The following is a 211,580-nucleotide window of genomic DNA, read 5'->3' on the forward strand; positions in this document are numbered from 1 at the left end:
TCCTTAAACTGCAATTAATTAGTGCACAACTAATTGCTTTGTAAGATATCAACTTCATACTTCAGAAGGGAAGCATTACATTGTAAAATAAGAAGCCCTCAGCACAGTAAATATTTTAAGCACAAAACTAATGCCATTCCTTAGTCTTCATTAACAAACCTTAATGAAGGTTTAAGCTGTTGATGATGACTCATCATCATCATGATTATTATTAATACTTTGACTTCAGAACCCTGAGAAACCTTCTTGGAAGACTGGTAATCTACCATAGCGTGTTTTTACTGCTCCTTTGTTTGCAAGTTTATAATACTGAAAATATAAAGCTTACCTGTTGTTGCTGTTTCTAGGAATACTCCCCACCTCTTTATCCAACAGGAAATCAAGTGATGTTGGCAGACCTTGGATGCTCTATTATTTTGGACCTGGCAGCATGAATCTGTCTCTAGAGTTTCTGTCAATCTTAAAGGACTTAATCCTTCTTTTCACCTGCTTTCTTATAAACAGGATATGTGGTTCAGGCTTTTATAACCTCACTAGCAAACTGACGGTCTCCTTCAGTGTTTGCCTCCAAGAGAGGAATAAAATATTTATGTGTGCACTTGCATTTATAATCTACCTGTTTTGCCACAGAAGAGCATGCACAGGACTATTAGTTCCATTTTATGTAGTACAAACCTACTTTGTTAACATTCATGAGAGACCCATACTCTAAGTCTTCCATTTTGTGACATTATGTTGAATTCAACAGGAGTATTTAGATATCTCTTACACTAAATTACAGAATTATTTTACCTAGGAGTGCTATTAAATGCTCTATCTCTTGAGGCTTCTGAACCAAGTCTGAAAGACCATCGCTGAGAGAGCCTACAGTTTAGCTGAAACAGGATTCAGAGGCACGATACAAAAATGATACCGTTGCCAGCTCTGGAAGGTCAGGTTAGGATTTCATAATATGTTTCCTCCATTCTTTAAAGTTTATAAATCTGGGCCCACAATCCAGAATGGTTGTGGAAAGAGAGGATAAATCAGCATGTGGCTTACTGTGTGTATTTATCTTTAAAATTTAATGAAACACGCCTGTGTTTGGGTAGGGAAGCCATTTTACTCTCAGAATCAGAGTAGCTTCTTCCAGAGGAAGCTTGCACTCTGAGCACTGTCAAAGAAGCTTTCTGTTAACTTCTGAGGTTTTGGGTGATTTCTTCTTTGCAGAGCAAACGGTTTTATATCCAGTTATGCATAATGTAGAAGTGGGAAGGGTTTCTTAAGAGAAAAAGTTAATCACATGACTGTGTGTGTTTTTTCTGGAGTACTGACATTGAAAATACTCTCAGTGTAATCTAAGGAGCGATGTAAAACTTTGCTCTTCAAGAAAGTCTCTTATGTGAGAAAATGTTCTTTGCACTATATGTTTATTTGGGATTTTATTACTTTGGAATATTATTTTTATATTAACTGCCTCCGATCAATGTTTAGGAAATAATTTACTGGATTAGCATTTTATTCAAACAGGAAGGAGCATGTTAGTCTTTATTAATATAACATACCCTTCCATTTGAGTCCAAAGGGGATATAGACTCTTAACTACTCAGAGCTTTATCATAATAAAGTGAGTTGAGGAGAAGCAATTAATGTAAAAATATTGAAAATGGTGGGAATTCTTACACTTTATAGTGGTTTTGAGGTTGTAATTATCATGATGAAAAACTGCATTAAAAATGACACTATTTTAAAGTGGACATAGCTTCGGCATTTGCCAGCAACTGAATTTAGATAGCCCTCTCATATATTGGTAGAGTCAAAATTTCTCATTGTTAAACCAGAAAGCATGGATCCATCTCATTTCAAAGAAAACCAGGTTATAGAAGTAGAGTTCCTTTCAGTAAGTGATGCATCTTATGATCCGTACTCTAAACTGTGACTATAAGCAGGGAAGAGATCCAGTTTTGTGGAGACTGCAATTCACATGTTGGAAGTAAAGTCTGTGTCATGAGCCTAGGGAAGGAGAAGGACTTGACCAGTTATAATGACTGTATTTAGAAGATCCATGTTGTAGGATCAAGTGAACAGAAAACTCCTGGGACCATCTGATAATATTAGGCATCTCAAGAGGAGGCCTCTTGTTAAGAAAAAGAAGGATTCTGAACTGAGAGAAAAGCTGGAGAGAGTGGGAGATAAGCCTTGTAAAAACAGAGACAGTTGCTTAGTTTCTCAGCTAAGAGCACGAAGAGTAAATGTGAGATCTGCAGAGGATTCAGAATCAAGTTTATCAGTCTGAACAAGAAGCTCGCAAGGAATAAACTCCTTTGGAGATAACTAGGGGCATGAAGGAATGGTGAACACTGAGAATTCAGCAGGGGATTTCTGGGTTTGTAGTCCTGGTGGTGTGTTAATAAATCTACTCTCCAAGAGCAAATAATTGTTATATAGTATCAGCTTTGGCTGGCTGCAGAAGCAGTCTATTGGATTGGACATAAACTTGGTATGCTATTTTGGGCAGCCTGCAACAGACTGAAAGCTTCATTAGATAGCAAGATAGCTGCAGGCTGTAAAGTCTATCGTGAATATAACAGATTTCTTACTTTTCTTTCTTGTCCTTTATATCGGTGCTATGTCAAAAAACCTAGTGAGCCAGTAGTCGGCTTAAAGTGTTGTTATTCAGGATAATAAAGACAAGGACAAGACAATTCATACTTAATTTTAGAAAGACAGGACACAAGGTAATGCTACTCCATTCGCATTTATTGTGTATGAAGTCATTTTCTCTTTTGAAAGTCCTCATCTATAAGATGCTGTGTGCATATTCTGGGAAAGTTCTTTGACTGTTTAGATATTTATGTGCTCTTTGGTAAACATATGTTGCTGATGTATCCAAGAACATGTCCATCTATGTCAAATGGACATCTGACTTGGCTGGGAATAACTCTTCCTATTTAAGTTCTTGGGGTAAATGGAGTACTATTAAATATTTATGTGCACAGATGTACATGAAGGAGAAAGTGTGTGCTCAAATGGAGTGAAACAAACAGTACTCTGACAGAAGACTTGGATGATCTAGCAAAGATGACTGAGAGATCATCTGACAAAGTCAAAAAAGAGTTTACAATGTAGTATTTTGTTTGTTGTTTTAGGGAAAGACAAGCAGAAGCATCCTAAAGTAGGCATGAAAGACCACTCTATGTTGGGAAGGGAAGACATACTTAGAAAAGGAGAGGGTGGATCTTGAATTTCTTTGGCTTAGCTGAGTCTTCCTAAGCTTGATATTAGTGTAGGGGGCGAAGGGAAAGTAGTACATTATGGATGTAGGGCTTCTTTTTTGTCTTGAAAATATGTGGTGCTATCTACAGAACAGAATTGAAAATCTGGAAGTGCTTGTGTTAAGTACTCACGTTCTAGGAGACAGTAACTCATGAAGTTCCTTCAACTTGTATATTTATACATTAGTGATATATATGAAACTGGAAGTCTTACACTGATTTTTTTGAGGAAGAAAATATGTGGCAGCAGCCAAACATGTTAGATATCTATATCTAATTTCTGTGATGAGATAGCAGATGGTTGCCAAGGAGCATGGAACTAAGTCAGTGGCTGACCAAGGAAAGACTATAATATTGCTGAGACCCCAACAGAGGAGGTCGGCAAGTTTCCAGAAGCAAGACCTTTACTAGGATTTTTATATTTAGAGTGCTTTTCTGTTTCTGGATGAACTATGGCACAATGGAATATTTTACTGTGGTTTCTTGAAAAGGTAACAGTACCTTAGCAGTTCCCAGCAGTCTCCTCCAGGCCTGGAATTTGCTGTACATGACTGGATACCTCAAGGGAAAGGAATTTTCAGCCTTACTGACCTGAAAGTCATTTCAGAGTTTGTACCTTCCCTTTCCTCCACCCTCAGAAATTGAAAAGCCCTCTTGAATCTTTCCTCTTTATTTTCAAAGAAGTCTTTGCTATGCCACTAAAAGAAGACTTCTGGGGACTGCCATAACCATCTCTTAGAAAATGAGGATTAAAACTAAATATTACATTTTCCGAGTGTAATTGGAGAAAATGTAAATTTAACAGGCAGCTGACACAAGGTTCTAATACATTTGACTTGATAAATTTGCATCTCTTTACTTAAGAAGTCATTTAGTTCAGTACATTTTTGCAATGTATGAACGTTGCCAGCAAGTTGTACTTTTCTAAGACCACAGAATGCATGTTTATTCTAGGTTCCTGAAGGTGAAATAAGTTGCTTAGCTGACAACAGAATCAGGCTTCAAATTCCTACTTTCTCTATCAATACTGAAATTGCAACCTTTCTTTGAAAAATGATGTCATTTTCAATGCTAAGTGGTGTAGTGGAAACCCCCTGGCAAAGAATGAAAGAGACACTGTTTGTAGTAAAAGTCTTGAAAAGCGTAGGTATTCCTGCAAGGTGTAATGACATTTCTGTTTGAAGTGGGAATATATTTTTAATAATGAATCTCATGAGATTTGCTGGGAAAAATAACTACAGCAGAAATGCTTTGAGGGGAGTTTATGCTGAAGTGGAGTCTGCTGTGGTTCTAATCTCATGAACATATCAAAGTAGAACTGTTCTTTTAAGGTTAGCACGTGGCTCTTCGCTTAGGTTGCAGGTGCAGACCTGGTGCTCCCTGTGTACTGAACATAAACGAACAACAATGCTACAGAAGAGAGGTTGGTGTAAAATAGCTAGAGAAAGGCCTTTCAAGCCAGCTCCATATGCTGCAGAGAGCTCTTTTGATTCTTACAGTAAATTTTCTATTTAATGATAAAATGTAAGAAAAATCAGTGTCATTTGTGCATTGTAGACGAAGTCCTGAATTTCACTGCTTTACGTAAGCCAGTGTTAAGCATAATGCTATCTCATTAACTGCTCCTGAAATTATGGCTCCTATTGCAAGCAGTATCATGGGTTTCCTGTGGGGAAACCACAAGTTTTTTTTCAGAATGCTACAAAACCTTATTATCAAGGACTGTAAAGAGAAAACGCCTTATCTTGGTAATTCTGCACTGTCAAAATTTCCATTGAAAGCTAACACGGCACACTTGTGCTGTTCTGGGTGGGGGTTTTTGTGTTGCATGCTGTGAGATAGCTGAGCAGTCCCCACATGACTAGCAGAGAGAGAATAGAACAGATGCCACTTCATCCAAACCTGCAGAAGCAAGATGTGGCCTTTCGATTGACTTCAGTGGATTTTTATTTTTTGTTCAGACAGATGCTGTATCGTGAGAGAGATGTAATCTCTAGTGTTATTTCTTTCAATGGCCACAAGAAGAATGAATTTCCTATTAAAGTTGATATAATTTATATACCCTGTTTTAGGATTTTTGTAATTCCCCCTTGACACACTTACACAAAGAGTATGGGCAAATATTTTCCCCTGGGCAGCCAATGACCTGATCCTGCAGCTATTCCTCATGTTAGACACCCTAGTAAAACCAGCAGGCCCCACTCTGCTTTTTAGCAAGCTTGCACTTCTATCAATTTTGACCAAGGCGCAAGAAGTGAGCAAGATAGTGTCCCTAAAATACTGAACATGTGCTTGAGACTACCAAAAACCCCCACCACTTACTCAAACCCAGGACACGAGTCCATATGGCTCAGTTGAAGCTAGCATAGAAAACACAAACTCATGTGTATGTGGCCTGGAGCCTTGTGGAGAATCTCCCCAAACAAAGTCCCTTCCTACAGCGCTAAGGCTGAGCTAATAAACCTGACTCCTCACCTGTCCTCACTGCTACAGTGATTAAGCTGATTCCAGTTCTGCAGTGCATCCTTTCACTGGCTTAGTCTTTGCAGTGGACTTTCTCATCCTTTGCTTCTGGCTTAACTGTTTGCCTAAGAGAATGTCAGAAGATTGTCCTCTCTGTTGCAATAAGTTAAACTTGCTTGCTCTGAGTGAAGCTTTCCTAGGTAAAATTTTGAATTAAAATAACCCTTGCTTTGAGCAAAACAACACCTGGGCTCTAGTGAATGACTGGCATTGCAGCTAATCAATTGGCATAATTCAGGTTGCTGTCTCTGCATTTGAACTTTAAGCCCCTTCCACCACTTCTCAAAGCCTGTGCTATCACAGCATGGTTCCTGTTGGGTCTTAACTGGATTTTGGTCTATCCCTCTTCTGGACCCAACAGAAGTTCTGAGCTCTTTAAAAGCTGTTGGAGACCTAGCTAGGTTGTCTTGTTGGGGGTTCTTGTTAGAAGTCAGATGCTGCTGTACATGTGTCTGCTCCCACCTCCCTTTGCCATGAGAATGCAAATAAAAAGCATTTGAATTACATGGTTTTCTCCTCTAAAATCCTTCCTGCATTTTATCCCAGAGGGACACTGTTCCCCTAACATAACACAGATGCCAGAAGGCAGCAAGAGAACCGCAGTGCTGGGAATCAAGGGATGTGTTCAAGCCTGTGTCTGCAAAGTCAGAAACAATGACAAGGAAATGAATAAATAAAGTAAAATAAAACAAAACAAACAACAAAAAACGCATGAGTCTGCCTCAGTTTAGTCTGTGATTGCATATATTTACCAGTAAGTCAAGGTATCTCTGCAGTGCAGCTGAATGAGTGCTTAGATCTAATTAGTGTGCTTGTAGGTTAAGATGAAGATTCGAAATAATGTGAAGTTAACCCTTGAAAAGTGGTCAGTGATGCATTGGAATAGTGAATTTGTACTGAATCACTCAACAACTGAACCTTTCAGCTTAACAATGTTGTGGTTGCATCTCTATTTAAAGAATTATCTGGTAAGCAGATAAAAGTGCTTATCTTGCCACATTCATGGCTGTTAAAACATTGTTTTCTTAATACTTCCTGTTCAGCTGCGCATTTGGGCACAGCAAAGTGTCTGCTAGTTTCCTCGTAGTATAAACTGTCAGTGACTTGTTATCATTTGCAGAAAATAAGAGAACAGGTGCATGAAAAACGGCTGTCTTTTCCCACAAAGTGTTTTAAGGCTATAAAGTGATTGTTCTACATTGACATGCACATTCCAGCATTTCTCAGAGGCCAAAGTATTATATATGTTTAAGGTGTTTGGGCATGAGAGTCTTGGATTAAAGTTTCTGAGTGGAGAATGTCAGGACATGAACTGAACTTCTGTCTCCATGTGCTAGCTGAAAAATGTAATCGTGGACCATGCTAGGTCATGGGCAGCCTTACTGTGTCATGCACAAATGCTACATCCTCAGGGGGAGAAAGTTTTCCCAACAGAAGCATCATGACGTTTCACTAAGCATCCTGGCTAACAAGCCCATATATTCTTGGAAGAATGGCATTGCTGAAAAACTGAGCAGCTCTAAGCATGCTCTGTAGTTGCTACTTCAAATTTATAAACTAGTAGATAATCTCATTACTTTGATATTTGCTTTGTTTCTAACCTAGGCTACTACAGTCTTTCTATTCACATCCTGTGCTTAATAATTCCGAGTCTGACTACTTAAGAAAGGTATTTTTATCTTTTATGAAAATATATTACCTAGGAGTATTTTTTGTCTTATTTTTTGTGTATGTGCAGCTCCCACTTCCATAGTTGATGCTTAGGAAAGAGTTACTCTGTGTCCTATTATTGCTGCCAATAAATTCTTGCTGTGTTGCTTAGTACTTTATTTGTAGTACTGTCCAGGGATGCAGAAATATTTGCCTGAGTGGCTTTTTTCCTTTTACAATATAAAGATCAAAATTGCATACTACTTAAGGGTGATAGGCAATTGTGTAATCTGGTTGCTATTTAGAAATTTCTGTTCAGATACTGATTTAACTAACAAATAAAAAACACACATCCTTCTGCATTACCATTGATATACGTGCACACGTAGGTTCAGCTCTCTACATCAGATGTGACCAGGGGGAGCAAAGACGTGACTGGGATGGGAGTTGAACGACACCAAAATGGCCAGCAGTGCTACCCCTCTGTGTGAGCACTGCAGAAATAGATGACATTTCTGTCTTTAAAACTGGTTGCTGTTTTAGCAGAAAGCGTGACAAACTATGTAGCTTGTGGAACACTCCTTAGGCCACACTCTGCAGCTGCTGAAAAGAAAGGTTTTTCTAAATGGAGTTTAGAAACTTGATAGCATTCCCTTCAAGGGGAGGAGGCAGGTAGAGCAATCCATTTTCCAACCTTACCTACACATCCTTAATAAAGAATTGTCATATTATTAAGTAGCATAGGGGAGTAGAAAAGTATAGGGAGGTGGATTATATACTGTACCCACACCTCAATGTGGGGGAAAACAGTACCAGCACCCCTGAAGCTCAAAAATTGAGGCAAGCAAAGAAATTGTGTCAGTGTTACTATTTAATCTTTGTGCACTGACCTTTATTTTCTTCTCAGTACATGACTAAATGCATGCTTAAAACTGTTCATCTTTGCTGTGAGCCAAGCATCCTGGATAAAGCATCAGTTTTCTACATCCCTCTACCTTTCACTTGAAATGAAACTTTATTTCAGGAGTTATAGCACCGTGTTAAAATGGAGAGAAGTGTGTAAATTATTTTCTGTCTTTCTTAGAAATAATTCTCTGTTTTAGCTGAATAGTCACAAGCCGGGTATTGCAGCTATTTGGGGAGAAAAAAATTGTGGTAAAGGCTGACCATTCTGGTTTGTGGCTTTCTCCTACTGAATGTTTTTATTCAGTGTTTGAAACATACACATCATGACTTTACATCATGGGACAGTTCACAAAGGGTCATTTAACCACACATAGGTGGCTGGTTCCGATGTGTCTTGCACCAGTTTTCCTGGAGTTGTGCTACAATTCAGTAGCAGTAACAAAACTGTGGAGTGCAAAGAAAAGCTGGAATTTTCTCCATATGTATATAAGACTGCTTTTCTTTTAGCCATTATTAGCTTCCAGTATACATCAAAAGTTTGCACTGATAACAGTGTTGAAAAAATGTGCAGTGATGACATGCAAAACCCAGAGCTTCTTTCTCCATAGCTAGAGGTGAAGAAGATTCTTTTAAGGAAATTGTTGATAGCATTTTTTTTTTAATTGAAAGAAAAAAAAATCTGACTGAATCTACTTGTAGCTCACAAAGGTTTCTATTTCATTGGTTAAATATGTATAAATGGATGCATGATGCATGTGCTGATTTTTTTCCCCTGCTATCATATAATGGAATTCTGTATTTCAGTGTGCCCATCCGCTTAGCTCAGGCAATGTTGAAATGAGGAGACAAGCTATACAGAAACGAATCTGTGCTGAAGTGGTTTTTAAGGCTTGATATAAAAGACTTCTTACAGGACTGTCTATTCTTGAAACATATCAAAACACTTTATAAAGTGAAATCAATAAATGCCGTGCATTGTATACAGCATGATCATACACCCAGTGTTGAAGTGCAGTCAGTTCTGATATAGAATACACCTCTTATCCAGCAGCAGATCTGTGAGATTGTTTAAAGCCATGACGGATGGATGCCATCAAATGAGGAACAGAGGTTGGATTCTCCTGAGTAGAGGTAGCAACACGTGATTTCCTCCATACACTAGAGTTACTTTTTCTCTTTGTGCAAACAGATCTATGGTACATATGCAGAGTCTTGGCTCTGAATTTCCCCTGAGCATTACTATATTGGCAAGTTTGGACCTCCAATGACTTGCTGAGAGCACTAATTCACGTCTAATTTAATGGAGAAATCTGGAGATTTAATGCATTTAAAGCTAAATGTGTCCAGGTTTTGAAGGGCATTATACTAATAACTCTAAAATTCCCCGAGTGATGGAGTTGCTACCCTACCTAGCAGTCTTGTGATTTATATCATGACTTATGTATCAACTCAGTAATGGTTCCCTGGGGTTGTAGACAACCTGACAAAGTGCCTATGAAATACTACCTGTACTTCTCGCTTCGATGCCAGTTTGTTTAAAGATGGTGTATTGGTGATTTTTGTGGTTAAATTTTAAGTTTAGAGTAGCAAAAATGGGGAGCAGAGTACTATTATAAGGAATTTCACTAATGTATGGCTAGCAGTATTTACAGTATCATCCTTTTGTGCCTCTGCCTTTCCGATGTGACACCTGCTGCTTTGATCATCCCGGTCCTGAGGTGGATGAGGGACTCCTGCCCTGGGTTGCACAGTTAGTAGTTTGCTATGGGCAGGCTATATTTTGAGCACTGTCTTTCCTGACGTGACCTGCCTCCCTAGCGGCATCGCAGGGCTGGAGTGTATCTCCTACACCGACTCATGACTTAAGGCTCTAATGATGATGAAGCACATGATGGGAGACAACTGGGCAAGGTTGTCTTACCCCATATGAGAGACCTGACAGAACTAACAGGAGAAAGAACAGAGGCTTGCCTGTATGCATGAGCCTTTAGCAGCATGTCACTGATGTCTCCTATTAGTAGGCAGAGGGGAGGGCATGCAAATCTTTAAAACTTAGAAAATGCTGGCCAAGTAGTGAGATGTCACCTGTGCAATTAGCACTTCTTAGAGTGAACTAGCTTCTTCAATGGTCAGAGAGATCCTATATTACTGTACCGCAGGGTTATTTTGTACAGATGAGCCATATCCCTCCCTCCCCTCCCAGCACACTGAGTCTGTCAGTTAATTGGCAGCTGCCTTACTGTAGCTCAGAGATGAAGATGTTTGTTATCCTGGAGTGGGATCAATAACTGTGCTGCTTTACATCCAATGTCTGTGATTTCTGGCAAGCGTAAGGACTTTTCTGCTATCTCAACCCAAACTACAATTAGAGGATTTTAAAATGGTCAATGCATCCATCTGTCCTGTGCAAAGACTTTCTTATGATGATAAGATGAGCAGACTGAACTTCAGATCCTTCCAGAAGACACCTGTGCTAATTTGGAGAGCTTTTCAAGCTCCTTCCTTTCAGGCCAACTCTGTTCTGTTCTGTTCTCATCTTTCTGCCTTTTAGCACAGAACCAGTCCCGTGTCCTCAGCAGGAGCTAGAGCCTTTTCCCAGAGCCAGTGAATTATCTCATCCTCCTTTGTTTCCATTTCCTCCTCCCATCTCTGTTCAAAGGTAGGCTTATCTTGAGATAACTAAAAGAATCCAATATATGTGTACAGTAAACATCAGGTCAAGGTGCATAATTCAGTTTACCACAGCAGGATGGCGTTTCTGAGACCGGTATTTAAGGTACAGAAATGGATTTTCTGGGCTATCAGATACATGGCTTCTGTCAGGAGAAAAGTACTGTGTTTTTTGTTGCTTCATTAGACTGACAAACGAAAAAGCAGAGGGCACTGAGTGCTAAAGTTGTACTTGTCTTCATGCTATATTCAGCACTTTCTCAAGGTGGATGTTCTAGCTCAGAAAGAAATTGTGAAAATGCAGAACAAGGCAGTGAGTTCCTAAGTCTCTGTACATACTTTTCAGCAGTACATTTTGAAGCTGAATTCCTTTGCCCTCAGGAAACTCCTCAGGTTATGGATGCTCAAGTTTAATGATGAAACTCTAACATCTGAAGTTGAATGGGAGTATGGATCTTGCTGGAAAGGGCAACTGGGTAATACTTAAGGGAAAAGAGAGACAAGATTTAAGATGAGGAAGAGGTAAGGAATAAAGAAAGAGATGTGAGAGAAAGACACAGAGCAGAACTGGGTTCATTTCAATAAAGGACAGATGACAAAGGTTCCCAAGATGCAGGTCATGCTTCTGTAAAGTAGACAGAGGCATTGAGCCTTGGATGGTGGTGCTAACATGTCTTTCTTGAAATGCCTGGGAGGCCTGCTGCAAGAGCAAAACTGAGTCCTTACATAATGACTGTGCTGAGGTGGGAGCAGGAGGTTGGAAATGGGTAATGGACATATAAACCTTAACCATTTATGTAGAAAAATTTGTGGGAGTGTTGAATCTTGCCACCTGAGAAAGAGACTCATGTTCCAGATACTTGCTTCTCCCCCTCGCCTGCTCTGGGGAAATATTCCACCCCCTGCCAAAGGCACAGAGCAGGCTCTGTATGCAGGTAGAAAGGACTAACAACCAGCAAAAAAAGCAGAGAAGCTTGTCTAGATTTAAAAAGGGAGCAGTTGTGGAGGAGCTAATTCTTGAGGAAGTCTTAATTCTCCCCACACGGTTCGTTGTGGGTTACCTTCATTGCCAGACATTAAAAGATTCAGTCTCGGGCCTCTAAAGAGCAACACCCCAACCAGGTTTGCTATGGCATTAAAGCAGTAGTAAATGTAATGGACAGCTCCTTGGGTTTACTGGGGGGGATTTTTTTGCTTGTTTGTTTGTTTCCCTTTGGTGAGAAAGCTGATTGACAAGCAGTGCAGTCTATTGCTACCTCAGTGGTGTCAGTGCTACTCTTTGTGGTTTGTGGTCTTACCATTATTGTCATGGGCTAGATGTATTTTGTGATATAGCTTTATTCCTTTCTAATAAATCCAGGTCACTTCACACAACACATTGTCTTTAGAGCAACTTCTAGTGCCAGACTCAGTAGGAAGCCATGAAAAAATGAATGCCAGTTGTGGAAAACTATAGACTTAAATGGCATCTAGGAAAGGACAAAGACTCCTGCACAGTACTGCATCATTTATAGCACTTTTATGTAAGCGTGCCAGCTTCCTTGATTTATGTGCGTGTATATTTGGGGTTATTTTCCTCATATTATCCCAGAAATTGATTCTGTTTCGTCACGCCTCTGAGGCTATTTAAAGACTGCATGATATTCCATCACCTGCTTGAGTTACAGTGAGTACACTAGAATAAATGCCCAGATGCTCCATTTCCAGAGGACAAGGGCATTTGTGCCTGTCTGTGGAGATGAGGACAGCTGGTTTTGCTACTGGCTGGACCATGGATGCCTCTCTTCCAGGGATCAGAAAAGGGGCTGTTATTCATGTGGAATTCGCAGGATGTGTCCTCCCTCATTCTGCACTTGGAAATTTTATCTGAATGTGACGGTTTGTGGTGTTCAGGATTCTGGCAGCCTAATAGAAGTAAGTGGTGTTACAGAAGCATACAGGGAGGTTTTGATGAGTCTCTGATGTGTCAAATGTGTATGCTGGCTCTAAACACTGTGCACCCACAAGCACTGTGTTTGGGCTTTGTCAGATCTGGTGTCACTCTGCTGCTCAGCACACTCCTTCTAGGACAACCACTGACAGAAGCACTTACAAAGAAAGGATCACATTAGTATTTACTGAGTGGTAGCCTTCCAGAGAGGCATAGAAATCCTACATGTTCTCTGACTCCTTTGGTTATTTACCATCACAGATTAATTTAAAGTTCCCGGTTGAACCCATTGAGCACTAATATGATTATCGTCCAGACACTTCAGAGGGAAAAAGGTCTGGAAATTTAAGGAGATGAAGAGGCGTGTGTGGAAAAAGCACTTAGAGATTTCACCCCTGGGCATGAAAGTGCTGTTTCTTGGAAGTAACCTACATAGAATATAAAGAGCACCATCTACTGATGCAGAAGAGAATGAACTATTTGTATACAAAGCCTTTTTCTTTTCCTTCTCCTTAGTCAAAATGTTGGTTGCTTTCTGAATGCAGACTTTAATCTGGATTTTGGTTGTCAGTAGCAAGATGTTTTAACTATTGACTCCTCTTGCTATTGGTGCTGATAGAAAAGATGGTGTGTTTTATCCATACACGGTCTGTTCTGTCCCTCAGCAATCCCAGCAAAGGGGCCTCATTAGCACCCTTGATACTCATAGATATGCCTGTTGAGTATATCAGCTGCCTGCATAATGCCTACTGCCATGGCAGTTTGTTTCAGTACCAGCTTAGAAAAGCTCATCAAGCTTCCACAGACTGTCAGTCTCTTTCCAATGCCAGCTCCCCTCAGCCTCCTGGAAGAAAGCTGAGTGATTTCTGACAACCTCACCCAACAGCTTTATGTGCTTCATGCTGGAAACACTCCATAAATTTCAGGGACTTTATTCTGACGGAGTTTGTTGTGCGTGGGAGTGGGTCATGAGGGTCCTCTTGCTGTCAGCTCCTAGGCAGACCTCACCATGCTCGCCTTAGAAATATGGTATTGTCTGAAAATGAGGAAAGTGTTTCTAGGGTACTCATCGCCTCTCTGGATCTCAGTCAGCCTGACCTGCCCCCCTTCGCTATGGAGGACTATCCATATTTTCAATCTTGTGTCCTCATCGCTGACTGGTTCTCCATCACCCGGGTCTCTTGCTTAGTGCCAGAGTGGGCATGAAGTTGAATAATTCAGAATCCCTAAATTAGTTAATTTAAGTTTGTCTTAAGTGAGCCCTGACAGGAACAATGAGACCTCACAGATACCTGGGTCTCATATGTTGCAATCTCTCTATCCTGTTACTGCCTAATGATATATGAAGAAGGAGTGTGGCCTTACTTCCTATTTTAGAAGCATAAGGCTGCCTCTTTTGTTTTACACCAACACCACTTAGTGCTGAGATGTTCTAGAGGTCACTAATGGAAAAAATGTTTATACACAATAGTACTCAATTTCTAAGTGAACCCCAAGTTCATGAGGCTTTGTGTTATAGGTAAATTTGTGTGAGCATCTATTTCTTGTTCTCTTTTTGCTCTCTCTTCCCTCCCCACCCCCACTTTATAGAGCTTGCAGCATCTTTTCCTACTGAAGCAGTACATCTGTCAAGTACACAGCTTATACACTGAAATCTAGGGTACGACTCATTTCTTGCGCTATCCCCCACCAGCCATCAGCTATTCAATTCCGAAACTATAGATCCAGCAACTGTTGCAGTTACAAATTTAAAGATTTTGGATCTTCTCCATCTCTACGTTTCTGTGAGCTCTAATGGCTATGGATAGATTGAGTAAAGTCAGAACGTAAGGGAGAGACAATCTTAGACTGGTTATTCTGGTTGGGGCAAAAACCCAAAAGTGAACTTCTGGATAGTGAAGTGCTACCAGCTTGCATTTTTTTCCACTCCATTAATCAGCTGATTTAGTACAAAGGATTTTCTTCTTACAAACCTTGTTTTACAGAAACAGAACAATCTGCTGGGTTCAGTTTAGTGCAGATGAGAGGGGGATTGGGGTTCATTTGTTTGTTTGTTTTCCTGCTTATGTCTATTATCTCTAAACTGGAGAAAAAAATCAGATCTAGAGCCATAGTAAAATCAAGCACTTCCTCTCCTAGGAGGCAAAGGAACCAGTAAAGCTATTCTGAACATGTTCTTCCTGATGGTAAGGGAATGTAAGCCTTGAATGAAACTACTGCTGCCTTACTTTGCTCCAACGCATAAACAAACACAAGAAAAACAAAATACGTGAGACTTTTTTGCATCATAAGCTTATACCAACTGATATATCTGTCACCTTACGTATTTAACTATGACATTTTGAATACAAGCTCAAGATATTTCATAGCTAATGATTTCCTTAATGGTTGCAGATAGCATTTGGTGGTCACTTTTTGACTAAATGCAGACAATCTAAGGCTTTTTTTCAAACAGTAGTCCCTAAAGCAAGACTGGAAGTGTGTGTGCAAGCCACCAAACAGAGGTGTCCTACGTAACACTAGGGACTAGAAACTGTTGTTTGTGGCCCACCAGGTTCCAAATGTTTGGACAATGTCCAGAAGTTTTGATTACAATTTTCTGACTGCAAATAATCTTCATTTTCCTCTCCAAAACCCTCATTGGCCTGCTATCCATGTGTAGCAGAAAGCAGCAGAGTACAGAGGTGGCAGCTGCAGAAAGGCAGCAAGATCTTTGGGATCAGGGCATAGGGGAAATGGAGACTCATTTAAAGTGCAGAGCAGCCATGCATCACTGAGGGACTAGGGCCTAAATACCTTCAGCTAGTGTGAAAATCTATCAAGCTGATGGAAGCACTACTCTTTATATTTCAGTGTCATGAGAAGGATGTTAAAAAAATCCTTAATATGTTATTATGGAACTGCCCTTATGCTTATATAATTCTCTCTTTAGACTTGTTTTTGACTATCATCATACCCATTGGTTTTCATCCAAGAGTGAGGAAGTGTGCAGATACAACTGTGTAAAGTTTCTAAGTCTGTCACAGTTATCTGACAAATATCTACCAAAGCCTGACATACAGAGGCATCATTTGTTTGCTCTATGCTCTATTTAGACCATTCTCTTATTTCTCTGTAAGACTTCATTGCAACTTCCTGTTCACTTAACAAGAGAATTGAAAGAAGACTTTGCTGCTTCTTTTTTCTATACTAAATAATTTGGTTGTCGTAACTGTTTTTTCCAGTAAAGAAAATCAAATGAAGAATTGGTGAGAGATTCCATAGCCAGAAAATTTCAACGTTACACAACAAAATATATTTAGGACTAGAAACTGGTCTCTAGATTGGATTAGAAGTGTTTGTGATTTGTATTGGTTTTTGCAATGAGTAATGCAGCTATTGTGTTCTTGCATACTGACTAGCAGGAAATAATGATATAGTTTCATTTTGAAAACTGTTTCATTATCCTAAAAAGTGTGGGCAGGTAAAAAAAAAATATCATGTTTGTTTGGGGGATTTTGCTTTATGTTTGAACTTTGTATCTCTTTTGTCAGGTGTGAATCTCAGGCAGGTCTTGCAGCAGAGATTATGCTTTAGGCACAGCAATGTGAAATAGTCTACTTCATGACACTTTTCTGCTGGTAGCATTTGGGGGTTTGGTCTTGAACTGCAAGGAAAGATATCACCTGGAAGATACAACACTAACAAAGTAAAGCTAATCAGAAATACAGAAGTGTTCTAGCTGTGTATTTGTCATTTGTCTCATGCCAATGAGTCCACAAGACTTAAAATTTTGTCTTGAAACTTGAGTATTCTCTAGGAAGTACTTTTCTTGTATTATAATTCTAGGCCTGGGAAGTTTGGGGAACAAATCGGGTAATGATGCTTCATGTATTGTCTTGGTTTTGATGTTGCTTGTTTATTGAGTAGTAATTCCAATAATTTTATGGGTATTTTCATTTGTATCTAAGGCCAAAAAGGCCATCTAGGTAGAATGAGCTGTCTCAAAAAATTCCTGGTTGCTGCCACACATGAAGTTTGTGGAAGACTGTCTCTTTAGTTGGATCCCTGTGCTGCCTACACAGGCACAAAGGTGGGAGTGGGGGCGGCAGGGGCCCTGACAGGTGTAGCAGAGGCGAAATCTCTGCATCTGAACTCAGCAGCTGATCACAAGCAGCATGGGGGAGGAAGGTCCCCGGTGCCTGTCCATGTTTTGCATGAACACTGGTACCTTAGCTAGCCTGTGTAAGGCACTGGGCATTCAACAACTGCCAGCTCTTTCTGCACGGCTGTGGGGACACAGCCTTGATCTCTGCCTCATGCGTCCCCCGGGGCGACAGTCTGACCTTCCCGCAGGGGCCTGAACTCCTCCGACAGATGCAATCAGAGCCCTGTGGCCATGTCCAGGGCAGGCTGGCAGCGTGGGTGCTTCAGGGGACACAAAGGTGCTCTGCCTGGGACGAGTCACCAGTGCCCTGTAGCTGGTTCTTGCTCTCCAAGGGCCTCCACAGCCCTTGATGGAGCACAGAGGCAGCAACAGCTCCTTTCCTGACTGGCAGAGCCTTCGCGTCTCATGTTTAGCACTGATGACCTCTATAGATGTGTGTACCCATGATAATGCCATTGTTTTGTGATGTCAAGTTTTATATTTGCCAATCTAACATTTACGCAATGACTATATGAAAGGCAATATGCTCCTTTTTCTGTTTAACTTGCCTAGAAAGCTCACAATTAGAGTTGGTATCAACATTTACTGTAAGAGTTTTCCACAAAAAGGTCACTTCAAATAAGATCTAAATTATTCATTAAATTTTGAGGTTTCATTTTGGAAAAGCTTGACCAAGTATTCCTTGAACGTTCCCGTTTCAGCACCATTTCACCATATATTTCTTCCCTTAACAATTGTGGATAAATGCTACTTGCTTTTCAGTATCTCATTTTAAATGGTTGACTTTTTGTCCCCTTTGTGGTCAATGCTTTTTGAAAACTTGAACTTTTCCAAAGGACAAAGTGTATTATGACTGCAACTAGTCAGACTAATGTGCCTTTACAGTGCTTAGCACAATAGAAACCCTCATTTCAGTGGCACCCTCTGGCTGCTACTGCAACAATTGCATAATCCATTTTTAGCAAAAAGATTTGGGACAAAAGAAAGTTGAATGCTCTTCTGAGTTCACTATCAAAACAGGCATTTATTACTTGGAGTGGGTCTGCAGGGGAAAATGAGAACACTAAATGGAACAAGGACTGAAGAGATAGGGGACTCTGAAATGAAAATAATACATAAATGTAAGGGCAGTGGAAAAATATGTGGCAAGGAGCAGTAACTAGGGCAACAAAAGATACATAGCCAAACAATAAATAACACCAAAGTTACCTGGATGAAAGGAGACACTTCTATTAAAAAGAGGACCCAAAAATAATGGGAAATGAGGATTTGTATCACTGTTGAAATGAGATATGAAGAGACATGGGGAAAGAGAAGTATGGTGAATTGATTAGGAAAGGAAGGTGGGTGAAAGAAGAAAAGGGAAACCTTCTGTTGGTGCTTTAAACAGGTTTGGGCAAGCTCTCCAGTGGCTGGAACACTTCTGTTCCTTACCAGTAGCAAGTAGCTAGCATGTACTGTAGCTGGGTAGAACCTGTTGAGATGTTAAGTGACTTGCTGAAGACTTCAGTCAACTGGTGTCTGCTGCCTCCTCACTGTTCAAAATGCTGTCAGCCTCTGCATCGTAATATTTTGCAACAAGCCTGAGAGGACTCTAGTAGAAAAAGCATTTACTGGGGCATTAAGTAATGTTCCCAGCAGCCAGCTTCCAGAGAATGGCTTTGGGGCTCTCAGTGGGCAAGAACAATGTCTCAGAAATCACAAAGGGGTTTGTGAGGCCAGATTCTGTGCAACACATTGAACACAGCTAGGCAATATAGAGGACTTAGATAATGGTTAAGAAGATAAATGCCAAAGGTATGAGAAAAGGTCATTGACCTTTCATGATATGCAAATCCTTGTTAGCAGCTCTGCTGAATAGTGAATGATCTAGTTTCTTCATCTCAGTTGCCTGACTGGCTGATAAGCCCATTTAAACCTTTGCAAGTCAAGCTGTTACAATTCACCATACCCTCTTCAAATCTTAATGCAGTCCTCTACTCCCATTGCTTAATTCAGCTCTGTTACAAATAAGCGATGTTATAGCCTATATTTTAAGTTTCCTGAAAAAATTAAAGGCTAGCTAATCGTACTGTATGGATTCCTTGTAGCAGCAGCTGAGCAGTCCTTTTGATAGCAAAAGCAATGTGTGGCTGGAGATGTGGTGTCCTGGAAAATTAATATCCTCCTGAGAATCTTGGCAGCATGGTTCCTATGGGGACAGGCCCCACATTAATACCTCTCAGCCAGTATCTTGCACCCTAGTCTTTCTCCTTTTAATTCCTAAGTAATTTAGGTCAGGAAAGAGAGTGAGAAATCAACCTCCTTTTGAGGGTCAGGAAGAAAACAACTGTAAGAGCTCCAAGTAAAGTGAGCTCGAACTCATTAACCAGGAACTGCACAAAAGATTTAGAGAGTTGAATGGTGGATGCATAAACTAACTGCTGGAGGAGATACCATCAACATCCATACAGAGAAGGGTTACCATGGCAATTCTAGGCTAAAAAAGGGACCCAATTCAAAAGTCCTTCACTCCTGGAGGTTGAGAACAATATCCTGCTTCCTCCTTCACCCACACTTTCACGTCGAATGACAAATTGTAATGAAAAAGTAAACTGGCTTGTGGTGGACAGAGCAGGCTCCAGGAGGACTGGTGACAGGATTGCTTGAGCAGAGCATAGCAGGGCAAACGAATGTCCCCTTCAGTGAGCTGTTTTGAACACAGAAAAGGTGAGCTGTGATCCTTTGAAATATCATATATTATGGTAGGTATTATGATTTCAGTTGAACTCAGCCATTATGAGCTCTTGTCTTTTGGTCAGTGTTGGCAACCCAGGGCCTAAGTATTCCTAAAATAGTTCCTTATATTCTTGTAGCTACAGTTCCAGCTCTGCTCTCTTTGTCTCTAGCACTTGCTTCATTACTGTGCTACTATAAGAGGGAGGATGAAGAACAAACTTGCTTTTACCATCAAGTGATCTTGAAACAGAGTTGCATTTGGAGAATGCTTGGGTTTACTTCTAGAGTTTGTCTGAAGCCTAATCATACAAGGAAAAGGGGAGGGGGGGATGCATACAATTCACATGAATACTAAAATGTGGTGTTAAAATTACAGTACTAAGTAAATTCTGGGTATTGAGCAAATCCATTACCTAAGCATTGACAAATTTGCACATTCTCTGGCTGAAGGAAACAGCTAGTTTATCTAACCTGCTCCCTTTCTGTTATGCAAGAAATACCTGCCTTGTGACTGGAAAATTAAGTAGGTGACACAATCTTTTCTTCCTGTGTCTTCCTTTATTTCTTCTCATACAAGGCTGTCCAAAGGAGAATTGAAAACCTGGATGACTTCTCAGTATGTGCATATCCATATTTGTTTTTAATATCTAGCTTTCCTAAGGTACTTAAGCACAGAACTAGCTTACAAACAGAAATTAGCTTACAAGCCAGCCAGGTACTTATATGGGTCTGGGTTTGGCATTTCTTTTTTTCTTACTTCAGGCAAAACCACTGCAAATTGGAGACTGTCACTGTGCTGAAAATGACTGTGAGAAAGACTTAGGTTTTATAATCATCTACTTTCAAAATGTTTTATGAAAAGATCCTATTTTAATACTCTTGCCTACATTTTAAGCTTTGATGCGAAACAACTTTATTTCAAAGTTTTTGTTACCTTGGACGAAAAGTTATTAATGTTTTCAGGAAGCTTCCTTGGACTGAAAAAAACAACACAAATATTTTCCTCTTATTTGCTTAAATTGTGTCATCTTGAGTTTTCTGAAAGTCTTCCTATCCTAAATCATAGAATCAGAGAATCATCTGGGTTGGAAGGGACCTTTAAAGCTCAGCTAGTTCAACATCTCCCTGCAATGAGTAAGGACATCTTCAACTAGATCAGGTTGCTCAGAGCCCCGTCCAACCCAACCTTTAATGTTTCCAGGGATGGGGCATCTACCACCAATATGGGTGACCCGTGCCAGTGTTTTACCGTTCCAGAGTGTAGTAAAATGCAGTTCCATGCAGAGCTATCCTTTCTGTAGGTTGCTCATCCTCGCAACACAAGGTTGTACCTGTTAACTTCAAATCGTTACACATACAAGGGTACGCAACTCCCGTTTCATTGTAGGAATAGAAATTAAACAGATCCATAAGAATTGTCTGTCTCTTGGTTTATTAACTGTTTTCAGGCTAGATGATGTGCAGTGTGTCTGGGCTGTCGTGACTCCTGGTCAAATGAGTGAGAAACAGGCATTGCTCTGTGACATCCAAGAACAAACCTGCGTGGAAGATGACAGTATGGAGTACGGTCCATGGCATGGAATGTGCAGGGTAGTTCCATCGAGTCCAGGTGAGTATGCAAATTCCTGACTACTTTTACAAATGCTGGCTAATATGAATAACAGGAATTATAGGAGCTGGTAGTTCTTTCTGGTGCTAGTGAATAACGACACATTATTCTAATAGGAGGGGAAAGAAAAAGCAGTGATTTGCAGTGTTCAGCAACTATTGCATATTAATGGCTTGTCCTGTGAGGAGCTATGAGGTTGGTCTATAATCACTGAGTGTTTCTCTTGGGGTTTTTTTAGCACTGTCTAAGAGCAGTAATACCTTCATAGAAGTACTACATATTGTTTGAAATTAGATGGTAAATAACATAGTATCTAATCAAAAGTGTTAATGAATGGAGGCATACTGAAAGCAAACATCCAGCTAGTACTTGACCTGAATGGTAGGTCTGAAAAAATATGCTGCTGTGAGAAGTGCCCACTGGATCAGCTGGGTGGTCAGTGCAGGATGCAAACAATATTTTCACCCTTACTGCTTGAGGAGTTCAGCTTGGGATTTCATTATTTTGATTGAAAGAAAGAACTGTTGATGGCTTGTTAAGATAATTAATATTAGAGCACTTAAAAGGAAAGGCAACTTTTTTTGTTGAAGCCAAAGAACAAAAACCATCCTGAAATCTACAAAATACTTCCAAGGAGATCAACATTTGCAGTAAAATAACTAGTTTCTTTACATCTGTAATATGTAGGGATTGCCTTAATTCCAGGAAACTGAAGTACCCTGTTGGCTCTGAGCCTGGTTTGCAAGTTGCTATACCAAATTAAATTCTAAGGCTCCCAAGAAAAAACAAGGGAGGCTTATGCTACTTGCATGCAGTGCTAAATCAGTAGGTTTTTCAATATAAAATCCACTATGTCTGTAACTTTTCTGGCAAAGTACAGGAAGAATAGGAGGAGAAAATAATTATTTTTTTTAGTTCAAGGTCATTCATATTTCATTCTTGGTACTCAGCCTTCTAATATTCATGTCCACATGTATCAAAGAATATCCTGATGGTTGTGAATGTGATCTAGCCGGTGGTGATTTTCTTTGAGGCTGGAAAGAACATTAAGGAAACATTTAGTGCATTATTTTGTACTTGCAGTGGTAAAGGTACATCTTAAAAGATTTGGAGTTAGATTTTCTTGTAGGTAAATTATTACATCTAAAATCTGGGCAAGGATGTTAAAGTTCCTGGGATGCCAGAAAGAGGAGTGCTGTTTCGAAAACGAGATGCTGCACATAAGTGACCATCAGTATTACATTTCTTGCCAAACATTACCGCAAAACTGTGAAAATAGGAATAAAGGACAATATTTTTATATATTCTAAATATTGCACAGTCTACTCATGTGACTATTTTGTACTTGAAGTGTTCTGGACCAATGTACATTTGAATATATATATATGCATACATGTGTATGTATATACACACATGCACATATACAGACATATGCATTTCTTTACATTCCAGTTGTCAGTGTCAGGCTCCCAGAGTAACTCAGTTGTTTACATGCACAACTACTATAATACTTACATAAAAATCTCATCAATGTTACATTTTATTGCTTTTTCTGCCCAGTAATCTCCTTTCTCTGTGGGCAGAAAGCATCCTGGAGGAGGGATTATGTTTATCTGTGGCTTCAAAGTGTTACATACACAGTAGCTAGAACTAAAAATCAACTGATAATAGGTCAGTCTTTTGTGTGTTCTGTCCCCTTACTAAATAAATGTTTTGGGCTCATGGAGATCATAGACAATATCTATTAAGCTATTTTCAAGCAATCTTTTGGGGGGAAAACACTAATCTGAAGTATCTTTTAGTTTTTGCATTCTTCAGCAGCACATCTACCTAGCCTATAGATGGTACCTTCTTTTCCCCTCATGTTTAAACATTTCCTAAAGTTTGAGTATACAAATTTCCAAACCTGTTCATCTAAGCTGATGTTCCCTCTCTTCAGTACTTGGAATGCAAATGCTATGAAATGGTGTTGCATTATCAAGTGTTAATTAGCTCAAGAATAAACACTGAAATGAAGAGAGCCAGCCAGCAATTAAGCACCATGCAGCCGCTCACTCACTCCTTCTCCCTCACAGTAGGATGGGGAAAGGAATTGAAAAAAAGTAAAATTCATCAGTTGAGAGAAAAACAGTTTAATAACTAAACTAGGATAAAATATTATAATAATAATAACATTAGTAATGAAAAGGAATATAGCAAAAAGAGAGAGAAATAAACCTCAAAAAAAGACAAGTGATATACGGTGCAATTGCTCACCACCTGCTGACCGATGTCCAAGCAGCGATCTGTTCCTCCCAGCCAACTCCCTCCAGTTTATATACTGAGCATTACGTTCTATGGTATGGAATATCCCTTTGGCTAGTTCAGGTCAGCTGTCCTGGCCAGGCTCCCTCCCAGCTTCTTGTGCACCTCTTCACTGTCAGAGCATGGGAAACTGAAAAATCCTTAACTTAGGATCAGCACTACTTTAGCAACAACTAAAACATCAGTGTGCTACCAACATTATTCTCACAATAAAACCAAAACACAGCACTGCACCAGCTAGTAGGAAGAAAATTAACTCTATCTCAGCTCAAACCAGGACAGAGTGTAGGTAGGTTCTCTGTATCAGCCTACTAGAGTTTTCCTAATAACTTTCTCATTGATTTAGAAATAATCTTCTAGTCTCTCATGGCTATTGAAGGAGTCCTAAAATGGTTAAACAATACAAAAAGACTGAATGCTTTGCAGATCTCTAAATGGCCACTTGAAGTTATTTTAATCTTGTAGTTGCTTTTCTTAGATAATATCTTCTGATAATGAAACAACTCTAAGCATTTTGAAAGCTCATCTTTCTTCCTTTTGAATATAAAAGGAGATAAAAACATAGCATTTAATGTGAACACAGTAAAATCTTAAATTATGGAAAGTTCCTGCCTGCCATTAATAAACCAGAGATTGCATCAGACTTGGGGGGGAGCATGCTGAGTTTTGTTGTTGCCAATGAGACCCTCCCTGCTTCACTGATAGGAAAGAAAAGGGTGATTCAGAACCATTCTGAGTAGTCTCACATCAAAAGGGAATTTGTTCCCTGATTTTCTCCATCAGCAGTCAATAGGCAACATTCCGATTTGGATATTTTAGGATTTGAGATGGACTTGGAACTTTTCAACCGTTTTCCTAAAGTTGTGTTAAAATACTGTTTCATGTTTTGGTGGAACATTAGATTAACGGGGTTAACAAGAGAAAGTTGAGTCATAGAGAAGCTTGAGGCAACGTATCATTCAACACCTTAGGGTTGAGAGGTTTATAATGATAAACTGACTGAAATTTCTTCCAGTTTCTGTGTTTTCCAGATCAGAATAACACTGCAACAAAGTTTTGTCACTCTGAAGTTTTAAGACACACCTTTAATTACATAGCATACTTCCTTTGCATTTAGGCAACAAGGACAGCAAGAGAGAATGCAGCATGATGTCCAGCATGAATATTTCAGGGGTGTCACTTTGTTCAGATTATCAGGATTTTGGCAAAACAACACGACAGGAAATGTGACAATTTCAGAATAAAAGAAGGGACTGGTAGTAAAAACTAGAGCAATACAGAGTTTGAGTTAATTCATCAAAGCTGGCATTGCTCACAGCTGGTCACTTCCATATATTCAATCAAATTTTCCATAATTTACATCTGGAAGAGGTATGCAAGAGACATTTAAAAACATGTTTTAGACCAAAAAAAGCAGCTGCTACTTAGTAATATTTGACTTGTTTTCTTTAGCTCAACAAAGCGTTGTTCAGGTCTACCAAGAGGGTTCAGAAATACTTTGTTGAAGACTCTTTGCTATATCTCAACCTTCATTTTTCAGACTGTTTTGGGCCAAAGCAGGGAACGTGCATTTTGTCATGACTCAGAACAGCTGTTGCAGGTGCTGTGCCTCGGAATTTGTGGGATCTTACATTGGTTATGACACGAGAAAGGAATTGCTCAGGAAATTAAGCTACATATGTCCATATACAAAAAGCCTTTTGCTCAAATTTAATTGGGTAGGATTACAAGCCAAAAATGGCCTTCATTAGCATAATGCTATTTTCAGGATACTGTTAGGGATTAGGAGTTTCTCCAGAGAACATGCAGACCACATTCATCAACGGAAAGCAACAGCAATTCTCACTTCAAGAAAAACTTCTGATTTACATAACTAGCCTTGACTCATGATGCAGGTTTTATAAATTACTTTGTCAATCTAAAAGATGCTTGCTATTCAAATTATGAAGCCCCCGTGAGTACAGGCCCATTACTCTGAATAGAGAGGCCATAAAAACATCAGTACCTCTGACATAAAACTGATGTATTAAGCAATAATGTTTCACGTAAAACCTCAAGCTTCATTTATCAGCAGTGTCTGTAGCTGGGTTTTGTACAGGTTACGAGTGAAACCCTGAATGCTTCAGTCACATCACAGATGTTAATAAAAAGGCATAATAGAGAGGCTGAGCAAGATGGATTCAGGATGTAATGACGCTTTCAAGCCAAATGCTCCCAAAGATTAGTGGAGGAGGATGTATGAGAATCTCTACTTTAGAATGATGCTGAGCATCTTCCTACCAATAAAAAAAATTGAACTATCTGTTGTGGGAGCTGCTGAAGTAAATGGGAAGGCAGGTTTCTTACCTAACTGTCAGCTTGCATAATTTAGCTCATTCTAGCAGCTTTGACATTTCATTAGTTGCTGTTCTTGACCATTAAATTTCCCTACTTATAGATCAAAATTATAACTGGGAAAGCGAGAAGTTAAAATCCATCAGAATGCACATTTGGAAAGAAAAGTGAAACAGGGTAGAGAACAGGGTAGGAAAGAAAGGGTGAAAGAACCAGGATTCAGAAAATTCTAAGGGGAATAAATTTAAAGCTAAAATGCAAACCAACCCATATAACTGAAAGCTGCTCTTTTTATCTTACAATAATCCATGTGTGTATTGGCATATTCAGTGACTTGGAGAGTAAAGAGTTAAGCCTTTTCCACCACAACTTGGAGCTGGAACCCCTCTGACCAAGCACTTGGGGTTTAGTTTCACTTCTTTAAGAGCTCTTGGCGTGTGTCTGCAGTGTGGGAATAACGCTGCTTCCTGATAGCACCGACTTGTGTCATGTGTGAGTAGGTAAGTACAACAGTAAGAGACTGCTGCACGCAGTAGGTCAAGCCCATTTAGTTGTTAGCCAGAGTCAAAGCCATCTGAAGCCCGACCTCTTTCCTAAGGAGATGCACTCTGCTTTGTATCTGAAAGCAGTTGAGACAAAATTAAAGTAAGCAATGCCTCTTTTGGAGTGCAGCGCACCTGCCCTTGCATTTATGTCTCTTTAAATATTCCACTCCCTGTTCCTTTTTTCCTCTCCAAATGCTCTGCTCAGGGAAGGGATGAAGGCTCTCAGAGGTATCCATTACAGCAGTCTGTCCTTACCTAAAACTTATATCTGTTGTCATTAAGATTACATTCAGATATAGGAACATCAGCAAAGATGTAACAGGATTGTTAGGTAATTTATCTTAATTTCTCTACAAGTTTTTTGTAGATGGATCTATGGGATCCTGTGCTGGTATGCTTCTAATTAACTAAAAAGCAGTGGGGTTTCTTAATGCCTCAGTATTCCACTTGTTAGAAACTATTTATTCTTAAAATAAAGGGAAGAAGCTATATAAACCACAGAATTCTTACGAATGTTTCAGGATCCTTTTGGGTTGCTTCTGAGATACAATGATAAATCTTACCTGACATTTTTGCCACTCTTTCTAAGGAGAAAACTAGTTTTACTTTTGACAAGAATGTAGAAGAGCATACAGTTTCATTACCTCTCACATTGAAATATGAGATTATAGTTAATCCTGTCCTTTTCAGATTCATGCTTTTGATTCCCACAGGACCACAAATCTGCTCCTGAAAGCTTTTCTCTCCTGACTCTCTCATCTAGATCCCACATGCTGTTTTTCAAGGTGACATGCTGCTCTTCAAACATAGGAGGAGGTGGGAAGGAAGGGAGGGGAGAAATCATTCCATTATAAATCGGTGCAAAATGAAATAAGACTTTAAAATGTTACAAGGAAAACATTTAATCTCCCAAAGTATTACAGGAGCAGTGCATCCTCACCTTCTATATTCCCTTAATCCTATTAGATAACACCAATAGTAAGCAGCTGGTACAAATGTCAAATAAATGCTTTTGAACTGCTTGAAAGTATGAGCAAAAAAACTTGAGATGGATATACAGCACTGGGAGCGTGACCAGAAGCTGGGAGGATACGGTTTTTAGTCTTCATAATGGCTGTTACTCGAATGTGTCTAGTTTAGATTTGGGAAGATACTCCCAATGGTATTAAATCTTCTGGAGACTTTTTGATTTGGGTATCATCTTGAATAAGATTTTTTTATTAATTTCTGCTTTCTTTCAGAATTTTGATGAAGTTTCTTTCTCAGCTAAATGAAGACAAATATTTATCTGGGCTCTGCAATTTGAATATATATTCAAGCATTCAAGATCATCTGAGTGCATATCTCTGTTTTAAAATATGACCTGTCTGAACTGAAGAACCACATGCTTCCATCTGGCAAGCACCAGTTTTGTCCAGTCAAAACATCAAAACCCAAAATATTTCCATCACACTTTTTAATCACAAAGTGAGTAGTCCACATGTGCTTCTTGTCAGGGAGTCATAAATTAACTTTCCCAGTTAGGTAAATAATACTTGTTCCATTTACTCCAGTGACTTTAACTCTCTGCCACATGGGTTGCACACACAATTGCTTGGATCCTTTTGTGTCAGTATTGAACTTTGTGCTCCCGTATCTATTAGAAATTTCACCAGTTGACATCGAGGACCAACTAGAATTAGAATGTACTCTGCTTTAATGACGGGCCTACCCTCATATTGAGAGAAACCCAAAGGAGAAAAGGGGTCATCATTTCCCTCATCAGAGTCATTAGGATCACCCCAAATATCACCATCCCAGTCCTTTGGGGACAATATTAATTTCATAATTTGCATGAGGTTAGGCAGGTGTGCAGCCCATATCAGCATCATCTCAATCTTTTCTTCCAAATTTTTTGTCTTCTCCTTTTCTTTCTATAACTGCTTCTACAGCTGCTCAATTTTCAAAGACAGTATTAATTCAGCAGCCTTTCTGCCTTCTGTTTCTTCTTTTAGGTCCCGTTGCCTTTTATTGTTATTCTTCCTATCCTGATAAGCAGCTTCTAGGCAGGTGCCTAATGTCTTAAAAATAATTCCTTTTCCTTTTACATCCTTCATATGGCCCCTGGCCACAGTTAGCTGTTCTTCCACAGTTTTCCAATCATGCCAATTATTACAAGCCCATTCTTCTGAGAATTTGGGACTCAGACTTATTCCATGCTTCACAAAGTAATCAGTGATACTACATGCCATCCTGCTGAGGATATATAATAATAGAGCATAATAACATTTCTGCAGAACAGGTATAATTCAATTTACCTTTTTAACGTTCATAGCCAGAACAATCACCACATTCCTGTGCAAGAGGCATTGAAGAAGTAGGTAGAGAAAGATGGAATATTTCAGTTAACTCATGAGAACTGAGGTTTAAAGGTAGACTCTTGCTTTTGTAATCAAAACAGGTTTTCCTAAGAGGAAAACAAGATTTATTTCTTCTTGCCTTTTTAATCAGTACACTTCTCCAAAAGCTGGGCATAATAATTAATCTGAAAACTTTATAGAATAACAAATGTAAACTTTTACCATATAATCTTTAATTACAAATGTTATGCTTCCATTTTTTAATTGCTTTTTATTTTTAAGGTTCTGCAGATCAATGGTTTTTCAATTATTTTTCAATTAATTGATTTTGGTTTCCATGCTCCCTTATTATGTATGTCTGCAAATCACTTTGTGGATGAGTGAGGAGTGTTGCAGAAGGTTCTGCTTCCATTTCTTTTTCTGAAAAACAAGCTGGTGAAATGGAGTCAAGCATTCAGCATAAAGTAAATGCTCATAGACATGAAATTTGGAAAGTAGTTTGTAAATATAATTTTAGCTGTTGTGAAAGAACAGAATTGAATCCCTGGAAAAAATACACTTGGTGAGTACTTGAAGTTTATAGAAATTACCTTGCTGCCAGCAAATGGCTTGAAGTATAAGGGCTTCAGATCTAGCCCAAGAATCCCACCCAGCTCCTGGACTTTCATGGTTAATTCAGAATGTGTTTTATTCTCAGTATTAGGGAAAAAATCATTTTAAAAAACAAAACCAAAACAACAACCAAAAAAAAAAAAACAAAAAAACAAACAAACAAACAAAAACACAAAACAAAACCACAGTATAAATGAAATTCTTAAAATATCTGAGACAAAAAGTCAGAAAGAGGTAAATTACCTTCATTCATTTCAACTCTAAAATGGCTTCCCGGAAAAGGTATGGCCTGTCACAGCAGCAAGGATACAGTATGCAGTTATACAGTAGAAGTTGTTTGTGATGCTACATTACTTTTTGAACTGTTAAATTAAGTTTTTAATTGCTAAAGTGCTGTGTCTGAAGACAGCCAATATTTGATGTTCCAAGAACTGATAAACATTTCCTGTGACCCATAAAACTGTGGGTTTTCTCTGATGTTGCAACAGCTTGCAAAAAAAAGCCATTCGTTTTCCTAGATCATGAGAAGGAAACTGCATCCCATTGGTAATCTGTAAACCATTTACTTTGATTATTTCTGGTCTTTGGCTTCCTCCACTACACTGCATTAGTCCTACATGGAATAATGATGTTCTCCCGAACTAGAGAAGAGTAAATGGCAGGTGGGAAGAGGTAACTGCTCGACACTGTAAAATTTGTATGAAAATTATCAAAATTCTTGGAAGTCATTAAGGTTTTCTGAAATAGCTGGAGGTTCACTAAGCAGAACCACAAGCCACAAGCAGTGACCTGAAGGAGGCTGTCTTATGCACACATCAGTTTTAATAAGTATCTGTTCTACTTCAGAGGCAGACAGACCAAAAGGTAAGCTGATTATAATTAAATAGACTCCAAAGGCAACAAGAAGTCTTATTTTGGCATGTGAAACCATGGAGGGGTTTTCCTAAAAAACTGAATGTCTGGTCAAGAACATGATTTTTGCATAAAACTGGGACAATGCAGGTACCCATCAAGAATTCCAGAAGTTCAAATGTGCCTTATCCTCAGAACATAAAATGTATCAATATTGCAGTTTTTATAAAGAAATGTCAGTCTTTCTTATTATAAACAAAAACTTTTTTTTTATAAAACTTTTTATTTTTATCTCAGGTTTTGAAATGGATAAAGGACAGACTCCTAGCCATAGAACAGGGAAAATTTGAAGATTCCCTGAAGACTAAAATGCAGAATCTCAGACTAAGTTTGAGGTCATAAAAGGTGTTGTTGAAAACTAAGGTTTTTAAGAAACCAAGACTAATGCAGAGATTATTTCAAATTCAGATGAGATCAATTTGCTGTAATTTTGTATGCATGTTAAGTAGTAAGACAATTCAGGAGGAGGAGGAGGTAGGAGCAAGTGAAACATATTTGGTTGAAGATTAATACATCCCACGTTCCACTAAATCAAGGAGAAAAAGGAGCAAGCTGGTATGGACGCTGAGCATTGCCTGCCTACAGCAGATAAGCAAGCTGCTCAGGAGAAGTCTTGAGTGTTTGATGCTTCACATACAGTACTTTAATACAAACTGCTATGAAAGTATGACTTAATGACTAGAAATGGGGCCTGTCGCTAAAATCTGAAAGTGACGGAGTTGGTTCAGAGCCATGTCAGGAGCTGTTATTTGGACTGGATAGAAAGGACAGATTGCAGTCAGTGCATGAAGCACATTACCTCCCAAGTCCTACAGTTTTACACATACCAAGGACTATGTTTGGTCTGTTTTCATTGTAGTATCCAGGTCTTAAAGTGCATACATAGATAAGATGTTCTTATGATACAGAGAAGAGACAGCATCTCTGTTTTATAGATAGAAACCGAAATTCAGAATAGAGTTCTGCTCACTCCACCTCTAACAAATGCCTTTGAAGTTCAACCCTGCTATACCTCATACCTCAGATAGCAGCATCTCTGAGTGTGTGAGAAGGTGGGGGGCTGACTTTAGATTTTTCAGGAAATACAACAGAAATGTCAGATCTTAATAACGTCAGTGAGATATGAGGGTATGTTTTGAGGACCGCAGTCTTGAATTAGAGTATTAATTGAATGTAATTCTTGTGTTTAAAGGTATACATGACACACAGTATGTTCCCCTACTTCAGTCCCCTGAGGATGTAATAGGTGTGTCCTGGCAGTAGTCATTTCCATGGAGCATGATAGGTTCTATTAAATGTATCTAAAGCCTAGTTAACTAAAATGACAGAGAGATGCTTGTAATCATCATCTGTGTGACAGCATAGCAGCTAGTTCACAGAAGTGGGAGATTTGCAGCTGGAGGGACTGAAGCTGTCTTGCACTTTTGCAGGTTGTTGCACTACAGCCTTGGTGGTCTAGGCAATGTATGCTTCACCTTGCCTTCTGCATCTCGCCTGCCACATGTCGTGGTTTGAGCTCAGAGGGCAACTGAGCACCACTCAGCTGCTCACAGGTCCCTTCTCTCTCAACAAGGAGAACAGACAGATGAGCCAGGCTTGGTATTCAAGATAGGACTGGGAGGGGCAGATCACCCATTATGGTCATGGGCAAAAGGCAGACTCATTAGGGAAAGAAAAAAAAAAAGAACATATATTTATTACAGACACTAACAACAACACTTAACAGAGTAGGACAGCGAGAAGCATTGCCACATCTTGTGAACACCTTATCCCCACCCCTCCCTTCTTCCCAGGCTCAGGTCTGTTCCCAATATCTCTACCTCCTCCCCACAGCAGCACAGGGGCAGGGAATGGGGGGTGCAGTGAGTGCTGCCGCTTCTTCCATCTTCGGTGGGGGGAGCTTCTGGAACTTCTTCCCCCTGCTCCATTGTGGTCCCCCTCTCACAGGAGACAGTCCTCCACAAACTTTCTCCAACATGAGTCCCTCCCAAGGGCCGCAGTGTTTCCTTACACTGCTCCAGCATGGGACACCAACTTTTTCCAACTGGAGTCCCTCCCACGGGCTGCAGCCCTTCCCGAGCTGCTCCGGTGTGTGACACCCCTTCATGCTGCAATCCTTCCAGCACTGAACTACAACAGCAGGGGCTATCATTTCCCACAAGACCCCGGCCTTCTTCAGGCACAGACACCTTGATCGTCCATATGAAATGAAACACAGGCCATAAATCATTGTCTGCTCCACCATAGATCTTCATGGGTGGCTGGGGGGGGGGAGGGGGTGCGGGCCACCCTGCTGTCTCACCACAGGTTACAGGGGGGTCTCTGCTCTGGCACACCTCCCCCCTCCTTTCTTCCTCTGTTCCTCCACTGACCTTGGTGTTCATGCAGCTGCCACAACTCCTCCTCACAAGTCCAACAGCTCGTCACCACGTCCCTTAAATACGTTGTCACAGAGGTGCAGCTGATGGGCTCAGCCTTGGTGCGGAGGTGGAGCTGACTTGGAGCTGGGGGAGCTTCGAGAAGCTTCTCACAGGGGGCCACCCCTATAACCCCCTCCCCTGCTACCAAAAAACCCCACCACTCACTCAAACCCAGGACACACTTCATGCTGGCCTGCTGCTGGGCCAGAGAAATTCAGCATAGCTGCCTACACCAGTGATCAAGAATCTTCAATGAAAAGGCCAAATCCCGGAAAAGGATAAATCCTGGCAGACCCTGCTCTGCTGGGAAAAGAGCACTGCTTCTGCAGGCTGCAGTACTGTCCTCTGTAAGGGACCTTTTGGAGCTGCAGCCCTCAAAATAAGGTACAGCTGTGGTATGTATTGCAGAGATTTAGGGCAGATGTCTCTGGCTCCCTAAAGAACAAAGGTGTCTTTAATTGGAGACCTCTCAGGTTTGGCAAATTATACCCTGTGTGTCTTGGTTCTTCTTTAGCTTATTGCCCTCCTTTATAGATTTGCTAGAGTTAGGGGGGGTGGCTGTATGTGGTTTCGATCCCATCAGCAAGCTATTTGCTTAGTGTCATCTAATCTGACATTCACTCCTGCCCAGCAAAGCAAAGCAAATGGCCAGTAGGTCTTGTATCAGTACTGCTATCAGCACATGATTCCTCTAGTCTCTGTCTGCTTGGCTGACTGCTGCTTGAGCTAATGTTCGCATAGGATATCAAAAGGAAACACTACTGACTCCATTTGAGCAACTCCTAAATAAGCATGATTACTCCAGTCTTGGTAAGTATATTGGACACAAACTTCAGTGGTCAGCGCTGAAGGCCTTTTATGTGCTACAGCCTGTACTGGGCCATTCCATCAATATGGAGTAGGAAAGGGAAGTAAATACCTACCTATTTACTTCTCTCCATCCTCAGAGAGGAAAACTCTCTGTCTAAACTAGGTGATATTAAATCCTCTTTTCCACAGAGTAAATTTTTTTATTAGTGCGAAAGTTAACTAGTATGAATTTTTCAAGGTATCATCTTTTTGAATATCTGCTGGAAGCAGCAGAATTTTTCTAAAAGTTCATTTCCCTGTTAGCATGAACTTCTTGGCTGAAAGAAAACATGCTTGGAACCAAGCAGTGTGCACTCTGTTGCATCTCACTGCTTCATTACATCTTAATTCCTGTCTCTCCCCACCAACCCCAAGATACTTCAGACTGCTTCACCAAATAGCTATGGGGTTTTTTTCTCACCAGCAAACTGTTCTCCTGTTCAGGAAGGTATGAAAGTGAAAATTGGCAGCTGAGGTGACAAGTCATTGCAAAAGCAAGATAAATGAATTCACTGAAACCCTAATCATGCTTCAGTAAATGAGCAGAAGAAAGGTTTGAGAGTTCCTATGGTAAGTTAAGCTCATTTATCTGTTTGTTCTTTCTTGCCAAAATCTCTAGATCACCCTTAACTGAGGAGAAAAGGGCAAAGGGAAGAACAGGGGATGTAAGGTATGGGTGGATGGAAATGGTAAATGTTCCCTTTGCTAACGCCATCTTTTCCCAGCTTGTCTTGCTGAGAGACTGGAAGACCTTTAGAGCCTTTTCTCCAACATATGTGGTTTTCCACTTAGGACTCATGATGACCACCTCACTTGGCACAGGAACCTGTCTCTGTGGCAGCCCAATTTGAATGGAGCCAGACATCATTGTTAATGACACAATTCAGTCAAGCTACCTCTGGCTGGACGGAAATTCTAAAGACTGAGCTGTGCATGGGGTTTGGGGTATCTCTGCAAAAGCTGCAGGGATAGAGTCTGATTTCTCTCTCTTCTGATTGCATCTCTACTCTTTCCTGCCCAAAATTTTGCTCAGTCTCCTCTCACGCACCCCAACTGATGAGTTTCCTTTCTGCAGTCCTGAAAAAGCCCAGAAGAGAAAAGGAAAAGGTACCATGTAAGCAGTAGAGGCCCTCAGAGCATGTAAGGGATGGCGAAGGTACTGGAAAATTGAGGGACATCCTGGACCAAACAAGTTCCTATTTACTAGACTAACTGCAGAATTTCTGAAGACTGCTGTTACCCTACAGCTGAATACAAAAGTATATCCTGGCTCCCACTGAGACACGGAAAACCACAGGCAGGGTTTGTGCCAGTAGAAATGGCTCTGCAAATAGTTGCATGTGTGAAAACACTTCACACCACTGAGGTAATTGTAATTATGTTTTTTGCCTTCCAATCTGAGCCATAAAAAGTACTTAAGACCCATCCTAGACTGTAGCCATGGGAATTGATTTGCTATTTATTGAATCTCATGGATCCAGAGATTAGGCTGTTTGTAGGGAATGTGTTTGCTCCAGCTGTAGAGAAGGTGATGCATGAGCCTGGCCACATCAAGGTCTTGCTTTTATCCCCATGTCTTTCATATGACAGAAGCCTAAAATCCTTTTCTCTTTGGGTCACTGACCATTTCTGTCACTACAATACTAGCAGAATCTAGAGCAGGCTGAACAGATTCCTATCCGCTATAGCATTCTTCCCATTTTAAAATTGTAAGAAACAGAAGAACAAAGAGTACATATATTTTTGAATCAATAGGGAAGTGAATTCTTTCATAGTTCTATAACTGTATCAACCTGTAATAATGCTTTTATCAAACAAATATCTATAATTTGTTTTGTCAAGTAAAAGATTCGGGTTGGAAAGAACAGTATCCAGCTACATGTAAAAACGATTTTCTGTCTTGTATGCTTGTTCTAAAATGTAAAATCCCACTTTCTCTATGTATGTTCCCTCATGGTGAACCATGCAATATACAGTTGGAAATTTTAACTTGCTTACTTTCTTAGACTAAACTGTTATACTTTGCAGCCTGTAATGGCCTTAACAGTGATATTCCTATAAATATTAGTACAAGTATTAAGGACAATGGAAATAAGCCTTGTGTGATGTAATCCTGCAGGTTTTGTGCATTCTGATCATGATTCAGCAAAGCACTTAGTGGCATATATTTTGTCTTACCTGTATGTATAGAATTCAGCAGGGGTATTTGCATGTTTAAAGGTAAGGATGCATTTGAGCACTCTACTGAACTAGATTCAGAGTAATTCTCAGCTGTCAAGATCCTGTTTACTGTGAATAACATAGCAGATTTCGCAAGACAGAAACACTCATGTTGCACTGGAACTACTCTTCAGAAACCACCAAAGTAGCTACCTACATATAACCACAGTTCAGTTATGAGTGTTCCTCCCAGGCTATAAATATGTACTTAGACAGGGGAGTGTTTATGTACAGAACAGTGTAATGCAACTAACAACTTAAATTCTCAGTCTTGAATGTTGCTACAATAAAGATTAATTTCAAGAGAAAGACATCTACCTATTGAAATCCACCTAGTATTGAGAACACAGAGAATTATTCTAAATAAATGCTTGTCTATGATCAGTTTTGCATGAGTTTCTTGAAAGTGAGATTAACAGATTACTGTTACCTAAATGAAGATATGTCCACTACCACCGTTCCCCAGCTAAATCTTGATAGATTTTCTTCTGTTAGCATGTCACTACTAACCATTGAATTTCTCTTAAAAAGCTCATTCTGTCCTTTGTTTATGAATAAGTAAAGTTTGTTTCTTGCGGAGCCGCGGACGAACGACATGCCGAGACGGGTTCAGTGTGGGTGATAGAGCATCAATCTACGTGTCTTTATTGGTCCAGGGTACATATATTTATACAGACAATGATAATTATTATGCCTACTAGTCACTAGCTGATTGGCTTAAGCTCTAAAGGTCGTATTCGCACGGTCCACCTACTTGCAGTTAGCTTACAGCACAAGCTTCTCATAACACTAAGTTTCTCATGCTACTTGTTTTCAATACACGACAGTACCGTAACACAATGTTTCTCAGACCACCGTTATCATAACACTAGGTTTCTCAGACCACTATTCCTAATTCCCCTTAACCTGTTTTTGACACACCACGGTACACAGGGCTGAAGCGTCCTTGACATTCCTCCTGTATCAGCAGCTGCGAGCAGCTGCAGGCAAACCCTAGTGAGGCCCAGCATCAGCAGCTAGAGCAGGCTCTGATCATACAATTGCTCGGTGGGCTCAGGACCCTTGTCTCTGAGCCATTCTCCAACAATTCCCCCTTTTTCTTTTTGTATGAGCAGAGCCTGTGCTAATGTTCATTCCAAGATTTTCTTAATACATGACAAGGCACAACTTAAGCATGCAGGCTTACAATCTACTGGCTAAAGGCACAGGACCCTTGTCTCTGAGCCATTCTCCAACAGTTTCTAGATCTTTTATTCTTGACTTGCATGCAATTTACAGCAAAATATTTCTTTTGTTCTAAAATCATTCTCTTCCTCAAAAAAGTGAAAGGGTAAACAGTTTTCAGACAAACCATTAGGTGAGTCTTTTTAATCAACTAGTGTATCAGGCTTGATTTTGTTTTTAAATGTCATTTAGCTTTGATATTATTTTTATATGATAGATCCCATGAAAAATCAAGTCTTTTCAGTCAATTATTCTCAAAATTTAAATATACCATTGTCGTGGTTTAGGCCTGGTTGGCAGCCAACCACAATGCAGCAGCTCTTTCTCCCTTCCCCTCCAGCAATGAGAAGGGACAGAGAACCAGGCTTGGGGTTCGAGATAGGACTGGGATGGGAAAAAATTCCCCTTTATGATCACGAGCAAAAGGCAGACTCATTAGGGGAAGGAAAAAAAAAAAGAACATACATTTATTACAGACACTAACAACACATAACAGAGTAGGACAGTGAGAAGCATTGCCACGCCTTGAGAACACCTTCCCCCCACCCCTCCCTTCTTCCCAGGCTCAGCTCTGCTCCCAATATCTCTACCTCCTCCCCCAGTGGCACAGGGGCAGGGAATGGGGGGTGCAGTCAGCGTTGCCACTTTCTTCATCTTCAGTGAGGGGAGTGTCCGGAACTTGTTCCTTCTGCTCCATCGTGGTCCCCCTCTCACAGCAGACAGTCCTCCACAAACTTTCTCCAACATGAATTCCTCCCATGGGCCGCAGCATTCCCCACACTGCTCCGTCATGGGTCACTAACTTCCTCCAACTGGATTCCCTCCCACGGCTGCAGCCCTTCCCGAGCTGCTCCGGCGTGGGACACCCCCACATGCTGCAATCCTCCCAGTGCTGAATTACAGCAGCGGGGCTGCCTTTTCCCATGAGACCCCGGCCTTCTTCGGGCACAGAACCTTGATTATCCCAAGCAGAAGCCACAGGCCATAAATCATTGTCTGCTCCACTGTAGATCTTCATGGGTGGCAGGGGGGGGGCCACCCTGCCATCTTACCACAGGATACAGGGGGGTCTCTGCTCCGGCACACCTCCCCCCTCCTTTCTTCCTCCGTTCCTCCCCTGACCTTGGTGTTCACGCAGCTGCAGCAACTCCTCCTCACAAGTCCCACTGCTCGTCACCATGTCCCTTCTTAAATATGTTATCACAGAGGCGCAGCTGATTGGCTCAATTTCCCAAACAGAAGTGGAGCTGACATGGAGCTGGGGGAGCTTCAAGAAGCTTTGCACAGGGGGCCGCCCTGATAGCCCCCTCCCCTGCCACCAAAAAACTCCACCACTCACTCAACCCAGGACAACCATGTTGAACAGGAGCATTCAACTAGCATAATAACTCCTACTAATAAATAAAAAAATTTACAATATGAGAATTCTGAAAATCTCCCCTTTCACTCAAGAAAATGCCCAAATATTCTTAAAGAAGAAAAGCATGCAAGTTAAGTTTGACCCAACCATTAGTACTATAAAAAAGGCACCAGTAATACTTAGTTCTTGATTATAATCAACATAATAACGATCAAGTAAAAGTTCAGACAGTACCCCCAGCTAAAAAAAAACATGTTTGTAACAAACCTATAAGGACCATACTTTCACATTGAACATGTAAGGTCTTCCAACATGTTTTAATTACAAAAATGTAAACCAATGCAAAGACAGCATGAGAATACATTGCTTTACCATGGCTGCCAAGAGAAGCGAGTGGCACCTCCCATAAAAATACAAAGTGGAACTTAACTTTTTCCTCAACTTCATTGGTAATGCGGGAAGTACACAAGTTTTTCAGTCACTTATGTGAGGCTTCTCAGTGGCAAAAAAAACAGTGTTAACTGTAGAGGAAACATAAAGCTAGACCATTCTTACAGAGGCTGGTGGGGGGGGGCAGAGATGGGAGTACTGTAATGAACAACAGCAGAACAATGAAATAAATCCATGAGTATCATCAGTCTATAGGCATGTACCTGCTTGTCCTCTTTAGTACAAGCCCCAACATCGGTTTGCACTGTTTTTTGTAATATATTTTAACATGCTTTATTAAAAAGCAAGGATAAGGTGTGTAAAGATCTTAAGAACCCCTAACTATTGTGTGCTTGTACAAATGGTTTTCTGCCATATTGCTCTGCATTGCTCTATTTGAACTACAATTTCTTTCTGGGGTCAATGCTTGTCTGCAGTGGGCAGCCTGGTAGGCTACATGAAGAGTAAAGGATGCATATCAGACAGAAAGCACCAGTTCTTCCTTACTGATCTGGAAAACCTAATCATAGTCAGCCTATGAAGTCATTCTGGGCAACTGTGGAAAGGTTAGAACGCCATTGGAGAATATATTTTTGAAGTTGGCAGAACAGGATTGCTGGGAAATTGTCATGCTAAAACACTGATAAAAAGAAGGAATCTTTTGAAAGAGCTGACTTTGTGCTCAAGCGTGTCAGAGAAATTTCCACGAAGTAGCTGTGCTTGCTTTTCCAATCATTGTTTTGCACATACAGTTTATGGCAAGATGGCTCTTGTGTAACACCTGTAAGGGCTGAATTTATTAACCAGCAAGTCTGGCTGAAAGCTTTTGCTTTGTCTCAGAGCACATGATGTTCATATAATTATAGTATTCAGAACCAATACCTGGACTTATTTTGGCCTTGGTGACATAAGCAAGGTTATGTATGGTAGTGCAACTCTAAGTACAGAAAGTCTGTGTGGGGGTACAGGAGTCAAAAGCATTCTGAAGTAACCCGCTGACCATATCACAAAGTCACCTTAAAATGTGAAATAATGCTTAGCTTGAGAAACTGAAGAGCCACAGTTTCAGCTCCTTATTTCAATCACATGCTGTTGAATCTTGTTCTTGCGAAAGAAAATGAGCGTTAAATATTTTGCTCAACGTGCTTTAAGAATATCTCTCCAGCTTTTAGCCAGCATTCTCAGTTTGATGCATAAGCTTGCACTTCTCTAAGGAAACACTGTGATTTCTTGAAAGAGGTCCTTCTACTTCTTATGAAACAGAGCTTGATATGACACTTGAGACAGAAGTTCTCTTTGCACACAAAACAGTTGTAGTTTTGTCCCATGAATAACCTGTATAACACACCCAGATATGCTGCAAACTGAACATCCCACTTAAACCAAGCCTTTGATTTTTTTTCTTACTCTAATTGGAAACAACATTGTTCTCCAGTTTCTATAATTTGACTCCACAGTAAATATTCACGAAAATAAAGATTTATAATTAAGTACTAGAAAATGTATGGGATTGACTACCATATAGATGGCACCCAATTGTAGCTGTCTATATCAGTCTTAAAAGTATGGAAGATGTTAAATGTAAAATAATAATTACTTTGTTATTGCAGAAAATTACTGAGACCAAATGTTTCAGAGCCTGAGTCCCTTAATTTATGCTAGTTTTACACTGTTATTTTAATCCCACAGATCACCTCCTGACTTGCAGTGGAGTAAAAGGGAAATTGAATCCTCCTCTCCATTTAGCAGTGACTAACATTGACTGGATGTCTGTATTGGCAGAGATCTAATGCCTAATTTACAGATTGTCAAATTTAGCAATCACAAGACCTTTCTTCTCTTTACTGATACAACTGAGGTTGATATTTCCTCTGCAAGTGATTGAAGTAACATGTCAGGAAGCAAGCAGTATCAGACTGCTGCATTGCGTTCCACGTAGCAGCACATAATTAGAAGAAACTTTTTCTGACTGTTCTGTCTTTAAGAGCATTTAATGTTTGATCAGATAGGATTTCTCTGTGTTTCTGTAAATCTTAAAAGTCTTGAACTAAAGGCCAAGAACTAATAAAAGTCCTTTCAAGAGGAAAACAATCAGGTATTTGGAAGTGGGCGTTAGCTGCGTCTCACAACATCTTTATACTTCTATATCAGGGTGCAAAATAGTTTCTCTGAGCTAAGCTTTGAAAACAGGAAGAAAAATCTTACATGCAAAATAAAAATTTACACTTGCCTGCAGGCTGGGAGAATCTCATCTCTACAGAACGGAAACCTTAAATGTCCAGCTTGAGGATGGTAAATGTCAGTAAAGAAAGTGAGGGCGGGTTGTGGCAGCAGTTTCAGAACCACCCAGGAGAGCAAGCTGGGCAATCGCCTGCTTTCAGGCTCCAATTTGGCCATGCAGCATTGTCCCACAGGACATCAGGCTTACTTCAGGGTCACTGCAATGGAGTTGCCAACAACCAAACTACCATCTAAATGCTTCCTAGGACAGGACTTTTGGGGGATGGTGGCCCTTCTGTCTCCCCAGAAACCGGCTGGGCTTGGGGAGAAGCACGGAGGGAGGGAGAAGCAAGCAGGCGGGAAGCATTGTATGCAGAGCTCTGTTCCCTGCCGGTGGGAGACTGTGTGACCACTGCCAGTCTCCCTGCTTCTCCAGTCATGTCTTACTCATCCCAGAGCAGTGCCTCACACGCTAGCCTGCCTTTGGGGAGAAGAAAGCACAGCTTTTGCTCTGGGACACTCTCTGGCTGCCCCAGCCCATCAGAGCATCATCATGCCTCCCCACAGACTCTCCCTTCCGCAAGAGCAGGGTACTGGAACTCCTGGCTTGTTTGTCCCCTTCTTGCCTTCCAGCAGGTCACCAAAGTGTTGTTTCCCCATCCCTTATCTCCTCCTGCACCTTCCTAAGTCAAGCTGGGGACAGCTTCTCTCATCGCTCCCTCGGTAGGAGTGTGTTATTCTCCCTTGACGCTGACTGGAGGCTGTCACAGAGAGCTGCCTGACCGGCTCACCCCATCCATGTCACCCTGCTCCTCAAGCCCTCAGTGCTGCCAGTCCCCAAAGTGTGTCCAAGGGACGGAGGTGCACGGTCCGTGCTTGGGTTGAGCTGGGAGCCCAGTTCTCCTCCCGTGCCTGCGCTGGGGAGGCCCCAGCCGGGGTCTCGCTGCTGCGGGTTGCCTTTGAACTTCTAAGGCTGAAATAGCCTGTGGAGAAATCGAGCACATACAAGCAGGGAAGTGGCGTAGGTGTTGCTGTTGTCCGTCAGTCTGGGATGGAACAGTATTTCTCTTCTGGGGGTTTGGGGGTTTAGCAGTTAGATGTCACAGTGCCTTACGGTTAGTTTTGTTAAGTGTACAAATGAGTGACAAACTAGCTGACAGGAATTTGTGCATACAGCCAACTGTGCAATGAAGGTTATAATTTTTTATTTTCCTTTTTTTTTTTTACTTTATAGAAATGTAAGGCAAGATCTCTGGATTTTCCTGAGCCACAGTAAGACAGGACTGCAAGAAAGGCTTCTTATGAGCTCTGATCACTCCATGAGAGAGATGTCATCTAATCTAAGGAACTGCTTCTTGCTTGAGAAACTGATTACCGAGATCTCCCGTAAGTACAGTTAATTAAACCTCTGCCATGACAAAATTAACTTTAGTCTAGTCCCTCCTAAAGGTGAAAGGGTTATTCCTATATCCTATACTTGGGATGTGATTACTGCATTTGCTAGTGTTAACCTGCATCAAGAAGCAGGCAGGACTCTTGTAACCAGTCAGGAGCATACATATTCAGGGCAGGAAGCAAGAGCCACATCGAGATTTGGTAAGCCACATGTGATCTGGATGTGGCCTTCAGCAGACTCAGGTTCACGTTTGTAGTACTAGAGCGCAAAGGAGATGACATCAAACACAGCCATGCTTGCTGTACTACAAGACTAAAAAGTACATTTAAGGAACAAAATGCTAGACAGCACTAAGACAGCTAACAGCAGTTAGCTAATAGAAAAGACGTTATCACAACAATTCAAATGGTACTAGAGAGCAGAGTTCTAGTTTCAAAACTTTGGGTGTGCACAAGCACATCCTGATCCCCTTCTGTGCTGTGATGTGAAAAATGACACTATGCTAATGGCTTGGGTATTTTGTTTTGTTTTTTTCAAAGGAATAAATCTAAAATCTATATTAAGAAAGTAAACAAGCAAAGGAAAACCTTGTTTCTTCTGTGAACACCTGCAAAAGAGACAGATTGCTGTAAAATGAAGCACAAAACACAAAATGCATCAGAAACACATTGAATAACATCAGGGAAGCTGAACCATCTGCTGAAGGAGGTGCAGCAAAAGACATTAGTGATTCAACAACGCTCATCAAAATAAATAATCTGTAAATTTGTACTAGTACAGTACCTCTTACAGATGAACAAGGAGACACATGGACAGAAAAAGAACCAAGGACGAGAGCTGAGACTCTCAGGGCACGGTAAATCAGCTGGACTCCAAGAGAAACTGTTGCCTCTCAGTAACTACTTGCACTCAACTAACCCCATCAAATCATAAGCAAAGAAAGGAAAAATGAAATTCAAGTAAAATCCAGGGAAAGCCCAGGGAAAGTTCTAAGTTAAAATGACAGAAGTTTGTAATGAGTCCTTTGATTTTAGAAGTTTTACACAGCTTTGGCAAAGCCTGGGCCTTTGAAGAGTGTCCTGGCAAAATAAAATAAAATGCAGGTTTTTCCCTTAGGAAGAAAAACTAGTAGGTTGAATTAATTTATAGCAACTGTTCAGTTGTAACAAATCCCAATCACTTGAATTATCAGAAAAGAGGAAAATATTCAGGGCCCATGTTCAGAAGCATGGGAGTGGCTTGTTAGATGGCTGGGACAAACATTACTCATTCCCCACTGCCAGCTAGGAGGGATTAGTGTGCCACTGTCTAAACGATCACAACTGGTATACAAGGGCTGCTCTCTCTGTAAACTCTCACAGTCTCATTTTGCATGTAGAAAGTTAACATAACTTTTCCAGGACAGTCAAAGGGCAAATAGGCATGATTTATAATATCGGGTAGATATCGGAAAATCTTCCCAAAGAAGGTATTCAGCTGTTCCCCTGTCTCTGTGCCTGGGGTGTGTGATGGGGCAGGTGCTCAGGGAGCTTAGTGCCAAGATACTTCAACCCTATGATGTCTGCCAAAAAACCCACATTGGCAACGTAGGAACAAAGAGGCTGTTTGTTTCTGTGTCTTATTGCACATCGGTCCTAAGCATACAGGCAAGGAACACTGTTTGTTATGCTCTGCTGAAGATGGTGAAGCTGGTACTGCTGGTACAACCAGAAGCAGCTCTGCTTAGCAGCGTGCTTACCAAAAATTTTCAGTGAGCAAGAAGGACCAGAGTTAAACCAGCTGATCTAGAATTACTTAAGAGGATCCTGGAAAAAAAGCTGAGTGTAGCCAGTGCAAGCTCAAAAACATGGCATAACTTTTCTGTGATGCAAGTTCCCATTAAACTCCTCCCCAGATTTTCTAATTATTCCCTCATTTATTTCCCCAGGAAAGTTACAGTGTAACCATAACTAAGGTCTCTGTTTATGCTGGAGGTTTTGATCTATCATCTACTTAACTGAAGAGTACTTACATCAGTTTTCCTTTACTTAACTGGAGGATGTTTTTCAATAATTACTTAATAACAAATTCAAGCAAAGTTTGTTTAACCAAACGGAAGAAAATCACAGTGCAAATCTGGACATTTGCAAAATGGAATTTCTAGCAGGAAAAGGCTAAAAGCTGATATATTTTACTGTGAAGCAGGGCAAATGGTTAAAACATTATTGCTTCTCAGAGCAAAGTTCTGAAATATTCAAATCACAAATCTTGAAACAAAATAGTATTTTGAAATCTTTGAATTGAGACAAAATGGTTTACGTTGATTTTTTTTTTTTTAGTCAGAATCATCAAAGTGAAACAAAATCTGAAGCCTTTTAAACAAGTGGGTTTGGATCAGAATCCGGACCCCTTTAAATAGGTGGTTTTAGATCAAAATCTGAACTTCATAGCACAGATATATTACAAATAAGGCTTTTTTCCAAAAAAATTTCTCAATGCAACATTTTTCTTTCAATATGACCTTTTACATTTTCCACTGAGTTGGAAGCCTGGACTCTGAATTGTCTTTGAATATTACTTCTGTTCCCTGGATAAAATATACTTCCTATCTTGGCAGAGAACAAACTTGGTTTTCATTTTCTGTAAGGTAGCAACAAGCCAAATGTGAATTTGTGTTCTGGAATCAGGAGTGTTAAATTTCAGCCATAACACTGACATTAAATCTGTAAGTAAGCGACATTTAAGAACAAGGAACAGGTAGACGTTGTTGGCAAACCATTTCTTGTAGCTTTGTAGTATGATATAGCTCATTAAAACCAATGACTCTTCAGATTTCTGAGGAGCACAGTGTAAACTGATGAGAGGCAGAATTATTGAAGTGCCATTTTTTACTGTAATGTGCACCATCAGTTTCTTTACTCTTGTCTTTGAATGAAGAGGTGGGGAAAGGGAGATGGGACCAAAAAGCTGAAACTGTTGTTTCATTAATAAAAAGTGTTTTCACTTTTTCTTTTCTGTGGACATGGACAGTAAACAGGTGTTATTAATTTTGCAAAACATTAACTAGATTACTTCAGATTAGCTTCTCATTTAATTAAAATTTCTAGCTATGTGTAGGTCAGAACACAGGCTCATCGACACTGAGGCAAGAAGAAGGCATAAACTGACTTACCGTTTTAATTCTATACCTACCTTGGTCCATATGTTTCCATAAATCATATGGCAGCTGAATTGCACATAATGCCTAGTTGTTGGAGAGGATTCTTGATCCTCAAAACTCAGTCTGTTGTAATCAGTAATTCCACCATTGTGCTGCTTGTATAGCAGCTGATCTACACAACAACAACAAAATACACTTGTTGATCTAAAACGTTTCTCCCTAGGATGCTGGGGGGCAGAGCTCAAGCCAGACAGAAGTACACGCTGCACCAGCATGAGATGGAGCTTCATCATTTTCAGCTGGCAGCACAGGACAGCAAATAACCATCACCCCTCTCCCATCTTGCAAGGACACCTATCTGCAACACAGGTTTGCATCAGGGAACATTCAAACCCACTTCTGAGGATGGGACGCTGACTGGGTTCTCTCAGTGTGGAACCATCTGCTAAAGTTCCTTGTTGCTATGAAAATTGTCACTCCAGGAGTCCAAAACAGGTGATTAATTTTGGAGGAAGATTAGGGATATCAGAATTAAATGTAGCACTTGAAAACCAACTTTGCTGGGCTGTTCCATCACTGTTGGGACTCTGTGTGTGTGTACGTGTGCGTGTGTACATGCATGCAGCCCTTAGCTTTCTGCACAAAAGTAGTGAGAATGGGAACCCCAGCTGGGTGATACGCTCTTGCTTCTACAATGTGTGCATGCACATATGCAGATATCCCCACATCATCTGACAGTCAGCTAAGGTCGAGTGGCTTGCTTTTCAAAAATGTTGTGGCTGCTTATGTGGTTTAAAGCTTTTTAAGTTTCCTCTCCTAATCTATTGAAAGAATTACTAATTACATTTTATAGTTGGTGTGTCTCCTTTTCCCACTGAAATCTGAAACACAAAATTATGAACTGGCAATATTTATTTACAATATCTGCATGGATTATCTTTACATTGTAAGGGTCTCTGGTCCCTCTTGGGCACTGTAAAGAAATTAGCAACACAGAGAGAGTTGTCCAGCACTTAATGGAGTTCAGTTGTGATCAGTATTTCTCCCAGTCTGCTTACCACCTGTGTTGATGAGTGTGCTAAGAAATCACTATCACCAAGTCTGAACACAGTCTGCATCCATTCTTTGAACGGCAGAAACTGAACCAACTGACTACCTCAGGTGTAGCACCATGGGCTTGACTTAGGCTTCTCTTTGGTTTCATAGCAGTGAAATTATCTTTGTGCAAATTGGAAACATTTGACTTGAAGTTAGGAAAGACACACAGCTTTGCAGCCCAGCGGTGAGTGGCAGAATAGCTCAGGACTCCTTGGTATGTGACCACGAACAGTTTTGTCATTTTTACTTGATAACCTTATTCCCTACTGTTGTGTCTACATTATAATATTTGTTTATATCTCCTGTTGAAACATAGTGTACTCACATAATGATAATACATACCACTATTAAAAAGTATTTATTACAAATGAGAGAGGATTATATAATGCATTAGTCTTCTCAATGGGTTGGAACAGATTAAGATACTTTGTAGAAAACAGTATTCTTCTCTCATTCTAATTCTTTAACATTCTTAGAGATGATATCCAGCTGCAGCCCAAACACACAGAATGATTATCCAAAATGCTAAGCCTGATCTTTCATCATGACAGCTGCCATGCTGCTTTCCATTAAGGAAATAATGTTAGAGGATTTTATCAGTATAAATCAGGAGGTCACTCAATACCAGTCTCTCCATCAATAGAAAAGATCCCTGTGATCTTAAACCTGCTTTTCGTTTGTGCATCACCTACCACCTACACTAGGGTTTCCTCAAGTAGCAATTCTGAATAGTAATGTAGATTGGAAAACTGATTTATATTTTAACACTTTAAAAAGATGTTAATTTCCACTCTGGAAGCAGAAAAAGTTACTATCTCTACTGAATTAAGACACTGGATAATATATCTCTTCATGTCTTTAGCAAGATGATGGCTAGCAGTGAATTTGCTAACACTCATCACACAGATACCCAGCAATTGTGAACAGATGATTAACCCTTCATTTAAGTGCTTCTTCTAGTCGGATATAACAACCTGGCTATAGATACTACATCCTGAGATACTACAGGGATTGAATGATAGTCAAGTGAGTCCCTAACTAGCTAATTCACTTAACTTAGGAAAGAACATACAAGTATAACAGTACCCAGCTGGCTGTGTTTGCAGTATTAGCTGTGAACAAACTGAAGAGGGTATCTCGTGAAGCCCAAGCTTGTGTTGTGACCCAAAAAGTAAATAAGCACTATAAATACAGCTATTATTACAACTCTGATACATAAGGAACTGGAAGCTAATCACTTGGTAGCTGTGAATTCTTACCCAATTGACAATGCAAACACTTTTTAAATAGGGTGGTTGACTTTATATTAATCATTATATAGAGTCACAGTGCCATCTAGAGACCATCTAAAGATTTTGAACAGTTTTCAGATCTGATTTTAGATGAATAGAGAAGTCTTTGTTGTCATACTTACATTTAATATATTACTCCTCAAGAACACTGTTCTTCACTGAAACAATGGCTTGCTTTGTGGTTATTATTATTCCATTTTTAACATGGGCCTATCACTTGCATTTGTGAGTTTTTTTGAAACCTGATCTTAAATATGAAAATGCAAAGATGACTGAGGACTGCTAGAAGCAGGCTTAAGCAAAGCTAACCTGACAATCAAACCCAACGCCTGAAGTACTATAAGCCTGAACTGTAGCTGTGGCATTATGCACCAGAAGGCACTATGCACTCGCAAGATAATCCTTGTGAACTTCCAAGCTAATGCAGGTAGCGTATGCTTTCCCTTGCTGTATTTATTGGGGTGAGGGGTAAGGCTCAGATAGGAAGTACTTTGGGTTTCCAGACTTCTTGTTAAGAGCTGTGCTAGGAAGCCTGTCTGCTCAGTGCTGGCTAACACGCTGTTTTCAAGGACATGGCTTCACAGTTATCACAAGGAAGGGAATGCTGCAGGCACAGCAGAGCCACATCTGGGGAGCGTTATTTCTGCTCCACTCAGTGATCTGTGGGTTACAAATGCTTGGAAAAAGCCACTTACCAGAAGGACCGAGGTAAACAATCTGGAATGAGCAATGGAGAGAAGTAATACTTTTTTTTTTTTTTAAATTAAACACAGAAGATTTAATTATCATCCTGTAATGACAAGGAGCCAGTCTGAATTTTCCCAAGATCTGAAGCGTGAGTTGAGATCTGCCCCTGGAAACAGTCACCTACAGCTGTGTCATCAAGTCTGGGATTCAGGTGGCCCCAGGATGAAGAGCCAGCGCCAGGAGCAACACAGCTCTGTAGATCTTCCATGGCCATAGTTTGTGTAATTCAGCCAGGCATCCAAAATCAACTGGATAATGTCTCTTGTGTCAATGGAGAAGGTACAAACATTTCATTTAAACCCCAAAAGGGCAATGAGGACCCACAGAGGTGCTGTCATTTGTGTTTGCACTTCATATTCTTGGTGCTTTGAAGAAGGGAGAAGCAGGTTTGGAGGCCTGGGAGGATTTATAGATTATTTAGGGAACCCCAGCAATTTAACTGCACTGTCAATCCCACACTCAGCCCTTCTCAGTGTCTGTAAAGCTATTTCAAACCTGAGATCCCGGATACCCCAACCTTCCCCATTACTACTACATGCTTAAATACACTGGTCTTCTCTCCATACCACACAAGCTTAAATCTTCTTTTTTTCCTCTTAAACAGAGTGTAAATGGAGATAGGGTAACGGAGTGATAACAATAAAATACTGTGTGGGTTGAAGAAAAATCACTGGCAGGCAACACTGGGCCTATCTGGATCCTCATGACTCCCAAAAGCATGTCTCTACATCTTCTTGAAGAAATTGCTTTCACAGGAGATCTCTTTGTTTTGTTGTTTTATACCAGTTACCTTGCTGGTTCCTTCTCAGTTTCTGTATGTAACTCAGTTGCAGTTTAAAACAAATAACTGGACAAATTCTGCAACATTATCCAGGGATCTGTTTTCCTTCCCACTATGAAAGGAATTTCTCGCTTGTTTTGAGGGTCTAAAGTTCAAGAGTTGAGTAACTTTCTAAAGTCAAAGTCTACAGCCAAAGTCTACCTGCTGTTTGCCCAATATTAAATGTAACCATTGTATGTTTGCCTGTAACAAGATGAGTGAGATGTTATTTTATGAGTTGTTGAGGAAACCTACAGAGATCCTTTCAGTTTGACAGGGCAATTTGTTGAATCACTTCAATGTGGCAAATTAGCGTGACAGACCTTTCGTACTTTTCAGCAGTCAAGAAATAACTCCAAGCTAAAACAAAATGCCCAGCATGCAGCAAATAGCAAGGGCTGGGGAGCAGAGGGGTCTAATTGGACTCTCTCAGAGGGCGCACAAGAAACTGGATCTACCTGATAGTTTGCTGAAATCTCTGTTAAAAATCACTTTTTAGCTTGAGACTAATAATCTTCAACTTTGCAAGGAAGCCTGTTGGTAAAATCTATTTTTGCCATGAATCCAGATGTTCCACTTGTACGGTTTTACAGTCACATTCAGGGTTGGGGATGGGGACAGACTGGCACCCACGACTGGGACCACACGGGTCCTGCTGGGACCAGGGTTTCCTGCTGGGCCTCCACTGGAAGCGGCTCCCCGGTCCAGGTATCCAGGCAGCTCTCCCGTGGGGGAACCCAGGGCCCCCCACAGCCACGCCAGCCGCCCCGTGGGGGGCTGCGCTGGGGGCCCTGGCACAGTTTGTACCTAATGGAAGAGTTTCTGCATTGCATTTTCCTTCTTTTGCTGCTAATCATGGTTACAGAGCATTTGGGGCTTTTTTGCATATATTTTAAGAGGTGTCTTATGGTAAGTTTTTTCTTCGCAGGTGAGAAATAAGGTCCTTGTGAATTCACATCTGAACAGATGTCTTCTCCAGATCACAGAAATGAGGCAGTGAGCTGCAAGTAGGATGGACTCAACAAAACAAAACAGTAAGGGCTTGCCACACTTACACTGCTGGTATGTCAGGTTGCAGAGCAAATAGCTGAGGCATCAGGGAAACTGCACGTTAAAGTTTAGTTAGTTGCTTTTTAATGGAGCACATCTGTATATGTAGATTACAACAGTCTTTATGTGATTACATATTCTTATCCTCTCCTCTATAAGAGTTAAATGAGCTTTGTTGATAAACTCCCAGATTTCCAAAGAAAAATTGAAGTGTTCATGCCGCTAATTTTCATTCCTGCCTCCTTCTTCATGATTAATTTAACCAGTGCAGTGGAGTTATTTTCAGAGGCACCAAGTCAGAGAATCATCTCACATGGCTTTCATGCTGTGAGATGGAGCATTTGGGTTTGAATATGAATTTGATAGTAGCAACAGTAACAGCAGGAAGCTTTATCTGCCAAAGGGAGTCAAAATTAAACAGAATTGAAAACTCCATCAGCAAGAGTTAGTCAGATATAGCTGTGTTGCCATAGTTCAAGTCTTTTCTTTTTCCCCTCCTAATCAAGTGACAGAAAAAGTATTCTTGCTAGGCTCAGCAGTTCAAATCCAAGCCCTTGATAAATTCTGGCTTCTAATTTTTGTCAGAAAGAACAGAGGCTTGCTAACTAGCCTGGGAATCTAGAAGAGCTAATTTTGGCTGAAGAGCTAAACTATAATGTAGTTTTCCAAATCTTAATCTAATTCTTTTCAAAATAATGAAAACTAGTAGAAGACCAGCTAGGGGTTAGGGAGAATGTTTCTCACTGAGACAGGGAGATGCCTTTGCAGGTAAATAGTAAGCTGCCAACATGATGCTCTCAGGCTCTGAAATCCACAGAACAGGTGGAAATCCTCTCATGGACTCCACTCAGGTCACTTCTAGAAACTGTCCTTGAAGAAGAAAAAAGATCCCCTGCTCAAATACTGTGCTGGAGAAGATCAAAGCTAGCCATGTGAATTTGCTCAAAGAAGCTGAAACAGTGCATGAAAACCATATTGCAGTGCAGTTCATGGTTGGCCAAAGTCTTTCAGAAGGAACTAAGGTCTCTTTGAAGGGCTACTTTATGCCACCAGTTTCTTCAGTTTAAAGACACTGAAAACTCATGTAAATGGAAACCTTGGGTATTTTCATCTCTCAGTTTTTCTGATTATTTTTTTTTTTTGCAAGAAGTATATTATCTTAAATTCAAAAATTGAAAATATTATAAGTTCAGGGAGTAATTGAATATGGATCACTGAGAACCCTGACAAAAGGGTTGCCAATGAGAAGGAAAATGTTATTTTGTGACTCTCTCTTGCAAGTAAATTTTGAAGTAAGATTCTAGATAATTTCAAGACCAAAACCCTCTACTTACACATAATCGTGTGTTTTACAGGCATGCAACCTTTTTTACTTGTTTGGCTCTATGACTTTTTAATTCTAATTTTAGCACAGAGAAGTTTGCATTTTGAAGGATCATTTTCTATTTACTTGTATTTTAAAAAACAGACAATGTGTTTAGAGGGTTATAATTCAGGTTTTTGCTTCTAGGTTTACATTTGATTAGAAAGATAATGGCAGAGTTATGGTGCCTTGGGAATTATTCTGGCACTGCACCGACAGCTCTAGCAGCAATCCATAAGTAATAGAGACACTAGTTAAATATTCTTCTTGAATGTACATCATAACAATTTTTCTTTTGGTCTAAAGTAAATCTTGCCATCAACAAATATCACTAAGAAAATTTGTACCTAGGCATAACACATTGCCAAAGTACAGACTGGTGTAGATATTATGCTACAGTTGTGAATTTTGTAAAATCAAATATAATTTGTCACTATAATTGTATTTCTTGCAAAAACCTTCACTGGTTCAGTTTGTACAGTAAGCCACAGTACTGTGACTGCCTAGCAACACAGTTCAATGAGAACTCAAAGTTTCGGGAGACTTAGCTAGGACTCAGCTTTCTTCCTGTTTTCTTATCTTGTTTTTTGCTATCTGGTCAAACAAAAAATGACCTTTAAGCTTCCTGCTTTATTCACAACAGCGGGCTTTGCTTTTAGATGGTTTTGATCACAGTTTTGGATCTAACCCTGATCTCCCACACCCTCCCCGATTATTCACTGAACACTTTACTCTCAATGTTGTCAAGCAACCCCGTTCTTCCTCAGATTTCCTATTCTTACAAAAGGCACTATCAAGAGCTTTGCTGTGTTAGAGCTGCAGCCAGGAGAGGTTGTAGAAACAGAGGTCCAAATGTGCTTGATAATATGAGGTGTCACTATGAAAAGGCTCCACCAAGTTTTACACTAACAGACGGAAAACCAGAAAATGGGTAAAGGCAGCAGTATGGCAGAAAACAAATTAGATACACAGTCAACCAGGACTTGGCACTGCTGCCAAAATGTTGCAGGTCTTGTTTCTGTAACAGCTGTTCTGAACAAGGCAGAGTAGCTAACCACCCTGCTCTTCTAATCAAATGATTTTGTTCAATTATAGGCATGAAATTTTATAGAAGTAGTAGCCAAAGTGGTGTCAGATAAAAACAAAGAGAACAATTGCAAGAAAATGTGTCTTGTGGGAAAAGACTGAAGGAAGTGGTTGCATTTAGTTCAGAAAACACAAGACTGACTGAACCAAGTAAGTGTTCTGATGTACAGTAGATTTTTATAAAATTATAATCTAGCTTTTTTTTTTTTTTTTTTTCAGGTAGGGGTAGAAGCGAGCCAAGAGACAGTCTCTCAGGAAAAAGAACTTTGCTTTTTTCCCATTTTCTGACATCTGAAAGGCTAGTCAGTCACTGCAGGAGGCTATCCTAGGAACTGTGAAATCTCCTTCAGTGAATGAGGAGAAAAAAAAAAAAAAACAACAACCTAATCCTATTTTGGAGTGGAGTTAAATGACTTTAAGAGCAGATTCACAACAGCCACATCTTGGTTTGGTGTAGCTAAAATCCGAGTGATAATGCCCAGAGGCTCAGCCTGGTGTGACTCTCCCAGCCGAGGCAGCCACTGCCATTCTACCTTCCCAGGCCTCTCATCAGAAACCACACAGAACCTGGGGCAGGTTTCGGTCTTTTTGTCCTCTGAAATTAAAAGCCCCAATTGTCACAAACTGTCCACAGCTTGAATTAGAGTGGCTTCAAGCTTTGTCACCACTACGAGCACAGCCAACACAAAAACGAGCTGCAGATGAGAAATGAGACCAGACTCACTCACAGTGGTTTTCACCAGGTGGGGTGACAGCAGCTTCCAGGAAAAGGCTCCTCTGCACTCACCAGAAGCTCTGGCTCCACTCTGGACACACAAAGCTTATTATGCCATGCAGTGTCCTGAATTCACTGAGAAAGACTCTGCCCCTAACTGTCTTGGAAGCAACACCCCTCCCAGTTCTCTTCTATTCAGACAAGAGCCTCTCAGACATCAGGCAGTCTAGAAATTTCTGTGAGTGAACAGTGGTGAACAAACCCAGGTGTTGTTCTCTCTCTTCATTCCCCTGGCCTATAAACTGAAATATACACATATTTCATCACAGTTAATACCATCAGCTCATATTGCTGACTACTTTTCAGACTCAGCTGAGATGCCAGCTTGGCTATGCAGGCTTGTGTAAGCCAAAAGTACTTGCTAAATTTGTTAAGCCAGAAATACTTGCTAGGAAATGTTTGCTCAGCGCTTACAGCTCAATTTGGCCCATAGAGATATATTGTTATGTGATCCCAACACATACGACAAAGATTCAATGCTGTGTGGTACAAGTTGTGGTGAGGCTCATGGTGCAGTTCTGTGGTGGCTGACAAGGTCATCTCCCCCCACCTCCCAGGTATTTACACACTGTCCATCACGAGGTATCCCAGGCTGTGATCTGTAAGTCCTGTTTTGTCTTTGCCAGAGGCTTGCATTTTTGCCCTGGACTAGCCCACCAGTGCCAGAGCAAAGCATACAGATGTATATGTATGCATGCAAGACACAATGTGGAGTTCCTACGTCTGACCACTGATTCACATTTGTGGTTTAGTGACAGACCAGACCATATTTATGGCCTCCCTCTTCTTTCTCCCTCCCAGACCTCTTTCTCTGGTATATTTTTATGATTTCTGCTTTTAAATCAAGCTCCTATTCTGACCTCCACTTGAATACTACAGACAGGTAAGGTAAAAGGATCATATTAATTTCTGGGTACCCTCTTCTATCAAACACCGTCAGGGAGCTGTGGAAACTGTATTGCCTTGACATGTGCTTTAAATTCTCAACTCTGCCAAAGCTGCGCTTGCATCATGCACAGTGAACCACAGGAACGTTTCCTGTGTCTGAAGTTTCTGGTTTTCAGTTAGAACTTCTGCCTGGGAATATCATTTAATTGTTTGGATAAAGAACTGGAAACCTCAAAAGGAATGAAAAATCCACCACTGCACAACTCCTCCCTTGTCATCTCATGATGCTTTCCAAAGGGAGAGAATTTTAAAACAATGATCTTCGATTAACCAGAGCGAAGTTCTAATTTTGCCACATCAAACACATCCTTGTCTCTGCCTCCAGCTGACAGAAGTACATCAGATATGGGACCATGCTTGTGAACAAATGGAGTGCATTGCACAAAGCAGACCACTTGACAAGTGTCACAAGAAATACCTTCCCTTCCTAAGAGGAACTTACCATGATGGTTGGAAAATTTAAATTGTTGCTTGAAGTTTTAACAAAGCTAGCTATACAGTTGCACACCACTAAGAAAATCCATGCTCCCAGGTTCTGACTCAGTGCTGCAGTTGATGAGACAGAAGCAGAAGGAGCTGGAGAGGCTTTTTTTTTTTTGCCTGGAAATCACAACAGAAGTCTTTCTAAAGAGGAATGGAGACAATACTTGGTTTTGTAGTAGGAAATTGCTCGCAAATATAGTGAGGAAAGCAAACCTTCCTAATCAGAGAAAGCTAGTGAGCACATTGTGCTTTCTCTTGAAATAAAGTTGGTGTTTTACCTTAATTTTTCTGTATTCAGAGCAGAAACAAATTCCTTAAGGAGCAAGTAGAGGGGTTGGCTTCCTTAGACACAAAAGTAGCAATTCATCACCACCTAGTGCTGCTTGAGATGCTGTAGTTATGCCACTCCAAAAGGTCACGGGTCTGCCCACACCCATCCAGTGTTACACTTGCCAGCCCTGTGTAGCTACCTCAGATGTCCTAGGATGTGTACTACAGCACTAGGCACTCTTTTTGGCACCTCAATCCACACACTTGGAGAATTTTAGAAGTGATTCAGTTCAGCAGCTTTCAGACTTAGAAACTAAGAAGACTGAGCAGAACATCAATAGTAGTATCCAGAGTTGAGTACCAACCTCAAAATTTATCATTTTCACCAGTGTAAGCACCGTTGCTCTGAGGAATGACTAATCTGCCAATCTTTGGTATCTATTCCAGCCACTTTTACTTTTGCTAAGGCCTTCTCCCAGTTCTAACCCTTTTGCTGTCCCTGTTTCATTTTCTTTAAAAGTTTTTTCTGTTTGGAGTACAGAGTTATTTTTTCACAAGCTAACTCCTTTCTCCCTTTAACCTGAGCTTTTTCTTTTCACATCTTCTTCCTCAATATTCTCAAGCTCCTGTCCATTTGTCCCTTTCTTTTTTTCAGTCCTACAGTTACACAAAGGAATATTATTTTCATTAATTTTAAAATAATATTTAGCTGTTATATCACTACAATATTAGCCCTTACCTCAACTGTAGCCCCTGATTGCTATTCCAAAATTTCTCTTGCCATTGAGCCTCTTAAAATTTTTGCCTCTTGAAACTGTTGCAAGGTCTCTGTTAAATTCACTATGATTCAAGTCCATTGATTGGCAACAGGGAAATCATGACACACCACATAAAAGTTAACTTAAAAATATGCCTATATTTAGGTGTCAACTTAGCTATCACATAGTTTAGAAGTGTGATACACAACTCAAATGTCCACTGATATAATGTGACAAAAGACTCTTCCCTTCTGATGCAGACGGTGACCAAGGTAGACAAACCATTTCTCATTTCCTGCCTTCACTGCAATCCTGAGCTGTAACCAGCTTCACTCTGGACAGGTCAGTGATAACAACACAGATGAACTTGTGTATGTACTTAGCACCTTCAATCACAGTTGTTTACAGACAGCTGCATTTGGAATAAGTCTTCTTTAAATGCCAGGCTTCTGATTTTCTCTGGACTTGCTTTGAAAGGTGAGAGACCTTGTTTTCCTTTGTCCATGGAGTTCCCATTTTTTCATGGCAAGATAACAAGAAAAACCTGCGAAGAACTGCTGAGCAAGAACAAAAAGAATGGCAGCTATCTAATACGAGATAGTGAAAGCATGGAAGGAGTCTTGTGTCTCTGTGTTTTGTAAGTACTCTAATACTAATTTTTTTATGACATTTCAGATAGGTCCAAAGACAAGTGTTCATCTTCTCTAACATTAATAATTCTTCGCTAATAGTAACATACTCCAAGGGGGTGTGTGTATGTATTCAAGTAATGCTGGTTACCTTAGGCTTCCTTTATAATGAGTGGTGAAAAGGTGGCATTTGCAAAAGATATTTTATACAACAGAGGATAAACGAACTAAGGGAAGCCCAGAGAAAACAGTTTAGCCCACCAAAACATGGTAAGAACCTTACTGAAAGTTACTGCCTCTGTAATGATGAATAAATAGCATTTTAACACTATTTAGACACAGAAAAGTCTCATGGTAGGTTACAAAAGAGTTCCTTTTTCATAGGGTTTCTACCTGATGAAAGCTTAGCCTTGTGCTTCAAAGGAATTTTATCTGATGTAAGAACATAAGCTGAGACAGAAAATGTAATGTCCTGTTCAAATTCATCTGACAAGTCCGTGAACAAGATGGGCATAGAAAATTGCTACTTCTAGTCCTTAACATTAATTACTACAATTAAAATTGTGTTATTTTATTTTCTTGTAGGAAATAGCACCTTTATTTCCCTTTCAAGAAGCCTGTTTTACACTTTTCATACATAATCAATCTGTTCCTAATGTGTTCAAAGTTTATAAATTAGTAACTGTGAGTCTCTCTTTGTTTGACCCTGTGAGGTTTTGCACTCTCTTTGAGGATGTGTTTGTGCAACATGAAAAATTTTTAACTCATCTAATTAATTCCAAAATATCATAAAATGTTTTTATCAATAATCAAATACTCTTTTCATTTGAAACAAATCAAAAGGGAAGGGAGAAAAAGGAAGAAGGAAATGGAGTGCTATGGGGTTGGTGGGTAGAAGAAAGGAGGTCTGTGAAATGACAGATTAAGGAGAAGAGAAATGGCAAGTGGAGGACAAGCAGAGCCCCCAAGGGATCCTGCTTGCAGTGTGGTGTGGAAGGAGACAACATAGGGGATGCGGAAAGGGCAGGGAGTGTGGGAGGGAAAGGGCACGCGTACGCTGTCAGAAGGGACAAATGGGGATCCTGACACAGAGGAAGAATGATGTGAGAAGACGGCTGTTGAGCTCTCGTGCAGTACAGGCAGATGAGAAAATTAAGGGCTACTTAGGTGTGTGCAATGAGTTTGAGCTACTGATGTAACAAAGAGCACATCTACAGAGTACATTGTGGGCAGATGCAAGCTGACCTAAAGGTTAGGCTTGGTGCCACACTAATGAAGTTGCTTCTACTTTCTTTTTTTTTCTTTCTTTTTTTTTTTTTTTAAGGGCAAAGCTGGTCTACCTTGTTATAGCTTGCAGATATGCTTTTGTCTGTTGACAGTGATCTGGGCTGGCATATGAAAAAGCATGTGACTTCCAGCTAGCCTCTGTGGGTTTTTAGTGTTAAAAACTGCTAAACTTTAGTGAATTTTACTTTAACTTGTGCATTAACAAATGTAATAGTTAAACCGTAAGGGTGGCAGCAATGGTATAACTGATATTGGCATGCAGAGGTGAAAGCAAGGGTTATCTTCAGATAAAAAATGGGATGGTAATAGTGCATTGGCTCAGAATTGCCTCAGACACTGGACTGTCTGTCAGTGGTTGACTGGGCAGAGGAAATCTGTCCTAAAACTGAAGGCAATCAACACTGAAAATCTCCGTGCTGTTTCCAGACAACTTTTGGATTAAAACTGGATCTTACAACATTGCATAGTACCTAACATGGTTGCTGCACAAACTGATGCACATGTCTCAAATTGGTTGATCTATGAGCAGAGATACTGATCCACTTGCTACAGAAAACAACTTCTTCATCCTCCTCAGACTGAGGTATGGGAGGGGAGGGCACACTCATTGAAGATCTGGAAGCCAGAATGGTGGGACAAGTCCAAAAGCAGCTCTTCTCTAATCGGGCATGGGGCACAGCTCTGCTGACATGCTTTCCCCCACAGCACACTGCCGCTTTCACCCAAAGCTGTCCCAGGTCTCTGACAGTGCCTCAGTCCAGACCTACCGCTCTTGCTACTGTTCTCCTTATGGTTCAACATGACACTCTCCCCCAAAAAAGCTCCTCTCACCCTGCTTTTCTGCCACTGGATCTCCCCTGTGCTCAGACCAAGTACTTTATTAATTTGTACCATATGCAGCTGTTGGTAAGCATTTAGTAGTAGTTTCGTGTTTATTTAGTAAAAATTACAGTAGCCAAATAATATCCCAAGAGTAACCTTTTAAAACTTGGATTGATAAAGAATGAGTTATAAAAATTATCAGTTTCCAGTTTGGTTTTTTTTTCCTCAGTGCTTTGTCTATGTTTAAAGAATGAACACCCACATTTATAAAATACTCTTACGCCAGGAACATATGAATTTCTATAGGTATCTCAAAGAGGATAAAACCAAAAGATGCATCCCTGTGCTGCAACTCTTTGATTTAAAGTAAATCTATTTTGACTGGAAATCTTATCCTGACCTCAGTCCACAGTAACTTTTTTTGCAGAACAAAGGAGTTTATTTCCAAAGTAACCATTTACCTGAAAGTCCCCTGAGCTAAGTTTTCACCCTAAGATTCTCCCTGACAGCTCAATTCATGTAGTTACAGCTGAAGTCCTTCAGATGAGTATGTGTAACAGCTGAAAGAACTTGTTTTCAGACACTGCTCCCTTCCCCCCTGCTTATTTGTGGTGTATATTTCTTTGCAAATTTACTGCCTTTTTTGATCATGGTCATGAAATCCAGTTCATCTTCTGAATAGCTTCCACTGCGGTATTTGATAAAGCTTTTATTTCTGTTGACAAAATATATCCAAAGCCATCAGTAGCTTGAGTGTTCAAACACCTGTATATTATTAAAAATAATAATTAAAACCCTGGAAAATGTAAAGGAAGGATAATTTTCTTAGGACCTGTGCAGTCATTTTCTGGGTGCTGGTGACCAGAGGCCATTTTCTGCTAACATCTCTCCAAGAATTCAACAGCCTTCTTGTGATACAACTGCAAAATTAAGTTTAGGGAGGTATCACACATGAGGAAGACAGGAAGCCAGATGCAAGTATGAGATGTCTGTGGAATCAAATTACTCTTATATAAGGGCCTGTGTTAGGTTTAGTTCATAAGTTCTTTGACACCCCTGGTTAGAGTAATCATATTTCACGAAAGGAAACATTTTCGCATTTTGCAAACTCTAGGGTCTCTTCAGTTTTGCTTTTCTACCTGTCTCATTCAATTTTACTGCACAGCTTCTCATGTTTTTAATACTACGTGCTGTTTGCAGACATTTCCAGTGGTGTTTCTTCCTTCCACCACTGTCTGCTTTCCACAGCGGGGGTCAGAGACTCAGCCCACTGTTAAGTCCCGAATATCATACATGCTCTTGAGCGTACGTCCAATATCATATACATCTCTAGCTATACTCTGGTCAAATCAAACATATTTTAGGATGAAGTAGCCTGGTACATGATCACATCTGGAATACATGAAGGTACAGACAGCTCAAGGGGTCACGGTGTGGGGCAGTGTAGTGGAATTACAGTATGAATTCATGGTGCCACAATTACCTGAGAGCTCCCACAAGGAAAGCAGATTAGATGAAAAACATTCTGCAACTTCACACTGCTGTGTAGGCTGTGGCAACCTCCTCACCTGTTCCCTGCTTCAGGGGAATTCCAGCAGATCTCATGTAAAAGGTGAAGTGCAAGTTTACTACAGAATCATTCTTTAATACTACTTAGGTTAATATGGTTTTCTTTCCCTCTCTCTCTCCCCTCACATCCTTCCCAAGTTCTACCAATATGATAGAAGACATTTGCAAAGACAGTCTTTCGGAGGCATCACTCCATGACCATGTGCTTGTTTCCATACAGCGTTGCAGTCTTGTGTCATATCCCAGGTGAATCTCCTCTCCTTGTTCTCAGCTGTAGACCAGTCTTTTGAAAGGTGACTGCTTCTCTTGTGGATGTGGTAATTAGTTGGAAGCCAGCCCATTTTCCCCTGGAGTATGACTTCAGAGAAAGGAAGTCACCTCACTTTTGCCTTTGTAGCCATTGAGGTCTTCCTTATGGCTCCATTTTTGAAGGAGGGGTAAACATCAGCACTGTCTTTCCACTGTGAAAATGTTGTCTGATGATTAGTCCAACCCGGTGTAAAGGCTGAGAGTTGGCCGGGCCTCAGCTCCCCTTCTCACTGCTGATGGAGATGCCGCAGTTCCCAACGACATGCATACCAGCCCTTTGCTTGCAGCTTATTCCCATGTTGACATTTGCACAAAGTGGCTTCTAGTGCTTTGAAGCAATTCTGCTGGTGGTGAGCAAGGACTAAGGCACCCTATGGGAGAAATTACTCATTTTATGTGGTACCTGCAGTGGAATTCCAGGGTCTGTTTTGTGTTTTACTGTCTCAGAACAAGTAATAGACATTCTCAGTGACATCCAGCCCTTTCTGGATGTATGAAGAATTTCCTTTGCTTTGACTTACCAGATCTATTAACTGGAGCTGTAGTAGTACAAAACTCAGCATAGGAAATGCACCTAAGAAGCTGGAGGAAAGCCCAGGCAGTTAGCTAATGTGGAGGAAAGCTAGCTGGACATGCTTTATCAAGATCTGTCCTAAGCCAAGTGCAGTTACTCCTAGCTACATTTACCAAACGTGGCCTAACTCTGCAGAGTAAAAAATGAGTGCTCTAAACTTGGTCCAAAATCAAAAAGATCTGCATAACAATGTACAGGGGGTTAGATCTGAATTGGCAAGCCATGATAAAGTAATATTTGGGTTTCTGATGATTAAGAAAACAAGGTGCATGAATAATTTTGGCTAAAAGACAAACGTATGACTTAAAGAATCTCAAGTATTTTGAAAGCTCCGATATATGAATCAAATGGAAAAGGGAATGCATATATGTGTGTGTGTGTGTACATATTGATGCTATTTAGCATCAGGCATTCCTCCAGATTTGTTTGGTTTTAGTCTTTTGTTGTATTGCAGTTTAAGATACAAACAAACAAAAACAAAAGCTGTCTGTGAAGATCAGCTGTAGCAGTCTAAGAAAGCTAAAGTGATCTGACAGTTGATAAAAAGCATAATGTGTACAACAATGCTTTTCACAGCTTTGAAGGAGTCATCTACACTTACCGTATCTTCAGGGAACAACAAGGATATTTTAGAATACAGGTGAGTAACTCTTAATTCATCTGTAAAGATTGCACTAAAGATCACTGTCTTGATTAAAAAAACATAATATACATGAACACATTACCTTAGAAAATATTTTCAAGTTTGCTTTCTTTTCTACTCAATTACTGAATTTTTAATATTATACTTATTATTATGTATGAGCTCAGAAGTAGCTATTGTTTTTGTAGAATTCCCTTATAACCTGTGAATCTGTTGTTTGTTGAACAGCTGATTTCAATTTGACCATTTCTTTTTAATAGCACTGAAAAAAACCCTATCACTTCTTTTATTTGCTTCTGCTCTGATTTTCTTTATCTATTTGAAAGCTCTGCCATTGCACCCAGCATATTGTAGTGATTTGGAATATTGCAATGATCTTTTTGATTTAAAGAGGCCTATCCACAATTCTGTGTGATTCTGAGGCAGCTGAAGTGATGACCCCAGATAATGTTGCTCATTGCTTGAATAAGCATAACACTAGACTGCATCAATGAAATCCCTAGGCCAAGTCAGAGGCTACTTAAAAAGCTGGCTCACTCCTCTGCTTGTAGTAGGACTGTCAACAATTAAGTAGCATTGAAGTGGAATGAGGAACTCACTCCATAAAGGGCACACCAAGCTCTGATATGCTGGTAATTTCTTGTGTATTAGTGGTTTGGACTGAGAACAGACAACAATTTCCCATGAAGAAGAATAGTTTGTTGACAAAAAATAAACTACTTTGGACTATAGCCACTCTACTGGGCTTTGCTGTCATGCCTATCAGCAGATAGCAACTCAAAACACTTTTAGTTTTTTCAAACACAATCTTTCTTACAAGGTTTCGCCAAGAATGTGGAAGAGTTCTGTTCTTCAGATTTTTAAGTCAGATTGTTTTGGCTAACTAAAATAATAGACTGAAATAATATATTGATGGTGAAGAGGAAATTGTTTGGGTTTATTTAAGGGCCCCATTCAGCCATAAAATGTCCAGAGTGTGGTAAGTTGACCCCAACCAGCAGCTAAGCACCCACACAGCTGCTTGCTCCCTCCCTGCCTTTAGCAGGACAGGGTGTGGGGAAGAGAACTTGAAGAGCAAAAGCGTGGAAACTCCTGGATCAAGATAAAAGACAGTTTAATAGGTGAAGCAAAGTTGTGCACCCAAGCAAAGCAAAGGAGTTTAGTCACTACTTTCCATGGAGAGTCAGATGCTTGGCCATCTCCTGGAAAGCAGGGCCTCGGCCCACATAATGGTTATTTGAGAAGACAAATGCCATAACCACAAACATCCTCGCTTTCCCTGAGCTTTTATTGCTGAGCACAGTGTTATATGGGATAGGATAGCTCTTTGGTCAATTCAGGTCCCCTGTCCTGCTGAGTCCCCCCCCAGCACCTTGTGCACCCCCAGCCACCTCGCTGGGGGAGCAGAGCGCAAAAAAGAAACAACCACAAGGCTGTGTAAGCACTGTTCAGTAACACTCAGTGTGTTAACAACACTGGTTTAGTCACAAATTCAAAACACAGTGCTATACAGGATGCTATGAAGAAAGTTAACTCCATCCCAGACAGACCCAGTACTTGGAGGTAGTGACGTCCAGTCGATCCAGGGCTGAAGAGAAGATAAAGGATGCAGAAACACAAACAAAATAAAGACATGGGGGTTTTGTTAGATAGCAAATGAAGTGAAATCAAAGCCCCATTCACTTTTAATGACTAGTAGCAGGACCCTCACTGTGATTAGAGCTGATTAATGTGTTTACTGTCTGTCACTGTCTTGAAGTCCCCAGCACTGCCAAGTCTCTGTACAGATCGGGGGGAGGGGAGTCTGCGCTGTGGAAGCAGTTCAGTCCAGCAGTATGAACCCACACATTAAAAAGCTGTTTGTGGGAACACTGTTCCCTCACTGAGGAGTGCCATCATCCATGATTGGCCCCAGGAGTCTCCAACACAAATCACAAAGCTGGACAAATAATAAACTCCTGCCTAAAAGTGAAAGCTGGTGCAGAGGACTTTCATAGGGTACCTCAGACACATCCACTGCCTCTGCTCATGTTCTTTGCTTGACGATACTGATATTTGGCAAAACATTTGGCTTCTGCTTGCCACACAGTTGCTTAAATACAACCCTTTAAGTGAGAAATTAATATGTTGCCCCTAAACTTGTGCTCTAAGACCAGAGGGAAGTCTAGAATGCTGTCACTCTTCAACAGTCTGCTGTAGTGGATTGCTGCAGCACACATATGAGTCTATATCTTAAACTGATGTTCTTTTTTCAAAAAAAAGACGGTGAGGGAGGTTACACTTAGTGCTGTAACCACACCACCAGAATCCCTAGTGTTTTAAAGATAGTATAATATTCTGTCACCAACTCTGTTTACCAAACAGCTCCTTGGTAAACAAGAAACAACCTATTGTCCCTTTCATTTAGGGGACTCAATGTGGGGGGAAGCTGCAAACAAACTTTATTTTCCTTTCCTTGCAGACTTCTGAAGGTCTTCCAGACAAGATATTCAGAACATTAAAGGACCTAGTATACACTTATGAAAAGCCAAATCAAGGAATAATAACAAACCTCCGCTACCCAGTAAAGAAACCAAAGGTCTCACAAAGAAGCCAGAGGTTCAAGTCCGGAAAGGACGCTGTTTATGATGGTGAGAAAGTTAGCTCTGCCTCTGTGTTGGTTTATTTGTTTTTTTGGGTTTGTTTTTTTTTTTAAGACGACTGCATTGACAGGGTTGTGGTGAATAGCTGCTATGTGTCCTCTGAGAACAGCTCACATAGACAGAAGTTCAACATCCTTTCTTCTCTCTTATGTTCACTGGAAAACAGTTATTCCCAGCTCACAGGTTACATACCCTCATCCCCTACAAGTTAACATCTTAAAATTGTAACAGATACAGAAGGCAAAGCACGATGTTGCCCACAGCTCAATCCTTCACGGCTTAGGGAAGGCTGAGGATCAGTTTTACCTAATATGGTTCTGCCAAGCTGCCAGGCCCCTGCACTTCACTGCAAGTTGAGACTTTTGAAAGCCATTCTTCATATAACTGTCGTACGATGCTCAGCTGTAGTATCCATCAGGTCACAGGCTGCAAAATAACCTTGAAACTCTTCTAGTTCCTCTAAATGTAGCAAGGGCCACAGTGAGAGCATAAATGAGCAAGGGAAATCTTTTCATTAAGTACAGTTATCGTAAAAGAAAAAAAAAATTGGAGTATCCAATCTTCTGTGTGATTTATATCTCATGACTAACACCAGCTCGAATGCAGTCGTGTGGGCCAGCCTCTCTGTCATACCTCCTGCCGGTACGACACGGGTACGACAGAGGCTGGTGTTTTTGCACACAACAGTGCAACAGCTCTGGTTCTGCCTGTCACGAGCAGGCAGGATAGGAAGGGGTGAGTACTCCCCACCACCTCATGCACTAAGCTGCATTTTCAGGGGCCAGCGCAGCAACAACCTGACTGAGAGAAACAGTAGCAAGAGGCATTTCCACTGTCTTCAACATTACTTTATCAGTTGTATCACTGAGGCAGATATGCCACATTTCCTCTAAAAAGGTTTTTATGGTATCTTGTCATTGCTGCTCCAGGGAGATAGAAAATACTGCAGTAGCATGGATGTATTTTTAGGAAAAATGAAGTGCAATACATATTTTACTGACTGGTCCTGCAACATGAACTTTTCTAGAAGATGAACAAGGGTCTTGACTCCCAGGGATAAAAACAAACCCTTTCACTTCCCCATCAAAACGTTTGCAGTTGTCCATAATAATGGAGGCTTTTAGAAATAATCAAGTTACTTTGGAATTGCTTCCGTTCAATTTTAATTTAAATTTCACTTATGCAACATTCCAAAGTTCCTCCTCAGACTGCTTTATTATGTTCTCACAGGGGGGAGCTTAGGTTAATGTTATGATGGATATCTCTCTGAAATGTAGGCACCATGTAAAACATCACAGTGCTTCCTGAAGCAAAGCTCCACACTTTTCTGGCCCCGTCCCTTGTGTTATACCAGCAGCTGGCTCTGCGGCACATGCAGGACTGAGCGCTCCAGTGCAACCAGTAAAGCACCTCAAGGGACTGGGGTCACAATACTGCTTGGTGGACATTTTTGAACACTCTTTTCTAGCCTAGGAACAGCTTGTCTGAGGTTGGCTTCTTGAATAGTGGAGATTGGGTCCCGAGCACTCAACTTCTGCCTTTCCTGTGTCTTCTCAAAAAAAACAATAAATCTGTCAAGATCTAAGAGAGAAAGGGTTTTTTCAGGCTCTCCTCCCTTAGTTAGGAGGCTTTTCTGTTGGGTATTTATTTAAAGAAGAAAGGGTGTGTTATGCTATAGTTATAGCTATCTCAGCTATTGATCTGATTTACTAAGCACGGATGGGTTTTGACATTTGACTGTTCCTCAGGAAGAAGGGTTCTCACATGGATGCAACTGTTTAATAACAGAGCTTGATGGCTCAGAATAGACAATGCAGGCTTTGCCTCCACATGGGCTCCTGGAGGATCCACTCCACAGGACACAGGGCCTAAATGTTGGCCCTGCAATAGCAGAGAGAATACTGAGAAACCAAATTGGGTTACTGATACCTGCCCAGCAAAACGGCCACAGGCCATCCTGCTTACCATGGGCTTTCAGCCAACCCATTTGCAATGACAGCATCTTTTTTCCTTTTTTTTTTCATTGATTTCTTTACAGAAATTGAGAGCGATTACGTCACTGTCTTGCCCTGAATGGTCTGCAACCTGACAATTTGGGAAGCTGCTGCTTCAGGCTGTTCCACAGCCCAACAGATCAGCTGGGGAGAGCTGCCAGCTGGGCGTTCTCCCCTGTGGGTTTGTACCTCTGGAATTAGTCTCCTCCTTTTGCAGACTGTCAGAGCAGCTGTATTTTCTCCCAGTAGATCCAGTATAAGCTATTATATATTTTTGTTCGGTAATAAACAAAATTAATTTCTGTAACAGATACATGTATACACGTACATACATATGGGGGGGAAGGGTATCTGTCTGCATATATGTGTGTTTTGGTTTTTTAGTCAGCAAACTGCCTACTGCTAAAATTAACAGTCTGTTAGCAAGCAGCAATATAAATACAACAAATGTGCATAAAGCAGTAGTTTATGACAAAACTGCTATGTATTGATAAAAAACATAGATGACAAAAATTCTATTGGCATCATATGATGCTTAAAAACCTCTAAACCCTGTTATTTTGTGCATGATTCATGTTACTTTGTTGTTAGTCAAGGAATACCAGTATTATCCTGTAGTTTGGAATAATCTAAATTAAAAAAAAAAAAAAAAAGGTAAGTTAAATCCATGCCATAAAGAATTAATCAGCAACGTGAAATGGTTTTAAATACTTATAATATCGATGGATAGTTCTGGTACATTGTAAGAGGACCAGCAGTTCTATGTGCATGTCTGTATGAACACATCTTTTTTTTAATAGGTAGTATACATACAAGAATGCTTAATACATTTAATTTGCTACTGCCATTAGCTCTGTATTATAATGTGTATGGGTTTTGTTATTTTTTTTAATGTAAGAATTTGCTTTAGTCTTACCTCTAATTTTAAATATTTAAAATATGCTTTTGTTCTGAAGGTGGCCTGCAACTAGCAGACAAAGCCAGAAGTGGAACATATGTCCTGATTCTCCCCATTGCTAGTATCAAATCCTTCTCTGTTTGTGATCTTGCAGACGACACTTATATTGGTTGTGTGTTTGTTTCAGACCTTTCACAAATTACTTATGTATTTTAATGGGTAATACTAGTTACGATTTCTTCCTATTATGCTTCTTTCACACCACTATTTGTTAAAAGATTTTTAGATCTTTCAGTGCTTTGGGCTTCATCATGAATTTAATATTGCTAACAGTTTTTGGTGCCAAGCTCAGACAAAAAATAAGATTATTCATTAACTCAGGCATTGCCAAAAATACTAACATATGTGTGCAGAAATCATGAGTTGAAAATAAAGTAGTTGACCATGAAAAATGCTACTATTGGAGAGAAAAAACCCCAAACCTCGCACTGCTTAAGTGCATACACTGATGCGTCTCTGTATTTGCAGAATTCAGCAGCCTGCCTGGTAGTTGGTTATCACACGTATCAGACTGAGCAGCTGCTGTGCTAACACATCCCAACTGCAGCAGCCCGGTCTTTTAACATAACACAGCCCTCCAGTATGAGAGTCTCAGCAGTCCCCCATGTGCTCTGTCACACTGATGTTCAACCTTAGGAAAAGGCCGAGTGACAAGGAATCCCAGGCCATGCTTTATGATCCCAACTGTGTGAATCCCGATGGTTGAGCAGACTATCACTTGCCGCCAGTGAGGACAAGGGGCTGGGCTGAGGCATTTTTTAGCTGGCAGTTGCTCTGGTTCAAGTGCTGCACTGCAGACAGCCGTGCTTTGGACAAGGATTTACGACACCGGGGTGGCTGCAGCTCCAGATGCTGCATCTAGACCCGAGGGTGAGTGCAAGCCCACACCACGGTCAGTTCTCAGGTATCACCTCTGAGGCGGTCAGCAGAAGCAGAGCGTGAAGGACCAAGGATGAAAAGAAATTTAGTGTTTTAGAGGAACACATCTGTTAACAGCATAAGAAAACTAAATTAATACACACATTCCAACACTTCTTCGCAGGTCTACTAGATTATAAAACAATCAGTGCGTGAGATTCGAAAAAGTGTGCTCAAAAGCTTCGCAGACCAGCACCTACATTCCAGCATTCTAAAGCAGAGAGTGTGTGTGCGTGCGTGTCCACGCGTGGGTTGAGCAGGGAGGGCTCCAATCACGTTGTACCTGAACGCTCCAAAGAGAGAAGAACCAAGAACAATTGCAGTCGGGGTGCCCCGACGGGAAGCGGCCACCTCACGCCCACGAAGGAAATGAATGACTCTCGCCACGCTGCCCTTCGCCTGCCAGCCTCTCTTCCCGGGTGGGCAGGGGCCAGCTCCGGCGTTTTGGTGACACCGCGGGGTCCCCGAGCAGGTACCTGGCGGCGGCAGCAGAGGCAAGGCTTGCCGGAGGGCAAGCAGCGGGCAGGGACGCGGCGAGAAAGGCTGCGAGGGGCCGTGGCGGGCCCGCGGGGTTGGCGTGGGGCCGAGAGCCCTGTGGAAAGCGCGGGACGCGGAAAGGGGACACGCGAGAGGCCGGGGTGCGTGAGTCGCAGGAGCAGAGCGGGGTGGGCGGCGGGCGGGGTCCGGGCGGCGTGGGCGTGGGGGGGACGGCGCGAAGAGCTTTGGCTTTGCTGGGCCACGGGCCCGCCTCCCCCTCCCTTCCCTGCCCACGGGAGAGGGTGGGGAGCTGCTGGCCGGGCTCGACCCCACGCCAACGGGGCAGGAAGCGCTGACGTGGAGCAGCAAGCGGCAGCCTGCAGTCGCTCCGCTCCTCCGCCATTTCCCCCCTCTTCTTCCTCAGGGCGGGTAGAGTAGGCGCCCCGCCCCGCGCTGCCGATGACCGAGGCACGTCACGCCCCGCCGTCGCCCCTCCCTCCCCACCTCCACCACCCCTTGCAGCAAGATGGCGGAGGCGGCCTCTCCCGTCGTGCCCCGCGGGGTCGGCGGCCGCGCCCGTTCAGTGGGCGCTGCCATCAAAATGGCGGCGGCGGCGGGAAATACGAGTAGGGTTCGCCGCTCGCGCGCCTGAGGGGCCGGCTGAGGCGCCATGGACGCCGTGGGCTGTATGAAGTCCCTGCTCCTGGCGGTCACGCAGTACCGGGCCGCCAAGACACCGCCCAACGCGGCGCTCCTGCAGCGCAGCCTGGAGGTGAGAGCCGCGCCGGTCCTGGGTCCCCGAGCCGCGGTGGGCAACGTGTGGGTGGCCCTGGTGTTCCCTCGGGTTTGGGGGCACGGGTGGCTCCCCTCGGAGCCCGGTCTCGGCCCGTGACCACCCCCCTATCCCCGGGGCTCGGCGGCTGGAGGTGGGGGAACTCGCTGGGTGAGCGGTTGCCAGCGGAGCTGGTGCCCAAGGAGGCCGTCGGACCGATGAAACGCTTCAGCGTTTAGCAGTATCCCTGGGCCATTACTATGTCCTTTATTGTACTGTTTTGTGGTGTTTGTGTGAATTTACTGCTATGTTTAGTATGTTTACATGGACATAGGTTAAGCATGTAATGTGCCTTATGGGGGGACTTTTTTTTTTTCTTATATCCCCTAAATTCTGACCCACAAGGATCACATGTTTTCACAACTAAAAAATAAAGTCTGAATGATAACTTTGTATCTGGAGTTTGCCAGTTTCGTGCAACAGGTAACCAAGGGTGTTTGCTGCTGCTGAGGGGTAGGCCTGTCCATTTCCCTGGCCTGTCCCTCTGTACTGCCCTTGTGGTAGGCATGCTTGGTATGGTGGGAGATTGACACATTGACTGAGTTGCTTAAGCTGCAGGGTACCTTTTTCAAATATAGATTTATTTAATTGCGAAAACATTAATATATGAGATAGTGTTCAGCTTAGCTTTCTTCTCTGTACCCATTGTAAAGAGGTATACAGGGGATATGCAAAACCAATATTATGTCACTATTATGCAAGTATAACTCATGTCCACCTGTATTGATGTGCCAGGTGTATCCTTTTATATAGGCTTCTCTGAACTCCGGTTCCACTTTTTCATCTTGTGCCCAGAGTGCTCCTAAAACAGCATTACCTGTTACTGCTTATCCTTCCTGCAGAGTGGCCCCTTTGGGTTCCTGTCCACATCTTTAGAAATTTAGGCTGTTGGGCTGAGCTGAAGGCTGATAACTAAATGTTTGTGTTGAGCAATCTGTTTGGTTGGTCTTTCAGCAGAAATAAACCATATCTTTTACCTATGCTAAAACATATGTAGGAAGAGTAACCTAGTATTAATTCTGTTCAGTGTGTGAAGAAATACAAAGTGTTGCTCTGCTACAGCTATGAGATTAAAAAGAATGATGTTACTATAAGTGCTGTCAGCAAGCAAACAAAAGAAGCCCCAGTATGTTATAAACAATCACAATGTAAACTTGATACTTTCCAAGGGTAAAGGAAACACATTAACAGGAATGAAATTTGTTTGGTTTTTTTTTTTTTTTCAAAACTTTTTTTTTTTTTCAGCAAATATGAATACAACCATCCTGTTCGAGTAGCACTTACATTCTCTTTTTGTCAAATAGGGCAGAATCTATTTAATGCAACTCTCTGCTTTGACTTCTGTGTTGGATATTTTGTTTCAGTTGAGTAATTAAGATTTGTTTTCTCCCTCTTACAGGTTATCTCTGGACTGAAGCTTACACGATTATTTGCTTCAAACCAGATTTTACCAAGTGAATGTCTCAGTTGCCTAGTAGAACTCCTTGAGGATGCTAATACAAACCCATCTCTAACCTTGTCTGTGGTTACTTTGCTATCACAGTTAGGTAATGTTTGCATGTGAACTTTTTATCTTTCACCTGTGAAGGGGAAGATGAGACAGGTGCTGATTCTGTGGCATGGGTGATGAACTTCCTGGGGGAAAAAAAAAGGGGTTTTCCTTGTAGTGGAGTGCTTAGCTGAGCCACCTGACTGTATGTATGAGGCCAGATAAGATGTTAAATAGCTATGAGAAGCAGATTTGAAGTCATTGCTGTGAAATTACAATGATCGTGCTTGTCAGAATTTGTTTCTTCACTGAGTAAGTGAGGAATTATTATCTTGTCCTTGATTTCGGAGCTTGAAAACACTACATTTTTTAATGAAGAAACCTGTCTAGGGGATGCAAAGATAGGGAGAAGCCATGTTATATCAACAACTGTCATCACCTCCGTTTACCTCTCCCATTGGAGTGTTTGCTGGGCAGCAGTTTGGACTCTCCAATGGCTTGGACCTATGTGCATCAAGTTTCCCAATTACAAAAATAGGTTCTAATGCCTTTTATTTTTTGAGAGTTGAGTCCTTTATGAGGCCTCCTTGTTTATCTTCTTTGATTCTTGGAGTTTTTGCCTCTTTGAGCTTCCTTTTAGGTTTTTGAAACAGTTACTGTAAAATTGTATTTGTTGCTGGGGTTCTTGCCTATCTTTTCCAACCTGCTGTATCTGGAAAATTTTAAGAATTAGTCTTCCTCAAACTGATCTATTGCTTTACCCGTCATCCTTGATTGCTACATCTTTTCCAGAACTGCCTAAATGGAGCTGGCTTTTTTTATCTAACTATTGTTAGATAACCCTTTTCAAGGTATTGGGTTTAGTCTACTTGCTCACCATAGCATGAAGCAAGAAAGCAATCACTGATTTTAAGCTTTAAAGCTTTTTAAGTGCAGGTTTCAAGACCTCAAACAGAACTAGAACTTCATAGGTAGGAGCTAGGCCATTCCTGCAGTGTCCAAGCATCTTAAGGAAAAGTACAAGTGTTTCAATTAACTGCAAGTTCATAGGACCTATGATTTATTTTTAGTTATTTGTGAAATATACATGAAAAACTGGTCAAAGACTTTCGCTTCTGCTTAGATTGGAAGCTAATACAACAGTTGCTTTTGCTACTAGGTAGGATTTTTTGTTAATAATTCTTTAATTCTAGCTTCAGACAATGAGTCTAGAGAAGCCCTTCAGGATACCTACAATCTGACCAGTGTGTTGGCAGGAGTGGTTCATCGAAGCTCTACGAATCTTAGAGACCCAGTCTTATTACAGGTAACAGGAACTACTGCTTAATAATATTTGGCTACTGATATACATTATGCATGTAATAACTCTTTAAAAGCTCTATCTGAAATAATGTGTTGAGGGAAGGTTGATCTTAGCTGTGTATTTTATTTTCTCTGTGAGAATAGTATGACAGCATTTTCACACTGCTTAGAGTTCTTTGTATTCTCTTTCTACTCTTGCTTGTACTTCATGTCTGCTCTAATTTGAAAAAAAAAAAAAAAAAAAAAAAACAACCAAGCAAGCAAAAACCCCTGGATTTGAAATTATTTCAAGAAGTCACTGCTTGGGAGCTTGGAAGGTTATGTTCCAGTTGAGCTATTTAGCTATTGCTCCTAATGTTCATAACAAAATCCTGGAGATTTTTGTCTGACAAATACTTTGACAGGTAATTGTGAAGGAATGAAAGGAAAGCTGTAGCTGCCAGTTTTCATGGAAGGCTTGCAGGGCATGTATGCCTTCTTCCCTCTGGTCAGTGCTATCTGCCAGTGAATGCAAGGAGACTGTGCTAATGGAAGCTTACTTTTAGGAGCCAAGTGCAGACAATTTTTATTATTTTTTTTGTGAACACATGATATCCCACAGTCTGATTTCACGAATTTTAATCTGTCCTTTCTGTGCATTGGACAGTAAAGTTGGGCAAAATTTTCTCTTTTTTTTTTTTTTAACATGCACATTTTTTTTTCATATGTGGCTCTAAGCTTTCAGCAAGTACTTGCTGGCTACCTGTGATCACATCTGTTTCTGGAGGGGGAATACAGAAAATTAATTTGCCAGCAGTTCTGTTGCACTTGATCTGTGGAAAATAAGCATCCAGTAAAAAACACTTTCTCACAGATTGTCTATTTATCAAAGCACTAGGAGTACCAGAAGACTTGAGGATCCAGGTGACTTGCCAGTCATTGTGAGAGATTTTGTAGTCACCAAGTAGATCCAACTATAAGACTGTTAAGTTCTTTGATCAGATATTTGTTAGGTGAGATTGTTTCAGCTGCTATCCTATGCTGTGAGTTTTGTCATGTTTGAGTTTAATTTCGTATTAACTCATGTTATGTGCCAAAAGAATGCTGTATGAACGACTTTACTACAATTACATCTGTTGGCAGTCTTTACAGCAAACCTGTTTTCCTATAAATATACTTTCTGCAAGAGGTTGCAAAGCACTTTTGGATTTTGGTGAAACTTCTAGATCTTTCAATAGGACAAAACCCATTTCTCACTGGCAGAATGGAGAACTTGCTGACAAGGCAAAGGGGAGAATTGGATGGGGTAAAAAAAGGTAACTCATCAAAATAAAACCTTACTCATCTTTTGGGGCTTTTAATTAAGTACATCAGCGTGGTAGGACATTATTCAATATGCTTGCAGCAGCTTGTGTTATTGTTATGTTAACATTACAAAGTGAAAACTAATTCAGTTGTAGTGTCTTGTTTGTCCTTTCAGTTTCAGCTTTTGTAACTTGTAACATTCTTCAGTGAGATGCTATAGGAAAGACATATGTGAATAGCTTTTTATCTCCTCAGAGTATTCAGTTGCTGCAGAGGCTAACCTACAGTGTTCCCGTCTTTTGCACTGGTGCCAACATCAATGAATTAGTTTCATTCCTAATGCATCATGTGTAAGTGTGTATTTGGTTGTCTTATGGGAAATACCTAGCTAAGTTTCTACACTTTCTGAAGGCCATTACCATATTGCACCAACCTGATCTCCAGAGTGAGCTGTGGCATTTTTGCCCTGAAGTTAACAGATTTTTCTTGGAAAACCATATTGTTACAGATTGTCAAATGCAGTGATTGTGGGACTTTGGGTGACTGATTATTAATTGATCTCTTAGTCCACTCCCATGCCCCTGGGAGCAGGGAGCTAACAAAGAGAAAAGCCAGGAGAAAATTCATGCTTGTCAGTAGGAACAGACTTGTCAGATTAATAGGAATTTTGTGCAAATGTCCTTGTAAGAGGTCTAATGACTGTTAAAAGCACCTGCAACAAATGACCTTTGATAGCACTGATATATGATTTTTTTTTCATATGTGCTCTGTTAAAAACTGCCCACACTGTGGGGATTGCAATCTGAATTTTTGCTTTGCTTGGTGAAATGGTGTCTAAAAAAACAAAACCAAAAAAACCCCAAAACAAAATTGAAAAGTCCCCCAACCACGTTGCCTCTGTCCCCTGCACTACAATTTCTTTTAATTAAATAGTGGATGCTTTAATAAAAACATCTTTGTTTAAACTTCTGGACTTTTCTTTTAAGTCAATCCACTGAAGACGAGTTAACGATACCGTGTTTAGGACTCCTGGCAAATCTCTGTCGTCACAACTTATCTATTCAAACTCAGATAAAATCTTTGGTAAGAGTTTTGTTTTTGTGGCATGATTCTCTGCCTTGAGGGCAAAAGAGAGTTGCTTGACTGTGGGGAATTACCTTAGAATTTCTTATGTGCTTTTTTTGTGGCAATAATACCCCTGACCTGCTTGTTCTGCAGAGTTGGTGGTTGCTTCTCCCATGTTGGAGAAAATAAAATAACCAGTAGAACAGGAAGTTGGGTATTCTCTTTCCTTCTCTCCGTGACTGAGTAATTACACTGGCTTGTGTTGTGCATTCAGCTTCTTCAGCTGTTCTCTGCAAATGAAATTTTCAGCAATCTTCCTTCGAAAAACTAAATGTTGTTAACATATAAAGACTGTAGTTGGATTTTTGGTAATCTGCATTAACTTGGGCCAAGAAAGAGATTTGCCTTTTAAAGGATAAATCAATAAAATACCACTGATCTTGATGTAGATCAGAGCCCTTGAATCCTCAAATACACATCCATATCTGAGCTACTTAGTTCTTGTCTCTTCCTAAATCAGTGTAAACATAACTTATTTTTTAATTCAGAAATGGAAATTCATCTACGTAGCATTGAATGTTGTACTGTTACCTTGGGAGAGAGGCAGGGATGGGGGGAAAGGAAGGACTATTGTCAGATCAAATCACTGAACAGAGAAGGGATGGGGTTCAATTTTCCGTGATTATTTTCTGTTAGAGACTAGCAAAATTACTTTCACCTGTTTCTTTAAAATAATGATGGAATTTCATCCTTGGTGTTTTTTAAATTTTATTAACTTATACAAGTTCAATAGACAATTTAGGTGTTGATGTCAATGACTATAATGTGCAGTACAACACTAAAATAGATTTCCTAGAGAGTTGTTATCATTCTAATATATTTTTTGTAATATTATTGTTCATGATTTGTATGGCTTGCGTATAAATATGTGCAATCTGTCCATCTGGTGTTTTATAGAACAGAATAAAATTTATAATGCATATGTTTCTCCTTTTTGCTTCAGAATAATGTGAAGAGTTTCTATCGTACCTTAATAAGTTTCCTGGCCCACAGTAGTTTGACCATGGTTGTGTTTGCACTGTCAGTATTATCAAGCCTTACTTTAAATGAAGAAGTAGGAGAAAAAGTAAGTGATACTTTGAAATCTGTTCTATTCTGAAGTTGTAGATAAAACTGTCACACTGGCCAAATAAAATTCTAATTCCAGCTACCTTTAATAAGCAAGAGACCCAGGAAAGTATGTGCCCCCACATAACTTCCTTTTTCCTTTTAGCTCTTTCATGCTCGAAATATCCATCAGACATTTCAGTTAATATTCAATATTGTTGTAAATGGAGATGGTACTCTAACAAGAAAATACTCTGTTGATCTACTTATGGATCTTCTGAAGAACCCCAAAGTTGCAGATTATCTTACCAGGTATGGCTTCACTTCCTCAAAGTACAGGATACTTTTCATAAGCTCTTGTTTAGTTTCTTTTCTGTATGCTATTTGTATTCTGAACCAAACATGGAAAAAAAATTCCCTAGATGCTTTTTGAATATTGCTAGTTGATTATAGCTGCTGCACCTGAGACTAAAGGATTCTTGTGTTATTAGTTTCACACAGAAGTGTGAATCAAAATCTGTTTTTTAATTGTCACTCGAGGAATATTTAAATAGCTTGTTGAGTAATTCTTTGTCTGGACAGTATTGACAGACAACTTGATGCATAGCTATCTTGCCTTTTACAGGCCTATATTGAAGTGGAATAGTATGGTTAAAGCTATAATTTTTACTGGAGGGTGTCACAGAGTAGTTCTGCGGAGAACTCGACTAGTGGTTCTGCAAATTCAGCTAGCAGAAATTAGTTGCTGAATTTCAATCTAGATCTAGCAGTAAAAATAGATAAAAATCTTGGCTTATTTTAAGGAATTTTCTTTCATTAGAATGTTTTTAAAGCTTAGTTTATTTTAAAATAGAAATTACAATCTCAAAACTATCACTGTACTTGAAGTGTTTGGGGTAAGGAGGAGAACAGGGCACTTGCATTCATCACTCAGTATAAATGTATGGGTGTGTTGAAATTCCAATTTTTTTTTTTTTCCTCCTCTGTGTGTGCTGTAGATATGAGCACTTTACCTCATGCCTTGGTCAAGTATTAGATCTTCTTCATGGAAAGGATCCTGATTCATCATCTAAGGTATTTATACTTTTTCAGTTTAAGGCTAAGAGGATACAACTCCTAATCTAGTTCTACCACTCTAGTCATAAATAGGTTCCTTGTGTACGAGGGTCGATAATGAAACACGTTGACTTCAGGACTCTTAAGTGACCTATGGTATTAACCAGGTTTATATTTTCTAGTTGTTCAAAAGGATGTCGAGTTGAATTTGTAATGGTTGTTTTTTTGCCAGACTGTGTCTGCTTTCAGGCCACAGACATAAAAGCAGGAAGCCAACATAAACACCTTTTGTGCTTTGGTTAATTAGAAGTTTTGGGATCTACCAGGAATGCAGTCTGTACCCCACTTCACTGGCTAGAGCTTGAATTAATACTGTTCATACTAAACTGATGATCAGGGAACCATGATGCTAACTTCTGCCTTAGGAATAAGTTCTGTCATATTAGTTGAGCAAATTGATGCCACATTTGGTTAATCAGTTAACTGTTGCATTCAATTTTGTCTCACTACCACCTTATGTAAATGAAACATTGCCTATCTGTTGCTAAAGGCTAAAATATTAAATGTTGTGAAAATATTTGGATTAAATACATATGTGAAACAAATATTAAGCTTTTTAATTAATGTATTTCATATCATAGTAAATGATGATTGCTAATGTTTCTGTGTATGTGATTTTGTTGTTGCTTATTGGTTTTATTTAGGAAGACTTATTGGCAAGGAACTTTCCAGGGTGCTTTCCTCTTCATCTCTGAGTATGCACATGTGCATCCATTCTTGCCTCAGAATATTTTCCCTTCCATAGCTTTCTTCATTCTAAGCATATATGCATTTCTACTGCTTATTAGATTGCTAGCCAGCTGTCATGCTTTTTAAAAAAGGGAAAGCAGTACACAGAATGCTATTACAAGCCTTCATCAGTCTAATGAACTGTGTTTCTGCTGCTGACTTGGCTTTAGGGAAAGAAAACTACTCTTCAGAAAACTTTAAAGTGCTAAAAGGACTTGCACAGAACTTACATGTCTCCTTAGACTTGTGCTATGGGCGTTGCAATTTCTGTATAAGTACTTGATTTAAACGCATTTGAACTCTCATTCACTTCACACAGATCTTAGAGCTGCTGCTTGCCTTCTGTTCTGTGATGGAACTGCGTCATACCCTGCGGCAGGCAATACTGGAACCATCTGGCTTGCCAGTCTCTGGAAATACCAGAATTGTGACTCGCTCAAAGACTTTTGAACCATCTGTTGCATTGGTGCACTTGTCAAACCAACCATTGGAAGGCTCTGAAGACTGTTCAGTTCTAGCACTGCAACTATTCAAAGAGATTTTTGAGGTACCAAGACTGATAATTGAGTTTAAAGAGCTTCTTAGTAGCTATATTTTTTAATTGATTTTTAAACAACCATTTGCATTTTACTTGAAAAATAGGATATAAAAATATACCTGAAACAAAATTTTCCCTGTCTTAGAATTCCAAGCTTTGTACTTTTCTTTTAAAGATGTGCTGTATTTTAGAAATACGTCTGTTTTGAAAGCTAAGTGGAAGATATGGCAGTTCATGAAGTCATGAGGTTGATACAAAGCTGTCAAAGACTTGCTTTCTGGGACTTGTCGAAGTGAGGAAGTTTCTGCTGTTACTGTTCTCTTTGTTAAGCTTCCTCCTCCAGTACAATACTGACCATCAGTCTTAAACCTAAAATAGCAAGAGGCTGGGAAAGCTTGAAGGCAGGCTAGTGGAGGAAGGGGTGTAGAGTAGGCTCGGCTTCCTTGTTATGTAGTTTAAAATATTGACATAAAATAAAATGTCTTTATTACAGGATGTTATTAATACCGGGAAGAGCACCTCAGCTGAACACTTCGTGGATGTTTTGCTGCCCGTTCTTCTTGATCATCTTCAGATGCCAGAACAGACTGTGGATGAGCTATTAGTGAAGAAAAAGTATGAAAGAATGGTCAAGGCTATTAATGTCCTGACGAATATCCTTTTTATGTACATATTGACAGTTAATTTATTATTCTTCCACCATGATCTATTCTAAGATGTTAAAAGAAATGTCCATCTTGGGTCACTTTAGTAGTTTGTAATGACAGTAACTGTCCTAATTTTACTTAGGACTTTACTGAAAGACCTTAAGTAGCTTTCTAATTGCTGTGAAATTATTTTGTAACATGGAGGTGCAGGATAAAATGTGGTAGCTATTCAACAGTATAGAAATACTTTGCAGATCAAAAATGAAGATGAGTGGCTTGCATTGGAATTGCAAGGGGAGTTTGGGTGGCCATCTTATTGATCAGTATAGTATTTTTGCCTGGCTAGGTCAAGTGCAGTTCCCAAACAAATATGATACAAATTTAGATTGGTGAAACAATGAAAAGTAATATGGAACGATAGTTTTACACTCCTCTTGGAGCTCTTAGCATCCACAGTGTCATGTAGTAAGGAGGACATAACTGCAGAATGTAGTCCTGCATTTAAGATGAGGTCTGAAGAGGTCTCTTTACTAGTTCAGGCTTAGAAAACTACTTCTTGTATTAGGGACTGATTGTTCACTGCCTCTCATCTTCATCTCTTGCAATCTTTCTTTATGCCACTCATTTTATTGTGGTTGTCCTTAGTTGTCTACTTCCAAGTGTGTGTTTTAACTGAGAAGTAAAGCTTACTTGGCTTGTGAATTAAGTATAACTTAAGTGGTTTATGTAGTTGTGTTTTAAAAGCACTTTTGGAGGCTCTTGTGCTTTGATACACTAACTTTTGTGTCTTTCATTATTAGAAAATGTTGCCTTTTGGTGCCAAAACCTAAGCATAGGTATATTAAGTTTATTCTTAACTCAATCTACTGCTCTGTAGAGATGATATATTGAAAATGCATGCCTCGAAGGTACTGACTGCCAGCCAATGCACGTCTCTAATAGAAAAACAATTTACCTATAGTGGGATTGATACTGGTTTGGGGACAAAAATAGTGGACTCTAAAATGTGGTGAGTATACAAATTTATCTAAAATTTAATTTAGCAAGACTTGTGTGAGAGTTGTGATATTATTCCAATGGAACGAATATTGTAGTTGAAAGTACCTTTTAAATGCATGTAAATCAATACCGTTTTTAAATCAAACTTAGTATTTTTGTGGCAATACAAAGTAATATTGTGGGTCAGTTCAATAAGCAAAACCTAGCTTAAATATTCAGATACTCTTTAGCGTAAGCTGGAGGTGGACTTATTTGGAACAATGACCTTAAACCTCATGTAGTTGAAGCTTACTAGAACTGCTCAAGGCACCGAATTTTTCATTCTGTTTTTATGTGACCAGAGTTCAAAAAATATCACACATCAGTGTGGGAGGGAATTATTGCACTGCAAATGGAATATGCGTTCCTTCAGCTCAGTGTCATTAACCTGAATGTTGATATAACTAAGAGTTATAAGGCCAAAAAACAGTGAATTATAAGTAGACCTACTATTCAATCCTCATTTTCAACTTGAAATTGTGTTTTTTGGTCCTCACTGTTGCCATCCTTGACATGCTGGAGAAGCTCAGCAGCATGTCCAAGGAACTTGGTGATCTCTTGGTGTTGGCATTATTGTCTTGCTAGATATATTTAATTTCTTTGTGAAGGTATTTATTAATACTTTTAAACTGAATTTTTTTATCAGTGCTGATATGAAAAATCTCACTCTGCCTTTTTTTTTTCACCCACTTTGCTTTTTTATTTTTGTGTTTAAAAGCAAACTTGCTGCTGATATTATTTTGAAAACACTTGATCTTATGAGCAGACTAAAGCAGGATGTACCTGGTATGGAGGTCAGCTTCTATAAAATATTACAGGTATGACTTTAAAATATCTTATGAAACGCATCTGTGAAGGAAAGTGTCACTGCGCTACAGTAGTTTGTTCTGGATGTTTTGCATGTTTATCTTGGAAGTGGTAAAACTTCTAGGAAACCATAGTCCCCTGGGCACAATTCTTAAAGGCTGTTTCATTGTTAATTCTTCTAAAATAAGAACAGTTTGCTTTTACTCCAATCATTTATTCCAGTAATGCATGTGAAATCATAAATCAGCAGCCTGGTAAGAATTATCTTTTTAAGACTTCATTAGGACTGCAGTTTAAAGATATCAAACTAGAAAAAAGTTATCGCAACCATATAATTATTTGTAGGGTTGGTTACTATTAAATAATACATCTAATCTGTGACTTTGCATAGTCAAAACAGTTTCTGGTAACTATTTGTGAGATTGTACCTTAATAATTTACTTTGTAGATGGAAAAGTAGTCCAGTCAGTCAAACACATCATGCTGTTTTGGAGGGTTTTCTTTCAGGAATAGGAATCATGTAATGTAATGGATAACAAAGTTTCACAGTCCTCAGGAAATCCTTATAAAACTTAAGCTTGTATCTCTTTATGATGGACATCAAGTACTTGAAGGAATTTAGTCTCTTTATCTGTTGCATTTGTTTTAATGGGAAAACATGTTTTTAAATACTTTGAAGCATAAACTATTTTTAAAATCACTTCTCTTCCATTGACTTAAGACTGAGAAACTTAGAAGGGCAAACTTTAAGAAGGTATCTTAAGTTTTGAATAAAACATTCCTGTGCTCATGGGTCTTGATACGATGATATCTGGGTGGTATTGGGTTGGTTTTTGTTGTTGTTGTGGACTGTTACATCTTTTTTTGACCAAAGCAGTTTCTTTTTTAGGATCAACACTTGATTACACCTTTGACGTTTGCTTTAACATCAGAACATAGAGAGCAAGTCCAAGTGGGCCTTAGAATACTGTTTGAGGCTGCACCCTTACCAGATTTTCCCGCCATAGTGTAAGTTTGTTTTTTTGTGGTAATCTGGTAGGATTTGATATTTTCATGGGGTTAGTGATTGTCACGTTTCTTGGCATATTACTTTCAGTTCATCAGACACAGAAATTTTGGAAAAACTGTCTTTTTTTCTTCTTCTGCAATTAAGAGACAGTAGTGATCTTGGAGGCCAGAGGAAGTAGTCCAAATGCTGATGGTATTCAATTAATATCAGATCATAGAAAGCATAGTCGTGAGTGACTTCTGTCCCTCAGGGTTCATTTGTCTGAAGTCTGTGCTTGGAACTTTCTCCTTGGAGTTTGTCTAATATTCTGTCAGATTTCTCTCTCTACTGAACTTTGTCAGACGTGTCACTCTTCAGTTCCTAAAGCTTTGCTTACCCTTTTGCAGTAACTTCCAAAAAAGAACAGAATAGGGTAAGACACAGGCAGATGGAAGTTAAGGTATTATATAAGGAGGTATAAATAGTGGAAAAAAAGTATTGAGAAGCTGTATTTGATGGAGTCGTTATTTCTGTAGATGCAATAGAATAGGAAAAGAACATCTTAAATTGTTTTTTCAGGTTGCAAAGATCATGATACAATCTGAAACATCTTCTCTATTTGTTAGCAGAGCTCTGTAAAAACAAAAATGAGAATTATTTGAAAGGACTTCCAGACAGATGCCTTTTTGGCATTTGAGATGCTTTTTTCAAGTGAAAGATTTGTAACATAACTAGCTTATCTTGAAACAGTGACTGAATTACTACTTATATGGGGGAAAAAGTGAAGGAAGATGACCTAACCAAATCATGGTAATTTGCCTCATTGTGATTTTTTGGTTGTTTTTGAGAAAGCTTGTAAAGATAGCGGCATGTACAGGAACTTTAAAAAACAAACAAAAACCTCCCCACACCCTATACTCTTTTTTTATCATAACCCAAAAAATAGGCCAGTGATAAGAGCCACAGTAACAAGAGTCTAAAACTGTTCATCCTGAAATCACAGTGCTGTTTTTATGATTACCAAACAGTACTATAGTTAGTTGTAGACTTCGAGAGAAATGCATGGGTGTGGGGGGGCTAAGGCATGTTGTTTAAGTGGAAGAATGTTTGTAAAACCATCAAAATGAGTACAAAATACATTTTAAAAGCTGAAGCACCAACCCAAATAGAGTTTCAGAAGAGCATGTAGCTCTGGAGGTCTCAGGCTGCAGGGGGTGCTTGGGACCTCTTACTAAAGGTGGGCCAGTGCGGGAGGTGGCCTTCTCTCCTGCAGGATGTATGCAGTTGTGGAGGATCTTTGGTGCCAAGTAAATGAGCTGTGGGAGGTCAGCCTGTGAGTATCAGAGATGATGAGGAAGACATTGGCCAGATCATTCTTCTTTATATTCTTTAAATATAAGAAAACTTTTCCTGTAAGGGGAGTCAAACACTGGAAAAGGTTGCCCAGAGCAGTTGTGGAGTCTTCATCCTTTTGAGATGCCCATGACTACGTCCAATGGTTTCGGCTAACCTGCTTAGAGAAGGAAAGTTGGACTAGATGATCTTCAGAGGTCCCCTTCAACCTCAACTATTCTATGATCACATTATTTTGTGGATATAGAAAACATTTTTATAATGGCCAGTAACAAATAGTCTGGCTGGAAGAAAGAAGAATCTGTACGATCCAATATGCCTGGAGTTGTACAGTGGAATAGCCAAATAACATGTCTATAAATGCAAGTTAAAAATAGGCTTTGTTCACTTAGGAAGCAATTGAGACAGCACTTCAGTGAAGTGTCTGGGGTAACTTAGTAATTAAGGAATTTATTGAGAGGAAACAATTTTTGACTGGTGCCTCAAAAATCAGCTCTTTTCATTCTCTCTGATTTAGAACATGTCATTAGTAGCTGCCTTGAAAATACTAACCACAAGTTATATGCACACACTGGAATATACATACTGTAATTACTTCTGTCTAGGCTTTTGTGTTCTCTTCCCTGTACAAATTTTAACTGATTGAACTTTTATCTGCATACTTAAATTCTGGTTAAAACTTACAAAATGAAATGTGTTGTACTCAATATAGTAATATTGTAAAATAGCATTTCAGACAAGGAAAAACTCAGGTTTATTGATGGCACTGGCTTTTCATGACTCAATCTTCTTATTTTTATGCCTAATAAAAATTCTTACTAAATACCTTCTCAGTCTTCTTAAAAATGGTGGCCTAGTTGAGTTGAATAATATGTGAAGTAACCTGTTTCTAAGGCTAATAAGAGACAGATCATCTCGTCTGCTCAAGAAGAGCTGAACACCATGAACCTTCTGGTGAGATACTGCATTTGTTTCTAAAGGTTAGCCATGATAGGCTTTCATTTTTTTCTTTCTGTATCTCCGGACAGTTTGGACACGTGTCTGATACTACATTTTAATGCTGTGTGATAATGCAAATGTGACTCTACTGTAATCTGTTTTCAATGGAAGACAAGTTAATTATGTTATGAAATTGTTCTCATCTTCAATTCTTGCAGTGATATTTGTAGCAGGCTATTTCATTAATAGCCTTTATGTCTATGCAGGCTTGGTGAAAGCATTGCAGCAAATAATGCTTACAGACAACAAGAAACAGAGCACGCATCAAAAAGAATCCAAATGCAGTCACCCATGACCAACCTTGCTTTGAGGTGTTCTTCATCCTGTCCTTCAAGTGATGAATCCACAGCTTCAAATATTCAGGAATTAATACAAAAACTTAATTCTGGACTAGCGGTTAGTAGAATTTATATACCCTTGTTAAATATTTGGCACTTTTTAACTAGGGGGTTGGAAATTAAAATCGAAGTGTCAGGCTATAATGCATGTATCAACTGAGTTCAGTTTAGATTCCTACCTATTCAGAATATGCTTCTTTTACTGAGCTCCTCAGAAGAATTCAATGATGATTATTTGTGTTAAATCAGAAGCTGGGCTCCGTGCTGAGATCCTTTTCTCCACGGGGGTTGCCCACGCTCTTGTAGCTGTCAGATGTGGAGGAAGGTGTCAGGTACAGTTTCAACTGCCTAGACTTCTGGGATGTGTACAGGGACCCTCTTCCTCCCACTTCGTAAGAAATAGCCTGTGATAACATAGAGATTATATGCTGCTTTAGAAGAGGGTGGTGCATCTCTTGTATAGTTAAACACTCATACAAGCTTCTTCCTTTTCTTGCCTGTAGCTGACTCTTCAGCATTTGCAGTTAAATTTTTGTGGTCTTCTTGGAAAGCCACTGTTGTTACTTCAGAGGAAAGTTTTGCTTTCCTCTGCAGCAACATGCATTGTGAATGAGATGCTCAAACAGGCACCACATACAGTGTGCTTCTTTGCAGGCCATACTGTCAGATACTGAATATTTCCTCTTTCTCTTTGCTGTTCAAAGCAAGTTAGTTGCTTTGTAGCTGATTTAGACCGAGTGCTGGATTGTTGCTTGTATCTTCTTTTGGCTTAAAAGAAGAGTATGCAAATTGGGAAAATGAACAGAAAGTCCCTGATCAGTTTATCTGTATTAGTAGCATTGCCTCCAGCCTTAGCTTTGCAGGCCTCTTCTCTATGTTGTAACTGATAAGGGTGAAACTCGGCAACCTACCAGTTCCAGTCAGCTGATGGAACAATAGTGAAAAAGGTCAAGGGAGCCTTCATTGGCTTACTTTCATAGTCTGCTGCTGGATGCTCCCGTTGATCGTCCTTTTCAGGACTGCATGTGACAGTCTGTATGTGCATGGCTGCATGTATATTAGTGTAATTAGTATATATTAGTGTAGCAGCCACAGTAATGCAGCAGCTTCCAGTAATGTGACAGATTGTAAAGCTGCTTCAATATAATTTCTTTTGAGGGGAGAAATTGAGTGAATCTTTTCTTAGACCTCCTAATTAGCAGAACTTTCCTTCAAAAATCAATATACACGTTCACTTAAAATATCCAGTATTTCATCTGTGTGTGTTCCGTATGTTGTGTGAAGCTGAAATGTGTGTAAAAACATAATTGAGAAAACACTTTTAATAGTATTACCGTACAGAGAGAGTGAAGGGAACTTAAAGAAGCTTTTCTTAGAGTAGTGATATCTAAAAGGACAGAGATCACAAGTTTGCAAGCAGGAAAATTAACTACTTCTTTTCTACTTTATGGACAGGATAATTAACAACTGGAGCTCTGCAGTGGCTACTGTTAATATGCAAAAATATCTTAGTAATGGTTGAAAATGGTGCAAAGATGGTAGCTTTTCAGTAGCTGTTCATTGTATGAACAGCTGGGATAGCTTGCACTGGGTCATGCATCAATATATATGAACAGCTGCTCAAAACTGGTGTTACAGTAGCACTGTCTAAGAAAAAAAAAATCCTGAAATCACCAAGTAGCATTCTCACTTGATTTGAGCATATATTTTGATAACACATGGGACTTGCGCCATATATGGAAAATTTCCTCTAGTAAGTCAATGTGTTAACAGAGTAAGTTCTGTTCTGGGTAGTATCCTTTCAGAAGAACTTTCCTGGGCCTTTTCTGACAATCTGAATGTTGAGAAGTCCACAGAGTATGAACAAGGGCTTTTAGCTATTTTGTGCTGTTAACATTAGGGCAAATTACTTCAGGTGTCCTATGAGAGGACTGCTAATTCTCCAGAAAAGATGAGACCAAGGGGAAGGGAACCTTGTGCTGATGTTACCCTTTCCTGATGCTGGACTGTGTTCTGCAGACTTATTCAGCCTAAATAGTTCAGTTAGTCACAAACTTTCCACAAGAGCCGGGTGGATGCATTTGAGCTGACTGGTCTCAGATGTAAAAGTAAGACTCAATCTCGTGGACGGGTGGACTTCACAAAACTACTGAGCTCTTTAGGCACGCATTACCTATCTAAATAAATACAAATTTACAGTGGAAATAACTGTAAAACATTTCTGCAGATGGAGCAGCCATTCACTGATATGAGGATATCTGACATAATGGATGTCTATGAGCAGAAGCTGTCAGTGGTAGCAGTGAGTATGACTTAATGTGTATGAGTACATTGCTGTCTGTACATTCAGTAAGTGTTAATGAAAAACATTCTGCCTGTGTACAGTCTAAAGAAACTAGGCTGCAAGACCTTTTGGAAGCAAAGGCACTAGCTCTGGCTCAGGCCGATAGGCTGATGGCTCAGTACCGATGTCAGAGAGCCCAGGCGGAGTCCGAGGTAAGTAGCAGGAGCTTCCTTATGGGACTCTGAGGTGGGGCTGATTCATAATTGTCTAGGTAGCTTTAACTGTGATTGCACGTGTGAAAACTCAAACCTGCTTAGCTCTAAGTTGTGCTTGCAAGTTAGGGCAGTCTGGATTTTCATCATAAACATCCTGTTTTTCTCTGGATTGTTCTTTCAGACAGTTTTCTTTAATGTCCTTTCCCTTACAGGAAGTTAACAAAAGTAATCTACTGTACCGATTATCATTTGTTAACCATTCGTGTTAATTTAATGGTAGTAATCTTTATTAATTATCAAGTGCCTTACTAGAATTCTATACAGAATTTGCTGGTATATGAAGAACTGTTTGTGCCTTTTAATCACTTGTCAAAGATGAACTTTCAACTAAAGCTTGCTTCTGTGGGATATGTATTTGAGGTATGCACTGAAAACTCAATCATTCCTATTATAATAAAGATTGGGCTGCAGATTACTAAATCCATAGCTAAAATCTATCATATTTTGCTTTCGTCTTCCTTCTCCCCTCACGCTGTCTATAAAGGGAACAGAAGGAATTTAGTGAACAAATTAATTTCTAGTTAATATTAGATGAGAGATCCTTTTCTTGATGTAGCTGATGGCATTTTAGTGTTAGATCTGTGGCCTCAAATATGCCTATTACAAAGTGACTTGTGAAACAGAATTGCTTGTAATTGTGGGGTTTTTTTTTTTGGTGGGGCGGTGTCTTTCCACTCAAAGGCAAGAACTCTTGCTGCAATGTTGAAGGATGCAGAACGAAAAAATGAAGAACTTAATGATTTGCTGAAAGCTCAGGAGGTAGAATCTGAAAGAGCACAGACTGATATTGAACAGCTCTTTCAGCACAACAGGAGATTACAAACAGTTGCCGAAGAACATGAAATAATGAAAAAATCTTCTGTTGATCTTCTTCAGAGGTAAGGCACATAAGATCTCTAAGCAAATACTTTGTATTCAAAGAGTGATGAAGCCCTTTACTGGACTAAGCACATTAGAAGGGCAATGTTGCATGCTACTTAGTGTTTTTATGTGGAAAAAAAAAAAATCATTATTTTTTCTTCTGTATGCTTGTCAATGAGGTTAACTTAAGTCATTCAGGAAGTTAATATGTTAAATGGAGTGAGAACTAAAGTTGTAGGTGTTGAAGGTCCAGTTTAGAAAATAGCACTAACTTTGTATAAAAAGGGGCATTGTTCTCTAAGAAACAGAATTAACAATGCTTAGTTTCTATTAGTATTATACCATATTTGGCTTCTTTCTTTGATCTTATATGCTGTCTTAATGAATGCTATAGATAGCCTGGAGAAGCGGCCAGTAAGAGTATGTCTGCATACAGTAGGAGTTTGCATCTTTGATCAATCCTGTAGCAAATTTCACTGAAATTAGGTAGAAGTGAGGTAGGAAGGAGGTACCTTGTGTGCCTTGAATTATTCATAAGCATTATTTCTTTAGGTTCTTAAGCTAAAAGAGGACGAGACACAAAATCTAGGTAAAGATAGAAGCAGTTTATGAAACTAGAATACTCTTTGGAAGAACTAAGGCTTAAAAGAGCTTTGGCTTCTCAACTCATATGAGCTGGTCTTGTCACTAGGTGTCAGCAAGGCAAAGAAGCTTATAAAACTGAGCAATTTTCTTGCTTAATAATGGGAACAGTCATTTTATTAGGCAGATTGGTGCTCCTAAGGGAGTCATTGAGGAAAGAAAAATGTATAAAAGTGTTGTACATTATGGTATTTCTTGAATAAGTATTTAATAGGGTCGCTGTGGAAGTGCCTTCTTTTTTGCTTGAATTGTATGCAGCCATACACTCTGTGAACACGTATTTGAAATAAGATGAAATCACAGGTATGTGAAATAAGAGCCTCAGTCTAGTATCTAACAGTTGTAAATTTCCCAGAGAAGGAATAAAATAGCTTTCTGATCCTTACAGTGTGTTTAGAAAGCGAAAACTTGCTTTCCAAACAATCTGTACACTTTTAAATATACTGTTCTTAAAAACAATCGGATAACTGACATCAGGAGAGAGAATTTTCCTTTCGGTAGGGAAGTAGAAAAATATGCTTAGAGCATGAGATCTCCCTCAAAGCTTCTTTAAATATACACTGCTTTGTCTTCAGTATGTTCAGGTTTTAGTATCATAAGACAACTGGGGATCATAGACTGACTTAAAAGGTCCCTTAAAAAATGTCTGCAAATAGCTAATTTGTAACAGGATTTTGTATGTCAAATTTCTGAAGCTCTCTGTATGTTTTGTGAGTTCCTAAGAGTTTTCTACTGGAGTAAGGTTGTTTCCTGATCATTAATAATTAACAATATGTAAGGGAACCACTGAAGCTTGACTTGGAGTTTTTTCTTCCTCCAAGTATGTTAATTTCAAAAACACAACAAACCAAAAAAAAAAAAACCACCCAAACAAGCAAGAAACTACCACCAAAAAATCCTCAACTGAACCCAACACTCCCATTGCCCCCCTCCCACCCCCCCCAGCAAAACACCTTGTTTTTAGCTTGAGTGGGATTATTGCACAGATTATGTCAAGTATTTTTATTTGACAAACTATTAAAGTAATAGCTTTTCAAAAGCATTTACATTCTTCAACCATAACCCCCTAATTCATTTATAGGTATGAAACAACTGAAAGACAATATAAAGATCTACAGATTACATGCAATTCAATAAATAAACAGATGGAAGCAATGAAGAAAGTAAATGAATCACTCAAGCAGCAGAATGACAAGTAAGTTCAATTCAGTCTTTAAAGCAAATTAAAGGTAAACAATAAAATTAAATAGCACTTTAGTCTCAATTTTTCAATTGTTTAAGTAACATCTGAGAAGTGGAGTTAGGAGAAGTAAAAGATGCTTTAGGGTTGCTTTAGATGTGTATGTTAAATGAAAACCTGTAGGAGTGACTGGTGGTTTGTTTGCTCCTGTATAGGTTGGCGGTGGGGAGGAATACCCACAGACTTCAGTGACAGTAGGAATTAGAAAGAGCAATGAAGACAACGCAATTCTTGGGTGCATTTCAGGGGGTGGGGATGTGTCCTTGGTTATTTAAGAATTCAAAGCTTTTGATGTATTTCCTTTTAGCCTGCAAGGTTTCTCTGTAATGTTATCAGATCCAAAAAAACCCCAACCCTACTAAACTAATATATTTAAAAATTATATTGGAAGTAGTGATGGTTGGTATTCTGTCTGTGGTGTAAAACATCATTCCAACCATAAAGCTAGCATTACTTACGTCTTCTTGAGGTCTAATTACAACTTTTTCCTTTTTGGTGGCTTAAAATAGAGGTTTGATGTACCTTTCACCAACTAAGGGAATAGGGTTCCTCTTTGAAAAGTTTTATTTGATACTTAATTTTGCAGCAGATGTCTTTCAAATATGCTCATAGGCAGGCCTTATATTCTGTTTGGTATTAAAAATGGTATTCTTAGTTTTACTTGCAAAGTTCACTTCATGCTTCCAGGCTCTTGCTTTGTCACTAATCGGACCAGTCCAAACTGCTGCCTTGAGTTCTGATTCAAATGGAAAAATGTTCCTACTGATACATTAGCTTGCTACTGAATAAATTTGGACACTTATTTTCACTGCAGCTCAGTATAATAGGGGAGATATTCTGATGAAAGCTGCCCCTTTTTAAAGGCAGGTTGGGGGAACAGTTATATAGATGTTCTTGCACTGCCACGAGTAAAATGGAGGCCATGGAAATGGATTCCTCCCCTCTCTTGCTAGAGGCTGCAGCTTAGAAACTGGTAGCTAGGAAGCAGATAAACAAGTGAACGAGAGTGATGGCAGATGCCATCTAGGCAAGTGGCAGACAGAATATGACTTAGAAAGTAGACTAGATAGCAATGGAAAAAGTAGATTAGCTTTACAGAGTATAAAGTGCTCAGATTATAGCTATAATGCCAGCAGATAATAGTACCTAGATATTAAATGACTGTGGAAACTAATTATTATTCTAACTATGGAAGACTGAAGCAAACCCGTATGTGGGCTATGAGGATATCTTATGAAATTGTTGTCTTTGAGGGCTGTGTGACCATCTGAAAGATGTTCAGAATGGTATTGGAAAATTTTTATGCATAGATGTGCTTGTGCAGATAATACCTGAAACAGGTTTTACTAATGGTATCATTGATTCAGGAGCATACTTAAAAGCTAAAACCCTAGCATCCTTAATCAATGACAGCGAATTTTTACTTGAGTTGAGTGGCAATTTCGGTTCTGTCATGGCATTTTGAATGCTTTGTGGCTGTAATCAAAAGCAACAGTTTCTGGTGGTTAAGCTCCAAGTATGAACCTTTTCAGTAGTTTCTACAGTGATCAGATAAGGAAAATGACTGTTTCATGGGGGGGGGGGGGGGGGAGAAGGGAAGTAAATAAAATCTGTCTGTGCTCACACCCTGAAAATTAATAGGTTTGATTTGAAGTTCTTGACAACAATTGGAAATGATACAAAAGTCATTCTAGCCTCTTAGGACAGAGAAATGGTGGCATATCTCACTTTGATCATTAAAATTTATTTCTCTGCAATTTTAGGACTGTTGCACAGTTGGTAGAAGCTGAAGATCACAGGAAAGAATTACAGCAACAGCTACAGGAGAGAGATGGCAAAATAACAAGTAAGTCACCTCTAAAAGTCACAGAACTTAGAGAACTAACTAGATTAACTAGATGTTGTTATTATGGGCTCTAGATAAGCAGCTATATTTTACTAAATAACCTGTAAATCTTATTTAGCCAGGGATAGGTAATTTAACAGTTGAATGAAACAACTGTAAATTTTTATTTTTTTAGAAACGATATGTAAATGTGATTTCCCAGACTATATGGACTACACTGAATCCTTGCAGAGCATCATATATCTCTTCAGGATCTCTTTACAATATATCCATTAGAACTATTTTCTGTAGGAACTGCAAATTACAAGAATTTAATGCTTCTGCAAATGACTGGAAGCAGCCACCAAAACTTAGCAGTAGGTGGCACTACTCAGTAAGTCAATTATTAGCAGCCATGTTGTGTCTGAAAATAAAAAAATACTTGTTTCCCAGGCAGTGCAGTATCTCTTCTCTAAATTTGGCAGCCTATCTCTTAATGTGTTCATTTTCTTAAGCCCTGCAACAGAAAATAAAAGTTCTGGAAGAAAAACTGAAAGCTCAGCAGAAAGAAAAAACAGATATGGAACAAACTATAGATATTCTTAGAAAGGAATTAAGTAAAACGGAGCAAGCAAGGAAGGAATTGAGTATCAAGGTAAGGAATGATTTGCACCTGTGTTCTGGAGACTGGAATTTTAGATATCTATTTAACTGATAGCGTTGGTAAATCAATATTTCACTGGTAAAGTAGCTAAAGAAACTAGAGCAGTCTATGTAGTGAACAAGAGCAAATGATCTCAACTTTAATTGTATATACCTCTTGAGTAGCTGAGCTTGCATTTAAGAGAAAAGAAGTCAGTCAGGTTCTAATGAGGCTATATGAGGCATGGTGTGTGAGCACTAAATGTTTGGAAGGAAAACAAACGAACAAAAAACAAAACCAAAAAACAACCAAACCCTGTAGTACAACATTAAAGAAGAGAATGTAGCACTCTTCAGTAGCTTTGACTACTGCAAAATGTGGATTGGCTTACTTTCTCCCCCTTCTCACATCCTGAATTAAGGTACATATACTACATATGTACTCACCAAAATGCATCTAATTTTCTTGCTGATCATTGAAATTCTAATAAAATATCTATTTTTTTATCTCTAAGAAAAATAGTGTCTTTTTTCAAAACAGACCAGTTTGGCTATACCAAGTTAACAGGGTAATGTTTAAAAAAACCCCAAAACTAAATCCCTAAAACTTCAGTGCAGCCTATATGTCCTTGCCTGTAGGTAAGGCTTCCTGTAAACTCACAAGGCAGAGATTCATTTTACATGCAAAATGTGCAGTCTGGCAAATGCATTTTCTGTACTTCCATTCCCTGGAAGCAAACCCTAATCTCTCCCGGCAATATTATCTAGTATATAGCAAATATTTCCCTTGTTCTTGGTAAATAGTTACTGATGTGGGGCTTGAAACGTGGATGGCTTAACTCTGAACACTTCTGCTGTTTAAATAGGACAATGATGACATGGGGGTTGGTGCTTTCCCATCGTATTTAACATTTTGAAGTGTAGCGGTAGCTGTAATCATTCATGTGCACCAAATGTAGAGCTTAGAAAGATATTTCTGAAACAAGCTTGTCATTTTAAAACTGCTTTTTAATTACTTGCTTAAATTCACCATCAGGCCACTCAGCTTTCACTGCATGGTGTGTGTTTTTCAGTTGATAATAAAGGAAATTATAAGTTTTTTGTTTGTTTCTGCAGGCATCGTCTCTGGAAGTTCAAAAATCCCAGTTGGAAGGACGCTTGGAAGAAAAAGAAACGCTTGTAAAACTACAGAAGGAAGAATTGAACAAACATTCCAATATGATTGCAATGATTCACAGTCTGAGTGGTGGCAAGTTAAGCGCAGAAACAGTGAACCTCAGTTTGTAGGGCTCTGTTGTTAAGGTTCTAGTATTTTATACATGTGTATGAATATATATAAAGACTCTGAAACCTGAAGCTAGTATGCTATATGACTTAAAAATGTAAAATTCAAGTAGCCTAACTACCAATTGAAAAGAAGGAGTAGTAATTGTGGAAGCTTTGGTCTGAAAAAAATGAGCTATTGTATAGCAAATAGGCCTTCTCATGGTCTTGGTAGAACTGTTGTCGTGTGTATTGGGAGATGAATGCAACTTTCGCTGGTGTCTAACCTACCTAAATATATATAGGGAAACAAAGCAAAACAGAATTCACTATCAACTCTTTTGTCTGTATATTCTTCTGTTGGCTGTCTGGCAAGTAGCATGCTTGATAGGCTAAGCACTTTTATAATTTAATCTTGTTAATTGTGACTCTTCTGAATACCATTATTATTTGTGCAGCATTGCTTCCTGATGTCGAAGGTACAAACATCAGAATAAAATGTGTTACCAATTAGAACATGTTACATTGAAAGCTGTATTTATCAGTGCATTGCTGCAAGTGCTTTATGTAGTAAATATGTGGAGGCGTTTCTAATAATGAGGAGATGAATTTGAGCCAGTAGAAACCACATTTGAATGACTTTTCAGCAAGTAGCATCAATTAGGGAAAGCACGCTAAAATGAAATACATGAACGTACAAATACTTCTTAAATCCTAGATAATACTTTCCTAATCCTACACTACTTTTCTTTAAAAAGATCTGCATTTTTTTGACAATCCTGTCTGCATGCTAGCTGTTGTCAGCGTTGTTTTCTGCTGTATATCAACGGGATTTCATATATTCTTCATAGTTAGGTAAATTTGCTTTTTAAAAAAAATATATTTTCATATGAAAGACTAGTACTAGACTTTGATGCATGTTTTTGAGTGGCAGAACACTTTCCTGTCCTTAGTTTACATGTGACGAGAATAACATGTCTTTTAGCAGTTGACAGAACTGTTTTGTTAGTATCTGTATTTTCGTAGAACTACCAGAGTTTTGGATGATCTAATATATATCTTTCTGTAGCCTTTATTTGTATCTAATTTATAATGGCTAGATTTTAAAATACCTGAGATTCTTTGTGTTTTCATTGTGTAATAGCAATGTCTTACCGAATTTGTTCAACTCATGTCTAAGTACAGCCTTGTACATTCTGTTCCAATTATACAACATCAGATGAATTGTATCTATTTAACCTGTTACTGAAATATAGTTTTTATAGCTTAAACACAGGTAAGATTTATAGACATTGTTCTGGTCTCTGTGAAGACCAGGGGAATAAAAAAGAAAATAATTGCTTTCTTTTCTGTGTTTCATGTATTCTGTTAAGTGAGGTAAATTATAGAGATGACTGATAACTTTGTGCACAAAAGCATGCCGTTTGGTTGCCTTCTTGCATAAAATGCAGTTATTGCTTAGGAAGGTTAAAAAAAAGTTATCAGAAGTACTGAAGTGAGGGATTTTTATTAGTTTTGAAAGCTCAATTAGGGAAGAAAGCTTCATTAACCGTAAACTTTTACTTCAGTCTAATGGGTTAAGAAATTTGAGTGTCAAAGTAAATTTGAAGACGGGTTCATTTTGTTTAAGTCTCCTGGTCATGGCAAAAGGGTAAGTAAATATTTTTTTTTTTTTTTTTTTTTTGGTCCTTTTCTGCTGGCAAATGCTCATAGAAAGAAATTCAAGTAGGAAATGTCAAGTGTGTTACTAATTAAACTGATAAATGCTGGTCTGACTTTGTTTTCAAATGGTAGAATGGGAGGGCAAAAAAGTCAAGCTGCTAACCAAGGTCAGGTTATGCAGCAACAAGGTTCGTGTCCCCAGAAAATGGTAAATTAATATTTGGATTTTAGATTATAGATTCCACAGTAATAAGCATGGTGTGTAAATATTGACTGTTTTGCCCCAGAAAAAATGTGCTGCTTCAATATGCTGTTCTAAGCCAAGTGTTGCTGGACTCGCTGCATAGGAAATAAATGCATGGACACATCCAGCTACTTTGCCAGCATTTCTGTGTTCTATCCTGCAGTGCTCTTCCATTTGGTAATGAATAGTGGCTAATGGAACTAGCAAATAAATTGATGTCTGTTTAAAATCTTGTTCAAAACATACAGCTCTTCTCACTGTAGAAAAACATGTAGATTTTTACACTTAATTTGTGCAGAACAGCAGCTGTGTTGTGGGGGCTTGCTTTTAGGCATCTTGATATCATCAGCGTTCAAAATAGTTCTGTAATAAGGTTCCCTGCACAGTTCTAATATTCTTGTTACATGCTGTATCCAGTATGCTATTGGACTCTTCCTTCCCCACAGGCTCCCTCATTTAGTGCAGAGAGTAGCTGGCACCAGCACAACGAATAGCTCTACAACAGAGTCGATTTTTAATTATCTGTGTTGTGTCAGGTTGTCAAATGCCTGTTTTACAAATGCAGCGACTCATGAGCTGTCTTAGTTCAGAGCATCCTCACGTCTCAGTATCAGGCACTCTAGTACTTCTTATCTGAAAGTAGCTGCCTCTTGCTCTATGTAAGATGGAGAAGGTTTTCCATTCAGCATGTGGTTCTATATAGCTTTGTACATTATTTCAATCCCACTGTGAAAACTTTCTTTTTCTGTAATGTGTGTTTTCTGTGCTCTCTAGTTTATTTTTGATGTACTTTTGGGGGATAACAAGATAGTAAACAGTTTGGAGTTGATGCTCTTAGATTCATCATCTGTTGTATGTTGCCTTCATTTTACCACTCCTTTTCTCTTTGGTCTCGATTCTGTATTCTTTGATCTTTTTCTACTTCCCTGCTAGTGGTTTATTTTAGGCTTACACTCTCCCCTACATCTCCATTTCTCCACCTCTCTTTCACCACTGATTCCAAGTGACAATGCCTACCACTTGCTTCTCCCTGATGAAGTCTATCTTGTATTGAAATTAGGAAGCTTTTATTGTGTGCTGTTTGGATCTAGTAGTGAAGTGTTGTTGCGGGGTTTTGGGGGTTGTTTTTGTTTCTTTTTTTCCTTCCCACCTCTGGGATAAAACAGGCTGTGGAACTGAACTCTGACTTTTTAATTAAGTGCCATTGGTCATTGACTGCATGGAAGATGGAAGGCAGCTTTTCCTGAACCAATTCCCATGCTGTCACTGTCCTCCCTTATCTCTTATCTCCATATCGCTTATCTGTTACAAACAAGGCAGACTTTTTTTTTTTCTAGTGTGGTCAAAATATCTATGCTATGGTATTTGTGCTAGCACGTGCAACTTAACGTAGGCAAAAAAAACCCTTTCCCCCCAGGCTTGTGAAACTTTGGCTGAAATTTTCTTAACGTCAGGATGAAGTTAATATCCTGCACAAACGGTAGGACTTCCGAGCTTTACAAACTGAAAGCATGGCCTTGCTGTAGGAAGTGATCCTAAATGTAAGTGCTGGTAAGTAAGACTGTTTAAAACAAGCAATATAATGAACATAATGAACAGCTTATATGATCTTTGATTTTTTTTTTTTTTTTCCAGGAAGTATTTAGTACTGACTGAATAGTAGGATTTATTTGGTGACTGTAAAAAAAAACTATATATATTTCTGAGTAAAGGAGTCTGAAAACCACTTACTCTACAGATTCATCAGTGCCAAAAATGTTAACTGCTGATCAGGATTTATGTCTTGTTTATGCTTACAATTTTCTTGATTCAGAGGTACGTGTAGTTCTCCAGGAATTCTCTAGCAGTGCACTTTTCTGGAATAAGTGCAGGTCAAAAATTGGACAGACTCCACTGTAACTGACACCCAGCTGTGTAGGCTTGGCTTAGGTGTTCTTGTGAAGGTATAAGGAGAGGTTCTCTGCTCCTTTTTCTTAGAGTTTATTGTTAGCAGCCAAAGATCAAATATTTTTAGGCAAGTACTTATTTCACAAAAAATGCTTTCAACCTTGCAAAGTTGGTTTATATATAAACCCCTCCATGCATTCCCATCTGGTTACTTTTGAAATATTCAGATTTGTTCACTGTCTGAAACAGGCTTCCTTTCCAGCTCTTTCTCACCAATTTCCGTTCTGCAGTGTGATGAAATTGGGAACAGTCTGCTAGCTTTATATCCCCAGTGACACATTCATCTCTACCCCAGTCCAATGTAAATTGGCTACTTTCCTGGGAGTACATCGAAATGAGGGATAACTAGTTAGGCTGAATTATGCCACACTAAAAACTGCATAGCTGTTGGTGTGTAAATATCCTGGTAGTCCCAGACCATGCCTGGCAGGCAGGGCAAGGAGCTTCCCCACCTCTTCAGTAGCAGTCTGGGTTGTTCTGGTCACTGCCAGAAAAAGTAGGCACCTTTATGGAAGAGGGCAGGAATAACAAGGTAGTACGATCCTCATTTCTATGTCCAGCTTCTGTTTGAATCTCCGATGCCTGAGGTTCTCGTAGTTGCGATAGGTTAAACTCTTCCTGAGGAACAATCTCGTGTCCCTTCTGACATGTTGCCCTTTGTCCTGGGATTAACGGATGGTCTTGGCTGAAGACCAGCTGGAATATCTTGTCTTATTGTGAATGGTTCTTGTAAAGGGGAATTAGTAAGAAGAGCCAGCTGGATCCATGCATTTGTTTCACGCTTGGCATTGGTGTTGTGTATGTGATTAGAAACTCTCCATGGCTCTTCTTATGCCTGCATTGCTTTCTAACTGAACCATAAATGCAAGTTTGTGTCTAGAAGGTGGGGTTTGTTTTGGGTTGGTTGGTTTGTTTGTTGGGGAGGGGGGGGGGGGGTGGAAGTGGGTGTTGGTTGGGTTTGGGTTTTATGGCCATTAGCTTTTGCCAGAAAGTGGGAGGTTGGGAATTATGGGAGCCCTTATATGATATATTGCTACCACCAATGTGTTTACAGTCTGTCTTCTCAACCCATTATTGTTGGGTTTGGAGCAAACATTGCAGCCACTTTGTTCATAATAGATTTATTTGCTTAAATGAATTTTGAAAGCACTGCTTGCTTGCAGGGCTTTTAAAACATCTTTTCCCTCTAAATTTCTGCATCAGAAATTAACTCCGCAGTGTTTTGAGAAACATACTGAAGGTGGCTTACATATTCCTCACTGCAACATGGGGAGCCCAGGGAGATAGCCAGTGTGATGGGTTTTTTTCTGTTTGACATTCCTAGCACTGCTCATGCTCTGGGGTAAGGAAAGGAGAAAGTACAGGGAAAGGGGGAGATTGTGTTGCCAGATACTGAAGAAATTGATAGGAGTGGAAAAATCCTAGATTTCCTTGGCTAAGCTACCGTAGTGTAATAGTTGACTGCAGTTTTCTTTTAATGTGGTTGTCTTGTGATAGAGTCTCTGTTCTAAGTCCAGCCTGTGGGTTGTCACTTAATAAGCGCTGATTAAATTCTGTAGGATCCTGTTCCTTTGGGCCAAAGTACATCTTTGAAAAGGTTATCTTCTCTGCATGGGGAACAAGCAGCACCTCATACTGCTGGGATCTCCCACATAGAAGGGACAGCTAGCCCTTGATTTACCCATACATAGCTAAGCCTTTACGCGAGAGAGCAAAATAGCAGCTCTCTCTATGGGAGAGTTAAATTTTTCTTCAGTGTAACTGAGCTAACAATCTGTTTTAGGGTTTTGCACTGTATTAAGTTATTAAAATCTAATTTTGTAAGTAAGCAGCTGTTGTTTTGGCTCAGTTTTACTTCAGAATAATCTATCTGGGTATATTATTTGCTTATAATAATACTCAAGTGTTGTATTTCAGTTATGTTTTACAGAGCAGCCAGAATGTCCTATAACCTTTGAAGGAAATATAAGGCTATCGTAACTTTAAAATCCAGAGGATTTTGATAAGCCCCAGGGGAAAAAAAAAATAATCCAGTGCTTTTCAGTTAAAATATATTTTGTTTAATCTTCGTTGGAGGGTGGGGGCCATGGTCAGGAGCCATTTCTGTTTACTTATGTGTTGTATCAAGTACCTTACTTGTTTCTATTTTTATCTTTTGAGGATAAATCTTAGAAAAATATCTTTGTTTTTTTGTCATGTATCTATTAATTGGAGATAAATCTAGTTTTTAAAAAAGCCTTTTCATTTTCTTACTTATATTCAGGATAAGATGATTCAATACAACTTCTTTGTGACTTTCTAAGGCAGCAAGAAATCTGAGAGCTATTGTTTGTTTCAATATCAGATTAACAGTTTGCTTCAACACCTCAAAGCTCCTCAGAATATGCTTCAAGGTATTGTGCTGTTGCCTTGCTTGTGTTCTGCAGAGACCAAGTAAATGCCTTTATGCCTTTTACTGGCAAGAGCAGAAGTTGTTTTTGTTGGGGGGGGGGGGGGGGAGTGGGGGTGTTAATAAGCTGGGGAACAGCATCCTCTCTGCACGCGAGGCTGTTGTCACTCCTTCACCTGTTTAATGTCCATGGCTGAAGTGCTGTATATTTTTAGGCATGGTGTGCTTAGCGGGTGGAGTGCGATCTTTGGGCTGGCTGATGCACGCTGCCCTCCAAGGTGACTGTTCTGCCCCAGAGTGGTGAACGGGCTACCGGACTCCAGAGTGCCGGAATCATGGTTGCTCCTGCATAGCTACCGAACAGGCTACACGTTAGATACTTTATCTTCATCTTTCTCATTCATTTCTGTATGGTACTTATCGTTACGGTATCTACGTACGATTACCTTCATGTTACCAACAGAGAATGAAGATGCAAATTGGGGTAAATGCTAATTTGGGGCTCCTCGTGTGAAAAGTTGAACGCCTCCATTTGTTAGTACATAACACTTCATACACGCACGCACAGACATGCTTCCTGTAGCTCCACAGAATGGTTCTTGGCGGCTTTGGCTGCAGCCCTGGCACACCACGCTTCCATACGCTTCCATGCGCTTCCACTCAAGCATTTCCATGCAAATGGGGGGTTTCAACCTAGTTGCCTAGAAAATAAAACCACTTGTGGTGGTTGCCTGTCTAGAAGTTGGTGTAAATGGCTTCCTCGCCATCACACGGGTACTTTGTAGTAAAGTCTCCTGGCACACCAATGCAGCAAACAACTACTTGAATCTTAAAGTCATCTTTCTTTCCCCACTTCTGACTCATACAGAAGGCAGCCTCTGCACCAGAGTGAAAAGGCATATGCAGACAGCAGTGTCTCCTTCACCACCTGACTTTGCCTTCCTCCCCACGCAGGCCGATCTCATATGCAGAATGAGGCAGAGCCCCCAGGGGAAAAATAGCATCTAATCACATCACTGGAAACAGAGTGCTTACGCATGCAGGTGCTGAGGCAAGGTCGCACAGCCTCCAATTTTAGTTCTATTTCTGAAGCCTGGAGTACTCAAATGACACTTTTCCTTCCCCCTTTCCCTCCTGCTCCCAAGCCTTGTTTATTACAAATCTAACTACTCGAGGCCTGATGATATTCATGTTTATTCATAAGTTGGTAAGAAAAAAGGATAGAAGCTAGACCTAAACTGCAGATACAATTTTATTATCTTACCAAGTCTGCATCACAAGGAGAATTGCAAATGACAGTTGCTAGAGGGTGAAAAGCCTTTTGCCTGAGCCCAAGTGAGCCCAAGTCCTGAGGTACAGCTCTCCAGGAGATGATACTTAAGTCTCCCCTATCTTTTCTTAATATCCTGTTGAGATAAAACTGATATTTTATGTCAATAACCTCAGGTTAGAGGGAAAGTGTTTAAAATGTCAGTGTTTAAATTCTGTAAGAATTTTACCATCGTGTGATGTATGCAATTTTAAAAATTCTTGCACTACAGCCATGGATAGCCAGGACATAGGAGTGTGTTTTGCCCCACAAGCTGTGTGGGGTGTCTTGCATTACAGAAACTGGAATATCACAAACCTCCACCATCACCTTCCCAAAATTCTTCCATTTCTCAGAAGTTAAGGTAGAAAGTGATTAGAGGAGAGATAGGAGTGGCAGCACTAATCTTTGGGAAGTATTTTCCATTCATTGCGGTGTTGAAGTGTGATAAAAATTTTGAATCAGGTAGCTCAAGTCTGGCATTAGTCTCTCTCTGTTGTTCAGTGATAACATTTTCCTGGATTTCTCCCAGACTCATTAAACGTTGTCGGTCCCAGGCAAATCGAACAAGGACAAGTGCTTAGATGAGAACTCTGGTGGACTGAAATGTTAAACAATGATCATTCATACCACTGACACAAACCGGTAACTTTTGGTTGGACAGTTACAGTGATGCCTCACAATTTAGGGACAAGCTAAGGGATTCAGTGGGCTGCTAATGCCAGCTGGGCTCTGGTAACTTCTGCACTTGTGCATAGCCCAAGGTAAAGTTAAGTTCAGCAATTTAGGTCAAACCTGGTTTACTGCTATCTAAAATAAATTGCTTTCCACAGTTCGTGCACAGGGCCAGCTTCCCTTTCATTCAGTAAGGTACTGTGTGACAATTAAAAATATCAGAATAGCTTTGAGATTTTTCTTAGTCTGTACAGGTTATTCCTCTATGCAAAGGTCTCTGCAATCTGTTCTGTGCTTTCTGGGGAAGGAGGCAGGATTTTCCCTTCTTCCAGTACCAGATTTGTAGTCTAAGCTACCATCTGAAACATTAATTTTATATATAAACACCACTATTTACTATAAAGAGCTCAACAACTAAAGTAGTACTTGCTTTGTGTCATTTTGGGGTAATCTTTGATGCTTGACTCAATTCTTCACAGTACACATGTACTTCGTTCTTTACGTTGTTTTTGTCTTCATAAAGGGTAAGAAAGGATGTGTTTTATTTCTACTCATTTAGAAAGGCATAAAGCTTAGATCAGATCTGGGACTTCAGTACAGCAGTTGGGTAGAAACACTTACAAAGGCTGATCTAGGCAAGTGAAATTGGATTTTGTTATCTTGTGTTAAAGGCTCTGGCATGCTTGTATCTTTAAAACATTAAAAGCTAAATGTCCTCAGATTCAAGATCCTTTAGGCAGGCAAAATGCTAATGTGAATGCTAACTACAAACCTATTTTGCTGTGAAACTCCATGAACTCATTGCAAAAAGTTTTCCAACACCTGGAAACTCTTAATACCTTGACTGGGAAATTTGTTTGGAGATGTTGCTGTGCATTGATGTTGCATTTTTAATAACCCTCTTTGGTGAAGAGAAAATTGGCTGGTTTATGTAGACTCAAGTGAGTTGATAAGTGGATAACAGATGCCTGGGACATGCTGGGAAAACCACTTACAGAACAACAGCCAAGGTCCCTCCATGTAATTTCTGCAGTGCGTGGCAGAACTGCGGGGCCAGGTCTCCCTCATCTACTCTTCCAACCAGGAGAAATGTAAACTCCTCTTCACAGATCCATGCATAAATAGATTGACTTCAGAAAAGAAGGAAGACGGGGTGGCAGGAGCTGGTTACTATGGCTATATGCATTACTCACTGTAAAAGGAGGAATCAAGCCAGCAATCGCTGTATACATTAGTTATATTTCTATGTGAAGGCAGCTCATTGCCAGCAGCTGTGTAAAGGTGTTGTGCTGAAGATCCAGCTTTGTTCATGCCAGTCAAGGACTTGGTGACTTTCATGCATTTAAAGCAGTGTGTACTGAAAGCAGTAAAACTTATGCACTGTGGGATCAGGACCTTTGTCCTCCTTAAGCCCTTGTTTTGCCCTATGCAAAAGTGACCTCAGTTTCCTCACCTCTGTGCCTCTAGAGATCACAGATCAGCCAAGTTGGAAGGGACCTTGAAAGATCATCTTTTGTGGGAAAGGCAGCCTAGATGAGATTATCTAGCACCTTATCCAGTTGCATCCTAAAACCCTGCCATGTCCCTGGGGAGGTGGTTCCATGAGGGTGGTAACAGCATGTCGTGATGCTAGCTGGAAAATTACAGAGGTGCTAGCTGGGCCAGGCTCTGGTGCATGGAAGAGAAGAAAAAGAACTTGTGCCCATGCTGGCTTTGGAGGCCAGTTTCTGGCCAGCTACTGACTTGTAGGACTGCCACCAGAGCCACTTTCCCTTTGTCGAATGTCATTGGAATTCATCGGTGAGGGCAAAAGTAACTGTGGGTGGGGAGAGATCCATAGCGTAACCATAGCCTTATTTCTGTTGGTTGCAAATCTAAAGTAAAATATTTTCTTTCCTTTTTGAAGTTACCTACTGAAGCTACTGTTTCTGTGGGGTGCAGTTCCCTTATTTTGTTGCAGAGTGGCTGTCAGAGTTGGGCGTTGGTTTCCCACTTCACACAGTGCTACACAAACAGGTAAGTGCTTGGTAGGTAAGCAGGATTAAGTCGAGGCTGTTGCCACCAAAGGCTCTGGCTAAAGTTCTTGTTCCTGGCTCTAGTGCCTAGATTTTGACGCAAGTGAGAGCAGTGGACTTGGGCAGTCTTGAGAGACAGTTTGTAGCTTAGAGCCCAGACTGATGGAGCACTTCTATTACCTGCTGTCAGTTGTAATTCCGCTGTTAAGGCTGAAGAGATTTTCGCATTTAAAGTAGGGGCTGAATTCTCAATCTGAACAGAAAATAGAGCATACTTGCTGTAGATGTAAAGACTTGACTTTTGAAAGTGGACTAGACTGTTGTAAACTGCAAATCTTTTAATTAGCCTGAGTTCAAATTAATTAAAAACTGTCACTTAAAAAATTTAGCATTTGTAGGTTTTACTGAGTTCTGAATGATCTTAATGGAATAAAGCAGGCCCTTGGAACTTTTTATATAATTAAAAATAATTTAAATCTTCTGCCTGCATATATATGAAGAAATTGGCTAATAATTAAGCCAAGTTATTAGCAATGGCCGTATTAAACATTACGTATAGAGTACAGCCAGCCTAAAAATTCTTAAATAGGTCCACCGTGATATCAGATATAGTGCAATTTATTAATGCTCTGTCTGCAGTGGTGGAAATGCCACTCTTATGGGGAGACAAGGCACACATAGATTTTCACTGGTGGATTAACTGTCACTTAGCTTTAGTCTTCAAAGGTTAAATGGTTAATGGTTGAGTGGGTTGCATGTTTCTGTTTGAAATGTCCCCCAAAGCATGAAACCTTGTCTGCTGCTGGGAATGAGGGAGAGCCACAGAGAACACCAGAAGTTTGGCACTGGCAGGACTCAGAAAGTAGGATTTTCACACCATTTCTCTGTATGCGTTCTCCCTTTAAAAACAAACAAACAAACAAAAATGCCCTAAACCAGGTCTACTGCAAATTAAAAGCCAAACCTGTGAGCGGAATAGGCTGCTTTGTGAGGCTCCAGATGTGCAAAATAGGTGCAAGCCTCTTTAGAGGACTGTCAGCCACTGGTTTTCTTGTGCTTCTCCAGTAGTTCTGCCTTAAAAAGTCACTCTGCTCCTGCAGAAGGCCAGAAATCTTGTGCGGGAGTCCCAGCTGGTGCTCCTCGTTTAGTCTCCATGTTGTTATTTTGAAATGGGAACTTGCTGAAGGGAAGAAAAGGAAAAAAGTCTGATAAAATGAATGAATGACAGTGATTACTCATTCAATGAATTTAGAAAGGTGGAATTAGTTTTAAGAAAGCTTGTAGGAATACAAGCACTCAGATGCTTTAGTCACAGTCTGGCCTCAGTATACAGCAACATTAAGACTTTTTGAACTCCCTAACTCTGTTTCTTATTTCAGTTCAGTTGGGTTTCTCTTTATCTAATCTCTTAATTTCCTAGATTAGTGATGCTTGGTTGGAGGCTAATGGAAGCACTGTTGTCGTATTCCTAACTGTAATTCTGTCCGTAATATGTATTTTTCTTCAAGTTGAATACATAAATACTGGGCTAGATTTAATTAGACTGGCTGATCAGAAATACTGTTGGTTCAGGAAGATGGTATATTCTCTGTGTATCTGCATTTTTAATACTACTGATCTGTTCCCATCATCAGTTCATACAGAATTTTCAGCTTTTTCAGCTTTTATTAAGGGCACTAATCCTTTATGGCTAGGAAGATACTCTCTTAGCAAGTGCTGTATTCCTTTTTTTGTATTTCAGATCTCTAAAGAAATTCTGAGACACACAAGTGCTGAATCTTGAGAATGATGAATTAGATGTCAGTGCTTAATGTGTTTTGCCAGGCTGTAAAAACACCGAAGGTGATGCATCCATCCTGTTGTTTCAATGAGGGTTTATTTGGGGGGGTGAAGGCAGTAGCGACTAAAGGAGAAGTAAGATTGAAACAACATCTGCTAATCATTCTTTCCTCGTATATGGTTGTCTTTTGTTTTGTAGTTGCAGAGCCACAAGTGGCGAGCTCTCCTGGTGCTCTCCTGCCACGCGCTTCCCCCAAGTTCAAAAAGAGAATGGTGTGGAAGGGAGATCACGGGCCAGCTCCTAGATAGATCATCTTGTCCTTAGGTGAGGGCGGGGAGAGGAAGGAGGTGATGCTAAGGAAAGTTCAATTGTAAGAATACGTTAAGGCATGGCTGAACGATTGTCATTTGGCTTGCTCTTTGAACGCGCGCAGTTACGAGCAGCCCTGGCGGGGGCCCTCGCGCTCACGGGCCCTCCTCGCTCGGCCGTTGCTGCCGGGCTGGACAGTGGAAGTCAGACACAAACCCTAACCCGTGAAAGAGCACCGTGCAAAAATATCTTTCCTTTCCTAATGCCTTTTCACTTCTGGTTCTGATAGCGGTGGTGGTAGACACTCAATGGAGATAGCTGGATTAAGGCAGGCATTGCAGACTCCCAGAGCTTGGCTATTGAAGGGATTTGGATGGCTCTTTTTTCCATGTTGACTTTATCAGTGATTTAGTGTCAGAGGTCTGGAGCTCAGCTCAGCAGAGCCCCGTGTGACATGTCACACGTTGTTACTGCTAACAAACAGGCTGTGGGTATGGGGAACAGGAATACAGTGGAAAATTTAATTTCATTAGTCATTTTGGAACCTCCTTTCCATAAACTGTACAAAAGCGCTCGTTCATACCTTTTTTTTTTTTTCTTTAATGCTCATTAAAACATATCTTGAAGCTATGGTCTGAAAGACCATGCCTTTTCTGGTTAAGGGAGTATTTGGGTGGGTTTTTTTCTTTGAACTTTATGCATACACTGTGATCAAATCAGTAAGACCTGTCTGTTTGGTATGTGTATGGGATAGAATTGGTGCCCACTGTAGGACTCAGTCTTAAACGGTGTTTTGTTTATTATTTCTGGAGAATGGATCTATATGTCTGCTTTCTGATTCTTTCTCTCATAGAAATAAATTCTACTGATTGGTCTCATACTACAGTTTTCATGCTTGTTTCATGCTAAGGCACAGACACCCTGTGTGGCAGCAGGAAACTAAGCAGTTCAGGTGTATTCAAGATAGTTTTCTGATTGCTGCAAGGAGCTAAAATGCAAGTCTGTGTGTCCAATGAAGAGTGAGCCAAATTGCTCTGAGATATAACTTGAAACATAATGGGCACTGCTATTATCTTTGCATGTATCTACCTATTCTGTTTTGAACAATAGTGCCACTTAGTGCTACTACTCCTTATACTTTCACTATCTAAAAATCTGCCACTCTCATTCTTGATTCAGAATAAACTGGTTGGGCAAGAACAACTTGCTGTTAATTTTTACACAGGTAAACTTCCTGCTTTTAAAACGAAGCAAGCGTGGAAGCGGTGACCCATCTGGTGAGAAGCCCGTCTCCCTATGGAGAAGAGTGGGACTTGCTCCGAGGGCACTGTCGAATCCTTACAGCCCCATTGCCTGGTGGTTTTTCCTGGTCCAATAGCGTGATCATGAACAGACTGCTTAGTCCCTCTTCTCTGAAGATAATCAGCTTTGTAGCTCCACACAGAGAAAGCAGTGGGAAGTAAGTGCCTCATCGTTTATGTGGCTTTAACCAGCTTCCCTTTCCTAGAAATGTGTCAGTAATTTCTGTATCACAGTGATTTCTTTTATTTATTTATTTAATTATTTATTTCCTGAGGATGGATACATTGCAGGTCTTGAAGTATGAAGGTGTGTCAGTAATGGATGAATGTAGGTACCCAGACCATGCTGGCAATGCAATTGAAATCATCTGCACTTAAACTCTGAGATTCCTTCTCTGTGGTTCTGGTGCAGATTTGGATGAGGATGGGAGGGCAGATTTTTCTACTCCAGAAAATCCCTGTTCATCAGCTGCGGTACAAGAAGGACCAGAGTTTCCACCAGGACCAGTATACCTTGACAGGCAAGAGGCAGAATAATCCAACTTAAAAAATAAATCTTCCTTTTCTTTTTCCCATAGCATATTTTCATACCCCAAAATAGCCCATATTTTTGATGAAGTTCTGTGTTAAATTTTGCAGCTAAGCTTTCCGCTGTAAATTTGGATTCTCTGAAAAACATCAGTGATGATTTTTTTTAAAAAAATGTATACATCTTTCTATAGCTGTATAAATAAAAATGTCTTTTTGTTGCCTTGCAGGAGTTATTGTTAGGATCCCATTCTCTCCTCTAGCAGAGACAGGGCACAGGCACTGGACCTGCAGAACAGCACCTAGAATGGTGAGGTGAATAACCATCTGCATCCACAGGGCAGTACAGCAACAGCTCTTCAATCAAGCGTATTCCAAAATGCCCTTTTGGTGAATAGGTTTGAATAGATGGAGCTGCTGGTGAGAGGTTTCTGTGGGACAGGCTGGATAGATCAAAACCTGAGGTTTTCTGTTGAGTGAGTTTTGATGAAAATTTAACAGGTTACTCAACGGGGCTGGCGGATCTGTCAATTGAGCTGTTTGGTGTTTTCATGCTGCTGAGCTACTGGTATTTAAAGCAAAGCTGAAGCCCCCACTGAAGCAGGGTGTATTTCTCATTCTTGCTCAGTGTTTTTGCAGCAATCTAGCTTTCCATCATCATATCAGATGTGTTATTTAATTTCTTCTTTCCCATTTCTTTTTAGACCATTGTGTGAGATATAAAAATGTGTGTGTGACAGGTAGTTTGGCTTTATGCAATATGCTTTGTGTAAGCATATAATTTTATTTAATTTTTTTCCCACCTCAATTTTTTCCCCTATAAAGACAAAATGTGTATTTCAATTACAAAAAACAAAAACAAACAAAAAAACCCCACCAAAACTAAACAAAACCCACCAACTACATTTAAAATCAATTCTGCTACAACAGGATTAGGTGCTGCTGGGTATCCAGTGTGACTCTAAAGGGAGTTATACCTGTAACCTCACTGGAAATCTCAGCTGCTGCTTGTTGTTGTGGCAAAGTCGGGGGTCCCCTGCAAAGGCAATGCCTGGCCCACCTCGGCGATGGTCTGTAAGTGGGTTTTGGTCTAGATAGGTAGCGCAGCCTTTCTCCAAAGGGCTCTGTGGGTTTCTCTAGGTGACCTTTTCTTGCTGTGGCCTCCCTGACCCTCTCTCACATAACTCTTGGCATCTCAGCACTCCCATCTCTGCCCTCCCCAGCCACGGTAGCCTTGCAGCTCACCCCTTTTGGGTCTCGCCCTGCCTTTTCAGAAACTAATCTGTGGGGGTAGACATGATGCGCTCATCCAGCAAAATAGAAACGCCTTGCGCAGAAAAAGAGTCTGAGCCAAAAGCTCTTGGGAGGTTTTGCTGGTGGTGGCAGGATTTCAGCTCCAGCGTCCAGCCCCTGCGTCTCGCCGGTGCTGAGCCTGGCACGGCGAAAGCGGGGAGCGCAGCGCAGCGGTGGTGGGGCCCGCCACGGCTCGGCTGCCGTGCAGGGGCGGCTCGGCAGCTCTCCAAGGGAAAAGGTCGTTTTATCCAGCATTAAGCTGTAAGAGTGGTGCATCGTAGCTGGGAGGGGAGAGGTTAGAAAATAAACTTGTTTTCACATTTATAAATCTATTTACATGTATGTATAGATATGTTTAGATACATACACAGATGTATAAATATATATGTGTGGGTTTTTATACACACACACACACACATATATATATATATATATATATATATATATATATATATATATATATATATATATGCACACACCAGCCAGTTGCTCCAGAACATTGGTGGTAGAGAGAAAGATGTCATGTCCATTTTTGGAGGTGTTTAAATTCAACTGACAAGAAGCATCAAGTCATTAGACCACACCAGAAGCACAGACTTGTGCTTTTTTGAGCTCATGGCAGAAAGTGGTAATACCTCTGGAAATAATTTTCTATAAAAACTGGCCTTATTTTCCAGAGAGCTTTTCTGACTGAGTTTCCTGGTGGAGGTGACCAGCTCAGCATAGCAGTGCTTGGAAAGAAACAGTGTCTTGTCTTTGCTAACAGAATGTAAACGCTGAGAAACTCAGCGTCTGCTTCCTGCAGTGCCTTCTTGGTGTTTAGTGGTGTGCCAATCACATCAGGTTTATTCTTTCAGCACTTGCAATGTTAATAAAATATCCCTCCATGGCAATTATTTCACCAATTAAACTGTCGGTGCATTTTTTAGCATTGTTTGCCATTGGCACAAGGTAAACACAAGATAGCAAACAATCCTTGACAGAAAGTCGAGTTACAACTCGGAGTTACAGAAGCAAAAAATTGAAAAATCACTTGTGTCTAAAAAGGCATGAATATTTTCCTGACATTCCCCCTCACCTCCTCTGAAAAAGAAACCACCACAGCAGCAAAACCAGGCGATCAGCAATGACTGGGCCCACCTTTGTCCATACCTGGAAGGCAGGCTCTAAATTCTTAAAGCTGAAATGTAAAAAAGGCAAAGAAAGGCAAGTTGTCTTGCAGGAGCTTGGCACTGGGAGCTGGAATATGTTGTGTCTGAAGGCATAGGAGTATTTTAGAGCAGTGTTGCCTATTGAAATGGAAATGTGGTCTTCAGGCAGCCTGAGCAGAGACAGAGTGCATCATAGTCACAGGCTGAAGTAGGGGTAATGAAGTACCCTGTATTTGAAGTCAGGTTGCATAATACAAACTCCAGAGAGGCATTTATGGAATTTTTTTTTTTTCCTGCATTGATCGAGGCTAAAATGCTTCTAACTGCTAGCTTCAGAAGGACATAAAAGAATTGGTGAATGGGCTACAGTAATTCTAATGATGTTCTGTGCAAATAAATGCTTAGTTAATGAATACGGTAAAGATTAACCTGAGCTACTTACAGGCATTATTAGGGCTTTTAACTCTGCCTTTCCCCAGTGGTAATGGATAATGCAGAGCAGTTTAAGGTCAGGGGGGCATGTAAAAAACCCCAAACTCACCAGTGGGAACTAGGATATGTGAAAGTCAGGAAAAGGATGAACAGCAATTCTGAAAACATGCCATTACGTATTCTCTGACCTGATGGGCAGGGTGGGATGCTCAAGATTATTGGAGACTGAAAACTTTTCACAGGGGGGGATGGGGGAACATCAGCTTTTGGAGAGAGAAGAGTGAGAAGGCACATGACAAAAACCTTCTTTCCCTTCCCTGTTACATCTCCAGAGCTGAAGAGCTGAGACCATTTATTTAATTAGGCTCACTTCTTACTGTTTTCACCTTCCTATTTTTCTTAGGGTTGTGAGTCAGTTTGAGGCTGATTTATCAACACTGTTAATCTGCTCTCAAAGCACTGTCAGTCTCGCTCCCAGAAGCCGATCTCTCCCATTAAAGCCCTGACCTATTTAAACGTTCTTAAGATACCATAATGATCGAATGTCAGCAGGGGAGAGGCAGCAATGACAGCTCTGAAATGTTTATTATCCTAGCCCGGGCTGGGCGGGGAGCGTGCGGCTGCATCCCGGAGCTGGGCGCTTGGCACGGGATGAGAGGCGGGGGCCGGGGGGCCGCCTGGCTGAGGCTCGGACACTGCTCTGCGCTGCCAAGCTAGCACGACTGGCCACTCTCCTCGCCGGGTTTCGTGCATTCGTTCTCCACAGCCATGGGTGATTTCAAGCTGTTCAAAGCGGAAAGGGGTATTCTGTTTCAGGGGCCCCGCATGCTGATAGCGGTAGATCATGGATTTCAGTGGCTTGAAAGGCACTTAAAACATTTTTGGTGGCTTAGAAATTATTTCCCCAGGCATGTTTGCATGAAAGCAGATGCTCTCCTTAGAGAAATCTAAACTTCCATTATACTGTCACACCACATGGTAGCTATCAGCAAAGAATTAATTGGAGGAAACTATTCGAAATTATTATTCTGAAAGGAGCGTGAACAGAAGCTCCCAATACCTCTTCAGGTTGTGGACGCTTGTGTCCACTGCCTAGCGTGTGCACTGCAGCAGGGGGAGCACAAAGGCTTGCAGAAACCTGAAGATCTCCAGTTCTAATAATGCGAATCTAGCTGTCATAAACACACTTTAAATGTACTGTTCAGTGCCAATTTTCTCATCCCTTAGAGATGTAGCCGAGCACAACTATTTTTAAAGCTAAGCTTCTCTCCCCCTCCAATTTCTCTTTGGGGCATCAAAGGCTTGAAGAATTAGACCATAACTCTTCACAAGAGAAAGTACATCCACTCGTACAGAATGGGCCTGGATTTGCTGCTGGGTATGATGTTCACATTTTCCTTCCACCAAAACTATTCCCACATGGATGGCCTTTCTCTTTCAAAAAGCATCTGACTAGATCATTTTGTCTCTTTCCCCTTTGTTTTAAAAGGAGACTGCAACAGCAGCAGGAGCCAGGGACCAAAAAACCCTCGAGGTAAATAACAGGTTCTCAGTCTCTTTAGATGCAGTCATTTAGATGCATCTCACAGAGGAATAGTCTTTCTGCTTGCTTATGGAGCGGTCCAGAGGATCCTGACTCAGATGCTTTCTCCAAGCATCTCTATCTTGAACTTGTGTCTTTCTATCTCACTGATCTTGCTTTTCAGGAGTGCCAGGTTATTACAGTGTACTTTTTAATAACAAGTACTCTAAGGGCCAGCTTTTGTCAAAACACAGCTCCCTGGTTGTTCTTTTTTTTTTCTTAGAAAATAGAGAGTGTTCATAACTAAGCTTTTACAGATCCCAGAGGCCAACTTTCCTATATAAGACCACAATATTGACACTATCTGTGTCTAGAGTTGATAACTGTTATTGCATTCCTTTCCAATATGTAATGTTATTAAAAATAGTTTAGTCACAAGGGCTTCTTATCAAAGTCCTTTGTTTCCCTAGAAACAGTGACCAGCATTAACCTTTCTAAAAGTAGCTCCTGCGAGAGACAAATGTCTTTGGTTGTCGCTGTTACAAATTTAATCTAGGGGAAATGTGCTGCAAATTCTGTTTCATATTAAAAGATAGCAAATAATCTCCAGAAAGGCAGGAATAACATGTGCAGTATCAATTTGCATACAGGCTAGCAAGGAAAATAAATTGATCATGTTTGAGCCAGTGCTGGCTGTGTCCCTTTGAGTGACACGAACATTGAAATTGCATTGGCATCAGCTACAGAAAAGGGTTGTTTGCAGCCCCCAAAAAAGAAAAGGGAGCGTGGGAGCAAGATTGTAGTGTTCATGCAGGACTGATGAAAGCTGAATATTTGCAGAACAGAAAAAAAATGTAAGTGATAAGAGTGTATTTGTAAAAAAGATGCCGCCTTCTAAGCAAAGTAGGTGGTAACGGGAATTGTGTTTAGAAGTAAAGCTACTGGCACTGTGAGAGAGGAGCAAGAGGGAGAGAGTACCGGTGCATTATACCCTCATGATGTGAAATAATCATCTTCTCAGTCTTCACAGCAGATTGACAACATCCATAAACCTTAGTGATGCATGCAGTTTACCTTCTTTCAAATTACGTGATCAGGAGTGTCTGCTTGAGCATTATACACTCGCTCACTGTTCACCTAAGCAGCTGAGATCACTAGCTCCGTTTTCTTTTTCACCAGATATAAAGCAAGAAGGTGATGAGTTAGATCTGACATGGCCCCCCATCCATGCTGCGGGGCACCGAGCGCCTCTAGAGCAGTGAGGTGGGAGGGGATTTGGGTGGAAAGAAACGCACGAGAAGAGCACGACAGCCACTCGAGTGTGGGAGTGTGACACAGGCTCCTCTCGCAGATGTACCCAGACCAGGACTGAAAGCCTCACACCTAGCTTTAGCAAAGGCCCTTCTCTTCAACTTAAGTCTGCCTGGAGGTGGGCATGTCTCTAACAAAGCAGTAGTGATTCTCTGTCTCTTGGTTGCATTCCCCAAATGCTAAAAATACCAGGTTACTAAAGCACTCAGATCCTCAGACCTGCCACATCGGTCTCCTGTCTTTGAGTCTATCACTTCCATAAATTCCTCCATTCCTTACAAACCAACTTTGTCTGTGCAACCTGTCACTGTCCAGCCATCAGGAAAACAGCTTTAAAAATAGCAGATTCAGTGTGCAAACATTTTGATTCTTGCCTGGTCACAAACCAAACCACTTGCTCCTGTGGGTATCTAGGAATCCAGTGAAGCTGTGGATAAGCTCCCTCCCAGCTCCCACTTGCTTCCTTGGAATTGAGTTCTCTAAAGCCCTAACATATTGTCTTCCCTTGTGGCCAACAAGCATTATCTGCAGTATTTATTATTCCTTTGTACTTTTATATTTGGTTTATGCTAGAACCAAAGGAAACCTATATATCTACCCATGCTTGTACAAGCAAATCAATCTGGATGTTTCAGTTGTTCTGCTATTTATGGGCTGAAGTGAAAGGAGACATGAGTTACTTATGGTGCTTGTTTTACAGGAAAAATGAGTTTACGATAAGAAGGCCAAACATTGCCTAAACTCAGCCTCGTAAACGAGTTTCCTGAAGCAAAACACTCGCTAAAATTGATGCCTACTTTGTTCATTATCTATGATTCACTTTCCAAGCAGAATCGATATATTCTTAAATTTTCCTCACTGTCTTGCCTTGTTCATAAACCGGGGAATAACTGTGTATCCCAAACCTGAGCCTATAGGCTTGGCTTTTAAACCTCCGGGGACCAAGAAGGGGACTTAAAGCTCTTGGCTGGGATGTGAAAAGTCATACTGTAGCTTTGTTGCTTGAAGGCAGTTTGGCTCACATAACCAAATTCCCTTTATAATCACTTGTCCCTTGTGCAAGAAGCTTTGATTTTCATCTTCTAGGGGAGTTACATCTGAATGGTCTTAATTTCTGCCACCATCACCACCACCCCCTGGCCAAGCCCATGGTAATTGAGTTCTGAGGCACTTGGAAAAGCAATATTTGACCCTATGAAAACACAGAAGCAGGAAAAGCTTCTTCCATGAAGTCATGGAACAAGAATAGCATGGCGAGGGGCCTCCGGCGAGGAGCGCACCGCTCCCCACTGACATTCCTGCCCCCCCCCTCCTCGCCAGGGCGCAGCCACACGTGTCCCCTCCACGGGCATTGTCTCCTCAGCCGGGATCCGGTGGACAAATATAGTCATGGAGGAAAGCTGCTGATGCCTTTAAACAGTTATCACCAGTGACCTTGAGATAGGGGCATATAAAGTGTGGAGCAGGCGGAGTTGTGACACTTTCTGTGTGCTCTCCAGGGTGAGTACCAACCTCTCTCACTTCTAAATGCGGGTAGCCAGCTGTGCTCTAACACTGTACCGTGGTTTTGTTGTGACTAAGGTTTTCATGTGGCTTAAGGTTTTAATAGTAATATCACTAAACATATAGCCTATGTTAGTCATCCTAGGGCGCTGCTTGAATGCTAGGATGGCAAATACATGTTTCTTCTCTAATATCGCTGCATTCATTTATCTGGCTAGAATAACTGCTTCGGAAAGTGTCAGGTCCCTTGTAATTACGCATCTGGGTGGACTGATTAGCCACTACCTGCAAGTCACGTTTTCTGTCTTCTGTTTCATCTGCAAGGTGCGATGGCTTATGCAGTTTGTGATTTTAAGCAGCCCGTTGGTCCAGGTAGTTCTTTAATCCAACCTGAGTTACAACCCTTGGAGAATTACTGGGTTCCCTTTCAAAGACAGGTGATGCCTGCTGTCGTTGCTATCGTGGACAAGCTGTTGGCACTACAGTAGCTCTTCCAACTGCCCCAGCAAAGAAAGACTAGGTCCCTCCTTTCCAACTCTGAACACACCACCAAATGGTTGGTAGTCCTGGACATGCCACTTAACTTTCTGTAACAATATTGGCTTTCTACAGAATGTAGGTGTTTTCAAGGATCTTCCAAAGTTCATATACAAGGCCCGGCTCTTTTTGTTGTTAGCTAGACCAGACTGGAAGGAAAGTGAACATCTTTAGCTCTGCCTTGTCTTTCCCAACTATACTGCCTTTTAATAATCCCATGATGATAAACCAAACAACATTTTCAATTTCTCGTATCTGGCAATGGATTTTTCCTCACTGAGTTCCCCACACCCACAAGGTGTGCACTGCCTGGGCTCTGACCTCTGTTGTAACTCCAAGCATATGAGGCTGTTGAAGAAGAAGATGTTGTGTCCCAGCTGCCATAGTGCTCCTTTACACCATGTTTTCCATAGTGCTCCTTTACACCATGTTTGCCATAGCAGTTGGATATATATGGGAAAAAAAAAAAAAAAAGAAAAAAGAGAAATAAGAAGGTAATGGCTGAGCGACTGTATCTAAGAGGTCTTCAAATGGAGCTAGGTTGCACAGAAGTGGTTTAGAATACTTTAGTGCATATAAGGACTTGTGAGAATCTGTCCTGAGTCCTAGAGATTAACACTGGAGTGTCTCCTCTGGCATTTGCACGTTCAATGTGAAATAACACTTACATGCCGTAATGCTGTTCTGTTTAAATGTATGAGCTGCTGTAATTTCATTGCTCCAGTAGAGCAAAGACACACTCTCCATGGGAGAGAGACTTTGTAATGCTAGTTCTGAGTTGTGCCTTCAGTTGGGAATTTTGGTCAGCTCAGATGACATTAAAATATTTGGCGATAGTTGTGCTTATGTAGGCCCTTAATCTTTGAAAAGGGAAAAATTAAGGCTAGCTCTGAGGAAGAAAGTTTTTGTTCTACAGTAACAAGACAGAAGGTCTCAAGCTTGTACTGCAGCAGTGGGAAAGGGCTGAGTGTAAAATGTTTGGCAGCTCTGCTGTCTTAGGGCTTTACATTCCCTGGGAGGAATGTGTTGAAAAAACCTGCCATGGTTGATGAAGAGTTTTTATCCCTACCAGGATTCTGTTAGAAAGAAATTCAATTAAATTCTGAAAGACTACACTGTCTGTCTTGATAGAGCTCTTGAAAATTTCTCCAGCTGCTCTGGATATTGCACAGTAAATAAAATAAGGGAAAGGGTAATATCTGAGGGTCACTTGTACAGCTTCAAATAGTAATCAAATAGTGTCTTGACTTTAAAGAAAAAAAATCTGAAATTCTTAAATTGTGTGTGTGTGTGTATGTGTATGCATGTACACCTTTTAGCAGAGGAAATTCTTTCAGATGTTTTCTGGACAGCACCCTGAGTGTTTTAGGTGTGTGTGGGGTGTGTGTGTGTGTGTGTATAAGTATTTATATGAGTGTGTGTATAACAAATAAATAAAAACATATCTGTATGATCACATTAGGGAGTACATAACAATCAAATTAATTATTTGGCAGTTCAAACCCAGCAAACCAGTCTCACTCACACCCATGTCCCCTGCCCTCTCTGTCATGATAAAAGGCTCCTAAACACCACAGCCTTGTCATCTGAGAAAGCAAGTGTAGGTATGAAGCTGGACTAATAAACTCAAATCAACCTAAAAACCAATGAAGCCCTTGCACTAATACTGCAGCCACACTTGCCCCCTGCCCTGCCTTGCTCCAGGGGGATACCCAAGCTGGTGAATTCAGAGGTCCCAGCAACTTGAGAAGCTGCACCAGCACAGGACCTCCCAGAGCTGTGTTAGCCCTGGTTTTCCTAACGTGCCAGCTCGTGCGAGCAGAGTGTGCTGCAGGTAGCAGTGCTCGGGTGCTGGCTTTCTCCAGCACGAGCGTGGGCCTACATCCCTGGAGCCGTGCCACGCGTGTAACGCACACCCCTGCAGCAGCCCCCAGTTTGCAGCAGTGAAGTCTTGCTCCGTGATTCCCAGAAAACGCCCGCCTGCCTGCCTGAGATGATGCTTGAAGTGGCTGAGTGGCACAGCACGGCCCCACGGAGACGTGCTGGAGAGCATTTGCCTGCTCCAGGCAAACTTGAAAGGGGCCAGAACAGGCCCCCGCTAAGTGGTTTTTAAAGTCACAGCTTCAAGTGGTCTGTTTTACCTCCTGCTCTCAAGCGCCATTCGTGCCACAAAGAAGAGATTAAATTCTCCTGTGGAGATAACTGCAACCCATGTCAAGGTTTTGAACCACACAGGATCTGACTGGCTTTAAATAAACTGAGCCAGGGAAGGGTTTAACTTAAGGGTGCAGCATAGCCCCAGATCTGTTAGGTATTTGTGTTTCAAATTAATCATCACTTTGATCAGCCACCTGCCACATTGTGCTGAGTGTTTTGTATTGCCTCAGATAGTCTGTGAAATAAGATATCTCTGTCCTCCCCCATGCTTTTCTTTGGTAGACCAGGTCCCTTACTTTTTCCTGTTTGAGCTGTGCCACCTTGAATCCTTGCCAAGATGATGGACATGTCGGAATTTGGGGAGGCAGCTCCCTTCCTCCGAAAGAGCGAGAAAGAGCTGATGATGGCACAGACCGTCGCCTTCGATGGTGAGTTGCAGTACCCTTCGTGCTGCTGGTGGCTGGTTAAGAGGGGTGAGGGTTACCTCTAAGCGTAGCTGTGGGAACACAGAGCAAAGTAGGATGCAAAGCCTCGTGCTGCTGCTGCTGTTTGAGGTAGCCAGTTCAACCAAGTTCTGGTTTCTTTATTCTGCAAAGCTATTAAAACCCCTCAGATACTACTTAGTAGAAATAATCTATCAGTTTATGGCTGTTTGAAAGGAAAAACACCACACATTGATGTTCCTGTAGTGAGAGAGATTCTGCAGCCTGGCTAGATTGTACATGTACATCTGTTTGATTTGCAGGCTGTATGCAAATATGTTAGCTTTTAGTTCCCATAATTTATTTTTCATTAAATGGACTTATATGAGCCCTAAAGTGTAGTAGTAAGTATAAATATACTAATAACCACAGCATTTCACTGTCCAGAATGGCTGCTGTAACTGAAGACCTAAAGACTAGTGCAGCTACTCCAAACTCTAAGAAGCCACATACATAACTCAATGTCAGTTATTAATATTGCTGTTTTTCAAGACAAATCTCAGAAGAATGTGCAGGACTAAGGTTAAATCTGATAGCTGGCAGGCAAATAATGTGGGCTGAATTCCTCACTCAGATTGCAATTTTCTGTGTGACTTTTTAGCAAATGCCTTAATTTGGGTTTGGATCTCTGCTCCTCCATCTGCACGCTGGTGATAATGATTATGGATTTCCCGTGGAGGCTGAGGCTTAGCCAGCATTTGTGAAATATTTTGACAACTTGTGCTGGAAGGATCTAGAGGAAGCTGAGTGGTAGTTTCAAAGGGGAGACAACATTTGGGAGCCCTATGCCTTCTGCTTTGGTAGGCAGCTTCCCAGCACTGCCAATCTGCTGCAGCCCCAGAGGTTTTTTGTCACTTGTGTGGAAAAAGTAACCCAGCGATGTCACTAAGCTAGGCATGGTGTTACTGCTTGATGCAAGGCTGTGAACCATCGGTCTCCTTAATTTCACAGGGAAGAAGAAATGTTGGGTTCCCGATGACAAAAAAGCTTACGTTGAAGCTGAAATTACAGAAACCAGTGGTGGCAAAGTGACCGTGGAGACAACAGATGGAAGGGTACAAAACTGGTTTTGTCTGATCCATAACTAACAAGGCCAGAGTAGCAAGCTCCAGAAATCACCTGTGCCAGTTTAAGCTCAGTTGCCTGTTTCATGAAATGGGCTGTGAACGGGAAGCCCCAGTAACTGATGCCGTATCAGAATGACACGTGAAAAACCTCCAAGGGAACAACCAGCAGTGTGGTGGGTAAGGGAGCATCAGCCACTGCACAGCAGCGGGCAGTCTGTGAGCAGAGGTCTGCAACCAGCCAGGTCTGGTTTGGCCCCCAGAGATAAAGCCCAGGCAGTGGCTCAATCCTGTGGCTCCTTTCACAGCCATACCACCTCAATCCTTACTTTTAGGGGGAAAAAAAAATACATTCTCCTATGAGGTGTGTGAAACAACAGAAAATCCCAGTGTTTTCCAGTGCTGCTGTACTTATTTGTCTTTGCAGACCATGACTATAAAAGAAGATGACGTACAGTCAATGAACCCTCCCAAATTTGACATGATCGAGGACATGGCTATGCTGACCCATCTGAACGAGGCATCTGTGTTGTACAATCTGAGAAAGCGCTACAGCAACTGGATGATCTATGTAAGGGTCATTACAAGGGTATAATTAGAAATCTGCATTTCAAGTGCAGATTTCATGTTTGAACATGTGGTGTTCTTCATACTCAGTTTACAGCTTTGATAAATCACAAAACTGAGGGTCTTGCTCATCTTTTCAGGAAATAAGTTGCTTGGAGCTGGCTCCTGTCTAAATGCAAGCAGACAAAACTGAATGAATAAGATGGTGTCTAGTTCTTTGGTTTTGCTTCCTTGCCTAGGATAGGGATGTCACAGGACATATTTTCAGCAACTGCTGTGTCGGGGAGACCTACTTTATTTTTCCTCTCCTAATATTAATCCATGTCAATACCAACCATGGAGTTTTCCTTGTTAAGAAACAGTGCCTCAAGCTGAGGGCATACACATAACATTTAAGCGTGAGACTTTCTATCTTTAGTTCGTTAATTGTGTTCCCCTCATTTTCAGTGCTGGCATCTGTTTTGTTTCACTCTGGCCTTTTCCCTTGCTCTGTATCTTCCCCATGGCATCATTAACATAATTTCTGTCAGCATTAGGACAAGCTTCCACAGCATCTAATTTTATGAGGCCAAACTTTTGCTCTCAGTTTGCTGCATTCTACCGTGTCTGAAATCAGCCAGGAGAATCTATAGATTTTCCAGCCAATTCCTGTTCTGGTTTGTGGTGTTCATCAGAGGAGCAATTCCAACTTTTTCCCATTTAAATTCTGATTGTTAAGCATTTTCTGAATTTCTCTAATAACCCCTGTACGGACATGTATAGCCTAAAGCATATCTTTGCTTGCGGATCTGTTTAGGTAGAAATGAAATTTGTCATCTTACCTTAATCTATTTACTCGTTGGGGTTTTGTGTTTCTTTATAGAAAATAGAATTGAGGACTCACTCACTCCAAAGCCAATCTGGAGCAGGTCCTAATGCTATTTTTTAGGGGTAGACACTTGGATTTCACCTGAAACTTTTAGAACGTAATTGAGCTCATTAACCTTTGTGCACATAGTGCTTGTGCCCATATAATAACTGGGTTTCTTTGAAGATTTTTCCTTCAGCCTGGACTAAGTACCTGAAAAGTTACCAGCTAACACCAATTCCCTGGGGTCACAACTGAAAACTCATTCTTCCTCAGAATGACCAGGTCCCAGCTAACTGATGTTCATAGCCCAAAGAGCGATTATAAAGATAGATTTTTACCAACTGTGTTTCTCCAAAAGCTGAAAAATGCTCTACAGCTTTGGAGAATAAGACTATGAAGTTGTTTTCTCTTTGAACACCCACCAGAAATTGCCCCAAGGTGCTCACATCAAATTAATAATGGGACATCATTTCTCCTCCTAAGAATAGAGTTTGAACAGAAAAGCTGTAACTTTTCTGTCCTTTGTAATAACTGTTTTCAAGAAGAAACAACTCTCATGGGTAGCAAAGCAGAAAAGTCAGACATAGGTCTATTTGCTGCTCCTTTGTTTTGCTGAAGGGACTGTTCCTGTTTCTGGTTGTCATCTTGAAAATACTTTTCCCCCTTTGGAAAGCTGTTCAATATCTGTAGTTTTGATATCAATTGCCAGGGGGAAGTCACTTAGCAGACCAGTAGCTTTAGAAATTCAGATCAGAGGCTGAAATTCAAGTCAGAATTCAAACTCAAATCAGAAAGTAGCAACACTAGGTCCTGCTGGGTTAACTAAGACATTTTTCTGTATTCCTTGAGTGTTTTTTTTTCCATTCTTGTTTTGTGTTCCTCTCTAGACCTATTCAGGTTTATTCTGTGTGACTATAAATCCCTACAAGTGGTTGCCAGTCTACAAGTCGGAGGTCGTTGCTGCATACAAAGGCAAGAGGCGCTCAGAGGCTCCTCCCCACATCTTCTCCATTGCTGATAATGCGTACCACGACATGCTGCGTAGTAAGTGGCGTTGTTTGCTTTCAAATTTGGTTTCATTTTATTTAGCCGATGTGATTGGTACAGAGATGGCAGTTTGGGAGAGCTTTTGCAATGTGCAACAAATGTGCAAATACTCTGCAAGCAACAGGGGCTTAGCAGTCTGTGTCAATTTTTTAAATATATATTTATCTTTTTAAAACTCCTCTGAATGTCCTTGTTGTACTTTTGGTAACAGAAAGCTCTTCATATAGATTATCTGTAAGGTTCACAAATTTAGGTGTCTGAGCTAGGCGAGTCCATCAATTAGTAACAGAAACAGGGCCATGCCCCAAAGGTCTGTAAGTATTTTACCAACCTCAAAAATAAACTTACTGTCAGTTTATGCTCAGTATTCTAATGCTTATAAAATGCATGCATTCAAAGGTTAGTGATGTCCAGCTATCTAAGCTGCTGTGCTCACATCGCTTGCACGAACCTGCCATGGGTCTGGGCACCAGTGAACTCCAGATTGTTCTGTGAAATTTTCTCTCCATGACCCTCAAGTTACTGGATAAAAAGAGTTTATCAGCAGAGGGCAGCAGTGATGTGCTCACACCAGGTCCTGGAAGGCAGCAGGGTAAACCCCAGAGAGACTTAATGGGAACACATTCTGCTCTCACCTGGTTTTAATAAAGTGGAAAGTGCCACAGCTGTGAGGAGACAGAAGGCGGTGAGCAGAGGGAATGTGTGTGTGGCTGCAGAGAGATGCTCTTTTATCACATAAGGGTGAAATATGGCCAGGCTGCCCAATATGCAGCCTGTCGTGATGACGAATTTAAAAAGAAAAGAGGAATTTAGGCTTAATGGCTTGGGGAAGCTGCTATGGTTTAGCATTTGCTGACCTTGGTTAATAATATGTTAGGGTTGCAAATTGTTCTAGTAAATGCTTATTTTTGGTCAGGCTGTTAACAGCAGGGACACTATAAAGATTCATTCCAGCAGTACAGCCAGCTGAAGAAGAGTACATATGCATAGTAACGGCCTGTGAACAAACAGCAAAATTACTTGGGTTGGCCTAGTATTGCAGGAGTGGAAGGGTCAGATGTAAGAAAATTAACATTTTGATGACAGGAAATTACTTTCTTTATTATAGTTTCTCAGACACGGGGGGGAAAGTGCCTGACTGACAGATCTTTAGTACCAACTTGAGCAAAACACAAGAGGAAGATTCAGGGCAGGGCTAGAACTTGAGAACTTGCACTGCTGGAGGTCGGAGTAGGTGATACCAGTTTTTATCTTTCTATCTCTGCTTCATGTGATTCTCTCCTGTCCCTGCAGAACTGATTCTGGAATAGTTGGTGCACATTTGCAATTATAATAAGTACTTTGTACAGCCTACTAAGTTTGTCTTTCTCTCCCCCTCCCCTCCACAGATCGGGAAAATCAGTCAATGCTGATCACGTAAGTGCTTCTTTTTTTACTGATCTGAGACTCTCTTGATGCAAAAAACTTAGAAGAAAAAAATCCTTCTGAAATACAAGTTGACCCTTAAAAGTTCAGCTAAACTATCTGAAACTTGATCCAAGCCAAGTAACTGGCAATTTGGCCATCTGATGGCTGCCTTGAGCCCCATGGCAAAGGAGCAGCTGAGGGTGTGATAGAGGCTGGCCCATTTCTGATCCCCATCCTGGTGTTCATTCCATGAAAGGCATGAAAACAACTCAGCAGCTAAAGAAGCTTCTTCCAGGGTTAGACTTGCTGTGGCTGCCTTCTTCGGACACTGACTTCTTTTCAATGTGGTTGCTCTTGCTACAAATTATGTTTAAGATTGTTGTGTAGATCTAAAGGGAAGGAGATGACCAAAGCAGAAAAGAAGAGGCACGTAATTTACTGGCAAGAATGAAAAATGGAGAGTTGGGTGTCTCTCTACACAGTCCACATCTGCTCCTGGATAACGCCAGCAAATTACTGCAGCTTTTCTGTACGTTTTCTAACTCATTACCTGTGTGTAGGTATACCTCAGATCCTCAGCCTGGATGTTTGTAATAAAACTCCATGCCCTTAAAGGAAGCTCAGTGTAGCATGGGTTTGTACTAGATTTCAGAGCCCAGCCACGTGAAGAATTAATTGCTGTTGTCATAGGAATTCACCTCTTCATTCAGTCAATCTAATGTGGTTTCCACTGAAATGGCCGAACAACAGGCAGCAGAAATCAGTGATCCTAAGAACAGCCTGTGTGCAGGGAGAAGCTGGCAGCACAGGAGGGTGAAAGGATGAGTTACAGCTGCTTGAGTGATGCCTATGTTATCTTCCTCCTTCCTTTAGCGGAGAATCCGGTGCTGGCAAGACTGTCAACACCAAACGCGTCATCCAGTACTTTGCCACAGTGGCAGCCCTGGGTGAACCCGGGAAAAAGAACGTAAGTCTGCCGGTGGCTGTTTCGTTTCAGACTCCCAAGGTTTTTCTGTTGTGTACAACTAACCTCACAGGTCTGCATCCCAAACACTAGACCATGTGCTAGACCTCAACAGGCATGGTTAACAAAAGAAACTGGTGGAAAAATACTGATACTTCTACATGGCATTACTGAGAGCATGCTGTTCTGAAGGTCGAAAGGCAATGCTCACCTGAACTTGCCACACACCAGATGGAGCAGCAAAACCACTCCTGGCTCTGAACAGCTCCTTGTTGTGGCTGTTTTTAATATGAGTTTTAGTTTTCGTGTGTGTTAAATAAGTTTCTGATCATGTTAAAGCTGGTCAAAAGATGGTGAGACTGTGAAGATTAAGAATTATTTTTTTTTTCACATGGAAAATAATCTTAAAAAGGACTAGGATTGTCATTTCTCATCAAAATGTCTGTTTTGTTAAAAGCTTTTTTATCCACAAACAAAACTTTTTTTTCATTCAGCTTTTCTGTATTTCTCTTTGGCTTAAGTGCTGTTCTGCTTGTAAGTGCTCTCTAAGGTTACAGTGAATACTGTATTCATTTTGCTTTTTATCTTGTGTTACTATGATTTTATTCACTATGACCTTCATTGCACTTGGCTCAATGGTCTTTTGTGGTGAATTAACCGATTCTTATGAACTGTATCTATAAGGCCAAAATTTCATCCAGGCTTGGATTCAGTACACATAAGCCACATCATCAAAATCTAGCATACATTCACCTGAGGCCTGCAAGACCCTCTTAACAAATGATTGAGTGGTCCAGAGCCAGCTCTCTGTGTGTAATGAAGCTGGTGCTCATAATGGTATCTGAAACCTGGTGGACTCGTGGAACAATTGTGCAAATAACAGATATTGCAACTGGAAGATATTCCATGTAATTTATCAGCTCAGGCTGCTTTTTATTTTCATTATCATCAGCCCTTTTTTTGTTGGTGTGGGTTTTTTTTTTTTTCCCAAGTAATCCACGAGTTCAAGTGAGGCACAATCTAATTGTCTAAAACTTGTCTGTTTGCATTTACATCCTTTTATTCTTACCAACTGGCACCAGTCTCTTTTCTCTGTCCAGTTAACTGCCTTTTGGTTCATTGTGGGACATCTCCAGAGCAAAATCAGGTAGATGTTTGGAGCAGGGGTTAAAACAACAAGCCATGTAGGAAAGGCACTTGGCTATTTTGTGATGTATGGTGAATGCAAAGAAACAGGTGCACGTGCTTTTTGAAGGAAGGCTTCAAAAAGTCCTGCTGGTGTGTTGGTGCCCACTAGATGTCTAACCTTGCTAGTCTTTATCTTTTGTGATGTCCTTCCTGTTAGTACTCAAATTCTCTCCTTTTTTTTTTTTCTCCATTTTGTTTCTCTTTTGATAGCAACCAGCTACCAAAACTGGGGTAAGTCACCAGCTTTGCTATTTTATCTTGTCCACATGAAAATGGTACCGGGCCCTGTCAGTCCATGTCACAAACTTCAGCATTCACTTTGCATGAATCCCCCGGTGAAGGATTGCTGGAGCCCAGTCATGTAAAGTAGTTTGCTTCAACACACTGAAGTTTGTGCTAGTGACAGTGCAAGTGACAGTTAATTCTTTTCTTATCTCCAAAAATCCCAAATATTACAAGCTCTGAGTGCTTTCAAATCTAATGAATTTTTAGAGCTTGTCACTGTCTTCAATAGCCCCTCTCCCACACACATTCACTTGGATGTCCCCATATGCCTCACGGTACATGGGAAAATGTGGCGATTTCTTTCATATGCAGATGGTGTGACATACAAAATCTATGAAGCAAACCAGAAGAGAACAGCAGAATGTTTGAGGTCATAATTGACCAACGATCTTGCTGTTATGCCATTCACACTGTGCCACCCCTATGCTGGGGCTAAATCACTTTGCTACAGAGGCTTCTCTCTATAAGTGAACGTATGGCTGAGTCACATCTGATAGCTGGGTTTGTGGCCTGTAGGTTTCTCAATAGTATTTCAACCTTCATTTCTAGGGAACCTTGGAGGATCAAATCATTCAAGCAAACCCGGCTCTAGAAGCTTTTGGAAATGCCAAAACCCTGAGAAATGACAACTCCTCGCGTTTTGTAAGTCTGTAACAAAACACAGTGATGTCCTCTTCAACACTGTCCGGTTAATAATGCCTCTGTAGTAATCTCTTCATAAATTGCTTCTCATTTTATCTACTAAAATGGTTGGACTTTCACACAGTGAAAGAAACAAAGTAGGATCTAATCAGGAAAAAACACTGAAAAGATTTAAGATAAAAAGAAACAAAGAAAGATCCACCCTGAATAATTGTTTAAACTGTGCATGATCAGGAGACAAGTGAAGCCTAGCTTTATGAAGCCCTTTGAACAGCAACATCAGATCTTCCTCAGGACTGCATCAGCTTCATAGCCTTGTTTTCCTACCACATTTTCCACCAGCCTAAGTCATTCCCTATCCCTATAATAGCTCTACTTTGTCCCTAAGTGTCAGAAAAACACCACAGTTCCTACTCCCTCCTACCTCTTTCCCCTGTGCAGACCCACACGTGGAACAGTACTCCCTCCTTTGATCCATACTGCCTTTTTGGCTGAGTAAGCTGTCCCTGCTTGTCCCTCAGTGCTGGCATGACCTTGGGCCTCTCCTCATTTCCATTAGGCTTGCAGGAGAGCAATCCCCTTGGGAGCTCTGCCTCTGCCACATCTGGTTGACATTGGCTCAGAGGTCCAAAAGGAATGGCATGAGGATGACAGCCTGAGTTTGTAGTCCATGCTTCCCTAACAAATCCAGTTAAAAATTAAATTGGAAGGGGTGGAGAGCGTCAGAGGTTGTAAGCATCTGTGGAAAGCTACACAATTGTATAAGGAGTTTGTCAGCTGGAATGGAAATCAGTTTAAAAGTTGACGTGTTTGAATATGATAAATTAAATGAAACCTACTTGATTTTTCTTAAATTTGGGGGGACAAATATGAAAATTTAATGGGCAAAGCAGTGTAACATCACAGCACCCTTCTAACATAAGTAGTTGCATCTAAGTTAGGACTGGAAATGAGAAGTCAAAAAAGGAGTCTGTGTGTCTTGTGCCCAGGCTTGTGTCTCAGAGTCCTGCATTACAGTAAACCTGCATCTTGAACCTGGAAGATACATACATTCCCGTATCTTAGCCTGGCAGATAAGTACACTGTTATCCTTTCCCCACAGGCTGATTACATAGCTGTATGTACAAGTTCAGGCTTGGAGAAGTGTAATACCATTGTTTGATATTTCTTATTGAAATTCTGCCTGTGCAAAGCCAAGGAGTTAGCATAAACAAATTCTTTGGGCCAAATGATTGCCTGCAAGCAGCATCCTTTCTTTCTCTCTGTGTATACTATATGCACTAATTAGAATATTCTTCTGTGTGAATTAGGGTAAATTTATCCGAATCCATTTTGGAACCACAGGCAAGCTGTCATCTGCTGATATTGAGATTTGTAAGCAGCAAACTCTCTCCTTTTAAAAAATACAATTGCTCATCTGAAAGCTTGGAGAGTCCTTTCTCACTGGGTGTTCCTTTGTGCAACTAGATTTATTGGAGAAATCTCGAGTGATTTTCCAGCAACCGGGAGAAAGAGACTACCATATCTTCTACCAAATCCTGTCAGGAAAGAAACCGGAGTTACTGGGTAAGCATTATGTGGATCCACAGCTTTTATGAACCAACCTTCAGCTGAATAGACAGTGGCTGAGGAGGGATCAGGAGGCAAACCCATGTTCAGAAAGGCCCTTACACTTCCCCTTGATGAAACTGAACTTCCACTGTCAAATATCTTCTTTTAAAGCTGCTGTTCCAATAGCAGCGACAGAGACCATTTTTCTGTGATATACTGATGTGGGTACCCTATAAAGTGAAGTGATATTACAGATTAGTCTAAAGGGAATGAGACTCAGAGAGGACTTTTAAAACAGCATTATAAAGGCAAAAAATGTCACACTGAATTTGTGTAATCCAAGGTCTGGAAACATCTGGAAAATGCTATGCCTCCAAAAGGATTTGTGCTGAGAAAACTTTAATTATCCAGATTTTCCTGTGTGAGGAGATTTGCTTATCGGTCCATGAAGAAAAGCTAGTTTCTGCTTTCTGCCCCAAGTGCCCAAACCAGCATCCTAGCATGTTGTGTAGCAAGAGAGAATATGCAAATCTGCCTGCTGCAGATTATGGGGCGATTGCCCTTTTCAAGCTTCCCCTGACTGAATGCAGTCCAGAGAGCTGCTGGAGAAAAGCAGAGAGCAGATGAGGTCTTTCTGCTCCCATCTCCTAATGCTTTGAATAAAACCTTCACTAGTTATTTAAGTGATGTGGTTTGCTGACTTTAATTTTTGTTCTGAATGAACACACTTTATAAAATACATTAAAGAGTCACTTTATTGCTTCACTAAACTTCTACTAAGCCATAGCAATCATAATCTGTTTTGAAGTCTTATTATCCTGACAGTGCGTGGTCAAGTCCCTAACCCTCTTAGCTTTTACATGGCCTAATTAATGATGATTACGGGAAAGATTTCAAGGAAGCATTGCACTGAGATTCCAGTGTGAATCCCTGTGCTGGGAAAACATGCTCTTTCTCATAACCTGTCTGTCTGTACACTCTGTAACAGCACACACCTTTCTGGCCAGCAGGAGCATGTCTGCAGGCTCTTGAAGAAGCTGAAACCAATGGGGAATTCTGTTTTGTAGACAAGAAATGCATGTGTTTATAAACAAACACATGCATATCTAAATATTGATAAGTATAAATATATCAAAATATAGATGTAGATAATTGAATACCTAACATAGTGACTACATAGCAAAATAAGTCTTATAGAGAATATGATTTTATATACAGATATATTGATAGACATATATATATTTACATACATACGTATTTAGTCATGTAGGTAGGTGTGTATGTATATAAAAGATTGAAATCTAGACGAAACCTTGGTCTGCTGAATAAGGATGAAACTTTCTGTTGATTTAGGGAAGCAGGACTCTCCCTGTAGCTTTACAGCCAGGTAGCTTTATAGAAAACAGCTCTACATTTTGGTGTTTTGCTGTGAAGGGAAAGGAAAGTAGAGAGAAAGAGAGCACCATATTCAGACTTTTGTTCACCAAGAGCCAAGTGTCTTCTGCAAAAAATCCTGGAAGTCACTATTTTGTAGTCTGATATAAAAGAGGGGAGACGTGCCCATTGTCTCTCTCTTGGATCATATTAAAATCTTTTTGACCTCTGTACTTAGATGGGACTTTTTACCCCTACAGGCATGCAAGGCAGAAAGTATGGCTATATGGGAAACAAACTCAGTATACTGCAAAACATGCTTAGCAAATTTGTATGCAGTATTCCCCTATTCTTTTTATTCCCGCTTTCTCTAAATCTTGGGTTTCAGACTGGAATAGTATAATGAGAGAGCTGGTCGATGCCTGCAGTTGTGTAAAATAAAAATAAAAAAAACAAACAAACAAACAAAAAAAACCCAAAAAAACAAAACAAAACAAAAAAACAAAACAAAACCAAAAACCAACTTTATACACAGTTGTGAAGAGACAAATTTATGTCAGAGTTGATCTTTTTGATCTCCATTTTTGGGGGGATATCCTAAATGGATGGCAGTTTTGAACTTAGGAGTTCTTTTTACAGATATGCTACTGGTATCTACCAACCCATATGACTACCACTTTTGCTCACAAGGCGTAGTTACAGTGGACAACTTGGATGATGGAGAAGAATTGATGGCAACGGATGTAAGCCTGTATTGATATGACTTTGTGCTTCATAGATTAGGTGCATGTGGGGAGGAAAAGTGCTGGCAGGAGCCTAAGTTCTGTCACTGAAACTATTGGACTAAAGCAAAAGCAGAAATGAGTCTTAATTACATTCATACTATGAAGCACAAGGCCTGATAAACTACTGAATTTTGATATACTTTTGAATGTGGCCTTGCTGCATGTAATGCCCATGGGTGCAATGTTCTTACAATTTTGATATATAAAATGCTAGATAAAGGGAGCTCTCCTACTGCTCCCCAGCCACTGCTGGGTCTTCAGGGTGCTGCTTTGTGAGATAACAAACCTTGGCAGGTTAGTAATATCTGCCATGCAAAGGTAGATTGCAGGTCTGCAAAAAATGCCATTGCTTTTGAATAGGGAAGTAACAAAATATCTGTTTTTCATTTTCACAGCAAGCCATGGACATCCTAGGATTTGTGCCAGATGAGAAATCTGGTGCCTACAAGCTCACAGGTGCCATCATGCATTTTGGGAACATGAAATTCAAACAAAGACCCAGAGAAGAGCAGGCAGAGGCTGATGGCACTGAAAGTAAGAATAAGACCTAAAATTGCTCCTTACCTTGAAAAGTCTGGCATGTATCACGCACTGTGATGAGAAAGAAGCAGCCTGTTTGCTGTGATCTTGCACAATGTCGCTCCTGCTCAGCCAGGAGCGCTGTTTTATTTCTAGCAGTGGCTTGTTTAGTGGTGGGTAACCTTACTTAGTAGAGGGTGAATAGACACAATAACCAAATCAGATTCCGTTTTTGTGACCATTTGAACAAAATGGCTGTAAAAAGTCATTGCCTTATCTTTCTCTTCCATGGCTTCAGGTCTTTCTTATTTACTTCCTCTTGCATCTGAAACTGTCTATAACCAATGTAGAGATACATTCTTCTCCCTATATCTGAAGAGTTTCTCAAGTGTTATTCTTGCAGTATTTGGGGTCTTAGGTAGCTAGATGACCTTCTCTACCACAAGGGAGAGTACAGGCATACCTAACACAAATCATTAAAAGAGCAAGGTCTTCATGCAGTTTCTCTTTGGAAGTGGATGTACTTAATTTTTTCTTGACTAGGCATGTTTCCATGTAGAAGTTCAAAGCCAGTTGAAACCTTGCTTCTCTCAATCAGGTGCTGACAAAGCTGCCTACCTAATGGGAATCAACTCCTCTGATTTGGTTAAGGGTTTATTGCACCCTAGAGTGAAAGTTGGCAACGAGTATGTGACCAAAGGTCAAAGTGTTGAACAGGTAAGGAGAAGCTTTCAGGGTATTTGGATACCTGTCCCTAGCCTTGAGGATTCATCTGTAACGTCTAAGAGAGACAGCCAGGCCAGCTGCTAGAAATATTAACATGTACCTCTGGTACCCATTCACATTTCATATCCCCAAAATTGGGGGAATAGACAATGAAAGTGAGGGAAATTGGTAAAGACGCTGACAAAGGAATAGTGGCCAGTACTGCCTTTGATAGGATTGTTTTTCTGATGTGTTGGTAGCAGCCACTTGAGGAAAACAGGTGCAGTAAAACCTCATGGGGACTGATATCTAATTATGGATGAGAATAGTTACCTAAAAGAGTTGAGCCATGGATTATTTATTCACTCATCACTCATTCATTATTCATGTAATTTTAAGCTCTGCGTGACCTCAGTCAGCTAAAGGCAATATCCACTTAAAGGTACCTCTTAATTTAGGAAACAAAAGTCCATGGCTTAGAACTGCTGCAGTCATAGCAGTACTGTAGAAGATGCTGCAGCATTTTAGTTACAATGAAAATTGTTGTTTGAAGACAGGATGTGGTACAGGCTCAGAAACTAGAAAACTGCTGGAGAGAGGTCTGCCCTGTCGGTGTAGTCATATATCAGCTAAAGATGAGACTTTTGACAGATTTTTCCTATTGTCTGCTTATGCCATATCATGCCTCAAAAATTAGAAGCAAAGGACAATGAACAACTTGAGCACAGACCCTCCCTATTCTGGCAGTAGCTCTGGAGATCATGGCTGGTGTCTGGCTTGTGAGCCTTCTGGTACCTAACTACCATGGCAATGTAAGGCATTAAAATATTTGCAACTTGCTCTCCAGCTGTTTCCCAAGAGGTACTGTACTAGTACTTTATGTACGTATTAGTATACATACATATACATAACAACAGTTTGAAGAAAAGTTAGCATAGATAATGGGAGAAGGTGTGTGTTGTATTAAGTATGCCTTGGTGATTATAAGAAACATTGTGAAATTTAATTTAAACTATAGGTAGAGCTTGAAATAGGCTACTGCACTGAAATTCTTGCTCCACAGTGAATTCTGTTTCACACAGTGGTATTTTAAAACATGTATTTTAGGTTTTGTATGCTGTTGGAGCCTTATCTAAGGCGGTATACGACCGAATGTTCAAATGGCTGGTGGTCCGTATCAACAAGACCTTGGACACTAAGCTGCCAAGACAGTTCTTCATTGGAGTCCTGGATATTGCTGGGTTTGAAATCTTTGATGTGAGTATTAATGTGTGAGAAATTGGTAGGACATAATAGACACCAAGACATAGCTCTTGGGTGGGTATTTATTTTTTGAGATGAACAGAAGGCAAAGTGCTGAGAAAGCCATAAAGCAGATAGTTTATATGATTTTACAAGTTTTTTTGGTGAATAGATGTAGACAACACCTGGCATTTAGCACAGCTGGACATGTTGATAGCTCCTGTGGAGGAAGAGAGTGGCACCCTTTTAGTGGAGACAACATCTCACATGCTTTGGACTGTGCTTTAGGAGAATGTATTGTTCCCACTCTTTGGGAGAAAGCATATTTTATAGGGTATGATATTTCTTCATCTTTGTATCTCAATATAAGAGATACCTCTTCATCTCAATATAAGAAAGAATTTTTTTACAGTGAGAACAATGATTCACTGGAACAACCTCCCCAGGGATTTATTAGAGTCCCTATCACTGGAAGTTTTCAAGATGCAATTGGACAGGGTGCTAGACAATCTCATCCCTCTCCTACGTAAGGTTGGACCAGATGATCTTTTGAACTCCCTTCCAAACTGGGTTGTTCTGTGATTCTACTATCATTGTAAACAAGTGCATGTGAGAAAAGCACATCACAACTTCTGTTTCTCAGAATCCATTCCTGAAGATAAGTACTTAATGCTGTTCCTACTACATGTTGCTCTTCGTATGCCACAGGGCAAAGAGCACATTGGCTCTGCTTTCTGTGGCATGCTGCTGAAGGAAAGGCACGCGCATCCTGAGAGACCTGAACAAATCTGGGCATCTTCACACCCTGGAGGACAGCAAAGGAGGCAGCCAGCAGCCTGCCACTGAACTCCTCCCTTCTTCATCTTCAGTGTTATATTCAGTGGTTTTTCAACCGGTTACTGTTTAGAAGGTTTCAGATGTAAACCATTTCCTTCTTACTGTTCCACCAAGCCCTTACCGTAGCTAACTGTGGAGAAAATGCTTTTTTTTCTTATCTCCTCCTGCAGTTTAACAGCTTTGAGCAACTTTGCATCAATTACACTAACGAGAAACTGCAACAGTTTTTCAATCATCACATGTTTGTCCTGGAGCAAGAAGAGTATAAAAAGGAAGGCATTGAGTGGGTATTCATTGATTTTGGCATGGACCTGCAGGCCTGCATCGATCTGATTGAGAAGGTATGTACAGCAGTGTTAAGGTGTATTTACTGAATTGATTTTATTCATGATGCTCCCTTGAAGATGTCATCAAGCCCCAGTAAACAGAGTACGATAAACAGCAAGACAAGATTCTTGCCTTTCTACATGCAGTACAGAATCAAAGGAAAATCAATATTTGTGGCATTTGTGGCTACTTGGCTTCACCTCTGTAAGTTTGCCTTACAGAGCCAACAGTAACCACAAGCTGTAACTGTTAATTTGTATGGCTGTATAGTCTTCTTGGATTTTACTTTTGTCTTTCTCTGTCCCTACTGTTCTTCCGTTTACTTGTTCCACATATGCCTAACATCAAACTTACTTGTCAGCTTTTCAGGGCAAATGCTATGTTTCAGTCATATGCCCTGTGCCTCTCCCCATGAGGCTCCTGTTTCTTACGTTACATGTTGATGTGCAAAGAAGTCCTTCATGTTCTTCCTAGCCCAGAACTGTTGCTTTCCTCTCACTGCTTCCCAAGCATGGGATATGCCTTTCCTTTTCTTTGCGAATATAATGTGGTCCTGGTGGGGACAGCTGTCCCTTGCTGTATCTCTCTTTCTGCCATCTCTTATGACATGGCTTCTAACCCTGCTGATCTGTGAGGAAAAATTAAATTTTGAGTCTTGGATTAGCAAGACATTTGGAACAGTTGGAGTAGAAAGGCTTATTATTAAGTGCTCTTCTACTTGATCACTTTCCTCTCCAGTGGTAGGATATCTGTGCATGATCCTAGTCCCTCAGTCTGTCCAGAGTCAAGAAGTTAGTTCATCTTTTTGTGAGACACAAATAATAAAATGATAGTTGGTCCAGCTGCCTTCAAATGTAAATCAACCCCCTTCTGGAAGTTGTCATAAAGCCTTCTAAGGCAGAAATGACATACTGAATAGTCAAAGGTATGGCTACTATTTTAACAGAATAGTCAAAGGCTTCCTCCCTCAGGATGAGAAGAAATTATGCAGGCTTAAAATTCCATCAGATCAAACTTAAAGACTGCACAGCTACTGAAAGTAGGCAGCTTAAGAATTCTCAAACAAAGCTGTTCTTAAATCCACAGCCACTGGGAATCCTGTCTATCCTTGAAGAGGAATGTATGTTCCCGAAAGCTACAGATATGACATTCAAAGCCAAACTCTATGACAATCATCTTGGCAAGTCACCTAACTTACAGAAGCCCAGGCCTGATAAGAAAAGGAAATATGAAGCTCACTTTGAACTTCTTCATTACGCCGGTGCAGTAAGTTCCTCTGCTGATGGTAGACTTCGTATTAGAGGTCTTCCAGGTGGGGTTTGGCCCATAGTGCACAACAAGGGAGGGTGGGGAGGATGAAAAGGGGAAGAAAGGAAAAGTGAGGATTAAAAGCAGACATCTACTCTCTCTGCACGAGCACTGAACGATAGTAAGATGCCACCAGACTCCAGGACATCTGGCCCTCGCATACGCAAATAAAACAAAACAAACTGAGGAAGGCTAATAGTGCTTTTGCTGAAAATATGTCTTGCCTTGCCTTTATCACTTTTCCTATAATCAGATTAAGACTAGTGGTTAAACAGCAGCAGCACCTAACTTTCCATCTTGGTTCCCTGTACAAGCCAACTGAGTAATTTCTCTCTAACTTCAGGAAGGGTTTAAAAAAAAAAAAAAAAAAAAAAAAGAGATTTGATGTCACTTTTTACTCAGATTGGGACCAGCATGTCAAAGTAGCAAAAGGAAATATGGTTAATTCTGCTATGAAGGTTTAGTTAACAGGTCTGCTGATGGTGCGGTGAATGGGAATACAATCCAGTACTGAGATACCTGAGCCAAAACTTGCCCAGCTTCAAGGCTCTGTTTTCAGACCAGATGGACAGAAAGAATTTGAGAGGGACACAGGAAATTTTTTATCAAACTAGAGTTGAAATGAAGCCTCAGCAGAGCTGGAGCTTCCCTGATGCTGTTAATTTCAAATTATAATTGAACATTAAGATAATTTTGTATTTATTAAGAGAAATAATGCCCATTGTGGTCTCTATCTGTAGTTGTTAATGTATTCAGCAAAGAAAATTAGGATTTCTCTCCCCTTCTGGTACTAATAATGGAACATATTTTCCCACTAAACAGAGCTGTGGCAAAGTCCTGGAGTTAAATTTTTATTCATTAAGTTTCTGTCAGAAAACCTTAATTATTCCAGTGTAGCATGCTGTTGTGAAGTGAAATTATTACTGTGTGTTTTATACTTCAGCACTTAGTAGGGCTCCTGGGACACTGATGACGTGTGGTATCTCTGAAGCCAACCTCATGGAATCCATGAGAAGTTGTACAGACCAGATAGTTTGGAAGGGGTGTGTAGGATTCCTACGGTAATTATTAGGAAGAGAGATTTGGGAATTAGGAAGCGGAGAACAGGAGGGGAAGTGATGAAAAACCGGGTGGCTTGTACTGCTCTGAGCACAGCACTTTTCAAAAGGTCACTGGCTTCAAGTCAAACCGTAAAGAACTACTGGCTGCTCTGAAGGGGAACATTTGCAACCTCTGGTTTCTCTTCAATGCTTTGCTGTAGGTTCCCTATAACATCATTGGGTGGCTTGAGAAGAATAAAGACCCGCTTAATGAAACTGTAGTAGGTATTTTCCAAAAATCATCCAACAAGCTCCTGGCAAGCTTGTTTGAAAGCTACGTTGGCGCTGACAGTGGTAAGTAGAATCAGCTCATATGGGTTTTCTTTCATTTCTGGGATGTGTGCTTGGGAATGAATGTCAGAAACAAAACAATTCTCTCAACTGCAATTGACTCAATGCTAAATGAGGCAGTGACTAATTATTTAGATGCGCACAGCATCTGTAGGAGCTTGCCAGTTATGCCAAGGAGGCCATTAACTCAGCTAGTTTGAATGTGTAATACCTCTGAGCAATTTTGGCAAGAAAATCTGTGTGTTGTGAACACTCCAGTGGAAGTTTGAGCATGCAAGTGCTCAGATATGCAGGCAAGTGTTGCACAAAAGATGGTGTACATAAATGCCTATGAACAAGAACTGCTCTTGTTTCCCACGCTGTAGTCATCCTTGCTAGCCACCCTGAATTAAATAAGAAATACAAAGTTTAAGAGAGAGTTTTGGAATATTTTGTTGGATTAGTGGCAAGTAGATGCTGAAGGTACCTGAACACCACTCCATGCTGGCCGAAGTAGAAGATTTTGCCAATGCATCTTCCTTTTTGCTTGCTGTTGTTTTTTTATTTGACAAGACTAATGTATGTCTGAGAACTTATTTAAGAACTGTTTTATTTGTGAGAAGACAAGTAGCAAGCATCCAGAAAATCGATCTTAAGTAAATAAGATGGGGGCATTCATTACAAAGATGTAGCTCTTCTGTCGTGAAGTTGCAATCACTTACAGCCTATTTATTAGTAACCTTATTTCTATAGATGTTATCATCAATCATAAGACACTTTCTGAGGAAGCAAGCAGGCTGCAGACTTCATAATGTGAATGAGAGATGGAGCTGAATGTAAATAACAAAAATCTTGCCACTAGCAAATTCTTGCAAGTTACTAACTGCTTATTTGCCTGTGGATATTCCTGTTTGTCAGAGTACTACCTTGCTTTTCTCCAGCGTCAGGAGAAAAGAACAGCCTGTCCAGATTAGCCTCTTTCAGTCTGGGCAGTGTCACGTTCAAAAGGGGGAAAGTCTGTGGGTAATTGCATTGAGCACATTGCGCTCTTCACTTCTCCTTTTATGTTGACTGTTGTTGACAGGTGACAGAATGCCAGACCTCCTGGGAATGATCTAATGGTCCAGAGTTTAGAAAGCTGAGGCAACTGCTGTACATTTTGGGGTCATGTTTGGCTCTTGTGAAACTTTGTAAAGGTCATGTCAAACTAGCATTCATTTGGAGTATCTGAGTGATTTTGACTCTGAAGCTTTAAGCAAAATTCAGGGAATGCAAAACTACCGTGTCTAAAATCACAAAATAAATTTTCATTTCCCACTCTTCTGGACAAATGTAACTTGCACAAATTCAGTGTCTGCATAGCAGACGTGCGAATCAGTGTCTATACAATACAATGTAAAGTATACATTTTCCCTAAGCATTACTTTTCTGCATCGTCTCACCCTATAGTCTTTTTAATGAACTACAAGTGACTCTATTTTGTTTAAAGTTACTTTTCAGCCTCATTCATATTTATGGATTTGCTGCGTAACAAATGATGCTGTGTAGATCTGAAATGCAAATGCAATCCAGAAAGCTTACAGTGCTCTTTGACAAAAATCCTAAGTATGGACAGAGAGCTGCAAGCTTGTGATCTGTCACACTTGAGGTTTGGAATGTTTTGTATAATATCTGAGCAATCAGAGCCATCAAGTCATTAGCTATGCCTTTCATTCAAAGGGAGTTGCACTATTAGAATGGTATGTCTGTCTCCCATGCCCTGTCTGCACCCCTTACTGAGATACAGACTGTGATCTTTATTTTTTTTTCCCCTAGCTGACCAGGGTGGAGAAAAGAAACGCAAGAAAGGTGCTTCTTTTCAAACAGTGTCTTCATTGCACAAGGTTTGTTTACCTCTCCCCACCTCATGGTTTAAGTTAAGACAATACATTGGAGTGGAAAGTTAAGGATTGTGATGAACAAAAAAAAATTTAAATCTAACATCAGAATTTGATTCTAGGCCTTGGTTATTGCCCTTGGCTAAGTGAATATACTGTTGTTAAAACCGCATGTGTGAGGGGCTGCTCTGTTTTATCTTCTTTGATCATTCAGGAGATGAAGCGCTTTCTGTTTTATTTGAGAAAGTATCACAAATTCTTGTGAACGAACTTTATCACTTATTTTGTGGCTTATTCCATCATGCATGTCTGGAACGGAACTGATTACAAGTAATTTGCTAGTTCCCATCTGATTAGTTCGTAATTGGATCGTAGGGTTAGTGCAGTCATGGAAAACAAAAGTTGCTGAACGTAGTGTTATGTAGCCTCTTTTTTCCTGAGTAAATCTCTTCTACTGGGACTGAATGTGCTCCTGGTGGAAGTTGTTGCTAGGATCAAGCCTGGGGAAAAATGGGGCATGTAATTTACCATTAGTGCAATTTATCCTGGGTAATGTTGAGGAAGCTGTAATGTAGGTAAACCTCAGGTAGAGAAGAAAGTGGGAGTTACCTCCCACTAGTCATGTCATTTTATCTTGTTTGGAAATACTCCTCATGAAGGCAAATCGTGGGAATTCAAGACCTGTGTCTTATCAGCTGAAGAAGTGTAAAGATAGCTGAAGGATCACTCAGTAATTTAATAATCCACTAATGGAAGTTCACTTTCCAGCACACAAGGAGCTGCTAAGTACCCAGCTCAGATTGTCTCATTTATTTTCCTGTCTGGCATATGAGAAATTTTCAGTTTGAACAGTTGTGTTGATGACCTTATGTTCCACCTCTAATGGTCTCTATTTTCTCCTTACTAGACAAAACACTTTCCACAGAGCTTGGTGATCACTGGTAGGCACTGAGTGGTTGGCTTATTCCAAGCTAGCTTTCTTCCTGCCTAGGAGATGTCTGATTAAGATCAATAAAGGGAAAATGTTTGGCCAGGAGGACAAAAACCTTGCTTTTATGAGGAACAGATGGGAAAGGTGAACTACCCTCACTGAGTGGGGAGGTGACTAGGCAAAAACATAGCTGGCTTTACAGAAATGCTTCTCAGGATACTACATGTTGCTTGTTGTTCATCTTGTTTCTGACATTTCTGGGTTTGTAAGTAAAACACATATCCTCTTAAGACTTTGCTAAAACTGATGTGGATTCCTATAATAAAGTTAAGTTGCACTTTTGTTTATTTGAACACATTTCTTTGTAATAATTTTGGTAGGCTTATAATTTTGTTGGAGACTATTTAGAGAGGTGACCTTAATAAACTTAACAACCAGCAAACCAAAGAAATAAGTGATTGGAATTTCATTAAACTGCTAAAGCTAATTGTGTTTTTAATATGTTTGTTCTAGGAAAATTTAAATAAGCTGATGACTAACCTAAAATCTACAGCCCCTCACTTTGTACGATGCATTATCCCAAATGAATCAAAAACTCCAGGTATGGAAAACATGACAGTCTTAAAATTTTAGCATATTTGAACTATATCATTACAATACTTACTTCCAAGTCACCGGATTATACTTAAATACTGTCTGTGTTGTTCACCTTATCCAATGGTGCTGCTCTTTCAGGAGATGACACCTCACATTTTCCAATTCCCTTGGTGAAATGAAGATTAAGCCCTATGGAGTTGCTCCATTTAATTCATCCTTGTTTTTTACCCGTAGGTGAAATGGATGCTTTCCTTGTCTTGCATCAGCTCCGCTGTAATGGTGTTCTGGAAGGCATCCGCATCTGCCGTAAGGGTTTCCCAAACAGAGTGCTTTATGCTGACTTTAAACAGAGGTAATGCAGAGCTGTGTTGTCTCCTGTACTAACCCATCAGTCAAAATAGGCAAAGCACATCTTCTCATTTTTATTTGAGGTATTTTATTCCATTCAAGTTCATTTTCCATTCAGTTTGCCTGAACATAGAAGGCAGAATTCGGCTCTTGCTTATGTCTGTGTAGGTGCAAAGTAGGAAATTAGCCTAGGTGGGGTGTTGGGTTTTTTCAAGTTTGGGAGGAAGGGGAGGGTGGTGGAAAAGCAGAATCTAGGCCAATTTTATTCATCGCTCATCTGTTATTAACAGGTACCGCATTCTGAATCCAAGTGCGATCCCAGAGGATAAGTTTGTAGATAGCAGAAAAGCTGCTGAAAAACTGCTGGCATCTTTAGACGTTGACCATAACCAATATCGTTTTGGACACACCAAGGTAACCAGAAAAGACTATCACTGCCTGTGTAAAAAGAAAAGTGATGGATCTAATATCTAATTTGCAGAATGGGACATTATGTAATTTCTGGTGGTGGCAATTAATGAAGAGTTAATAATACAAGGAAACAACAGTATAGCAGCAAATTGATATTAATTTTTAATCTGTGCTAGATGAATTTTATTTCTCTGGCTCAAGCTCCCACAAAGCTTTTATTACAGCAACACTACAAGTGGCCACAGCAGCAGCTGATGCTCTATGCCCCCCAATAAAACAGTAGTTTCTTTACTACAATACAGGTACACTCAAACATAGATGGACCACAAGATCAGCTGCAGCTTTTGAAATGAGGCTATGTGCAATTATATGATCCCATTAGCGGGGATCTCTGGGAGTTGGGAGTTGTGGTTCAGCTGACCTGCTTTGAACCTAGTCACAGTTGAAATGTACTGTGGCAATAAAATAGTTTGGCTATTCAAAACTGAGGAGATGGGACCTGGTTTTAAAACAACTTTGGAACTGTACAGTGCAGTCCTGGATGCTAGTAGTATTTGTCCCTCTATAATATTTTACTTCATAATGTGTCAATAAAAATACCATTTTTCTGAACAATTTCAATAAGGTCTGTGTAACTCTGGAATAAAATAATTTGTTACGGTGAAATGACATCTGTGCATGTACCAGGTGTTCTTCAAGGCTGGTCTCTTGGGCCATCTGGAAGAAATGAGGGATGAGAGACTTGCAAAAATCTTAACAATGATCCAGGCAAGAGCACGTGGCAGACTGATGCGGATTGAGTTTCAGAAGATAGTGGAGCGCAGGTATGAAGGCACCCCCTTAAATCTTAGCCAATAATAGTCATTACTACTTAATTACATGTTGAATAGAGCCATTATTGCAATCCCTAAGGCTATAGCTAACCCTAAATTAAAGGTTTAAAGTGGATGTATGAGAAAATGAATAGCAACTGTATATTAGTTGCCTGCAGCTCTGGTAAAATCAGATTTGGAAATTTTCACATCCCTGAAAATCAAGAGATATGGAAAAAATTCCTTGCATATCTTGGAGCCTATTACAAGTTCCTAATATTACTGAGAACAAAGCCATAAAACTAAGAATGAAAAAAATTCTCACTTTCTCAATTCAGGCTAATCTTTAGGGAATTTTGTTTGTTTTCTTCTTAAACCAGGGACGCCCTTCTTGTAATTCAGTGGAACATCCGTGCTTTTATGGCTGTGAAGAACTGGCCCTGGATGAAGCTTTTCTTTAAGATCAAACCTCTTCTGAAGTCTGCAGAAACTGAGAAGGAGATGGCCAATATGAAGGAAGAGTTCTTGAAACTGAAGGAGGCCCTGGAAAAATCTGAAGCCAGGAGAAAGGAACTTGAAGAAAAGCAAGTCTCTCTGGTTCAGGAAAAAAATGATTTGCTTCTCCAGCTCCAAGCTGTGAGTAGATACATACATTCATATACTTATCAGATGTTCTTTGAAACTCAAAGGCTTACAGATCAGAGTGTTAGTGCAATTCAATTAAAATAAGCTGTTGGTCTTTCAGTGTTGCCAAAAATCAGAGCATGTAGAAATTCTCATGTTCTAGCATATAACCAGGTAGGCTAGCAATGCCATTCTTAAAAGGTTTTGTCCAAGGCAATGTCCGTGGCAGTTAGATAAGGAAGTAGTCTTATATGTAACTAGTCATGCTCACTACTGTCTCATCCTGCTCTGTTAATTACTTGTCGGTCTTGCCTTCCGAAATCAGGCATAGGAAGTTTTCCTTATGCCACTCTGGAGCATTGGATCAGGCACTCTGACCACTTACAGGATAGCAGACAAGTGAGGAAGAAAAAAGGCCAGGCAGTCATTGCTGTCCTCTTCCTTGTGCCACACCAGGAGCAAGACACTCTGGCAGATGCTGAGGAACGATGCGACTTGTTAATTAAATCCAAGATTCAGCTGGAGGCCAAAGTCAAAGAACTGACAGAGCGGGTTGAGGATGAGGAAGAGATGAATTCTGAGCTGACTTCTAAGAAGAGAAAATTGGAAGATGAGTGCTCTGAGCTCAAGAAGGATATTGATGATCTTGAAATAACACTTGCAAAAGTGGAGAAAGAGAAGCATGCTACTGAAAACAAGGTACCTTTAGAATGTCACAATGTATTCAAAAGAGGTTGGGCATGGATTACCTTTATGACAAGAGCTACTGGTCTTCTGGCAGTTTTACACTGTCTGTTACACAGGCCACACTGAAGGATCAGTATATACAGAGTAGTTTGACCTTATGAGGGAAAACGTGTTAATTCTGAGCCAAAGGTTCCTTTTTTCTGAAGTGAATTTTGCTGCAATCCAGCTAAAGAATTATGTCTAGTTTGGGCGTTTTTAAGTCAACCATTTTCTGCTGTAACCATGAGTTCTTTCAGGTCTTCTTCTTAGAGTCTGTAAATGTAAAGCTCATCACCTAATTCTCCCACAGAGAGTCAGAAGCTGGAGTCCAGCAGAATGAGTGTCACTGAAAAGGATTTAGTACATTTGAAAGAATGTACTAAAGCCACAATAAGAACTGGCATACATTGACTTCTTTGACGGCAATTTCACTCAAAAAGCCACAAGAGGCTGCAGGGGGGGGAGAGATCCCTTTCTTTCCATTGTCTTCCTGCATACAGGTTCAGTACAGACAGTCATTTGAGCTGGGTTATGGTAATCCCTTGCTTCAGAGTCTTACAAATACATCTTCTTTTCTCACACAGGTCAAAAATCTGACAGAAGAAATGGCAGCTCTTGATGAGAATATCAGCAAACTTACTAAGGAGAAAAAGTCCTTGCAGGAAGCTCACCAGCAAGTTCTGGATGACCTACAAGCAGAGGAGGACAAGGTCAACACACTGAGCAAAGCTAAAGTGAAACTGGAACAGCAAGTGGATGATGTAAGCTGGCTCTGCCTTCATGTTTCCCCAGGCTTGTTTGTCCATCACTTACTGTTTTCATGAGTCTGAAATGTTGCAAAGCTTTGAAATGTATTCCTGTCCTTTTAGAAATTACTGAGGATTTAGAAATGCAGTCCTTATACTGTCTGTAAAAGGTATAATTACAGGGACACTATAAAATCTTATCTGTGTAGTTCAGCCTTTGAGATGAGTGCAATAACAAGGGAAAATCGACTCAGTTTGCATTTGCAATGTAACTGGCATGAAGTCAGACGGAACTTTGCTACTAAGAGAACTGTAATGCTTGCACAAACGTAAAGCGTGAACTAACCCTTATGTTATATTTCTTTAGCCCATATGCCCACTGGCTGCTAGAAAACAACAAAAAAATGTAAAATAGGATGCTTGTACTTAAGTACTTCTGCTTCACAACTTGCTAGCACTCATCACAAAAGTGGGCTCAGGATACATCTGACTGTTGTAAACCATCTGTGTCCAATGTATTTAATAAGTGACTTTGTTCCTAAAGCTTGAGGGCTCACTTGAACAAGAGAAGAAAGTGAGGATGGATCTAGAAAGGGCAAAACGCAAACTGGAAGGGGATTTGAAGCTGACCCAAGAGAGTGTCATGGACTTGGAGAATGATAAGCTGCAGATGGAAGAAAAGCTAAAAAAGTAAGAGACTGATTCTGTTGTATGAAATAAAGCAGTACAGTTATCACTGTCATTTCAGAGCCTTCAGGTGTGTCATCCTGCTCTGGTTGTGGCTAAAAGGAAATTCCATGAGGAGAGAGTGTGTAGCCAAGGAGGGAAGGAAAATCAGTTACTTGTGGATGGTATACCTGAAACATTAGAATTCATTACACTTTCCAGCATTAAAAAAAAAAAAAAAAAAAGAAAAAAGAAAAAAAAAAAGGTGTTTCATTGCTTAGAGGAGGAGGCTGAAGCAAATCTCTAGAAAGTTGTTCATCCTAACTAGCTATGACAGTATTGTTGGAAGACCTGACTGTTAAATACATTTTCCATTGAGTCTGAAAATAACATAACTTCTGTATGACACAAAGAACCAGAAATATAATTGCAGAAATGCATGCAGAGTCTTGACTTGGAAACCGCTGCTCAGAGGACGACATGTTTTCATGCAAATCGCAGTACATGAGGATTGCTTTAATTTTTAGATATGTTAGAAGTTTTATTGAAAAACTCTTTAAAAATTGCAAAAGACTAAATTGAAGCCACATGGAAAATTGTCACAGTAGGAATTTTCTTTCCATGGCAGGAAAGAATTTGAAATGAGTCAGCTGAATTCCAAGATAGAAGATGAACAAGCTATAGTCATGCAGCTGCAGAAGAAGATCAAGGAGCTTCAGGTCAGTTTGCCTCTTTCTCATATATGTCAGAATGAGTTTCTCTTTGTGCCTCACTGAAGAGTTTTGCAGACTTTTCATGGCTAGCTGCAGCTTGGTTTTGAGACTCAAAGTGGTGCAACTTCGTAGCTTCCCAGACTCATCCCTTTTCCCCTCAGGATTCTCACTCTATAGTGATTCCTTCCAAGTAACAGGACATATGATCACATAATGCTGGTGGTTTCAGGCAAAGCAGAAATGCTCTGGTGTTTCATTTTAAGAAAAGAATATTGTTCCAAACCATGGAGCTGAGGGTGGGTACTGGGGAGGAGTTCAGCAGTGATAAGCGTGGATTTGAAATTCAGGGGAAGGGCTCAAATGCACAGGAAATTTTCAACAGAAGTGAAGAGGGCAGAGAAAGTCATCACATTCTAAACAAGTTGTGTTGACTCAAAATATCAGCTCTGCTTTTTTGTAAATAAAGAACATTTGAATAACTTGAATGTGAAGCATAGATTAGTCACAATAACTGTTTCATAAAAAAGACTGTTCCCAATGAATATTCATTATTCATGCAATTCTACACACTGCTGTATTTGAAATCCTGTCTTAACACTGCTGGAGAGAAATTACTTCAGCCACAGAGCTCTTAAAATGGGAAGAGAGTCCCCTTCAATGATAATTTGTTTCTGCTGCTCCTACTAGCAAGTAACTTTTCTTGTGTACTTCAGCTGAATGTCAAGTGAGTATAAGGTCAATGCACTTGACCTAAATGTCTTGACTAGAGCTTGTAGAGCAATCTACTGTGAGAAAGATGTGACTCATCCTTATTCTAGCTCAAGATCTGATTTACTGGCACAAATGGCCAAGTCCTCTAACTGCTGTGTTTCTACCTGTGTTGTAAAGTGTAGGCTGGCAGGGAGTTTAACAATTTGTAAGGTGCTTCATGGTCTTCTGATGAGAATCATCATGAAGGTGACCCAAAGGTGCTTGTGTCTCTTTGGTAGGCTCGTATAGAAGAACTAGAAGAGGAGTTGGAAGCAGAAAGAGCTGCTCGAGCCAAGGTGGAAAAGCAGAGATCAGATTTGGCCCGAGAACTGGAGGAATTAAGTGAGCGACTTGAGGAGGCTGGTGGAGCCACAGCTGCCCAGCTGGAGATGAACAAGAAACGTGAAGCAGAGTTCCTGAAGCTGCGGCGGGACCTCGAGGAGGCCACGCTGCACTACGAAGCCACGGCTGCCACCCTGAGGAAGAAGCACGCAGACAGCGTGGCTGAGATGGGGGAGCAACTGGACAACCTGCAGCGGGTCAAGCAGAAACTGGAAAAGGAGAAAAGCGAGCTGAAGATGGAAGTGGATGATTTGTCTTCCAACATGGAGCAGATGGTCAAGGGAAAAGTAAGGGTCCTGAGGCTTCCCAACCCCCAAAGGTCATGCGTAGCTAAGGCTGGTCTGAGGGTTTCCCAGGACACCCGGTAGGGCTGGAGTGTTTTAGAAGGTGGTGTCTTGTGATCTGAGGGTGCTTGTGTGCACAGTGGCCCCCCCTTCCCCAGCTGGTGGTACAACCCTTCTTACCTGGCAATGGAACATCAATTAAGATGGCCTGCCTAAAACACATAGTGCATCCCCAGCCCCAGCCATATTGCTTATCCATATATCTCAGAGCACAATATTGTGTCTCTTAAATTGTGCTTCTGCAGGCTGGTGATGACTGGGGTGATGCCATCCGAGGCTGGATATCTCCCATCCTAAGCAGAGTCCTCTCAGATCCTGCCCTTGGTTCACAGTTTTGACCCACGTTAGCAAGGAATGCAAAGCAAAATCTTGCATGACGATCATGTGTATTTTTACTTCCTATGGCTGAACTGTGCATTTTGTTCCCTGAGTAGAAACTCTTGGTAGCTTTCAGAGTACTCTAAAGAGTTCTTTCAGTGCAAGTGAAGAAAATAAATTTCAGTATTCTGAGAGTTAGAAAGCTGTCATCAAACTCAATTTATGATAAATGGCAATTAAAGCAGAATCAGTAAAGCAATTTTCATTGGAGGTGATTTTCCCATCTAGCAATTATGAAGAGGCTACATCTGAACTTCATAGGCATGTGATTGCTTTTGAAGTTCTTGTGAAGTCTTTTTATGCTGGTGCTTCCAGTCAGGATGCAGTTCAGGGAGAACAAATGGGGAAGGTGGTCTAATGGTGAGACCCTTGGCCTGGGACTGTAGACACAGGGCTACTATTCCCCACTCCACTGCTGTGGTATTTGTGTACTTATTATCTGACATGTCTCTGAAAGACAAGCAAAGAGGCTACGGCATTGTTTGTCTTTTCTCCTATTAGGCGAATGCAGAGAAGCTTTGTCGCACTTATGAAGACCATCTGAATGAGACAAAAATGAAACTGGAGGAAATGACTCGCCTCACAAATGACCTCACTACTCAGAAGACAAAACTCCAGAGTGAGAATGGTATGTGCATGTTCAGCCCAGGCAGACCATTTCCCAGTAATTTATCTGGTGTGTCTCAGCACTGCATCAGTGAGATGTAGTGTACAACAGCACCTGCTCTGAAGGTTGCTGGATGAGGATTGCTGAATGGAACAGTAGCTTTGTGTCTTTTGACATTCCTATCTTCAATATTTTTATAATCTTGGTGTGGGGACCTTGCCTTGGACTGGCTTTTAAAACAAACCCATAACCATATTTACCAGCATACTGTGATACCATCTCATGAGTTGAAATGGATGTGCTAGCTAGGTACCCAGTTTCGGGAAGAAGTACATGTACATACATCTTGCAACGCTGGAGGGAAGATGAAGGAGTTGTCATACTGCTGCTGTCTGTGTGAATACCATCTTCCTCAGCATGACCTTGCACATTGCACTCTAGAAGACGCTCACATCGGACCAACAATACCACATATCCTCCAAGTGCTCCCTACGTTTTTAACCAGAGTAGTACTATTTAATCTCTGCGTCCTCATCAGATACCACTGTTCTGTGTATTTTCAAATACATATTTTTCATTTTCTGTGTGTTTTCTTGTTAGTTCTATGTACTCCAATAAGGTTGCAATTGCCAGCCCACAGGTACACCCTTCTTGTGATAAAGGAATTTTTCCTTCGGTATCCCTCTGTTCTGTATGCTGGTCATTCTGAGCTTCTCAGGGTGCTTTGCAGCCCTCTGAGAAGTCTGTGGGAAAATAGTGTAAAGCAATGAAGAAAAGCATAAACAAAACCAGCTACAAATGCACATGAAAGAAAGCATCAGTCTAGTTTGATCCATGAGCTGAAATAAAATTAACAAATCAAGGTATTAGCAGTACCAAAAAAAAAAAAAAAAAAAAACCACAGAACCCACAAAAAAAGGCACAAACAAGCAATTAAACAAAAAACTAAGGAAAACTATCCTTGTGAAGTGACTGATGGTTACAACTTTGGAAGAAGCTTCACAAAAGGTCAGCCGTAATCACTTAGTTCTTTTTCTCAACAGAATTGGACAGGTGGGTGGGACTTTGATTTTATCTGTGACTGTCATTTCATCATCTAATTTTGATGTGGTTAAATCCTGTGTTACAAGGTGAATTTGTAAGACAACTTGAAGAGAAGGAGTCACTGATAAGTCAGTTGTCCCGGGGGAAAACATCATTTACACAACAGATTGAAGAACTTAGGAGACAGCTGGAAGAGGAAACCAAGGTAATGCTTTGACTGTGTCCCATTCATTAAGATAGAATGGGGAAAACTGTTCAATTGTAGCCTGGATAAAAGCTGAAATGAGACATAGGAGTGAGAATGCTTCCTGGTAATTGTACTGATAGAAGTTCCTGCCCCTGACTGGGGCAAGTCACAGAACAGTTTAGGAAAATAATCAGTGTCTATAATTGTTAAATAAAACTTACCCAGTAGGATAGCCAAACTCTCAGATCTTGCATCTTAAAAGATTGGATGCTTCTCCAAAGGTGTTAGATTATCTTCAGTCTTGATAGATTCCTCAGCATGTCACCAGCTATAGATGAATTCAAACACTTCTTACCTCACTTGACCTGGACTGTCAAGGCCAGAGGTAAAAAAGAAAACAAGGCTTAAGCCTCCATTTGAATTTCTAGGGGCTGTTTGTTTGGGTTTTGCTGTAAGTAACCCTGCAATGCTGTGACCTTTCTATCCCTGCAGTCCAAAAATGCCCTGGCTCATGCTCTGCAAGCAGCCAGGCACGACTGTGATCTGTTGCGGGAGCAGTATGAGGAGGAGCAAGAAGCCAAAGCAGAGCTGCAGCGGGCTCTCTCCAAGGGAAATGCAGAAGTGGCACAGTGGAGAACGAAATATGAGACTGATGCCATTCAGAGAACCGAGGAGCTGGAAGATGCCAAGTAAGTGAGTTACGAGGGCTTCATCGTGCCCTTGGCTGGCAGCACTGTGCTCCCTGGGACTTGTTATAGCACTAAGGAAATAGGGCAACCTGGCTGGAAATATCCCTCTGGCTCACTGCCATCATCTGTGGCTGTTCTGTTCTTCTCATTGCTTGAGCAGGTCAGTGTTTCTGCTGAGTCCCTGTCGATGGGGTAGTGGATGTGAATACTGGGGTTTGTTTAAGAGCAAACAAGATTAGAATACTCGGTTATCTCACACACTTACTTCCTTCGTCCCGGCCCAGTGCAATGTTCCCTTGGTCTTGACTTCCCTTCCCAGCAGAGAGATGGTGGCTGCCCTGGGGAGGGAGGGCAGAAAGTCATGTTGTCTTGTGCTGTGCAGCCACTCCAGGTTATCAGTATTATTGGACAAGGTCTCTGAGCATCTCCAGCACCTGCCTCCACACATCTCTGGCCTGCAGGATCTTCCCCCACTTCCAGTACACTTTTTTCATCTAACATCTTCACATTCTTTCTGGGCCCTCCTTTCTTTCTAGGACCTCATTTTGCCAGCACTCTGAGCCCCCTTTTTTTCCAGTCTAAACAATCTGTGAACAAAACCCCAAGGTGTGACCAGCTGCCTAATTGGTGGTTCTGTCACATTTATCTTAACTGGAGGAAGATGACACTTTCATTTAAACCAGGTCTTATAAAAATTTACAACCAGCACATGCTGGTTACAGCTAGCAAGTAACAAGCTGCTCCTTGAGAGTTCAAATGTTCAATTTCAAATATTCACATACACACACACGCACAAAATTATCTGCCACAGGTCAGCATTCATATTTTAAGCTGTTTCTTTTGCCTATCATAGTCCCTTCTCGCTAGAGGTTTGCTTTTCCCCTCCCTTACCCTTGCCCCCCCCACTTTCTCTTTCAAAGCTGATTTATTGAGATACTGTTTTTTCAGTTTTTCTGGATAACATGGCAGCATTGGCACTTGGTCATTTCACTGTCTCTTCCCACTTGGTAGGAAGAAGCTTGCCGCTCGCCTGCAAGAAGCTGAGGAAGCAATTGAGGCAGCCAATGCCAAGTGCTCTTCTCTGGAAAAGACAAAGCACAGGCTGCAGAACGAGCTGGAAGACATGATGATTGACCTGGAGAAGGCTAACTCGGCAGCTGCCTCCCTGGATAAGAAGCAGCGTGGGTTTGACAAAATCATCAATGACTGGAAGCAGAAGTATGAAGAGTCACAGGCTGAGCTGGAGGCTTCCCAGAAGGAGGCCCGTGGCCTCAGCACCGAGCTCTTCAAGCTGAAGAATGCCTACGAGGAGACGCTGGACCACCTGGAGACATTGAAAAGGGAAAACAAGAACCTCCAAGGTAGGCTGCATTCAGGGTCCACACCTAGTGTGAGAGCCACACCAGTGGACAGCTGGAAGGATGCAGGTGCCCCATAACAGCTGTGGGGAAAGGCATTTCTTTCATCTCGAGACCAGCTTTACGGTGTGTTTGGAGGCACTGACTGATGCTGGCAATGAAGGTTTTAAACATAGAAATTGGTATGGGCAGAGGAGAGCAGGCTTCCCTTTGCTCACCTGTCAATGAAGCTCACTGGCAGAGGTGCCAGTCTCAGGGGAAGAACAAGAAAGATGACAGAGGTGCAGCGGATGATGCCTAGACAGCTCCCAAAGCAGAGCACAGTGTTGCTAGCCTGCAGATCACAGATAAAAACTAAACCACTATGACCACTTCAAAAAAGCAATTACAAGAAGGTCTGTGCCATCAAGTTGGTCAGGTAAAAAAGTTGCTGTAATTGAAAGTAAGGCAGCGTTTGTGTACAGGCGAGACTTTGAGGGTAGTAGTTTGAGGTACAGGTTTTGTATTCATGCTCTGTGAACTGCAATGTGTTTGGGACACTATGATTGCTAAATCTGCCCATCTTTCTTTGTTTCAGAGGAGATTTCTGATCTGACCAATCAGATTAGTGAAGGAAACAAGAGCCTCCATGAAATAGAAAAAATCAAGAAACAGGTTGAACAAGAGAAGTCAGAGGTTCAGCTGGCTCTGGAAGAAGCAGAGGTAAGAAAAGAAAGCTCAAAGGAAAAGGAAAGGTTGCCTTTATCATGACTTTTCTTTCTTTTTAATCCTCTCAGCAACACAGCCAATGTGTTGATTGTTAGCTGAGTACAACCTCTCTTCACCCAGCTCCTCTGGGCTTGCTGGCCAGTGTTCTCAAGAGTGACTGGTGACTTTTGGATATGTCATCTCTAAGATCATCAAGTGGAGGCCCTCTCAAAGGCAGTTCCTTGTAGGTTTTGGTGTTTTGCTGTTGGGTTGTTTTGTTTTTTTTTTTTCCTTTTCAGGAAACTCAGAAATCTTCTGTCCCCCTCCTGAAAATCCAGTCCTTCTCACTCACTTCAGCATAGATTATTTCAGTCTTTCAGGACTCAGGAACTGCTGAGAATTGTGGTCTTATACTATTTTATCAGATATTTCTAGTGCCTAGTTTCCAACAACAAATTCCCATTTCCTGGTTTTGAGAATAAGAAAACAAACCTCCTGATGACTTTAAATCTTATAAGGTGTCAGAGATTGTGTTGGATACTCTAGCCTGCTTAATAAAATGGTAGCAGTCTCAGAAACCAAGTGAAAACAAGCCATTTAGAAACTCTTAGACTCCCATAGGAGTTTGGTAAACATACTTAACATCATTGCATTGATTTCTACAGTGACAAGTATGCATGTACCCAAGAGGGATGCCTCAGCCCAATTTCCAGAAACAAACAAACAATACAGAACAAGCTGACTGAAAATCCTGGTTACTCACTTAGAGGGATAGGTCGTCAGGTTTTTTTGAAAGTTTGGTGCATTGCAGAGCTAAGAAGTGGTCTAGGTGTTGCTGGCTAGAAGTAAAACAGCACAGAGAAAAGGATTTTTAGTGAAAGCTGCATTTCTTTTGAAATGTACTCTAAATAATATCTGCTGGAACAAACATCACCCAGTGACAGGGATCCATTAATACCTTAAATGCTGTGCAACTTGTCTGTTACAGGATGCTTTATACTTTGCAGGGATTTCACAACCAAACAAGCAGGTGTCGTGATCCGAGCAGAGGAAAGAGCATGTCTGTCTTCCATAGCTCTGAGATGTGGAGAGTGATTACATGCTCTGTCAATAAACTCCTCTCACTAGAAATAATACATTGGTTCTTGAGGGATCTAAGGGGCATGGTTTACTTCCCTGGATTGTGTGGAACAGCTCAGTGAAATTAGGAACTAACGAAAATGTTGATGTATTTTATTTGAATTGTGAAAGAAATGGTTTCGTGTAGATTTTCTCCCTTTCTTGTGAGTTTGGATCTCCAGCAGTCACCACTGGTGACACACTACTCCTGTGTGCTGCTCTCTTTAATATGTTGTGGGTCCCCGACATCACATGTGCATTCAGCTGACCTGTATCTGCTGCATGATGGCTGGAGATTAGCAAAGATTTTCTACTGCTTTGTCTTCAGAACCTCCATTCTGTTTCCACCATCTCTCGTGAGAAGCATGGCTAAACCTGTGCAGTTATATCCTTCAGAGAGCACTTCCAACATATACGATGTTCAGTTCTGCTTCCCTTCCCTGTTTGATGCAAGCAACAGGGAGTCGGAATGCCACCCAGCTTGGTTTATGGAAGACCTGAAATATAGGGGCCCTGTTATTTCACTACAGGGCTGTTGTCAGCTTAGTTCTTGACTTCCAGAGAAATGTAAGAACAAAGACATAGGAACAAATCTCCCCTGTTTCACAGAGTTGTCTTCATGTCAGTTAGAAAGAGTGGACAGAGTATTTTTGCATTTTGTCGTATAGAGCTGATGTCTTATTCCTTTTCTTGAAGTCATATTGCCTAATAATATTGTGTAAATGGGAGGCTTTCAACACTTCATGATTCAAAGTTAATGATGTGAGCTGGGGGGATGTGTGGACCCCTTCAACCCTTCCAACAACAATCTTGTTTTGCTTTTTGCCTATTCCTTACAAGCTCATGAAACTCCAGAGGGTGTCTGTATAGGGGTGAGGAGCAGGGAACATCTGCTGATATCAAAACCACACGGGCAGGGCCTAAGGTTTTTGTGGGGTTTTTTTGTGAGCCATGGCCTGTTTGACAATTTGTCCTCTGAGGACCTTGCTGCTCAGTTTTCCAGCTGCCAAGTTGCATTAGAAGGCAAATGAATGCATTGTTTTGCCATGTAAGCCATTCATGTCCTTGCCTAGAGAGAGAGGTAGGGAGGAAACAGTGCTATTGGGAACAGGAAGTAAAGTGTGAAAGGATCATCTTTGTGCAGCAGTTTGTGATTTGGAAAAAAAAAAATATCAACTCCTGGCCTTGGTGCTTTCTATTTCAGGGAGCTTTGGAGCATGAAGAAAGTAAGACCCTTCGTTTTCAGCTTGAAATTTCTCAGCTTAAAGCAGATTTTGAAAGGAAACTGACAGAAAAGGAAGAAGAAATGGAAAATATAAGGTACTGTGCAGGAAACAGCATGTTTTTTTTAAGGGGAAAATCTCAAAAAAGCAGAAATACTCTCAAGACCCAAGCCAGTGAAATGCATCACAGGTAGTTATGCCAGCACAAGCAGATGCTGTCCGTACCAGAAACCAAAACAGCTCTGATTATTTGTCAAAGGGTAGCCCTGCCACATTACCATTTCTTAGTTCACACATTGCTGTCAGTTCAGTCTCTGCCAGCGTACACATAAGCCCATCATACCTATCACATAGCAGCCATAACACAATTAACTGGCACAAGGAAAGTCACAGCAGACCAAGGCCCGCTGAGTCTTTATGTTTACAGTATGGAGACAATTAGGCCTAGAGAGCTGCCTTCTCCTAATCCTCTAGGATGGCTGCCTCCCAAGGGGAACCACAGGCAAAATCAGCAGTACTACCTCAGTGGTGCTCAAACCTGTGCTATCCAAAGGCAATCTTTACTTCTGCATTTAGTTAATTTATGCAGTTACAGCTACGCTGATTGTGGGAGGATGTGAGGAGCTTGCCGTTATGTGTACACCATTTGGGTAAGCAGTGAGAATTGCAGAGGTACAGAAAGTAGAAGAAGAGAGGAGCTTGCAGGTGAAAGGGTTAAACAGAAAAAATGATAAGCAATTAGATGACAGAAGGATGATATCTTTTGTCTCTCCTCTCCCCCTCAGCACTAAGTCTAGTCTGAAGAGTTATGCTCTTAAAATGATGCCACACTGGGGCAGATTTTCAGCAATGCGTATGCAATCCGTCAGAAAACTCTGGCCTTGAATTACTCAGTGTTGCAATGCTATTAAGCCAAGAACCATGTCATAGTTTGTTAGTCAGTACAGAAGGGGAAGTCCAAGGCCCACCTTAGCCAGCATAGGTATAAGGATTTACATGTTAATTGTTTCAGAAACAAATAATGTTTTGGTCCTTTTAGACACTATCTTCTGATGTCCTGCAGATGTCTGGATTACGGAGATCTCAGGGCAAGCTGTCCTAATCAATGCTTTATGCCTCAGCTTCGTTATGAGTGTTTTGCTGCTAAGTTGTTCAGCAGACATGCTGTGTTGTTCCTTGAGTCTCGGGCAGAGTTCAGTATCTTGCTGAAGCAATAAGGCCTTCAAGGTTTTCCTTGTTGACTCAGTGATTTCCCAGAACTCCTACTCTTTCAGCAAAACTTGGCCAGCAGCAAGATAAATATTTCCCTATGTGAGTCATATTCTGTGCTTTGAGTTACATTCCGGTTGTAAGAGAGCAAAACTTTTGTTTTAGGATTGACTGTTACAGAGTCAAGAAAAATAAGCACCTGTCTGTATCTGTTTTGCTATCTTTAAATTGACACTAAGCTGTCTTTCACAGGGGGAACCAGGCTGTTAATTAGGGTGGGTTTAATCTTGTCTAACTTTAGATGTCCATAACACAGATTTCTATTCCTGAATTATTCGCCTTATAATTGAGCATAAGAAATGTGTTTCAACATCTACTTTGAGATGCAATAAACTGTAGCTTACACATGCCATTTACTATAAAGAGTGACGAGAGTAATTAGCTTAGAATGTAGCTGCCTACCTTCAGTTTGATTACTCCCCTCCAGTAATGCCTTCATAAAAAGACTGAGATATAAAACTTCCCAGTGAATGATTCAGTAAATATCTTGGTAAGTGACTGCTAAGCTTGAAGTGCTTCTTGTTAGCTTCAAACCTGTACTTGCTTGAGTTTACAAGAGATCTGAGAGAACTCCTTCCTCCAATATTGCCAAAGGAAATGTGGGAGAAAGATGCTATAGGTGCTTACAGATCAGGAGTTAGCTGAGGGTGTGAAGCACACCAGCCGGTTAGATGTCAGTGAGGCACTAGAAACCTGTGCTATGTATGTCATTCAGAAACATACTTCTATTTCTGGAAATGAGACACTTCCAGAAAGTGAAGTACCATTGCATGCAGTTCTATGTTCCTGTGCAAAGAGGAAAATGACTCCATTCACCTTTCATGTCCTTTTCAGGAGAAATCAGCAACGCGCCATAGATTCACTGCAGTCCACCCTTGATTCTGAAGCCAGAAGCAGAAATGAGGCCATCCGACTCAAGAAGAAGATGGAAGGGGACCTCAACGAGATGGAAATCCAGCTCAGCCATGCTAACAGGCATGCTGCAGAAGCAACAAAGTCAGCACGTGTCTTGCAGACACAAATAAAGGTACTCCAAGAGCTGTCAGACACAAGCATCCAATGGTAGGTGCAGGCTAGGTTTCATTAACACAGAGTGAAACATCAATGGTGATGGTAATTAAGAGAGGAAGCTACTCCCAAGGAAGTGCAGGGAAAGCCCTTGGTGATCATGTCTGGTGGAAAAGAATACTGAAATACGGATTTCTTCCAAGACTTGCATACAAGCTGGATGAGATCCAGTCACAAAACCCATGCTGGTTACAGTCTCCTGCAGGAGCAGAAAGCTACAACATGAGGAACTGAAAATCTGATTTTCTTGTGAGCTTGCAAGTCCTTTAAAATTGGAGAGCAAGTCAGCTGTCTGGAGTACAGGAAGCATGTGTATATCCAGTTTTGTTGTTTGCCTCAATATTTGTAATAGCTTAACAACAACAACAACAGTGCACTTCGTTAAAACACCTCTTAAGTCATCCCCTTTCCCATGCCTAAGCAGCTAGTTCTGCCTTGGGCAGAACTGTAAACTCCCACAGATTTGAACACACAGGATTTTCCCCTGTTGCACCACATACCAAAAAATGTATTCAGCTTACAGTGTGGAGGAAGCCTTTCTCCAATAAAGAAGCTCTGAAATTCTTGAGGTGGGCCCAATGCAACCTCTGCAATCTGGGGTCCTCTTATATAAGCACAACAGCTTGAAATGGAGTTGCACTGGTAAAAAAACAAACATGTGTTTTGTTATAGGAGCTTCAGGTACAGCTGGATGACTTGGGACACATGAATGAAGATCTGAAGGAGCAGCTGGCGGTCTCTGACAGGAGGAACAATCTTCTGCAGTCAGAGCTGGATGAGCTGAGGGCTTTGCTGGACCAGACTGAACGGGCAAGGAAGCTGGCAGAGCATGAACTGCTGGAAGCCACTGAACGTGTGAACCTGCTTCACACTCAGGTTGGCTTTTTCTGTGCTCTCTCCCTCACTGGGTTAAACTGAGCCTTGTCTATTAAGCACTGACACTGTTTGTCCATGGCTGTCATAAGTCAGACACACCTTGCCCTCCTTCAAGTGAGAAAATGAAGAAGTAAGACACTCTGTAGGTAATGCCACTTCACTTGCTTCAGGTTAGCTGGAACTGATGATTGAGGCAATTGCTTTAAACAATTTCTAGAAAAAGCGATGATAGAAGATAACAAGAGTAAATTTGATTTCTTTCTTTCTTCCATGCTGTAAAATGAGTTTCCTGCTTTAGTGAAGCCATGGCTGGGATGATGAGGCATTTCTTTGGAAGAGTGACACAAGTGCTGGTTTTGTGCAGGGCACTTATGTTTTTCAGCAATGCAAACTGCAGAGGCTGGGTTCTAACAACCAGTGTACTGTGCAGGGCAGGAAACCGCCCCGTTGCAAAGTGCTCTCTGCCAGGTCACGGGTCTTCATTAAGATAGGCCTTTGGAATTTGTCAAGATGGACACTGCAGTTTTTACAGGGCCATGGAGGGGCATGCCCTGACTCAACAGCAGTTTTGCTAAAAAGCAAAGCTTCTCTTCACCAAATAATGGTCAGAAAGAAATGAAACTGTGCTACAGGCTGGCAATGTTTTGTGGTGTTTACTCCAGCCCACTGATACCATGGGGCTTCTGTTTTAATCACCTTGTTGACTAACTGATTATGGATCGTTAGTTTTCCAAAATGAGCTGCCTTATTCATTCTTCTTTTTCACCCTATTGCTCATTATTTTATCTGAATCAAAATTGGAATACTTACAGCTTTGAGAGTATTTTTAATATCTCCTCAGTCTGAAGATACATATGCTAGTCAAGGCCAGCCTTCACCACATACCTGAGTCTCCTTTCCCAAATACTGCTCTATGTAATCTAGGAGTTGCAAAAATCAGTAAGTCTTGGCGTGCTATGATATTTAGAGGAGTTATGTCTCTAATCATCACTTTTTCATCTTTTCCACTGTTCATTTGGGGAAAACTTAATAAAAGAACACAAGCCTGATCAATCAAAAGAAGAAGCTGGAGGGTGACATTTCCCAGATGCAGAATGAAGTGGAGGAATCGATCCAGGAGTGCCGGAATGCAGAGGAAAAAGCCAAGAAAGCAATCACAGATGTAAGTAGGCTGGTTCCTTCCTCACTTCTTTTCAGTACCACAGTGTCATAGGACAGCCAAGAAAGTGTTTCCCAGGTCACCATTTCTGTGCTTGTTACAAAGCTAATACATCCAAAGCGCTTCACAGTTATCTGGAAGTAACTGATGAAACTACAAAATGAAACAGGCTCAATGTAAAAAGAGAGGAAGGGCTTTTTCCTGATGTTTAGGTTTTGGGTTTGGTTGTTTTGCTATGAGTTTTTGCCCCAGGAATGCAGTTGTCACGGATCCTCAAAGGTCAGGTGGTGTTACCTTTGAATCAATGTAAACCATACACCTGGATAGGCTATACCTGTTCAGACTGAACAAGTGATAACCGGTCTCTTGGTGTACATAGAATTTGATGTGAGAAAATTACTGAATCCCAAAAGAGGTACCCTAGAACTAGGTGTCTATTGTAAAAACATGAGGCCTAAGATCCCAGGAGGAGAGACTGAGTGCATTCTTCCTCTAGGGAAGGCATAATTTGGGCAGGTATAGGTTCATTTCTCACAGACCTGGAGAAATCCATGTCTTCAGAGTTCAGCTGATGTATCACACTATACTAACAGATATAATGAAAGCTAAAACTGGAGGTTTCTGTGAGTTACATGTCTGGAGTGCCTGGACAAAGCTATTCCTGTACCACGGTCGTCTCAGCTGACAGCACTGTTACTGCCTGCCAGAGAGATTGCTTCTGATTGTCCTTGATTCAGCTCCAGCCTGGATTGCAATGACTGCTGTCTTCTGATGACTGCTCAGTGATGGGTACAAAATCTGTAAATGGCTCTCAATGTCAGGAACAAACACCAAAGCAGGAATGAGCTAGCTGACACCCTTATTACCTGTCTTACAGAACGGCCAGGGACTCTGTAAGATGTTGAGACTGAGCTTCCTATCCCAGCAGAGACTGCAGAAACTGCTCTGCTGTTACAGCCGCTCAGGCAGCTCTCATCTATGGCTGTGCAGGGAAATTTGTCTGCCAGTTGTTTTAAGCTACTACCTTTCAAGAGCTCCAAACACCAAGATTAGGTTTTGAATAAATTCTACATAAAATGTCTGCAGTGAATGGCACAGGCTTACTTGTAGGCAATATAAATGAAGACATGATATAGCACAGATACTTAAAAAAAAAAAAAAAAAAAAGAGGAGGGGGCAAGGGGGAATCTTAAATCACAGCATTAGAATAAGGAGGGGGAAAAAAGGCCTCCAAGGCTATTTTGTCCTTGTATTTTTTCTGTCCAGGCAAGATATGCACACACAAGATACTCTCTGGAGCTTTGGGTACAGAAATGATCCAAATAGGGCATAATCCAAGATCAATCTTCCATCATTTCTTCTGAGACATAATCCAATAGCATAAGACAGCTTCTGTAAAATGTTGTTTTTCAGGCAGCAATGATGGCTGAGGAGCTTAAAAAGGAGCAGGATACCAGTGCTCACTTAGAGAGAATGAAGAAGAACATGGAGCAAACCATTAAAGACCTCCAGAAGCGACTGGATGAAGCAGAACAAATAGCCCTGAAAGGTGGCAAGAAGCAGATCCAGAAACTGGAATCAAGGGTAAGTTTGTGATCCAACCTCGGATCACTGTCTCCTGCTTACAGAACTGGGACCAGGTAGATACTCTAGGGCTGCCTGATAAATTCAGAGAGGCCAGTAAGAGATACTACAAATGCTTTCCTCTGTTTCACAAAATGGAGGTGAGCAATTCTCAGAAGCATGCTTCCCCTTCATCATTCAGCTACAAGGAGCTGTTGTAGCACAGCAGATGACCAAGACCTTGATTAAAAAAAAAAGTTAAAAAACCCCCAACACCTAAAACCATTAAAAGCCTCTTCAATGCTTGCTTCACTTAAACTATTTTGGCCTTTGCATATGTCTGCACTTCTGACTGCTGGTGCAGCTTAAATACATTTATGAAAAAGCAGAATGGAAAGGAGGCATTTTGATCTGCTCCTGAAATTTGACTCTATGGAGATGCTGAGAAAATTAACATTTCTTGAACTGTGAACCAAATTATCTGCTGCTAAGTGGTTTTCCTTTTTTTTTTTTTTTTTTTTTTTGGCAGGTTCGTGAGCTGGAGAATGAACTTGAGACTGAACTCCGTCGCAATTCAGATGCCCAAAAAGGAGCCCGCAAGTTTGAGAGACGCATAAAAGAGCTGACTTACCAGGTATGCTGAGCTCTGTAGTAACCATTAGGCCACTGGAAAGAAATGCGTCCCCTCAAACAGTGTCTTAAGTTGTGTCAGTGTTTCAGTGAAGGATGGCAGTAGCCAGAGCTTTCTGATTGTAGGAAGCTTTAGGGATAGGAGGAACATCTTCCTAGGGCTACTATCATCTTGCCTGATTCATCGTAACTAATGTTAGAAAGTCTCTATTGCTGGGATTTGGACAGTTTTAGCACAGTATTAATATGGAGCAGGCTTAGATGACTATTCATGCTGCAAGAGAAGACAGAGCCCAGATGTCTCTCGGCTGTGCTGATGTTGCTAAAAAGAGCCAGAAGGATTCAGTTGACTCTAATGCATCACTCAGCATAGGGTTGCCCAGTCCCAGGACTCTGTCACCTATCGCTGAGCTGCAAAGTCTAGTCTTGAGCTTCTCACGGGTTTGCTAACAGCTGCTGTTGCTGCCTGCCTTTCGAAAAAGGCCTTCAGCAGAGAGATTTCTTTTTGCTTTCAACAGCATTCTTAGGAAGATAATCCCATCCGTCTGCTTTAGGAGATTACTTAGCCCCCTATCTGTTGTTTGACTTTTGTATGCAGAGGCTAAAGGTTGTTTTCTTAGAATACAGTGTGCAGGTAGAATTAACTGGTCCTTCTGCCTATGGAGTGAGACAGCTTAAACCTGATTCCTTTTACCAGAAATGACTCCAAGCTAGACTTTTAAATATGCAAATTACATATTTTTAGGCCCACCCATAACTCTGTTTCACTACATAATGACATGCTCTATAATAACAAGACTCCTCCTCACCCCTGAGCAAGGAACTGTGTATGTATGTGTATACTTCAGAAAGTGTGCATGCATATGTGTTTATATGTACCTGTATTTACATACATATAAATGGGGAGGGTACTCTCTTTTAGTCCTCAGCCTCCAGGCTTACAGACGTCTTCAGTCAACCTACAGAAATTTTTCTTTAGGCCTTTTTACACTATCAACCCAACTAATGGTGTTTTGATACAGTCAGAAGAAGATAAGAAGAATCTGGCCAGGATGCAGGATCTGATTGACAAGCTACAACTAAAAGTGAAGAGCTACAAGCATCAAGCAGAGGAAGCTGTAAGTAACTATTTGGGCCTTTTAACCTGTGAGATATTTATTGTTCTAAACCCACAATCATTACTTCATAGAAGCTTTAGTATAAATGCACATTTTGTGCATGTATTAATATTTGTATTTATATTCATATAAACCCTGTAGGTATAAAAGTATTTATAATATATATAAAATAAAATATGTAGCATATGTGTTGATTATATATATAAAAAAGGTATTAAATTTTATCTTAAGATTGCAGTATAATTTGCAAGGAAAGGGGGGGAGGGAAGCAACAGGAAAGTCCTTTTTTCTCCTAGTCCCTCAGAAGGCATGTTGAGACCCTCCCAGTTCACTTAACATGGAGAGTGTCACTGGAAATGTCAGCTCTGTGAGACAACAGTCTCAGTTCTCCAGGAAGCAAGTGGTTCCCATACAGCTGTTACCTAGTCATGCTGGGCACTTTTCTTCCTGCTTGAAATGGAAAGCTTTGTTTCGCATGGACAGGAGGAAACCAGCTGCACTGTTTTCTCTCAACAGGAAGCTCAAGCCAATCTGTACCTTTCGAAGTATAGAAAACAGCAACATGATCTGGATGATGCCGAAGAAAGGGCTGAAATAGCTGAATCTCAGGTTAATAAGCTGAGGAGCAAGTCAAGAGATATTGGCATGAAAAAGGTATGGTTATACCATATGGGGTAAATGTGACTCTTCAATACACAGTAGGAGATGTTATGTATGCAGTAAGATCTGTTGCATCTCTTGAAGTAGCACGGACTAGAATAAATTGTTGTTTACTACGTTTTTTAGTTTCAGTCTACCCTTTATTTTAACATTAAGGTAAGTCTTTAGGACAGCAATCTGATGCTTAGACAAAATTAATTCTCTGTCCTCTTGATGTTGTCATCTAATCTCTGCGTTCAACAGCCATAAATTTCCAGAACTGTTGGTTTGGGGTTATTTTGCAAGCAATGTTAAAAAGCTCTATCTTTTTCTCCCTCTGATGATGTAGATTTCTGTGTATGTAATACAGCCTGGGGACTACTACACTTGCAGATTGCCAGATATTCTAACACTGCTCTTCCAATGAACTTGTATTGATTTGAAGACCTGGATGAAAAGAAAATATTAGTGATAGTCACTTAGCTGCTGGGAAGTCATTAGTAAATAAAAATATATTGGTGGTGTTTTGCACTTGAGCAGAATGGTATTAGAGTAATATTGATGAAACTAAAAGGTGCCTAAGAACTTGGTCTAGAACGGAAAGAAACCTTTGCTTATCTATGCTTGCCTTGTGGCATCCAGGTCAAGTAAGAGTGGGGTTGTTACTTGTAGGAGTGATGGAAAGAGAAACTGGGTCATTGCTGTTATGTATTTCATTTGCAAGTGTAACAAAATCTCCGATGCTTAAGGTCATATAAGTTTCATGGGGGTAACAGTTCCACCATATGTAGCTCCATTGTCTAAGGTAGAGCTACAATAAAACTAGATGAAGATCTGGTCTCTCACGTTCATGTATGAAGAAAGCAGTACTGCATCTGAAGCTCACAAGTTCTGAAGCTTTTAGGAGTAAAAGATTCCAACATATTATTTTTCTTTAAATTATTGCAGACTTAGGGAAAAAAACCCACCTCATATAATTTCACAAAGCCATGGCATCACACAGACACTAAAATAGGTAAACCATAAGAGTAATTTATTTCTTTAGATACTCTTAAGAATGCCATTTATTCCCTCTATCTTACTAGTACCCTCTTTCTGTATCAAATATGCAAAAGTTATAGAAAAGTAGGTGCCTGTTTTTATTAGTCAGATGGATTTGGCAGCTCTGGCTTATAGTAGAGTATTACACTGGCAAAAGATGAGCTCAATAGTACACGCAGTGTCGTCTCCACAAAAAGGGACTTGTGGCAGTAATGGCAGTAGCTGCCACAAAACATGTTCAAGAAGCAAGTGCTGTCCCAGAAGTCATGACACATCCCCTTTAGGGAGAGAAAGGCACTGGCGAGACTGCTTTAATAGTGTGGCATTAGAAATACCTTGTCTCCTGCTACTACTACCCATGTTCCTGGAAACACTAGGAAGCATGTGTGATTCAGAACAAACACCAACAAGCATTGAAACAGGGTTGTATAGAAGTCATCTGCTGTCAAAGGGATATATACCCTAGCATGAGGACAAGAAACCTATATCACTAGCTGAAGTAAGATGGCAAAGGTGGGCTAGATTGGTGGTAGTCTATTTCAGATACAAACTGGTAATACCAGAGAGCAGAAGCATCAGTGAAGACAAGCTTTTGTCATTTACTTGTGAACTTACCCTAAAACCCCCTCAACAGTTCCATTTTTAACAGCTGTATACTATCTCAATTGCATTTCAGGTTCATGAAGAGGAGTAAGTACAGTCCAAGCTGACAGATATGAGAAGATGCTTGATATAAACAGGCACAACTGAAAGCAGATGTAGAAAAAAATGAGCACTTACAGAAATAAACATCAAGTGAAAATCCAGAGACTATATAGTGTATTCCATTCATTTATTTGTGTTTCTATTTTGCCAAGCCCCAGGGATCAATAGAAGATTCTATCCTGCCAACAGCCCACTTCATTATGTTGGAACAAATCCTAATTGGCAGATATCAGACAAAATCAAAACCAAGGGCAAATCCAGTCACGCTTCACAGTCTCATGTATTTCATGTGCAGATTGTTAAAGCAGCACAGATGAAACCTGTGCAGCGGGGCAGCCCTTAAAGATGAGTTAACCCAGCTTCCATCTGTCCTGCCAGTCGGAGTCTGTAGGAGTTTTGTAGGAGAGCAGAAAGTAAACTTTTTCATATGAACAGTCAGTTTAGAAGCTTCCACTACTACAGCCAGAGGACTTTTATTCACCGGCTGCAGGACAGACACAGGAGGTGCTGTGGACAGACATGTCCCATCAGGACTGCCTGTGGCTCAGAAATAGAGTGTTCTCTTAGATGCTTTCCACTTTTAAACCGGGAAGTTGGTTTTGCTTGAAATTAAAATATTAAATGAATTGCAAAACAGTAAGCCCTCTCTTTTCCTCATATTGAAAACTAAAAAAAAAAAAATAATTCCCTCAAAACTTAATCTTCTTCTGTGGAAACTTTTTCATTGTCCCTTTAGGATATTGTGCTGGGTTTCTGTGGCGGATTTTTTGGTAGCAGGGGAAGGGGCTACAGCAGCGGCCACTTTGAGAAGCTTCTTGATAGCTCCCCCAGCTCCAAGCTGGAGCCACCTCTGGCCAGGGCCGAGCCAAATAGCTATGGTGGCTGTGCTTCTGTCAGAAAATATTTAAGAAGGGGAACCTGGGAGGGGCTGGGACTTGTGACGAGGGGTTACAAGAAGGACGAACACCTAGGTCAGTGGAAGGAAGCGGCAGGGGGAGGTGTGCTGGAGCAGAGACCCCTGTATCCCATGGTGAGAGGACAGGGCCTCCTCCCTACCACCCACGGAGGTCTGTGGTGGAGCAGAAGCTGACCCGGGGCTTGTGGAGGAGCCCACATTGGAGCAGGAAGCTGCACTTGAAGGAAGTTGGGACTCTGAGGGGAGAAGCGGCCCCCACTGTTCTAGTTCAGTGCTGGGAGGACTGCGACACGTGGGGGTGACCCACACTGGAGCAGCTCGGGAACGGCTGCGTCCCGTGGAGAGGACTCACACCGGAGAAGGTTCATGGAGGACTGTCTGCAGTGAGAGGGGAGCCACGGAGAGCAGGGGAAGAATGCGTGGCATCCTGAGAAGGAAGGAGCGGTGAGCTGACTGGAACCCCCATCCCCTGCACTGCTGGGGGAGGAGGTGGAGGTAGAGAGATGGGGAGCAGATCTGAGCCCAGGAAGAAGGGAGGGGTGGGAGGAGGTGGTTTTGGATGTGGTGGCACTTCTCACCATCCCACCTTGTCTGTTAAGGGTTGTCTTTGGTAGTGTCTGAATTAAAGTGATGTTGTTCTTCCTCTAGAGTCTGATTTTTGTGGCAATGGGTCCCTGTTCCTCCTCTGTTGCATTCCTAGTCAAAACAAAAATGTCTGTAAGAACTACTGATGTTCAAAATTAATCCTCTAGTGGGAACAGAACAAAACACACTCACTAAAAAGATAAGCCAGTACACTATAGAGATAAGCCAGTATTTTCCATTTTAACATTAGCTGAGTAAAATAAACATGAACAGTGCAGAAACATTCCCGTTTCTTCCATCTAGTCCTCCATCAATGTAATCAAAGCTGAATTAACCTGTAAACTGTTCCACTTCCTCTGATTATGGTATGTTAAAGGTCTCAACAGGTCCTAAGATAAATGAATCTTGTTTAAATTCTTCAAATTAAACAGCTGCATCTCAAAAGTGTGTTATCATCTCTAAAGCATGTTAGCATTAAAATTGACTAATAAGAAGCATGCAAGTGATTCTCTAAGTGAGAGAAAAATGAAAAAAAGACTGAGACAATAATTTTTGAGTTGTCTTTCTGGTATGTTCCTGTTGAACCTCATGGTAACCATTATAAAATGTCTCCTGAATCTTACCAACTTCAGGCTGTGACAAAATCTTAAGGCCCAGGGAGTTTGAAGGTTTATCTCTCCATGAATAGGGGTGTGGTGTCTGATGCAGAAATATATTCCCTTAGAACTAAGAGCTAAAGTTCATTTTTTAAGGATACTCACCACAAATGCAGAGAAAGGAGATAAAATACTATAAGACAGAACCACCCTATTACAAATGCTCAAGAATAAAATGCATCCACTTGAAGGTGCTATACTCTAGTAGACAGGAGAGATGTACAGAGAGATGAGATCAGGAACCATATGATTATAACAGTCTTCTAAACAAAGCAAAGTAGCATAACTTTTCACACTGAAGTTTTGGTGAGCTTTGACATCAGATATACTTAAACTAGTAATTTGAGCCCTAATGAAGATTAGGTACGTGTACTGTTTGAGAGAATTAATGTTCTGGTTTGGTATTTTTTTGGTCTTAAACCCAAGTAAGAGAAAATTAACCAGTTTGGTTTTAGATAAAGTTATCAGAAAGTATTTGTGAAAGGTAACCAACATTTTAACCTTTTTATAGAGCACAGGAGAGCATCTGGTCAAGGGAAGGTCATATTTACATTGTAACAACCAAAATACTACTGCATACATGTGCCAGAGAGGGCCTTCTGCACACAGGAAATGGCAAGAACAAGGATAATTCATGTATGCTGAGATTTATCATCCTACATTTCCAGTCTTTTTTGTATGCTTTAACCCATGAAAATCAAATTTATGTTTTGGTCAACATTCAAGGTCTGGATTTAAGCTTAATAGTATCTTGAAAAATAAATCCCCTAATGATCATACATACCTTGTACCGTGAACAGAACATTGCTGCCACAATCACTGCGACGATCACTGCAACAATACTGCCACCGATCACTGGCATAATTATCCTGGTGTTACCTGAATTATCTTTAAGAATACAAATTCCAAAAAGTTTAACAGAAGTGCTTTATATCGCAAATTAATGTTCACTGTTGTTCAATAAGCATAGTAAAGCTACGTTTTTTTTCTCTTATTTATAACCTAAAAATTACAATTTAGGGAGAATGTCTCCGTTTCTTTTTAATGTTCCTAATACAACCGTGTTCAGATAACTTGACCCATACTATAAGACCTTAAAGTGATACTTTAATGATTTAAGTGTGGATAGCTGAAAGTAGATTATTTTACTTAACTGTGCTGATACAGAATTCCATGTGTGCTCATGTAATGTGATTTGATGACTTCTTAATACAAGTCTCATTTAAAAACAATCAACTGCCCAGTCTGGTAAACACTGCCTCCAAGTACAGTGCTCAGTGCCATTAACGGTACTGCTGCTTTCCAGTAGAACAACTCAGTAAGCGTTGACCAGCCTGGACCACAGATTTAATTTCTGTTGCAAACCCTTTGCAACTTTAATCTAAAATATTTCCTAACTTCATGATGCAACCATGCAATCCAGGTAGGCACAAGAACCAGCAGATTCTCAGGTGGGTAACAACTAATTCCAGAGGAGATAAGAGTCCATCTAGCAGAAATCTCTGCGCAGCATCAAGTGTCTCATCACTCCAGCCAATTTCAACAATGTTAGAACACTGGGACCCAGAGGACTCATTCCTTTAAGTACGGTTCTTTTACTTCAGTCTTTCTTCCCACTGCTGCATCTTGTCCAAAGAATTTGAAAAATTCTACACTCCTCTCAAAAATGAGAATTGCCAAACCAGAGCATTTAATCTAGTCATTGCCTTTAGCTTGGCTCTGTCCCCACATGCAGACCTATGTTCCCATCTTGTCAGCTCCTTTGTAGAGCAGCTTTGAGCTGTGACCCTTCCTTACGCAGGAGAAGGCCTCCAAAAAGATTGTAAATTCATCTCGCTTTACCCCTTAAAAGTTTTCTTTTCAGTGGCATTTGGAAATCTTTCTGGTGGTTGAGCAGCTGCTGTGCTATGACCACTATCCAACATACTGATCTAGCTCGTCCCCTTACACCCTAGTGTCTCTAGCTGCTTATCTGCTCTCAGCCTGTGCTGCCACAAAGATGCCAATCTCTCTGGTAAGTGTCTTCACTGGTCTGAATAATGTATTTCTGGTTCACGAGTAGGAAATTTCTGCGAGTGGCACAGTAATTTAGCCACTAAAGAAAGGATTTCTATCACCTATGGCTATTGTAAGATTCATCTGCAGAGCGCAGCTAGAGAAAGGCATTTGCAGAGGATGATCCTGAACATATTTGGACGGGATACGCGCGTGTTTCTGTCTCCAACAAATGTACAGGGAGACCGATAGACGTGTGCATGTAAGGTAGGAGCAACAGCTAAACGTGTAACTCCTTGGAAGTGTTCAATGCTTTCTACTTCAGAAACACAGTATTAGGTTAAGTTAACTTAACCTAAGCACAATATTAAGTTAAATTAAGTAAGATCATGCTAGAATTTGAACTGTAAGGGTGTTTGTCTGACTTAACTGTTTTCTTTAATCTAACTCCCCTCCTTCAGGCTGCATATATCCACTGCCATTTAAAACACACCTTATATCAAGTTTTCAGACTGAAACTAAGCTATCATGGGGGAGGGAGAAGAAAGGAAGAGAAAAATATGCAGTTGTTATCACTTATTCTAGCCCTTTTTCTCCTGCGTTGCCTCTATATTTCATATCCTACAGGCTTGTTTCAAGTTCTCTTCCTCCTTAAAAAAAAAAAATAAATGAAGGGCCCTATATTAGTTCTGGTTTTTAGGTGATTGTATTGAATTGCATAAAATGCTTATGTGCTACTGTTTGAATGGGGTATGGAGTTTTTTCTCTTCTGTTTGGACTGAGATTTAAGGATGATGCATCCCCAACAGCATACTATTTTTGAACAAATGTGTAATTTATTTCCATTATAATTTTAGAAAGTGGGAGTCGATTTTTTTAAACCTTCAGTAAGAGTTTTCAATAGATAGAAGAGTTAATAAGTTTCCTTGAAATGGGGGACAATGAAATAACTGTAAGTAAAACTTCACAGCTGGAAATCTACTACAGTTTATAAAAATACAGACATGCATATAAGTATATGTAATCCCAAGTCTAAAAAAGGTCCTGCTGTGTAGAATTAAAGCTTTGAAAATAACAACTGTGTATTCTCAACAAGGTTTCTTCTGCAGACAAATTTATATCACATCTTTGGGCTTCTCTTCATCTCCCTGCTACCCTTAAAGACCGTATTTGGCATCAGCGGAGCATTTAGAACATGATGCTGGGATTTTCCGTGTGCCCTCAGCTCTGAGGCAACAGAGGGCAGCCATCAATTTTGAGACCTTTGCCACAACAAGCTGCTGACTGAAGAAAAATAAACTTCAAGTCTTTAAATAAATACATATTAGGTAAAGGGTTTTTTTTCCTGGGACAACAACAATAAAGTATCTCTTCTACCCACCTATACTAAATACACAAGATGATTTTTCTCAATATTTTACAGATTTCTGATGGAGCCTTTGGCTGTGCATTCCCCTCACTGGTCCCCATCCTCCAAAACAGAGAGAGCAGTAACTTACCAACTTGCAAAGTTCTCACAGTAAGTTTTGTGTAGTGATGTGTTGAAATATTACACATATATTCTCCGCTGTCACTTGCAGTAAGATCGTGCAACATAAGTGAAAAGTCATTTTGGTTAATCTGGACTCGAGGCTGGTAAGAGTGAGATGTACCATTGAAGGAAGCCAGGACTGAAATCGCTGCATTTCTGTTTAATGTCCAGACAACACTGAAACCTTCAGTGTTTGCAGTGACATTGTTGAATTCACAGGGAATTGTAGTGCTACTTCCTTCGAAGTTAGACAGTTGGTCTGAAACAGATAATTGAAGAACTCTCTGCACTTTTTTTAGAAAATACTGTGAAGGTTATTTAGACATTTTCTGAATTTTTTCTGAAGCCTGATACTACTGTGGACAAATATAAAAATGTATTACACTGTTTTGATATCATATTCAGTCATGACAGTATGCTTCCAGAAGCATCTGAAGATTTTTAAAGCAAACCTATCTTATAGTAAAAAAAAAAATCTAGTTGATATTATTTATACTATGAAAATTAATTTATTTTCATTTGCCTACTTCTCCTCTAAGTGGGAGGTTCATTAATAAAAGTGACTCAGCCTAGTCTAAGTTACTGTGTAAAGTAGTATGAAATTGTACATGTTGGAAGCAGAGAGAAAATGCAACTAATTGGGTAGCTGCACACTGAAAGCAAAAGGGTAAAACTACTACAACATAATTTAATTAAAAGACTAAAAAGATTGTATTTCGTTAGAAGTAACTTTCAGCTATGGTGGACTTAAGTACTTTACCAGTCTAAGTGGAACACTTACAATTAATGAATAGCTTTAAAAAAAAGGAGAAGGAAGGAGAGAGAGCAGGTAAGTGGAACTAGTAACTAATCTGTAAAATACTAATATAAGACAAATTAATATCATAGCACAATTATCAATTTGACAGCAGGGATTTGCTGCAAAGGAAGGAAAAATAGAGGAGGCTGTGGTGGCTGGCAGCCGGCTGGAGAGGAAACGAGTATGTTATTTTGACATGGTGTACGTATGCTTGGTTTCTGTGTGTGGGGCTGAAAGAACAGAGGTGTGGGTCTGAAAACCATGAGGACAAAACAAAACAAAAATGTACCCCACACTGCTAATAAATAAAGAAAAATAAAGCAGTGTATTTTCAAAATGTTCCAGTGAGAGGATAGATGGATGCAGGGAAATTCAAACAAAAGTGTAATTAAATGTAACTTTTTGTCCAGTGGATCGGAAGGACAGATTAACAAAATAGACACTTACAAGTGCACTTGTTACCTACTGTGATGCCATACTTGAAACGTTCCATATTGTAAGCTATTGTATGTAAATTAAAAACTGCACTCTTGCTCTGAAGCATATGCAGTGGATCAGGAACTGAGAATGTCTGAGTACACTTTAGGAGGAAATCAGGGCAATGGAAGCAGCCATGCACATCTCAAGGGAATTGCTCTTGCATTGCTCTCGATCCAATTAAAAAATATTTCCTAAGAAATAGGAAATTTCAACATCCTAAGATGTTAAAAAGCACCAGTTAGTTACTTGAACTGAATTTCCAGTGAAATTCAGGAGGAAGACAAAACAGATAGTTGAAATATCATAGCTCTGGTTTTCCTTAATTAACAAAATGAGCTGCTGCTTGCTCAAACACCAGCAGTGCTTGCTGCTCTCCACTCCCACGCACGCCCAGCATTCAGCCCGGGCACTGGAGAACGCACTTGGAAGTACAGTGAAAGGCTCAAACGGTACTGATAAAAGTCTGGCAAATGTTGGGAAATAGACTGAGTAAGGAGCATACACATCTAGAGCAGCAGGCAAACTTTCACCTCCCTCATATAACGCACGGGTTCACTAAGGTTTCCATGTATTTTGTCTGAGTTCATTCTTTGCTTCATAGAGGGTAAAGTCTGAGTATTAGGCACCTTTTGAAATGGAAGAAATGTTCAGAGTAAAGCTAACTTACAGAAGTGTAAGCCACCCCCCTATCAACCCTATTTCTTGGACATATGCTGCCTTGTAATGTAACAACAGATGAGTTTCAAAGAGGAAGGCACATCCTTTTGCACCTTCCCACGTCAGTGCTGGACCCCTGCAGAAATACTGTATTTCATTTGGCTCTGAAACCACCTGTGACATTCAGTAACAGTGCAGGAAGAGATTTCCATTCATTCCTACCTCGCATCTTCCATTCAGCAGACCACTCTTCATGAGGGAGATGAATATAACAGTAGTAAGGATCAGCTGTGTTTACAATGTTCTGGTTACTTCTAAGAGAATAGAGAACTCCATCCCTTGTTTCCTCCCGATTTGTTTCCTGTATGGATGTATTGCCTTGTACCCAAGATATACGTGGTGCTGGATAAGTGAGAAAGGCATAGCACTTCAGTATCCTTTCTGTGTCTGTCTTTTGGTATTCCAGTGCATAATAAGAGGAAACTGTAGATTTGAAAAAAAAAAAAAAAAAAAAAAATCAGTACTACTATGTTCAAAAGCCTTTTTAACTTGAAGTGATTGGTCTTTAGAAATAACACTGGGGACATTAAACACAACTGAGAACAAAATTTAATCTGTTAGATTTCAGAAGAAAACACAGCACTATTTACTGTCAATGCCATGGTCTGTACTGTTTTGAGAAAGCAAATAATATTTTAAAAATCAAGTATACTGCCTAATTACCCCTTAGAAATCACTGTGCAGTAGGTTATGAGAAAAAGTGCTGCACTGTAATTTTTCAACTCACGTTACAACATGTCACCAGAGAACATTAACTGCTTGGTAACACCATCAGGTCCAAAAGGTGTTCTCTGGAGTTGGAGGACTTTGATTTCACGTAAGAAATAACACAATAAAAATCTGTTGATGTAATTCCATTTCCACAGGCACAATCCAAGCAGTTTTAATGTCCTACTGACCTCTTATGTGCAGCTTGACTTCCACTTCTGTTCTACCTTGCTGTGTTCCCACATAGCAACTATAAAGGCCCTCATCAGTCAAGGTCAGGTTACTAAGTTTCAAGGAGGCGTTTCCACTAGGAATGTTCTCATGGAAAAGGTGTGTTCTGTGTCTGTAATCTGGGTCTTGACTTTTCAGCTGATCCCTTTGGTAGTAGTAGGTGTGCACTTCTCTGCCCCCTTTATTCCAGTAAATTACTTCTTCATCCCCAGGTGGGAAAGGACAAGGGAGGATGCAATCCTTGGAAAACAGCCCAGTTACTGTTTCCTGTTCTGTAAAACCTAAAGCCCGTAAATACAAATGAACAAGTTAAAGCTAGTCTACAAGCATATTTCCACCCCTGCTTATCCCTGACAAAAAATGCTCTGGCAGGCAGCACATTCCTACCAAGCATGCCAATGACTCTTTCACAGCTTTTCTGTAGCATCAGTCTCTGGGACAGCAAGGGTTTTCATTCCATTTAATCAATATTATAACACAGAGCTCTGGTCTTTGAACTTATACTCAGTTTAAGTAGATACTCTTGAGTAAGCGCCTACATATTCAAATCAGCAGACAGTCACCTTAGCACCTGAGCTTCGAATGCATTTCCAAGAGCAACACCTTAAAATCTTTTGAGCTGCAGCTTGCTACTGACTCAAATGTTCATAGTGCCATGTTGGAATGACCTGGGTTACCAACAACCTCACCTAGTGCCAAGCAGTTGTACCATCACAGGCAAAAAGGATGTGATGGTGCAAGTGACAGGAAGGACACAGAAAGTGGCAGGGACCTCTGTTCCAGCCCCTGGAGGTAATTAAAGTGTGGGTTATTCAGAATTAATTCACACCAGTGGTAGCATCTGATTGCTCTTAACATTAATTTAGGCCTTGCTGGCATAAATGAATGATTTTAAATGAATATTTTTAAAAACTGACTGCATTTAGCATCATTGTATGAACCTTCTTGTCCAAGATTAGACAACCTGTTAGGCCGGTAGCAAGTGTCAAGCTGCAGCTGTCTTCTTGGCAATTTTGATGCTCTCTCCAGTTCACCTGGCAGGGAAATCCAGATGAGTTTTCCTCAGTCTTCTCAGTGCAAAGTCAACCAATGTACTTCAAACCATTTTCAGTACGAACTGACAACTCCTGCCTGCTGAGCAGTCACACAACACACTCCACCAGCCAAGTTGTGGGGCAGAAATGTTGGCAGGTAACAGTTTGGGTGCTCAATGTGCTTGATGGCCATGGCCATCCATGCGGCCACCTTCCAGTGGTCTTTTTCTTTGGGAGTATTTGACATTACTCCAAATTGATTCTTTACCAATAGTAAACAGTGTTTGAACTCATTAATTCCCCCCTATTAACAAGTAATAATTGTCTTCATTATTTTTCATAAAAAATAGAGCTAAAACCTACCCCAAAGTATAGCACCTATGTCAAATAAGTAGATGAGAAGAGATGGTATTTTCTGTCCTTTCATGTCTTCTTTGGCTCACAGTACTCACATCCAAGTGACAGCATAAGAGGAGGGGAGAAAACCTGTTTAAATGCAGATAAAAGACGTACCCTAATTATATAATGTCCTTTGTACAGCTTATTAAGGATCGTAGGCCTTTGTATCATGTTCTTTCTTTGAAACAGTCTTATCCCAGATTTTGGGCCTTAAGGTCATAATGTAATACTACAAATTTTATAATGGTTGAGGCCCTCTCATTACCATGCAGTCCCCTGCAGATTGATACTTACTGTTTATTTTTAATAAATAGAAAGAATTTACCCTCAGTGTTCTTACAGGGTGAGGCAACATTAATCTTCATCATTCGTGAACAGGACATTATGGAAAAATGGTCAAATACAATTTCCAACAGGATGTAAGCCGTCCCTTGTCAAGCCAGATTTTTCCACTTCCTAAAATATATTTCTGATTGACACAACATTTTACTTACTGGGGTGGGAAATTTGCCTGCATTTGCAAATATTGCAGATATAAAGAACTCTTCACCAGATCAAAAAGGCATCAGGTGAACTTCCTAAAATGTGTGTACAGAAGTCTAGGATAGGAATGCAAAGGAGGAGGAGGAGGTTCTCCCATCGTATCTTCTGTTTTTTCAGTTAAATAACAATGAACTGGAAGTTCTCATGCACAACAAAAAAAGAATAATCCTGTTGCAACTGATAGACTGACTCTTTCTCTACCCAGGCATGCTATTCTAAAATACAGTGTAACACAGTGGAGGAATTACCTCAGGAATGAAATGGCTTGAAAAGAGTTTAAAGATCTTCCCCTAGTCCTTTTTTTCTCCCCAAAGGACAGCTATAGGTACCATTCCAAATCTACACAGGGCACAGGTTTAGCCAGACTTGCTAGCTAGTTCTTTTAATATTCATGACTGATTTTGACTGGTGTGACTGTATTTGCAGTGGCTGTGAATCGTACATCCCAGTGATTTTTGCATGTTATTTCTTTTGTAAACCTAGTGTGATTATTTCATGTATTCTCACTTTTCTATTAGGGGAAAAAAAAAAACAACCAAACAAACAACTGAGGGGCATCAAAATATTAAACCTGAGAGAGAGATGATGCAAGAATAAAACAAACACTTATGATATATAATTTTGTTCCATGTTAGCAGCAATTGTCAGTATCTAGTTTCTTCTCTCCTTACATTGGGAAGTGGTGTACATCATGTTTTATTGGATTTTTTGCTCATCTGCCCATCACTTCCGACTTGATTGATATATTGTGCTTGATATTTGAATTGCAGAAACTGCAATCAGTGCTAAATTTCTTAGCGAGTGAGTGCCACATTTTTAATAGACAGTCACGTTTAATTGGCAGTGGTGCTCTGAGAGTAACATGGTCCCACCAGTACCTTGGCGATGCCTTTGGGGGTGTGCTGGGTTTCTGTGGCAGGGTTTTTGGCAGTGGGGGAGGGAGCTACAGCTGTGGCCCCTGTGAGAAGCTTCTCAAAGCTCCCTCAGCTCAAAGTCAGACCCACCTCTGGCCACAGCTGAGCCCATCAGCGACAGTGGCTGCACTTCTGTGGTAACAAACGTATTTAAGAAAAGGGACCTGGGAAGGGGTTGGGGACTTGTGAGTATGGGTTACAAGGAGGACAGCTATGCAAACATCGAGGTCAGTGGAAGGAAGGAAGAGGAAGGGGGGGGGAGGGTGCACCAGAGCAGACCCCCCTGTATCCTGCAGTAAGAAGGCAGGGCTGCCCCCCCGCTGCCACCCACACAGGTCCATAGTAAAGCAGAGGCCAGCCTGGAGCCTGTGGAAGACCCCAGATCGGAGCAGGTGGCTGCACGTAAAGGAGGCTGGGACTCTGTGGGAAGAAGCAGCTCCCGCTGTTGTAGTTTGGTGCTGGGAGGATTGCAGCTTGCAGGGGTGAGCCACGCTGGAGCAGCTCGGGAAGGGCTGCAGCCTGTGGAGAGGACTCACATTAGAGAAGGTTCATGGAGGACTGTCTCCCATGAGAGGGGAGCCACGATGAGCAGGGGAGGAATGTATGGTGTTTGCCCCTCAACCCGAGAAGGAAGAAGCAGCAAACTGACTGCACTCCCCATTCCTTGTCCCCTGTGCCACTGGGGGAGAGAATGTAGAGCATCTGGGAGCAGAGCTGACCCTGGGAAGAAGGGAGGAGGAGGGGTGTGACAGTCAAAACAAAATCGTAGTTAATGCCTCATACATCCAGTGGGGAACTTTGGCAAAGGAAACAGTCTCTATGGAAATGCTGGAGTCATGCAGGTGATGACAAGGAGATGCAGTGAGAGGACAGGGGGGCGGGGGTGTCCCGCAGAGGTGGGGGGTCCCGCAGAGATGGGGCTGCATCCTTCTGAGGCTGGACTTCCCTGTCTTGAGCAACTCCATGAAGAGTCAACAGAGAGGCCGTTTTCACTACGTGTGCAGCTAGAGGAAGGGTCGGACAGCAGTCATGCCTGTTGGGTGGGAGAAGTACCTCCCCAATGACCTCCAAGCCCATCAACACATCTCCAGAAAGCCCTGAGGTACAAACTGCGCAGCCACCTGGGCCCAGAGGATTCTAGAAGCATGAACTGTGCATGACACCTAATTAGCCTAATGAATCTACGTACCTGCCCGGTGGAAGGGCAAGGGATTATAAAATGACACAAATCAAAGCTCCACATGGCACCCCAGGCCAGCTGGACCAATGCTGGAACCAGGACTGGTGACATCTTTCTCTCACCCCCATTTTTTTTTCTCTCTCCCTCTTTTCCTCTTTCTCCTCCCCCATTCTCCATTTTCCTCATACATGGCTTGTTGGTATATGTTACATGTTGTATGGTTTGTTGGTGTATTTATGGTTTGTTGGTACATGCTGTAAGTTTTGCCTCAGCTACCGTTTTTGTTGTATTTGCAGATTCTGGTCGTTAAATAACGAGTTTTTGCCTAGCCGCTATACTATCTGTTGTGCCACTGTCGAATTTCAAGGAAAAAGTGGCTATTTGGAGACAGTCACCCCTTCCACCACACAGAGATTTAAAAACCACCTCACCCTAGCCCACAGAGTGGGATGGGACAGGTGGAAGGTTGTTCTGGGATGTGGTGGTGCTTCTCATTGTCCCATTTTGTCTGTTAAGTGTTGCTCTTGTGTTTGAAGTGATGTTCTTTTTTCTTCCCCTGATGAGTCTGTTTTTTGCCCATAAGCATAATGGGTGAGTCAGCCCCTCCCTGTCCTTATCTCAATTCCTGAGCCTTTTGCTTTATTTTCTCCCTCCCAGCGCTGGAGGGGGGGAGGGGTGAGTGAGCAGCTATGTGGTGCTCAGTTGCCCTCTGGGCTCAAATCATGACAGGCAGCTGCCTCAAAGAGTGAAGACCGGACAGCACAGGCTGTCTCACGTCTTTTAGCTGTACTCCATAATGCTGTTCTGAAATACAGAGCTGTAACTAGTTAGCTGAAAATGTTCATGTTCAGCACAAATTTTAGCTTTGGATCTTCCCATTGTAGTGTGTTGAGAAAAATGTTTGTTGGTCTGCAGAAAAACCTGAGGAGCATAGGGTATGGCCAGTCTTCAGCAGGTCTGGAGTCTAACAGGCATAAAGTATATGTATGCTGACAGTTGGAGTCACACTGTGAAGTACTGAAGAAACATGCTTTTCCCATTTGTTACAAACCTAAGTGGCACAACCAAGAAATCGCGCCCTAAGGCTTTGCAGTGAAATATCCATGTGAAATTATTTATACAGACAGTGTACAACTGGAATTAAGATCACTGTAGTCATGTCAATTACTGATGCTCTAGTTTTCAGGAGACTTACTTCATACAGAACTACCACAGGCTGAACTGGCCAGCAGCTCTGTCAGGGTTTCTGAGAGCAAGGCAAGGCACTAAAACGCACATTCGGAGACAAACAGCGAAGTCAAGCACTGAACAGCTCAGTTAGTGGTAGGGGCAACACTGCACTTGCTTTGGCCACTACAGAAAACGAACATCAAAAGGCGCACACACACTCCCTTTTTCTTCTGTTAGTTGGTGACCAAACCACATCTCCTCAACATCTCTGAACCCTGTACTTGATCTGAACCCTGATCAGAGCACTCCCCTAGCATGCAGGCATCGGGATCAATCTCTGCTCACTGACCTTTCCTCTGTGACTCACCCTGAGGGCAGCCATGCATGCTGTAATGTTCTCCTAACCCTATCAAACAGAACTTACTTATTCCTTAGTAAAAAGGACTTTGACTTATCACTTTTCAAGGTAACTTAACAACGGCACATTTAAAGCACACGCACATACTTATGAGGAATGGACATGCCCAAAGATTTCAAGTTTTACCAGCAAGCAAACAAGGAAAATGAATGCGTAAAGTTCTAAAAGAACCCATGTTAATCACATACTGCTAAAATGTCGTACTAGCCACAGTGATGCTAGCTTTCCAGAATTTCCCCACTGAATCTTCAGGAGGAATTTCCTGTAGTAGAAAAAAAGAGTTAATTCTCTTCCTTGCCTCAATTAAACCCTTATGACTTAAATCCTACCTCCATACTTCAGTTGTTGAGAAATACTCCCAAAGGAAGAAGGTTCCCACATTCTAAACATCCAAAATTGTCTTAGGAAGCAGACCAAAAATACTATGTTCTACCTCAATATACACATATCATATTCCCCACCTCCCTGACCCCATACACTTATAACATCACAGAGCGGTTAGAATGTTGGGGATTTTTTACCTCTTCTGATTTCACAAGTAGCCAAAATTTCAGAGTCCTGTTGTTTCAGGCGTTTCTTTCAGGCAGGGTTTATATATATATATATATATATATACACACACACACACACATATATATATATATGAGTACACAGCTCTCCTGCAGCTGTGGGACTTTGCCTCTTCTGTGCTCCTTTCGCAACTAAACATGCAGATACCACAGTTCAAGTATTTAACATGCAAGTTCATTCCTGTTCCACAAATGAAAGCAAACATTTCTACAGTGTGAACCCTGCTCCCCTTCGGGCTTAAAAAGCTTTTTCTCATAACCATTTCTTTTGCCCAGCTTTGTTGAACAAACTCTTTGCTGGTAATTCCTGCAAGCTGTAACTAACAGAAGTAATTAGTTATTGTCAGAAATGTGATTTCTACAGCAGTAGTGATGCTGCTCAGGGATTGAGCCTCCGGTATTACGAGAACCTGAGCACCGCAACTGCAGTGGAGTCTGGCAATTTTATTACTAAGGCGGAGTGTAGGAACTTGATGCAGGGAGAGAGGTAGATTTTGTATGGGCACAGGACAAAACGAATGCAAAATACAAATTATCACAACGTTCTTCTCAGAAAGCTAGTAAACTGAACAGCAGGTGCCTTCGGCTGTCTGCAAAGTTAGGCAATTATTTTTAAGGGTATTTGACTAGCGCTTCATGTTCTCTGGACAATTCAAGCCTTGTGTGTGTGCCATCAGGTTTCCAGTAGAAGAAACTAATGGAATGGCTCAAGTATTTCAGGAAAGAGGGCTTACAAAAAAAAAAAAAAAAAAAAAATGCAGGAAGAAGCAAAAGGAAGCAGCATCTGTCCTCAAAGATCCCAGCCAGTGTTAGCAGTAGACAGGTGAGCTGTGCCTTCTGCATCCCTGGGAGAACCAGCTTTCCCACCCGCTCTCTTCCCCACCACCCCGCAGCAGTTCCAGCTGGCAACTGTAGCTGATCTCCAGCTCCAACTCCTCCTCTCGCCAAGACTTGTCCCTACACCCAGCCGCAAACGGCCATGACCTTCACCATCAGCTACCCGAAGGTTATGGCCGCTGCCTCCGCCAGGCCTGCACGCCGTAAGGTGCTCACAGCTCAGTCTTAAATCGGGTAAACGTTTAACTGAGGAACCAGCACAGGGGCGCCGCGCTTACACACAGGGCCAAGGCTGAGCCACCCCCCGGGCAGAGAAAAGCAGCAAAGCTTGAATAAATATATATATATATATATATATATAAGGCAGCAAAGCTTGAATAAATAAATATATATATCTATCTATATATATATACACACACACACGCACCCGCGTGTTGAAGAGCGATTGCGGGCCGGGCCCTGCACCGCGAGGCTTTATCCGCTACAAGCGGTGTGACGAAAGACCCGCCCGCTCAGGCCCCGGGGCACAGCGACGGCGCCATCTTGCCCCGCCATCCCGGCCGCTGAGCGGAAGTGACGCGATCGACACTTTACAACCCCGCCCCCTCGGCGGCGGCGGTCGGCACGGAGAGCCCGGGCGAGGCGGGGCCCCGGCGCGGAGCGCTGGGCAGGTGCTGGCCCCGCCTGCCTCGCCCCGCCATTGGTGGGCCGAGCCGGACAGGGGCGGTTTCTCGGCGCCTGATTGGGGCAGGAGGCGGGCCTCGAGGCCGAGGCGGGCGGGGATTGGCAGGGCCGGTTGCCTTGGTTACGGTGCGGCGGCGGGGGCTCCAAGATGGCGGAGGAGGTGGCCGGAGGTGGTGGCGGGACCCGTCGCGGAGCGGCGGCGGGGGAGCGCGGGGGGGGGGAGGAGGAGGAGGGGGCGGTGGCGGAGCGGGGCCCTGGCGCGGCCTATCACATGTTCGTGCTGATGGAGGATCTGCTGGACAAGCTGAAGCTGCTGAGCTACGAGGAGGAGGCGCTGCGGCGCCACAACATGCGGCCGCTCTCCAGGTGCCCCTCGTCCGCTCCGCCGGGCGGCGGCGGCTCCCGGGGGCGCGGGAGGCCCCGGGGAGGGCGGCGGTGGCGGCGGCCTCACCCGTTAGGCGTTCGCCTGGCTGCGGGCGAGGGAGTCGCGCCGCGCGGCGCGAAGCTCCACGCGTGAGGGCGCGAAGCTCCACGCGTGAGGGTCCGCAGTGCTACGGCGGGGCCGAGACGCCGCGGCGGTGCCGGGGCTCGGGCGGGAAGTCTGGCTCCCGGGTGGCAGCGTGCCCGCGTCAGGGGAAAAACTGCCACTTCCCCGTATGGTTTTGAAGCTTTCAAAGCGAGAAGTCCTTCAAAAGGTTGAGATGTGATACGTAAATAGTCACTTGGCCTTCCTTGCCCCCAGTCGGTAACCTGGGTTTCAGTATTTGCATGCCAGTCCGTCTGTGCGAGGATTAATTCTATTCTAAATGAATTTCTTGTATTCAGAATAACTATCTGTGGTGTATTTGTAAAGGGGCTTGGACCCATTGTTTTTAAGTCTGTATTTTAATCTCTAGCACATACTTGTTTCACACGTTACAAATATTTTTGTTGTTGTTGTTTGGTTTTAAATCGTGGTGGGAAGCAGGAAGCTTTAGAAATGGGACCAGTGTGCTTCCGACATCCCCCCTGCCCAAATAACTTCCAAGTCCATCTGTCAGTTTCAACCTGGCTCCACAGCAGCATGTCCCACAGTTAAGCTTCTGATAATTAACAGTTTGATAGCGGGGAAAAGAACATAGTCTATTCTCTTGCTGGGAAGGAGGCTCAAGTATGAGCTCAATGGCAGTAAGCTGGTTTTATCCAGCTGTCTGACCATCAATATATTTGGAGTAAGGAAGCAAACCTTTGTCCATTTTAGCAAGCTGCTGTGTCTGTGAGGGGAAGAGTTTGGTTCCGAGTACCCGGTGTGCACACACTTTATGTTTTGGGAGGACTAACTGTGGTCTGGTTTTATTGGCCAAATACTCGTTAGGACCACATTTATCAATTTAGTGTGATCCAAAATAGATCCAGTTTGTATACTTTGCGCTCTAAAGTGACCCAAAGCACAGTAGGTGAGGATGGGTGGAAGGATTGCTTCAAAAACATGTTCCTGGTCTGAGCTTGCACACTGATTTGGGTACACTAGCCTCTTGCCACTCTTGAGGAATATGGGAAGGGGAAGAGGTTGGGGAACTTTAGAGCAAAAGGAGCTGGATGTATTGCTGTTGGCAGGAAGAGTATTCGGGGGAGTTAAGAAGGGATCAGGAAGTGAGGTTACTGCAGTATAGTGGTATGGATGAGGGCAGTATGCAGTAAAGAGGACACATCTGTTTAGGCAATGAGGCTTCAGTAAATTTGTTCTCCCTTCTTCAAGGAAGTGCCATTCAAGTTTCCATTCAGTCACTAGATGCAACATTTATTTATTTATTTTTAGAGAGGCATAATCGTATGCCCAAATACAGATACCTTTCTTTGTCTAAACTCCCTTTAATGGAAAGCAATGTGCACTTCTAAAGCATTTTTCAGTGTGTTCTAAAGTAGATAAAAGATGAGACAAATCCACCCTGGCTTCCAGTGTCATGGGTAAAGGTATAAAGCTTTAGCAATGGATCATTTTAATTTTGGTTTTTGAAGTGAGCTGTTTGCTGTGTGATGCTGACAGTAGTTATCACTTTTGCTAATCTATCCAGAGGATGTTTTTCAAATTTAAATTTTGTCTTGCACTGTAAATCACTTGCCATGTGAAAAAAGCCTGAAATTTAGCAAAATCTTAGCTCATTTATGGCCTACAAGTTACTGGTGATTGCAGATCTCTGACTTTTAATTCTTTTGAGTTTTTAAGTACTTTACATTATTCAAGGGACATTTGAATTAATCCATTGCATAGACTTAGTCAGTGGTGGTGTTTTATGAAGTGATGGGATGGGTTCTGCATCTCTAACATTAAATGAGAACAGAATTGAGCTTATCATGACTTGAGTCTGCTCAGGTAAATAAGAGGAGTAACTTGGGTTTATGTGGGAATGTTCATGTTTAACATAAGCTATAATCCTGCTGGCAGGAGAGGGGAATACCCAGTTGCCATTTGATTCCTTGGAAGTCTGATGTTGATGAACAGCTTACTCAAAGCAGGAAACAGATGAGCTGCGTGTAGCAAACTTAGTCTATTGTAGTTATGCGTGAAACTAGACGTCCTGAATTTAGTTCAGATGGATCACTCGTGAGAAGGGCAGTTAAAGAAACTGCTTTCTAGCCTGTACTGGCCTACAATGCTGTAAGAGCTTCAGGAGCTCAAAATATTTACCATTTTTCCCCTTTTTAAACAGGCACTACTTTGCACTGCCCACTAATCCCGGTGAGCAGTTCTTTATGTTTTGCACGCTTGCTGCTTGGCTGATCACTAAAGCGGGACATCCCTTCGAACAGCCACAAGAATATGATGACCCCAATGCAATCATATCAAATGTACTCTCAGAATTGCGATCATTTGTAAGTGTTGAACATGCTGTTTTCCCAAGTGTATTTCAAGCACGTGCATCACATATAACAGTAATAACAGTAATGACACACTTCCTCTCCTGTCTGATTATGTTCCCAAGGTCTGGACAGACTTTTCCTATCTATGTCTGTACTATGTTAATTAGTTAATTGAAAGTTTATGCAGTCTGTACCTCCTTGCTAATTTCTTGGCACTACACAATGTTGTATATGATTCCAATTAGTTTTGTTTCACAGTATGTAAAATGGATTAAATTGGGCTTACTTCTTGTAGTTCCACATATGTTGCTCATCTATAGCAGCATAATTTGCAGAGATATTATTGAAATTTTATACAGTGCTTGTGATTCTTCTGACAAAGTCAATGGTATAACTCATAGTGAAGGAATGGTGTAGAATGGTGTTCATGTTTTCTTCATTTTCCTGTTAAGGAGTAAAAGGTTGCATAAACTGTCAGGAACTATTGGGATTTTTTTTCAATTCTTAAACAAAAAACCCTGAAAGTCAGGAAAATATACTGACCTATGGGAAGTATGATCTTAAGGAAGATTATACTGTGTCACAGCTGTGAATGATGTTAAGAACACCATTCTCTAAAGGAGTTAAACCGTACCAAACTAGGATGTTTATTCTGCAGGACAGCAATAAATAAGCATAAAATATTTTAGAAATCAAATCTGGAACAAACAAAGCAATGTTGAAAAGCTGGTCATTAAGTCTCAGTACTTGAGTTTCTCCGTAGCTGTTCTTACCTTGCCAGCACGTCACTTGTGTGCTGGACCATCTAGCTCCCTTGCAGCTTCTGACTTTTCTGCTCCCAATGTGTATCCTCCTACCAGGTGCCTTAAGGTTTTTATGCTGCATCTGTTCCTTGGGTTGTTCTGTTTTTCCTTCTGTTGCCTGACTGGAACTGCACAGGGGAAGAATATGAATTAACATTAATAAAATCTTCATACACAATGGACACTTTGGTTTTAGTGTAAAAAAAAAAAAAAATCTCGTTACCTCCCTGAGAGGAAACTTGGATTGATGGGGAGCCATTAGTAAACAGCATATCTCTTCATTTTAGGGCAGGCCTGTGGATTTTCCTCCCTCAAAATTAAAGACAGGTTGTGGAGAGCAAGTGTGCTATGTTCTTAATTGTTTAGCTGAAGAAGCCTTGAGAAACACTGGCTTTAGCTGGAAAAGGTATAGTACACTTTTAAGCATCCTCCCTTATGCATTGTTTTCCAGCAAACAAATGTAAGTTGTAATTGTAAAGACAAAACATAGTAATGACTAAAAATGTTTTACTTGATGTTTCCTGAGATGCAAAATTCAACTAGGCTTGAAGCAATGGGACCAATTAATTCCTAATGCAATTTCACACAATTTAGTCTATTACCAGAAAGGATGAGTTTAGGCCATTAATAAACTTAGTTAATTAATAAAGATTTGACTGATGACCTTTTATATTTTGTCATTTTCCTATGCATAACTGCTTGTTAATCTGACAGTTGAGTTGAATCATGTAATCTCCTTTTAGAGCCTATCAATCCGTAGCTAAATTCTTGACCTCCTCAGTCGGAGGTATGCACAGTATCTGATTGTGTTACAAGTAGGCTACAGTAACTTTGAGTATTTAATCCAAAGGAAACCTCAGGAGAAATTAGATAACAGATAATCTAAAGTAAATGAGTATTTCTTAAAAAGTGTTCGTCATTTTATTCCTTCCCTCTGATGGGTTTTGAAATGGATATAGCGAAGTAATTTCTACCTTGGAAATATTTTACTGTTACTTCTGTTGAGCACTCAAATTCCCCTGTAAACTGAAAATAAGTCTGTGGTGACTTGCACTTGAATTTCAAGAGGTTAGATCAAAAGAGAAAACAAATCTAAATTTACTCCCCGGATGTCTTTGTAGTATGAATGTATTGTACTGCTATGTATAATACCTAACGCTTGCTTTTAAGACAGTCAAAGATAAAAAAAGACTTTTGAGGCTCAGTGTTAACTAATCACTGTCCAGTCATATTCCACATCATCCATATTTCTTATGAAATGTTTTGTTTGCTTAGGAGGAATTTACAGAGGTATTTTCAATTTACTGTGTTTAAAAGTTCTGCTCTTCTTTGATCTAATTTTAGGCCAGCATATCCAACAGAAGAGCTAGAAGAAGAAGAAATAACAGAAGATGATGCAGAATTAACACTTAATAAGCTGGAAGAGGATGTTGCGGTAGGTTTACTTGACTTGTTTTGATTATTTTAGTATTATTCAACTATGAAGAAAATTTTACTCGCTGATCATTTTGTTTGGCTTTGTTCATGAAGTTTTTTCTATTAGCTGTTCAACTGCTCTTCTTTCCTGCATCTCCATTCCTGCACGGTCAGCTTTTCCGCAGAGTTTTTTGTTTCCTACCAGATAAGGTTGTTAACTCTTTGGGTCAGAGCATATGTTCTTATGTGCATTTATAGTGAACGTAAAGTGAAGTGGAATCTAACCATACATTAAAATTACACAGATTCGGGATTGTTTTCTGCTGTTACAGGCTGTTAATGTTAAATGAAACCTCAATCCCTGTTTACAGAATTGGCTAATATTTGTTAAAAATTTTTCCAGCACTTAATTAATAGAGTGCTCACTATTGTAACTCAGACCTCACTGCAAATAGGAGACAGTAACATTGGTACTTAGTTGGTCTGAAGATCTGGGAATAGAGTAGATAGAGAAGAACAACTGGAAACAGAGCATTTGCTTAAAAACACCAACAAAGACCTAAATAAAGGTTGCAGAATTGCTTCTGTAGACAAAGGTCATGGCAGCTCATCGCTATATAGTTCATGAATGAAGTGGCAATAACCCATCATCTGACTGCAGGATAAGTCTTTCTGTGTGCTTTGAAATACCTTTTACCAACAAGATGGCAATCTTTGAGGATCAACTGTCTTATTTATTCCTGCTTTTTAACTGTAACAATTACAGTGAAGTTGTCATGTCTATGAAACAGCCTATGAAATACACCTGTAAGTTCAAATATGCTTTTAGGACTTACTGATGGATGGATGTTGAACAGAAATTGTTTCTTGATGATTGATTTTCTCAGAAGATTGTTTTGATGAGAGTTGGAGTCTCACTGTAAACTGGTAGCATAATGTGCTCACAAGACATTATCATTTTCACAGGCCCCTGTCGGTGTCCTCAAAGTGAGTCTTTTTACAGCTGACTTAAGATTTTTCTGGAGAGGGAAGTTAACTGAAGACAAAGTGAAAATTACAGAGGGAAGTTAGTTTGACATTTGATTTCTCCAAAAGCTGATGATTCTGTGCAAAATAAATGGAGCTCAAAACCAAAATAGTGAAGGCTGTAAGCCTGGAAGTGCTCACTTGCAGGCTTGTGTCAGTAAATAACTTGAGGAGAAAACAATTTTCTAGACTGTTAAGGCCCAGCAACACTGGATAGAAAATGCCACAACTATCCCATGTTCACATTTTTCAAGTGCTTGGGAAAAATTAAAGGTCATAAAAATTGGAAATAGAGGGCCAATAATGTTATCATATGGTTTTGATTATAGTCCCAATTTACATGCTACAATAGTGCACATGAATGTAACAGTTGAAGAGTTTGCTTCTTTTCTTCCTCTTCTTCTAGTTTTCCTAAGTATTGCATTAGTTTTCTTATATTTATTTGCCAAGAAAAATTCCAAACTTCTATTCTTAAATTTCATACAATATGCAAATACCATGATGTGGATGTCTGGTTGCATTTTTAGCAGCTTTGAAGTCTCCACAGAAGCTTCAAATAGGAAAACAGTCAGCTGTCTGCTCTTTTCTATGTCTCATTAAGGTCTAAGCTATTTAAATGGGGAAGTGGGGACAAAACAGTTAACTAAAACACAGTTGAAACCCTTCAAAGAACCTCTGGATTTGCTCTCACATAGTATTATAGGTCACAGTTTTCACAACTATCATGTTCTATTAGCTCTTCTGAGCTTGTGTGTTAATAAAACCATTGAGCTAGGTTTACACCAAGTGGACAGCAACTTTTTAGAGCCCTTACTGGTTCTACAGGGATTGATTGTATGCCGATGTAAATTTATTGCCCCTAGTCCATTGTTGCTGCCAATATATTGCTATATCCTGGATGCATTAGCTGTATCCGTAATTAAATTTAGCAGTATTTCCAGTAGTTAAATGCTAACAATGAGGTTCACTGATTCTTCTGGTTTTCATTCTTCTAAATGAAATTGATGAGGCTGACAGAGACAAGCCTAGCTCTATAAATCCTGGAGAACTGGGTAGCCTGTATTAGGTAGCCAGCAGTAGCCAGAGAGGCTGGGCGTGCAGGAAATCTGCATAGTTTGGTTTCCCAGTTCTGAAAGCTAGTCTTGTTGTTATGGTAGTGTTGTAATATGTTGTTCTAAGTGCTGCATAAATATGCATTGTCCATTTGGCAAAATATAATGCCAATCCAGGTACCCTTAATTTCTTGCAAGTATTTAGGGGATTAGGGGACAAACATGCCAGAAGAAAATAGTGGTCCCTGTTAGTTAAAAACTAGGTAGGATAGAGGAATAAGATGTCAGATTTTCACCAGGACCTGTGTTATTGCAGTTTTCGTGATTTGTCTAGAAAGGAGGTCGATGATGAAATCTGGCCTTGGTAGAAAAGATGGCAAACAGAAGAACTACAGAAGGACGAGGTGTATAGGGGTGAAATGTATGGGTGATAAAATGGCAGGTGAAATTCAATATAGATAAATGGAGGGTAATGCACAGAAAAAGCATCTTTGACTTATGCAGTGATGGGCTCTGAGTTGATCATGGTCACTGAGGAATGCAATTTTGAGACTATACTAGAGAATTCTATAAAGCCTTCTGCCCAGTGTGTGTCATGGACAAGAAAACAAATCAATTGCCTCACTTTGAATTGTATCATTCTTCACACTTAAAATGTGGCATCATTCTCTAACTCCAAATATGTAGTGCAGACAACTTCTTGAAAACTTTGTTCAGGTCTGGTTGCAATTTGGTGTTTTGTTTGAAGTTTAATCCAAAGCTTTAGGAAACACATAAGAAATTACATTTACCATACAACTATTGATAAAGGACCGTTTGATGTGAGTGGGCTTAGGCTTTGGGGGTTTTTTGGTTGGTTAGTTTAGTTTTTAAATACTGTGGCACCCTGAAGGTAGCTTTCATCTTTCAGCTTGCCCCAGATACTGTGTCTTCTCATACGATTTTCAAGTAAATACAGGCTCCATTATCATAAACTTTCCATGTCCTGTTTTGTCCAGAAATATGGAAATTAATACCCCTTGTCCTGTGCTCACGCAAAATAAAATTGTGGAGAAAGATTGTGCAATACTTACTAAAGTCTTACTTTGCAACTTTCCTTAAGGAAGAAGAGTCAGACAGTGAAGAAAATTTTATTGACCTGAATGTTCTAAAGGCACAAACATACAGATCAGTAAGTTGTTACCCATCAGTGCTCTCTTGAGAAATTTTTATATCTGTAGCAGCAATTTATTTTTGTTGGATTTAAGTCTGACAATCTGTGTATAGTCTAAACTTGAAAAAAAAAATTCCAACTGATATGAATCTGCTTATTTTAAAAGAAAAATATGCAGATAGTTTCTAAACTGATATCAGTGCAAGGTTGCTGGAAACATTTGCAAGAAATTTTTGCAGAGACTTTTAGGGAAACATGTATTGGTTTCTTGAATATATTTTCATTCCCTCACCCCCACTATTTCTGGAATGTATTATAATTTCTTATTATATGCATTTCATTCTTTTCAATTTATAATATGATTCGAAGCTATATTTATTTTAATTGTTAATCTTTATGAATTCAAAGAAAGCCATTAAAGAAATATGTTACATCTGTAATCTAGATAATTCTGCATATAAATATTTTTTTTGAATAGGAACACTGTAAGCCATTGTAAAATGATTTCTAGCAGTTCCCACTGTGCATAACGATAACATTTTGTATATAAACTCTGTGATTTTTACACAGGACATGAATGACACTGGAAAGCAAGAAGAGATTTTACAGTCCACGACAGATGCAGCAGAGTGGAATCTGGAAGTGGAACGTGTGCTTCCACAGCTGAAGGTTACAGTCAGGACTGACAATAAGGTATGCAAGAATGGACTTGTGTGTGTACACGTGGTAATTAAAGTGTGATTTCAGTCAATGTTGTTTAGTTTCCACTTACATTGGGTTTTTTCCTTTGTCATGCCAACGGTTGTGAATAGTGGGCTCTCCAGTGCTATCTTGTCTGAACCTTTGTCACTTTGACCCCAGAAGTAATACTTTTCAGTAGTTTTTTTTTCTAATATTATATAATAACAATTTTTCCTGCTATTTACAGGGCACCTTATTACCATATATTTATTACCATATATTTATTGAGAGGAAACTTCTTAAACCATTAAACATTTCCAATATATTCCCACTTCTGAAAAGTTATATCCTCAGTTTAGCAGCTATTAAAACAGCTCCCTGGAAGAGAGCTGGTGAACTTATCTTTCAACTGTTCTATCTGTCAGTTACATGAAAGACTGATTGTATGGAATTCATCATGCTGAACTTTACATGACAATAAAGTAGGACTGTATATCTGATCTAGTCATCATGTGCTCTCCTTAGGTTTAGCAAAAAGAAGTGAGTAATTTTTCCACTGATTTTACTTAGCTATCCAGATAACTACCTCAAGATGAAATTCCTAATTTCTTTGGAAATGTACGTTTCTCTCCATAATCTATTTCAAGGAGTCTAGAATGAGCAGCTTAGAAGCAAACATCTATCTTTGGCAAGTCCAAACCTAGGACCTATTCCTGGCATTGCCATAAGCATTCTTTCTGGGAGTTTGTATAGCACACACAGATCAGTGCAGTATTGAAATTGCTCATTTGTAGTGACCCAGCTAGTTGGGGTGTTGAAGCAATCTGCATCAGTGATACAGGATTCAATGAAAAATAACTGTGTTGCCAAAAATAGGCTAAGCTCTCAACTCTCTGCTAAATTGTTTCCCTGTCTTGCACTATACTGCATTCTTCTATGTGAAGAATTGCCTGGTTTGGGCCACCTTTCTGTGATCCTTGGCAAGTCCATCTGTTCCAGAGGACACGATGCTTGATTCTCACAGTAAGAAATTAAAACTTAATAAAGACATACATGGAAAATTAAAGCCACTGTGGGAACTGAGGATGACTAGCTTCCAGTTTAACGCACCATCTCTTGGCTTTACAGAATACATCAAAATGAACATAAAAAGATGATTCTTCTTTTTCTAGCTTCTGTGCTTTCATGCCTTCAGAAATAACTGGAGAGAAGTGCTTGGCCTTTTTTCATTCTACAAGAAAAGCATCATATTATATTTCCTAAGCTGTGCATGTAAACGTAGTACCAGGAGAGGGTTGATGGCGTTCATTCAGAACTTTGTAAAGTCCTGGACAGGGGTGGGAGGTGTGTGTGTGGGGGGTGGTGCTTTTATTTAAACTCCAAAGTTTGGCAAATTGTGAACAATTGTCACCAGACCAACAAAAGATTTTGAGTCTGCTGCAAACTTAAAACCCAACATAGGCACATTTTCTCTACTAGCCTTTGTTTCATTCCAGAAGAGAATAGCGGGCAGCAGCGCGGTTGTAGCCAGCAGGCGAACCTCACGGGCTGAACGGCTGTTGGAGGTGCTCGGCTGTGCTCTTCTGAGATAGTGAGAGGGAAGCACCCATCCTTTGGTAGTTATGTGTGTGCCCTACGCAGGGGGATAGCCTCACTTCAAATCTATGAAAATGCCTGTGATTGAAAGGTGGCACATGTTTAAGTGTGCAGTTGTTTTAAGCCAGGATTTGGTTTGTGCCTGTATATTATAAGTGGCTGTATCCTCCAGGAGCTCAGAGATTGGGAATTCCTCTTGCTCAGGTGCTGCAGCCCAGTCCCTTGTGCCTGGGGATGTCCACAGCCCAGACTGATGGATGCAGCTGCTGCTTCTTTCCTGTTTGCAGATTCAACCAGTAGTGAAGTTAAGCATGGATCACACAGACACACAGAGGACCTTGACACGGCCAGCTACACAAACAGCCATAAACAAGGCCCTGTCTTTAACAGCACTTGTAGGACTCCCATAAAATACAAGTATAGAAAGCCAAGCCACCTTCCTGCTCTTCAGCTAATTAAGATTGAAGTTCAGCAGTGAAAGCACACACACCCCCTTCTCTCTAGATGCACAAGCACACACATGGATCTCTCAACTATCAGCGTGGTCCTTCTGACTGTCTGATCTGCCTGCTTGTACCCTGGGCCCTCTTAACTGTTTCAGTACTCTTCTACTTGCCAGCTAGTCCAGCTTGGTGCTTGCCAGCAAACAGATGCGCCCACTCATGCCCTTGTCTTAGGGGCACTCTGCATTTGTGGGTCCTCCAGCATACCAGCATATACCCTCTGCCTGCCTCATGCCCCAGCCTGGATCTAGGGCCTACTACTTGGTAGCTAGTTCAGTTTTAAGTCTGCTATTGAATTTTACACGTGCACAGGAAGTTTAGAGAAGATGCAAACACTTGCTCGTCCCCACCCCAGGAGCTGGCACCAGCAGCACGGGCTTGTGACCCATAATTCTGCTCCAGCTGCTGGCATTGAGCCCCTTGCTTGCTTTACTCAGACCAGTCCTTCCCAGTAGCTGGAGTTTGGGATACGCGCCAGTTCTGCCTTGGTGGCTGAGACCCTCACCTGCTCCCGTGGCTGGCACCGAGATCCCCGCTCTCTCTGGCTGCAGACACCACAGTTCTGGGACACACACAGCCCTGGTCTGATTCCAGTTGCTGGCCCCATATCCCTTCTCACCAGCAGCTGGCACTTAGTCCTTGCAGCACTCATACATGCACGAGATGGAGAGTGAGATTGCACAGAACGATAAAAGAGAATTTACTAAGATGATAGGACAGACTGCAGTGATCAGGCACAGGGCTCAGACATGTGGACTGACTAGCAGGAGTTACACATGACCAACCCCTCTTCTACCTTTCTCTGTTCTCCACTTTGTTCCTTCCCCTGCACCTTGCTTTATCTCTTTGCGTAGTCACACCAACCCTCCTCCTGACTCTCAAGAACCCCACCACGTTTGCATTCTTAGCAGTTGCAAGGGCCAGGTTTACCTTATTTGAAGTGATGCTTGCCGTTACTTGATAGTCCATCAGTTAGTGTGACTGATGAGCTTTGTTTCTTGTCCTTGTCTCCCTTAGTGTTTGTCTGACAGGTCTGTGTCTCTGTAGGTCTTGTTTTTTTTCCCTCCTCCTTTTCCTTATCATCCCATTTTGACAAGATCCTCAATCAGGTAATTGTACTGATACAAACATTCTCACACTCCACATGCCCTTATCCATTAGTGTAACTAGCCAGTTGTGTTTCTTGTTACTGCCTCCGTTATTGTTTGTCGGTCAGTTTTGTACCTCTCTGTTTTAACATCCTTTTTGGCAGGGTCGTTGATCAGATAATCTTACTGAAGGAAACACTATCACTTTCCACACATCCTTACAGTACCTATTTTACAAGAAAGTCTCCTATGGTTTGATTTCAAGCAATAAAAGGTTTATTAGCATCACTATTTTTTTAACACCAAGACCAGTACAGTTCCAAAAGCTTAAAAATCTTAGAAATACTTTTTAGCAGGTTCAGAAACACAATATTGAAATAGCAGTAATGCTGCAGTGCTGCTACTCTGCTTCATTTTGAACTCACAGGCTGTTTGCAGCTGTGCTTTGTGTCTGAGAGATGTAAAACATTTGCATTGATAAGGAAAATTTGCGATAAAGCTTGGGAACTGGAATTCTAAGTAAATAATAATTAATAAGCAATTAAATTATAAATAAAAGATGCCTACTTGTCAAGTTAAAACAGCACCTTTTCTCATCCCCCATCCCTGAGTCCATGTATGTTACCTATGACCTAGAAGCTGCAAATAATTTTACCCCTTCTAATTTTGTCCCACAATCAAAAAACATTTAGGTATTTCTGACTCTTTCGTTTCTTTCCATTCTTCTTCTGATAATGGTAAGGGCTAAGTAGAAACGGAAGATGTGATTGTCTGGAACTGGTAGGTGTTGGGCATTTGAAGCACTCATTTAGTCTAAGAGGAAGCTCAGCCAGTGCAGCCATAATCAATATTTTCCATATTTGCGCCCAGAGTGGTTTCTAACAGAAATAGTTCCATGAAGATCAGACTCTAAAAAGCCTAGCTACTATGGTATCAGTGAGGATGTCAGTGTTTGTTCATGGATCTGAGTGTCACATGTAACATTCAGGAGATTTATAAATTGCGTCACATTAAGGAAGGACCTCTGGATATGAATGTGGCAGTGGCAGAATGATACATGGTAATAGTGTAAAAGAGAACTGACCCTGCCTTGCATACCAGTCTTTGTTTACTAACCAGAGAAAGACAGAAGTTGTACTTGCATATGTTTTACTTTGTGGCATCTTTTTTAGGATTGGAGGATTCATGTAGATCAAATGCATCAGCATAAGGATGGAATTGAATCTTCTTTGAAAGAAACTAGGGTATGTCTTGTATGTGCAGAATATTTCGCTGATCTGTCAGTGTTTTTATCTTTGATATACGTGAAGAACTAAATTGATTTTTTTTTTTCCTTGATTTTATATGTGCTAATGCTGTAAAACTAAAAAGGGAAATGTACGATAATGATGATAAGGGAAGTGGGACTGGCAAAGTATTTTGTGGGAAAGAGTTGTATATGGGAGGATTAACAAGGATATTAAAGTTCATTAACATATGCATTACCATAAGTACATCCTGACTACAGAGGGCAAAATAGAATAATACAATAATACAGTCTGAAAATAAGTGTTGACAAAAACCCCAAATACTGTCAAATGCTGTTGTTAGGGTAACTTACTGACATTGACATTTGTAATTAATTGAGGGGAGAGTGATGGAAGCAGTAAAGCTTGAAATACGTGTTTTGGAGGTGGGCAAGCCAGGACACATTAGGAATAATTTTTTGTTGGCTAAACACAGCATTTCTGTACTACTTTTCTCTCTCACTTGTAGGCTTCCACATCCTTTCTTAATTATAGCACTATTTTAATACTCTTTGCATACTATCTGTATACTGTCAACCCACAGCGTATGATTTTTCTAGGGTTACCTTGACAAACTCCATAATGAAATCAGCAGAACATTGGAAAAGATCAATAGCAGGGAAAAGTACATCAACAATCAGTTGGAGCACTTGGTTCAAGAGTACCGTTCAGCACAAGCCTTGCTGAGTGAGGTAATGCACTGATCTTTTGTTGTTGCCTTCTCCAGTATTAACTTGCTATTAAGTGAGGGTGAAGGCAAAGAAGACTCGGAGGAGTTATCTGTGAATTCTGCTGTTGGATATAAAGCAGGGGAAATGTTGATTGGCTGTCAAATTATATAGTTTTCCAAGCTAAACTAGCAATTTTTATTCAACTATTCTACAGGGGAAAGTAAATGGCTTTTGCCTGAATATTATGTAAATCTGTTGCCAGTCTTTAGCAGCTAGTAAATTGCTAGTTCTGCTTTCCTTGTAAAGTTCACACATCTGTGATGAGTGGAAAAACTACAGTTTCAGTCCAGCACTCATTTCTTATATTGATTACTTGTGCTAACATGCACAAAGCACTCTGATTACTTTTTTGCTTCATTTAGTTTTCATGTCAGTAGAGTGCTGTTTGAGAAGCTTTTTGATCCCCTAGTTAGGAGGCCTGTATAAACTGCCATTTGGCTAGCCCTCCTATTTGTGGGCATGACGTTAAAACAAAGCTAACAGGATTTGACCTCAGTGCTTTCTGCTTGCCTTACTGTTAAACATGAAGAAACTTCAAGGTAGTAATTTACTGTTGATGAAGAAGTATTCTGTGTTTCAGGATTCAATTCTGCCAAATTTTCTTTATGTTTATTTCTTCATGTACATGATTAGAAAACATATTCTTACTGTGCATGTATTAGGGCTACTAGAATTTTTAAACTGCTTTAAAGTTTTGAATAATAGTCACTACAGGAGCTGATGTTTCAAGCCCTGTCCTCATACGTGTAGTGCTGTAAATGTCATTGGGACTTTGTGGAAGAGTTTCTGGAATTGGGACATGTGAGAGCAAGTTTTGGTGTTCTCTATGAACTATCTGCATACAGCTCTTCAGCTTTGTCATTACAGCAAAACCCATGTTTCTTCCCAGGCTAAGGAGAAGTACCAGGAGGGAAGTGGAGGAGTAACTGAAAGGATTAGAGTGCTTTCTGAGGTAAAACACATCTTCACATAATTTCTTTTGCTTATTTTATAATGATCTTCAGAGAGTTGGTGTTTAGTTTTTGTGTTTTTATGAACCCAGTTCTTTCTGATTTGTTCTCGTGCTAAGGATTCATCTGTTTGTTTAGTGGAAGTGATCTAGTCTAGTCCCTAAATTTTAAACCCAGGCTGCCATTGTTTTTTAACTTGTGTATTTGGGCAAACTATTGTGAGCTCTTAATTTCCCCAGCTTGTAAAAGAGGGTAAATGTTCTGTATTATATAACATGTGTCCTAGAATTATTGAGGATTAATCAAGTCATGGCCATAAAGTCTTTGGAAGAAGAAAACCTTCACTCTTATTTTTAGTTAAAATTAACAATTTGAAATTTTCATCTTCTAAGCACGTAAAAGCAATACTCGACTAAACAGTAACTTTTCCATACCAGTCAAATTATCTTAATACCTAAAACTGTTTTTCTGTTGTTTGTTGTTTTTTTTTCATTAAATCAGTGCTCTGACAAGTTTAAAGAAAAATCCCCAGACTCCTAACTACCTCAACATGTTGAGTGTTTCATGGCATTTCATGTAGAATTACTGACTGATTTCTAAATATTTCAGCCCTTTGTCCAATTCAGAAATTTTTTTTTTAATGACTCTGGGTTTGAAAAACCCACTTTAGTTATTAGACGATAAAGTGTCTGGAATAGTCACATAAAATAGATTACACCATAAGAATGTGCTGGAAATTGTAAAACAAGTTTGAGATGTTTTAGAATAGAATGGAGTAGTTCAGTTGGAAGGGACCTACAGCAATCCTCTAGTCCAACTGCAGTAGGTAATACAGCAGTTTAGCAAGAGTTTTCTAGCAAAGATTTCTGAGTGTATAGATTCTGCAGAATTAGAGCTTCTTTCACTCTCAAGGAAGTAAGTTTGAAAAAGGGAGTACCTTATGATGATTTCAGATTTCTAATGTGTTTGTGCTTTGGAAGTTACTGACTGATTAGTAATGATGAATATGTTACCAGTTGGCAGCCTTCAAACTATATAGATGCAGTGGTGCATAGCTAAGATAAACTAGACACACTGGATGTTACTACTGATCTGCTTTCAAGTGTGCAGTCAAATCTCAGTCCATTTGGCGATAGCAGTACCGCTGTAGGTGTGCAATAACAATGCAGCAATGCTTCTTCTTTGTTACTGAAGAGACTCATTGAAGCCTTAATGAAGGGCCATTTCTAGACAATGGCCACTGTCTACGCCATCATAGACAAAAATACTGAATTATTACCTAGACTGTGCCTTAGAATCCATATATTTGATTTTTCTTCGTTGTCTACAAATACAAACTGGTCAATAGACAGTCAGTGCTGAAATGCACTTTTAATGTTCATACACACATTTTGCATACCCGTACCCCTGCCATTGCCAGGAGGCTTGACTGCTGCACCTTCCTCTGCAGCAGTGCTGTTTCTCAGGTTTCCACTGTAACCTGCTGAAGTCCTGACACTTCCAGAAGGGCAGCCAGCAGAGTCATCTGGTGCATCTTGGTCTGCGGGGATATTGGTTCCCATCTTCCATCCAGCATCATACTGCAACACTTCCACTGTTGTTTTCATTGGTTTGGGATGCACAGATTCTCAGTTACACCATGCTGTTTGGCGAGGTTGTTACTCTCTTGCTGTAATTCTTACAACGTTAATTTAGTTAAAAGTTAAATTAAATTTTTCTTAATGTTTGAAAAAAATTGCTCCTCCCTATACAACTCAGATAGACTAGTTAATTTTTTCTTAACACAGATATTCAGCAGAGAATTTTTTTTGTTTTCTTTTTTAACTTGACATTCATCTGGCTTAATTAAGAAAAAATATCTATTTTAAGATTACAGAAGTATTAGAGAAAGTAAAGCAGGAAACAGAAGAGAAAGGAAGCAGTATGACTGATGGTGGTAAGTATGTTTTTGCCTAAAACCGAACACTTTTTTTCTCAGTGAAAGGACATCATTTGTCTTTTATTAAAGAAAAATAAAACAAGACCAGAATGAGTGACTAGTCTAAAATACCAATATTAAAATTTTAAAAGGTGGCTAAGAAAATCAGGTTTCTAAACCTCTTTGAAAAGGTTATGTAAGTCTGCAGAAAGTAAAGATTCCAGGATTCCTCCCTTTGGTAAATTATTTGTAAAAATCCAAAAGAAAAAATTGATTTTGTGTCTGCTTTGAACAGTTATCAACCCACTGGAAGAAATTCACACATTACAGGTTCAAGCCCTTTTACTCTGAAATACTTACTGACAGTAGCTGTTAGATTCCCTGACTAAGGCTGGCTGGAGTCAGTGAGAAAATTCATTTTGGTGTTTTGATGTCTGGACTTTTTTAATATTCACCTATTTAAAGTAGTTTCTCTAAGACTTGGGATTTGGTTTTTGAGCTTTTTGCTGATAAATGCATTCTGTTGCAAATGTATAAGGAGTATAAATGCAGAAATAAATTGATGCATGTTACAGTGGGGCTAAATATGCAAGCTGTATTCATATTTAACTGTAATCATTACATCGAATTTATTTAAGTAGTTGTAAATGCTATTGTTTAAGGCAATTTTGTGCACCCTTGCTTCACTGTGATGGAGCTACTCACCTGCTTCACACCACCTTTTCTGTATTATGGCATGGCCAAGGGTCGGGATAAAATCTAGAGTCCAGAATTATAAAGAGAAGCTTGATGCAGCGGCAGCATCCCTAGGGTGATATTAGTGGGAAGCAAAGGATTAGAAACAAATTATGGAGCACAAAACATGTTAGTAGCTCTTCACAGGTAAGATGACCTCCTGCTGAAGATGTCTTCAGTTCCCTACCAAACCCCAAGTCATGTATCGGAATGGGGCTTTCAGCTGAACAAAACACATCATTGACAAACCTATCTTAATGTCGATGCATATCTATATGCCAATCTTAGATGCCAAGAAGACAGCAAAATTGTCATCACCTACTTCTATCTTTAAGTGTCTTGCATATGAAAAATGATGTATCAGTACAATCATGCCTTTAGAGTAGAACGCCCTTTTGTTCATTCAACTCTTCAATTTTAAGGAGTGAGTTATAGAAAATAATGCTTTTGTGTTAAGTAGCTGACCGAGTTGCACTGTTTATCTTTGTCTTGAACAGCTCCTCTAGTGAAGATTAAACAGGCCTTAACAAAACTGAAGCAAGAAACCATTCAGATGGACATACAAATCGGTGTAATGGAACACACGTTACTCCAGTCAAAGCTGAAAGAGAAATCCAATATGACTAGAGATATGCATGCAACAATGATTCCAGAAGCCACAGTAGGTGCCTATTAAAATTGTTTGGAGCTGCCTTGGTTTGCCCAAAATACAGTTTTCTACCATTTGCATTTCTGTTAGTTTAGAGGTTTCCTTTTTGTTGGAGGAGGGGAACATTCTTTTTTCTTGTTTCTTTGTTAACAAGATGCTTGTCATGCACTTTTAAGAAGTACCATGCACGCTTTGGACTCAACGTGGAGCCACGTTTAGTTTTGTGCTGTAAAGATTTACTGCAGATGCCTTCCAAATATACTAATAAATTCTTACTAATAAGCATATCTCTACTTCATTGGAGAATGTTATGTAGTGTGAAAGTCTACAGAATGATACTGACAGCCTGTAATCTTGATATTCTATAGTGCTGAAAGAAAATTGCTTGCAAAGGACTTGAAAGGAATTTAAAATGTCTATTATTGCCATTTATGTACATTTAGTATAAAGTACTTAATTGATGATATTGAAATAATACAGCATTACCCTTTCTAAAATGTTGGGACAAAACTGGTATCAGCTGCAAGTAAAAGTAAATTGTTGCTTTGAAGTTTAGGAATGAAGCGACAAACTAATGTTTCAATGATACTGGCATGCTCCTAAGGCAGCCCTACACAAATTTGTGAATGGACAACCACCCTATTCCTCGTTTTTTGGTTTGCTTTTGGAGTTTTTTCTTGGGGGTGGTCCTCAAGACCAGTATGAATGGCTTTTTTACATTGCCTCTAACAGAAGCAATGATAACAAAATCTATACAAGACCAAAGAATGTGGAAACAGTACATTTGGAAATTACTGTTGGCTTTCTAATTTTTTTCTATGTATCATGTTTCAGAGTCACTTAATATTAGCATTGGGTCAAATGCTGCTTTCATTTATAGTATGTAGTAGATCTCTGTGGACATCATTGGGATTACTCTTGTTTTCTGTTCTTGTGTCAGAACACCTGATTTTGATCTCTGTTAAGGAAAAATGTTGCCAAATCTAGTTAATATGGAATGAGAAGAAAAATGTAGGAGGAAGGGGTTGGAAATGTAATGGCAACAGGGAGCTCCCTTTGTCTTAGTAAATGCGTAGGTAGGAAGTGATTCTAGTCATTGTTGGTAGTGAAGGAGCGTGGAACAAAGAAATACTTTATTAAAGTACTAGTACATCCTTTTGGTTGCCATTGTTCATAAGCTGTGGACAATATTGGTACAAGTCCAGTGATATTAAAATCCTCCTGTAACTTCTGTAGGCAGTTCCACTCATCTCACAATTAATTTCTCTCACTTAAAGGTGAGCAGGATTTTGCAAAATCAGTGGATCAGTTCTGTGTCTGAAAGTCAAGACACTTGACATAGTCGGTACCATGAGCCCGTTTTTTAACTTTGTTGTGCTTCAGTATTTCATTTGCCAAAAAAAGAAAAAGCCCTAAACCCATCAGATTTTAATAAGTGAAAAGCTGTATGTAAATGTCAACTATTATAATTTACCTGTGCAAGCAGCTGCTCAAAATCTCTATGAATCACACTGGAAATTGGTTTCTAACTTCTTTTGCTGCCTACCTATACCCTCCCACATACAGCTTAAATTAGAAAAGTTATTATTCATGTTCCCTTTGTTAGGTGGTATTGCTACTGCATATTTACTTTAACAGTGGGTTTACTTTAATTTAAGATAAAGCAATCCCCTTCTGCATTGACTACAAAGCAGCTCAATGATGCTTTTGGATTGCAAATGTTGTGCTGTATAAATGCTGTTTATGTAAATACTTTCCAAAAAAACCTCCTCCTTCATGCTAGTATAACGAACACAATTAATCAAAAACCTTCCCTTATGAATTGAGCTTCTTATTATATTAGAATTGAATCTGTTGAGACAAGCATGGCCAAAACCCCTCTAATATGGTAGAAAAATCACCAGAAGAAAAGCTAGCCTCCTTTATGCCAAAGTAATTCCAAAATAGTGTGCTAATTATATGTAATTAATCAACGTTGTTTTCATGGTACTGTCTGAAGCTGCATTAATCTAAGCAGGACACTTCTGTTGTTGTTGTCTCAAGAGTGATACGTGGCCCTTAATTGTCATCTGGTAAAGAATGGCATTTGCCCATTTAGGCCCCAATTTGAAAACAACCTTACCGATCCCGCAAGTGGCTACACCACCCTCCTTTAAAAGAGTGAGGAGAGCTATGAGGTCTGTCACAAGCAGCCTGAAAGGCTGTTCTATAAAAGCAATTATCTGTGTAATTATTCCACTGCTGGATCAGTGCAGGAAGCAGAAGCCACATCAGAATTAAATCACTTGATTCACATTTTTTCGTGCACTGCTCATTATCTAATGCAGTGTCAGAACTGAAGACGAACAAAACGAAGCTGTCTCTAAGTAAAATGTATGTGAAGCTGTGCTGTGAGATAAAACCAGTCTCTCTTCTAAAGAATATTTGAGGCAGAAGGACTGTTTGTAAGAGTCAACTTTATAGACAGCTCTCCTCTTCCAAGGTATCTTAACATTTTCGGTCCTCTGAAATACACCAGCATGGAGGCACGGTGTCACTGTTCCATGTCACCTAGAAGCCAAATGGAAGCTAGCTCTAGACAGATCCAGTAGTGGCAGAGGGACAAACAAGGAGTTTCATCTGCTGAATCTGGTCAGAGGAGCCACAGGCTTTGTCTTTGCCATGAGAACTGCAGTAGTTCAGTCTCAGATGTGACCCCAGGGAGAGCTGAGACTTGGCTCTTGGAGACGTGTGGCTGCGAAAGGCTCAGCAGTAGCCAGCCTGCTCTCCTGCAGGTACTCCCCAAAGCTCCAGAAAAGGAACGCTAGCAACGTATTACTTCTTAGGGTTTCTGCAGCTCTGAAATCCCTCTGAACTTTGTAATATGACTCAACGTCTTATTTCCCTGGGCTATCTTATCTCTAGGCGAGGATGTTAAGGATGCAAGTGCCCTGCTAGGAACTGGAAGTAGCCTTAGTGCTCAGTGCCCTATTAGAGGTGCTGTTTACGGGCCACTTAGGACGTTTGAGAGTGATGTTGCATGCATTACCGTCTTACTTTAATAAATACAATATTCCAACCCCCATTCTCTTTGAATGTCAGCTGACAGCATGATTTGCTGAATGTTTTGTGCTGTTCTGGTAAAAAGTTCAAAGTAAGGGATGGTTTTTTACCTCTTAATCCAATTCTCTCATAGAGAACCTTCTGTGGAGTTAGTGACTTAATATTGAAATTGCAAGAGTTATATAGTGTCTTTCAGCTGTATGCCAAGAATTCAGTATTTCAGTAATGGCACAAGTTAGTAATTTGAATTTGCATCGGTGAGTGCTGTGCAGGAGGGTGAACCAGAAGTTCACGTGAATTTGAGAAACCACTGTTACAAACAACTCGCAGACCTGGTCAAAATATTTTCACTCTCACTGTATCTTGGGAGCCAGTAAGTGAAAGACCAGCATTAAAGGCCTCCCCCTCTTCCCCCACCCGAAAGAGAGGAACTTCAGGGAGAATTCTTTCTTGAAAAGGAGAACAAATGCCCACCTACTATTAAACATTGCCACTTTTTTTGCCATATAGCTGATCTGTGCACCATGACATACAAAAAAATCACTGTATTGCTAATTGTAAGTTACAGTAAGAGCAATTAAGTCATCTCTGCATGACCTATAATAAAGACTAGGCATAAATGAAGAGCCTGCGTGTGAACGCTTCCAGCTTCTGAGCGCTTTGAATTTTACGTCCAAATTTTGCAGTCTGGGCTTCTCTCCAAGTTTGACAAATGTTAATTAAAAAAAAAAAAAAAAAAAAAAGAAAAGAAGCAGCAATGAGTGCGATGCTGTTTCTTTTGACGCCGGCTCTCGGCCCGAACGCCAGCGCTGCAGCGTGCCTCCACGTGGCAGCCACGCGTGCGCACACGTGGTGCGCGCACTTCTGCCCCTCACTTCCCCAAAACCAGCAGTAGGCTTCGGTGGCCTGACAGCCTGTGGACGCCCTGCCCCGGGTCCTGCAGCGCCACCGCTTCCCACTCTCTTGTTGGTGTATGAACGTTTCAGGAAGTGGCTGGGTGTTTTCTGACAAGGGCTTGAAATAAAACTTGGGAAAAGCCTGGCCTATGAAATCAGTACCTGTGAGCTTAAGTAAACAGAGGATATGAGCACCAGCTTCTCGGCGGGAATACTCTATAGGTTGGGAGTTTCCACAGGAGGCTCTGAGGTTGCAAAAGGTATTTTTGTCTGCTATTTCCTCCTCTCAATGTATTTCTCCCTTCAGCAAACACCATTACCAGGGCTTTCTCACGTATTAGCTAATACTTGGCTATTATTGCTCCAGGGCTTGGCTGGTGTTGCTGGAAACATCTGTCTTTCAGCCTGCTAGTAACAGCCCTGCCATTTTGCAAACAGTTACTCCCAGGCAACACTGGTACGAGCAGGGTTGAGAGCTTTTTACCGAGAGTAAATAACAATTTGAATATGCCAATCGTTCACTTACTGGCTAGTTTTACTCTGTTCTTTTTCATTTCTGGTCTTAAGTAATTAAGAGTGGTTGTATCTTGGTACTCCATCCCAGAGGTGGCTGTTGTAAAAATCTACAAAGATTAATATTTTAGGGTCAGAAGTACAGAATAATTATTTCTAATAATATTCTTCCCAGTCACTCACTAACTGCAATTGTTCATTCAAAATATTTTCCTGTTCCTGTGGCTTTCAAAGGATGACAGTACTTCAAATGACATCTTACTGTTATTCGGTAGTAACATGAAGAATTAAACCGTGGGTTGTAGGCATCCCCTGGATCAGAAGTTTCCCATCCCTCTTCTAGGTTTAGGGCTGAAGTTTCTTGGGAGGGGGGATTTTGTATTTTTGAGAGTTCTTTCTGTCCTTCTCTCAGCACTGCTGGTCCATGAGCATTTTACCTCCTTTCAAAGAACCCATTTGGGAAGGAATACAAGCCAGTAATCAGACCACAGGAGACAGGCTGTTTGTGAAATTTTGCCGGAAACTAGTGCCAAAAAATGGTGCAGGAGGTTTCAAGAGGTTTGACAGCATCGGTTGATCATTGTTTCCTTTGTTACAGGAAGTGCACAAGTTCCTGGTATGATGGCAGGAGGGATTTCTGCCGAGTTTGGCAAATGTTATCAAACAACGGTAAAAACAATGAAAACTCTGTGATCTGCAGTGTCATTCATTAATTTTGTACTAATATGTCTAGCAGCCATTTCATTACAGCCTTCTGCAGAATACCCATATTATAAGCTCAAGGAAAACGTACTGAAGATTTGCATCATCTCAGCTGTATCATTGTGCTGGGTTTGTGTGTGGCGGGGTTTTGGTAGCGGTGGAGGGGGCTACAGAGGTGGCTCCTGGGAGAAGAAGCTTCCTGAAGTACAGACGTGATGACAACGCTGAGTACTGGTGTCATACTGGCAATAAAGAATAAAAAATACTGTTCTGAGAAGACTTTGTTCCTGGGGAAGAAAGGATACCGCGGGTTTGGAGACTTTTATTGCTGTAAATACTCCAGTATTGCGACATTTCTGTTTGAACAAGACTGAACTTAATACTGTGTTTGGGTTTGTGAGCTCCCCATTGAAAAACAGAATTGCGGGTAACTGTGTTAGAGAAGATAACAACTGAAAGTCAGACTTCCTCTCAGTTGTGAGCAGGATTGATATACAGGAAAAAAATTCAAAGGGATAGAATGAAAAAGCTTCCTTAAAAAAGCTCTTCCATATTAGCTTGTTTAAATAGAGAAAATTTGCCTTCACTTAGTTATTCTCCTTTCATTGCTTCTAGTTAATCCTCATCCCTCTCAGGTGCGCAGTGTACTCCTCTGTGATGATGTTTCCCTCCAAATACTGGAAAGTTTGACAAGAGGACCTAAATGTAACTGATGCAGTCAGTCTGTCTGAGCTTCTGCTAACCCAGGTGGAAACTACCCAGTGTGTCTCTGTCTGAAACAGACCCGGGGCGTGTGTAGAGAGGACATCAGAAGCAGGAAACTGGTCCCACCTATCCTGCCATATAAACCTTAGCTTCCCCACAGGGTATTTAAGAAAATCCTGTAGGAGACTGTAGAAGGCCAGGCAGACTGAATTTGCTGTTACAGCTACATACAGAAGGAAAGCAACACCATGGTGCTTGTCTCCCTTCTGCTAAAAGCAGCTAATCAAAACTCGGTACCTCACTGAGTGCTCTAATCAGGGGGAGGAGAAAGTGGTGATGAAGCCAAGTGGTAACTCCTGTGCCCAGAATGAACGAAACAAAACACAGAAAAATCACACAAGCTGTTCCCAAATTCAAGCCTTCTCCTGGTAGACTCGTTCTCTTGGCTTGTTCTTGGGGTCTGGCTAAATGTTCTTCTAGTCAGCATTAGCTTTCCTGCCTCACCTGTTTTTTTCAGATCTTCATCACCTCTCTCCATACGTTGTAACCTTTACGCCTCACGCCTCAGAACTCTGGATGGATCTGCTTATCACTTTGTCTGGAGAGACACCTTTGTGTTACAGCTTTCAAAACCACCTGCTTCTGGAAAGAAACTTCCTTTTTGCCTGCCTCTTGAAGAGCTGTACTGATAGCCAGAGTTTCAAAGCAGCTTAACTTGACCTTTATCAGCGTAAGGTTTGCCTTGGAGTAGAAAACCTTTCATTTGTGAAAAGAAGATGTTCTCTCCAGGGGTGGAAGAAAAGGAAAAATGCGAGAAGATACAGCCACAGGATGTAGCCTTTAGGAAGCTATAATGTTCCCTGTAGGACTCAGATTTTTATCCTGTGGCTACATATCGTGGGGTGTCTCTGAACACCTGAATTTGCCATCCCTGATTTTAGCAGAGTGACCCCAACATAAAGCTGCAAGAATATAGCAATGAACAGGACCCATAGCACACAGAAGGATCTCTCACTGCAGAACAGTAAACTAAGTCTGCATCTGAAAAGAAACGTGGTATTTATTTTTCAGTTACTCAGAACACAAAATACCAGTCTATCAGTGAGGGACCTTCTGAGAAGCAGAGGATAGAGCTTTTCTGTGATGCAGAAAATGCAACAGCAGTAAAGGGCAATGAAGTCTTTCTATGACAGTCCATTTTATATTTCATCCCAGAGAATGCCGATACCTACTTTTCACTGTCTTAAGTATGCTAGCTCCATTATACAGATCCTGGTCTTTAAACCATGCTTTGGCAAATGTATCCTTTGTGGCACTTCTGTGACTGATTGTGCCTTACTCAGTGCCATAATTGTTTACAACATGCCCCAGTCTTCCACTGAGTGAAAACACATTTATTACAGACAATGGTGCCAGTGCTGATCTGTTCTTATTGGCCGTTTGAAAACAAAAGCCAGAAAAAAAGGCGTCTGTTTTCAGCGGCTGCTCAAGTTAGTACTGGAAGTCACTTCTTGGTGCTTTTCACCCTGTGTTGGAATACAGCTGCCTGCACTCAGGGTCCCCTTTCATTCAGGACTGCCACCCTACAAGAAGTGTCGTGGTGGACTCAGTTTGGGGCTAATTCTAGCCCTGACCTCGCCTTTCACAAGCTGTGCAGGCAAGCTTTCGCACTGAGTCATTAGAGCCCTGCAAATGATTTATACGGTTAAAACAGCCAAGAGTGTCAAAATGAGTCATATTTTTCAAGTGACAATTGCTATTTTGAGTGACTGATTTGCATTACACTTACCAGGACACCCAGGAACCAACGGAGTTTAAGCTTTCCTGCTGATCTCTGTTCCCACCACACGACCAGCTAGGGCAGTTACATCACTCAAATTGCTGAGCCGCACCTTGCTCTTCCCCAGAAATCATGTGCCTGGGCGTACATGTCACCCTGTCAGGAGGAAGCGATGCGGGTTTCTGTGAGAAGTTGCTTCAGGCAGAGAAGGGCATTGCTCTCAGTGGCCAGCCCGAATCGCAGACCGCGTTCCCAGTGCCTCTGCCTTGCAGACAGCTGAAAACAGATCTGAGACCCTGTGGGCATCTGCAACTCCTAGGGTGCAGTGAAGGAAGGCAAAGTTAAGGACAAGGCAGTTGTGATCGCTCCCATGGAGGACAGACTTGGAGGACAAAAGCTGGTGGAAACGAGGAAATAACTGGACATGCCCATGCATGGAAACAATCCCAGAAAAGAAACAGTAAGGCTGCAGCCTGGGGAGAGTCATCAGTAGCTGGATGAGGCTGTTTCTGTGATGTGGAGGGGCAGAAGGTAGCTGCGATTGCAGGGGAAGCCAGCAAGGAAGCGAAAGCACTGACATGAGTGCATTTGCTATGGGAGTGAACATCAAGAGAAAAGCACAGTCGAGAAAGAAATTAGCAGCTTGCTTAAAGGAAGAGGAAAAAAGAGGCATTGAGGGTCAGGAGGACAGACTGGTATGAAATTGGAGTTCACTACAGCCTTAACATGAGCTAACGTAAGTCCCAGTACATTCCTCCCCCCCCAGCATATGCACACACACAAACACCCCAAACAAACCTGATGTTTACCAGAACTACCTTTGGTGTCCAAAGGCAGGAGGAGAAATCAAAGGAAATAAGGAGAGGTGAAAAAACAGGGGGAAGTTAAAAGGTTAGGTGAGGACAGAGGCTAAGTGACTTCAGAAACAGATACACAAGCAAAGGAAATTGTAAACGGAAGGAGGAGGGGGGAGGAGGAGAAGGAAGGGAGAGCCCAGTGTGCTGGATTTGCTGGAATAACGCTGGTTTTCGCACAGACCTCCTTTGTTAGCAGCTCTTCCAATTCTGGTCTCTGAGTAGCGGGAGCTGTTTCAGCTGTTAGGCAGGGAGATAACTGCCTTGTCTGTTGCAGCCACAACTAAACAGTTAATGGCAGTGTAAAGTGCTGCTGGAGGACAAGCAAGACCCGACTTGTAACAGCTACAAGTCAATAAAATTGTCATTGTTTGGCTGCTACCTTGGGAAAGGTAAACAAATTCTCACAGTAACCCTTTCCAGGGCACTATGTTTTCCCTCTTGCTTTTACTTTTTTCCTTCATCTTTGGAGATGAACTGCATTTATCTGCTGTTATTAGGTAGATATACAGGATTTCATTCCTGTATGCCTGTCCAGTATAATTTTTACAAGCAGTAGGGAAATTACAACCAAAACTGAAGCCGTTTTACAGGTTCAGCAGTGGTAACTCCAGTGGGTTTCCTGCTGAACACTGTTTTTTCCTGTTTGCAAGATCAAATTTGTGTCAAAGAGCAGAACCCGCAATTGTCACTTCAGGCAGTTTTAAAGGAAGTTAAATAAAATATAGTTGGAAACCCATCCATTGGAGACCTGCTCCTTGAGGAGAGACATAAGCTAAATTTAAGGTTGCCCCATATAACTCAGAAAATAACTTATTTATTCTTTGTCCCTACTCCAAACTGAAGACCTGTGATGACAAGCTGGTTGAAAAAAAAACCCTGTGTAACCAAATTCAGGTGGAAAACCACCCACCTGATGAGGCCAAAGTGCTTTACTTGAAACGAGGCACTGGCAGAGCTGAAGCTAGGGTTCAGCTGGAGCGCTGCCCGCGTCCCTGGCATCCTGCCCCCGTGCCACAGACCAACCATATGTCTCCCTGCCCTGGGCCCGGGCCAGGCTGCCTGGGAAGACTCCTGGTCCCATGGAGCTCCACCAAGCTGGAGAATTTAATGCCTCGTGGACTGCCTGCACTGGCTCTGAAAGCCTCGCAAGCCCCGGCTGTGAGAGCTGCCTGGCTGTACAGGCAGGAGTTGGGATGAAGCCCGTCCGGAGCTGCAGCATTCTGCCAGCAGTCACGGGAGGAAAACCCAAACATACGGCCCCGGGGAATTCAGCTCTACTGCGAGCTTAAACCGATCGAACAAGAAGCTGCTGTGGGTAGGTTCAGTTGCCCATTTTGTTTCCTCATCTGCACTGTTGTATCATTTTCCCCACACGCATTGCCAACCAAGGTAGAGCAGAGTGAGGAGCCGGAACAGCTCACAGATCAGCCTCAGCACTAATCCTGTAGGAGCCCCTTCTGCCTGCTCCGCAGCGCCCTGGGGGGACACGCAATGGGAAACAGAGCAGAGGAAGGCCGGGTGGGGGGGAATTTTTTGCTGGCAATCCACAGCTAAACCAGCGTCAGCCTGGTGGTCCAGCTGCAGCTGACAAGGCCAGAGTCTGTGATTCCCCATTAGCCCTTAATGGCTCCTACCTGTACTGAAGGGTTTTACCAAACGGGCAGGCCAACAGTACGTAATAACTAAAACCAAAATACTCTTCTAATTATTCTAGTACTTAGTGTTTCTTACATGAATGTGATCTTGAGAAGTCCTGTCAGAAAAACAATTAAATGATCCTACCTCCACCTCACAAAAACTTTTCATTTCAAGAGAGAATAGCATTCCTTGCCCCCCACCCCCCTCCGGACTCTCTTGAATATAATTTTGAAAAAGACCTTCACGGCTAAATTAAACAGTGGACACAGAATTCCAGCCACTTTATTTCATACTATTACAATAATAAAGATCTCATATAGTATTATTCCCCTTTTATACTTATTTTGGCTTTTTCCCTGTTGTCTTGGAACATCTCCTTTGTCATTCATTGATTTCTTAATAATAGTATTATCCTGAAACACAGGCTAGACTGAGACTCATGCACGTAAAAGAAGACAGAGCAATCACATTCACCCACGGTGCTTTTCAGTGTAATATCTGTTGTCTTCAGTGGAAGTTGCACCTCCTCGCTCGCTCTCTCCATTGTGGGCTCCAATATATACAGAAACCAGGAGCTCAGGGAGCCTGAGCTAAAAAAAGGCTGGAGGCTGAGGAAGCACAAAAGTAAGAACTACTGTATATGTTTGCCCTCTTCCCCAGGCATCCATGTCTGGGCACTGTTACAGGACATGGGCCCAAATTGCTCTTGGAGAAGATCCAGCACAGCCAGTTTCATATATTATACAGCACCCAAATTTGGCTCCAGGAAGCAGCAAGAATTAAAGCCTGCATCTCAGGGAATTTTTGCCATAGACTGAAGCTTTGTGATCAGCAAAGTACAAAGTACACACCATCACAAATCATATTGCGCATTCACTGGGGAAACATTCCTCAATCAGTTCCGTTTCCCTATTCAAGCAGCTTTATGCCCTATTCATAATGCTGTATAGAAATGGCATACATGACATTACATGCACATATAAATTCTCTAAAAAAATGAAACACTTGCTAATCTTGTGGGGACATTGTGCTAAAAGTGGTGTATCCATCAAAAGAAAACCAAATTCCATTTCATGCAAGCTCATCAAGAAAACATATACAATATGCAACCATTTCACAGCTGCCAAAAGAGATCAGTCTAATTTCTTTTTTTAGCTAGAAGGGGAAATCTAACAAGGCAAAGCTGTTGGGAGCCAAGAAGACTACTTTAAAAAAAAAAAAAAAAAAAAGTAGAAATCATCCACAATTTCATCCAGAGGCAGAACTGCATGCACTGGTCCAAGTGATATAGTTGTGACATTCATGTGGCTGCATGTGAGGCATGTCAAATAGTGAATTTGTTGGCAGGTTGTTTGTAAATCATGGGAACTATAGCTACAGAAAACATTTTGTTTGTGGTATTCCTCTGTCCTTCTCTCTCGCATCCTCCCCCCTCTCCGTTGCCTCCCCAGCCCTCCCCCATATAACAACTGGTTGCATGCTAACAATATTTCTCTTTGTGCCTATGCAAATACCGTTAGATCCAAGCATATCTCATGGACTTTGAGGCTATCATCTGTTCACACGTACTGGGTAGTCAACAACTTCCACAGGACAGCCATTATCCTCACCCAGCTTTCATGTTCTTAAAAATATCTCAGGAATGGATATGAATTGTTTAAACATTTTAAATTAGTACCAAGAGAAGCCCTCCCACTCACCTCCCCGACCACCCCTGACCTGCGTGCCATCAGAATCCCATTTAGCCCCAAGAGAGGCCAGATGTTAAAATCACCTGGAAAGTTAGTATGTGGACTGTGGGGAGGGTGGCTGGATGATCCAGCCCCGCCGGGACATGAGAGCCACTAAACGAAGATGGCAGGAGGAGGAGGGCCGCCCAGTCCTTGCCCGGGCTCTGCTAGGAAGCGGAGTGGAGAGGGTGCAGGGCCCTCCCGGGGACGGCACGGGCGCCGTCACACCAAAGGTGGCTCCGGCAGACTTTGTGCCTCAGAGATACACCCGAGATTCAAAACTTTTCCACTCTCTGGGGGAGGGCAATTGGTGACTTACTCCAGGAATAAGTGATCCATGCCCAGCTTTGGATCCCAACGCAAGAAGCCCTTACAGACACTACAGGGATATGCCTACATTTTTCCGTTGTCAGTGGTGCAGTCACTGTTCAGGCCCGTGTGGCTTCCAGCCACTTAATTAACCTCATGGGTCCTCGGTCACTGCCTCTGAATGGGGCGGTAGGTCCCTATCTAGGGATTCCTCAGATGAAAGAAGTGATATTAAATTACCACAGTACCATCCTGCTGCAAATGGACTGCTTGTGCTTGGTTACCTACCACAGATTTAATCCGTGAGCGTAACAGTCTTCTCTCTGTGTTTTCACAGCCTGGCTCTTCAGAGGAAGGCCCTTTGTTCCCAACTAGGATGATAAATGGGTTTTAGCTTTATTTTCTCAGAGGGAAGCTTATGTGATTGTGCTGTCTGTCATCTGTCTACGCCGATAAGTTTTTAACTGCCACAGCCAATTATAATTATTTCCAAAGAAAAAAATCGCTAGAGGCAGACATCTCCATGATAATTGTATTTCTATGGATTTTGTGTAAGACGGCAGCAGCCTGGGTTGGGGCTAGGGAGGAGGAGGGAGAGGACAGAGCGCAAGACCACACTTGAGAGCGTGCCACGTCAAGGAAGTGTGGGAGACCTTAGCTGATCCTCAGCCCATCCTGGCCAAAGGCAGCCGGCCAGCCTGGCGGCACCGGAGAGCCACTCGGCACGGGTGTCTCCCTTGCAGCTCACAAGACATGCCGCCTCTCGTCCGTGGGTACTATTTCATAGGGGACATCACCGTGGCTGCAGCTGCCGCGGTGCAGGGGGGCAGCAGGCACAGACCTTCTTTCTGCCGGCTGTGAGGGAGGGAAAAGATTCTGTTGTTTTGGTGCTGGCAGAGGCA

The 211,580-nt window shown here is 40.9% G+C and overlaps 5 protein-coding genes and 1 long non-coding RNA gene across 9 annotated transcripts; 5 read left to right on the forward strand and 1 right to left on the reverse strand.

The window, feature by feature from the left end:
• The first annotated feature begins 27,855 nt into the window (after nucleotides 1-27,855).
• LOC116964751 lies at nucleotides 27,856-36,134 on the forward strand. Its single transcript, XR_004408927.2, has 3 exons — nucleotides 27,856-28,057; nucleotides 34,342-34,392; nucleotides 34,515-36,134. It is a non-coding gene; the product is annotated as an uncharacterized LOC116964751 (long non-coding RNA).
• Nucleotides 36,135-56,903: 20,769 nt separating this feature from the next.
• On the forward strand, nucleotides 56,904-66,948 carry SH2D1B (SH2 domain containing 1B). The gene is made up of 4 exons (XM_009963200.1): nucleotides 56,904-57,037; nucleotides 62,167-62,230; nucleotides 64,695-64,863; nucleotides 66,914-66,948. The coding sequence occupies exons 1-4, from the start codon at nucleotides 56,904-56,906 to the stop codon at nucleotides 66,946-66,948; spliced, it is 402 nt and encodes a 133-aa protein (XP_009961502.1).
• A 2,800-nt stretch (nucleotides 66,949-69,748) lies between these two features.
• On the forward strand, nucleotides 69,749-95,231 carry CIP2A (cellular inhibitor of PP2A). Its single transcript, XM_033005287.2, has 21 exons — nucleotides 69,749-69,994; nucleotides 71,454-71,601; nucleotides 72,737-72,849; nucleotides 74,385-74,479; nucleotides 75,116-75,212; nucleotides 76,198-76,320; nucleotides 76,468-76,613; nucleotides 77,300-77,375; nucleotides 78,466-78,693; nucleotides 79,178-79,337; nucleotides 80,199-80,340; nucleotides 81,088-81,187; nucleotides 82,066-82,184; nucleotides 84,723-84,912; nucleotides 87,082-87,156; nucleotides 87,240-87,350; nucleotides 88,095-88,291; nucleotides 89,998-90,111; nucleotides 91,920-92,002; nucleotides 92,497-92,636; nucleotides 93,740-95,231. The coding sequence occupies exons 1-21, from the start codon at nucleotides 69,893-69,895 to the stop codon at nucleotides 93,908-93,910; spliced, it is 2,730 nt and encodes a 909-aa protein (XP_032861178.2). The 5' UTR covers nucleotides 69,749-69,892; the 3' UTR covers nucleotides 93,911-95,231.
• A 23,013-nt stretch (nucleotides 95,232-118,244) lies between these two features.
• MYH15 (myosin heavy chain 15) lies at nucleotides 118,245-163,817 on the forward strand. Its single transcript, XM_009972195.3, has 42 exons — nucleotides 118,245-118,379; nucleotides 119,385-119,488; nucleotides 119,925-120,068; nucleotides 121,802-121,958; nucleotides 123,350-123,377; nucleotides 124,242-124,335; nucleotides 125,731-125,751; nucleotides 126,355-126,447; nucleotides 127,758-127,821; nucleotides 127,915-128,013; nucleotides 130,012-130,115; nucleotides 130,553-130,691; nucleotides 131,275-131,393; nucleotides 132,489-132,638; nucleotides 133,631-133,801; nucleotides 134,874-135,053; nucleotides 136,357-136,489; nucleotides 138,281-138,348; nucleotides 139,787-139,874; nucleotides 140,105-140,222; nucleotides 140,509-140,632; nucleotides 141,317-141,453; nucleotides 141,822-142,077; nucleotides 142,522-142,764; nucleotides 143,376-143,552; nucleotides 144,082-144,227; nucleotides 144,832-144,922; nucleotides 145,906-146,295; nucleotides 147,232-147,358; nucleotides 148,468-148,586; nucleotides 149,061-149,257; nucleotides 150,269-150,618; nucleotides 151,193-151,317; nucleotides 153,626-153,741; nucleotides 155,748-155,940; nucleotides 156,654-156,857; nucleotides 157,894-158,019; nucleotides 159,430-159,600; nucleotides 160,109-160,213; nucleotides 161,232-161,327; nucleotides 161,844-161,981; nucleotides 163,684-163,817. Exons 1-42 carry the CDS (start codon nucleotides 118,289-118,291, stop codon nucleotides 163,699-163,701), a joined length of 5,814 nt encoding a protein of 1,937 aa, XP_009970497.1. The 5' UTR covers nucleotides 118,245-118,288; the 3' UTR covers nucleotides 163,702-163,817.
• A 1,377-nt stretch (nucleotides 163,818-165,194) lies between these two features.
• On the reverse strand, nucleotides 165,195-179,948 carry HHLA2 (HERV-H LTR-associating 2). 4 transcript variants are annotated; one of them, XM_042788708.1, is made up of 7 exons: nucleotides 179,822-179,948; nucleotides 173,728-173,850; nucleotides 172,291-172,611; nucleotides 171,554-171,814; nucleotides 169,364-169,654; nucleotides 166,654-166,757; nucleotides 165,195-165,324 (listed from the first exon to the last, which is right to left on the reverse strand). In XM_042788708.1, exons 2-7 carry the CDS (start codon nucleotides 173,789-173,791, stop codon nucleotides 165,223-165,225), a joined length of 1,143 nt encoding a protein of 380 aa, XP_042644642.1. In that variant the 5' UTR covers nucleotides 173,792-173,850; nucleotides 179,822-179,948; the 3' UTR covers nucleotides 165,195-165,222. The 4 variants fall into 4 exon arrangements, with proteins under 4 accessions (XP_042644642.1, XP_032861059.1, XP_042644641.1 ...); XM_033005168.2 differs by lacking the exon at nucleotides 179,822-179,948 and adding an exon at nucleotides 178,510-178,672 and having other exon boundaries at nucleotides 171,554-171,733; XM_042788707.1 differs by lacking the exon at nucleotides 179,822-179,948 and adding an exon at nucleotides 178,510-178,672.
• A 345-nt stretch (nucleotides 179,949-180,293) lies between these two features.
• Nucleotides 180,294-198,791, forward strand: IFT57 (intraflagellar transport 57). Its single transcript, XM_042788611.1, has 11 exons — nucleotides 180,294-180,444; nucleotides 182,769-182,931; nucleotides 184,010-184,128; nucleotides 185,067-185,157; nucleotides 188,319-188,387; nucleotides 188,940-189,062; nucleotides 193,410-193,481; nucleotides 194,084-194,215; nucleotides 195,144-195,206; nucleotides 197,074-197,140; nucleotides 198,355-198,791. Exons 1-11 carry the CDS (start codon nucleotides 180,350-180,352, stop codon nucleotides 198,531-198,533), a joined length of 1,173 nt encoding a protein of 390 aa, XP_042644545.1. The 5' UTR covers nucleotides 180,294-180,349; the 3' UTR covers nucleotides 198,534-198,791.
• The last annotated feature ends 12,789 nt before the right edge of the window (nucleotides 198,792-211,580 follow it).

The sequence above is a fragment of the Tyto alba genome, unplaced genomic scaffold, assembly GCF_018691265.1.
Source record: "Tyto alba isolate M040663 unplaced genomic scaffold, T.alba_DEE_v4.0 Super-Scaffold_14, whole genome shotgun sequence".
In the NCBI taxonomy this organism is placed as follows: Eukaryota; Metazoa; Chordata; class Aves; order Strigiformes; family Tytonidae; genus Tyto; species Tyto alba.

Excerpts from the sequence above, each read along its gene's own strand:
- HHLA2 (XM_042788708.1), bottom strand. The coding sequence starts at position 173,791 with ATGAAAGGACAGAAAATACCATCTCTTCTCATCTACTTATTTGACATA. Across the intron at positions 171,815-172,290 it reads AGTCAAGCTGCACATAAGAG|TTTCCTCTTATTATGCACTG; the intron begins GTCAGTAGGACA and ends TCAAATCTACAG. Across the intron at positions 169,655-171,553 it reads TGCTGAATGGAAGATGCGAG|ACCAACTGTCTAACTTCGAA; the intron begins GTAGGAATGAAT and ends TATCTGTTTCAG.
- SH2D1B (XM_009963200.1), top strand. The coding sequence starts at position 56,904 with ATGGAGTTCCCATTTTTTCATGGCAAGATAACAAGAAAAACCTGCGAA. Across the intron at positions 57,038-62,166 it reads GTCTTGTGTCTCTGTGTTTT|CTTTGAAGGAGTCATCTACA; the intron begins GTAAGTACTCTA and ends TGCTTTTCACAG. Across the intron at positions 64,864-66,913 it reads AAAGGACGCTGTTTATGATG|AAATTGAGAGCGATTACGTC; the intron begins GTGAGAAAGTTA and ends ATTTCTTTACAG.
- MYH15 (XM_009972195.3), top strand. The coding sequence starts at position 118,289 with ATGATGGACATGTCGGAATTTGGGGAGGCAGCTCCCTTCCTCCGAAAG. Across the intron at positions 140,633-141,316 it reads ATCGTTTTGGACACACCAAG|GTGTTCTTCAAGGCTGGTCT; the intron begins GTAACCAGAAAA and ends TGCATGTACCAG. Across the intron at positions 146,296-147,231 it reads AGCAGATGGTCAAGGGAAAA|GCGAATGCAGAGAAGCTTTG; the intron begins GTAAGGGTCCTG and ends TTCTCCTATTAG.
- IFT57 (XM_042788611.1), top strand. The coding sequence starts at position 180,350 with ATGTTCGTGCTGATGGAGGATCTGCTGGACAAGCTGAAGCTGCTGAGC. Across the intron at positions 184,129-185,066 it reads ACTGGCTTTAGCTGGAAAAG|GCCAGCATATCCAACAGAAG; the intron begins GTATAGTACACT and ends ATCTAATTTTAG. Across the intron at positions 189,063-193,409 it reads CAGTCAGGACTGACAATAAG|GATTGGAGGATTCATGTAGA; the intron begins GTATGCAAGAAT and ends CATCTTTTTTAG.
- CIP2A (XM_033005287.2), top strand. The coding sequence starts at position 69,893 with ATGGACGCCGTGGGCTGTATGAAGTCCCTGCTCCTGGCGGTCACGCAG. Across the intron at positions 74,480-75,115 it reads TCATTCCTAATGCATCATGT|TCAATCCACTGAAGACGAGT; the intron begins GTAAGTGTGTAT and ends TTTTCTTTTAAG. Across the intron at positions 92,003-92,496 it reads GAGAGATGGCAAAATAACAA|CCCTGCAACAGAAAATAAAA; the intron begins GTAAGTCACCTC and ends CATTTTCTTAAG.